We start from the raw sequence: 225,014 nt of genomic DNA on the forward strand, positions 1-225,014 counted from the left end.
AATTGAACAAAATATTTGTGTTATAAATTAGTTATTCTATACTCAATTTGGTGTATATAACACATTATCCACGTCACTTAAATAATAAAATTTGATTGATAAGATTCAAATTTTAAGATTTATCTTTTGAATTAAATTATAACGTGTAAACACTTTATTAAAAATATACTTCTTTTTTATAAGAAAGTGCATCAAAGAGTTTATATTATTGGTAGTGATAGGCTTACTATCCTATTATTACTCATCTACTACCTAAATGTATTTTAATATTTTTTTATCATTTTCTTTTAAATATTTTTTTAACATCCTTAATCACTAAGAAAAAAATTAAAAAAATATATAATTTTACTAATACTTACTTTCTTAATCATTAAGTAAAATAAAAAATTAAATACAAAATTAAATACAAAAAGAGTAATACATAGATAGTAGTAAAGCACTAACCTTATCAATATTCTTGTATTATACCTTTGAGAAAGTTTATTTCAGCACAATGGCCGGTATGTAGTGATGGATGATGGATCCACAGTTGAGACAAAGAAGCAGCAGGAGTTGGGGATACAGTCAGTTTTGTTTGTAGGGCCTGGGGATGGATCTTAATTCTTAAAACGGGACTGAAGTTTATTTTTGGTGATTAAAAATGTAATGCAGATCCAATTAGCCTTTAGGCATTATGGAAGGACCGAACCATCCCAAAGTGGAGCTGATATGGCATCCGGCTCCTGGAAATTCGACTGTTTATGCTCATTCACAATGCCATCAAAATTGAGGATGTGTTCAGGAATTTGCCCCATTTCCACTTTAATTATCTATCATGGCAATAATCGAGATCCCTTATACAATATTGTTGTTATAATGATCCCAAAAGTCTTTTAGGAGTACAAGTTCAGATGTGGTTTTGACTTTTTTTAGTTTGTTACAAATGATATCAGAGCCGACAACAACGTGTAGTGTTAAACTTTAGAAAAATGTTTTGTGAATTTGTTAAGTCACGTCGATTTGTGAATACTTTAACTTTGCCAACTATGATGAAATGACCTGTCATGGATGTTAGAGATTTAAGGCGGAAGATTCTAATACCAAAGATTTAAGTATGAAAAGTGGTGAATAAAATTCCATATTTAGTAAAAAGGAAAAGTTATTGCCTTTATAAAAGTTCCAACAGACTACTCATTTAGGAGTATAGACTGAAATGTGGTTTTTCTCAAATTGTTACGAGAAACTTATAACTGATCTCCATGCTCCTGCATAACAGCACTCTTATTATGTGGATGCATGCAGGACGTCCTACAGTGGCTGAATATATTACTTGTTGAAAGACCAACTACTAGCTGTTTACTAGAGGTCCATTTTCTCGTCATTCTCTCATTATCCTATGATATGACATTAGATGATAGATTCACAAATAAAATATAATAAATAGTCTCCAATCATCTAATGCAATATCATGAGATGTTAAAATTGATATGATGAATAGCATTACTCGAACAACTAAATTAATTCCGAACAATAAGTAGCAAAGGAAACATGTAGTTCTTATTTGAACTTTTGGGCCAAGGAAATGTACAACTCTTCACCTACAAGTACTGTAGGTAAACTCCTTTTATCCATGAACAAAATGTACAACACACTTGGGGGTATAAGGCAGAAGACAAAAACTGCCACCATCCTTCTCGAGGAGGCTAAGCTTCATATAGAGTTGCAATGTAATTTTTCTTCCAGCGTCATTTACAGTTGACACTATTCTCGTATTGGCTTTCCCAGGGCAAGGAAATCCAGTTCTATCTCGGTGCAAACTTGGTACTGCTACATTACCAAAGAGGAGCTTTGTTCGGCAGGAATAGGTAACGGAAGCGTGAATCAAATGGAATAATGCCACAGTTGCGTGAACCAAGAAGGCTCTGCCTCCTCTGAAAAATGCATTGTTCAACAAAGGCAGCCTGATAAGGCGGAAGGTAATGCAATATCCATACAGCCAGATTTGCATCATCCACAAAGGCTTTGGCAAAGCAATGTAGCATTTTGGGGACCAACAACCTCCCTTTGCTGCTAATCCCGACTGAAGCTCGAATGAAATCACGCTGTGCTTCCTGAAGCTCTTCCCTCACATTCTTACCAGTGTAGATTCTTACCTGCACTTCCCCAAGTCATGTAAAATAAAGATTTAACATACAGGAGAACTAAATACAAAGCAACCCATTCAAAATTTGGTGGAAAGTGTGAGGTTACCGCTGGTGAAGAGTACATTCCACAGCTGAGAGCAAAAACTACGAGCGGTTCATGTGTATCAACTGCAGACTTCCCTTGCTCCTCCGATAACTTCAGCTTGTGAAGGGCAAGAAGCAAAGCCTGATAATAGTTTGCATACAAATGTTAACCAGGGAATGAAGCAAAAAAAGAGAACAATTCTAACAGATTACAAAAGCATGTCATACAATTTGCGGCCGATGGTGTGGTGGTTTCATTTTTAGAATCACATACTCAATAGCAGCTGCACTGAAAGAATGTCCCCAACAGTGTATGCTACCTGGAAAAAAAATCATCAATCGACATGCCCCAAGCATGAAAAACCATAAACAATCACTCATCCGTCAATTGCAGCTGCAAAACTATCCTTGGAATAGTCATATGAAAATTAAAAATAGAACATCTATCCTTGACCGACTTGGCCACAGCATGCAATCACTATATCATCAACAAGAGAACTACGAGGCATCTAATCAATTATGTTAATGAAGATCAGCTAGCTTAGTCATTCATTCCATACCAAGTCATGAAGTTGGATTCTAACATAATGACACAGACATGCATAAAAAGGCAGTGTAAAAAAAAGAGCTCTTAAGAGCAACTAGATAGTATTTGGTATGGTACCAAAAGCAACCATTGTCTGTATGTCTATGCAATTAGCAACCACATGTCCTAATGTCGATGGCCATGCATGAGGTGCCACGTGTGAGAGGAACTGTAGGAGATAAATTTAACCATCCTCTTTTGGCTTAATCTTTCAGTGTACTAATACCTTTAAGAATTTATACTAATACCTTTACTGAACCTTAAGAGATGAGAAGCAAACTCTGCCACAAATGGAGAATGAACTGGCCCCACTCATCTGTCATTGCCTACTTTATGCTTTTTAACAAATCCACCAAATTCTATTTGATCCCATGTGAGGTTTGAAGCACTGGAGAAATCTCCAAAGTGCTTGGATCCCAAGTGACATTTCAAAACTTAGCAACCAACTACCTAAGCACCTGGCTAGGGCTCTGCAACACATGACATATTGACAATGTCATATGATAACCATATTCAATTCAGAAAACAAATGTTTCCAAATACACAGAAACAAAACGAGAATACTTGTGTCAGAATCAAACCTTTTGCATCAAAGAGAATAGCTTCAAGTCACTTCTTGGGACTCCATATGCCAAGTATGCCTGTTCATATTTGCCACGAGAACAAAAACTTTAACCTGTTTTTTATAAAAGCTTCACAAGTTTTGGAAGTGCTTTTTGTGGTGTTTGCAGTGCCTTGCTTATCTTTTATAAACTACACGTGTGATAGAAATATAGCAACCCACATGCATGATCAGAGCATTATATAGATTGATCCAGAAAGCAAGCTTCTCGTTGCAGCTCAAATGGATAGGATTCACTTTTGCCAGATGCTCAACAAGTGCCCTGCTCTCAAAAAAATAAAACAAATCAGCTCTATGTTCAAACAAAAAATCAACCATTCAAATGCAAGTCTTCAAGATTCAGAGAGTATTCTAATCATTATACTTGTCTGACCCATGTTATCAGAGAAATAAATGCATGCAACAGGGCCATTTCAGATTATAAATACCATCGCAGGGATCTTTCAATACCATGGGTATGCCTCCTATATCAATATGCAATCTCAACAAGAAAAGAAGATCGAATGACTGAACCAGGTAATTAACATGCATAGAGGGGAAAAAACATGTAGGTAGGGGTTAGTGTTAATTAATAAGTTGAAACAACTTTGTAATACCGCTAGTGCCCAGTCAAATCAAACATAAAAATGTCAAGAAGTCGCATGCAAACAAAACCAAAAGTAGATTAGATTGAAACAAGCAGTCAATTTAAAAGAATGCAAACAATCTCAACTACCATCTGTAATGTTTCTCTTAATATATTTAAGTCGCATTTTTTGAAATTTATGAATTCTCACATAAGTGTAGTCTGCCCAAGAGAAAGAAAAGGAAATCCAAACCAAAAGAACTAAATGAAATACCTGAACCTTCTCAGTGCCCCTGCAGCATATTCTAATTGCTTCTTCCCAACTGACATCCAAGAAACTTCAGTTGCTAGTCCATAGATTCCAATGTCAGCCCAACTTAGTTTCCCCCGCACCCAATAGGGATCACAGGCATTCTCTGAAGCCAACACCTCGGAGTTATTCTGTATATCAATTTGTGGGCTCTGCACCCATGATGAAATGATTGACCTTTCTGATGAGGACCACCAAGATGAACCAGAAAGATGACCGCGTGGCGATGTTCCACGTGGTGACAGAGGTGAGCAGTGGATCTCTGATGCAGATGATTTGGATGGTATTACAGAATCTGCCAGGGACATGAATATACTTTTCATACATCTCACCATCTCTTCAGATAATTGATTAGGGTGATCCCAAAGACCATCCGGTGGCATCCCTTTAGGAAGCTTCATGAGGTCTACAGGTCGACAGGATTTGAAATCCATTTTCGTAGACATTTTCTTGTCAAGGCAAAGTGCACTTGAGTCCACTACATTCTGATGGAAGCATCATGTGTTAGATTCCTACTAATTGTTGACTATAAAACTAAAGATTTAACCAACATTTCCACTTTTTTTAACAAAATATAAGGATCAATTTAACAAGGGATAATTAACACATTGGCTTTGGGTCAAACTGAATTCTCACGAGCATACCAAACTAAAGCCATCAAAATCTGTATGAGAAAAACTAGACAGATACCTCTATTAACGACTCTGTACATTTGTTAGTAGATTCTAATGGTTGATCTCTCAGCTCCTGGCAGGTGCTATATTCAGAGGAATCACTGACTTCAGAAACAGAAGCTTCTGAACACTTCAAAGGTGAACTCTGGATAATGTAAGAAAAAAGTTAACCATATTACACAAAGTTGAACGTATACAGTACAACTGTGTGTGAATTGCCCATATGGAAGACCGCATGAGTTATCTCATAACCATTATGATTATACCAGCAGTGGAAAAGTATAGCAATTAGAAATCCAATCTCAGCATATCAAAGCATGTAGTATTTAGCTGCCTATGTGTATTTAAGTTGCCCTCGTGACATGGAAGTGGCACAAATACACAAGACCATGCATTGTTCCTCCAAATATGGAGAGAAGTCCAGCAATGGGTTTTTAACTAAACTTGGAAGTCCAAAATTGATGCTCTTAAGACTTAAAAAATCAACTCAATCAAGCCAACCATTAATTGGAACTGGTTATGGTCAGCTTGTAAAGGGTTTTAGTAAACTAACTGGGTCAACTATATATATCCTTCTTATCCAATTTACTCTCACTAAGTCCATACTTTCTGTCACCTCTAGGTGTATCATATCCTTCTACATTATTTCTATACACATTACTTAATGCTTCTCTAGCCTTTTTCACTTGCAAGGCGATTGTACCTCTGAATTCTTGATTTCAATGCCTTTGAATTTTTTTACCAATTCAAAACACTTAAATATTCGATGTTTAAACAAACAAAAATGAAGGACTGAAAGTAAATAATACCCAACTGATTTCTTTTATGCCAAAACCCAATTTCTTCACATCAATGCAAGAATATTGTCCAAGGATACTTTACAGCATTAAGGAGGAAACAAAATGGATATTCACACACAAGATAAAAAAGAATCCATTTCTTTCTCAAGGATAAAAACATTGTTCCCATTGGGAAGGCTTTAGATGTAAATAAAAGCAGATAACACACCAAAGTATCCATAATGCCAGATGAGCAAAGAGATGTTGACTGAGATGTCCAATGCCTCAAACGATATTCTGCAAGCCTCCGTTCATTTCTCTCTTGGCTAAGTTGAAAATGCAAAGAGACCATCTCTTGTTCAAGTTTTGAAACGTTGACCTCCAATAATGCAATATTGGATAGGAGCTCCTGAGCCTATACTAATATGAACACATGATTATCATAAAATCAAATCCATATTAAAACCTAGCCAACGAGTGAAGTTTATGATCTCTACTTACTTGAGACCTAGAAAGTTAACAAGTCAACAGGGATAATAGGCAAGTTCCTCTGAAGTTTTTGTAAAGTAATTTTTTTACAGTAATCAAAGATTTTCTTAAAAAACAAAAGGCGTAGTCCATTTACACAATATGTATACAAGAGAAACACCAAACTAAAAATATAAAAAGGATACAAGAAAATAATGAAAACTCAGCCCATTAAAATTTATAGAGGCTGTCCAAAGGAACAAGTAGCGAAAAGCAAAAATTTTAAACTCTTCCATTGTCTGCTTATGATCCACAAAACTTCTATCACTTATCTCCCTCCAAATACACCACACCATACAGGCAAGGACCATCTCCCACACTTATAACTTCATTGACTTACTTCTGAACTATCAAGTTGTTATATTTTTTTGTTTCCACAAACAATGAAACTCTAAAATAAGGGAGTACAGGTAATTGCCTGTCAGAAAAGTCCGGCAGTCCCCGTGACATAATTCTGCCATACTATCCTTTTATCGTAAAACGCCAAAATGCCAAAGTGTGCCAGTGTAAAGAAAATACGAGCAATATCAATGAGAATTTTTTTATTTTTTTAATAAGTAATAAGATATTTTATTGATATGAAGATAGGCAAAGCCCAGATACACTGGAAGTATACATGTGAATCACCTATTTAGGAATATCAATGAGAAAAATCAAGAAGCTTGAACAACCCATATCCTCATTAAAGGAAGTGAGAGTCTGAGAAGTTCGATTCACCCCATCCTGCATCCCATTTTTATAAGACACGACCCTAATGAACTAGAAGGCACTCTTAGGAAGCACATACAGGGTAGCTGATAATACATTTTTAGCCTGAACCAAAAAATACTTGGACATGTGAAATCTGCTTCAAAAACTTTAAATTTCAGGACAGTTTCTTCAAATTTGTTCATCGGATCATTTCCATCCCAAAGCATATGTTACTGAATCCAAAAGAAACATAACAGATAACAAACCTGATGAGGGAGACACAACAAACTTGAGAATTTCAAAGCATTCTTCTCAATAGATTTTTCCAGGATAGCATGTAGTTCCATCTCTTCTTGTAACTGCTGCTGTAATCTTTGTACCTATCACAAAGGCACATCCATTTTTGTGTACATTAGCTAGGAAAGCTGCCTTCGATGAAAGCTGTCTAGTTCTTATGTCATACTTCTTACATGACAAATAAGTTGTTCATAAGCTATGCGAAAGATTATTGATATGTGAAGTTTCCATTGACATCATTGAAGATTGGCAAATTAATCCTATACCAGTTCCAATCTTGAGGATAATAACTTAAGATACTTTTAACTGGCTACATGTTTAATCCCAATATTGCCTTGAAGCAGTAGAACACCATTCCTTCCACCATGTGTATAAAGCTGCCTCAAATTTTCCATTTGCCTTTTAGGATGTCTACGGGGTTTTTTAAAGATGCCAAGATGTCATCACCTGGGAGAAGATGTCCTTTTAAAAAAGGGAAAAAAAACTGAACCAACACGAGTTTATTGTCAAACAACCAATACAGCGATATATCCACCTGCTAAAACAAGCACCATTTTCAAAGTTGGCATAGCATGAATTTGGAACACTTCACACTCAAAATCCACCACTTCTTCACATACTTTTTTTTTTTTTTATAAGTAAGAGATCAATATTATATATATGAATGAAATAGGCATAGCCCATGTACACAAGAAGTATACAAAATAACACCTAAATACATTCTACGTGCGATCAATTAAAAACAAAAAATCATGAACATTACCCCCCTGCAATACAATAGCGGAAAGCTAAGACAATAATGTGTGGAACAAAAAATTTTTTTTTTTTGATAAGTAATCAAAGATGTATTAATAAAAATAGGCAAGGCCCAAGTACACAAGATGGTATACAAGAGATGAAACCTATCTAGGTTGAAGAAAGGGAAATTAGAAAATCATGAAAATTCAGGCCATTAAAATCTAAAGCAATGGCCCATAGGAATAAAGTACTGAAAAATAGCATTCTAAGTTCCACCGGGGACCGCTCTTTGTTTTCAAAAGTCCGATCGTTGCGCTCTTGCCATATACACCACATAATACAGATCGGGATCATGTTCCACACCGCCTTGATTTGTTGCGCTCCTCTCGGAAGTGTCCAGCTAGCCAATAGATCTACCACCATTGCAGGCATAACAAAGGCTAACTCTATCCGGCTAAAGACTTCGACCCACAAGGCTCTAGTAGTCTCACAATGTAGCAAAAGGTGTGCCACTGTTTCACCAGATCTCTTGCACATGCAACACCAGTCTAGTATAACTAATCGGCGCTTCCTCAGATTGTCGGTAGTCAGAATCTTCCTGAACGTTGCTGTCCAAGTAAAGAAGATCGCTTTCGGAGGCGCTTTATTTCTCCAGATTCTCCTCCACGGGAACAGAGTGGTGGCAGTTTGGGTAAGGAACTTATAAAATGATCGAACTGAGAAAATGCCCTTACCCGCAGGAGTCCACCACAGCCTATCTAGTTGTTGACTATTTGGCTTTACAGAATAAAGCAAACTGAAAAAAGCCTCAAAGATGTCCACTTCCCAGTCTTGCGCCGCTCTACTAAATGTGACGTTCCACTGCACATGGTCCCCTATATGAAGCATAAGGTCCTCTACCGAAGCTTCCTGGTTGCATGCCAACTGAAAAATAGCTGGAAAAGTATCCTTTAGGGCCTCATTCCCACACCATATGTCCCTCCAAAACTTAATGCGAGAACCCCTCCCCAACACCAATTTGGAATGGCTACTAAAATCCCCCACCCTTTCCTAATGTGTTTCCAAACTCCCACACCTCTAGCCCCATACACCTCTTCAGTGCACCAAACCCCCCCCCAACATGCTTCCATATTTACAGTCAATCACCTGCTTCCATAACGCTTCTGTCTCGTTATTATATCTCCATAACCACTTCCCAAGCAAGGCCCGGTTGAAAATTCGCAGATTTTTTATACCCAAGCCACCAGACAAGAGTGATGTACACACCTTATCCCAGCTGACCAAGTGGAATTTGAATTCATCCCCTATCCCCCCCATAGGAAATCACGATACAGCTTGTCAATCCGAACCGCTACCCTGGCAGGCAACTGAAACACAGATAAAAAATAGGTAGGTAAGTTGGAAAAGGTACTCTTGATAAGAGTCAAGCGGCCACCTTTCGATAAATACAATCTTTTTCACCCTGCCAATTTCCTTCCTATCTTCTCTATGATTGAATCCCATATGGATGAGGCCCTTGCTGCTGCCCCCAACGGCAATCCCAAATAAGTAATAGGAAGAGTGGTAACCTTGCACCCAAGAATACTAGCTAGCTGTCTAGTATTACTCACGTTCCCCACTGGCACTAGCTCTGACTTATCAAAATTCACCTTCAAGCCTGACGCTGCTTCAAAGCATAGTAACAAAGCCTTCAAAGCTCTCAACTGGTTTTGGTCTGCCTCACAGAATATGAGTGTATCATCTGCAAAAAGTAAATGAGACAGTGATAATGCCCCTATTGGGGTTGCCAATCGGAAATCCAATCACAAACCCATGCGTAACCGCCGCCGATGTCATCCTACTCAAAGCCTCTATAATGATAACAAAGAGAAGTGGGGACAAAGGATCTCCTTGTCGTAGACCTCGAGAGCTATTGAAGAAGCCGGTAGGACAACCATTAATCAACACTGAGAATCTGGCTGTAGAAATGCACCATCTAATCCAATTACACCACCGAGGCCCGAAACCGCATCTCCCCAACAAATACAATAGGAAATCCCAATTTACATGGTCGTATGCCTTTTCCATATCTAACTTGCAAATAATACCTGTGGAGCCAGCCTTTAATCTGTTATCCAGACCCTCATTCGCTATAAAGACTGAATCCAAAATTTGGCGCCCCTTAACAAATGCATTTTGTGGTTTCGATATAATCTTGTCCAAAACCGCCCCTAATCTGTTAGCAAGCACCTTGGATATAATTTTGTAAACCCCATTCACAAGGCTAATGGGTCGAAAATCCTTAATCTCCACCGCTCCAGTCTTCTTGGGGATCAACGCGATAAACGTAGCATTTAGGCTTTTCTCAAACTTTCCAACCAAGAATTTCCTGAAACACCTTCATAATGTCCGCTTTCACCACCTCCTAGCAAGATTGGAAGAAACCCATCGAGAAACCATCGGGGCCTGGAGCTTTATCTTTGCTCATGCGTCTGACTACATCATACACTTCCTCCTCCTCAAAAGGCCTCTCCAACCAAGAGGCTTCCTGAGTCGCAATAGCATCAAACAGAAGACCATCTAGCTTTGGCCTCGATCCCGCACGTTCTGTTGACAATTGCTCATAGAAATCCACCACATGGTCACGAATCAAAGGGCCTCCTTACATTCCATGCCATTAATGTTCATCATTTCAATGGTATTAGTTCTTCTATGAGAGTTAGCAACTCTATGGAAGAATTTAGTGCTCCGATCCCCTTCTTTTAGCAACAAAGCTCTCGACTTCTGACACAATAAAATCGCTTCTAGGGATAGAATTCTTTCTAATTCTGCGACCAGCTCTAACTTATGTAACAACTCATCCAGTAAAAGGGCTCTAGCCTCCAAAATCAGTTCAAGCTGTTGTAATTCCTCCACCATGGATTTCTTTCGCTCCCCAATATCTCCAAAGGATTGTGAATTCCAAAGCTTAAGATCATGTTTCAAAGCTTTTAACTTACAAGCTAGGATGTATGAGGGGTTACCATGGAACTGATAAGAAGACCACCATTGCCTAACCTTATCCACAAAGCCTTCACTTTTCAACCACATGTTTTCAAACTTAAAGTATCGACGCCCGCTTCGAATGCCACCACAATCCAACATTATAGGAAAATGGTCCGAGCAAAGACATGGCAGCCTCTTCTGGCACACTTCCAAATAGTGCACCTCCCACTCCGGTGAAATTAGAAATCTGTCTAGCCGTGACCATGTCTGATTATTCGACCAAGTGAAGCAACCCCCTAGTAGAGAAATATCCAGCAAGTTTAGATCAAAGATACAATCTGAGAACTCTGACATTGCTGGGCGCAGCCTACTCTCTCCTGATTGTTCACAAGGAAATCTGATTACATTAAAATCTCCTCCTATACACAAAGGAAGCTCCCACCAGCTATGTAACCCAGCGAGTTCCTCCCATAGGAAACGTCTATCATTGTCTACATTTGGACCATATAAACCTGCAAAAGCCAACTCAAAATTATCAGCCACACTCTTAAAAGAGCATGCCACTGTATACTCCCCACAAACTTCTCCATTTTCTCAACAACTCTTTTATCCCACATCACTAGAATTCCACCCGAGGCCCCATTTAAAGCTAGATAAACCCAATCCGCGTAAGTGCAACTCCAAATGCTTCGAATTAATCTTCTAGAAACACTTTTTAGTTTAGTTTCTTGCAAACATACTATATCCACCCTCCATTCTCTCAACAAGTTTTTTATGCGAAGCCGCTTATTCGCCTCATTTAACCCGCGGACGTTCCAAGATACAATTTTCGGCTTCATAAATAATAGGCGAGCCCCTTCCCTTTGGATTTTTTACGACTTGAGCTTCCCTCATATTTCAGTGACCAAGTTAGGCGGTTGAGCTCCCGCTGTTTTTTTGACGCTGACTTCTTTGACTGCGTATGATCCGCTTCAATTGTAGTAAGTAAAGCTAGAAATTGCTCTTCATAACCCCCACATTCCATTCCTATCCAGTGTTGCATTTCTTTCACCTTATGAAACAGCCAATCAGGAGCTTTCGATTCACTTGGCAGCAAACGATTCAGTGGGATAGGGTCCCCATCACTAGAAGCCCACTGCAGATTGGGACTCGCCCCCCTTCCTTCCTCTCCGAAAAGATTACTACCCTCCCATTCAACCACAGCAGTACAAGTGGGAGATTGAGTCTCAGGGACCATCACCACCTCACAGCCAGAATAGGTCTCGAGAACCACCTCCTCCCTTGCCTCCTCAACCTCTAGCTAAGCTTCAGAGCCGAAGTTCCTCATCACGATGGAGTCAAGATGGACCTCAGGGAGACCCTGGACCTCCGACTGGGGAGAGGACCCTCCCATCATGGTTATCGGCGGTTTCTGGGTACCTGAGACAACACCGGCGTCACATGGTGTCGGTAGCTCCCCCTGACAGCCATCCCGCGTCTTCTCTGTACACCCCCCTCGCAGGAATAGGCCTCAGCGCACCCCTCCACTATTGTCGGCAAAGAAGCCGCCGTCGGTTCTGTGGCCATCGAAAGATTCCGATCCAAATCGCACACGGCGGGATCACACACGGAAAGATCCCTATCCAAATCGCACCCTCCATTTCCCGTCGGAGTAGATTCCGACAACCTAGCCTCAATCGGCAGTGTCGCCACCTTCGCCGGGGCCTCCTGGCTCTTCGCCGACGACGATGGCAGAGGCCCACCCGCCGATGGGCCTAGAGCAGACACACCGCGTCTCCTCCACACGGGCCTTGTATGTTTCGGCTAACCATTTGACCACATAGGCCTAGGCCCAATTGTCTTGCCCATTGCCCATTTGCCTGAGGCCTGCGTAAAGCTCTTGTATCCATTCTGCTGGCCCATTGACCATGGCCCATTCTGAAAGCGTTGGCCCACACCCACTTCCACCCCTGATAAATCTTCCACGCACAGTTTCAATAAATTCAAATCAGCGTGCACTTCTTCTATTTTCCTCTGCATTTCCAACACAACCCGCAAAAGATTTTCCTTATTAACACCGACAAGTCCACTGCCAGCCCCTTCTCGCTTCTGCACCTCTACTGAAGAAGCAACGTCTCCAGCCTGCAACAGCACACCTCCTCTCAGGCTGACAGATTGATAGGGTGGGTAAACAGCCTTCTTTTTTTTTTTTCAGGGCCTCCAGATACGATGTCGAGGGCTGGGCTGACTTCGCCGCTACCACCAATGGAGGAGACGACTCCGCTACACAGCCACTGCCTGCCATCCTCAACACTTCCGCCAGCTTACACCACCCCCTCCCATCTATCCCTTCAGGAATGAGAAGATTATTTCTCCGACCCCCCTGTCTGAACTCCACCAACGCCATGAATGCCCCTTGGGAGTTAACACACCTCTGGGCTATGTAGCCCCTGTCCCCTTCTCTGTGAGCCAAATAAAACTCCCTACTTCCCACCTTTACGCAGTCCTCCAAAGCTTTTGTGAACCAAGAAGCCGAGCTTAACTCCAAGTGCATACTTCTCACTAACTTCCAGCCCCTCTCTGTAATATTCACCCATCGCCCAACTCTAACTACCTCAAATACCTTACGATCAATCGCAACAGCATTCAACATGCTCGTATTCCTACTCATACTCGAATTGGGAACAAGACATTATAATCCACCCATACTTAACAAAACATTCAGCAATGGTTATATAAACATGTGAAACTATGCAAATGGTGCAGAAGTCTTTGCGACTGAAGAAGGAAGTGGTTAACAAGTGCCACTTACTGTTCAGCTGCACATGGACCACTAGAGCAACCTGACAGAAATAGTTATCCGTTCCAATCACTCAACACTAGAAGGTCATTTAACACCAAATACTAACTCCCAGTTAAAATTGAAACTTCAAATTTGGCTACCACCCGTGTTCCTTTCAATACCAATTTACTAATATCTAATTCACAAACATAAAACACAACTTCAAAATTTATTCTGGGATTCCTGGTTCTGAAAATTAAATGCACCCACTCAAAGACATGCAAATTACATATTAAAATGCAATCAGCACAAAAGTCTCGCTATTGCACCTCAAAGTAAGGGAAAAGAAGATTACGTCTTGTTCAAGCTGAAACCTTGAAGGATAATCATTATTGCTTTTAGTGCATGATCCAAGACTTCCATCCTCATCTGCAAGATTGCTCTCCTAAAGATTGAAGAAATCTCCATGATTACTTTCAATAAATATACAATTTGAATATCAAAACAAAAATTAGGTATCATCATTGACAACTGTAAAGACTTCAATGAAAACTTAATAAACAGTAATTCCAAGCTGGAAGTAACTTAAGGAGAATGATGCGACTGGTGTTCTGCTACAGAACCATTTCGGATCATCAGATCTGGGGAACAGAGAGTTGAAATGAATTACCGTGAAGAGGAGGAGGAGGAGGAGGAGAAGGAAAGTAACTTTTTTTCCCAGTTCCATTATGCATATAGTGGCATAGCCCAATAAATCTCTACTGACAGACAACACATAAAGTAAGTACTTCCATTGAAAACTAGTGGCTTGATTTTGAAGCCAAGATTTTCAAGATAATCAACCCCTAAAAAGAAAGCTCCATCAGTGCTCACCTCTAAGGACAAGTTATCACTCCGAATTTCTTCCACATTAGCGAGATGTATTTCTGCATCACAACAACTCTCAGTAGAACCCGATGGTGTAGAGAGAGAACCATTCCTGTAAAGTGCAATCGGAAAGAAAAAAAGGAAATCATTGGAAAGAACCAAAAATAAAGAAGAGCCAGACTCCTGTATGTGAAAAAAGAATAAGAATGCCACATGCTTACTGGGTCAAGGCAGATTCGACAACTGGTGAGGTAGGCATCATGTGATAAGGGGGTTTGGCATTTATCACTTAACGCACAAACTTAAATCCCGAGAAACCTTGGCTTCCAGTACCAGAAACTATAATGCCCATATGCAAACAAGCATCATAAACCCAGTAAATTCACTTCAACCATCAAATATCTGGGCCTTTTGCATTTTGAGTGGGAAACCTAAAACCAACAATCGTAGAATAACTTGAATGAAGGGGCATATGAGATGTACAATTAGAGGGAAAACACTGTGAGCCCTGTGAACATGTAATAAAGACAAACAAACTCATGAATGCACAGCTACCAGTCATTTTCAACACGGCCCTACAAATATTACCAACACAGCTCGTGAGACCAATCAATTTCTACATCCAATTTAAGACAACCAACGATCCTAGCAAGAAACGTCAAAAGAGCACGGAGAAAATTGAATAATATTGCATAAGAGCATCATTAACCATCCATTTACATTTTGCTCTCCATGAAATTCAGAGCTGAAAAAAAAAAAAACAGTAAATTCAAGAGCTTACGAGGGAATGATTGTCTCCACAAGGGAAAGGTGAAATGACCTTATCAGGAGCAAAGGGCTTTTTGCACATTGATAAAAACGTGGGGTACCACATGGAAGTCAAAAGTTGTCTCCGATGTGAAATAAAAGGACAGAATTTCAGAACCATACCCTCGTAAAGTCTTTAAACTTGGTTCGGAGAGGGAACTAGCTGCTTTTGCGCCCTTTCTTCCTCTTGAAAATCTTAAATGCAAAAGAAAATTGATAGTTGTCCTAAAAGGAATAAAGTGAGGTTCCAAACTCATCAGAATCACAGATAGAAAGCTTGGGATTTCTGAGCTTCAAAAGTGGGTTGGGGAGACCAGTATAAGTCGAGTAAAGCAATGGGATGTGGTTTACATAAGCATCCAATCTATCGGACATGATGAAGTTCTATGCACAAATAAGAGGGAACAGAACAATCCAAATGACAGATCTTAGTGGTCCCTGTTTCCCAAACGAATCCCACTCCTTCCCTTCAGTATTCCACCGACAAAAATCTGGCCCCTCAATGAATACCTATTTTCCTGAATCTTCAGCCCAAAAACATAATAGAAGAAAACAAAAAACACGGACCCGCTACCCCACTCTTTGGTTGAACACAAAACAGAGTTGCAGATCCATAAACAAAGAATGGAAGACGGAGAGAGAGCGATTTCAAAACTGCACTGTTCCTGCTTTAAAAACCCATTTTAACAGAAAACCAGTTATCATACGAAACGTATTGCCTTTGAACTTTGAAGTGACGAAAGGTGTGGAACGAAAAAAGGAAAAATAAGGAGGAGAATGAGAAAGAAGCGATAAACAAAGAACATCGAGCACTGAAAATATCCTCTGTACAAAAAGAGCTACCGAGAAACGTCTCTCTCCCTCTCTCTCTCTCTCTCTCTCTCACACTCACTCACTCATGCAAATCAAATTCTAAATGAATAATTATTTTATTATAATTTTATTATTATTATTTATCTACTATTTATTATTATTTAATATTTTATTATTTTTTTTATAAAATAAATAAAAATACCTTACAACTTTAACTGATGTCAACGGGATAGTGTCATGCCTATGAACTCAAGCGTCCAAAAAAGGGAGAAAATGACAAAGATGCAGTTGAGTGGAGCATCTTAGAGCAATTTTTAAACTTAAAAGATACTGTTTATTTATTAAATTTATTTTATATTATTTTTTTTTTTAAGGTCTTTATTAATATTTCTCTAGTTTCTATTTTTAATTTATAATTTAATAAAAATATAATTACTAATTAATATATAATATTATAAATAGTAAAATATGATAAAATAAATAATTTCATAATTAAAAAAATAAAATACTTTTGAAATTATTAATTACTCATGAATAAATAGATAATCTAATATAGAGATTTAATACGAATAGTCAAAATTAAATTTATCTTTTATTATTTTATTGTCATATAATAAAAAAATAGTTATTTCAAATGTGGAGACTTATGTGTATGGAATAGTTAAAAACTAAATTCATCTTATATTTATAAAAAAATATACTTTAACTTTAACTAATTCAATGAAATGCTCTTAGAAGAATTTCAGTAAGAGGGATTTCAATTTTCAAATGGCAGAAGAAAAAAAAAAAAAAAAGATACTCATTTGGTTGTTAGATTATATTCAATTTAGTTGAGTTCTGTTTTAATTTAGATTTTTTCTAATATTTAAATATTTAATTTTTAAAATATTAAACTCATCTTAATTTAAAATTTATTTATACATGAGATCCACACTTTTTTTAATTTAACATCTTTTTACATGTAGGACTCGTAACTTTTTTTTAACTTTTCATAAATACATCAAAACTAATATGAACATTTAAATATATTTAAACTCATCTTAGATAAACTCTACAAAATTCATTCTATCATTTCAACTTACTATTATTCATAAAAAATTTAATTCAACTCAACGTCCAAACTTAACCCAAAAAACACTAAAACTAAAACGGGTACCCTTCTTTGACTAAACCACAATAAAAAAAGCTAAAATAACAGAGAAATGGGAGTTCTATGTCTGTTTGTGCACGGAGCTTAATAAAGCAAAGAGTGATGCTTTTAGCCAGGGTGTGCGCCAAAGCCGAAGATACACACAAGACTCCACGACTTCGATTTGGGTTTGAAATTTGAAAAACTACAATATGTTTGTTTTGTATATTTAATGGAGGAGATGATCTATCTACATTTAGATAAAAAGAGAAATAATTTATACAAGCTTTAAATAAACAAACTTCATACAAGTTTTTGTAAAAAAATAAATTTCATTATAAAAAAATGTAAAAAAAATTATTATTTATTAATAGAACTCAATATTTTATAAAAAAATTTGTATAAAATTTATCTATTTAGAACTTGTACCTAACATTACTCGAGTAGAAATGCGTGAACATTACTGCTGTTACCACCCTTCCAAGTTCCTTCCACCGGCGAATATTCAAACACTACCTACAATGGTGTGGTCGCTACTGAGGGAAAAGATGAGAGCCGGGCTAGATTGACAATTGCCGCTCTCGCGTTTGACTTCATCGGCGCTTAATGCTCAACTGTCGTGTGGGCTTTCGAGTTTTGGATACGGCATTAAACGTATGAAAACAAAGAAAAAAAAATAGACGCAGGGTGGAACTAGTATTTAGTGGCGACAGGTAAAATGTGTGATATGTGTCGACATAAATAATATATATTCTTTATATGTAACTATATAAAAATAATTATACGTTATAAAATTATATAATTAATTTTGACTTATTCATATTTTTCTAAATTTTAAGAAAAATTTATAGATTAAAAATAAACCTACAAAATTATCTAATAATATAAAAAAGTCGTTAGATTTTTATTATATAATTTTATTACTATTAATAAGTGAACAAAAAAAAATATGTGAATAACTAATAAATTCTTCACATATTCTCTCTCTATCTCTAGAACATCTCATCAATCATTTAACGAGATAAATCTGTTACCTCCTATATGCAAGAATCTTCCAGATTTATTTTAACTATTAAATAAACTTTCTTGAAACTTCTAGTTAGTTAATTGATTAATATGTGGTTAAAAGCTTCTCGAAGGTTGTAAATGAAGATTATATACAGGTGATAGGCAAGAAACTCAATAAAGTCAAGCATGATTAGATCAGAAAAAAAAAACATTTAACTATGTAAGCTTAGAAAGACAAGAAAAACTTATATAATATCATTGATATAAAACTAAACAAACTACATAATACACACAAAAAACAAATAAAGAGAGATAGAGATGTCAAATCAAGGTTATAATATCAATGGACTTAAGGATGTTTGAGTAATATACTGTGTGTTTGAGTATTGGGAGTAATCTTAAATATTTTAATAATATTTATACTTAAAATTATAATTATACAATATATAAGACTAATTTTTAAAATTTTTGGAAGGGCAGTAGCCCCCAATCTATGCATTGCATCATTGGTCACTTCATCATATGATTTATCAACTTTGGGCGGTGCTACTAGCTGCCACTGGGCTCCCGTTAGTTGTTTTCTATTTTTTTTTTACATGCATCTTTTAACACTTTTAAATATTTTTTAAAAAATAAAAAAATATAATATTATTAAAAAATACTTAGAGATGATGACTACAATTTTCATTTTGAACTTGATGAAAAATGTTACTCTTCTAGCTGGTGTCTCCTGAACTACCACTAGGAGACACCAGCTAGAAGAGTAACATTTTTCATCAAGTTCAAAATAAAAATTGTAGTCATCATCTCCTAAACCAGATAACAACATAAAAATATTAATAATCTATTCCTTTTGAAAGATGTAAAGTAAATATGTAATTCACATTCTCTTTTTTATTTAAAGTAGGTCTCCACTTTTTTTTTTTTGCAAAGTGAGTGTACTAACTTACACATTCTAGGTCTCGTTTGCATGTTGAGCTAAATTAATAATAAGTTGAGTTTTTTATAAATAGTAGTAGGTTGAGATGATGGAGTGAGTTTTATGAGACCCACCTAAGATGATTTATATTTGGATATTAAAATAAATTTAGATATATTTATAAAAAATTAAAAAAGATTGTAGGTCTCGCGTGTAAAGAGTTGTTGAGTTGAAAAATATTGTGGATCCAACGTGTAAAAAGGTTTTGAGTTGAGATGAGTTTAGTGATTTGAGATTTGAGTGTTTACATGTTAAACTCAACTTAAAATTAGACTGAACTAAGTTAATCATATTCCAATCCAAATTCCAAACAAAGCCTAAGCCTATATTTATATTTCATTAATGAAAGCAATCGTCCCTACTGTCATAAAATAAGAGCACCTGGCTCTGCCCATTCACAAGGACTCAATTCTATGTCCAAACATCACATGTCAGAGTCGATTGGTTCGCATCTATTGTCGATCAATAGGTCTATGGATCATTTCTTATATATGATAAATCGCCATCTCGTAGCACCACCACGACACCGCAGTAAGAAAAGGTGATTGTGCTATACTTCGGTGATCTCTTTCCTATCGAGGCACGCAAACTCCCCATTGTGCCCAAGTGGCTATCCAACCATTCAATCGACTATTCAATGCTACATAGCCTGCTACGTAGTCCCCACAACCTCATGGCCGGTAGGTCAAGTTTGGTCCCTGAGCCCCCACCTTGTCATTAGAGGTGAATTCGGTCCGGTCCAATTGGTCCATAAGGAGTTTTATGAATCGGACTGGACCCCTTCGGTCCAAGGTTTTCCAATCCTAGACCGGACCAGATTGGTCCCCTTTGGTCTCGGTCGGTCCATTCAGTCTAGGTCATGTCCAAAACGGGCTAACCAACCCAATGACCTACTCAGCCACTCTTATGATTTTCGGCTTAGTTTCAAAGTATTTTCGGCCCACTTCGCATTTTATCCAATTTTAAGTTAAAAAATACCCAAAAAAAACTTGATAGGAAAAATAATAATGATAAAAGAAAAATAATCTATATAAAAAAATAGAGATAAAGAAATTTTTAAAAAAATACCTAATTAGGAACATCCAAATTTCAAACTCCAAATAAAGAAAGGAAAGGAAAAAAAAAAAAGGCACCTAGCTATAAGTTATAACACAAACTCCAATTCTCCAACTCCAATAGTCCAAATGAAGGAAAAAAAAGTTAAGAAACAAAAAAAAAAAAATATATATATATATATATATAAGTTATTGCAATTTACAAATTACAATCCAAAGCACTCTCTAAAATACTGCAAAGTCCACATTTTGGACATGAAATTATCAAACCACATGATAGAGATACAGAGTCCTCAATAAACATGTTTTTCTGGAAAATAAAAGAAAAATATGACAGCTTGTGCACCAACCTTCGAGTTGAGACAAGAAAACAGATTGTCAAACAGTCAAATATGCACAACTTTCATCACACTAAGAGTAAGGAATCGGATCATATCAAACAGTTAAGCCTTTCTTGGTACTTACATTGACCTAGCTCTACCTTTAGTACTTACGTTGGGTGATAGTGGGGAATTGTCTTGCTCTTGTGTTGACCCGTTATCCACATTTGTAGTAGATTCTTTTGTAGGGTCCATCTAGAAAAATAAAGTCAGCCACTATAAGTCTATAACATTAAAATTTAAGAAAATATAAGAGGAACCAAAATACAAAGACACAAAGTAGTTATTCACATCTAATTAACCATACAAAAGCAATAAAAGCAATTACTCTAAGAAAGTTGGAGTATAAAATTAATTACCTAAAATGAATTGCTTGAATAAAAATTCAGAATAACTTATTTTACTAAAATGATAATTAGCCATTAACATATATAGAAGTTCCTTTTGCCAGCTTTTTACAAGCTTAGTCAGTTCAACCATCCATTTATCCAAAAAATTTATACGCGTTGAGTTTATCAATGACCCCAAAATTTATGCTAAAAAATAACACCACATAATGGAAAATAAAAATCACAATAGATATCTTTTCAAGATTATAAAAAGGCACCACATACAAGGACACGTACATACTACATAGCACAAAAAGAACAACAAAACAAACAAAACAAAACCCTAATGGTAAGAAATTACAAATTATACCTTAGGGCCAATCGGGAGATAGGGTAGGGGGCCTAGGGCTACGAGTGCGACGGAGGGGGGATGCGACGCCGATGCAATTGGAGGGGCAAGGGTTTTCTTTGAGAGAGAGTGTGTGTGTGTTATAAAAAGTTATGTTTTTTGTTATAAAACCTTTATGTTTCTTTGTTATAAAACCTTTAGTTTTTCACCCAAATAGAAACTCAAAAATCACAAGAATTGTAGTTTGTTACCAACCACAACCAGAGAAATAACAGGATTACAATATATGACTAGATTACAAATATTGAACAGTATAGAAGAATATAAAACACAAAACCAATCAAGAACATAAACAGTTATCAAGAAAATAAATGAAATATAATCTGTAAAAGAAAATAAATGAAATAAAAGGAAAGAACACACCGATATACGTGGTTCGACCCTAATGGTCTACATCCACGGCATGAATGACCTCAGAGATCTTTATTGATAAACAATACTTCACAGATAAGCATCAGTACACTTAGAGTTACAAAGCCTTCACATAAACCATAAGAAATCGCACAGATTTATTCTCTCTAAGAGCAAACCCTAGAAAATCCTAGAATCGCCTCCCTCCTCTGCTCTATCTCAAAACTGCCGTAATATACAAAAGTGAAAATCTCTCTTAGAGTTACAACGTATAAGGATGTATATATATGTTACAACATATGCCACCACGAGTAGAATCCAACGGCTCAGCACATAACTCCTCATATTAAAGCCACGAGCTTCTCACGTGCCTTTTTAACTCTACCTTATTAGCTTCAAGAGATCAGATCGTGCCACATGCTCATCATCTACTTAATCACATAATAAAACACATTAGTAATTAAAAAAATAACAAATAAAATGTGTTGACATACATATTACAAAGAGAGAGAGATATATATAAATTTTCTAAGTGAGAAACTGAGTTACTGAAGTGAGATTCTCGCCCGGGAGGGGGGGGGGGGGAATGGGGATAAAAAACCATGTCTAAACGGCACCGTTTAGATTATAATGGACTAGTCACTAGTGTTTGTACATTACTACAATAGTATTAATGTTATTACACATTAGTTATTATACATTAGTGTTAATACATTAATATTGCATTAGTTTATTTTTATGTCTATTACATTATAAATATATTATTTTGGAACAATAATTAGCTCATACTATTATTTAATTTAACTAACTATCTATATAAGTTATAGTCTTTGACTCTATAGTCTACATGTAAGGTTTAAAATTTAAATACAATTGTTAATATTTATATTTGTACTATAGGATTGATTATTGCAAATTGCAAATTATTAACTATAGTATTACATGTTATTAACTAATTATAATTTTACTATACTAGTGTCTAACTTACTCCTATTAATAACTAAAGTATAATTATAACTAGTATTGTACATTAGTATAATAGTATTACATGTTATTATAAATTTATAGACTAGTTTTCGTACATTAGTATTAAATGTTATTATACATTAGTGTTTATACATTAATATTACATTAGTTTATGATACATTAGTAGATGTCTATTACATTATAAATTTATAAATATATTACTTTGGAACAATAATTAGCTCATACTATATTTTTTACTTTGTAGATGTTAGTAATTAGTTAATAACTTAATGATGAATTACCAAATTGGTGATTGATTAGTTAATCGATATCATACATTAGTCAATTATATTAATTTTATAATAGCTCTATACTTACTTGGAACTTAGGTATTTTAATTAGATTATAGATGTATATATTAGTAATTAGTTAATAACTTAATGGTGAATTGGTGATAAATTAGTTAATTGATATAATATAAATTTGTAATATTTAAAATTTTATATTGTAAATAGTGACAAGTAAGATGAAAATTATATAATTAATTATATAAATATTATATATTTAATATATATTTTTTAATTCAATCGGGTCCAGTTCAAGGTGGAAAACTCCAGGATCAAAACCGGACCGAAAATTTTCAATCCTCTATTTCAAGAATCAAGATCGATCGATCTCAGTTTCAAGTCAATTTAGACCAAAACGACCGGTTTGATCAGTTTCTCGTGTCTTGACCCTCTTTCAACCCTACTTGTCACGCATGGGCAAGTAATCCTGCCCGGATGTAGGTGGGCAAATTGGCCTACAGGCTGTCCGCCCACTATCACAGATTCACAGTGGTATCACATAGGGAAGAAAAATTCTATTCTTAAACCGGTTCAGGGATCACACACCACATACTTAATGATGTGGCAAATCCGGTCCATTCCAAGTTCGGTCTAACAGCCGAATCGCTCTCTCCCCACCTTCCCTCCCCTTACAAAAAAAAGCATCTCTCTCTCTCCCCTGTTCTTTCGTCTGCAGATTCTCAACGATATAAAAAAGAAAATTCATATTGTTTGTTTTTCTCTCTTCAAAACACAAATAATGGAGATAAACTGAGAGCCTTTCAAACACGAATAGGCAATTGAAAGTGGAGATAGAGATTATAATCCATAAGTTGATAAAAAAATAAACCAAAAAAAATCTAATAAAATTAAAAAAAAAAGGAAAAGAAAGAAAATGCAAAAGAAAGAAAAAAAATCACTTGTGTGAGGTTCAAGATTGACATTGGTGAAAGAAATCGGTGGGTCACAACACCTCGATATTCTTCTTCTGTTTTTTCAGTTTTTTTTTTTTGGCTTTGTCAAAGTAAATTTGTGTTACAAAGATTTGAGGAATTTTGCGGTAATTCGGTGAAGAAATTTTGGGGGTGGGTTTCATCGAACAAAGAAAATTGGTTTCTGAAAATTGGTTTCTGAAGAGAGAAGAAATATGTGGAGAAAGGGAAGTGGCGCATATGTTTTTTTTAAAAAAAAATTAAATATCACATCATCGTGTGTGGTGTATGTGAAGTAGGTGGGCAGATGAGTAGAACAGCTCCACAGGGAAAGTTCAAGATACTCGAGCATGACGACGACGAGAGGGAGATAGTCCAAAGTACAGAGCGGCAACAAAAGAGGTTGAGAGAGAGAGATACAGGTGTGTGAGTGTGCGGCGTGGATGGAGAAAGGGTTATATTTTAATAAAAAAAACAAAATGATATTGTTTTATTATAAAAACTTATTTTTTTAAATATGTATGATATAATATAAGCCCAGGTGGTGGATCCCATTTTCCCAGGGGCCTGAGGTGGGCGAGGTGTGGGTACCCACCCTTTATATCTACAAAGTGAAATGAAAATGATGTATTATCATATTGACCTGCTTTTACTATATTATTTGGTTCAACCGGCATAGAGAAGGCTACAAAGATGAAAGATACTCTCCATTTTATTGATTTAATTGAAATATAAAATATTTTTTTCATTTCATTATTACTCTAATTACTTTTAGAAGTACAATAATTTAAATACTCAATTTTTTACCATTGATAAATAGTATTATAACGATTCGGTCTAATAATTCTAAGATCAAGATATTAATGATTTTTATTGAGCCTAAATTATATTTAATGGATCATATTGGATAAGCTCACGAACGATAAAATATTAAAGTTGATTAGAAATTTTAATTAGGCTCAATAACTAGCTTAGATCAAATTTATTATTTATTTAACAAGTTAGATTTATTTTAGAATTTAAAAATCGGTCATTAGAAATGTATTTCAATTTAAACTCATTATTGATTGAAGTCCCCTACGCAATCTCATTCATTGTCAATCCTATATTGAATAAACTACTAGATTATATTTTTAAATTCAAACTCTCTTCTTGAATAATTGTGATTAAGTCCAACTCGAACTCGTCGATATCCTTTTCCAATAGGAATACTGCTCTACAAGTCATATTCATGTTAAAACTCTTTAACCGAATCTAACTCAAACTGGCCATCACCCTTTCCCAAATCTCTCTATAAATATCTCTATTCTACTTGTTATTTGAAAAAAAAAATCATAAACCTCCCAGTCCAGTACCATGATCGATTTTGTATAGAAAATTTTAAGAAACAATACTACAAGATAAGCAACTTGATTATAAATTAGGATTACTATACGTTAGCTATTTATGTATATTATTATTAAAGTTAGTACTTTCGAAACCAGTATTTACATACCACGCATGTCATAATATTTACAAGCACATCATTCATCATATTTCATTCCACATATTATAGTTATGTATGTATTATGCATCTCAAACATTTCACGTTGCATAAAATACGTAAATTTTCATAAAATCAAATGTAAGATAAGCTTATAACAGTTAATCAGATGTTCATTCAGATGCATGGTATCAATGCAATTTCATGGTGGGCATGCAAGACACGGACTCAAGCATGGTTTACCGTAGTACGCCAGAGTACTGCACAGTCGGCTTCTTTTGCTGCAACAGGGGAAGTTAGTGCACAACCTTACACACATGGTTAAGTATGTTGGCCAGCCAGATAAGTTAGATTAGTCAGATAAATCAGATCAGCCAGTTAATTCAAATAAATAGTCATATGCATAGCATGAGCATCGGCATGAATGATTATGATTTTAAGTTATCAGCATTAAATGTTTTATGAAAAATCTTATGTTAAGTATATTTACGTTATAATGAGTTTTTTACTGAGTCATTGACTCATTTTAGTTGCTTTTAAGTTTTTAAATTACCCCAAGTCAGAATATTTATAAAGGTAGAGCTGCAAGACGAGGTTTAGAGAAGGGAAGCATGATAGTGACCTAGATCCTGTACATAAATTTTAAGTTATGATTTTTATTGCACAAATTTTGAGAAATTTTAATAAATGATTCAACACTCTCTTTTACGATATCAGTATTTTAATAAATAATTATTTTATTTATAGACTCTTTGTACCTGACGCTTCATTTAGAATAAAAGAAAATATTTTTAAGTCAAAGTTCAGTAATAGCACTCCGACTCCTGAGAATTTTATCCATAAAGTGTGTCCTCTACTCCATTTTAGACAGAGTGTGAGGTTGTTTAATTTTGTCTTAGCACATAATATAGAGTTTGTTAAATCTGTCTTAAGACAGAGTACTATCTCTCAGATAGTTTGTCTGTAGAGAGTTACAGCAATGACTATACCATATCAGTCACAAATAAATTTGTTTATTGAAGAGCCTTAAAGCAATAGTTAGCTTGTATTATATATATTTCAGGTCAAAGTTATAATGTCCCATTATAAATGAATAGAGTTTGTCCTATCTTAAACAAAAAAAAAAAAAAAAAAAAAGCACCCATATTTTAGGTTATACCCAAATCTATCTTTTTCCCTTGAATCTAATGACCCAAATCTATCTTTCTGAAGTTTGAAGCTCCAGCGGACAGGTGGGGATCCAAGGAAAAATGATTCCTCAATTACTTCAAACTTTATGTGTAGTTATGTACCGTTTAAAATATTTGTTACAATTCGAAAGAGATGGAGGCAATATGTATCAACCCCATAACAACAACATTGATTCCAAGTAGTTAAGAGATTCTGATTGGACCCAAATTAAGCCCAAGTTATTGGTTCAATCTCCGCGCGCAATCCGGTTCAAGTTCTCGAACCTCAGTCGCCATTCTAGGTTATATAATGAGCATCCAAGAAATGCCTTCGAAGAAGAACCAATTTCAGATATAGGGTGGTGAGATCACGAAAGGTTACAACTTCTAAACATGGAGCCAGACGCTTAAGTAACAGAAGTTATGATCAGTAACAAAATCACCTCTAAGTTCAGTATCATGCATGCATACATGCATTGATTGCTAACTCTAGGGTTGTGAGTTCAAAAAGATGATGGATGTAAATGCACATAAGCGAAGCTAGCTAACAAATATATACATAAAGGAGACAAAAATGTCATGTACATTATACTAACACTGATTCTAAAGCATCTATTGGAATCCTGTGAAAATTATATTGCTATCCTGTCCTTTTCCCAACCTTACCAGGGTTCTTTCTTTGCCCAAATATTAGAAGGTCCTTCCCCATTAGTATCAAAGTTTATCCTTGAAAATAGACCATTTTGAGATACAGTCTCTGGTACTTCATCAACAATCCAATCATCCATTGGGTCAATCTCTTCAGCTACAATGTCAAGCTTGGTGCCTGACTGAAATTGCTGCAGTTGCAAATTATAATGCACAAATGCCAGATCATTCAATCGTTTCTGCTCAATTGGATTCCTTCCAGTTGTGACTAGCTTCTCAGCCAAACTCCTTTTGAGGGCGTATCTTGAAGCACCATCACAGTTCTGGCTCAAAATACGAATGGCAAATCTCTGTAGCTCAGGATATTGCCTTCCATATCGAGACCACCACAGGGCTGCAGTTGAATTTACACTGCTAAAATATTTGATTTTCACAGGCTCAAATTAACCAACAGTTTAAAGGAGTAACAGGAGAAAATATAGAGCTCCCTTACCTGGAGGCATGTTGGTTCTTTGGTCAAGAGCACTCCCCTCTTCAAAACTACCTCTAGCATGTCTGTACTCCTCAAGTTGTCGGGATATCATATCTTGACTTCTTTGATCTTGTACCAAGCGAACAATTGAGCTCAAAAGACCAAAGGCAACCTCGGCATCACCAAAGAAATCACTTGAATAGAAGAGACTTGGGTTTAAATAATACCCTGCAGCATGGATAGGGCTATGGAGATGGGTGTCCCAAATCTCATCAATCACTTGCCAGAAAGGCATGTAATGGGGTTTCTTCTTTTTAAATTCCTCTTTAATTGTCTCTTTTACTTGATCCATTGTTTCGTATATGTACCCTACCTGTGGCTTATCAGCCTGTTTGATCAAAAATAGAACACGCACCAGTGGTGTAGTTGCCTTTAAGGCATTCCCAACTCCATTCCAGAAAGATTGATCTCCCACCAAATCGGCCACCCTCTTTCCCTCTATTCTAGAAGCCCAGAATGATGTTTTCCACTCAGATGAAACAAACATATCCTTTAAATGCTGCTTTTCGGATACAATATTCTCTAGAGTCATAAAGGGCATTGCCAATCTTGTTTTTGAGGGCTTAATTAGGTCGCGGCCAAGAGTATGTTTCTTCAAAAGACTCAAAACGGTTTCATGGCCATAAATAAACTTTATAATGGTCTTGGCTTCATTTAATATCCTTTTGATAGATTCAATCATCCCAATCTTCTCTAGCATAAGCTCAATACAATGGGATGCGCTCACAGTCCAGACTACTCTCTTGCATCTATCCACGAATTGCTTGCCCACATTTCCCACCCAACCCTTTGTAGAACATGCCACCACTTGAACGACATTGTCAACTCCAATCTCCTCAATAATTCCATCCAACAACGACTGTAATGTATCAACATCACTAATGAAGGATGTAACATCAGATGACCGAAGATAAACAGCACCCTGCGGGCAATCCACCAAAAAATTAACCAGGTGGCGACCCTTTTCATCAATCCATCCATCTAACAAAACACTGCACCCCGTGCTTGCCCATGAATGCCTAATATTCTTCACATACTTTTGCATCTCCTTTATCTCATCATGAAGCATCCACCCTTTTAGTTCCTGACAACTAGGGATATTATACTCCGTCTGACCATGACCAAGTGTGGCATTTATCATTCTTTTAAAGCTAGGAGAATTGGCAGCACTGAGATCTACACCCGTTTCATAGAAGAATCTAGCAATGCATTTTTGGGCTTCACTTGATGATGAATATTTTCTTGATTCACAATTTATGGCTGCTTGGGAACCTATACTTCCATTGGGACAAGGAGCAGTGTCCATCAGAGTGTCTTCTGCGGAAGAGTCTATATCAACATGCCTCGCAAAATAGGAACTGCCATTTTGGGCAATTTCATGCTTGTTATGCTCAACACTGTTCAGGTTAGGACAACAATTCCTCTTCTGAGGAAGATTTAGGTCATAGGGCTCTCCAACTTCCTTGCAAAAGCCTTCTGTCTTTCTTTCAAGCAAACTGTCTCTAAACTGTTCCCTCACCTTTTGAGGAGCATTTTCACAAGGGATAACATCACCACGTATACCTCCTAAGTGGCACTTTAGACGGAAGAAACCACTGACCACTTTACCACAATAATTGCATTGAACTCTACCCTTTTTCTTGTCAAGAGACATTCCATGATCACGAACATCAATGGAGCCCTCAGTAGCAGCAGCCATTTTGATCTCCTTTTTTCAATTCAAAAGTAAAAAAGTCCTGAAAATTCCTTTCTGTACATCAAGTGCTGTCAGCAAGCTTGATCTGCAGGACCACAAAATATAGCAAACACATAACAACTAAGGTGGCCAAAAAAATAGAGCGATATATATGATCTGATATATTTGTCACTTTAGCTTGATATGCATATGGAATTAAATAAAAATCCAATGCAAAATGGAAGTACAGAGACAAAAGTACGAGAACTGCACAACCATTGAAAAAAAAAGGTGCTCCGTTGCCACATATGTAGGACCAAGAAAATGTTTAACACAAAAGAAGGGTAATGCTAGGCTGCCGCCCAGCAGTGACTGTTGGGCATGCTGCCTAGGCAAAACCCATCCTTTTTATTTTTTCCATTTTTTCTTTTTGTATTTTTTTAACATTTTTAAACATTTTTAAAAAAAAAAATCAATACACTAATAGTCACTTCCTTAATTAGTAAGTAAAAAATAAAAAAATAAAAAAAATATTAAATACATGAGCGAGCAAAATGAGGGGGCAAAATGAAAGGGCATAGTAGCATTATTCAATTAATCATGCTAACAAGTTATGTAATGTTTGAATGAACAACAAATTCAGTAATTTATGGAATATGAATCAACAGGATCCCAATCCCATCAATCTAAATTCTAATTGTTTTCGTATATATAAAATTAAAAGTAGAATATAATGGTTGTTACAACAATGATGAAATTGTCGGAGCAATGAGCTGTAATAACAGTTTACAGTGTAATAACGTCCGTGGTGATCACAATGATGGCGGTGACAGTAGTGAAGATAGTAGTGGTGATGGTAATGCAAAGAGCAATATATAGTAAGTGATTTGAGAATGTTAATGCTAGTAGAATTTGTACCTTTCCATGGAATGTTTAAAAGCCCCAAGCTCAAAAATTCGTCATTTCTTTTAATTAACTCTCTCGTTAGCCAAAAAAGGAAAACCAATATGGAAAACTCCAAGATTCGTTATGCCGTTGTTCTTTGAATAGTCTAGTTGATAACCCCACTGGTATTTGAAGGTTTGGCACAGAGTCAATGGACAGATGCAGTGAACTTGGGGTACAACAAAGAGAGAAAGGAGAAATCTGGTATTATTTCATGAATATCCATCAACATGTTAGGCCAGAACCAATTTTTTCATTTGCTAATTTCAACGTTGACTTAAGTTATTAACATCAACCAAACTATCAAAAACTGGTAGACGAGAAAAATAATCCTTTCTCCTCCCTAGTACTGCTGGTTCTTGCAAAGACTTGTAAAAGAAAAAACAAAAACCGAATAGAGAAGAAAAATGATGAAACGTATAAACGTAGATATTGAATGTCTTTCGTCTTTTTTCTTCGCAGATATCTTGAATTTCTTTCTATGTGGAACAAAAAGGAAAACTATATAAATATTGGATTAGCAGGATTCCATTACAAGTCAAAGGAACAAAAGAAATCACAGACATACAGAAAGGGAAAAAAAAAATTAGTAAGAAGTGGGGGAAAGTCTACCTGTAAGAGAAGCTAGCTAAGAAAGCTCAAGTCTTGAGACAGACGAACAGAGAAAAAGAGGACCCCTTTACACAACAGCAAGGGAGAGAAGAGAGCGAGCGGCTCAAATTGTCACCGAGATTAACGAATCACGATGATGATGATGATCAAGTCGTCTGTAGCACAACCAGCAGCCGCTTCTAGTACGCTCTATGTGCGTATTGGTGTCTGGCATCATATTTTCTTGTGTTCTGTTTCCTTTTCTTTTTCCGGGCCCGTGTCTCTTTTCGGCATTGGAAGTGTCCCCCGACTGGATTCTCCATTGACACGTGCTTTGCCTGAATAATCAGCCTCCCAAAACCTCACGTTATTGGCACCGCCCTCTAACACCACTCGCATCCGACAGCGCGTCAGCCTGAGATCTAGGACGCTGCTGCAGTCTTTCTCTAGTGCCGATTGATTAGCAGTAAAGTGGGTCACTCTAATCCAATGCAAAAGGTCCACTTTTTGAGCAAATTCTTCAATGCTACAAGTCTTCTTCACCTTACTTAAATTTGGAAATTCCCATGTAGTCAAAAGTAGCCTTTTAATTTTGCAATCTATCAATAATGCAAATTGATAAACGAATATTGTAATATATTTTTTATATGATAGAATTTTATTAGTAAGACCATCTTTCAATCAAAAAAAGTCGAATAGATATCATCTTTAGGATTTTTTTAAGTTATCATTTGAACTTAAGAGTCTCAAATTAAGAAAGAGATAAATACATCAAGTAAACCTTACACTATTTATTGATACTTGAATAAATATTTCAAGTAGCATTGAATAAATACGAAATGTTGTAACGTTCACTTGATGTATCTATCTATCTATCTCTCACCTGAAATTCAATTTTAGACAATAACTTAAAGGGATCTTTTTCCACTATTTACTTAAATATTATGAGATTTTTAAGAAGGCCATGTCATCTATTTGCTATGATTGTTTGATATTCCAATTAGGTTAGGCTCTATTTGGATTTAGAGATGATCTCATTTCATCTTATTATTATATTTTTATCAAATTTCGACACAAAATATAATAAATAATTCAATATTTTCAAATCTCAAAATAATAATAATATTAAAAAATAATATTTTAATAAGAATTTATTTAACTTATCTAAAACTATCTCATCTCATCTGATCTCACCATCTAAACGAATTTTACTTGTCTTCCATGGTTGTCGAATAGCCTCTGGCCACATGACTTGCAAGTTTGTAACGTATTTTCTTCTTCAAGAGCCTTCTCTAGTTGTGGTGACACTCCATAACTGCCATTCGATGAAAAAATGTGAGACTTCCCGTTTTAAGTTCGATCGATGGCCCCACACTATGGTTATTTGGAAGAATCTCATTCCATAATCTTATCGTATCTCATTTAATTTAATTCTCAAATATTATTTAAATATAAATATTTTTTATTTAAATATAAATTGATAAATAAATATTATATTATATTTTTTATATGATATAATTTTATTTTTAAGATATTTTAATTTTAAACTTATCTTATAAGTCAGATATTATTATATTAACACACCAATTACTTTCAATTAAAAAAATCTAATAGATATCAGAGTCAAGCGAGGTTGTTTTACCAAATTATCTTATTTATTGTTTACAAATTACGATTTTTTCAAATTATTATTTGAACTTGAGAGTCTCAAGTTAAGAAAGAAATAGACACATCAAATAGACCCTACAATATTTATTAATATTTGAATAAATATTTCAAGTAGCATTAAATAAATAATAAATGTAGTTCACTTAATATATCTAACTATCTTCCACTTGAAATTCAATTTTGGATAATAACTTAAGGGATCTTTTCCCACTATTTACTTAAATATTATTATATTTTTAAGAAGGCCATGTCATCTATTTGCTATATATGCTGTGGGTGTTCCAATTAAGTTAGGTGTTTGTCGAACAAGCCTCCTGGCCACATGGCTTGTAACGTATTTTCTTCTTCAAGAATCTTCTATAGTTGTGGTGAAACTCCTAACTGCCATTCGATGAAAAAATGTGAGACTTCATGTTTTAAGTTCGATAGATGGTCCCACACTATATACACTTGTCATCTTAAAATTGTAAGAGGTTGTTAGGATGACTCTAATTCTAGCATCTCATCTCATTTACTTTTTGAATATCATTTAAATATAAATACTTTTTATTTTTAAATATTTAACTTTTTCATCTAATAATTACTTAATCTTTACAATTTTTCCAAACTTTTAAATAAAATATAAAAAATAATTCAACTTTTTCAAATTTCAAAAAATTAATAATATTATAATAATATTTTAACTTTATAATTTTTTTATTCAATTTTTTCTATCTCATTTTTCAAAATCTCATAAAATATTATAATTCAAACAATTTCACTACTATTCACAAATCATTTTACTATTATTCATAGATTTTTTATCTCATCTCATTCCTCAAGCATCCCTTAAGCATTTTTGTACTTTGCACAAGCCTCATTTCGGGAATGATATGAACTAAGAAATCTGTGAATAATAGTAAAATAGTTTATGAATAGTGGTAAAATGGTTTGAGTTAAAATGTTTTATTGGATTTTAAGAAATGAGAGAGGAAAAATTGAATAAACATATTATAAAGTTAAAATATTATTAGAATATAATTTTATTTTGTAATTTGAAAATTTTGATTTTTTTTTGTATTTTATTTATAAATTTGAAAAAGTTGTCATGATTAGATAATAATTAGATGAAAAAGTTAAAAATTTGAAATTGAAAAGTGTTTATGTTTTAAACTTTTAGTGATGTTTGAAAAGTAAATTATAAAAAATTTTGAGATAAGATAAGATGATTTGTGTTTCCAAACAAGGATTGATGAAACTACTAGATAGAATTGGACCCAAGATACCTACGGTTCCTCCTGATAAGGATAAAGTAGTAAAATGAGAAATGTAAATCTGTTAGATGTCATGTGCTGTCAATACATTCTTTTATTCTTTTTATTACAATTTGTAATCTATAAATAGCGATACACATTTGTAAACATTTGATTGATTATTGAATACAATTATGTTATACACAACTTTTGCGTTCCGTTTCTCGCATCTTCTTCCAAGCCTTTCCTCTGCATTCCCTTATCTACGTAGCTGTCAACATGGTATCAAAGCCATGACAGAGACACCTCCAAACACTGAAACCATCGATTCAAATATGTCTTCCAATCCTTAGACCAACCCTCACCATCCTGCTAGTCCCTACATCCAGCCTAGTGAAGGAACTTCTTTCCCACTGGTTCCATATTTACTTACCACTGAAAACTATGTGACTTGGGCAAAAGTTATGCGTTGGGCCCTCAATATAAAAAATAAATTCGGATTTATTGATGGCAAAATTCTCATACCTTCCAATTCTGCTGATCCTTTGTATGCTTCTTGGGAACGCTATAATGATATGGTGATTGCTTGGATACAACACACAGTTGGCCTTGAACATCAATCAAGTATTGCGCATGTAGAAACTGCTGCTAGTGTGTGGAATGATCTTCGCGAACGATTCTCAATTCAAAATGCTCCAAGAATCTTTCAACTCACCAAATCTATCTCCTCACTCGCACAAGATGATGATTTGGTAAGTCAGTATTATAATAAACTTAAGAGCTTTTGGGATTACTTGAAATATATGAGCCTATGCCATCATGTATGTGTGGAGCAGTGAAGACATTAATGGATTATACTCATAGACGCAAGGTCATGCAGTTCCTCATGGGACTAAATGATTCTTATGATTCGATGTGAGCTCAAATTCTACTTAATGATCCCCTCTCTGCTTTAAATCGTGTTCTATCTCTTGTTCAACAAGAGGAGAGGTGCAAACAACTCCACTCCTCACCAGCACCTATTGCAATGGTTGCCAAGGGACCAGCCCATCGCAATCCATCTTCTTCTTGCAGAGATCAATTATTTTGCTCTCATTGCAACATCTCGGGACATTCGTTGGAGTGATGTTTCAAAGCAAATTCAAATTTACATGTATGTTCTCCCTGCCGTATACCCACCAAAGAGAAGTGTTAGGAACTCAATGGATTTCCTCCCGGACACAAAAATAATGCCGAATATAAATCACATGCTAATTAGTCTTCTCTTGAGCAGGAACAAGTCAACAATGGACCACCTATTACTCAGGAGCAGTACAACCATCTCATTGCCTTACTCCAATCTTCTCATTCTCTTGCTGCCAATCACGTTCATGCCAATCTCTCAGCATCTGAGTTCCCTATGTCTGGTATTTTATCTTGCAATTTCACACACACATTGAATCACTTCACTAACGTTGCTGTTTCTTGGATAATCGATACGGGAATATGATCTGTAGCCCACGCTTCTTTACACATAATATCACCATGGTTTCACACACCATCAAGCTTCCTAATGGTACAACCACAACAGTAACTCATGTTGGTGACGTGCACATTTCTAATCATTTGGTCCTAAAAAATGTTTTGTGTGTACCAGAATTTTCTTTCAATTTGATTTCGGCTAAATCACTAACTGCTTATTCCAATTGTTGCCTAATATTTTTCTCTAACTCTTGCTATATTCAAGACTTTTCATCTTGGATGACGATTGGAGTGGGGAAGGTGCATAACGACCTATATCATCTGCAAATTTCAAAACCAAGCCTCACTATGTTACATTTTTTTTCCTGCCTTACATTTCAGTTATGCTAATACCACAAATGTTTCAAAGCTAGATGAATTTACACTTTGGCATTATGGACTCGACCACAGTTCAATGACACAGCATATATTAAATGACATGCAAAAGGGAAATTCTAAGCCTACAAATCCTTCAAATCTTCCTTGTAAAATCTGTCCACTTGCAAAACAACACAAGCTACCATTTACTCAATTAGAAATTACAATTTCCAAACCATTTGACCTTATTGCTGTTGATATTTGGGGCCCTAACCAAGTCCAATCTTACAATAGCACCAAGTCTTTTCTTACAATTGTCGACCAGTACACTCGCTGCACATGGATCTATTTACTCCAAGCCAAATCCGAAGCACGTACCTCCATTCAAAAAAAAAATTCCGTTGTTTCCACTCAATTTGACAGCCAAATAAAAATAATCCGATTAGACAACTGTGCCGAGGTTCACATGCCTTGTTTCTACCAGTTCAAAAGAGTGTTGCATCAACGTACATGCGTTACAACACCCCAACAAAATGCATTGGCTGAGCGTAAACATCTGCACATACTAAACGTTGTCCGAGCCTTGAAATTTCAATCAGGACTTCCATCAAAATATTGGACTGATTTCATCATCACTGCCATATATTTAATAAACAGAACACCCACCCAAAACCTTTACAATAAATCACCATTCGAACAACTCTACAACAAAAAATGCTCATATTCTCATCTTAGAATTTTCGAGTGCTTATGTTTTGCCTCTAGCCTTAGTCATACTCGATTTAAATTCGATCCTAGAGCCTGAAAATGTCTCTTCCTTGGATATCCATACAGGGTTAAGAGCTATAAACTTCTCGAAATCACCACAAACCAAATTTTTTTATCCCGTGACGTTGTGTTCCACGAACAAATATTCCCTCTCAAACATACAAATAACTCTCATTCTTTCCCTCACTCTGACCAAAATTTTTTCAACCCCAACGTCTTCATTCCCACCCCAACTCCAAAAGATTATATTTCACACATTCCTTCCTATCCCTTAGAAAACACCAAAACAGAATCACCTCCACCTACACACCTCACCCAGACTTCATATCCCTTAGAAAACACAATACCGAATCACCTTCACCTACACATCTCACCTAGACCATTACCCCTTACTACACCCACACCTCGTCGATCCATAAGGAAAAGAATAGCTCATGCCTACCTCAAAGACTTTCATTGCAATGCACTGCTCCCATTACAGTCAGCATCCAAACCGAAAGTTACTGAATCTTCCTCCATCATAGGTTCGAAAATCTCTTTTCCATTATCTTCTGTTTTATCATATCATTCTTTATCTCCATCTTTTCATGCTTTCACTGCATCAATATCTATATACACTGAGCCCACTACATACACTCAAGCACTCAAAGAACCAATATGGCGTGAGGCAATGGAACAAGAGCTCACTGCTCTTAAGCTAAATGAGACATGGTCCATCATTGATCTACCTCCTGGCAAGAAGCCGATTGACTACAAATGGATTTATCGATACAAGTTTAAAGCTGATGGATCGATTGAACGTGCTAAGGCTCGATTGGTCGCAAAGGGTTTTATCCAACGAGAAGGAATTGACTTTCATGACACATTCTCTCCAGTTGCCAAATTAACTTCAATCCAATGTTTACTTGCCATAGATGCCATCAAGGGCTTGGACTTGCAACAAGTGGACGTGAATAACACATTTCTTTATGGGGAACTTGATGAAGAATTGTATATGAAGCTCCCACCTAGTCGGTCTTTCCTTCGTTCACACCAACAAAGTTTGCAAATTACAGAAAAGCATTTATGGCTTACGCCAAGCATCTTGACAATGGAACACTAAACTTTCATCACTTGTTGAATTCGGTTTTGTACAATTCAAAGCGGATTACAACTTGTTTATTAAGCAAACAGCAGCATCCTTCATTGCTTTCCTCATCTATGTCGACGATATTATTTTGATGAGCTCGGACACTGCCTTCAGCGATGCCGTTAAGCATTTTTTGTCCACCAAATTCAAAATCAAAACCCTTTCGATCACTCAAATACTTTCTTGGCATGGAAGTAGCTCGATCAAAGGGTGGAATTCAAATCTGTCAACGAAAGTACGCATTGGATATCTTATCTGAGACTGGACTACTTGCAGCCAAATCATCTTCTCTCCCAATGCAGCCTATCTCAAGCTTCAAAAGGATGAAGGAGAACCCTTTCATGATCATGCTCTGTACAGGAAGTTAGTTGGCAAGCTACTCTATATCTCACAAACACATGTCCGGACCTAAGTTACAGTGTGAATTTGCTGAGTCAATTCATGGAGAATCCACAAGTACCTCACTATGATGCCATAATCAAAGTCATTCGGTATATTAAAGGTACACCAGGCCAAGAAATTTTTTTTTCAACACATCCCAACTCTAACTCGTGGCTTACTCAAATGCCAATTGGGCAAATTGCCCAGATACGCAGCGATCAACTACTAGATTTTGCGTCTTCATTGGCAAGTCCCTTGTTGCATGGAAATCTAAGAAACAAAATATTGTTTCCCGCTCTTCTGTTGAGTCTGAATACAAGGTCATGGCCGCTGTTGTATGTGAGCTCACATGGCTTAGGTATTTATTTAAAGATTTTGGCATCAACATTCCTACTCCCGCAACTTTGTATTGTGACAATTTAGCAGCATTGCACATCGCCGCGAACCCCATGTTTCATGAACGCACGAAGCACATCGAACTAGATTGTCATCTAGTTCGAGATAAAGTCTTAGCTGGGCAAGTCTCCACTGCGCATGTCTCTTCATCAGACCAGATAGCAGACTTACTCACCAAGCCAATTTATTCTCCTGCCTTCAATAGGTTATTATCCAAGATGAGAGTAATCAATATCTACTCTCCATCTTGCGGGGGCTGATGAAACTACAAGATGAAATTGGACCCAAGATACCTACGGTTCCTCCCAATAAGGATAAAGTAGTAAAATGAGAAATGTAATTCTGTTAGATGCCATGTGCTGTCAATACATTCTTTTATTCTTTTTATTACAATTTGTAATTTATAAATAGCGATTCACATTTGTAAACATTTGATTGATTATCGAATACAATTCTGTTATATACAATTTTTACGTTTTGTTTCTCGCATCTTCTTCCAAGCCTTTCCTCTACATTCCCTTCTCTACGTAACTGTCAACAAGGATGCATACATTACAATGCATACCTACCAACTTGTAACCCAAAAAGAGAGTATTTACTATTTAGCTCATGTTTTTCATGTTCCCCCTTTATTTTTGAGCGATATCAGTGTTATTAAAATTGTTTTGAGTGGCTGATTTCGAGTTCACATGCGTGCCAATGAAATTGAACAATTCAAGGGAAGGAGCTTGGCATGAATTTTTAGAGGAACCTGTACATATCTTGAGGATTAGGATCATACTCTATTCATAACAGAAATTCAAAAGTGAACCGAAGTTCAGCTGAAAGATAGAAATTTGAAATGCCACTTCAAAAGTGAACACAATGTCCTAATTCAACTTTCAACCAAGGAACTGAATTTCTCTTCCTAATCTCAAAAGACTACAAATGTCGAGACATAAATCAACCAAATAGTGATTCGGTTACAAGTTTTACATGGGATTCACAGATTTCAGAAGCTGAATCAATCTAGGGACGACTCAAAATACTGGAGACAGATGTAGTCAATGCACAGCATCTCCAACTGCGGTCCTATCTGGACCTGATTCTTCTTTCTCTCCCAGACGGATCCTTTTTGAGCAAAGTTGTGAATTTGAATCACTGATATCTGTAGCTTTATGCTTGGATGCTAGAGGTGAAGATGACTCAGTTTTGGATTCCGCAGGATGTGGGGGTGATGGAGAAGATGGCCGCAGTTCAGGATCATGGCATGGATCAGTCTCTGATGACACGTTTTGAGGAGAAACCCAGGTAATGCCAGCTTTCTGTTGTTCCTCCAAGATCTTTTGCAAGTACCTTGCATGTTCCTCTATGCGTAACTGAAGTGTCCGTTGGACCTGTGCAGAGATATAGAAACAGTCGGGAAAAAATTTACCACAGACCATACAGCTAAATGCACCATAGGGCAGGATACACTGATACAGCAAGAACTTAAATCCAAAGATAAACTATGAAAGTTTATTAGATAATCAAAAAGAAACACAGAGATGTGCAACTATAGATTGTCAGAACTCAAAACTCAGGATGCTAGATTTTAAAAATAAGCATAAATGTACCTCAAGCTGTTCATGCAGCTGTTTCTGAACTTCCATTTGCATGCGCAAAGCCTCAGTGATTTGAATGCTCCTACAACCAAATTCACAACCCACAACAGAAACTTTCACCCATTATTTGACAGAATAATAGAAGGAAAAAATACACACACACATATACAAGCGCTCGCAAACACCCACACACAATAAGTATCAGAAACAAAGATGAAGACAATTATTACCCCTTCCTACGTCCATCACTTTCATTGCTGGTTGAAGATGCTTTCTTTTCTTCCGAGCTAGAAGCTTTCTTCTCTGAAAGGGGAAAAAATGGGGAGCAACAGAAGTAAACTATCTGAAACTATCTGCAAGTGATGGTCAACTGCCATATTCAAATATAGAACGAAGTTTTTTTTTTTTATCGGTAAAATATAGATCAAAGTTTTTTTTATCAGTAGAATATAGATCAAAGCTTTTACTAGCTCATATCGAGATGATGCCAGTATATTAAGTACTGTGGTGACATTGATACCAAATTGACAGCCAATGTGGATTTAGACGCACAACCATACATTTTTTTGAGTTATCCAATCAAGGAGATGGTCAAATGGGTGTTTATTTTGACTTGCTTTTTATATTCTCCTGGATGGGCAACACAGCAGAGAGAGAGAGAGAGAGAGAGAGAGAGAGCAAGTAGCATAAATGTAGCCAGCTAAGAAATAAAAAGTACACAGGATGTGTGTCATCAATACTACAAAAAGGTGATCGGGTGGAATAATCAAGAATAATGAATATTACAGGTACAACGTTATATGCAATCTATCAGCAGAACCAACCCCGCATAACATAAAGAAACATCACTCAATTCACAAGAGAATTCACACCATCTAAAGAAGAAATCAAAATTTCAACATGAATAATGTCTGTAGAATCTATTGAAGTTAATAAAAGAAATTCAAATTTATATATGAACCTGAGGTTTTTCATTGATTTATTTTTCCTTTTCACGTTGGAGGTTGTTGTGTTATGACTATTTTTAGTACTATCATTATGGTCTAACCTATTCTTGTCTACTATAAACAGTACAAATACACATTTTTTCCATTTGGTTCAAACTAGTGGATCCAAAAGATTTTTCTTTTCCTACATGTATCACTGTATTTGAATGCTAGCTAGCCGTATATATAGAGGAAAAGTTAAGAGTACCTATATATATGTATGTATGTATGTATGAGGATTTTTTTTCACTTTGCTATCTACCGTTCAGAAATCTTCAACCTATAGAATTTCACCAATATAGTAAAAATGGCTGAGATCCAATCTAGATCCACAGTATGTGTCCTTATCATAGTTTCTCCTGATTATGATTCTGATAGTAAATGGTCACCTACCATGTTATATGGTAAAGAGAAATCACAAAGGCAATAAAAGTGTGGATCCAAACATGAAAAATATGTATCACCTACCCCAATTTGTAATAGGTATGAGATCAATGAATTTTACAAAACAATCTGCTGGGTTTTTTCTTTTCTTTTTGAATGGTATGTTACCATATGGGTCTTAAACCAACTACATCCTCATCCTTCCTATTCTTATTGAGGGAGGAGGTTTCATTTCATATAGGACTCATTGGCAATATAAACTACTTGAAGTAGATAACTGAAATGTTTATATTCACATTGTCGACAACTTTTGACAGATGAGGGTAATGTTGAACATAAGCAAGTATCATTTTTTCCCTATGAAGTTCCTCACCTTCTTTTTTCTCTGGCATATACTTCGCGAGGCGGTATTTCTGAAAATAGATATAAGATAATAAAATAGGTTCAATATGAATAGTGGCTCATTCGACATTACACTTGATTCAGCAGATATATTTAAACGAAAATAAGTACCTGTAAGTGGCTTTTCACATGATAGATGGTCAGACCTTCGACATTCATAAGCTTTAATACACCCTTTGGAGTAGCCTCTACATTTCAAATAAAATGAATTAGACTGCAATAAAAAAGTTGGTAGAAATTCAAATTTCCATAAAGTTTATTAGACTAAGCATTGTTACACAGTCCCATTTGTATGGGAGAACAACCGAGTAGTTTGCTTACTTTCAGCCCCATCAAGCTTTTTGACAGCCTCCACAAAACACTCATGGAGCTCAGGCGTCCATCTCATTCTTGGCTTGTGCGCAGTGGCTGACCCAGGAGATGGCTGACTTGAAACATCTTCGGGAGTTAGCACCATGGAGCAACAATTCTGACTGCATGTCAAACCTATGGCTGGTTTTGATGAAGCCTGTGGTGTTTCATAAATTTCCTAGGCAACAATAATACCCAAAGCAAGGATTAGTGAGTAGAAGTATGGATGACCCAATCAAATGATGCACTGGTAAATTTGCCCCTCCAGGTTTTTGTTTGATTCAAAAAGAGAAACCATATATCATTCATTAAAGTTTGAAGCAAGTTCCAGAAAATAACTTGATTGAACGATCAGTTATATTTAGGTTCAGTATGATGCAGTGTCACTTGGCCATTACAATGCTCTATGGTGTGAAGTAATTTCAGAAGAATGAAACTTTTATTGGTGTAAATATGTTTACGTGAGTGGTTGTACACGAATAACTTATGTAATTATGGATTGTTGCAGTGCACTTACATCAAGCCTGGGATTTTCTCCATGGTCAGTGATAGCTATGTCAAGTTCATCAGACAAAAATTGCAGATCCAGTTGCTCTGTAAGTGCTAGACCATCACTTGTGCAGTTTACCCCACGAAGGCTACCATCAGAAGCATCTCCAGGCAGATTAAGAAATTCTTTCATAAGAGCCTCTGAATGCTCCAAATCATATTGATTTTCTATATCCCCACTGAACAGCAAGGGAGCCTTTGTTGAATCGACAGCAGAAATGGACTGGTTGTAGGATGGAGGATGTGGAAGAAATGGCAGATTACCAAGCTGCCGATGGGTTTCAGAACTTGATGAAGAAGACTGGTATAAACTGGTACAGAACAAGGATGACCGTGAAAATGTGCTCTTAGAATTCTGGACATGAGATCCCGGAGACAGAGGACTACTTGGTCCAGATTCTAAATAATACTTTTGAGATGCTTGGCTAGGAGTAGAACTAAGAGATTCGGTTCGTATGAAAGGCGATGGACGTGAAGATGAACATTCACTAGCCAATAATATTTTGACTTCTGATTCCGCGGTCGAAAAACTATGCACTGGGGAAAGGGTATCATAATATGACTGTGTGACTCCTCTGGTAGCCTTGCTTTGTTTGGCAGATATGATACCATTGCGATTCATGGTCTTAGATGATGGCAACCCAACCTCATCCAGTGGTGAAATTGACAACTTTCAATATGGCACAACTCTGCGGGATGATTTTTTGGGATGAAAATTTTAAAAATTAAGATGAGATAACAATCTTAGGCTTTGTTGAGGCGAGAAACAGGAGATATATGGGGATTACAAGGAAACAACATGCAGTCTAAGTCTAAGTTTCAACTAGTTTAGAGCATCTAAAACAGTCACATACAGTCTACATCTCTGAGTAAAAAAAAAAAAAATTCCTTCTTTTTCCCCTCAAAGGAGAAACAAGAAATCACATCTCAATGCCAAGAAACTACTTCTTTCCATAGAGTAATTGGGTATTTCCATAATATTTGTTTATTTAAACAACTAAAAACCTTCAAAAGATTACTTTTTCATTTCCCAGGTAGAGTGCGACCAATCACAAAGTAACAATTGATTTGAAGACCAAAGGAACCTGGTCAAATCCAGTGCTTCTACTAATGGATACAAAGAAATACCAAGACCTGCAAAACAGACTACCAGTTGAATGATCAGCCATATGCTGATTTCACCAGGAGCACATGAGATAGAAACAGTTGACAATTAGTGCTAAAAGATCAGGTTATAAAAAAGTGAAATAGTACTGTAGATTAATCATCTACATACCAACAATCTCATGGGTAATATACTGGTCAACAAAATCACTTCAGCTGTTACTATAATTTGCTCAAGATGCAAGTACAGCTTATTATCAGACTTTTACAGTGCAATGAACTAAAGTTCCTCATTATCCAAATCCTAAAAGTAGGGTAATAATCACTTATCAGCAAGCCGCCACAAAACCCCCTCCCTGGTCACAAGAAAAGTCTGAAACTATCACACGTTCACTCGTGGTAATTAATGATTGAGCAATGCTACGTACACATTTGGGGACTGCAATACAAGCCTAGGTAATTTTATCTTAAAACTTTTTAAAATTACAAAAATATCCCTCCTAAAATTATGCTTTCTCTCATTTAATAAAGGACCTGCACATATTGGGGACTGCAAATAGAATTTCTCTTAATGATTAGCTTGTGCAAATAGCACTGAATCTGAATGGCATATATTGGAGTCTAACCAAACCCAACTCATTTGTGATAAAATTGTAAAGAGGCTACCCAAACTAGAGCCACTTGATAATTGAAAAGCTCTTATCAATTATGTTTCCATTTAACCGACCCATACATTTCATCCAGGATAGCATGTTCACTCACGAATTGCCTGCTCTTGGAGGCAATGCTACACAACAATTAAAGAAAACCACGATGATATTGGAAGGACAATTTTTTTAACAGAATCTGGCTTTGCAGCTTGTTTAACAACTGTAAACAGAGGCAGACCTATGCGTGAAGCCCTCCTCAAAATTTTCAAAACATCCCCATTTTTTTATGGTTTTTACTTGAGGTAAAGCTTAAACTTGATATTGGAAGGACAATTTTTTTAACAGAATCTGGCTTTGCAGCTTGTTTAACAACTGTAAACAGAGGCAGACCTATGCGTGAAGCCCTCCTCAAAATTTTCAAAACATCCCCATTTTTTTATGGTTTTTACTTAAGGTAAAGCTTAAACTTGATAAAAATTAATCCCCCCCCCCTTCCCATGTTGCATTTTCTGGTTCCACCCCTGACTATAGGCTGTAGCACTGACATTTAAAACCTCTACATTAGGATTTAAGCCTTTTGTGTCAATTCATACAAATCAATATTCCTTGGATATTCTTGAGCTTTCGGGAACTCCACATTGAAACAATTCACAAAACAGTTGTAGCTCGATACTGTCCTCGCACCTCTAACGTTCTTATGATATTAATACTAAGTATTTTTTTAATAAAAGAAAAACACTAAGAAGAAATTCGGTGCAGTGATACTCCAGACTGAAAACACTCTGCCACCTCAAACAGTCAAACATAAAAGTAAGACGCATTTTCTCTTAATTTGTCCAAAGAAAAGAAATTTACACCATTGAGGTTCATTAATCACTTGGCCAAAAACTGTCGGATAGGTTTCCTGACACTCAGATGTTCCCAGATAGTGCTAGTGTCGACTGCATCCATTGATTGAAAATCAACTTGAATATTTACTTGGAAAAAAAAAAAGTTCGAATATTTATTTGCTGAAGCATTTAATTGGTGAACTCACAGTCTTCAATCCAATAAAGGGACAAGGGTAATCACAATCGAAATTTTCATTCGCCAAACGGTGAGATTTGTTTTTGTTTTCTTCAAAAAAATATAATCAAAACATTAACCACGCAGCAAAAGTGCCCACAATAAGAGAAAATACGAAGACCCGAAAAAATAAAAGTTAAAAAGCCTATTCGAAGTAGTTATAGAATTTGACTGAAAGGCAGAAATCTCCAGCTTATAAACGTTGTTTTCTTGCCCATTATGGTTAATACGCCAACAAAACCTTTAAAAGTGGGTTTCTTGAAATTAACCAAAACATACGCAAAGAAATTACGCAAAGAAAATAAATACAAAGAAAACAGAGAACGTAGATTTGTGACAATGAAGAAGAAGACGAAATTTTTAAACTTGAGGAGTTACCGAGTAAAGATAACAGAGCAAAACGAACCTGGAGATTACAGGTATAAGAAAATGAGACTGACAGAGAAAAGGAGATTACGGAGAACATAGACTGACCTGGAGATGGATCTCGTTCTTAAGAATTCTGCGGAGAGTCATGTGGTGGTATGGAGGATTGATGAGAGAGGCAGAGAGAGGCACGCGTATCGTATATTGTAAACATGAGGCGGCCTTCAACCTTGAACCCAACGTCTGAAGCGAAACAAAACAAAAGGATTTGAGGATTCGGAATCTGAAATCAAATTATCAGTTGGCTTTTAGCGTCTTGGAGAGCAATATATATGTGACAACGTTTGACATTTCACTCCAGCGATAATGTCCTCCTGTTCTCCTATGATACCACCGGGCAACTGTTTCTCGACTCGAAAGAAGCTGCTGCTCTTCAATCTTCTTGCCTTAGCCTTTCCTTTCCTCTCTTTGCCTTTGGTTGGCTGGCTGATGCTCCAAATCATTCTAAGCAGAAATAATGGCAGATGACATGATCATCACAGGAGTTTCCCCAGTTTCTGCAGACGCGCTTCGTCGGGCAGGGTTGGCCACGTCCCAATGGGAACTCTGAATTAGCTACGCTGTCGTCTGTCATTTGTCACGAGAGTTCTTTTACGATGGGGGTGTCTCCATTTCTTGTCCCGTGAGCTCTCTATGAAATTATCATTTTTTCTTTCCAATAATAATAGCCTTTGAGAATTTTATGCCGATAAATTCAAAATAGTTTTATATAATACATTAAATTTATTTTACAATAAAAATTAATTTTATAATTAAACATATCATACATCAATGTATTTAATTTTATAAAAATATTTTGCAAATTAATAATACTTCCAAATAAAATTTCTCATTAGTGGCAATCTGTCGTGCGTGACACGATGTCTACCACAAGTGCAGTGAAATTCCTTCCGAAAACTAGGTTCTTGTTGATCTCACGAACTTAAGTAGAAGATAAATATATATTATAAATAATATTAGATAAGTAATAAATAGAACAAGGCTCCTTTGATTTAAGATTGGTGAGATGTAATCATTAGTTATATAAACATCACATTTTTTTTTTAAAAGAGTAAGATCTATTATTTAAAAATTATTTTTTTATGTAAATCTCATATTTATAATTTTTTTTAAAAGAATGTGTAGCACTTATACACTTTATAACCGTAAATATTATTTTTCTTCTAAAATTTGAACAAAACTTTAAGAAGAGGTTGACTCTTTACATGACTGGAAAGAAGTGCTTATTGAAAACAAGATGAATGCAATCTCAGCATTGTAAATCTGGTGTGTAAATTTGTGTAGTAAAGTGGTTATTAAGAAAAATTTTTTAAATCAGTTACTATTTATCACTTCACACTTCACACCTTATATTTTATAAAAAAATATTTTTATACCTTATAAAAATGTTATAGATATGAAATGTGAAAATAAATAATAATTAATATATAACATTATTCGGTCATTAATTAGCCCCTACCTTAATATGGGGGACAATCTACTTTAATTGCATTAATTAGTGTGTGATGTCACACTTTGTACTGTAACGAGAATCTTATACTTTATGTTAATTTTATTAATTAACGCACATCAATGACATCATTATGTTCCTAATTATTTAGGAGGGACAATCGTTTTTCCAAAGCGTTGAATAGCACCACAATCTTGAATCTTTTCACTCCCCTGTCACCTCAAAACTATTGAGTTCACGTCTCAATTATTTTTTAATGTCCAATCATTTAAGTATAGTATACATGTTAAATATTGTGTATATATATATATATATATATATATTTAGAGTTGGGATCGAATCTTTAAGAGATTTTAATCCCCTCAATACAATGTCCAAAATATCTTATAAATAAGAGTAATATTATAGAAAAATTATATTCTCGAGTCGTGTGTTTTGCACGATGGAAATAATGTTTACATGATATAATTTAATTTAAAAAATAAATTATAAAATTTAAATATTATAAATTAAATATTAACATTTAAATGATGTCAGACTGACTTAGAAATAGAATAATCATATTTATTTGGCAGAAAAATACAAATTAAAAACTTCTTGAACAAAGTTTGAGATTCTCCCCAGCTTTAATCATACATGGACAGGTTTAGCATCTCCACGTCCAAGCTGACCACAAATGAGCATCAAACACACGCCATTTCACTTAACATATTGTATTAGAAATTCCGCCATATCTAAGAAGGCAATTGAATTGAAATTCATGAAATGAAATGATTAAAGAATTGAAAACCCGACCCGAATGAATAGTCTTAAGTCTGTTCACACACACATATATAATAATTTGCATGGTGACCAACCATAACCAAGACCATCATTGGCTCTTTCTCATGTCCCACTCTATTTTTTTTTTTTATATATCTTAAATTATTTTTTTATAATTTAAGCAGATAAATACAATATTTGAACCGAACAGTATTATAGATAGTGTAGACTTTGATATTAAATTTTGTAAAGCCTACCTATATATAGTTTCGGAGTGTTTTTTAAATTATAAAATAAATTTTTTAAAAACTTAAAAACTGGTAATATTTATTTAGTATGAAATAACATGTATTTTGATCATCATATTGACAAGTGAAATGACTAAAATATCCCGTCCACAAAGTTCATGAACCGCTGCAACTAAAAAAATTAATCATTTGCCTGTTCATGTAATATATAAGGACTCGTTTGTTTTCGTAGATGAGATGAATTGAGATTAAGGCTTCGTTTGGAAGCCAAACTCTTCTCAACTCATCTCAACTCATCATTACAACTTTTTCAAATTTTAACACAGAATATAATAAACAATTCAACTTTTTCAAATCCCAAAATAATAATAATATTAAAAAATAATATTCTAATAATATTTTATCATCTCAATTCAACTCAACTCAACTCAGTTCAACATCCAAACGCAGCCTAACACTAAAAATTTAATAAAATATTATTAGAATATATTTTTTTAATAATATTTTTATTTTAAAATTTGAAAAAATTAAATTATTTATTTTATATTATATGAAAATTTTAAAAAATTATAATAATTAAATAAGACGAGATAAAATGAATTGAGAAGAGTTATGAAATTTCCGAATGCTTAGTATCCTTAAAATAAAGTTGGGCCGGCACAAGTTTTATTTTTAGTCTTTAAGAAAACTCCTCGTCTATTTTTATAACAATTAGTACTTGGAAATCCCCGCAATTCACGAGAATAATTTTTTAGAAAAAATCTGATTGTAAGTGATTATTTGTATTAATACGCGTACTAATTCAATATAATTGGTTAAAAAGTAAATTTTATTGAAAACAATGCTAATTTGAATTTAAAATATGAAGGCAACAATATTAGTACGCAGATTGGTACGTAAACTTGCTTGTATATAGTAAAACTCAATTTTTTAAGCTTCTTTTTTAAATGTATTTAATTGTGAAACTGTTTGAATATGACCACCAGTTTTTTTATTTATTAATTTTGATAAATTACATATAGAGAAATTAAAAACAGCACATATGGAGGAAAGAAGATGAAATATTCAGACCTTTAATTCCAACTTGTATAATATTTATTCATACGACATTTGAAATTATTTTAAAACACATGCTTTGCAAAATTGATATGTTTGCTATCACATTGATTCCTTAAATTAATTTCCACTGAAAAAACGAACATAACATGTACAGGATACAACAAAGCAAAGAAGAGAAATGTTACTATGCTGTTCGGGTTATATTGATCACTTTGCTTTGTTCATGCAGCACATGTGGTGCCGCGTGACTTATTGAAAAAAACTAAAAATATAAATATAAAAGAGATAGAGGAAACTTGTGGTTTTAATTTTTTTTTTTTTAGATGCCATTTTATTTTGAATAATTTTTTATTTTTTTAATAAACTAGATGATGACACATTTAATAATGCCAAACAAAATAAACGATATAACTCAGCCGGCGAACTAGCAATACTCGAGCAAAGAAAATAACAAAAGCTAGAAAAGGAGTTGTAGTGACCATGCTGTGTGGTCTCCATCTCAGAAAGTTATTGTTAATTTATGGGTTAGGAAGGGGCTGATGGACTCTGTCCATGCAATGCAAACATCACAATCTTCACCTACAACAAAAACCTTTTATTGTTCTCTTGAAAAATAATAATAAATATTTTTTTTTTCACTTTTAATCTAATTAAATTTCTTTTACATAACCAAAATCATTTTTCAGCTCTTGAGGATTTTTTTTTTTTTTTTGTATCTGATATAAGTTTTCATTAAAAATAAATAAAAATACTTAGGTCAAGGAAAATTAATGAATTTAATTACTAAATTTGTATTATAACGCTAGCTTTATCGTAACAAACAAATCTAATACATAGTGTATATGTATATATATATAATTAAAATAAAGGATAAATAGTCGAGATTCAAATTTAAGATCTTTACTTTATATCAGATTATTAATGATTTGAAAACCTAACAAATGAATGGAAGAAGCAAATTCAAAGATATGTGTTTAAAAGATACAAGCCATGCTGTGCATGAATATTGTCATTTTCAGGCCACATGAGCTTCATGAATCATGTGAAACCCAACCCCACAAATGCCAAAAAACGAACAGGAGAGCAAGTTGCCTTAATTGGCAAATGCGTAATTAATCTCCAAGCAGTGATTCAACGAGTACTGGCGATCTAATTAAACAAAAACAAAATGATTAAAATCAATAATTTATAAAGACATTTTAGGAGATGACCACGAGGGATATATGCATGTTAGTTATAGTCATAAAATATATAAATATTATATATATATATTTTTTTTAAAAAAGAATGAGTCTTATTAAAATATTAAATTTTTTTATATTAATCTTATATATATATATATTTTTTTTTATACTTGTACATTCTATAATTATAAATATCTTTCTATTAATCAGCAGCCGCACTGCATGCAGTCGAAGGGTGGTGGACCAGTAGAGACGACGACCCAGTCAAAATATGACCAACCAACTTGATTTATGCTGCCCACAGCTTTGTCCTGATACATTCAAAATTCAAACAACTTGTACATAAAAATAAAAAATATTAATTAACTTACTGCGGCTGATCTTACGCATCGTGTCATGTCGACGAAACAATCATGAGCTGTTCGATTTGCTTATTTCTTTTTGTTCCTTATTTGGGCAATAATTATGAGTGCAATTTACGTGTTCGGAGGAAAATAATCTGAGCTGATATAATTAATTTTAAGTAATTTTCCATTGAAACGGACGAGATATAAAATTATTTTATTATATATAGTATGATTGAAAAAGATAAAATCTAAAAGAAAATTTTACATATATAATTATTTTTAGAATTCTGTTTAATAATTTATAAAGTAACATTATAACATATTCTCATTTTAATACATAATTATGTAAATAATCAACCGATTTTAAAATAAAAAGGCCAAAAAGAAAGAGATGGGTAGTGTGACGAGAAAGTACTTATAAGAGCATTGATAATGACCTAACTATTTGCCAATGCAAGTCTAAATTAAAAGTAAATGTGGAAAAAAACATCTGCATTGACCTAGCTAAACTTTCAAAGTTTGACTTTTATGCTACACTATATCTTAGCTCATCTCTATATTTGGCGAGATACTGTTCACCATTAAAAGATATATTTTATTATTTTATCTACACTCTCTCTTTCCCTCGTTCTTTCTCTTTCTTCATCCAATTTCTCTCGTTTTTCTTTTTCTTCATCCCGAAACGTGCGCAACATGAGACCTGCACCTTCTTCAATCGTCCACGCCCTCTTCTCTCCTTCGATCGTCCACGCTGTCGTCTTCCAACCCACAAATCGTCCATGCCATCGTCTTCCAGCCCACAAGAGACCTGTGCATTTCCTCTACAAATCTGTCACAACAAAATCACCATTTGGGTATTTTTTACAAATTGATTTTCGATTTGGATTTTTCTATGTGTTTTGCTTTACATGGGTTTCGATTTACACTGTTTAATTTCATGGTTCTTACATGGGTTTTCAATGAACACTCTGTTTCGATTTACATGGGTTTTGATTTACACTCTACTTTGATGTGGAATTTATTCTTTTATTGAGTTGGGGTTTTCTTTTATTGTTTTGTTTTCCGTTGTCTTGAAAAAGTTGAACAACCGATCGAAAACCATGCATGTCTTTGTCCTATACAAGGCCTATAATACACTCTACATTTTCCTAAATATTTACTTGTTGATGCACGTAAGTTACATGTTAAAGATCTAGATTATGCATATTTGGTTTAGTTAAAGAGTTCATTGAGTTAGTAACTTGGGTTATCTATTTATCTATGAGAAATGAATTTGGATTGAGATTTCTATTCAAAAAGCTTATACTGAGCCTAGTGCTTTCAGTAATAGCTTCTTAAAGTAGATTTTATATTTATTAACATCTTTACAAAAAAGGGTCTAAAAATGACATGAACCAAAAAAAAAACATTAATCACTATCTTGTTCAAATAGTCATTGTATTCTAAGACACACATAAATATACAATGCCTACAGATATTCTATTCAAATACCCAAGAGAGAAAATAATATTTTCATTCACTTGATTTTCTCAACATTCTCGTATGGATTTATATGAAGGTAAAAGATTCCCTATTTCTTTGTTGTGCTTGTACTGTGTCCGTTGTGGTGTATTTCTGCTGTGCATGCGTGATGTCCTCTGCTGTGATAGTTTTGTGCATTCTGTTATGGCCCTTGTCCTCTGCTTTGACAAATTTAATATGACCCTTCACTAATAGATCAACTAACTTACATGCTTTAAAGTGAAAATTGTTTAGTTGGCTTATTCAAAAGCGAGTTTTTTTAATTGGTTTGGAGAGTACTCTTGTTGCCTTGAAATCAAAATGGCTTGATCAACGCTATAGAATATTGAACAACTTATTTTCATTTCTCCAGTTTGTTGGGCACTGGATGATCTAAAACAATCAATAGGTTTAACATTATTTTGATGTTTACTATTGTTGCCTCTAGATTCCATTATCATCAAAATATGAGCAATTGAGAGACTACACATCTTTGTCAAGGAATATCATAGTGATGAACAAGATGGACTTTGCAAATCGGTCTCAAATTAAAGTGGAGTGTGGAGTGTTTTGGGGTACATTTGTAGACTGTTTTGGCTATTTGTGAACTGGATGTTATGAACTGGATGTATTGTCACAGTTCTTCCATTACCAAACTTTGCTAACTCTAAAATACTTTAGCTCAAAGTTCAAGCCAAATTTGTACACTAGGTAATTCTAGGTTATTTGTAGCTATCAAAAGTATAGTAAATGTCGAGATTTTTTACAAAAATATGCAGGTCTCAACATGGGAAACTTCCTCTTGTTCAAATTATGGAACAATGTGATGATGAAAAATATGGAAACAGAGTATTATAGATGTTAGTGCTATTTCGAATGTAAATGAATAAAGAATTACAAATTACATGAATTCCAAATGTAAATGTTTGTTGGCTTCAACCACAATTCTAAATGTAAATGTTGGGTAGAAGAAATGTTGTTATGTTTGTATATGTGATTGTTGGGTGAATAGTTGGTAAAATATATTTATTGAATAATTAGGTTGAGGGAAAAAATAGTTGAAAAATAATAATTTTATTTTTTAATAAAGTTATTAATTAATATATGAAGTGTTTTTGTAAAATATTAAAAAAAATTATCAAATATTAATAAAATATTAATATTTGATTATTATTTAGACTTTGAGATAGCTAGTCAAATATGGACTAATCTAGCTAGAAGTCTATGTTATGATCAAAAGATATCGTTCTAGCTAAATTTTAGACTTGGCAATGTGGCAATGCTCTAAGGAAAGGGACAGCTGGTTATAATAGCTCTTGGAGAGTGGGAACGGGCGAGAGAGAGAGAGGGGCAATGCATACAGGAAGTGACGACTCAACGAATTGTCTGTCTTATAATGTCGTTTAGTGGTGGGGAATGGATGGCCCGTTGGGGCATTTTTAAATACAAGCATATTACTGGTGCATAATTTAAGAAAGAAAACCCCTCCAAATAGTTTGTCGAATTAATGATTTGGAGAAGGTGGGTTGACGCTGATGGTGGGAGTTTTATAAACGTACATATATAGATATATATATATATATATATATAGAGAGAGAGAGAGAGAGAGAGAGAGAGAGAGAGAGAGAACTTTCATGTTAAGGGTGTGTTTTGGCATCCAGCCACCTAATTAAGCTGATGGAAGAGGAGCTCTTGGTCTACTTCTTCGGGGGGGGGGGGGGGGGGGTGGTTATTTTTGTGTATATATTAAGTGCAGGCAGGTAGAAAGGCTACGTGATGCCCCATGCATGCATGCATGCCATACATGATAGGCCGGACCCAACGCCTTATTCAGAAACTGCAGTCAGGAGCTTTAATTGACATGGGCTGACTTTGAGAGGCCTGGCCCATTGTGAATGAGGGAGGGGATGCGACATACGAAATTACCATAACGCCCTTAACTTCAAGCAGTTGTCTCTACTCATGGGGCTGGTGTTGGTTGATGGTTGGCTCCGAGGAGCAGACTTTTGTTCAAAATCAAAACGATCAGTAAGTCACAAGTCACCAGCAGAAATGTATTTACTTGGAAAATTCATCCAAAAAAAAAAAAAAAAGGAAGGGGATGAGAATGGCCCTCCCTACAGAGGAAAATTTCTGATGAAATGCCATAGCTTTCATGTTAAGCATGTAGTAGCATTATCATCAGATACCTCAAACTCACCATTGTTGTATAAGCAGTTAGGCAGTCCAGTCAAGTTTAAGCAGACGCAAAAGGAATATGCCCCAAATATTTCAACCCCAGTGCTTAAAGGTCAACGTGAAGAACTTTCCCGAGGCAAACTGATACGATAATGGGCCCAGCCAAATCCCCAACGGCACAGCCTGCACATAACAAAAAAAAAAAAAAAAAAAAAAAAAAGTTCATACCATAAATACAGATTAAAACCATGAACTGTTGTCATCTACAGAGATTGATTCAATTTGTTAATAATAATAATAATCCTTGAAAGCTTTCTTGCCAGGCAGTGTGAGCTTGCTTACCAATCCACTGCCCAGCTGAAGGACGTAAGAGGGTGGCACCAATCCCTGCCCCAATGGAAGCAAAAACCAGTGAGGCACTACACCTCACAGTAGCACCGGCAACCTTTTTCCCCAGAACTTTAACTCTTTCTGCTTTATCAAGATCATCATCATTCTCCTCTTCAATTGTAGCACCAAAGTATCTGTAGATTTCAATGCCAACTTGGACAAGCCATGATGCTGCAACCCCTAGAAAGTGTCCTGCATATCAAAATGTGCCACAATTCAATGGGTTAAAGCTCAAAACAATTTATAACAATAAATGGGCATAACACAAATATAAATGGCTTAGGTATGTTTAGTTAAGTGAAACTTTGAGAACAATTGAGAGTTTGAATATAAAAAGGGCTTAGGGTATGTTTGAGAACACAACTTTTGAAATTTATTTTTTATTGGGTTCTGTGAAAATCGATAGGAAAATTTGAATAAGATTTTTTCAAAACTATGTTTGTATCAGGGTTTATGAAAGTGGATAGATAAAGTTAAAAAGTTATTAGAATATACTCTTCCAGTGTAGTTATTGTTTTGATTTTTGTAAAAAGTTGGTTTAGTTTTTGTGCTTTTTACTTTTTACTAAAATCTAGGAAAATGATTGGATAAAAAGTCGAAATAAAAAAATTTTCTTAGTTCGACGGATATTTGTTTGAAGTTGATTTTTTTTTTTTGAAAAAATTTGAAGTTTTTTTTTTTTTTAAAAAAACTTTGTTAACCAAACTTTGCCTTGACCTCTGAAAGTTGTTCTGCTAACACTGAAGAAGTAAACCAATGTAGGCATCCGTCTTTCAGACTTGCGCACAGCAGATTTTGGAACATCTGCACAGAAAAAAAAATGTAATCAGAAGGCTGATCAGACCTATACACAACAATCAATATCTCTTCCAGCCATAACTAAGCTCATCTCTATTCTATGTCAAATGTCCACTGATTTTTCTTCTATGTCATATGAATCCTGAAACATGCACATTTCATACGTTCATAAAAAAAACTGAAGTACCTTTCAGAAGTTTCCATGCCATCCTCTGTGAAACATAATGGACAACAATTCGTTCCAGCACTCGCCGAGTGGTTACAACAGTAGTCTATAATGGTATGCAGTAGATCACTGAATTAAGTTAGTCCCTTAAAGGCACAAGATGAATTTCTCAACTTTCTAGAATCATCTGATGCAAAACAACGAAAAAGATGCAAAGCTTTGCAGTACACAAATATGAGTAACAAGATTACGAAGTGAGATAATTGGATGGGTGAATTTCATCAAGTAATCACTGTCAAAGCAACCAGAATAACTTGCCGGCACTAGTTAAAGCTAATGGGGTCACTCAGACTAAGAAGCACAAAGACAGAAATCATAGTTCATTAAAAAAATTACATCAGTATCAAGATATGGTCTTCATTTATCCTACTGGAAAAACAAATTATCCACACAACCGTCTGAAAAAACACAGCATGAGAACAAGATGTGAAGCACATAGATTGAAAAAAAAAAATTGAGAATGCAACATAACAAAAAGGAACATGCCAAAAGAGATGGGTCCACAGACATGAGTGCATAAAGAAGAAACAGAAGATCTGGCAAGTTACTAATCTTGAATTCATTTTTCCTACACAGATACACACTTTTTTTTTTTTTTATAAGAAGAAAACACACACACACACACACACACATCTTGCATTGGCTTCTCAATGAAAAGCAACACAATTGTGTCGACAAATGTTAGATTCCAGAGTGCTAGTAAAATCTATGGTAACTGGCCAAGCAGGGTTTTTTTTCTTCTTCTAGGATTTCGTATCTTTATATTTTACCACCCACAAGAATTTCTCATGCTTACAAAATTGCTAATGAGAATCTTTGTAAGCTCAAGAGCTGAACCCTAAGTCGTAATGAACCAGATATAAGAAATATCGATACAACTCACCTCGCGGATAATTTGCTTCATTGATTTTTTGAAAGGAATAACCAAATCCACATGGCTCTCTTCTCGAGTGTCCTGAAGAAACTCATCATCATCCTCCTCCGTGGTTGAATGAGGCTCCAAAAGAGGCAAATAGAACATCAAAAATGACCTTAGGGAAGTCATAGCAAATGCCCTTAATTCGAAAGCTGAGAATAAAGGTTTTAACACAATTTTGTATTCTTTCACTCCGTATTTCAAAGAATCGTGCTGAAAGATATTTGCAGTTGCTCTTCGTATACTGGAAATGTAATCTTCAGAAAATGCTGCTCCAGCATCACAGTGGGCAACTGATATCCTAAATTACAGCATTGAAAGTGAAGTGTACAATAACAAAACCAAGTAGCTTGTTTCAAAAGAAAATGGAAGCAATGAAAAGAATGATGTTGTTTATGAAGTTTAAACTGCATATGTAGTAGCTAATGAGGCAAAATTAAAAATCTGCAAAAGCTAAAAGCAGAGACAATTACAACAGCTTGGGGTGGGGAGGGTTAGGAGGGAGGGGTGTCTTTTACTGCTAATCATCCAAGCAGGTATGGCTTTGTTTTCGGAAAAGAGAATAACCTTATTTGAGCAGGCCAAAATATGTAGCTCCTTTTTTTCGTTGTTATTTTTTATTTCATTTTTGTCACCCAATGCAGCTGAACATTAAGCTACAATGATTTGATCCCAAAGATTTCAGAGAGAACTTAGAGCCACTCCCGTACAAACTATCAATACAAATATAGTAATGATTCATAAAACAATGCAACTGCTCAAGAATAAATAAGTGAGCCATATCCATCTTAAATTATAGAAAAGCTCTAAAATTTAAATCCATATGAATGAAAAAACACATTACCTACGTTAAAGTACCTGTTGCCACTCAATAATACATAATTTTATATCATACTCATGGTGTAAATATATCCTCGTTCCATTTTCATCCTGTTACAATGCCAACCTTAACTTGTGCTCGTGCCCTTTATGTAGTTCATGGAATCACGGCCATCAAATAAAAGAACCAAGGCCAAGCTTATAGCCTTAAATCTTAATCAAATTTTAAAGCAACTGAAATGGGCAATAAAAATATCCAAATGACTCATTGACCATACCCATTTTACGATGCTAATGTTGAACCACGCCTTTGAACTCAAGTAAAATAAACAAGGCAAATTTGATAGGAAAATGATAGTTCATCTACCAAATATGCCCACCAATTTCGAATAGAGTTTGTTCCCCAATTTCGAATGGGGGATTGGGAGTGTGCAACTTGAGGACCTTTAATAAATCTTTGTTGGGAAAATGGTTATGGAGGTATCACTTAGAGAGGGAGTCGTTGTGGAGGGAGATTATTGATTGTAGACATGGAAGTGCTTGGGTGGGTTCGTGTTCCAATGAAGTGAGAGGGGTACAGTGTGGGCTTATGGAAATTTATTAGGAAGGGGTGGACGAGCTTTGTAAGTCATATCCATTTAGTGGTTGGAAAGGGTACTAGAATAAGGTTTTGGCATGATGTTTGGTGCAGGGATTGCGCTCTTAACACTGTTTTTCCAGCTCTCTATCGTATTGCAGCTAACAAGGATGCTACTGTGACGGATTTGCAAATATCCTCTCATGGTCCTTCCCAATGGAATATCCTCTTCAATCGGGATATTCATGATTGGGAGTTACCCTCTATTTCAGAGTTTTTCAGCTTAATATACTCTATAGGGAACACCACGGCATGGGGGTTAAGATGCAGTGGAGGTCTAATGGCAGCAAGAAGTGTACAGTCAGGGAGTATTACAAATTATTGGGATCACATGCTGATGTTCATTTCCCTTGAAAGAATATATGGAGGTCTCGTGTGCCTTCTAAAGTGGCCTTCTTTGTATGGACTGCGACCCTTAGGAAGATATGGACCACGGACAATTTGGGAAAGAGGGGCTGCGTCGTGATGGATTGGTGCTATCTGTGTAAAAAGAATGGAGAATCTGTGGATCACTTACTGTTGCATTATGAGGTAACAAGGGTGTTGTGGGATGAGATCTTTAGAAGGGTCGATGTCACTTGGGTAATGCCTCGGAGGATGGTGGATTTATTGGCCTGCTGGAAGGAGATTCATGGCTGTCCCCAAGTGACAGCAGTGTGGAAGATGATCCCGCTGTGTATTATGTGGTGTATATGGTCGGAAAGAAATAAGAGGTGCTTTGAAGATAGGGAGCGTTCATCAGCGGAGCTTCAAAAGTTTTTTGAACGCACTTTAATGATTTGGTTTTCTACCATTGTTCTTAATGGAAACAATGTGCATGACTTCTTGTCTTTATTTTTCCTGATTTTAGAATGTATTTAGGTGTTCTTTTATATACTTACTGTGTATATGGGCTATGACTATTTCATTCATATCAATAAATTTGCTATGACTATTTCATTCATATCAATAAATTTACTCTTACTTGTCCAAAAAAAAAAAAATGTCCACCAAATGTGCCTACTCATATATTTTTATTTTTTTTTATTTTTAGTGGTTAAGGAAGTGACTATTCATAAATTTATATATATTTTATTTATTTTTTCTTAATGGTTAAAGATGTTTACAAAATACTAAAAGAAAAAAAAATATTTGCACTAGCGTGCACATTTACCATTTTCGAAAAACAATAATCTGCCGATCAATTGGCCATACCCACTTCGCTCAAACAAGTCGATAACCAATATAGAATCCATAAACAACCCAAACCATTATCAACCAATTGATTACCCCATCCATTCCTCACGCGCACAAACATGTTTACAGGGAGAGAGAGAGAGAGTACCCGAACAACGCCCTAGAGGCAAAGGGGGTTCCTGCGGAAACGGCGGCGGCAGCTGCAGAGGCCGCGGCGGTGGCCGACAACAACCCATTAGAGTGGAGGCTTTGCCCCGTGTATAAACTTGGTTTTTTCCGCAATAAGTCGAGGACTATAGCTATTCCCGCCATTGTTGTACCTCCTATCTAAAACCAATCACAAAGCTAGGAATTTTCTTATCTTTTAGCATACCCAATAAGGAGAGAAAAGAAGTGAGGCGGAAGTATTTCTCGTAAATCTTCTTGGGAAAATTACTGGGTTTGGCTCGAGACTGTGTAAGAGATCGAACTACGTATTCCAGAGAATGCGAAGTGAAGGCTTATGGCGCCACGTTGATCAAACAAAGACAGTAGCAGAGGCAGATCCCTAAATTATAGTCGATTTGTGGGGCTGGCATGGCAATCTGCTTTTTATCAAACGATGACGTTTCCAATTTTTAACCGTTTCCTTTTGTGAAGAAAAAAATTATATTTTTCTCTTTAAAATTCAAACTCCTGGCTCCTTCGACATCATTGATTGAGTTAAGTTATGAATAATAATATTTTGTAAATTTATTATAATGAATTTATTTTTTTAGATTAAAATGAGTTTAACTATTTTAGATTGAAATGAATTTAATTTTATAAGTTGAAATATATGAAGTAGATTGATATAAATTTAATTTTTTATGAAAAAATGTAAAAAGTAGTGAGTTTTATCAATTATTGATTTGGAATGAATTGAGATGAGTTGAGTTTGGTTTAACAACAAAATGTAGCTAAATCATCAAACTTGTCATTTTATCATTCTCCCAAAAGTTGACCACTTGAGATATCCTCCTAAACCATTGGGGGGTGTAATGAGTTCGTTCCGGATCAGAAAAACCAACCTGACCGAATGGTTTAGTTTGGACTGGACCGGATTGAAGTTGAGACTGATCGATCTGGTCTAAAAAATTGTGGATTGAAGAAATTTAGTCTGATCCCGTGACCTATAAATTTTAGACCGGACCAGACCAAACTTCAATTTATATTTTAAAAATATTTTAAATAATTTAGTATATTATTTTTATATAGTAATTATATAAGTTAATGATGTAATTTTCATTTTATTTATAATTATTGACCATATAAAATACAAAATTAATATATGCTATCAACTAATAATAAATCATAAATCATGTGATGATTTATGTCATTATATGTAAATAGTTAATACATCATGCATTCATATAATCATACATACTTTATTATTTACGCTTAATTAAAATAATTAAGTAATTTTTTTTAAATACCTAAGTTGCAAGCAAGGATGAATATTTTATGTACAATAAAATTATTTGATATTCATTAACCACATATAAAATGTATGACATTATTAATAATTATTCATACTAAAGAGTAAAGTTTAAGTTAATAAATAGTAACTATTAACATTATAAGTTAGTTACATAATCCACATTAATAATTCACTTAATTTTAATTTAGTAATTTAAATAAAAATTTTATTAATTTATATGGAAAAAAAAAAGATGAAACAAACATTTTGTGATAACATTTTTTTTTATTAATAATATAAACGAGTTTGTAAGTTTAGTTTTATGAAATAATTATGTGAATCAAACATTTTTCTTCCATGATATATTCCTTTAACAGTCGATTGTTTGGAACCAAGAGTTCACTATAAACAGAATACTGAATAGAATGAAGTGTTTGTAATGCAACTTCGTGCGTCAATTACAGTCAGAACAATCTGAAGAAAGAAATCAGCTGCAAGATGAATAATATGGCAAGTGAGAGTAATTTGAAGCAGAAACTGTACAAATTCTATTTTTGGGATTTTATTGGGCCTGAGGTCTTCAAGGATGCCACATTCAGTTTCTGTGACAACATTCTCGTGTCACAGATTAGAAACCCCTATATTCCTGGGAGAGCCATCTACTCCGAATATGTACAAGAACACAGTAACCCTTGACAAAGTAGAAACAAACCAAAACAACCCGACTAGCAGCACAGTCGGCCATAGCTCTGATCATTTATGTATCTTCTTCCGCTCTCTCATTATCTTCAGCCCAACATATCTGCCAAAAGAAACCAATTTTCACTAACATTTCCTTAATTAATGACAACTAAATTTGAAGAAAAAATCTTAAAAATACTATTGATACAAGTGATATAACTATAGTAAGTCAAATTTAAAACATTCCCTTACCGTCCCAACATCAATATAGTGGCCTGAGGATTTGTCCCCGGCGACACTCCAATCGCCGACCCATCAACAACTCGGAGTCCATCGATACCTAAGACCCGAAAGTCGCCATCAACAACCTTCCCCACAACACAGCCCCCGTGGTAGTGCCATATGGTACTAACTGTGCGGCGGCAGAAATCTTCCATCTGATGTTGGTTAGATTGGTCAACAGGCAATGCAGGTCCCACAAACCTGAAATCATGACCACCAACCCAGTTCCTAAACTTGAAATCCTCCAAGGACCGGCTCCTCAGCACATCACCAATCTTGCGTGTGCCATTCACACAACGTTCGAGGTCCACTCGGTTCTGAAAATAATTGAATCGAACAATTGGACTCACCCTGACATCTGTTGAAGCTAGTCTCAGTGATCCACATGAAAGTGGCCCAATAATCTTCTCCATGAGAGTAGCCACAGGGAGATACAGAGGGGCGGACGGTGTCTGTATGAATATGGAGCGAGGAGGGGATGCAAAAGGGATGACATTGGAAGCTGCTTCGATGTAAGCCCCGGACTCGGTGATTCCAACCACTTGTATCAGTGAGTGTTCTAGTGGAATTGGTGTTACAAATGAGATGCCATTCCTGGGATTGTCGTAAAGGTACTGTCCAACATGAGGAAGATGATGAGCCACCGGAATTCCCCAAGACGATAGATAAGGCCGGGGACCAATGCCACTCAACAGCAGTAGCTGTGGGCTTCCAATGGCGCCAGCAGAAAGGATCACCTCACCTTGTTTGCTTACCATCGCGTGGTGATACATCCCATGACGATCACGATAAACAACTCCGATTGCTGATTGCCTCGAGCCCGCGCGCTCTGAAGATGAAGCCAGTAGTACTCTTTCCACAGTTGCATAAACGGCAACTTTAATATTAGAAGGTTTCGCATACCTCAGAAGATCGGCTGCAGTGTGTCTCTTCCCAGTTTTGTCGAAAGTCGAACCACCAATCTTGGTTCCCACCAGGTGATCCAAACTAAACCCGTTATAGGGATCAACACCAGCTTCTAATAATCCATCTCGAATTGCCGATTGCCAATTCTTGAGCTCTGGTCTAAACACAATCGCCCTCTCAACCCACTCATAGGACTGGTTCACAACTTTGAGATTCCAATGCACACCCGAGTTGTGATAAAACCCCGGATCAGCTCGGCTATAGAACCCTGCATTTATCGCACTGCTGCCTCCGAGAACCCGTCCTCGGGCATTGGGGACCCCATCTTCGGATGTGAAGGCTTGGGCAGGGGAGACGAACGCATCGGCTTCCATGAGCGTGGTCAAGAAACCTTCGCGGTTCATCAAATTGGGCTCTCCATAGGCAACACCGCCTCGTTCGAGCACCAGTACTTTGTATTTATGCGACAGTGTTGCAGCCAATGGGCACCCAGCTGTGCCGCCCCCAACAATGATGTAATCATAGTAGTCTTCGGATGGGAGTTCGGTAGCATTGAACATAAATTTGAGGTAACTAGGGTCTGTTCAAAGATTGGAGACAGAGAATGACGTTAGGCTTTTTAAAGATATATCCATCACTACCTTTTTCTTCATTTCCTCAGCCACCAAACGCAAAATATGAATGGGGAGACAAAATATGGGTTCTACAGAATTACAGGGAAAGAGAATTCTATTTAGGTTACACAGAAAACTTGAGCAAAACAAAAGGATATTTTGAATAGTTCGTCAAATATTGATCAGAGAATTACAATTTCTTGCCATTTCTTGCACTAATCTCGGCAACCCAGCGGAAAGAACGAATTAAGAAAATGAATCGTCTTTTTCAAAGGATGGGCTTTGGCTTTCGGGAAAATTAAAGAAGATGGCCGCCTGTATGAATAGTCAGTCACATGTTCTCTATCCTTTCCAAAATTTCTCGGAAACCAAACAGAAAAAAGAAGAATAAGAAGAAAGAGTCACCTTGGTGAGGCGGCTGTAGTGGTAGTAGTAGTCTATCATTAGAAACAACCGCACCGAAGAACATCAAAAGTGAAAATAACCGTAGCCAAAAGAAAATGGGTCTCGCCATTGTTCGGGTCTCTGGGTGTTTCTTGAGGGGGAGAGAATTTTCTTGGTGGTTCTTGTGAATCGAGAGAGTGAAAGAGAGAAGACTGAGTAGCAGTATAAGATAGATATAGTAGAAAGGAAGGCAGTGCCTTTTGGTTAAAGCTTCAGTTGGAGACCGTTGTACACCGTGGAAAATGCACAAACCTGCCCCCAATCAATTACCGCTAAAATATGAATTCGCAATTATCCAATTCCAAGTTTGGAATTCGACAATTATTCTTCAACTATTAAAAAATTATAATAATAATATAATAAATTTTTTCTTAAAAAATAAAATACCGCCAAAAATTAAAATTCTCAAAAAAGACAAAAGATCTATTAAATCATAAAATACTTTATTGTTCAACTAACTTTGTATTTATTCTCTTTTAAAGTACTTTTATTGTATTAGTCAAAGTTAAAAAATTTTTTTTTATGAATATAAGAGAAATTTAACTTTTAGCTATTCTATTCACATAAATCTCCACATTGGAATAGCTATTTTTTCATTATATAATAATAAAATAATATAAGATAAATTTAGTTTTAGTTATTCACATCAAATCTCTACATTAGATTATACATTTATTCATTATATAGTAATGAATAACTAATAATTTCAAAAATATTTAATTTTTTTAAATATTAATTTATTTTATTTTATCATATTTTACTATTTTACCTATTATATATTAATTAATAATCATATTTATATTAAATTAATATATCACTAACTCAAATTAATATATAAATTGTGATAAAATATGTGATAGAAAGAAAGGGAGAGAGAAATAATTAATAAAATATGTATTTGATGTATGTACAGTAACCTTTAAATTTGAAAAAACTTTTGAAAATTATTGTAGCTAAATTCTAAATATTTAGAATTTAACTAATCCAATATGAGCATATTTTACTCTCTAATAGCTAAATACTTATTGGATTTAGCTTTTAGCTAATCCAATGAGAGTGCTGAAAATGAATCAGTGAATTACACCTTTCGCTATTCAGATGACTCTTTTTATTTGGGATCGTCGAGAGATTTTCCCTTGACCAAGAGTGTGTTGGAGAAGTAAGAAAGAGGAATTGGACCGAGAGGTAATGCTATGCCTCTTCTTTATTGATAGGATTCCGGCCATCATTTGCAGTCTCCAGTTAAGGAGACAAGGGCGAGGCACCGAACATGTTCTATCCTCAACCTCCATCCTGAAGGGCCAGGAAGAAGACTTTGAATGACAACTAGATCATCTCCTATCATCTTTTTTACCTAGAATTTATTTTTTATTCTTAATTTGAGGAGGTGATTGTCAAAATTTGTTATTTAGTACTCGTTCGGATATTTAGAATCTCATAATATATGTAAATAGTGATGAAATAATTAGAATTAAGATATTTTATTAAATTTGGAAAACGAGAGATAAAAAATTAAATAAAAAGTATTATAAAATTAAAAAATTGTTTGAATATAATTTTTAAATATTTTTCTTTTGAGATTTGAAAAATTATATTATTTTTATGTTTTATTTGAAAAAGTTGTAATAATTAGATAATGATTAGATAAAAAAAATTAAACACTTAAAATTAAAAATATTTTATATTTAAATAATATTTAAAAAAAAAATTGTACGAGAATATTTGAGAATATCTTATAATACTTGTGATCCTAAAAACACCCAATTAGAGTGATTGCATTATGACATACATCATATCTAGCAAAACATATACAAATACTTTTCAAACAATAAAAATCTCAAAAGTAATTTTCTTTAAGACGCATTACCTCTACTATCTTGGCAAACAAAAACCAGAACAACTTCCACAAAATTAAGAAAACTATTTCATAAAATCTTATTCCAAAGGACCAAATATATTTTCAATGGATTTTATCGTTTTCAAATCTCAATAAAAATATAAATAATACTAGATATTTGTTTACTCAGCTACGTATAAAAAAAAAATACTAGATACAGTTATGAGTTATATAAATATCGCGCACTCTTTTAAAAAAAGAGTGGAGTTTATCTTTAAAAAATTAATTTTTTTCATATAAATTCTATATTTATTCACATTTTTTAAAAGAAGTGCATGGTGTTTGCGCACTCAATGACTGTAAATATCATTTTTCTAAAAAACATATTTAACAACCTTTCTCAATCTAAACATGTCTTTAATAAATTTCATCAATTTTACAAAATTTTTTTAAGATCATTTTAAAATTAAATTCTCAAAAATTGTACATATATGATAACAATACACCCACATTTTTTAGATAGGTTGATACGCAAAGGGAAATATTCTTACTATACATGCATTGTTCACTTTCCGAAAAATACCTTCATGCCCATGAAATACAAAATACCATTATATTATTTTGTTGATGTGATTATGTTTAATAACTCTTCGATTAATTATTGGCTTCATTTGTTGACACATATAAGATGAGATAAAATAAAAATTGAAAATTTAATAAAATATTATTAAAATCTTTTAATATTATTTTTATTTTGATTTGAAAAAATTAAATGATTTATTATAAATTATATAAAAACTTGAAAAAATTGTAATAATTTGAAGGGATTGAGATAAGAAAAATGAAACCTAAGACTATGAAAAATAAGAGTTATTTAATATTGTCATGGAAAAGTGGACCTAGAAAGAAAGTGGATTGCATTTTCTTCTCTTGAAAAATTTAGATTTCCGTTTTTTTTATTATATAAAAAATTTATATCAACTACTTGAGATGAAAGTATATATTTTTTATAAATAAATATGTCAACCTGAACCCGTGTGAAAAGAAGTAATGTCGAATGGAGTCATGTATTTTTTTTTAAAAATATATATATCTATTAAAAAATTAATTTTTTTTATAAAAATTTCATATTTATTAATTTTGTTTTAAAAAATATAAAAGAGTTACATATTTTATAACTACGAAGATTATTAAAAAATTTAAGCTGCGTTTGAATATTGAATTAAGTTGAGATGATAAAATATTATTAGAATATTATTTTTAATATTTTTATTATTTAAAAATTTAAAAATATTAAATTATTTATTATGTTAAAATTTTAAAAAATTAAATTATTTATTATATCTTATCTTAAAATTTAAAAAAATTATAATAAATTGATATCCAAACCTACCACCTATATTCAGCCGTCATTTTCAGTTCGCCTTAGAGAAATTTATAAAATTGCAATATACGTATATTATATTAAGAGTAATGATATAATTATGATATTTTATATAATATATTATATAATAATATATTAAATAAGAGATATTTTTATAAAATATTTTATAAAAATAATATAATTTTATAAAAATACTTTTTATTTAATATATTATTATACAATATATTATATAAAATGTCATGCGAAAATCATTTTCCTTATATACCTTCACCTTAGGAAAAAATAAGGTACCTTCCACCGTAGGAGAAAAAAGCCAGAGGTCTTGAGCAATGAGCGCCACAATACTGACGCGCATTTTACCAAAACCGAGTGTCCAGGACAATATTTTGAATATCGTACCGGATATCGTACCGGTTAAGACACTGGAACGAAATATTTCGATATTGATACCATTTCGAGATAGCGTTTCGGGATAACGTTTCGAAATAGTCGATCTATAAATAAATTATATATATAAATGCATATAAAAATTATATTCTAAAATAATAATCTATTTATAAATAAATTATATACAAATACATATACATATATAAATTATAAATAGTCTAGTCTGAATTGAGGGTTAAAAAATAAGTTTGTAGTTTGAAAAAAGAAAAAAAAAAGGTCGAAATATCGACCGGTATCGACCGAAATATAGACCGGTACAAGTCGAAATTTAGGCCGATATGATCGGTACCGGCCGGTACGGCCAGTATTTTGGCCGGTACGGAATAGATATAGTACCTATACCGGCCAGACGGCCGAAACGAAAAATTTCGGCCGTACCAGCCGATATGGTACGAAATTTAAAACTGTAGTCCAGGAAGCTGGTCCTCCACCCCAGTCCAATCTCATTAGAGTGTACGCCACACTCTCTCTAAATCCGCGTGAGTTCCATCCCCACCCATTCTCAACGCTTCAACAAATCTCTCTCTCTCTCTCTCGTCTTTCATCTTCTTTCATCTTCCAAGAGCAAGAAGATTCTCTCTCTACAAAAAGTCTTCTTCTTCTTCTTCCTCGTCCTCTTCTTCTTCTTCTTCTTCTTCTTCTGCTTCTGCTTCTTCTTCTCCTCTCCCCTGGATGAATTGATACAACGAATCGATAACCGAACTTTTTTTTTCTTGGTCCATCCAATCTAGAACAAGAGGAAAGATCAAGGTCTGGAAGAACCAATTAACTGTTCTTGACGACGATTTCGTCTTCTTCCTACTTCTGCTAGGTTCGATTCCATTGAACGGTTAGAAGGATCTTCAAGAAGTAGGAAGTTGTAATTGGTCGATCAGAGCCATGAGACCGGTCCAACCCCCACCTGGCGTCGGCGGCAGTGGCAATCGAGGGCTAAAGGCACGTAGGCGGCAGGACCTAACCCTACCCCTCCCACAGCGGAACCTATCACTAGCCGTCCCTCTCCCTCTACCCCCATCCTCCTCTAATTCTTCCGCTAACTCGGGCACGTCGTCGAATCACTCTAACGGCTGCAACACGATCCACTTCTCGGAGCTGAAGCGAGCCAACCACATCGGGAGCGGTAGCGGCGGCACCGTCTACAAAGTGATCCACAGCCCCACGGGCCGCCTCTACGCCCTCAAGGTCATTTACGGGACCCACGAGGACTCGGTGCGCCTCCAGATCTGCCGTGAGATCGAGATTCTCCGCGACGTCAACAACCCCAACGTCGTCAAGTGCCACGACATGTTCGACCACAACGGCGAGATCCAGGTCCTCCTCGAATTCATGGACGGCGGCTCCCTCGAGGGGAAACACATCCCCCGCGAGCCCGACCTCGCGGATCATGCCCGCCAGATACTCTCCGGCCTCGCCTATCTCCACCGCCGTCACATCGTCCATCGCGACATCAAGCCCTCCAATCTCCTAATCGACTCCCAAAATCATGTTAAGATCGCCGATTTCGGAGTCGGTAGGATTCTCGCGCAGACTATGGACCCCTGCAACTCCGCTGTGGGGACCATTGCGTACATGAGCCCCGAGAGGATTAACACGGATCTAAACCACGGCCAATACGACGGGTACGCGGGTGATATTTGGAGCTTTGGGGTGAGCATCCTGGAATTTTATATGGGGAAATTCCCCTTCGCAGTTGCGAGGCAGGGTGATTGGGCCACCTTGATGTGCGCCATTTGTATGTCCCAACCACCCGAGGCCCCGCCCACAGCTTCCAGAGAGTTTCGGCACTTCATTGCCTGTTGTTTGCAGAGGGAGCCGGGTCGTCGCTGGACCGCCTCGCAGTTATTGACGCATCCTTTCGTTATGCAGAGAAACCACACCCAAAGCCAGGTTCATCAGAATCTCCATCAACTTTTACCTCCTCCACGCCCGCTTTCTTATTAGTCTTCTTCTCTTTTCTTTCATTTTTATCTTTTTTGTTACTCGAAGAATGACAAAGATTTTGTGTAATTTTGATATGATGGGTAAGTTTGATTTTTAGGAGCAGAAATTTGGGTGGAGAACTGGGCGTGTTTCTAGTTTCAGTCGAGCAATCGCAATGTCAACCATTTTCTTTGATAATGTTTACTAAAAATGGAAAATCTGTAATTGAGGAGGCCCAAGTTTTATCCATTTTTCTCTTCAGCCTTTCTATTATGCCCTGAGATTATTATTAGTATAAGATTAACGTGAAGTGTTTTTGGAAAGTATCGAATGTGAGACTTTTTCAACTAATGGTTAGATTGTGATATCTAAAGCCTAAATGCTACTATATTACTAGAGTTTGCTATCTTTAATTTTTTATTTATTTAATGATTAAAGAAGTGATTTTTAATATATTGATATATTTTTATTTTTTAAAAATATTTAAATATGTTAAAAAATATGAAAAGAGAAAGAAAAGAAATAGAACTGTAAACTCGTGCTTGACTTTGCTGGGCGGCCTAGGACTCTTAGTGGCTTGTCAAGATCATATTGGTCTGTCCCTCTTCCTTGGTCAAAGTTGATTGCAATTAGAACCATTGTGTGGAACACCGAACATGTTATCGATATTTTTCGGTGGTGGATATTTACATATTTACTACTTTTTCCCGGATACACTACTTTTGCATGGGCCTGTTTTACAGTACTTCCACAAAAAGTTGCATATCATTGGTCTTTGCTAGCTCTCTCTTTTATTGATTCTGAAGTTTGATAGAAATGATGATAAAGATCCACCACATCCAATCCATATTTATAATGTAAATTAATGAGCTAAAAGATTTGGTAGGTTTTTTAATTTGTAAGGTGAGTTTGCATCCAAGTCATGTCCCTGTTCCTTCTTTTATTATTACCCTCTCTCTCTCTCTCTCTCTCTCCTCATACATTGGATATGTGAGAGTGAGAGGGGGTTGGGATAAAGGAGTTTACTATGTCGGATTAAATTATATTTGATCACTGTCTTTTATTATATTTCTTTCTATTTATTTCAAGTCCTCACACATTAACAGATGGAAGTTTGATGGAGTAGCTTGCATACAAACTTTGTCCAACTTCTAATCCCTTCGTCTAGGATTTGTTCATGCGGGATGGATTTTTTATGATCCGATCCGGACTCCGGGTAATCGGGTTCACTTAGGCGGTTATCAGCTGCTCGAATTTTACCCAAACCGATAACTAGAATTTCCTACCCGTCCATATTTGGGTGCGGGTACCAGTATAGTATCTGGGTACAAAATTAAATCTAGCACCTGATTTAGATTGTTTTTTACAACTTAATATGGACGTTGGTCAAAACTTAATATAATTATATCTCTTTAATGAGGAGGTATGCATAATATTCCTATTCTTCACCAATTTTTAGTTGGAATAAAAGCCAAAGAAACAATGGAATAACGGTTTTTGTATATTAACCAATACTAGAAGTGAGTATATCGCAAGTCGGGTGCTACCCACTCATGTAGGGGGTGGGGTAGCCCCTTCCCCGCACTCCAATAGAACTCAGAATATTCGTCCAGGTCATAATCCAATTAATTCGAGCAGGTAACCGATCCACATGACATAGCCAGTTTTGGATATACTACTCGGGTATCCCAAGTCGCATTTGAATGAACACTCATACCTTAATCACTCAGTATTAAGAATACAAGAACACGCCATTATATATTGCTAAGAGCCCGATGGCTTGATGACATATAGTCCCACGATATAGTATCGATTCGTGATTATACATGTAACCCAGATTACAAACTCTCTACAATTACAACCATGCCAACGGTTCCCATCATTTTCTCCAGTTTAAAAGAATTTCCTTACATTTCTCCAAAAGAAAGAAAAAAGGGAATGGATACAAGTTAAAATCAAACCTTAACAGTAAAAGTCGGACAATAATGTTAGCTATATATGGCATAAAAAGATTCACTTTGTGTCATGTCCATCAATGTTCTTATAGCCTTGATCATGGCCCAATTGGGTCAAAAAGAAAAGCACCATGAGAGAGTCATATATATATATTTCGCCATAGCCCATAAAACCAATTAAACCGGACCAACACAAAGCATGAAGCGTGGTGTCTAGCTAGTCATCCCCATGAATATACCAGCACAGGAGCATGGTGGCGCAGCGGCGCAGGATATATATACGAGCACGTTGCTCCTTAACTAAGGAAGCACAATTGCTGGTACTGAAGGCGTTTCCCTTTCTCTTTGCAGGGGCCTTGTTGCATTACTGGAGTTCCACAATGGCTGATGCCATCTAATTTCTTTTTGCTGCAAGAGAAATAGAACACGTACAAAGTAAAAATTCAGAGCTTGAGGAGGAGATGTGTGGGGTAGAGTTATATAGAAAAATAGTTTTAACACAACATTTTTTACAACAAAACTGCTAGGTACAACCGGCACATACAAACGTGGGATAACTGGCTAGCTTATGTGAAAGTGAAAAAACTAAAAAAGTAAAATTGAACTTAAAAAGCAAAGAAAGAAAAAAATGAGAAGTCAAAAAGCTGAGTTTTTCTTCTTCAAGTGCTAGCAAACCAGAGCAAGAGGGTATTCCCCCACATAGCAGCTTCTTCTGAAGGCCTACGTAAGAGTGGATCAAAAGGGCTTTCTTTTCTTCTTTGATAGCTGGTCATTGGACGATTCATCATATTTCTCCTATCTCTTAACAACAGCATAAAGTGAGGCCTTTGGGCGGATTTGGCTCAAGATGGAACAGGAGAATGGTTGAGGGAGCTGCCTATCAAAACAAATGAACTTGGTACGTTGAAGCATTTCTTCACCAAGAAAAAAAAAAAAAAAATCATCCTTTAGATTTCATCATTAACATATTTTTTTTCAAACCCATTTCTTAATTTTTTTTTCCAAACCCATATCTAGATTTTTGCCAAACTCATTTCCTAGGTTTTTCTTGAACTTATTTTCTACGTATTTCTATTGTTTTTTTTTAATCTTTCCAGATAAATCACTGTTCGTTGATGATGGCCGGCTGTGAGTGCTCCCAAACCCAAAATGGTTGTTACAGAACAGAGTTGTATCATGTATTTTTAGAAAAATCCACTCCAGTCAGCCATATAATGCAAGCAACAAATTTGTAAAAAATACCCATTAGAATCAAAATCCACTGACTGTGTAGAAGATGAAAACTGGGTTCTGGCTTCGTGGGGTGGTAACTTCGTGGAGAAGACGATGGGGCTTTGTGGGGATGTAGAAGACGAAGACGAAGACAATGAAAATAGTAATTTTCGTGAGGATGGGGGCGAAATGGGAAAGGTGGCCACCAGAGCCCCTTCTGTCTTCGAGGGAACAGAAACAGTGTCGTTGCATTTGCCACGTCAGATGTGATGCCGCTGGAGTTTCCCAGGGAGGTTGCGAGTAGCATTTTTCATATACATATATAATACAGTCTCAAAGCTTGGCCGAAAGAGAAGATCACGTTTGGCCGGGTTTTAAAAGGAATGAACATGGTCGGGTTCCAAATCTGGATTTGCAGTCTAGGTAGCATGGTTTTCTGTGAAGAATGGGGTGTGAAATTAGTTTTATAATGCAGTAATATTATATATATATATATATAAGCCTTTCTCCTTTCCAATATATAGTAATGCACGCTCTTAGATTCAGAAAATATTTCATTTAATTTTATTTTATCATTACTATTTTCTTAAATTATTATATAAAATATAATAAACAATTCAACTTTAATGAGATGGATTGTAAATAGTAATGAGATTTGTAAGTTAAGATAAGTTGAGATGAGCTGTGAATATTAGTGAGATGGGTTGTGAATAGTAGTGAGATTTGTGAATTAAAATTGATGAATAGTAGTGAATAATAGTGAGATGAGTTGAGATGGATTGTGAATCAAAACAAGGCCTAAATCTTAAAACAATAATAATATTAAAAAATAATATTCTAACAATATTTTTTTCAACTTTCATCTTTCATCTAAAACTATCTCATTTCTGAATCTAAATCAGTCCTAAAGGTCTGTGTCGAGCATGAAAAAAAGAGTCCATGCATGGGGAGAGGGCCTACAGGGACGTTGGTTTTGTTGGATGAGTGGCTCTACAACCACCGTTGCCACCCCTGGTAGTCGCTAGTTGATTTTGTGTGTTTTTATTTTTGACTTTTTTTATATGTATTTTTTAACACTTTTAAATTTTTAATTAAAAAAATCTACAACATTATTAAAAAATACTTGCTTAATTATTAAGTAAAAAATAAATAAATAAATAAAATAAATAACCCAATAGTAGCCTCCAACAAGATCTCTAGCATTTTCCTTTGTTGGATTATATCCTATTTGACTAACTAGAGAGAGAGAGAGAGAGAGAATTCCTAGCACTCTTTTAAGATTTTCACTGTTAATAAGATAATTTATTAACAGTTTCTCTTCAAGCCGGTGTCTCCTATTTAGTGATCTTATCAGAGACCAATAGCAAGCTGCCACGTAAACCTTCCTCCATTCCCACTTTGGGACGCATAGCAGGGGATCATGATCAGTTTTTCCTTCCCGCTCGACTCTCTCTCATGCAGGTTGATCTCTCATAGGAAATGCCTCCCGAAAATGCTCGAAGCTCTCTCTCTCTCCTTCGATCTCTTACCAAACTGAAATCTCCCTAATCTCTCTCTCTCTTACCGAACTGAAATCACTCGAAGCACTCTCTCTCTCCTTCAATCTCTCTCGGGATCCCGAAATCACTCGACTCTCTCGATCTCTCAGTTAGCTGCCCACCTTCTTCATAACCAACATAACCAGGTGGAGTCCCAACGAGTCGTGAAACTGCATGCTTCTCCATGTACTCACTCATATCGATTTTGACAAGAGCATTTTCTGCATTAAAGAGATAACTGGCTAAGGCTTTTGCAAGCTCTGTTTTCCCCACACCAATAGGCCCATGAACATGAAACTTGCTATGGGTCTAAATCTGGTTTGTGGGAACATGAAAGGGTTCTCATGACACTTGGTTTCGGTCTAAATATGGCCACACGTATCCCCTTTACAAAAAAGTCATATTTGTTTGGATAAACTTCATCCATTCCCTTCAAATGCAAATACCCAACCGCAAATACCCAAATTTATAGAAGAATCATGCCTTGCCTGGAAGTTTGATATTGGGATAGGTTGAAATTAGGAGTAATTTTTTTTCAATTTTAATGGTTGTGATTGATGTCTCGTGTTGCCATTTTTTTTTTTTTTAATTTTGGATCTTTCTTTTTGTGTGTGGCTTGCAGAAAACACAAGCGAAATTTGAAGTGAGAGCAATTAGGATCGAAGATAGAATATCGAAAGGGAGAGAGAGAGGGGTATGTAGCGTTGCGAGGTATATTGTGGATATGTTCTTATATTTCACAGTTGTTGAGACTCCAGGAGTTAATTAGGGGGAAGAAGAAATGAGAGAGAGAGAGGGAAAAAAAAAAGGATCGAGAGAGAGAGAGAGTGAGAGAGCTTATTCTCTATTTACACAATCTCAATTTCAACCATGATCTCCCCCACGTGGCAAGCAGTCATTGATCTCCGATTTACACAGGTTATAGGAGACACCGGTTTTAAGGTTTTCTCATTTATTAACATCTTCAACTTCAAGGCTTCAACCATATTGTTTTTGCTTCTTTCTTTCCAATTAATTTAATTGTTTAAATCGACCTGATCGATGCATTTATGCTGATCACATGGGGTGCATGTACCCTTCACATGATCTTATGTATGTGTGCGAAAAAAATGGTATTTGTGAGGTATCTCATTTTATTTTTACTTTATTTTTTTATATTTTTTTGACCTGATCAAATTTTTTTTTTTAAAAAATATCGATTTATAAGTCTTATTTCTTATATATATACCCAACACACAATTGATACGGAAGTTTTCCACTTCGATCAATAAAAATCAATTGATAACAATAACAAATCATTGAAAAATAGACATAGATAATAAAATATATAATAATAAAATTAAAATTAGAATAGAATTAAAATTAAAACGAAATCAGTATATACCATAATTTCAAAGAAAAATTTCAAACACCTTTATTGGTGACAACGATCGGCTTTTTCAATGTTGCATGCAGTGCATACAAAGTGTACAATATCAATGGAGGACAGTATATTATAGCCTCCAAGGAATATAGAAATATCCCCTAAGATCCAACGTTAATTTTAAGAAGATTCCCAGCCCATGGTCATAATTGATGATATGGTACCATAAAATCTGCAGGGTCTCCTACAACATATTCAGAACCAGCTAGGCATTATTCACTGACTTGACCGATGTTGGAGACTTCCCTAGCCTCGAAATATCATCGAGATCATGATCATCTCCTTTCATCTTTGATAAAGAAAACCACTTTTTTCTGGAGGATCGATCGGTGCTGCCATTGCTGGAATACCTCAATTGTTTTTTGTTGAAGTTTGATCGCAGCTTAGACATGATCAAAGTGATCAAGTGCCCATTGAATACCCTGCTTCCAAGCAACTTATGGGAGAAATGTCCAAGCTGTGACAACCCAAAAATCCGGAGAATATCCTACTCGTTTGTTTTTTTTTTTTTTGGCAATTAGCAGTCTTTGGAGTGAAGTCACTCGTACTCTCTTTTCAAAATTTTAAATAAAATATAAAAAATAATACAAATTTTTTATATTTTAAAATAAAAATAATATAAAAAAACTTCGTAATATTTTAATTCAACTTTCTATCTCTCAATTTTTAAAATCTAATAAAACATTTTAAATCAAGCATTTTATTACTATTTATAAATTATTTAATTAATATTCACAAATATTTTAAAATATTATTTTAAAGCTTCGTTTGTTTTTACAGATAAAATAAAAGTTAAAAATTGAATAAAATAATATTATAATATTTTTTAAATATTATTTTTATTTTAAAATTTAAAAAAATGAATTATTTATTTTATTTTATATAAAAATTTAAAAAAATTATAATAATTATATGAGATAAAATAAGTCGAGAAGATTTGATAACACAAACAGACCTCAGTCTCCAAACAGTTCTAAATTTCTTTGAATCGAAAACCCAAAAATGATGACAGAACATGGAACATTATGGCTCCCACGCCGGCACGGGCACCATGGGACATGACCGTACCTTGTATGTTGGGCCACCAATATTATTCATTGAGTTCGGAGCAAATTTAAGAGGTGTCTTATTACTAACTCACTCTCATCTTATTAAATAAAATATTACATATTTATTATTATTAAATTATTATTTATTATATATTTTTTTATCATATAATAATGATAAATATGTAATATATTATTTAATATAATTAAAATAAGATAAGAGTATAATATATAATATTACTGTCTACATAATAATAATATTTTCTCCACGTGTGCTACATGTACGCATAGCAAGTGTCCAAGACAGCGGCAACGGTGGCCGAAGCGTACCAATGACCAAATAGACAAGAGAGGCAGTTTATTGTTGGGTCCCGCCGTCCCTGGAGGGAACGTTAGGTTTGTTTAGAAGGGAAAGCTTTGAAAGGTAGTTAAGCTAACGGTCTCCTCGATCATCTTTACTCTTCACTGCGTGTGAAACCAATCCCAGAAGTAATTAAAGACATGGAAAAATGGAGCGACCCAGATTGGGGACATGCATCATCCGCTCGTCCTGGACCGTTAACAAACGGTCAGCCACCAAATCAGGTAGATTTGGAACTAATAACGCTATATCTTCTTAAAAACTCTCTCCTCTGTTTACTCCTATCTGCCACAGCTTCCTTGCTCCACTTCACCCCCACCCCACTTCTTTCAACAGGGAGAGGAGGAGGAGGATCTGGCTCTTCACCCTGCACTTCCTGCAGCTTCTCTGCTGCTCTGATATTCTCAATTCCCCAATTTTCTTTCTTTGTAGCATCGGTGAGTAATTTTAATATTTTCTTATATTTTCCTAGTTCTTTTGTTTGAGTTTTGTACTTGTTTCGCATGCTGAATTTGATCTGTTCTTGTGAGCTTTGCTTGATGACATTAGTTCTGAATTCTTTCTGGTTATGCGACATTAGCTCTTTGGTTTTTATTATCCTTAATGTAATGCAGAATCCTTCTAGTTTGTCTCCTGTAGCTGCTGTTGAATTTCAGGATCAACTTAGAAAAGGACTTTGAATTTGCATTTAGTATTGTTACAGATGGCATTACAGATGCAGCGAGTTTATAATTTACTTATACCATATTATATTAACTTGGTTGATGAGTTAAATGGATAATGGTGACAAAGTCAGTCGACATAAGGACATTTTTCTTAGAGGGCTTTCTAGAATACATATTTTTTATTAGAATAAGTTTAGAATAGGGATATTTGATACTAATCCCAATTGTATGTCTGTTGGAGTCACAGAATTAGTACACAAGAAGAAAACTCGTATTTTATCCTAGATCCTCCCTCATTGTTGGAGATGGTTAATTTTAATGAATTTTCTGTTTAGTTTCTTGTGGTCTTCATAATGAAAAATTTCTCAAATATTTAGTATAAATTGAAGTCATATCCATTATTTGACTGTAATTACAGATTCTGAAGCTTGAATCATGGCTGAAGATTTGGCGAAACCATTGCTAGATCCTGAGAACTTCAATCGAGAAGGGATTGATTTGGTAAGTTTTGTGAAAACCACATTGCAAGAACCGCATTTTGAAATCCACCCTCTATGGTAATGATAACATCTTCTGAACAATATGGTTTTATAGGAGCGCATACCGTTAGAAGAAGTTTTTGAACAACTTAGAACATCAGGACGAGGACTATCATCAGAAGATGCTGAAGCCCGACTGAAGATTTTTGGCCCAAACATGCTGGAAGAGAAGCCAGTAAGCACCACAGTTTAGAAAAATATGTAGTTTGTAACATGATTAATGCTTGAAGCAAGTAGAAAGTCAATCAAAGCTGGAAATCATATCAAAAGAGATAACCAGCTTGTCTCTTGACTAGAAATCTCTAAGCACAATTCAGCTATGAATTTATTTTTTATTGGACATTATAAAGTCAAATATGAATTCAATATTGAATTGAGCTTAGGAATTTGTTGGGTCCCCCCTAGCCCCACTTTTGACTCGATACTGTCCAATACAAATTGCTGGTGACTTATTTACAAAAATCCAGAATGTTTTTTTTCTGGCACTAATATTATGGTGTAGGATGTTCATCATGTTAAAGTAATTCCCAACTTTAAAATGCTACTGTTTTTTTTCTAATGCAGGAGAACAAATTTTTGAAATTTCTAAGTTTTATGTGGAATCCCTTGTCATGGGTTATGGAAGCTGCAGCAATAATGGCAATTGCCCTTGCCAATGGCGGAGTAAGTAGGATATATCTTAGGACGCAATTTCACTTTAGTGCTGTTTGTTCATTCTGCTATATAACCTTCTTCTCTGGTTCTTTCTAAATGACATTCAGGGGCAGGGTCCTGACTGGCAGGACTTTGTAGGGATCATTTGCCTACTGATAATCAATTCAACAATCAGTTTTATTGAGGAAAATAACGCAGGGAATGCTGCAGCAGCACTTATGGCTCGTTTAGCTCCTAAAACAAAGGTGTGCCACTCTGATTGATGCCTTCAGCTAGGTGAATAGCTAAAAATGCTTTCAACATGGTCAAAATTTGTGTTGCTCTAGTTGGTTTCCCTATCATTATACTTGGGGAATACCAGGCACTTTACCAATATCTTCTCCTCAGAAACTCTATTGAACTCAAGCATCTTGGGAAACATCTAAGTCTTTCATTTTGCATTTTATGGTGTATATATGATGGTATTTTGGCACTCCTTGTCCAGTGCTACTTCCTGTTTGTGCTCCTGTTTCTAAATTTTCTGCTGAACAAAACATGCACATGCACTCCCAAACGTATGTGCATGTGCACATAAGGCCTAACTTTGCTTTGGAAAGAAAAAAAAATGGAGAACATAAGGCAATTAAAATCAGTGTTTGATGCAGCATGGTGCACGTGAAGCAGGATCTATGAACACAAGATATCACAACTCTTCTATAAGTTTAGAAATCAAGCCTGGAAATCAAGGGTAGAAACATAAGAATTTATTGAAAAAACTCAAAGAATCTTTCTTATTGATCAACTGATGAACAATGATGACTGCAGGGGCCAAACCGGCCTAATGATGGTTAAATAGAATCCGGAATCCTAACCTAGCATGAAATCCTAATAAAACCCAACTTCTAAAATTAATCACAATTTAGCTCAAGCGACCCTAGTGCGGTCAAGCAAATTTTTTCTAGGTTCTTATCGCAAGCTTGCTTAAGTTGTCACACGAGTTTCAAGTGTACTCTCTTCCCAAATAGTGAAATTTAGATGCATAAGGTCGAGCGAGACTCAAAAAATTGACCTTCCTACTCTCAAACTTCTCCATGAAACCATGGGCAATCTGGTCTACATCAGATTTCATTCTTTTACCTTGCTTGTCATTGTAGTAATATTTTGAGAGAAGGAAAATTCTAATGATAGACACTTTCAAGAAGTCTTTATGTTTCTAGTAATCCATACGGTAAAGAAGTGTGATTCAGTGGGAAATGAAGCTGTCAATGAGGTCCTGGAGGCTTTCTCAGCTTCCTTGAACTTTTTAAGGATTACATATCTGTTAAATTAGTGGGTTTTTTTTGTGTGCTTCTGGATAACTTTATTCCCTGTGGAGATTACCTTGCAAATTTAAATGATGTGTCTACTCTCCCTTATTTCCATTGAAGAATGCTCATTCTCTGGGTTCATTTTATTGCCTTTACTTTATCTTTTAAAATAAAACCCTTGTATGTCCAACAAAAATATCAACACACCGTCTCTTCACTCAGGTTCTCAGAGATGGGCAGTGGCAAGAGCAAGATGCAGCTATCTTGGTACCAGGAGATATAATTAGCATAAAGCTTGGAGATATCATTCCTGCTGATGCTCGCCTGCTTGAAGGAGACCCACTAAAGATTGACCAGGCAAGTGCTTCTTAAAAGTTAAAGAAGAAACTATATTATAATACCGCACTCGCAACAAGTATCCATAACTTCCTTTTGGATGGTTATTTCTATGTCTTGACTCTTCAATGCGTTGAATATAGTCCATAAAAAATGGATCTAATATACCTGCTTGTTGTAATAATAATAATAATAATAATAATAATAATAATAATATAAACTTATATGACTAATGACATAATAGTTCTAAATTTCTGTGCAGTCAGCCCTTACTGGAGAATCTCTACCCGTCACTAAGAGGACTGGTGATGAAGTATTTTCTGGTTCAACGTGTAAGCAAGGAGAGATTGAAGCTGTAGTGATAGCAACTGGAGTAAACTCCTTTTTCGGAAAAGCAGCACATTTAGTTGACAGCACTGAAGTTGTCGGCCATTTCCAACAGGTTATTTTGAAATTCTATAATAGATGTCAGCATTTATATTCATGGTCGTAGCTGGTTGGAATAGAAATGGACAGGACTGAAGTATATTTATGGAAAGTGACATAAGTAACTGCCGAATTGCTGGAGATATTGCCCCAAACCACCTTACTGGTTGTAATTCAAATCTGCCTGAGAGAAGATTAGTTAAGCTGTTTCACCAATGAGGCTGTCACATTCTAAAAGTTCTATTGAAACTTTTATAGCGTTATGAAAGTTTGGAATCCTACTTTTAATATGAAATCAATAACTTTTATTTCTGCAGGTCCTTACCGCCATTGGGAATTTCTGCATTTGCTCTATAGCTGTGGGAATGATTCTTGAAATCATTGTGATGTTCCCTGTACAGCATCGTTCATACAGGGATGGAATCAACAATCTTCTCGTTCTATTAATTGGAGGAATACCCATAGCTATGCCAACAGTATTATCCGTGACACTTGCTATTGGTTCTCATCGACTATCTCAACAGGTGCAAGTCATCATTGCCATAAGTCAATCATATGATAAACCTACTATGAAATTTATACTACCAAAGTTTCTGCTGCAAATAATATGAAGTGGAAATCAAAGCATATCTGCGTTGTCCACATAATATTCACATTTGAAATACTTCTCATATTTACCAAATGAAAGATATTTTGATTTTGTGCTTCTCTATTAACAAACACAGCTTCAAACTCAAAAGATCAATACTGAGATTGTTTGAAACATTATTTTCATTTTCGAAGGGTGCCATAACAAAAAGGATGACAGCAATTGAAGAAATGGCAGGAATGGATGTCCTTTGCAGTGATAAAACTGGAACTCTGACACTGAATCGCCTCACTGTTGATCGGAACCTTATCGAGGTACGCAATCTGACTAATGAGATTGTTGCTACAGGTAGTTTTTCTGCATTTAGTACATCATGACAGAGTTTTGAGTTATTGTGCATTTTTATCTGAAAAGTTTTCACCATGGAAATCCACCTTTATTGTCCCAAAAATTTATCAAAGAAGACATAAGTATAAAAGTAATTTTTGGTACAGTTAAGCAACATGAGTAGTTTTCCTTCGGGAAAGCATGTTCAGTTTTGCCAAATTGATAGGCACTATGATATTCAACTTGAAACTTCCTCCTTTTGTTGCTTACCATACAATGCTTTTAGATGTATTTATTGAGCCTGGTAAGAAGATTGGTGCTGATCTTGTAGAAAGAAATATTATCTTAAACTATATGTCATTGCTTTTGGTTGAAAATTTTATTCACGATAGACAGAAGAGGGACAAATTTATTCATATTTTTCATTTTTATTATACCCCGAATCAGTGTACAATATCAGTCACTTTGAATTATACTTTTTTATGGAAAATGCCTGTGCTCATTGAAATAATGAAGATGCTTGCTAAGTTGTTTTGGTCAGCTGCATTCTTTTATGTAAATGCATCTTTTACATTTTTATTCCCGATTCCTGACAGGGCTTGGCAAATTTTTGTAGTAATTAAGCAGGAAGGTTATTTTACCAAGTAAAATTGTGAAAAGAAAAACTATCTGTGGCACGGAGTAAGAAAAGAAAAGACAGCATTCTGTGTTTTATGGCTTGTTATTATGATGGGCTGCATTTCATCTATCAGATTGAAAGATCTCTACTGTTGGATATGTCAACCTTAAATATTAAACATCACAAGTAAAGACGGTTAACTACCTTGTGATACAAGGCTCATGATATCTCTTTTCTGGAAATTAGAAGCTTCTGAATTTCTGTGCAGGGAACTCTAGGAAGAACCAGGAATTCAATTGCCTTATTTTTCCAAATAAGCCTAACAGCCTAATACATACCTTGTGCAGGTTTTTAACAAAGATATGGACAAAGACATGGTTGTCTTGCTTGCAGCGAGAGCATCAAGGCTGGAAAATCAAGATGCTATTGATGCGGCCATCGTTAACATGCTGTCTGATCCAAAAGAGGTAGCGCTGTAAATATGATATCTAAATTCTACTGAAGTTTCTTACTTATATCCCTTTGTTTGGGTGTACATGTTTATATGCATAAAACTGAAAGTCTTTCTCGTCTTTTAGGCACGTTCAGATATCGAGGTAGTGCATTTCCTTCCATTCAATCCAGTGGACAAACGTACTGCAATTACGTACATTGATTCTGATGGTAACTGGCATCGTGCCAGCAAAGGTGCTCCCGAACAGGTATCCTTATTTTCATAACATGCACTCAAATATTTCATGTTTCCTGATCTTCTTCTTCTCGCATGACCTTTTAGTGCAAAGTTTGCTTCTGAAGTTTCAACCATTGTATTCATGAAAAGTGCTAGAAAAGAACGGTTCCTCAGTTTATTACTAATAAACCACAAGTCGTAGGATTTGGTAATGGTGTACCGAATATAATTTATCTTACAGGAACTGTATCAGAACATGAATTGTTGTCTATAATGTTTGCCTAAATGTCAGATTCTAAATCTTTGCCAAGAGAAACAAGAGATTGCTGGAAAAGTGCATGCTATCATTGACAAATTTGCTGAAAGGGGCTTACGATCTCTAGGAGTTGCTTATCAGGTATAGCACATTGCTATCTGTTTTTACTTTTTATTCCCGAAGTTAGGTTGTAATAGCTAGTGAATTTAGTAGGTTAATTTGCACTTAGTAGGTATAAAATCTTGAAATTGGAGAGCATTTCATCATTTTAGCAATTATTTAAAAGCCAAATCATCTGATCATCCTTCCAGGCAGTTCCGGAAAGAACTAAGGAGGCTCCTGGAGGTCCCTGGACATTTTGTGGGTTGTTACCCTTGTTTGATCCTCCAAGACATGATAGTGCTGAGACCATCCGCAGAGCACTTAACCTTGGAGTCAATGTTAAGATGATTACAGGTATATGTAAATTGCTAATGATATGATAAAGACTTCATATACTTCCAAGAATCAATTTCTGCCTTTATTTATAGTACTCATTTAAGTGTTGATACTGATTTTTTTTTTTCTCTCATATGATTGTTTCCACTCAGTGAAGCTCGCACTATGTGAGCAGATAAAGGACACCTTTTTTTTTTTTACTCTTCCCTAATTTTTCTGCATGAGAAAAGTAGATATTTATTTCATTAGACATGTCTTGGCTGCTGAAATCATGTCAAAACTTTGAAAGAAGAAACCAGTGTTTAGACTGCTAACAAGAAAATCACCTCAGAGGTGGAGAACTCAGTGAAGCATCATAATTACACAGATTAATCGCAGTTCTTCATGCATCCAACAATCAACATTCCACTGTATCAATAAGTATCAGGAACTATAATCTGAAAATGAACTGAAACATGGAAATCGAGAACGAGTTGATGCAAATGATAATCTGCCCAGAACTCAAAGATTCACTAATGATGGTCAACTCCCCAGTGCTTGCCAAATTTTCCCTCAGTATGCTACTGATTTGGAGAATTTGAAGAAATATTTTATCAGTTGACAATGAATTGATAGAAATAAGAATGCTGCCCGGAGCTCTTAGGCTCACTAAAGATGCTAAAAAACCTGTGATTCAATCACTACTTTTCCTCTCGAAGCGTCAATGATTTGGGGAACATAAATAAAAATATACCTTTCAAGAAATGCAATCTGAAGCATTTACCAGGTCTCAGCCGGTTCTACCGGTTCTAAGCATCAATGGATACACATGTAAATCCTTCAGAAAACGTCAACTCCTATTATTTCTTCTTCACAATATTATAGCTAGGACTTGTGCATCGCTTTGTGATTAACCCATTTTATCTTTCACATTTTCCTCTTAAAATATAATTGAGAACTCTGCTGCTCTAAGTTGCTATACATTTGTGTAAACATTTTTGTTTTCTAGTTAATATCAGAAAGCTTTGGGCAGGAATGTCAAATAGATATACTAATATGTAAATCTATGTCCTCATGAAGGTGATCAGTTGGCAATTGCAAAGGAGACGGGCAGACGACTTGGTATGGGAACAAATATGTACCCCTCTTCTTCATTGTTGGGCCGTGACAAAGATGAAAATGAAGCTCTTCCAGTGAATGAGCTTATTGAAAAGGCAGATGGCTTTGCTGGTGTATTCCCTGGTATTTAAATCTAATACTTATCTCCTGAAAACCTCATTCTTATTCTTCTTATTCTTGTTGGGTGGTGATTTACTTGGTTTGAATTAAAAGAAAAATGCTAACTACATCATGAAAGTATTTTTTTTATCGGTTCATGAAAGTGTATTTTCTTTATTTCTTTATATTTTTTAGTAACTTCTACCCCCATGTCAGTTGATTTTCTTGAGGCCTCTCAGAAACCATAAAAGCATAAACTTTGAGTAATTATATGTATTAGGCTTATATATCATTCGTATCAACAAATTTACAAAATTCTAGGGCCCAAGTATGGCAAGGTTTCCAACTGACTTACCATATAAATGATCTCAGAGAAGTAACTGTCCTTGCATACTTGATTGCTAAAAAAAATACATGATTGATTTCGTGAAAATCTCTGTAGTTTCTGGAAAAAACAATGTTATGTATACGTCTCATAGTATAGTCATGTCTCGTGGTGATTTTATATTTCCTGTTACTTTTCAGAACATAAGTACGAAATTGTGAAAATTTTACAAGAAAAAAAGCATGTGGTTGGAATGACTGGAGATGGTGTGAATGATGCACCTGCGCTAAAGAAAGCAGATATCGGAATAGCAGTGGCAGATGCTACAGATGCTGCAAGAAGTGCTTCCGATATAGTCTTAACTGAACCTGGCTTAAGTGTGATTGTCAGTGCTGTTTTAACTAGCAGAGCGATATTCCAAAGAATGAAGAATTATACAGTTGAGTATCAATCTTTTCTTCTGTTTTAATGATGTTAGCATTATATCTGCAGCACCAAGGTCTATAATAGGTCCTTGTAGGGAAAAATTGAAAACCTGGATTTATTTTTTTAGAAGTTCACTGTGTTGTCCCCATTTTGATGTTAAGATCCTACCTTGCCTTTAACTTACTTTGGACCATTAGAATGGCTTGACCACCATACAAGTATAACTTCTTATACTATCACTGTCTTTTCTTGGGGTTGGAGATATCCTAAGATCAACAAGCATTTATGATACATCTGAAAATTTAGTAGTAACCAACCGTGATACTTACACAAAATGTTTCCTTTTTGCTTCTTTTTGTCAGTCTTGCTTCCAATCTGTTTAATGTCAAAACTAATTAGCTTGCATAAATATGCAGATATATGCTGTCTCCATAACCATAAGGATTGTGGTAAGTTAGGATTCTTTTTTCTATTGCACCAGCCCCAATGCTAATGTTTTAGCCTTATTTTTTCTTTAATATCATATAGTTATTCAAAATCAACTTTTTTGCAGCTAGGTTTTGTGCTTCTAGCCTTGATATGGGAATATGACTTCCCACCTTTCATGGTTCTGATAATAGCAATACTGAATGATGGTAATATTTCAAGTAGCCTATGTTTTTTTTTATTAATAATGAATTTTACATTCAGGAACTTCCTCTGTTTGCTGGAACTCTTCGCATCTATTTTTTTACTAACTCTGATTACAGAATGGACCAGATAGTTTGTAAAACAGAAAAATTAACTAGACGAGAAGGGAAATATAATATTGAAATTGTTTAGCAACTTTAGCTGTACAAAAGAAATATGTCTCATTTGGTTTTAAAGCATTTTCTCATATTGTTGCCTAGTTATCTTTTTACCTTGTCTTGAGAATTTATTTTGGAACCATTATAAAATTAAAATTATAGTCTAATTTAATTTAATTTTCCAATAAAGTGGTATCAAACTTCATTATTAACTGTCAATGGCAGCACACAATCTTCTCCAATTTCTCTAGACAAAACATATTGTTGAGTTTAGGAACAAAGTTCAAGTATTTTTGCAAAATATTATAACCAAATTGAGAGACAATTGGATGAATATGCATACGGTTTGCTTTAAGTTTCTCATCACAATTCACAAATCAAAATTAAAAACCAATATTATTAACAGAAAGTATAGGAAGAGTTTTTTATATCATTAATGCTTAGCCATTTGGAACACTGTAACTTCTTTTTTTTTTCCTCAAAGGTTTGTGTACTTGAATTAGGGACCATCATGACAATTGCTCAAGATCGGGTAAAGCCTTCTCCCATGCCTGACAGTTGGAAGCTCACTGAAATATTTGCAACCGGAATTGTCATTGGCACATATCTTGCCCTGGTTACTGTTCTGTTTTACTGGGTTGTAGTGGGCACCACTTTTTTTGAGGTATAAAACTCATCAAACTTGTTTTATGAATTTTCTTCTGGAGAGTCTGTATGAAGGGAGTAGAGAAATAGATACAACTGTTTTATTTTCTATACCTGATTGTTGTATGTATCAATTATCCATGCCACTGTAGACACACTTCAACGTAAGATCCTTGTCTAGCAACAGTGAGGAAGTTTCATCAGCTGTATATTTGCAAGTTAGCATCATCAGCCAGGCTCTCATATTTGTTACACGCAGTCAGGGGTGGTCGTTTCTAGAGAGGCCCGGAACTCTGTTGATGTGTGCATTTGTGGTTGCTCAACTGGTAAGGTTCTTGCAAAAAGGACATGTGTCTCTTCAAATATTTCCAACAAGAGCAAATTTGATGATCTCATGAATAGATATTTCTTATGAATCTACTAAATCAAACCAAGCAGAGTTTAGTTTCATAGCATTAGCTGAGATTTGCAGTTCTACATGTTTAGGTGGCAACTGTAATTGCGGTCTATGCAAATATTAGCTTTGCTTACATCAGTGGAATTGGATGGGGATGGGCTGGTGTTATATGGTTATATAGTTTGGTCTTCTATGTACCGCTGGATATAATCAAGTTCATAGTGCGCTACGCATGGAGTGGAGAGGCTTGGAATCTCTTATTTGATAGAAAGGTTAGTGGCGTTTTCATTGCTCCATGGTAATCATTATCATCTCTCTATGAGAAATAACCTTTCTTGGAATGATTCTTCTTGCTTTTGTCGTTATTTTTTGTTTTGAGCAGACAGCTTTTACTTCTAAGAAAGATTACGGAAAGGAAGACAGGGCAGCCAAGTGGATACTTTCTCAAAGAAGTCTGCAAGGATTGATGTCTTCAGAATTGGAGAAAAATGGGAAGCGATCTTCTTTGATTGCTGAACAGGCTAGGCGGCGTGCTGAAATAGCCAGGTACTACAAAGTTTTAATCGTATTATCTCTTCACCATGACCTCCTTCCAGAATTTATTTTGAGTGGGGTTCAGATTGCAGAAGTCTTTCTACCTTCCTGCTGCATTAGACTTGTATTTTTTTTCCAATTAGCTGAATATTTTGGCATTGAATGTTAATTGAAGTGCACTTGCTATAAACTTTGAATTTCGCAGGCTAGGGGAGATACACACTCTGAGAGGACATGTAGAGTCTGTAGTGAGGCTTAAGAATTTGGACTTGAATTTGATCAAGTCGGCTCATACAGTCTGATGTAAAATAGAAAAACTGTATCACTCAATTCTCTAGTGAAGGCAAACCTGGCAGCATTGCTCACATGACTGATGTCGACTGTAATCAGCGAAGGAAAAACCATTTCTCATGTAAGGTTCTGGAAATGGCGTTGGTGATCCATGCAGGGGTTCTCAATTCTTTGGCTCCAAAGGTCAGGATTGCATCACGAATTGGGTCTTCAGCTATATAAATTATGCTATTTCTTAGTAGGATTGCAATTTTTGACACAGAAGAGGACTATCGTGAGCTTTGAGCTTTGGATATTCTTGCTTTTATATGCGGAGCTTTGATGTAATAGATAGGCAATTCCCATACAAATAAAGATAATCAGACTGTTCTTTTTGCCAGAATTCATGGATCTTAATATAAGTTTGAGTTTGGAGTTGAGACAATTTCATTGTATTGCCAGAAGCATTCATATGTGCCATGCATGAAACTGGAAATGGGTTGGTAATGCAAACAGAAACGTTAGGTGGGTGATATACTAGGGAAAAGAGGTAGTACCTGACCAGCTATAATAAATTAGGCATGCTTTTACCTATCAAGATAAATTAGGCAGGCCTTTGAAGTTGGCTCCAAAAGTAGGTCGTTTTGGTGTTAGAATTGACTTATATATTCTAGAAATCTTGCTTGGCAAGAAGAAGCTAACTTCAACACTAAACGACTAATCGTTTTATATGAACAGGTGTTAATCCTCATCAACTTCTGTTTTGACACGGCCTGATGGACAGCACTCTATAATCATTATTTTAGTGGTAGTAATAGACACCCTGTAATCAATATCTCAGTCGTTTACAGCGAGGGCTAAGAGTCTCATTTCCATAAAACTGAGACTGCTTTCTTTGAGGAGAAACCATACTTTTATATATATAAAAATAAAAAAAAGAACGGTATTTCAATTTTATTGAAAACTTTTCACTTGTGGTGGAGGGAAATCGTGATTACAACTAAATACCTGGAGTATACAAATAAGCATAAAACCAAAATTCAGATATCAAAAAATACTAAAACAAATAAACACAATACAAAACTAAAAGACGAATGTACAGGGTAAAAAAACAGAACAAGACAAGAGATAACCAACCCTAAACAATAAATCAAAAAGAAACCTGCACAAGAAGACATGCAAATGAGAATAATAGAACAAATAAATCACAAACAACTTATCAGGAGCGACACTAAGAGATCCGCAAATAAGAAAGATCAATTTTGTCTATGCGAAAAAGACCTCTTAAACTGCTAGGTAACATGCAACTATCACCAGACCAACCTGAATTTAAGCCCCCATCATCCTGCTTGGCAAGAAAATCCGGCGCAGCATTACCTTCTCTAAAAACATTACTTACTCTGTAATCCATGCAATTAAGATATAACACGAGAAAGCAACATTGCTCAGTCCTCTTGATGACCGCATTCTTATTGTACATTATGAGAAGCATTATTTAGAAAATAAATTTTCTTAGATCAAAGAGGACATGCTGATAATAAGCTCCTTTCCGAGCCTTGTAAAGATTCAAGGAAAGCTCAAACCACATTTAGATCAATACTCGAAAAGGATTAGTAAAGTTTTAATCGGAGTTGTTTGAAATTATTATCAAAGCCAAGAACTTCTCACTTGATTCCCAATCAGCATTAAAATACTCTGGTATCACATCTCTCATTCCAAATTTAATTTCTGTTCACTCCTCATATGTCCACGTTCTTCAAATGTGCATGCGTCAAAGAAGAAACCAACTCAGCACAGTTAAGATGATAATACTCATCAACAACAACTAAAAAAAACTTCAAGAATGGGTGCTATAACATGCCAATAATGCTACTTCATTAACACACGTAATTGGTTAGCCGTTTCCATTTCAACCAAAAACTTACAGGCGATGGACTGAAATATCTTTCTGCCATCGGAACTCTCTGCAGCTTCTACTATATTATTGAAACTGGGTAAATAACAGAGAGATTCTGGCCGTCCCCCTCCCTACAGAGGCCTTGTTACTGAACCGTCATTGAAGTATATCAAACTAACCTATCACTTTACTCGACTTTTTCTTATTTTCTACGCAACAGTTTTGATCAGAAAGAAGATTCAAAGTCACAGACATCTCACGGAGCTTAAATGGGACATGGGATATACAGCCATTATTTTAGTTGTTGCAGGGAAGGGAGGCCGAGTACTGTAAATGTGCAGACAATGTTATGATCTGAGAAGATCGGACAGAAAACGAAGAAATAATATTAAGTCAACAGGTCGCATGAAGAGGTTTAATGATAAAAAGATTGCGTCTATGATGTGGGAGTGCGTCGAACTCATGGATTGGAAAAAGAATTCGTATACGTCCGGGTTGAAACTTGAAAGCATGCATGTGATATGATCCGCAATGTACTCTCAGAACAAACTAGTTGGCCTCGTATCACTCGCAAACTTGCCCGAGCAGCCAAATTAAGTCAATGAATTAGACAGTATCGTTGTAAAGCTGAACTATTCTAAGTCAAGCTCACCTTGGTCAATGATCAGTAAAGTTCGGGAGAAGTTCTATAGCACTTGGGTTATCAGCAAAATGCTCTTGGTGCTCTCTAACGTTCATTTATAATATGTTTGTCAACAGCTTTGGAAGCTTTATATATATACCCATCTGTCTCTCTGATCTCTCTGTCAATGGACGGAGGAGTGCCCTTCTCTGCAGCACTCACTGCCCTTATTGTTCTTATGTCGATGGTCCATCAAACTTGCAGTATCAAGGATAGCCATCACTGTGCTCCTTCTTCGTGCGGCAATATCCACGGCATAAGGTATCCTTTTCGACTCAGAAACGATCCAGCAAACTGCGGCGACACAAGATATAACCTGTCATGTGAGAACAACAAAACACTGGTGTTATTCTTATTTTCTGCAAAATACCACGTACGGAGAATCAATTACAATAACTTCACAATCGCGAGTTGTAGACTCAGAACTTCAGAAGAATAATTTCTCCACCATCCCTCGTTATGTTCTTACAAGTGTCCACAATTTCAGTTCTTGGGATCCGTACACCCCGATATCATCAAGGGGTGTGGTTTTCGTGAGCTGCGAAAAGCCAATGAATTCTCCATCCTATCCGAACACTTGATCTACTTGCTTTGATGATAATGATCATGGAGTGTATTATTCCAACTCTTCTTCATCCCATTCAAAGAAGTATAGATATGCCATATATAGATGGCCAGATGAATGCAGCAGATGTGGAGGACTCGTGCGGATTGAGCAAATGGTATGGTCATGTTGGGAATAAGTGTAGCTAGGACTAACACGAAGTATAGTAGCGGAACTAAACGAAAGAAATTGATGACAATCACACAGAAAGAACACCAAGAATTAAGTGGTTCGACTCAAAACGAGCCTACGTCCATTGGTGGGGTCGGTATCGAAGATTTCACTATCAACAGAGATGGAGTACAAATCAATACAACAAAACTTCACAAGGAAGTTATCTCTCAAACTCACTCTAGACTTCTCTCTCAAGAAAACACTAAAGCAAAAACACAAATGAATTCTGAAGTCTTATTTTCAAATGAGAGGCGCCGTTTGATATTTATAGGAAAAGTGAGAATTCACTTTTGTGAACATTGGCTCGAGCGAACGTCGAGCGAGTGTCGAGCGAACGTAGATATTCTGCACTTCGCTCAAGCCAACAGTTGTGCGAGAGTCGAGTGAAGCTCTCTGCCTGAACTCGCTCGAGCTGGGTGTCGAGCGAGTGTCGAGCGAAGCTCTCTGACTTGGATATTGCTCGAGCTGAATGTCGAGCGATACTTGAGCGAAACTCTCTGTCTGAATTCGCTCGAGCTGAATGTCGAGCGAATGTCGAGCGAAACTCTCTGTCTGAACTCGCTCGAGCTGAATGTCGAGCGAAAGTTGAGCGAAGCTCTCTGTCTGACTTCGCTCTAGCTAAGTGAACCTCCGCTCGAGTGAACCTACGACACTTGCACTGTTCAATCAGAATTCAAGCCACCTCATAACAAATCTCCACCTTGGCTTGAACTCTGCTAAAATACAAAAAACCTCCGACCACAAAACCAATCCCCACCACCAAATCCCTTACGGGAATAACAAAATGCGAACACCAATCAAGTCCAAACAAAGTTTGAACTTGTATACTGCAACTGGCTTAGTCATCATATCTGCTGGATTCTCTGTAGTAGCAATCTTCAGAATCTGTATAGCACCCTCTATAACAATCTCTCTGAGAAAATGGTACCTGACATCAATGTGCTTCGTTCTTTCATGATACATTTGATTTTTGGTCAAATGTATTGCACTCTGACTGTCACAGAATACTGAGATCCCATCTTGTTGTAAACCCAAATCATTGACCAAGCCTTTCAACCAAATGGCCTCCTTAACAGCCTCTGCTGCTGCCATGTACTCTGCCTCGGTAGTTGATAAAGCAACAGTGGATTGCAGTGTTGCTTTCCAACTGATAGCTGACCCACACAGAGTGAAAACATAACCTGTCAATGATCTTCTTTTATCTAAGTCTCCAGCATAATCTGAATCAACAAAACCAGTAACTTTGGAACTGAGATCGACATCTCTATCAAATATTAACCCAAAGTTCAGGGTTCCCCTCAGATACCTGAGTATCCATTTCACAGCCTGCCAATGAGTCTTACCTGGGTTAGCCATATACCTGCTAACTACGCTCACTGCCTGTGAAATGTCTGGGCGGGTGCAAACCATTGCATACATGATGCTGCCAACTGCACTTGAATAAGGAACACTAGCCATGAACTGTTCCTCTTTAGTCGTCTAAGGAGATAGGCAAGTTGAAAGCTTAAAGTGCGTAGCAAGTGGTGTACTTACTGGTTTGGAATCAAACATCCCAAATCTCTGAAGCACTTTCTCAATGTACTTTCCCTGGGACAAGTACAACTTTCCAGCTTTCCTATCTCTGAAGATTTCCATTCCCAAAATCTTCTTTGCAGCACCTAAGTCTTTCATTTCAAACTCATTTCTGAGTTGGGTCTTTAACAAACCTATGTCAAATATGCTTCTAGCAGCAATAAGCATATCATCAACATATAATAGCAAATAAATAAAAGACTTATCAGATAATTCCTTATGATAAACACAACTATCATAGTTACTTCTCAAATAACCATGATCAATCATAAAGGAATCAAACCGCTTATACCATTGCCTTGGCGACTGCTTCAAACCATATAAAGACTTCTTCAATCTGCACACATGATCTTCCTTGTTTTCAACAATGAATCCCTCTGGCTGATGCATGTAAATGGTTTCTTCAAGTTCACCATGTAGGAACGCTGTTTTAACATCAAGTTGCTGTAGCTCTAAGTCATACAATGCTACTAAAGCTAGTAGTAATCTGATCGAACTGTGTTTCACCACTGGAGAGAAGACTTCAGTGAAGTCGATGCCTTCTCTCTGACTGAAGCCCTTAGCAACTAAGCGTGCCTTGTACCTTGCATCTGTATCACCCTGGATTCCCTCTTTTCTTTTGAAAACCCATTTGCAGCCAACAGTCTTTACCTTCTTTGGCAACAGAACCAAATCCCATGTTTGGTTTTTGTGAAGAGACTCAATCTCTTCAGTCATAGCTGCGCACCACTGTGCAGATTCTACGCTCTTGACAGCTTCTGAATAACTGGAAGGTTCCTGACCAACAATATTCTCTGCCGTAGTAAGAGCATACATAACCATATCTGCATGAGCATACCTCTGAGGTGGTCTGATCTGCCTCCTCTGTCTACCAGTCGCTATACTGTAGTCTTGCTCACCTTGTGCGCCGCTACTTGAATCAGAATCATGCTCATCTTCAACAGCATGATCTTGGGCGCCGTTGGGCAGCCCTTGTGATGCTTCTACCTGAAACTCCACCTGCTTTCTAACATCCTGTTCTTGTCCTGTAGACTCAGAATTCTCCTTCCTCGGATTAAGCATGGACTTTTCATCAAAAGTGACATCCCTACTGATTACAAACTTGGGTGATTTAGGATCAGTACACCACAATCTGAATCCCTTCACCCCACTGGCATACCCAATGAATATGCCCTTCTTTGCCCTTGGCTCAAGTTTTCCATCATTAACATGGAAATATGCAGGACAACCAAAAATTTTTAAATTTGAATAATCAGTAGGAGTATCAGACCATACCTCATTCGGAGTCTTCAAACCAATCGCTGTGGCTGGAGAGCGATTGACCAAGTAACAGGCTGTGTTGATTGCTTCGGCCCAGAAATCCTTAGCCAAGCCTGCATTAGAAAGCATGCTGCGAGCTCTCTCCAAGAGGGTCCTATTCATCCGTTCAGCTACCCCGTTTTGCTGTGGAGTATGTCTAACTGTACGATGTCTGGCAATACCCTCATTTCTGCAGAATTCATCAAACTCACCTCCGCAGAACTCCATACCATTGTCAGTGCGAAGTCGCTTGATTTTCTTGCCCGTCTGATTTTCAATCAAAGCTTTCCACTGTTTGAAGTTGACAAATACATCACTCTTCTGCTTCAAAAAATAGACCCAAACCTTCCGAGAGAAATCATCAATGAACGTAAGCAAGTATTGAGCTCCACCTTTTGACGGGACGGAAGATGGGCCCCAAAGATCAGAATGAATGTAGTCCATAGAACTTTTGGTTCTGTGAACCCCTGTAGAGAATTGAACCCTGCACTGTTTGCCAAACACACAGTGCTCACAGAAATCCAGATTCCCTATCTTCTGATTACATAACAAACCCTGCTTACTCAGAATTGACATTCCCTTTTCACTCATATGACCCAAACGCATATGCCACAAACGAGTGACATCTGAGTCTGGATCATCTGAAACTGACACTGCAGCTGCACCTATCACTGTAGAGCCCTGAAGGAAATAAAGACCATTTGTCTTATCTCCTTTCATCACAATAGAGCCCTTACTGACTCTGATAGCTCCACCTTCACCAGTGTACTTGTAGTCCAGAGAATCAAGAGTACCCAAAGAAATAAGATTCTTTTTCAACTCTGGAATGTGTCGAACATTAGACAATGTCCGGACAATTCCATCAAACATCTTGATTCTGACTGAACCAATTCCAGCAATTTTGCAACCCATATCATTCCCTAACAAAACAGAACCTCCGTTGACCGATTCATAGTTAGTGAACCAGTCCCTCTTGGGACACATATGGAAAGTGCAAGCTGAGTCCAAGACCCACTTGTCACTAAAGCGACTATTGGAGTCGCTTATTGCTAGAACAAGATCTAGGTCGTTAGACCTATCATCAGCAACACTAACGGCATTAGATGAACTAGTGCCGTCCTCCCTGTTTTTCAATTTTGGACACTCGTTCTTGTAGTGACCAAACTTATGGCAGTAATGACATTTGACGTTTTTCTTACTAAACGTTGTTTGTGAACTGCCCCTGGATTTCTCCTTATTCTTCTCTGAACCCCTGTCATTCGATCTACCCCTGCTTGAGGACCCTTTAACAAACAAGCCACTAGCTTGTTCATTAGTGTTCTTCACACTCAATTTATTCCTCAACTCCTTAGAATTCAAAGCAGACTTTACATCTACCAAGGAAATTGTATTTCTACCATACAACATGGAATTTACAAAGTTCTCAAAAGATGTGGGTAATGAACATAAAATAATTAACGCTTGATCTTCTTCTTCAAGCTTAATATCTATGTTCCTCAGATCCATAATGATTTTATTAAATTCATCTAGGTGTTCAGAAATAAGAGTACCTTCCTTCATTTTGAGAGTGTATAACCGTTGTTTCAAATACAACCGGTTAGTGAGAGATCTCTTCATGTACAGATTCTCAAGTGCCGACCAGAGACCAGTTGCAGTCTCCTCATCAGCAACCTCTCTTAAAACTCCATCAGATAGTGACAAAAGAATAGTACTGTGTACCTTTTCTTCTTCTTCTTTCGAAGGAGCCGGAGAATCTTCAGATACCGAGACTTCTAATACTTTTGACAAGCCCTGTTGTCGCAATAAAGCCTTCATCTTGATGCGCCATAGACTGAAACTGTTCTGACCATCAAATTTCTCCACTTCGAACTTAGCCATAGCCATCCCTCCAGATCCTGAGCCAAGCTCTGATACCAGTTTGTTGGGAATAAGTGTAGCTAGGACTAACACGAAGTATAGTAGCGGAACTAAACGAAAGAAATTGATGACAATCACACAGAAAGAACACCAAGAATTAAGTGGTTCGACTCAAAACGAGCCTACGTCCATTGGTGGGGTCGGTATCGAAGATTTCACTATCAACAGAGATGGAGTACAAATCAATACAACAAAACTTCACAAGGAAGTTATCTCTCAAACTCACTCTAGACTTCTCTCTCAAGAAAACACTAAAGCAAAAACACAAATGAATTCTGAAGTCTTATTTTCAAATGAGAGGCGCCGTTTGATATTTATAGGAAAAATGAGAATTCACTTTTGTGAACAATGGCTCGAGCGAACGTCGAGCGAGTGTCGAGCGAACGTAAATATTCTGCACTTCGCTCAAGCCAACAGTTGTGCGAGAGTCGAGCGAAGCTCTCTGCCTGAACTCGCTCGAGCTGGATGTCGAGCGAGTGTCGAGCGAAGCTCTCTGACTTGGATATTGCTCGAGCTGAATGTCGAGCGATACTTGAGCGAAGCTCTCTGTCTGAATTCGCTCGAGCTGAATGTCGAGCGAATGTCGAGCGAAGCTCTCTGTCTGAATTCGCTCGAGCTGAATGTCGAGCGAATGTCGAGCGAAGCTCTCTGTCTGAATTCGCTCGAGCTGAATGTCGAGCGAAAGTTGAGCGAAGCTCTCTGTCTGACTTCGCTCGAGCTGAGTGAACCTCCGCTCGAGCGAACCTACGACACTTGCACTGTTCAATCAGAATTCAAGCCACCTCATAACAGGTCATCTTGGCCGGAAAATATTGAAGACTCAATTAAGATCTCCACAATGTAATTGCGTAAGGTTTTGAGCTTTCATGACTGAATTTTAATGGTGATAAAAAAAGAATGCTTATTTATAATTACAGATTTCTTTCTTTCTTTTGTGAATTACACGTTGGATTTTTTTTTTTTTAAAAAATACTGACTAATCATTCATGCACGTTATACGTACTTTCTCAAACCAGGAGAATTCCTTGGCATTTCACATGGGGTATTCAATGGTGAGGTCTCTATCTCAAAAAGGGGTTCAAAATTTCAAAGGTGTCATTACTACTGATCTATACATATTATATATAATTGGATGGGCTGTGCTCGATGATGATGACATAAGTCCTACTAGTGGAATAATTCCATGTGCTTGATCACTTTTATCGATTGATCGATCGATCTCAAACTTATAGCTATAGGTCTTTTTTAATTATTTTATAGATCTAAAAAACAATGGAAAAAGAGGGTAAAGACAGTAAATTTTCCCAAGGAATTAGCTTCCAATCTTGAAAAAAGGGAAAAAAAAAAATCATTTACATGATCATGCCATGGTGCGTGTGCGTACGTCCATGATTTCTTTTTTGAAGTAAAAAAGTTGGTAAGAACCTCATCATGATCTCCACTTTTTTAAATATGCTTCAACTAAAAAAATGGTCGACATTGGTGTGATATAATTTTTATTTTCTTATGTGTATTTTGGTGATGTTCTTGCACATGAGGGGTAACACAACATGCAGTGAAAGTTATACTGGGAACTCCATGTGTGCATGATTGTGTTTTTGATCTATAAATGGCGTACCTAGGAGGCATTTATCAATGTATATACGATATTATTGCTGTTGAGGAGTCTTTCCAAAGTCATAATAACCTCGTGCCAATCAGGTATTCTTACTCAGAGTTCATTAAAAAGATGACAAAAAATTCCGAGGAAAAAATAGGAGAGAAGGAGGCTATGGTACTGTATTTAGAAGTGGTCGTATGTCTTGTAGCTGTGAAGATGTTAGGCAAGTATAAAGCAAATAGAAAAGAATTTATCAATGAAGTTGCAACAATAGGAAGGATTCGACCATGTTAATGTAGTGCAACTCATTGGCTTTTGTGTTCATGGATCCAAACGTGCTCTTACATGATATGAGTTCATTCCCATCTTTGAACAAATACATTTTTTCGGAGAAAAATATCCTCCTAAATTATGAGAAAATATTTCATATTGCTTTAGAAGTGGCCCGTGGGATTGAATATTTACATCAATGATGTGATGTGTAGATTTTATATTTTGACATCGAGCCTCGTAACATTATTTTGGTCAATGATTTTGTTCCCAAAGTTTCTAACTTTGGATTGGCAAAATTAAATCTAATTAAAGACAATATTGTTTCTTTGACGATAGATGGCTCCTGAATTATTCAACAAAAATATTGGAAGCATTTCTTACAAATGTGATGTTTTTAGCTTTAAAATGCTATTAATGAAAATGGGGTAGAAAGAGAAAAAAAAAAAAAAAAACTTCAATGAATTTGCAGAACTTTTAAGTCCAAATTTACTTTTTCACCTGGGTTTATGACCAATTTTAGGATGGAAAAGACAGAAATAGAAGGTGTCATAGAAGAAGAAAAGAAAGCATGTAAAAAGATCATGATTATAGTCGCATTATGGGGCATACAAATAAAGCTTTGTGATCGTCCGTCCATGAATGAACAATTCAACTTTTTTAAATATTTAGATATAAAAATACTCTTAATCTATTTTATTTAATTTTATTATTATAATTTTTTTAAATTTTCATATAAAATATAATAAACAATTCAATTTTTTTAAATCTTAAAATAATAATAATTAAAAAATAATATTTTAAAAATATTTTATTCAACTCATCTAAAACCATCTTATTTCATCTCATTATCTAAACAAGCCCATAATGTATTCCTTTAATTTGATTGGCAGTAATAATTTTCAAAACATTTTTTCTTTTGGATTTTATCTGTTTCATACTTAACCAATGAATTGAGTTTTATTTTGTGAATTTGGCATTTGCGTAGGACTTTTGTAAACGAGTGGTTGAGTCAATTATTAATTTTTTTTATATGAATCTCGTATTTATTTATTTTTTAAAAAAGAATAAGTATAATTTGTGCACTCAATCACTTCAAATATCATTTTTGATTAATTAAATCTAGCTAGATCGATCAGCACGTAGTACGTGGCTTTTAATTTTTTTTTCTCTTTTTTTTTTAAAAAAAATGTAAGTAACGGCCTTGAGTTGCTTCCTCAACCAAAAAAAGACTCTTTGCTTGAAGGTTCTTATTCTTCACCGCTCATTGAAAAAAAAAAAAAACATAAATATATAGGAGCTGGCCACCGGGACTCTAGATTCGGTTTGAAATGCAAACTAATTATATATATGGAAAATTATTTTTTTTACAACATATATGTACGAAATGTTATACTCTTAAAACTCTCAAGGAATATTACATATAATCGTAGATTATATAAATGTCATATAATTATTTTAAAAAAGAGTGAAATTTATTATTAAAAAATTATTATTTTTTCATATAAATCAATATTTATTTATTTTTTTAAAATAATTACACAACACTTATATATTATAATTATCATTTTTCAAAACTCTCGATCTAACAATATTAATCGTCAAATTATATATATTTCCTTAAAAGGCAAATTAGATAACTCCTTCACTCTAAAAGCCCATATCTACTGCAGCCCAATAAAACTTTAAAAATTTTCCTCGCCAAAGACAAGGTGGAAGCAATCCAAACAGCAAGAACTACTGAGAATAGTTTATCAAATAAAAGAAAAATAATGTAAAACCCCTTCAGCGATCCCTTGAGAGTGAGATCAGCAGTATACCAACTCTCTATTTATTATATCAATTCTGCTATATAAAAAATATAAATATACTGTAAGACACGATCAGCTGTACACCTTAAGCGTCACAGTAGCATCTGGCAACGTGCATTTTTTATTCTTCGGGTAGAGGGGAGAGAGAGAGAGAGAGAGAGAGAGAGCTGTGGGTCAAGGAAAAGGCTAACACCGACTACCGACGCGCGACTAATTAACGGCAAGTGGCGCCCAGCTGTGTGTGGTGTGGGGTCCCTTCTCTAAACACACGGCGTGCACCCAACAAACTGTGACTTTTCTTACCCATTTTAATCAACTGATTAATAATAATAATAATAATAATAAAAATACTAATTTTATAAATTTACTGTTGAATTATAAAATTATTTTTATTATAAAACAAATTCAACAGATTAAATAAAACCATAAATTTCTTTTGCATAATTTCTAAACAAAAATCTCCAACCTATTTGGTTTTTTTTTTCCTTTAAAATTGTAGAATTAATAAAATGAGATTAAATAATTTTAAATAAAAATAAAAAATAAAATAAACTATTATTAAAATATTATTATTTTTTATAATATTATTATTTTAATATTTTAAAAAATTAAATTATTTATTATATTTTATATAAAAATTTTAAAAATTTATAATAATAAGATGTGATGATAAAAATGATCTTGTGGTGGTTGGTAGCTGAATTCCAGACACGTCCCCACCTTCAATTACGTACACCTGTCATCCTATTTCCTTATATATAGCTCTCATTTCCGCCGACAGATAATATTATATTTTGTGGTTTCATTTTCTTCTTTTAGAACCGTTGGACCCCTAAAATAATGACCATGTGAATTCTGCATTTAGTTTTCCCACTTTTTATCGATTTAATATTATGAATAATGACTTATACACTCTTATAATATGTAAGTTACATGCATTTTTTTTCATAAAAGTATAAAAAATCTAAGATTTATAATAACTTTTATTTTATCTCAATTTTTTTTTTTAAAATGCATAAAATTTAAACATTCAAAATCTATATATAGCATTATTCAAAAATAATTTATACAATCATACGGTATATAAATCTCGGGTATTTTCTTTAAGAAAAGAGAATAAATTTACATTCTTAAATAGAATATTTGATGCTTGCATATTTTGAAAGATAAGTGTTACCTTTTATTATATAAAATTAATTATATAAATTGACGTAGTTTTATATGGTTTATCATATTTATTTTATAATAAAAAGTAATTTTATAAATTATATTAATTTATATAAAATTATATCAGATAATGTTAAAGATAGATGATACGTAGTGGTATGGAAGAGTCTCGTGAGCAGAGAGTGGGAGTAACATCAGGTACGTTCGGTCACATTCATTTTCGAGTGAATTCTACTTCATCGTTTAAAAGAAAGAAAAACTCAATTATGGCTGCAAACTAATCACTCACTGCTACGAAAGCGACTGATTGCTTGGCCTTACAATGTATATGAAAGCTGCTGCTTAATTCAACTACTTTTTTTTATTTGATTGGATTCTTTCTTTGAAGGTTGCAGTAAAGTACGGGGGGAAAGATAAATGGAAAATTACACATGTCCATGGCCTCATTTTCGTAGATGAGAAAAGAAAAGGAAAAGCAAGCAACAGGTGTCATGATTTTAAATTGAATAAAAAAAATATTTAGAATAATAAAAATAAAGAAAGCTCTCTGTGGCTTTGGATTCTTCTGGCAAATCGTGCCTGCCAGCTTTTCTCGGGCATTGGCTGCAAATGTAGGTTACAGTATAATCTGATAAAAAAAAAAAAAAGGGAAGAAAAAAAGAGGGAGGAAAGAACATCTGGGTTGGAAATTCTGAGCTCAGAGTGTGTGACTGAGAGATTCAGAGAAGAGATGTCGGAGAGCTGGAGGGGGCTGGTTGCGGTGGTCTTCGGCATCTGCATTTTGGGATGGAGGCCCAGTTCCATTAATGCTGCCACAGATCCAGCAGACGGTCGGTGCCTCGCCTCATCTCCAACCCATTATGTTAATCTTGAATCAAATCTGCATTATTTTTGTGCTTCTCTGCTTGTTTCTTCTGGGTTTCATTTGGCTTGTACGATAGTTAAGATTACAACGATTTATTGTAGATTCTACCTTTCTTTTCATTTATGCGTATTGTAGAGTGTTTGTACTGATTTTAGGGGTAGATAATGGTGTTGATAACTCCTGTCTCTTACGCATAGTAGTTGGGAAGGAGTTCTTTTGCTAAATACTGTATACTCTTGACTAAATAAGATTTGTATGATGAATTTCTTCTCTTGGCATTCTCATTCTTATTATCGTTTTTAGCCGTCGGAAAGTGTGGGCTTTTTCCAGAACTTCAACCGTTATTTTCACGGATTTAGGATTGAAATACTTGTCTTGGGGGAGGGGGAGGGGGGTGTTTGGTGGTTCTTTGAGAGAGGTGGAGATCCGCACAAAGCATAGGCCTTTAGCTATACATCTCCATCAAATATGATCACCAACACTGAAAGTGCAGAAATCAAAGCTTCATCGAACTGTAAATGAAACTTCAAATGATTGCTAATAATGATTGCCAGAAATCAAATGATTGATTAATCTGAAAATTAAATGCAGACTTGATTATCTTTTATTTCTATTCAACTTGTGACGTTTTTCATGAACAGCTGCTGTTCTAAGGGGTATGTATAGTAGTTTAAATTCACCTTCTCAGCTAACCCAGTGGAGTTCAACTGGTGATGATCCATGTGGGCAGTCATGGAAAGGCATTACTTGTTCAGACAATCGAGTAACTGAAATGTGATTCTACAAGTCCCTTTCATCCCTTGATACATTTTGTCCCTTAGGCATCAATATGAGTGCTGATCTTTTTCTCCCTGCTCTGTTATAATTTTATACAGTAAATTATCTGGGCTTGGACTTTCTGGATCAATGGGGTACCAGCTCTCAAGTTTGGCATTGTTAACCAACCTGTAAGATCAAAGGTCTTATCTGTCATATTACCCATTTTTTTCTAAGCATAACTGTTTTGATTGGATGATTTGAAAATCTGGCAGAGACATGAGCAACAATAATCTTGGAGGCGGGATACCTTATTCGCTTCCTCCAAATGTGACGCGCCTGTATGCTTCATATTTGTACTTGTTTACTGTCTTTTGTTTTCTCTTTCCTGTCAGATATATGATGAATTATGAAGCTTTTATTTTGTATGCAGGAATCTTGCTTCTAATAACTTTAATGGAGGTCTCCCTTATTCCATTTCTCAAATGGTTTCTCTTAAATACCTGTGGGTAATTTTCTCTTGTTCATATAATTATGTAACTTTCCAAACATCCAAACTGAATATTTTTGTTAATATGCTTTATGGGAGTGTAGAAACGTCAGTCACAATCAGCTACAGGACGAACTGGTTGACATGTTTGGGCAACTTTCTTCACTGACCACAATGTGAGATCCGCTCTTCCCTTCTACAATATAAATTGTAACAAAGCAATCAAGATAATTTTCTACTTTGGCTGAACTGAAGAGTTCAAAGCAAATTGGCTCTCTCTCTCTCTCTCTCGCACGTGCACACACACACACGCATACAACCTTGCATTGCAAGTGGCATCATTTCTTAAAAAATATTCATTCAGGATATTTTTGAAGCGTTTATTTTTTATCACATGCTCGAAGTTGTCTGTTCCTTCTCATATTTTCATCTTTTTATTATCTTAAATGTTTATGAGGTCCAGTCACCACCTCATTTTTTGTGGTGAGGTACTGTAAAAATATTCAAGTTGTCTTTGCTTGAAAATGACAATGTCTATTCCCTGCTTCAGGGATGTCTCATTCAATTCTCTGCCGGGCAACCTTCCACAGACTTTTAGCTCCCTCTCAAGTGTGAGCTCAATGTAAGTGTTGAGCAATTATCTACTCTTCTTCTTGTACTTGGTAAAGAATCTAACCCTTTCCTGTTTATCTTATCGACCTTTACATAGGTATTTGCAAAACAACCTGTTTGTAGGCACCATTGATGTCCTTGGTAATCTTCCCCTGGAGATTCTGTGAGTAATTAGCATATAACTCGAGCTAAGTAGGAAACTCTAATATTTATGTTTCCTTGGAGCAACCCGTATTTCATCCTGATAAAGTATGTCTTTATGCCTCTTAGGAATGTTGAAAACAACCATTTCAATGGCTGGATTCCTGATCAGTTGAAAAACATTAATCTGCTGTAAGCATCTGACGGTATTGCCAATTGTCATGACAATTCTTAGTTTGAAAACAAAGTTATTACAATCTGAATCTGATCAATCTTCATGACACAGTAAGGATGGCAACTCATGGAATTCAGGGTCTGCACCTCCACCTCCACCTGGTACACCACCAGCCAGCAAAAATCCTAATCACAAATCTGGCAGCAATAATAGCCCATCAGATGGTGCGGGAGGTGGAAATAAGTCAGGAATAGGGGGTGGTGCCATAGCTGGAATAGTGATATCCATCTTGGTTGTTGGGGCAATAGTTGCATTCTTTTTAATTAAGAGAAGATCCAAGAGGTCATTGTCAGATATTGAAAAGCTTGATAATCAGCCCTTCGCCCCTCTTGCTTCAAATGAAGTCCAAGGTAAGATCTGCATCTTACATGTCAGTTAAGCACCATTAGAAATTTTATTAGGTTGCTTGATGGTGTATGCAATTGTTCGACTATCCTAATGGGAAATAGAGTATTATTTTAGCATTTATTAGAATAAACAAGAGTCTCTTCTCGTATGTACATGCTTTTTACCCCCTCCATCCTGTTCACCTTTTCTTATTTGTATTTTGGGATGTACCATTAAGATTAATCTACTAATTTTTTAGTAGAAATGAACATAAGAGGTGGTTTTTGGAAAATACTTGAGGGGCATTTTCTGAAAGTTATGGCTTTCATACAGTTCATTAAATGATTTCCCCTTCAAAAGTTGACCTTAAGAAGATAAACAAAATGTGATTGAGGCAGTTCAAAATGATTTCCACCTATTGATAAGTTGGGTTTAGAGTTTCTGATTTCTGGTGCTAATTACTTGACACAAGATGTAAATTTAGAATTTAGATTTACATACCTAAGAGTGAAAGAAATTACAAATGCTAAGGAATTGCTCAACTACAGAGTTCCCGAGAAATATGCCTGCTCCTGATCCATTTTATTGTCTGCACATGGTTTTTATTCAAATTCTCCTTAAACTAACTTACCTTAACCTGGTATCACTGAACCGGATTTTGTAAATGAAATAACATTTAGCCTTTAGAAGTCAGCAATACCAAGAAAACTGAGAATAAATATGAATTGTGATTACTAGCCTGTTTCTTAATTAAACCTATTTGGACTTTTCATAATTTAAAACTTCTTGCCTACCCGTCAATATCTACTTTGCGAATCTGGTTTATATCGAAGTCGGTGCTTTAACTTTGTCTTTCACTTTCAAGCAATTCTGCTTCGATGGCTTTGGTGTATTTCTTAATCTGTTTTTCAATGCTTCTTAATTGCCTTTAATATTTTATTACAGAAATGAAGTCGATACAAACTTCATCCATAATCAAGACACATTCTTTCAATACTACTGCCTCAATAAATCTTAGACCCCCGCCCATCGATCGTCACAAATCATTTGATGAGGATGATTTCCCAAAGAAGCCTATTGTTGCCAAGAAAGCTAATACAGCTCTTATAAATGTGACGTCATATTCGATAGCAGACCTGCAGATGGCTACTGACAGCTTTAGTGTGGAAAATCTTCTCGGCGAGGGGTCTTTTGGACGCGTTTATCGAGCTCGATTTGAGAACAATGTATAGTCTTGGCTACTAATATCGTTGGCCATGTCAATTGTTCAGTGCCACATACATTTGTATTCATATTTTTATTTCAAGTAAAGAAGCTGTAGTCTGTCTATTATATGTTACTGATCTCTACTTTTTTTTACTTGTTTTTGACAACGTTAAAGGTTCTTGCTGTGAAGAAAATAGATTCATCTGCCCTTCCAGGTGAATTGTCTGAAGAATTCACAGAGATGGTTTCAAACATCTCACAGTTGCATCATCAAAATGTCACAGAGCTAGTTGGTTATTGTTCAGAACATGGGCAGCACCTGCTAGTTTATGAATTCCATAAAAGTGGCTCACTTCATGACTTCCTGCATCTATCTGATGATTACAGCAAACCATTGACATGGAACTCTCGTGTCAAGATTTCTTTGGGAACTGCACGCGCATTGGAGTAAGTTAATAGTGGATTGAGGGGCATCAAAAAGTATGGGTCCCATTAAAACTGCAAAAAGATGAGAAATGTACATGATGTCTTTGGTTCTTTCCTTAAGCGTTGGAAATTACTAGCTGTAGCTTATATCAATATTCTTTACTACTTTTGATTGTGAGTAATAGTACCTGTGCCAACGCCAGCAATTTCATCACCTGAAAAACCATTCATTTTTGGTCATGAGCCAAGTCAGAGCATTAACTGCCATTACTAAGTTTAGAAAATGGCCAGCAATTCTTTGTCACTTTATGGATGACATATTTGTATGATATTTGGAAGGAGTGTCATCTCGCTATGCTTTTGGCATTTTTGTTTAGTGTTATGGAAGGCATATCCAGTGTCCACTATATTTAAGATACAAGCAGAATTTGCACTATGTGAGGTTTAATTTGGTGTCTTCTGCCATACATAAGAGATAAACTAGGACAACCAAGATTTTGCAGCGCATATCAAACATTTTTCTGTGTTATTCTTGTCTATGAGTTGCCTGATACTCATGAAGGAACTGTTCAGGTACCTACATGAAGGTTGTTCTCCATCAGTAGTTCACAAAAATATCAAGTCAGCCAACATATTGCTGGATGCAGAACTGAATCCTCACCTGTCAGACTGTGGCCTGGCAAGCCATATCCCAAATGCAGATCAGGTGAATTATGAGCCTTTTTTAATTTTACAAATTGGTAACGTGAAGAAATTTATGTTTCAGTAGGCATTAGGCGACTTGATCGAAACTTCCTGATGATCTGACTTTTCCTAGCACAAATGAATTTTTAAGCCAAGATGGGGCACATTATACAGTCATGCTAAAATATGCCTCTGTGTTTCTTTATTTATTGTTAACTCATCACCTATATGATCCATTTTAATGAAACTTTCCTCAGTGTTGATGTCGATGATGTGCTACTATACTAACCCCTAGGGGTAGCCTCAAGTGGTAAAGGCCTTGGGCTTGGGGGTATGCTCCCCCCAAGTCTAAGGTGCAAATCCCCTAAGGTGCAAACAATCTGTAGGGTCCATCGGAGTGGGGGATTTTCCCCTTGAATTATCCGAGGTGCACTTGCGGAAAACTTATTTTCGAGGGCTTGTGTACCCCTGGGATTAGTCGGGATACTATTCCTGGACACCCGGTGCCAATCAAAAAAAAAAAAAAAAAATGATGTGCTACTATACTCGAGAAGTTAATTCTGGAGGTCTAATATCTGGCAGCAATGACTGCCCTGTGGTAGTAGCAAACATTTAAGGGCTCGTTTGTTTTCAAAGATGAGATGAGATTAAAGTTAAAAAGTTGAATAAAATATTGTTAGAATATATTTTTTAATATTATTTTTGTTTTGGGATTTGAAAAAGTTGAATTATTTATTTTATTTTGTGTGGGGATTTGGGAAAGTTGTAATGATGAGGTGAGATGAGATGTTTTCTGAAAACAAACGAGGCCTATGCTTATCAGCTCTTGGTCTTTCAAACAGTATCTACTGTTAAAAAACACACACAAAAACAAAATAGAAAAAAAAAATTATTTGGATAAGTAAAATATAATATTATTAAAACAAGTAATGAGGCATAGCACAAGTATACAAGGAGTTTACAAGAGAGAACACCTAATTTCAAACGTAAGAATTTACTTGCAACAAATTATAACAATTAATCAACTGTTTAGTGTAGAGACATTTTTAAGTGTGGTTCATATGGTTTGTTTTTCTACTAAATGCAGATTGAGGGCAATTGATTGTAAATCGTAGCAGAAAGAAAAACTAGAATAATCGTCTCTAATGTATCTTTGCATGCATTTTGCATGATCACTCGACTTTTGAATGCTAGTATTGATAGTCAATTGTGTGGACAAGTGCTCAAATGTCTTTGTTTTACATGTGTAGGTTTTGAACCAGAATGCAGGGTCTGGATACAGTGCACCTGAAGTTGCTATGTCTGGCCAATATACTCTTAAGAGTGATGTCTACTGTTTTGGGGTGGTAATGTTAGAACTTCTTAGTGGTCGTAAACCATTTGATAGGTAAAGTAATGCAATACCAATAATGTCATGATCTGATCTATGTAGTAGTATATTTACTTCTCAAGGCAAAATGCAAATACAGTTAATTTGTGATCTGTCTGATTTTTATATGAAAACTTTCGACAGCACAAGGCCAAGATCTGAGCAATCCTTGGTTAGATGGGCTACACCTCAGCTCCATGATATTGATGCTCTTGGAAAAATGGTTGATCCAGCGCTTAAAGGGCTCTACCCAGTTAAATCTCTCTCCCGGTTTGCTGATGTTGTAGCTCTTTGCGTCCAGGTAATGCAGTATGAAGTGCATGTTTAAACCTCATTAGGAGCAGGAAGGACACCAAAATGTCTTTTCTTTAAAGGAAATGATACAAAAACAGTAATTAATCTGTACTGATTTTAATTTTTTAATCCTCGTTTTCATTTTTATGGGGCAGCCGGAGCCTGAGTTCCGACCACCTATGTCAGAAGTGGTTCAAGCACTTGTTCGGTTAGTGCAACGAACAAACATGAGTAAGAGAACAATTGGAAGTGATCAAGGAGCATCCCTAAGAACTGAAAACTTAGACACGCAAGAGTGAATCATGCGTCCAATGGCTGCAAAATTGTTGTTTGATAAAGCAGATCAGGAAAGTAAAGTTACCTGGTGTGCCTTGTTTATTTTCCTTTTTCCTTTTACTCCCTAGATGGAGGAGCTTATGTCGCCTGCTGCACCATTTGATACCAGAAGTAGAAGCTTGTGCAATATGTTTGTTGATATTACATGTTTGAAAATTCTGTCATTGCTGAAATTTTTTAAAAGAATCGAACTGGACGCAGAAAGTAACTTGAAGCATGTGGAGATCTTAAATTCTTTTTTGATTTCATCAACTTTTTGAAGTGAGCATGTGATTGAGAGTGTTGGACTAAACATCGAAGAATTTGAACATTTTATTTTCAAAAAGGGGGGCAAGTTTTGGAAGCCGAGCTTGGGATTATGGGGGTTTTTACCAAATGATACAAGTGGTGCCACGCCTTGCCTGAGTTCTGAAACGTCGGAAGAATAACGAGTTGCCAGAAGCACAACATGAATGGTTGCTTTGTCGTGGGATAAAAAACTAAAGCCACACGCACATATCATGCTTGATCAAGGACAATTTGAGAGGGAAAAATCCATGCACAAGTCTCGTCGATTCAACGCAATAATACATTGCCCGTGGAAATAATTGGAGAGTGCACTGCTGGTGTCTTGTAAAGCGTTCAAAGAGACTCATATTGTAATCAGAAGGTGAAAGGGGTAAAGTGAGTGACTCAAAATGTCTCGATTATCTGCATCGACCACTTCAAGATCCATCTTTTTGAGCAGTAATTGAATTATAACTTGGTTGCTATATTGCAGTTCCAAGACCTCAAAATAAGGATTCGAAGAAGAGAATTTATTGTTGTATCTGAGAGTATTTCAAACAACGTTCATCGTGATTTAAGATCAGCAATTTCAGAAAAGAGAATTATAAAAGATCTTAATTCAAGTCAGCATCGAGATCCTGCCATTCATGCAACGCCATTGGGGGGTCAAGAAAAAGCTTGGACATCCTGTAGGTTACGGCCATTCCTCAGACATAGATGGAATGCAGAAAAATCATATAAAACAGCTTGATACACGTTCACAACTTTGACAAGGCAAAACCCACACAAGTATAGGTCGCCAATAATTTATGCAGCATGAGAAACAATTATATAGTCCGAGCAGATGCAAGTTCCAAATGTTAACTATAACAGCCCTCAAATGAACCATGTGGTTCATATCATCCCCACTTCAAAATGTGTGGCAAGTGCTTTCAAGGTTTTTTCTTAGGGAAAGAAGCAAAACAGCAATGCTCAGTTGTAGACCATGTACTTGGGCGTTGCACTAAACTTCTGGTATCCCTTGATGACTTTGTTCACGGCATCAAGGAAGTCTTTCTCTGTCACCGTCTTCCTCCGTGCTCGGATAGCATACATTCCAGCTTCTGTGCACACACTCCTTATGTCGGCTCCTGAGAGAGACACATGTCAGAAATACCAATGTCCAAACCTACTTTTGGCATTGTGAACAAATAACAAACAATATGGCCATGGAAGAAGACAATGGCTCAACACAGGGAAGGAGGAAGTGGAAATTGATTAAAGGTATACTAAAGATATTCCATCAAATTAACCAGTTCATAACAATGAAAAGCATTTTATAACACTGCAATTGAACTTCTAACTCTTTCGGGATAGAAAGAGAAGCAATTCTCACCGGTGGAATTTGGGCAAAGCCGGGCCAGAAGTTCAAATCGGATATCTCTTTCACAGTTCATTGTTCGTGTGTGGATCTTAAATATCTGCGTCCTACTCTCCAGATCAGGAAGGCCAAATTCAACCTTACGATCTAATCGTCCGGGACGTAGAAGTGCAGGATCTAGGGTGTCAGGCCTAAGAAAAAGGACAAATGAAATCCAAAACATAAGCAAGCCTATTGTTATAAGCTCATGAATACATCCAAAGCGAGAGAACCAGTTCCATTTCAAAAATAAAAAACCAAGGTTGACTAAGAGCCAGAACTGCTGTAACGATAGGTAGGCAACTTAACCAACCTATTTGTAGCCATTAGAACTTTGATGTTTCCACGAGCATCAAAACCATCAAGCTGATTCACAATTTCAAGCATTGTACGCTGAACCTCATTGTCTCCACCAACACCATCATCAAAACGTGCACCTCCTATGGCATCAACTTCATCAAAAAATACAATACAAGCCTTTTTTGAACGTGCCATCTGCAGCAGAAAAAGACTTGTTAGATGACAACACTTACAATAATATGTGAATGATAAGAAGTTTCGAAACTAATGAGCATGCACAATTATTAACCTGGAATAGTTCTCGAACCATTCGAGCACCCTCCCCAACATATTTCTGAACAAGCTCACTCCCAATAACACGAATGAAGCAAGCATCAGTTCTATTAGCCACTGCTCTAGCTAAAAGTGTTTTACCCGTTCCTGGAGGACCATAGCAGAGAACACCCTTGGGAGGATCAATTCCAAGCTTCACAAATTTCTCAGGATGAAGCATGGGCAGCTCAACAACCTAGAAAAACAATCAATATCGTTAATTCATGCATGCCAACCACCTGAAAGTCTTTCTCAACAAAGAACGAAATACGTCACAATGAAAAATGACATGGGCAAAAATTATATACGCACTTCTCGCATCTTTTCAATCTGCTCCTTGCATCCACCAACATCATTATAGGTCACATCAGGCTTTTCCTCAACTGTCATCATGGTCACACTTGGGTCAATTTTTGGAGGCAAGGGAATCTGGATCTGATATTTATTGCGATCAACCCTGCAATGACAGAATGAAGGTCAATCAAAGGAGAAGAATAATACATCCCACAAATATGATAGAGCAAAAGTTCTGTCTCTTTGTCCATCCCACCCACATCCCATAAAGAAGAAACAGAAAAGATAATCATGTTAACAAGCCAAGGATTTGGATGTCCACACCACAGACATCTATCTTAAAGCAAAATGCTTGGTCTTAAACACAAAGTATCGGATAAAAAGTCACAAACCGCCTCCCCTTGGCAACTAACTTCAAGTTACTCATGCAGAAAGAATGCAAAATAAGGGGAATACAAAAATGGAATACTTTTAAAAGAGAACATTAGAACATGCATGACACTAAAATTTTATAGATAAATCTGTAAATTTAACAAATAAAAAACTCACCCCACACGCATGCCTTCTTCTATGTCAGTTGGGGAAACCTTGTCACCTAGCCCAACAACAAACTGCAGTTTGGGAAAGTAGAAATCATATGTCAAACTGTTACTGGCATGATAGTACGAGTTAAACATAATCAAGATGGCATCTTGTCTGCTCAAGTTAAAACTCCAAAGAATCCCCATAAAATCCTGTTCTAGTACGCTTGCAAGGGATAAAATATGAAACAGAAATTTCAGAAAGGCACCATAAAACATATTTATAAAAAATCCATTGTTTATATTTCAAAAAAGAACAAAAGAAAAGGCACTGGAACAAATTCTGGGCAAATTCACACTTAGAAAATATATCAAACTTTGAAAATAGGACAGATCTTGGGAATGATAAGTTTCTTTCTGCTGTGTTTTGGAAAATTTAGCATTTTAAATGAAAAAAGAAACAATGTAACACAAAGGAAACTTTGAGAGTAAAAGTATACCTTAGCAATTTGCTTAACATTTATAACGTACTTGGCATCTTCAGTGTTTGGATTGATGATCTTCGTGCATCTAGCCACCTAATTGGTAACCCATTTAATGCCTTCTCAGATTGTATAGTTAGAAAACTCTATTGCTAAGCACAACCTGAACCTAACCACACACCTGCAGAGGCTGCTCCTCCTGCATCATTTGCTTATCAGATACTAGATCCCACTGACTTGGTGCAGCTAATCCAGTGTCAGATTCTTTGATACCTATAAAAAAAAAGTGCAGATCAACATCACAATTTTGATCATTTATATATTTTAGACCAGCCAGAAGACACCAAACAGAAAGAAAACAACAGAAGGGGCACACAGATCAAGTTGTGCCACACAAACATGTCCAAGAATGCATTAGTAGCACATTCTCAAAACTGAAAAAAAGCTCAATGTTATAAGATAATCATTACCTAACAACTAAACAATGAAATACAGCAACCAGATAAGTTGGAAGTAAGAATCTTCAAAAGGAATTGATGGTACACATAAGTAAAACTGAAATCCATTTATCAGGTAATTAAGAAGAAGACCAAATTAAGGGATTAGGGATTGAAGAAGACATTTAGAGAAAAAATTTGTACTATAATATTCCATAGCTCTTTCACATATAACTGTCATACAGTTAACAGATTTTTTTTTTTTTAATTTTTATCTGCAACTCTATGTAATGTGTATCTGCAATTCTAAAGCACAGCATTTAAACTATTAATTCTATAACTTATTCCAATCCCTTTACAAGTCAGTTACACGAACAAGAGAAAGGGAAGCATACCACATAAATCATTGACTTTCTTAGCCATTTCCTTAATTTCTTTCTCTACTTTCTTGATGCTTGTAGAATAGGGACCCAAACCCTGCACAAAGAATTAAGATTGGTAAAAACGTATCTAAGGAGTATTATCAATTCAACACACTGAAGGACCGGGCCCCATAATGGGATGAAGAGAGAGAGAGAGAGAGAAGTAAGGTATATCATTTATCCCATGCGTAATTGATCTGAAGTATGCATGTAATGGAATTGAGCAGATTCGGTAGTTCTTTTTTACGTAAAAAAATCACTAGAGACTAACAATGAATATAAGTTACTAGCGATTAGAATTAATCGCGAAGCTAAAAACTTAAGGGTGCTTGACAGCATTGTTCTTCAGCGTGAACCCATTGCAAAGACAAAGCATATACTCCAATCATGAACGCGCATATCAATCAGACAGAAAAAGAAGAAGTAAACCCAATCTTCAGCATAAACCAAAAAGGAGTACCCTGATTATAAATTGTAAACTCGTGGAATAAAGACCATAAAACTTCCTTTAGTTCTTTTAATTTTCTTCTTCCATTTTAATTTGGTAACAGAAAACAAAGGAGCAACGAATAAGGCTTAAATTTCTAAACATACTGGAATCGACAATCATCACTACAAAGAAAAAAGAAAGTAGGACAACATCAGGAACAGCCAAAATTAAACGGGAGCCGGAAGTAGTAAATAGATAAATCGGAAAGCCTAAGAATCTGGGGGAGGCTAATCGAGAAAAGTTGGAAAACGAGAGAAACTAGGGTTTGAAAAAGAAGAAAGCATACGTAAGTTTTAAGAAGTGCGATGTCATCCTCATCGAGCGGACGAGGATTCTTCTCGTCTTTGAAATCATCTTCGGGCTCAGGCGCCATTCGGATCTGCCGATATCTCTGTGTGTTCTTGCAAGTGAAAAAGAAAAGAAAAGGAAACTGGGAGAGAGTTCAACGCTTTGTTCGCCAAACGGACCTTCGATTGTTTTCTTTAGCTCTCTTCTACCTTGGGCTTCCTTTATTGTATAATAAGTGGAGCTCAGGGCCCAGCATTCGTGTCCGTTTTGGTCTTTTCACCATTTTATGAATTCAATACATCCAGACCGGCTACTGGCTTGCAAACCGCTCCACGATACAGGGCAAGCTTAAAAATAATGAAATAAGAAGCCAATTAAATTACATAATTAGTGTTACGAGAAATGAGAAATTCACGACGAAGAGTATCATTTAATCTTCTAGTTCTTTAATTACATAGGAATTAATAAAGTGCTAATTTATTAGAACACGGACGTACAGAGAAGGGTAGATTGATTTACAAGCACCATTTGGCAGTGGCACGCACTGATGAGTTATATATTCAGACCGAGGTTAACACGTCATCAAAAAATAGCCAAAAAAAAAAAAAAATGATATTATCATACACTAGAATGAATACATTAACAAACTTTGGGGTAAACCATGAGACACAGGTGCCTGCCTACAGAAATGGCCTCTCACGTCATAGAACATGACAGTTTTGTGTGTCTTGTCTTCTTTCATTCCATGCCTGCAATGAAGTTTGGGACTTCGCCTTGGCAGAGGTACTCATCACACGTAGATGCTGAACCCCAGTCCTTCCTGAGTCGCAAAATGTCCTCTGTGAAAGTGGATCCAGGGGCTCCAATGAACGCACTCGACATGGCGCATATTGTCTTATCAAGCATAGCTTCCACCTTCAATATGAAAATCCATACAAACAGGATCGTTCAACTCACCATCCAATAGATCTACAACACCTAGGATGTACAAAACTTAGGTACTAAATACTCCAATGGTCATAGAACCAAATCATGCATTTCTCAAAGGGGTTGGTTTATTGGTAGAAAATGCAATCCCCACAGGGTCAGAAGTTTGGGGTCAATTCTCCGTGTTCCTCCCATCATTCATCAACCAGTATCACCTTAGCTAAAAGAGATGTATGAATGGGAGAAGAGAAGCATAATTTACTGAGAAAATATATTTGCAACCGTAAATTGTACAACCGTCGTGTAATCGCTTTGAAAAAAGTGAATAAAACATGGGATCCACGTGGACAAAAAACTATAATAATAATAATTTGTTAATAGTGGATCTCACTCTTTTTTAAAGTGATTACATAGCATTTACGCACTTCAAGATTGTATGTAAAATTACTCTAATTTACCTGAGAGTCACCCTCAAGGCCATGTCTGTATAACAAAGCATCCCATTTTTCAGCTGAATTACGAGGAGGCCTTTTAACAAGCGGTACAGGCTTCCCCTTTAGCACAACAAGTGACTGCAGCAAACTAGTTTCACTTTCTGCTGCATCGGTTGAAAGATATACAACTGATGCACTGGATTTTTCAACTACTCGAGTGATGCAGTCTGCAGCTTGAGGAATGGGGAAAAAGCAACTAGGCCCTTTAGCATTGCTAGAAAATTAAACAAGAATTATTAGAGGAACTGAGATGCTAAAGTCTTTATCAGCAAGTAAACACAAACGCGTGCATGCACAATATGCAAATAAAAGCCACATTTGCTCAAAACCAACAAGCCGCACCAGATCTAATCACTCATATTGTTCCTTCTAATAGGAGCATGAACAAATATTGCTTTAACGTTATTTCTCAAAACATTATTAAAAAACTCTACTCCGTCAGTCGTATGATTGCAAAATATCAGAGACAATTCTCAACCCAACGGAAGGTCAAACAGAATCTATTTAAGTTATAGACCGCAGAATTTCCATCTCTTTCAGCAAGGATAAATGGCATGTCCAGCCTAAGGAGGTGATGGCAATATCTACAAAAAAGATGTGCATATAACAAAATGCAAATCACTAGCAAATGCTTTCAGATTATACATCTGCCTTTCCTCGCAAACTCATAAGCTAGGATTTCTTGGCAAAAGCCGTGCATATGATGAATAACCATACATAGTAGGCAACAATGCGAAATTAAAGCATTATATTTTGGAACCAGATTGCCTTTGGATGAAAATAAATTGTGCAAGGGGGTAAAATGTAGGTGGCAAAGAACAATTAGAAGTTCAGGGATCGATCAATATGTGAAGGAACAATTACAACACATGCATAGCTATCAGAAAATTGCATATTTTCATGATGTCAAACCTAATTTCACATATTCATAATATTTGAGCAATGAAGTGGGAAAGGGAAAACGTATAACAAACCAGAACTTCAAGAAGCCGTGTCTCCGGAAGTGAAGTGCTACGAAATTCTTTCCCAAGAATGTCTGAATGAAACGCTGGGCGGTAAGCATAATAAGACGACTCGGTTCGATGGGCGTCTTGCATTTATGAGCAAGGGGGCCACCTGGCTGCATCACCCAATCGTGCTCCACATCCGCAAAGAAAATGTCTCCAATTGCAATAACATTGTCGTCTGAGGAGAACTTGGACTGAACCTCTTGAGCAGTCCTCTTGTTTGGCTTCTTAATATCCTCGACCCAAGCAGGCTCAGGCTTCCCCATCGAAATTCCCAACGATTTCAGCCTCTTGATACGCTCCTCATCCACATAGCAAGGCTGAGGAAGTGAAAAATAACATATAAACCTATCTAGGTGCATGTGAGTCTTCTTAGCCTCAGAGAACTCTTCAAACGAAACAACAACCTTTCTTCCAAAGCATTCGTTAATATGTCCAATATCCAACACCCTATGATACTGGTAATCTACTCTGGAGCTCGGAATGACCAAAACCCGGTTGAGTAGAGCTGCAAAGAACATATGCTTCTCCAAGCAGATCAAATGGTTGGACATCTGCCCGGACATGCAAATCGCGAACAAGTACTTATTTGATTTCGGCTTCCACTCGATGGTTCTTCGTTCATTCGTCTTCTGGTCCACCTCCCTACACCTACCAAAACCATAACCACCCCCGAAATTAGGATCTTGAAAATCTGATTGGAACTCGGACAAGTTCCCGTACCGGTGGGACGACAAGAGTACCTGCTGAATCTCTTTATTCAAGGAAATCTGCTTGAGAACGTTGGATTTAAGATCTTCGAGCAATGCGGTCGAGGGTACCAATGAAAGGTTCTCGGTTCCCAAATGAGAGTTGTTCAATAAACTGAAAAGCCCTAATTGCTGTTGCCTCAACAAATAAAGAGCGCGCAATTCGGATTCGCGCAAGTGATCGAATCTGCTGTCAGAAGGGAAAAGGTTGCGGACGTCGGTGGAGAAGTAGAGGATGAGGATGGGAAGAGGAAGGAGGATGACGAGTAGGTACCTCTTATTGAAGTGGAGGCGAAAACGGCGGCGTATTGACGAGTGGAGTTCGTCAATGCGGAAGGCCGAGCGAGTGGGGGAAGGGAGGTGCTTGACGTCTTCGTCTTGTGCGATCAGGTTCCGGCGGTCTTCCTCATCGTCCGCCAATGAATCTCTTTCCATGTCGCTTTAACTTTTTTTTCTCCCTGTACCCGGGAAAAATCACATTCCGACCGACGAAGGCGATACAGAATTACTAAATGAGGACGTCGAAGCTAATATTACTGTTTGAATTGCCGGAGTGCTTATGATACGAGAGAGAAGATGAAGAGTGATTGGAATGGAAGAGACTCGAGGAATGGAAGGAAATAAAATGACATCGGTGGCCCGGTGGGGTATCCATTTGCATCGGAGGATGGAAAATGACTTATAACCACTAAAAATGTTAACATCGTTTTGCAGTCGTTCTCTGACGGGATATTATTTATCTGAGTAATGTTGCATGAGTGCTTAACAGTTAAGCAACCGTTTTTAAGTTTATTATTATTATTATTATTATTTGTAAATTTTATATTTATTTATTTTTTTAAAAAAATTATACGAGAACATTCTACGATTATAAATATTATTTTTCTATTTATATAAGTAACGAGTTAAGTAAATGGTAATATTTTTTAATAATTTAATAATATATAAGATGATAAGATGAAAATAAAGATTTAAACGATGACAAATAATATTCCATACTTATATTTTTTAAGGAAGAATTATATATAACTTCTCATTCAGGGCATCATTTTTATTTAGATCCCAATAGAAAAATAGATTTGTATTATATAACTTATTTCAACTAGTATTAAAAGTTTTTTTTTTTTTTTTTTATCTCTCAAATTTTAAAAAAGTTTATGTTTATAAATTAACATAATTTGATGTGATATATTAAATTATAAAATTTTATTATATATTTTACCTATCATATCAATATAGGTCAATTTATAAATAAATCTATGGCTCACTTATAATTACAACGTTCTCTCAGTTACAAATTGCTTTAGGTCTGTTTCCACTCTTCAGGCTATCATGGAGTGTAAATGTGGATCTGCTCAAGACATTTAGGATCGAAGCTCATATCTCACTTCATAGAATGGTAGAAGTGTCAAGCAGTGAAAGGCTATTGGGTTGTGCAGCTGTGATAAAGAATTGCATTATACATTCCCATGTTCCACAAACTGAAGCATAAGCTGTATTTAAATTTGCATTATACATTATACTTCAACGAGCCTTCCACGAACCCATTTTTTGGTTATAGTAACCGATGCAGACGGTGTTTCCTCTTTTGGGGACTCAACTTCGTGTCCATTTGGCACTGGCAGCGGCTGTCTCCCATGGTCACTATCGCTGTTCCAATTTGGTTGTGTCTGCTCATGGTGATTCCTTGAACATGATTGCTTCATTAGACTCTCAAAACTAAAACCAGATGAGTCAGCGCCGCTGAAGCTGGTTGGGAGCAGTTCTCCCTCCTTGTTCCGAAAATCATGTAGGGCGAACTTGCTAAAGTTGAAGTCCTCCTCCCTTGGCACAGATGGGGTCCCGTTCACTTCTCTCAGCTCTGTTTGGTTTAAAACTTCAATTTTTGAACTTGTATCCTTCTCAACCAGGCTAGTTATTCCATTTGAGGCCGCTGAAGGGTATCCGCCATTCTCATGAGAAGTGATCTGACCAGTCTCTACGGATTGGATGGTTTGAATTGCTTCAGCTATAAGTTTTCTGGTTTCCATCAGGGAAGCTCGAGCAATAGGGCTCCTCATTGCAGCAACCTCAAGTGCCTTGGCAGCCTTCTCAGCTTCAACAATTAAAAGCCTGCAGATTGTTAAAGTGAAGATTTTTCATTAATTTTAAAGCAGCCAGGTTAATAACAATCAAAGGAATGAGAAATACGTAGCCTTCTTAGCAGATGGGTAGCATTACTTTTTTGGGCAACCAGTAATATAAGAGTAATGATGCTTAAGCTTTGATCAGGTAAGCAATGGCAGCAGTAATCAGACCCTTAAACTAGTCAAGGTGATAAACTAGTCAAGGTGATGAGTTGGTGGGCCAATTGTCCTCTACAGCTAAATTACTGGACAGATGTCTTCTATTCTCAATTGAATGGTTCTTTACTAATCATTTTTTTATAGGTCTTTACTAACCAAATTTTAAGTGTGAAAATAGAGACATGAACTTACCTTGCTCGTTCAACTGCTTCAGTTTTCTTTGTTTCTGCAACTGCTCTCTCTGCTCTAATGTTTTTTATCATCTCCAGCTTAGAACTTGCCAGGGGATCTTTGTATGAGGGTGCACTATTCCTCCTCAACCTTAATCGCTGTTTTTGGATTTTAGTCTCACCCATAGAAGAATTTTTTATTTCACCAGCTCTTTTCTTTGTGGGGTCTCTTCTAGACATCCGTGTACCACCACTTGGCCTTGTCCTCGACCTTCTTTCAGTACCAGGTGGAATCCCATGATATTTAGCCAAGCCAGAGCAGACCCGATCACGGTACTCCTGGTAAAACGCAGGAAAATACAAATTTGGAGAATAAATTGATCAGGTGCACAACTAATAGCACAAAGCATGACTATGAAGTAAAATTGCCACCAAGTAGCATCATGTTGAGTCAAGCGGAACTTGGCTTCAAAGAAAAATTGGAAGATTCAGTCCAAGTAGCCCAAGGTTTTGAGCTGAAACTGACCAGCTAACCATAGATGATTGACCCAAGGGAGTATACAGGAGTACCATGACCAAGCAGCCCAAAGTTTTAGGACTCATTTGGACACTTGGAGTATCTCAGAATTCTCTGAATAGTAGTAAAATAGTCTGTAAATAGTAGTGAAATGGTTTGAATTAAGATGTTTTATTGGGTTTTAGGAATAGAAAAAAATTGAATAAAAATATTATAAAGTTAAAATTGTTTGAATATAATTTTTTTAATATAATTTTTATTTTAAAGTTTGAAAAAGTTGTATTGATTTTTGTGTTTTGTTTTGAAGTTTGTAAAAGCTATAATGATTGGATAATAATTAGATGAAAAGGTTGAAGATTTGAAATTAAAAAGTGTTTTGTGTTTGAGTGATGTTTGGGAAAGAAATTGTGGGAAGTTTTGAGAATTTCTCATCTCATCTCATTACCCAAACAAGGCCTTAGCAGAACATAAGGTCCGAAGCCAAGAGAGTACACAGGAGTACCATGATTGAGGACCATATTTCTAGTAGGACATAAGCTTCGAAGAAATGAAGTATATAACTCATAGATGTCGAGCTCAAATGCAATTGACATGTTGGATATTGAGCCACTGTTTTAATTCCCCTTATATAGGCTGGACAATGTTGGACACAAAATGGGGAATATTTCAGATTTAGGTTGGAGAAAAAGGAAAATTTATTAAGCATACTTTTCATGTCCAGAACCAACTTAATTCAGAATGGATTTTGCAAATACAACTCCTACAACTGTTTCCCAACTTAAAGGGCCTTACTTTTCACTTGGACATGTGAACACTATAATGAAACTCAGCCGTCACACTTGAGTTTCATAGGATTAGCAAAAAACAATGAATAATGTGCATGAAATCCTCTAATTTATAGAGGTGTTGTGGTATGCACCAAGTATCATGGGTTTTTTTGGGAGTAGTCCTTTAAAAAAAAAAAAAAAAAGCATTTTGTTTTGAGAAGTCATGATGAAATAGAGATGTTATGGTATGGACCAAGTTTTACGCCTGGCACTTCATTTTTAAGGATAATACGACCACTCTCTTCCTACATTGTTTTAAGTTCCAAGATAGAGCAGTCATGACCTTCAAGAAATAATCCATAAGTTCCAAGGTAGGACATGCCTAGCAAGGTTAATGCAAAAAACATGAATCATGCAACTTCTTCTTGATACCATTCTGTCTACTTACAGGATCGGCCCATTTTGCAGAGATTGCTTCTGAAATTTTCCTCCTTTGCTCAGAGGACTTGGGTGCTCTCTTGCTACCTTTTGGCCTAGGCATTATCTTCCTTTGTTCAACACTCTTTAACCACTCAGCCTTGAGCTGTTCATCCAAGATCTTGTAGGAACCCCACTGCAGCTCTTCCTCACCAACAAAGCCTCGTTTAGCTGCTTCTGCAATTAGATTCTGCCACTCAAAGCAGCAACCTTCCTGCACAATCAGCTTCTCACGTCGCCTTTGCCACCCCATTCGTACTCCAACTGCAATTTTCATCCTCGTCTCTTTGCTGTACAATCAGCAAAAAGAAAGAACATGAAGTACAAAAAATTATGTAATGATATGAAGGGGATATTATGAAAACACACTCGTGAACTCATAATTTCTCCCATAGTCATGAAGACCCTAATATAAGCTAAATAAGGACTTTATTACAGTACTTTAGATGACTGGGGAGTTTGCAAGAATTACAAGAGGAAATGTTCATTGTAAATTAAAACACAAATAAACAAGACGGCATAAGACCTACCTCTGAGCATGTCCAAGGTTACTTAACTTCATTCTGACCTGCACAGTCAAATTTCATTAAGAAATAAGAAATTCCAATTTTGCCCAAATGAACTGTATTTTATGAAAACTGATAATTAGAAAACATCTTCTCTTGTGCTCATCAAAAGCCTAAGAGCCTAAATCGTGCCATTGATATCCCACCCTTTGGTTTGGCCATCTAAAATATCATTGGCCTAATGAAACTACCAGCTCAAAAAAGCATATTCCAATTTACAAGGGTACTATGATGGAAAGCCCCAGAGATTCTATGGGAAATTGGAGAATTAACTGCTTACGCTTTATTGAAGTGTGTACACTGATCAGGTACTGAGTCTACCATTGAATATCAAACAGCCACTAACTCCTTAACCAACCTAAAGAATTAGCTTCTGCATCGGATTTTATAACTAACCTGGAAATCTCATTGCAGTGGGGAAAGAAAACTCAATTTATTCAATGACAGTTGTTAGATACATGCAATGCTTTGACACCAGCATTTGATATCATCATAGATTCTCCAGATCAGAAGTACACTGAAAGGAATTTAAGGAAGGCCAACAAAAGTGCCATGCATCCCTATATCTCACACCAGTAGCAAAGCAAAAAGGGTAAGGGGGATTTTCAGAGTCACCGGCAGGGACTTAAAAGAGTGACAGCAGAATTTCCCAACATTTTTCACTTACCAATTCATTACAGTTCATATTCTAACGTTTAAAAAAAACGTTTTGTACTAATGACCAATCACCATTCACCCTCCATGTGTGCCATAAGATAAGTATATGGTCCCATTATTCATTTAATTGATGAAACAGGTGCATCTGAAGATCAAGACTCAAAAATTGAGCAAAGGATCCACGAATATAATCTCTTCATTCTAAACATGCTAAGGTCATTTCAAAGGAACGTGTAAAATTATTCTTACATGACATCACCTTAGGATCCTGCATTGCAAGTTTTGTCCTCTCTCTGATCCGTTGAATTGTTTCTGCGCATTATATGAAGATTTTAGTAAAGGTACATCAAATAATGGAAACAGACTGATAAAACAAGAAGACGTGATCTCTAAATATATTATTACCAGCACTGTGCTTCCTGCCTTTGTTCCATGGCTTGTTTCCCTTATTTGCTTTGGATATTCTCGATCTTCTCAACCTCTCTCTCTCGTCAGATTCCCCTTCTTCACTTGAAAACTTGGGTTCCATCTTCGGTATACTTGAATTGACAACATCTTGTGAAACATTGCAGTGCTTCTGTCCATTTTTATTCTGAACCAAACCCTTGGGTTCAAGAGTAGCGACTGCCTTGATCAGGAATCTACCCCTCCGCACCTCTAAGTGTCTCACATTGAAGTTTAGTTCTTTAGAGAGACCAAAGCATATCCAAGCACCGGACAGTCTTTTATCGTTGGCAAAGGTAATGGGAATTGATGAAAGTTTACCATGAATATGGTTTTGAGCCCTGAGCGCACATAAATGGCTTTGCAAGGCAGGCTGCGCAGTAGCAATCTCTACCAAAAGATACAAACATAACAATCTCAGTGGTTATCTCCGAGAGGATTGCAAGAACACTGCATATTCTACATTCAGTTGCTGTATGAGGTATTAAATTATGAGGAGCACGTGGCATCATCATATAACCAACAAATGAAGTTTCTGGTTTTATTTAAGAGCAACTCGTGGAGATGAAATTGAAAACAACGCTTGAAACCTAGCCTCTTGGGCATACTCTAGTGACATGATACAATGAACAATACAATAAACTGGGTTTTCAACTAAATGGGGAAAAAAAAAAGAAAATTTATTGAATAGAAATAACAAGAAATCGAACGTAATAATTGAGATTGCAGATTAAAACAAAAACAAACAAAGAAAACAAAGATGGAAGAGCAACCATATAAAGTATAGGAGAGGGGGAGTACCCAGTAAAGGCATGGAGGCTCATTCAGCCAAATCCAGACTTTAATGTCAATAGCTCGGTGAAATGTAGAGACTGCATAGCATTTGTTAAGTAAGCATTTCGTTTACATGGGATAACACTCGTTCCTTCTCTCCTTGTCGAAACGATGGCCACCGGCAAAAACACAATCTGGGTGGCTCCAAAAGAAACGCTGCGAGAGAGCCACACAGTATGCAGGCGCGGGATAACGAAACAGCGACGCTATCGCAGGCCACAATCCCAATACAAAGACCAATAAAACTAGAGAGCAGAGAAACCTTTGATATTTTAGGAGGTAGGCCAACCCATGAGCATCGTGGGCTGGCTATGTAACGTACCTAGGAATTGCAGGCCTTTCCGGCAGTGCTCAGTCTTTTATCTTTTTGCTTTTAAGGTCCACGTAGAGAAAATAAAAAGACAAGCGTCACGTTCACAAAAAAATATCAAAAAAATAAATATATAAATTAATATGATTTAGTATGACATATTAGATTTATATTATAATAAAAATAATTTTTTAATTTAATATATTATATCTAATCATAGAATTTATATTTTAAAAAATTTTTTATGACTAAAATATTTCTAAAACGAAAATGATTATGAATTTGAAGGACACTTCATACTTTATACCCGATCAGATCATTTTCATTTGGTTTTTAGGTCAGTAAAATGGAATAAATATAAATGAGATCCAATAATATATATACCGGTGGAATTTGGTATGTTTGGTTTCAGAAACTCTTGGACATTTTTTGAAAAGAATTTCAATTTCAATTTAAACATCTTTTAAACACGGAGAAAATATATCTATTTTCTCGAAAAAAAAATCCTTTTAATCATTTGCCAAGGTTCTATTAACCAAATACAAAAACCAAAATGGTTTTCATAAAAAGAAAATATTTCACATAACTTTTAAGGCTAAATATTAAATAAGTTACATTTGGATAGTAAGATATTCTCAGATATTTTGTGAATATTAATAAAAAAATAATGATATAATATTAAATAGTAGTAAAAAATTTGTAAAAAGTAATAATAAAAAAATAAATAGTAGTGAGATATTTTGAGAATACCTAAGGTATTGAGGTATTCTCGAGTATTCTGAGAATAGTACTTTGAATATTAAAGTATTCTCAATACTCAAACTAGACCAGTCTATATGATTTGCCTTCTTGACAAAGCAGTGTCTGTACAACTTTGATCAAATTAGTGATCCCGTTTCTTAACACAACAATATGACAACTTTTCATTTCTTTCACATTCCCACAATACAATTTTTTCAATTTATGCTGCTAATTCACTTACACAATTCCCATTTTTGAACCAAAGAAAGGGGAAGAAAACATGCATAATTAAGGAAGTTGTGCCTAAGTGCTATAGTCAAATGTTTGAATGGACGATTGGGCACCTCGACGCAAATGCATGCTAGAAAGAATTATGTGCATTAGTTAACATAGCAACAACTAGCCCAATGCATGTTCTCTGAACAAGTTGACCAAGAACAAACAGAAGTGCCGCTGACACACATGTATTCTTTCGTTAATCTGAATGGCAGCGCACAACTTTTTTTTTTTTATTAGTTGGGATGAGATGAATTGAAATAAAAGTTAAAAGTTAAATAAAATATTGTTAAAATATATTTTTTAATATTATTTTTATTTTGAGATTTGAAAATATTGAATTGTTTATTATATTTTGTATAAAAAATTATAATAATTAGATCAGATGAGTCGACATGAACTGTAAAATCAAACGAAGCCTTAATCTCAACTATTTTTCAACTTTATCGACTCTCCTAATAGTCAATTATTAGAAAGTCTACAAGGGTTGCCACCAAATTTATCCAAAAATGCCTCCCGATTTAGATGTGGAAAGAGAAATAATAAGCGTGTTAACGGTTGGTTGATCATGTTAGAATTAACAATAACAGAAAAATTAAAAAAAAAAGTAGAATCAATCACACATGACACAAAGTTTACATAGTTCGCAAACGTACTAATGTCCATGAAACTACATAGGATTATATTTAGATGATAATTAAAGATACAATACGATGACATTACATGAGTTTAATACAATATACAGTAAATCTTAATTAACATTGGGTTGAATTAAGAGCCAAGTCTCATTCAAATTCTACAAAAAAAATGGCAACAGATCCTTGTCGGATCGGATCATCAAACTAAGCCGTCACAAGCGTAACCAGACTACACATAGAAGCCCAACAGATCAGGTTCTAAAGTATTTGATAAGTAGTTATTTTCTTGATTGAGATGTTTTCATGCCCTCTCTGTAGGAAGACAGTCGCCCCTCTTCCAACCAATCAATGACATAATCATAGGCATACTTCTATGTTGCTCTCTATCTCAAGAGTATTTGTAGTTGGATAGAAAATCCTTTACCCCCAGAGCTTACACTGGCCATCTTTCTTGATTTTGGATGAAACTGTTGCATAGATAATCCAAGTATTTCATTATTTGATCTCTACTGTAAATTGAGTTCAGCTTTTCAGAATTCATCTACATCGAGTGCATTACTCGTATGTTGTTACCACAGTATCAACTGTCATTAGCAGCCCAATCAGAACTGCAAAAATAAAATAAAAAATATTTTATTTTTAAAATACGAAAGCCATGCGGCGCGGCATAATGAGTCAGTGACTTCTGCGTGCCTCGTAGCAGTAGAATGCAGCATTTCTTTCTCAATCCATAAACAAATCAAAGATGCAGCAGTTTGTATTTTTATTTTGTGCTCCTCTCTTTCAGGCATTTTATCAAAAAGCTAGGGGGGTAAAAAGTTGTGGCGGTGCCACTCGTACATGTTTATGTCTGTGCTTCTACCGAACTAACATCAATGGGCATCATGACTTCAAAAAAATCATTCCCTATTAATCATTGTGTCTTTGTTTATATTTTCTTACCTATATATATATATAGATATACGTGCTAATTCCATATTAATATTTGGCTTAAAAGCCCAAAATTGAGGCAACAATGACGTGGAGTCTATGAATTTGAACAACATTAAAATCCCTGAAAATCATTATGTTTTCTCGTTTTAAAAGAAAAAGAAAATTGCAAAGTTATCGAGACATATGCAAGAATCTAATGGCATTTTTTTTCTATAAGAATTTACCATCTATCAGTTACTATTTATTCTTACACTTTATATCTATAACTTTTTCATAAGATATCGAGGTATTTTTTATAAAATATAAGAGTATTTTTTATAAGATATGGGATGTGAAATGATGAATAATAGTTGATGAGAAGAAATTTTCTTTTTAATATTATTCAATAATCTATTTACTAAAATATTTACATATCATAATTTAATTTCAAATTTTAAATTTTACAAATTTACATCAAATACAATTTATGGTTATCAAATCTACTTCAATTATGTGATTGGATGGTAAAAAAAAAATCAAATTTAAACAAAATCTCGAATCTTGAGAAGATGGGTCCTGCTTTATAACTTCGTTTTTTTATTTTTTTTTAAAGGATATAACTTTGTCATCTTAGTTCTCTTTACGAAGATGAAGATTTTAATCTTCTTTTCGCTTAAAAAAATTCGTGCAATATTTAAGTCGTACAAATTTTGCATTGTCTACTTGTGAAAAAAATGAAATTCACTTGAAAATTTTATTTTCTTAAGATAGAAATTTTATTTTTAAATAGAACAATACAAAATCTACACGCTGATCTAAACTTATATCTAATAATTTTATGCTTATAACAAAATTACTTATGCTTGTAACAAAAAACCAATTGGTCATTTTAGATTCCAAGGCCAAATCCGATAAAAAGAAATTGGAATAACTCTATCCTGAAGTCTCTATATCACACATCATTCACATATTATAGTTTAATTTATATGATGAGTTTTAAAATTTGAATCTTATAAATTAAATTATGTTATATGAGTAAGATCTTTAGAATAAGAAATTGAATATGATATGTATAAATTTGTTGCATAGTCAAGTAGGGGTGAAAACCGACACTATCAGCTCGATTTTTTTACCAAAATTGTCGCCGACCGATGGAGAGGATTTGTATGGAACAATCGACCGTGAACGTACTCAATGAGAAAGAGAAATACTGACCATATGGACTCCGACAATTCTTTGGAGATTCTCGGTTGGTTCTTAATCCCCCTAACAATGAGGTTCATCTAAGAGAGTAGAGAGGGAGAGAAAAACTAAGAATTGGAGAAGAACAAGGGAGGGGAAGAAGACGATCTCAATTCAAAACGACACCTTTTGATTTAAAATCAAACGGATCAAACAACGTCATTTCAATTATATTTTTTTTTTCCAAACTGACGTTCCAAAACAATGTGTCATTTTGTATATGTATAATTTTTAAAAAATATATAATTTATATAATTGATCGGTTTAGTGTCGATTGATTCAGCTTCAAATTGGGACCTAACCATCCGACGATGATTTTGACATAATTCTACTGCCAACTGACCGATTTTATGTCGGTTTCGACAGATTCTGTATTCTGACGATCAGTCTGAAGCAATTATGATAAGTTTCTTCAATTCGTGTACACCCATATAGTCAAGTAGTTGTATAAAAAGTTAGGAAGCCAATTCTTAGAGAGAGAACATCTACATTCTCCCTAGAATAAACCCATTTCCTTGAGAGCCATTGCCAAAGAGGAGGGTTCTCTCACCCTCCTATCTTCCCCATTTCCATTTCTGTACTGTATATACACTTTTAAGGTAGTGTTTTTTTCCTCCTCCCTTCACTTGCTCTGTTTTGGTCAGATTTGCTGCTTTTCGGCTGCCATCCGCCTACACGCTCCCCACCACCCTATCCTACAGCCGCTGATCTACTGGGACAGCGCGGAGTTGCGCCAAAAAGGTCTACGCATGACCCTCATGTGCAGCTTGTTTCGCTCATGTTCCCCATGCGCTGCCTCAGAACGACACTTTCGATGGCTACACGCACCATACCAGCAGTTTCGTCTCGCCGACAACTTCCAAATTGGGGCCACCCAGTCTCCATCCCTTTGGCGTGTGGCTGCCACGTGCCATCACAGGAGCGTGAAAATGCCGATGGTCAGCAGATCAGTCCACTCGATGTCAGATTTTTCATTATGTTATCATTTTTTCCTAAATCGTGATCTTGAAGAATAGTCTGAGGATCTTTCTAAAATTATTTTAAGACAACAAGCAACAATGCACCCGTCACTCTCATTATTTTTTGCGAAGAATCCACCGATACTAGCGATGGTTCCATTATTCATAATTTTTTACGAATAACTTATTTTTGTCTTTTAAGACATCATCCTCTTTGTAAAACATGGATAAAATTGGTCGTAAAAATCAATTTTTTTTTTTTTTTTTTTTTTTTTATCACTTGCTTGCTTAGGGGAAAAAAAGAAAAAAGTAGTTGTATAAAGTTTGGGACAAAAGGGTCCTAACAAATAAAAGAGATGGTAGAATTATCTTTTTCGAAAAAAATGAAAGGAGCGAAATTGTTGTCCATTGTACATCAAGGTCAGGAGCAGGTGTTAATTTGCGTATTCCACGGGATATGATAAATCAGTTCTTTTCCTTTATTATTATTTTTATTATTAAAAAAGAGGGCTAATTATTAATAATGTCGAGATTTGTGTTAAAAAAAAATGGTAAAATATAAGGCATGTGACAATGACCCCACTCTACTCACTTTCTCATTATTCCTATTTCTAATTGTCTTGAAATTATTCACTCAATCCTTTGAAATCTTGGCCACGCTTTCCCATAATTCCCTATTTTGTTTTTTTTTTTTAGCCTCTAGACTTCCCATATAAAATGAGAGAGCACATAGGAAATAAAATTTATAGTATTTTATTAAATATTTTTTTTGATACATTTGGGGGTTATGCCAATGCCTTTGGCTTTTATTAAATATTTAGAGTATGCTATGCATGTATTTTTTTTTTAATAAAATTGATAGTATTGAATTTGAACAACCCTTTTATCTCTGCCGAATGTTTGAGTTACGATGCATTAACGTCAATTCATACTAATATTAATATTGTTTATATCCTTTATTGATATTTATTATTTTATTATTATTTATTTATATTTTATTATTAGTCATTTTTATTTAATATTTTATTATTAATTCTTTTTATTATTATTTATAGATGATCTGAGATATTTTACTATACAAAGTTAGCCTAAATTTAAGTAGTAAAATCCAAATAAAGAGAGTTACAATTAAAAAATCTAACATGTAATTACTCATAATCTTTGTCACAACAAGACAAATTTACAGTCAAATCTAAGACTCGTTTATTTTCAAGAAACATTTCATTTTATTTTATTTTATTATTATAATTTTTTTAAATTTTTATATAAAATAAAATAAATAATTTAATTTTTTCAAATTTTAAAATAAAAATAATATTAAAAAATATATTTTAATAATATTTTATTTAATTTTTTAATTTTAATCTCATTTCATTTTATTTCATCTATAAAAACAAATGAATCCGAAGAAAAAAATGGGTGTACGTATGAATAGAGGGGTACCAAAACCAAAGGGAAGAATCTGAAGTGAAAATGGGTTAGAGAGAGAGAGAGAGAGAGAGAGAATTTGGCCATAACACCAGTCATGAGGGAAAGCGCCGAGAAGACACGTAACGGCGCGAGGAAAGCGACCATTTTGCTTTTTCCTCATCAACTGTTGCGTTTCATCGCCGTCGCGTGCTTTCCCCCTTCTTCTTTCTTCTTCCTCCTCGGCCTCCATTCATCTCGTTCTAAAAAAAGTCAAGTCTTTGAGTCTGAAGTGGAGGATTCTTTTGGTTTACTTCTTTGAAAACTCTCGCGTCTTTGCCTACCTTATTCCTCAACCCGAAGAACAGGTCTAACTTCCTCTTCCTCTTTCCCATTACTCATTCTCTTTCTACTTCTAGAATCTATATAAAGCTCATTCATTCATCACCCACGAGTCCTGGCTAGTTTTTACCACTGAGTTTTGACAATTCTAAGAGAAATCCCATTTGGGTTTTAGTCCCCTTTTTTTTCGAGTTTCTGAGTTTTGGGAATCCGAATTTGCGTTGGGTTTCGAGTGAATCTTGAGTAGCTGATACATTGCTGTGGGAAGAAAAAAATATTCCGCAGGAACTTTGATAGACGAGCATGGAGAATTCCTCTAGGCCGAGTCGATCGGCATTGGACAACTCACCGGCCGTGGAACTAACAGGAAAAATAATGGTGGTAGCCATAATAGTGCTCGTCCTTGTTGTGGTATTTGTCCTTTTCCTCCATCTCTACGCCAAATGGTTCTGGTGGCGCATTGATGAAGCCAACCCTTCTGCTCATCCCGCCGCCGCCGCCGCCGCTTCGTCTTCGCCCCCGGCCAAGAACCGGCGATCTCCGCCACCCTTCGAAGAGGGCTCGACCCCTTTGCCCTCCGCTCACTCCCCGTATTGATATTCAATCCAAATGATTTCAAAGAAGGGTTGGAATGTGCGGTTTGCCTCTCTGATCTAGTGCAAGGAGAGAAAGCTAGGCTGCTCCCCAAATGCAATCATGGGTTCCATGTCGATTGCATCGATATGTGGTTCCAGTCCCACTCCACCTGTCCGCTCTGCCGGAACCCAGTTGCTCCTGAAAGCTCCAATTCCAGCAGCGATACTAGTGCTGAGTTAGCAGAGGATTTCGAGTCATCAGGAGAGAACTTAGTTGCTGGGTATTCCACAGAATCTCCGAATTTCCCCACAAACGTCTTGTTTTGGGGAAACCAGACTCAGGTAAGTTCTAGGGGCGCTTGTTTGGACGAAGGTCCTTCTCAATGCCCTCCTTGTCCACCATCTTCTTCGTCAGCAGCTGGTAGTAGTAGACCGACCGACGGAATGCTGGTGATCGATATTCCAAGGCAGACTGATAACTTGTCATCGTTGTCTCCTTCGGTAAGCAGGTTTGCCGAGGAGGAATCAAAGTCGCCGATGACTGCAAGACTCAGGTCATTGAAGAGGCTTTTGAGCAGGGATAGAAGGACAAGTCCTCGTACTCCCGGTTCTGTTGATGTTGAGCAAGCAGGTAGCTAGATAGCAAGTCCCTTAATAGTTAGACTGAACATATCGCGGCTAGTACAGAGTATTGCTGAGAAATCAGCTCAAGATTATTGGAAGAGATGATTGGAGTCCGGTTCTTCCATCCTTGAAAGTTGCTACTTCTTTTGGGAGAGATCCCCCAGGGTTAATTTCTTCAATGTTCTTTTATTCTTGATCTTGACATAGATACTTAGGAGCTCGAGGTTGCTATCTCAACGATCTGAATCTCTTGTTTTATACATGAAGTTTGTATCTGTCTTGGAACAGAAGTGAACAGTTTTTTCTTTTATTTGAAATGCCCATATTGTCATGAAAGTAAAATAGGTATCTGGGTTTTAGAGAGGGCGGACAAGCAGAGGGGTTATGATGCATTCTTGTTTTCTCGTTGATTAATATCAACAGCACCCCTGCCCCATCTCATTGCTCATTTGAAGTTTGCAAATTTGCATGTGAAGAACAGAAAAAAGTAGCATTTACATGATCAATACATAGCTTTGAGTAATTGGACCCATGCATCATCAGCTCGAAGTTTCATACACTTATGGTGCGTTTGGTTACCAAACTCATCTCAACTCATCATTTCAACTTTTTTAAATCTCAATATAAAATATAATAAATAATTCAACTTTTTCAAATTTTAAAATAATAATAATATTAAAAAATAATATTCTAACAATATTTTATTATCACAACTCAACTCAACTCACTTCAACATCCACACACACCCTTAATTTCTGATTTGACTACAAAACTATCTCATTTCATCAAATATAATCATTACAATTTTATTAAATTTACACATAAAATATAATAAATAATTTAATTTTTTTTAAATCTTAAAATAAAAATAATATTATAATAATATCTTATTTAACTTTTGAACGAAACTCATCTCATCGCGTAACCAAACAAGATTATAAGACCTTCGAGCAGCTTGAAGCAAATGGTGTGGAGTGAAAACGGGCGCCTGTTCTTGGGATGCGCTTGTCACAATGCTATTGTTGCCCACAGACAATTGACTCCTTTCAAGTATGACTGTCTTGTATTCTCATTTAGCTGCTCTTCACAGGAATCAGGCCATTTCTTTTCGCTCGTAGGTTCGGATTTTGAAGGATTTGTCATGACCGTCTAGTTAATTTTTTTTTATTCAGAAAGTTTCTATAGTTTGATGATTATAGATTACAATAGTGTATTTAATGTTGAGATCCAATCAGCAGTACTGCCGAGCAAGTCTCCACAATATAGAAAGTGCATACAACACTCTTTTCTCAGCAGTTGGTGAGTGACAATTGCTGGGCCTCTATGTGTGTAGCCTAGACGTTGTGTTTGTAGCGGTTGAATTTGATTACCTGATTCGACAAGGGTTGGTTATGATTTTTTGGTGGATTCTCAATAAGATTTGAGTTATGGAGCGGAGGTTTGGACAAAACCTTTGAAAAAATTTTGACCCGTTTGGACTTGATCCGACTCGATCCGTTGTTTAAGAATTATTATTATTATTATTATATATTGTATTATATATTTTCTCTATGGCGACGTATTTTTATATTGTATTTTACTTATTATCTGAAATAAAATATTTTCTAATTTCGTCAACGTATGATTAATTTTATTTTATATTTTTACTTTTTCTATTACCGTTGCTGACAACTAAACATGCAAAAACAACTTGCGGAGGATAATACAGTGCGTATAAATCGAATACAGAGGGAAGATAGGAAGAATGAGACATTCCAGGACAATTGTAGAGGGTTTTTTCTTTCTTTGGTTTTGATGGGTAATCAGGGACCGTTAGAGCACTCGCAGCGGATTCGGTAAAATAAAGAAAAGTCTAAAATTTGAATAGATTGAGAGTTAAGACGTTGGTATTAGATTCGGTAAAACTCAAAACTCAAATCTCAAATTTTGAGTTAAAGGAAATTTAGTTTCATCTTTATATTTGAAGATTCACTATTCATAAATCTATCATATTATTTTATTACAAAATACAGAAGATTATTAGTTTAGATTTGAAAATTAATTTGTGAAATGTGTTTGTTGGGTAATTAGGTTGAGAAAAAAAATTAGTTAAGAAACAATAATTTAAATATCAAATTAAATTATTAATGTACATATGGTTAGTGTAATTGTAAAATATGAAATAAAAATAAAAAAAATTATTATTAAAAAAATAATATCATATTATATTTTGATGAATCCAATGACTAATCCAATGTGGGATTATGGATAGAGAGGTTATGAATTTATGAAAAACATGTACTTTTCATCAAATTTTGAAGATAATTTTGATGAAGTCAATGCTCATGCTCTTACAATTATGATTGACTGGTTCTGCCGCTCAGAGAGTACACCGCTCCATCTTATCACCAGTTTAATTTTCTATTTATTTTACTTCAATTTTTTTATTCATATTTTTTTATTATTTTTAAATATTTTTAAAAAATATTAAAAAAATATTTATACACTAATAGTTATTTTCTTAATTATTAAATAAAAAATTAAAATATATAAGGCGTCAAAATAAAAAGGCAAATAAAGTAGGTAAAGTAGTATTTTTCATTATTATTTCCATGCACATCATTTCAATAGCCAAAAAAAGACTATTTCGCAAAGAGATTATATAAAAACAATCTCACAAGCTGACGTGATTTTATATGATCTGTTATATTTACTTTATAATAAAAGTATGTTTATAATCTGACGAATTAAATGAAACAACGTCAATTTATAAATTTAATTTTATGTAATTTATTGATAATTAAAATATTTCTCGTAAAAAAAAAAAAAATTGTTTCTCCACGTACGTCCTCAAGCTTGCTTGATCATGACATGTTAGGTTACACATCTTTCGAGGGACTACAAATTTTGTTTTCTGCCACATATCAGCAACAAAAGCAGGCATTATTTTCTAAATTTATGCAGCTCTCTTCAAAACTCTATTTAAAAATATTCCAAAATAAATAAAAAATAGAAAGAAACTATTAAATGGAATCACGGAAAATGTCCAGAAAGTATATCTCGGCCTCAAATTTCACCCAATTTCGCAACAAGATCAATGACCATTTTAATGTGGAAAATGCAGATGCACCACATTCAAGCTCGTCGTTGCTGATGTCCATGATTCCCATGCACTAAGTTACCAGGTAAACAGGGCCATAGGTTTGAAGGGCTTGACGTCTATCTAGTTCGTCGAGACACATGTAAGGTATCTCATTCTCCACTCTCTTAATTGTGGGGTTGAAAAGACCGGTGAGAGGTCCGGATGACGGGCGCCGGTGCCTGCCATCATTGTTCTTGGTCTTGCCACTGCCATATATCGGACCAGAAACAAGATGCCGTTTTGGAAGAGAATTCATGTAAGGACTACTTGTCGATTTCCCTCGAGGCTCGCTCTTTTTGTCAGTTTTCCACCATGAAAAGATCAGATGGTTTTTCCATGATTTCTTGCCGGCTTGTTTGTCTTTGGGCAATCTTTTCTTTCCTTTTTCTTCTGGATAAAGTGGTGAGCTCTGGAAATCTACAACTCTTCCGTGGTGGTGCCTTGCTTCTTCCAAGAACTGATCAAACGTAAATCCAACAAAAATCTTTAAAAAAAAATGTCATATACGCACAGAAAACTGCATGTGCTGTAGAAGCCATTTTATGAAAATATAGATGATTAACAATGACAGTCTAAAAGTTCTAAATCAAAAGAGTAGGGGACAAAAGAGAAACAATATCATCCACTGACCAAGATTCAACCTTTTAATTCTTCTGCAACAACAGGAAATTGACGGGAACAAGGAATTAATTAGAAACAATCACCTGAGAAAAGTCCACATGAGGATCAAATATTCCATCGCCCCCGAAAGCACTCGTTTCATATTTCGGGTATACTGGAGATTTCTTCATCGTTGCCTGCAAATAGTTTGTCCAAAAACTAACTCATCGAACAAAGCGTTAAAGGAATTAATCCAAAAAAGAAACATTCGGCTATACAGTTCAGGAGAGCTTGAGATTATAAATCCTCCAATTTTTGAAAGATAATGACTCCAAGCAATAATAGTGTCAACTGTCTTGTATTATTGACGTTGAGAAATGATAATTAGAGTCATGAGTGGGTAAGTATTATATAATAATTTTAAAAAATTGAATAAATATGAAATTCATATGAAAAAAATTAAATTTTTAATAGTAGATTGTACTCTTTTTTAAAGTAACTATATAATATTTATACACTTTACGACTATATGTAATATTATTTATTTTATTTTTACGTGATCCTTTTATAGACCGAATATTTTCCTTTGGGGTGTCAGAGCTACTAACAAAAGAGTAAAGCATATGTAGTGGAGTTGCTCAGCGTTTTATTCCCAACTTAACAAGCAAAGCATAAACATTGAAGTGGTGTATCTCTCATGGGACCCAATAACCCACCAGTCATTGAATAAAAAACAACAATTAAAGAAATGGTTTTTTATTTAAAATTTGTAATATAAAAATATTAGTGATAGAAAAAAGAGGAAATCAAAGGGCAAACTTTGTCTTTTTGTTCATGGGATCGTGCGCCGATTGCGGACCCCGAATGTTTCACGGTGGGGCCGGCGCTCCAAGGGCTTATTTATTTATTTATTATTACGATTTTAAAATGAATGGGGAGACTGCATCCCTTGGTTTAAGGCGCGTTGTAAGGGTTTAGCAGGGTTGTCTTTAGGTACTTATTTAGGTTTTCAAGATGGAAAACGATTTATTCACAATATTTTATATAATGTATTAAATGAGAAGTATTTTTATAAAATATCTTATAAAAATAATATAATTTTATAAAGATATTTCTCATTTAACATATTATTATACAATATGTTGTATAAAATGTTGTGGGTATATCATTACTCTTTTATTAAGATGAGTTTAATTTTTGTAAGTTAAGATGAATTTCACCTTTTAAGTTTAAATGTATGAAGTAGGTTGAGATTAATTTAATTTTTTTATAAAAAATTGAAAAAATAGTGAGTCTCACCAATGATTAGTTTGAAATGATTTGAGTTTGGTTCGATAACCAAACACAAAGTCTTTTAAAATAAAAATGAAAGATCTACAATTATTTTTATAATAATATATAAATTTATATTTCAAATGAAAAATATTTTTATAAAATAAATTATAAAGTTAACATTACTTTATTTAAATATCTTATTTTAAAATATATAGTTATAAAAGTGATTATGCGTGTACCATTACTCAAAGAATTTTTGTTGTATGTGATAGGTTTTAAAGTGATTCTTTTTGTGAGTGGAGACTGGAGAGGCTAATCAGAGTTTGGGACTCACCAATCAAAACAATGCCCTTGAAAATAGATGGGAGAGAGAACAAATTCCAATCCCACCAAAGGAATTATGATTTCATTCCACAACACCAAAAAAACAAAAGAAAGAGAGAAAAGCTTCTCATGATTGATGAGGCATCCCTCGATTGCTGTGAAAATTTGAAGACTTCTTGAGCCATTTACAGTATTTGAGAATATCAGCCCTGAAAATGGTTCCCTTTTAACATTCTGAGCATATCACCACTCTCTCCGTCCATTTCATTAGGCTTAGGGACCAACCATCTCATGGTGGCTTTCGGATCATTTGCAATTTAATCCCATTTTCATACTGAATAAACACAATACAAACTCAAATAATCAGCTCATTAGCATATGTTTCTTGTCTCCGTTTGCATTAAACCCTTCAGGTCTGCATTTGTAGCCTTCGAAACCAACCCCTCTTCACGACAAAACACGGTGGTTTGCACCATTGCTCCAGCAAAAACGCTATCTCTAGGCTGTCAAATACAGTACGGCAGTACACATAAAAAAAATGATGAGAGAAGAAGAACAAACAGAAGTAAGAGCACCAAAAATAAAACTCGAACAAAATTATGATAGCATGGCGGCCGTGTGCTGTTTGATCAAAAAACTAAAACTCAAGTCTATTACGATAACACGACAACCGTGTAATGTTTGACCATCAGTTGATAACCTGTCTGGCATTGCCATAAAACGAGAAAACATCATCAAAGATTGCTCCAACACCACTATACACAATTATGTTGGACACTATACTTGCGAAGCCTTTATGTCACTTGACCCCTATAAATATTACACTTTTCACCTATATATCAAAGTTGAAGCAGAGGCAGGGCCATTACAATGCCAAAGATGGAAACCAGCAAGAACATCAACCAAGTTGGGAATGACTGCTTCCTGTCGATTCTCATATCCTTCACAGCATCTACTCTTTTCATATCTTCTCCCACTCGTTTCATGGGTGTGGAAATTTCTTGAGATAGTCCTGCTGGCACCTGCTCTGCAGCAAGCTTCTCAGACAGCTGCTGCTGGTTATACTTATCCACATACTCAGAAAACAGTTTCCTGAATGTGGGGCTGTTATGATAAAGAAAACAAGATTCAATTAGGTTCAGAGTGAAACTATCTATCATCAAAAAACCTAAAACATTTTAAAAATAAGAAACTGATGCAAATTCCCCAATTGCTGGCACCAATCCTACCAAGGAGTGGATGATGTCTGAAAGCAGATAAAAGGTAAAATATAGTTACAATTTAAGTTCAAAAGCAATTGTGGCAAGGGGTGCACAAAGCCAGCTTCTATTCATTCCTTATATTGCATGATTTAGTCCTCGTTCCAAGCAAACATATGTTGCAGTCCAAGCACCACTTTTACCATATAAATGGCTGCAATTTAATATTATTCAGGGAGCTTTTTGGAAACAGATAAAAGGGATGTATCTGGACATCTGCTCATGACCCATTCACATACGTAGATGAAACTCATTGGCCATATTCACCCATATGTCATGGGCTTCAGTGCACAATGGTATATGCATAAAAGTGGAGGTGGAAGTCAAAAAACGACTTTCAAGTGAGACTTGGAACAGTTAAAAAAACAAGAGAAAAATCCTGTGTAGATGGTGCAAATTACTTACTTCTTACAATTAAAAGCAAGGGAAGCCTTGGCGAGACTTTGCTTCTCAGCAACAGTAGTGTTCACACTGCCAGTGGTAGGACTGTTGTCCATCTGCACGAGGGAAATGCATCCAGTCATAAACAAATCGTCAAAGAGCAACAAGAACTCCAGCTGTTCTTCAAGTATATTCCAATATAAGTAACTGTTGATATCTAACCACCGGAAACTTCCAGCCCATAAAAGATAATTCACAATTTCACACAATTGAGTTTTAATGGACCGAGTTCTCATATATTTTCTAGTATCTTTTCTATGTCCAATTAGCTATTCCTTTTGTACACGTCCTATGTATTTGAGCAATGCCTTTTCAAAATTTCAATTAAAAAATTATTTATTAAAAAACAAAACTCACTCAGCTCAATTAAGCCTTAAGCCAGCTCAAATTTTCTATTAATTGATACTTATTAAAAAAAATCCATTAATTGCTTGCTCATCAACTAATCAGACTGGCCAAATGTACAATTGGATTTCACAGTGGAGAAAATAACAAAAAAAATCACGAGCCGACTGTCTTAGTTGTTGAATGTAAAGGAGCAGAACTTATGTCATCCAGCTTCTATCATAACATATGAAACAGTAACTCACCATGAATGAAAGAAGCCCTGTGAGTATGCTGCATTATTGAGGGAAAAAAAAATATTAACGAAAGACTGAAAAAGAAATATAGTCTACCACAACAATTCCTTGGAACAATGAAGCTTGTCAACAAGCAAATAATAGTATTTCACGGTAATAGAGAACACATATCTGGAAAGTGTACTTCAGAAATACAATCTGTCCTACCTTGATACAGACCACATTGGATTCCAACTTTCAGGATGAACTGCAAAACAAAAAATGAAAGGCAAACAGAAAATCGATAAGCAAAGATTAAAAAAAAAGAAGGTTTTCTTCAACCAGTTCCATAAAAAACACTTACAATCGCTCATTGATAAGCATATTTTCTTTTGTGTCATGAACCGTCCGTTTGGGGTGGTCATGCTACAAGGCAGAAAATGGTGAATAAAAGTTAGGAGCAATCAATACCAATGCACTTAGAAAATCAGAATACCAACGCTGCAAGTACCATATTTCTTGGAAAATTATGGAATCTGAAAAATAGATTACCTAATTCCTGGTGGTTTATAGGGATATTGTGGAGGAAACTTGATCTTTCCATAGTAATATCCACCTGATCACAGTGAGCAGAGAAGTTTCCCACAATAAAATTAGATAAATGCCATGATCAGAACTCTATGAAGAGAGGACAAAACATGTTGAGAACCCGATCTCACACTCCAATGATAAACTTAACGAACCTGCAAAAGGTGTTCCTTCACTTCCCTCTAACACATAATCTGGAATAGAAGGATGAATAATAAAACAAGGTCACAAAAATGCAAGTATAATGATAAAACCTAAGTTAGAGAACAAAAGGGCAAAGGTAAGATCAGTAGATAAGGAATATCATGTAAATAAATCCACCACCAGATACGGTGGCATCCCTCTCTATTCAGACTGAAGCAAGTGTCACAATACATGAGCTAACCCTAAGGAAATAGGAAACACTACTTATAATAAACATTTACCAAGCAATTTGTATGATGGGATGATATGTTAAGGAATACCCTCTTGCTTGCATGAGATACAGGTCAGTGACATTGGCTACAAAAAGAGTGCAGTTGTGGACCATTCACATTCAGTTAGAAAGCACCTTTATTTATGTTGGTAAATTCCATCCCAAAGGTGCTAAAAACATTTAAAAGCTAAACAGGGATCCATCCAAAGATTCCAAACAATAAAAAAATATATTCTTTATATTACCCATTGGCCAATCTTATTGAGAATATATGACAAACAGTCTAACAGTTTATCTTCTTTACCTTCTATTAAATTAGCCAAAAGCCTGAATAACATCTCCTTATTTTGTATGCAAAAAGAGAAAAACAAAAGCGGTGGTAGAGTTCAATTATCACTATAGAAATTATTCTATTTTGTAACTTCAAAGGTTTTGCAGTATTCTGCAGAACAAATAGCATTTGGAATAAACTTACGCCACTCAAGAATGTCATTTGGTGAAGGACGGGCCACAACATGGGAAACTGGTTCCTACAAGTCATAGAAAATATAATCAACATCATATGCCTTTTCAATGGCCATATATCATCTAAGAATATCCAGTTCGAAATGGAAAACAATAGCAATGAAGCCTTCACTTCACAAATGGACGGTCTGACAGATGATCTTGAAACCTTTCTTTTTCTACTTTCAATTGCCAGATTTACGTCAAACGTTGGTTTGAATCTATGGCATCAACAACATGGTGGATGTGGATCACCATAAGGCCAAAACATTTTTCAGACATGGATGATTCAGCTGTACTCCAGCCAAACTTAAGCTGAACAAGGTATACTAGAGAGGAACAAAGGTCACTCTACAGATCCACATATTATGGACCTATAAATATTATAGTTACATAAAAAAAAATTATGACAATAACTACATAAAAATTTAGATGTATCAAAGGGAGACATACTTTACAAAGTGCTCTATATTCCTTCTGAAGGCGCTTGATACATGACTTTTCCGCCATCTCAGAAATACCAACAATAGTATTTGAAGCCCTAGCTGATATTTTCTTTAATACAAAATCTACTAGTTGTTGCCTGATAAACATAAAAGAAAATTAAGGCTATTAGATACTTATAAACGTTTCCAAAATATCTTTAGACTATGAACCTTTAGAAAATAACACAATCGTTTAACAAAGATAAAGAGCAGGTTCTATTGTGTGGGAAAAAAAAGCATGCAGCCCACAATTTTCTGGAACCATCAATTATTTGACCTGATGTAAAAAGAAGAAAAGCGATTGAGACAACAGACTTTAGGGAAGTGCTTCTCAGAGAAGCACATATAGGGGGACACAAAATAAAATGTAAAAAGCATTCATTCCTTCCTCTCCAGCAGTTAAACTCTTTTGTATGATAGAATTCTTCAAATCACAGAGAAACTCCTTAATTTAACATACGATAATATGTTTTCACCGCCGATTCATCATAATAGTTAGTTCGATCCCAATAAACGGAACAGAACGGAACCAAATCAAAGCGGCAAAACCATGATCCAACAATAAAAGCTAGGCAAGTATACACCAAATAGAAAAAAAAAAAAAAAAAAAAAAAAAATGAAACGGAAACCATTCTTACCAGACAGAGATCGGGGTGGCTGGGGCTTCAAAATTCAGGACTTTGTTCGATGCTCTCTTCTTATTATTCTCTATATTCCGAAATGGGTAAAATAAGGAGGGGCCGTTACGGATGAGGATTAGGTTTTAATTGAATCAATCAATGCATAAGAATTAGGGGTTTTTTGAAAGTATATACAGTTACCAGTGAAAGCTGTGATCTGAAGGGAAAATATCAGTAGGATTCGTTTCGGGAACGGTCTTCGTTCAAAGGGAAACTCATAAGACATTCTTGCCCCTTTTTATTTTCCTTTTCTGGTACTCGCGTCCGTTATAAGGTACGGTCAGTTTCGTCCACATGACTTTGCTTAGCCTACGGTCGACAACCCATTTCTTGCCGCGTAACGGCGTAAGAGATAACTGACCAGTGGATAAAAGAGAAATTTTACGTGGAAGTTTTACACTGTACACTTCTACATAATTAACATATTATTTGTTATATATTTTTTTATTTTAATATTTAAATATGTGTGTTTAAATAAAATAATAAAAATAATAAATTATATATTAGTTAAGTGAATATGTGGTGTAAAACTTATTTATAGCAAATAAAAAGTTCTTTTTTTCTTTTAAAGATTTACTGGCGTGTGAAATTATATTTTGAATCGAAAACAATAAAAACATCCATTTTCAATTTTAATTCATTATTGATAATTTACATCTCAAATTTTTTTTTTATAGTAATAACATAGTTTAAGGAACTTTTTTGTAAGAAAATAATCAAACCCGCTATTTATTGTCCATTTTTTTTTAAAAAAAAAGTAGACAAAACTTACCCACTTTAGAGTGGTTTGGATTCAGGGATGAGTTGAGATGGATTGAGATGGTTTATAAATAGTAAAATAAAAAAATTATTTATTTTATTTTGTATGAAAATTTGAAAAAGTTGTTTTGAGATTTGAAAAAGTTAAATTATTTATTATATTTTATATGAAAATTTAAAAAAATTATAATGATAAAATGGAATGAGTTAAGATGAATTTTGTATGCAAACGAAAACTGCACAAATAATTTTTTTTTAAGTGGATTAATTCTCTCTGGTCTCAACTGAATTTGTTTAGTAAATGGATCGGCCATGTTTGTTAACTGTAATACTTTTAGATAACTGACCAATGTATGAAATGTTTTTCTGGGTTCTGATGGCAAGGTCTCAAGTTACTAAAGTTGCACTTAGATAGTGAAATATTTTTAAGTATTCTGTAAATAATAGTAAAATAATAATAATAAAATATTAAATAGTAATGAATAGTAATAAAAAGTATATATAAAATAATAAATAATAATGTGGTATTATGAGAATACGTGAATAATAGTTTGGTAATATTGGCTGTAATTTAATGCTCTCTAGGCTGAAAATCTGTAGTACTTGGATTTCGAAGTACAAGAACTGCCGTATTTGCGAAGGCACAAAACTTGCGGTCAAAGACCAAAAAGCTCAACAGAAGCTTCTTTCAAATGAAAGTACAACAACTAGAACTAAAAGTAATTTCCTCTCCTACTTCTATGAAGCAAATGGAAACTTTTACAAAATCAAAGGCCAAACGTACATTATCCTTGAGTTGTTGATTAGGCAGCTTAGGTCAAAATTTACAATCCTGAACTGGGCATCTTTTCTTTCAACCACATCTTTCATGCTTTCAACTTCTTTTTGGAAGTGTTCAACTGGGCATCTTTTCTTTCCCTTTTCTTCCCCGTCTTGCTCACAGATTGGTCCAGTTCCTTGCTCTGGCCTACATTTTCTGTCATTTTACCCACTGCTGCAACATTATCAGACCCAACGTGACTTTTTCTCTTCTTCAAGTTCTTATTTTTCACCTGGGTTATATTATAGTCCACTGAGGTTTCTGGATGTTTTCTACTGTGCTGATCGGCTTTCTTTGGCTTGCTCTTAAAACCGGACGTGCTCAAAAATGGTACACCAGAAGAAAATTGATTGTCGATCTCTTTCCTCATTTCCTTCAGGTCTTTTGGGTGTGATGAATGCTTGGAGATGTCGGCAAGAAAACCCTCATTCTTACGTGGCTTGGCTTCACCGGAGCCAAACGTAGCATAAAACTCATCATAAGCTGATTGTTTTGATGCTAGTTTTGACCTCCACTGATCAGGTTGGGTGGCAAATCTGTTGTAATAAATAAGCCAAATGAATCAACATGCAATGGTTAAGAAGAACAAAAAACTTCCAAAATAATTTTTTGAAAAGCAATGCTAGAATAACTTATGCAAAGTAACTGACTATCCTATCCTTCCTTCCAAAGATAATTTCCTGTGGAGACTAACATAGATACAAGCAAAAACCATCGCAACCCTACCATCAGGTTTTCTACAATAATTCTCAGTAGATAAAAACAGAATATGTCCAACAGCTTACCTGTCAACATCGAGATTTCTTATTAGATAAGGGCCTTGCTTTGTCTTGGAAAGTTCACTTTGCACAGCTACCAACTCGGTTACTATGGCCTCTCTTAGAGACAAGTTACCAACAGTGAAGCACTTCTCTACAGTAAATGAACCTGATGAGTGCATTGAGAGCTCTCCAAAGTGTCCCCGAAGCCTCCAAACCAAGCAAAAGAGAAAAGGAACAAATAAGCAGATAGAAAGCAGGTTGAGAATAAAATGCATTAAAACTGTTCCCAAGATTTTCAATTTGAATTCCTGGAAAAGACCTAATAACACAGAGCAAATCAGGTTAAAAACATTATAAACACAGATAACAAATAAAATAGTTTGTCATTGAAACAAGCATATGTTTCCAAGGATATATCAGCTGTTAAACGAGGCAAGAAGCAACCCGAGTTTTTGTAAGTCTAACCCTGTTCTTAACATCTAATTACTTATCAGAAGAAAAGTCTGGGATCAAGAATGTGAATAAGCAACAAAAGTAACGACCATGTTTCAGCATGACCAGACCTATCGCTTCTTTTTTCTTTTTTGATTGGTAACCAGACCCATCACTTCTAGTGAAAAGTAAAAAAAATTTCCATAACCAGTAATCACAGCCTCAAAATACATTTTTTTCTCTCCTGATGGTTCTCATTGTTGTGAGCTAAGTAACACCATCGGATTCCTATAGTACTACAATTTGTTGAAGCTTCGCAAAGCACATCTTGATCCTAACCCTTCAAACCCGAGTAAATGGCTGTGGCGAGATGATAAGAAGCAAAAAATTTTATATGAAACAGCAGAAGCTCTATGGTGAAACTACCCTGCATTCTCAAACTAGTAGTCCAGCACAGCAGCTGATGTTACATATCATCAAGAAGAAAAAAAGTATTCATAAGAATATCTTATATATGCAACTTTTCTTAGCCTTGTAATTATTTATTACTTGCAACCAAAGTCTATCACACTTGTACATATATCCATACTTATTTCGTTGTAGGACTTAATCGTTTCACATGGAGATGGTATCATCCACAGTAATGACATACAAAGGACAATTAATTAATAAAGCGTGTCATCATCTTTCCCAAGCAATTGCATTCTATAAAAGAACCTTAGCAGCTTAAATAAGAACTTCAAAAGAGAATACAAGCTTCCAATACAGTTACAAGACATACTTCATAACTAATCTGCGCTTTAGTTTTCCCGAAGCATTTGAAGTTAGAAAAGCTTCAATAACACGTGCTCCCCCTCTGTCTTTCACTGCTTCAAGTACATGATCAGTTTCCATGGATGTGATACTCGTAACATAAGGCTGTATGTATTCCTGTGATATATGGTGTACTAGTATAAGCTCATAAATTATGATTAATTGCACAATAGATCAAGATGAGCTTCATTTATAATTATAGTGTCATTATATGGAACGGCAGAACAAATTTCTCCAGAAAACCTTTATATGCGAACTGATAATGAAAACTTATATGAGAACCGACTATTTTGCCAGGTTAAAAATTTAAACAGAACAGCCTGGCAACTCACACCATAGAAGTTGCTGAAAACGCAGCAAGATCCGACAGCTACTCTCTCTCTCTCTCTCAAACACAGAGAGGTAGGAACCCCTTTTAATGCACCATAAACAGCACTAGAAGCTCAACAAGGTTTCATTATGGGAAAAACAATTTTATGTGGTGCAGTAAAACAAAAAATAAAAATGAGGAAAACCAACCTCTCTAAGACAACAAGAAGTGCAAAAGAGCACCAGCCACAACTATTTGCAACAGCAACAAAAATAGAAATTATATGAAGCTAATATGCAATATTCTACATATTGCATAAGTTGATTTCACAGCTTCTAACTACAATATGGAAATAACCATTTCAAAGAAGGGTTTAAGACTTAGTTATTGGACTGAGCAAAACTATGAAGTGGGGATAATAGCGAGCCACCATAAATATATAAAAACAAGTGATGAAATGAAAAAAAAAAAAAAGTCCAAACAAAGTTGCATACACTTTGATATCGGAATACCGCCTGCAGAATCAGAGAACCCATGACATGCATCCTGACACCGCTGGGCCAGTTCCAGTTAGATTTATCTTCACAGAAGAAAAAATTATCAAGGAACAGTATTCTAGGAACAATGAATCTGGGGGACTCATTTGCTGAACATATTGCAGCAGTGAGGGCCTGACAACACTGCAAAACAACAATCAAACATGACCAAAATCAGAAAGTGGGCTCAGATAATGGAGCCATAATTATAGGAAAATTTGCAATTAGATTACTTTCCATGACTCTTAGTCATAAGTAACAATCATATTTAAATATCTGAATGAAAAGGAAAACTCAATTTTCTTGACGTAATTTTATTTCAGGATGAAAAAACAAAAATGATGAAGTATATAAATAAAAAGAAGAAAGAAACGAAGATAGAGTTATAAACCTTATGTTCGTGAGAATGAAGCCTTTGACTTGATGCAATAAGTGAAGCAATAACTCCTGATCTTCCCATTTCAAGAAGAACTGCAAATTTTGGACCTAGTTCTTCCCAGATCAACTCCATCTTGTGGTAAAATGAGGAAGTTAATAAAGAACCAAAATCAAATGCAGAAAAGGAAAGAAAATAAAACAAAAATAATGCAAGGGATGTTACGGTTCATTAATTTGTTGTAAAATGAATATGCCCAGGGAGCCAAAAATAATAAGACACTATGTAAATAAATGCGCGTAACTAATTTAAACTACATTCGCACTTAAGCTATGCATATAGTCTTATAGATGTTGGCACCAATACTGGATAATTGAACTTTTTTAATCAACTACCCAAAAAACAGTTAGGCCTTGTTTGTTTTCACGAGGCCTTAATCTGAAGTAGGATGAAGTGTCTTGAGAATCACACAAAACATAAGTGTATCAATAATTAAAAGTCAAGACACATACTTGATCTTGACATCTTGCATGAGAAATTAAGGCTTGAATAACAAAGTTCCCACAATGATGAGATGAAAGTTCAAACAAGGAATTCTTAAAAACTTTTGTAAACATCTCATTGTACAATACTTCAGGAGCCACTTCCAGAATGACCTACAAATGTTACACAATGAAAATCAAAATTAATAGAAGCTACCATTAGAAAAAAGTTAGCAAGATAAAAAGGGGAATAGAATGGATAACATTGTGACGCATTTGAAAATTGCTAAAGAGAGTTACTTATCAAAAAAAAAAAAAATTGCTAAAGAGAGTTAATAATTCTAGGGAACAATAGCACGATTTCGAGATACACTTGTAGTAAGTCCATTATCTATAGTGAAATACTCGTGTAACATTTGCGTGTCTACTTGTAAAAGTTATTGGGAAAAACTTATGGTGTCGTATGACATTGACTTGATTTCAAAAGAAAACTCATGCATGCACGAAAATACAAAGTTAGCTATTTTATTCATACTTATAAAAAAAACACAAAGTAAGCTATTCCGAGACCAGACACAACCCATCATAAAATAATAGATGCCTGTAAATAATATTCGATACAAATATGCTTTCACCCTTAGCTCTCAATAGGGTCACTCACCTCCATCAAATGGCTAAACGCAGTTTCTTTCATCAAATTTACAACATCTCGCACAATATCCATTTCTATGTAATTTCCTTCCAGGATATCTTCCTTGTTGCAGCCAAGAAGGATAGGAATTGCATGCAACAATTCTTCATCATTTCCCGCCAATAACTTCAGAGCTGTCTGCCACGTAAAATAGAATACAATTACATTTCAGCATGTCCTTGAAGCACAAAAAAAATCTCATAGAACAACAAAGTTGCTAATGAATTGTAAAAGCACATTACATCCATGCCATACTTTTTGATAGGTAAACAAAAACTTTATTGATATGAATAAGTAGGCTTGACGATATAGCAGGTTCACCATTGGATTCAGTTCTAAATAAAGTTAACGGGTTTCAGCAAATCCTGGGGCTTTCACATGGAGAATATGAAGATCAATTTAAAGTACTATTCACTGCGATTGAGGCGAGCCACGCGCTTGAAACCAAATCAAATTTTAAGAAAAGTAGGGAGTTAAAGCGTCTTTCATGGGCAATCAACTACGATGCTAAGGGAGGTAACTCAAGTCGAGGGAAGACTAAAGGGAGGGCATTGTGAAGACATTCTCGTAGTGGGATTTTCGGGTAGAGGATTAGTTTTACAGGAAACAAGGAGCTGGGGTTGGGGATGTGTGTTACATTCCAATTCAGGCTTGGTGTATTTTGGGTAGGTTTCATGGACTTTTTGGGTCATTAGGGGCTCTCTAGTATGGGCTAGATGTTTTCTTGTATAAGTCCAGTGTACTTGGTTACTCCTATTGATATATATAGTATTTTTACTTATAAAAAAAAAAAAAGAATAATTAGGCTTGGTCCAAGTACACGGGACATATACAAGAGAAAGCGCATGCATCCATGGCATATTAGCACTCACCTACACAGGAAGAGCAGAAAAATCCAAGTAGCATAATAAAAACTGAAAAATAAGCCCAAATATAGACACCCACCAGAACTGAAAGAAACAAAGATTGAAGTACATTTCTGCACTCTAAAATTCATAAACTTACTTGGCTAGACAGACCTAGATTCACAACCTGAAATCTTGTGCAATAAGAAAGAGTTTTCTTTCAATTATTCATAAACTTAATTGACTAGTCAGACCTAGACCCATCAACTAAAATCTTATAACATTAGAAAGCTTTGCTAATCTATAGTAGAAAGCTGTCTTATGGTTCGTCTTACACACTTACTCAAGAATCAAATTATGTATATTAAATTCAAGATACAAATTTTTACATATCAAGTTATCCAAGCATTATTGCTTCAGATAATAAATATCTTAACTTAGCATACAAAAATAGAAGATATAAACAATAATTGAAACATGCCTGCAAAACCAAACTGCCGAACTGATCAACTTGCAGAGTCTTAATCTCTTTTCTAGTACGCTTTATCATTCCAGACACAAGAAATTTCAGTAAATCAGGGAATCCCTGCTGAAGATGTGAATAATCTCTGTCAATCCGAGATGCTCTCAAATTCAATCGCTCTGCCAGAACTGTCGATGACTTTGTGACATGAAAGTCTGAATCTATTTTAACTCCTTTACAAACGCAAAGAAGACTACGAAGAACATGAGATCCATAGCAGCTACACATCAAATCAATCGGATTGGTGACAACAACCTGAAAGAACAAAGAATTGACATAAGAAAGAAAGTGTTTGATTTTTCTTTACTTTTATTCTTTCAAGTGTTAGATCTTTTTTTTCGATGTCAACTCGTAGTATATAAAAAAAAAAAATCATTTGGGAGCAGAATAGCATTCAATTGCCAAGCTACATAATGTGACTAACTGAGACGTTTGTGGCCAAAAATGCTTCAAGGGTAACCAAGACCAAATTTCTAATAAATGTATTTCCACTGAGAAAATCCTCACACGCTCCTCACAGCCTACAGAAACATGAAAACCCGTAGATACCTGGCATAAAATAGTTAAAGTCTCTTCAACAACTGAGTAGACATCATTGTCTTCAAGAAGCTTAGCTAAAGACTTGATAGCTGTCTCAGCTACGTGAGACCCAGATCTATCCATTGCAATAGAAGGGAAGTCCTCGGCACAACTTTGAAGGAAACCACAGAGGTGGTCCACATCACAGCCCTCGAGAAGGGTTTGCATAGTGTGGCTTAGAATATAATCTGTTGCAAGTTCCAATTCTTTTCCCCTGGTTTCCTCAAGAGCATTACCGCATATAACTGACCGTTCCTCAATGTCAACCCCATCACTTTCAAAAAGATTTGACACTTCAGAGAAGTACTTTGCCATTTCAGGGTCAACCTGTTTCCTACAAAAAGTAGTCAAGTCAGATGATCCTTGTATGCACCACGACTATGAAAATTTCATAGTCATGCAGGGTACGAACATTAACAAAGCATCAAAAGATTAATCATTTGCAAAAATAAAGTCATGATACCTGACGTGTGCTGTTTGTGATGCAGAGGTACTTTGATGTTTTGAGAATTTTCTGCCTCCCACGGATCGATCATTGGTTCGTCCAGATATAGTTTTTTTGGAATTGTCCCCATCAAACTCATGTCTTTCTCCACGATCCTTTCTAGACATACCCTTCTTCCCTTTTCCCTGTCTATATAATGCATCCTCCCTGACCATTAAGCTGTCCTCCACAAAGCCACAAGTCCTATGTCTTCTTGCTGGCAATGCTTTTGAACCAATGGAAACCATAAGCACCCCGTCAACTTGTTGACAGTGGACTCCTACCATAAAATCCACAGTAAGATAGACAAAGTAACCATAAAGAATTTGAAAATCAAAGCATTGCCAAGCATCATGTTGAAATCAAATTATCATCCATTACAAAATAAACAACGTTCATTGGGAGACCTTGGGGATTTTTTCTTTAGTACTTTGAGTTTGTGGGCTAAAACTTTTGTAATGGATGATAATTTCCAGAATTTGTTTTAGATTTCCTTTTGTTTCTAGAAAGTAGTAGGTATCTCCTTTGTATACGTCCTATGTACTTGGGCTTATGCCTATTCTTGGAAATAAAATCTCTTATTACTTATAAAAAAAAGAAAACCTAAAGTGAAAACGGTGAATGAGAGTGGTATGAAAACTGCTTTCTTAAGCATGCAATTGATTCTGAGTCTGAAAAATGATAAGAGTATATTTAAAACTCGAAACCAATATTGCACGAAGAAAAACTAAACCTAAAAAATCAACTTTTTCATGTGATCTTGGTATGATTCCATTCATGCCACTGTTTTATAGAAGGTTCTTAATTGGGAAAAAAAAAATTGAATGAAAGATCTCACTTCATTGAATTGGGTCCGTGAGTCACTATGATGCTAAATTGGGTAATCCTTTTAAAAAAACAAAATACAAGATTCATAGTTTTAACTTTAATGGAAAATGAAAAATATAATGATAAAAATAAATAAATGAGAACTAAGGACCCTACAAACCACGTATCAACGGCCAAAGCACATTCGTCCGAAGTATCAACAAATTGGCGACAAGCAGAGCAACACACAAAAAAAAAAAAAAAAAACGATGAGTTTATAAAGTTATCAATAAAATTGGAACTCAAAAGATTGGAACTCACACCCACCAATGATAAAATCAGTAAAATAAAAAATAAGGGAGGTATTTGGCCTTCTCAGTGGAGAAACAGTACAAATTAAGTACCAATAATAATATATTGTATACACACATATAACAGGAAAAAAACAACAAAGAGGACGAAGCAAAGCTTACTTCACGTTCCCCCTTGATGCACTGAATTTCCTAACACTGGTTGATCTGTCACTAATGCAAGTGGGGAACATAATATCCAGGAAAAGAAAAAAAATGGAGGCTCAAGTAAAGAACAACAAAGGGCATTACTCATTAGTCCTTCGGCTTTTCTTAGTGAACAGAAACGGAAACATTAAGTACTGTAACGGGATGTAAGATGGCCTCATCCATTCGACAACAAAAGATACTCAAATAATTTTCAACCCAAACCCAGATCAGGGAGAACCAAACAAGCAAAGCCAAACCCAGAAATCTTGAATAAAATCAAGCTATTTCAGCCAAGAACCGAAAATTCCCCCAACCATAATTAACGATACAGAAGCAATTGACAGAAGAATTCAAGAAAGTCTAAATGCGGTTTTGGATGACGTTACAGACCCTAAGCCTCTCGGTATTTCTGTGCTGCAGTGCTGCTGTGCCTGAGTGAGACTTGAGCGAGAGCGAGAGAGAGAGAGAGAGAGAGGCGCAGAGGAGATGACAGAGAGAGAGGTTGAGAGCTGCGGCGCAAGGGAGAATCTGGGAGATGAAGTGATGAAGTCCAGAGGAGAAACCGGGTTGTTTTGATCCTTCGATTTTTTTTTTTAAAAGACCCGGTTCCGGATTTAAAATCCGGTATTCGGTCCAGGTGGACTTAGGTTTATACCGGCCCGGATTACCCGTATCCAGAATCCGGATAAATTTCAAACCGGGTCGGGAAAACCGGCCCTGATAAACAGTGCTACACGGGATAGGAAGCAGTCAAAGGTTTTTTCAATCCAATTCTGCTGCAAGTAGTCCATTTGGAGGACACATTGCGCACCCTTGCTCACGTGGCCTTACAAAAAAAAAAATACTGAGAGCTTGAAAGGAAGAGAATAGAACGCACGAAGAAGAAGCTTGGTCTCTGCTCATGAACCAGTGCACCTACGTCTTCGCTGGCCAATCTCTGCTTGCACGCCTCCTCTCCAAACGTTTTCGCATCGCACGTCTCTCTCGCAGGAAGAGAACCACGAAGAAGCTTCAGCTTGTGTTGCGCTCACGAACCAGTGCACCATTTCTCGTCTCCGCCGGCACGTCTCCGCCACTAGCACATCTCCAACTGTCTTCACATGTTTCTCTCGCCACCAGCACTGACCTCTGATCTGGCAAACTCCCACCTGTTAGTATCAATCTTGTGGAACCCCTAAATAGAGTAACCAAATTGATTTTTAAAATGAATGAGGAAAACATAGAAGTCTAGAAAATAACAGAGTTTTGATGATTAGCACTGTAATACAGTAGTTCATCACACAATAAAATCTAAAGCTATCAATTTTCATGGGTAGAAGATGCCGAATTGCTTTATAATATAATCTGTAAAATCATAAAATCAACTTCCCTAAACACAAAAAACATGGGTCAGATGATAATGTGCAATATCTTGACTAACTTGGACAAAAACAAGTGGGTGCAATAAACCTGAAATTCTACCTGCAGAAGAAGAACACCCCACTCTGGTACACATGAGGGGAAGATGTTCTTTGTAGGCAGAATGAAGATTAGAGCATGCCACCCCTTAACCCTAATTATGAGCCGATGAAGGGAATGACCTTTTACCATTACTAAGACCTTCAGGCTTCACCATATTAGTTTCATAAAAAGATAATTAAAGTCTACATGAACACGATCCTTAGAAAGTACACCTCAAGATAACATTTTTCTTAGATAATTTCACCAGTACACAAACTCCATCATTTCAGAAAATATTAATAAGAGATCACAAGAATATTGCATCTTCATCATTTCAACGGTACCAAGTACAAACAATAAGATAAATAATTTAAATGCAAGATATTATAAATTATACAACAGAAACTAGTCCAATCCAAAATCCGATACAACGAATTAAGAACTAACAAAAGTACAATAGCAAATCCTCCAGAGATAGGAAAGCCCACACATTTAAAAGGCGATTATTTACAATTTGAATCCAGTTGCACACCTAATTACAAAGTAAACATTAGATAAAAGAAAAACAAACTACTAAAAACAAAGAAGAGAAAAATACAATTGAAAACAGAAAACAGGTAAAAACATTTTACATACAGATCACACCAACCATTACAGGCGGTGTTACCGTAATACCCACATAAGCATTAAACTGGCAAACAAAACTAGAGAAATTGTTGTGCTTGAAATTCAGAGGAAAGACCAGTCTTGCAAGTCCACCGGGTCCCACACCACGAAACTCTCTCTGCTGACGCCCCATGATATGATCGGGTCGAGCCCCGGGTCTTCCATGAGGTCGAACGTCTTCGACAGAAATGGCGGTGTAGGATTGCCCTGTAAGCACTCGAGCGGCTGAGGCACACCGATATTCTCTGCGTCTCCTCCTCCTCCAGTACTTGACGGTACCATTCGGGGTATTTCTCATAATGAAGGCGATGGGCTTATGGTTGAGAAGGCTTTCAATTCCGTTAGGGGAGGAGATGCCAAGAACCCAATGTTCTCCATGAAAAACCAGCTTCAGCATCCATAAATAAAGACCAGGCAAAAGAGGTTGCGACGTTGTCCTCAATCAAGTCCCTAAACACTATGATCTCCACGCCAAGGCTCTCCTTGTGATGACCGAATCTTCGTTCCTCTTTTGCTTGATTCTCGAACAATGGTGGCCAAGATGACCACTTTGGTAAGATGAGGTTATGTGTTTAGGCTACAATTGGTGTATGGAATGGTGGGAAAATGGTGATAGTGTATGGACTACAATGGTGTAGGGGGTGCACGACACTAGTGAGGAACTAGGGTTGGCGCCACTTGGGAATTAGGTTTAGGGTTTGGATGTTGATGATGGATGGCTAGGGTTTGAAATTAGGGTTTTGGTGATGGGCGGCTAGGGTTGGACAAGTTAGGTAGTTGAGTGATTTTAGGAAAGTTTCCTAAAATCTTGGAACTCAAATGGGAATTGTATATGGTTGGCTATAGGGAATAAGATGGAGCAATTAGGGTTCCTAAATTATAAGAACACTAATATGGAAATGGGAGTGGGCGGCTAGGGCAATTCAAATAAGGCAAATGGTTGCCGAAATTTAAATTTGAATTAGCAAAGATAATGTGTTTCGGCTAGGGTAAGGTTTGATAAGGCAAACAATTTATGGAAAGTAACAAACACTAGGGTTAGTCAAGATTATGGATTGGAAGAGCAATTAGAATGAAGAACACTAAGAACACAAAGATGAACACTCAAGAACAAAAACAAAAATACTTAAGAACTTGAATGAACAAAATGATAATAATTCAACAAATTATTCACGGATTGCACAAGTGTTAAATAAATCTCATATATTGATCAAATGATAAAAACAATGATAACCACAACTTGGATTCACGAATTACACCAAGTTGCAAGAACAAGATAAATGAATTACACCTACTGAATGAATTGCAAGGTGTAATCCTCTATTTGCGATTCACGAATTTTATCCAAAAAGTCCAAGTGCAAAGGTACCGTTTATGATCTCTCAAACAATAATCCTCCCTCTAGGGTATTTGCCAAAATATTCTAAAGTAAGTGAATGATGTCCTATTTATAAGCAATACAAGTTGGAAACCCCAATAGGTTATTTGAAAATAAATAAATAAATAAAATAATAAGATAGTGGCATGGACCAAGTTTGGTCGTGGCATGCATGGCCCATGGTAGGCTAGAATGGTGCATGGTGGTTTTTGGGCTAGTCCATGTCTAGGTGACATGGCATGGCTTGCTGATGGTGAGCCATGTGTGTGCGCTGCATGGCCGAGGCTGGTAGCCTGGGCACTAGCTGCATGGCCTAAGCTGGTGGCTTGGGCATTGAGGCTGCAAGGCATAGGCTGTAGCCATGTGCTGGATGGCATGCCTGGTGGGCATGCCACTGGCCTTGCCTGCAAGGTACGGACTGGAGCCGTGCATTGGATGGCATGCCCTCACGGGCATGCCACTAACCTTGCTGGTGTGTAGCAGGTGGGCTGGGGCGTGCTACTGAGTGGCATGGCCTAGGCTGGAGGCTTGGGCGTTGACAATGCTACACTGCGCATGGGAGCTGTGCAACGCATGGCCTTGCAGCACTTGGGCGAGCGCAGGGCCACGCGGTGCATGGAAATGCGCAAGGGCATGTGCTGCAATGCCGCGCACATGGGCATGCGGCACATGTCTGCGCGCATAGGAGTGTGCATGCCAGGCAGCCAAGGTCACTAACCTCGCTGGCCCGCATGCTAGATGTCCTGTGCGTGCCATCGTGCAAGCCAAGGCATGCATGCATACTAGGAGTCTCGTGCCTGTCATGACACGAGCCAATGCATGCTTGTAGGCTAGCCAAGGGGCATGTCCCGATTATGACTAGGACATATGCGACATCTCTAAAGATAACTCGACGTGAGGATCTAACACCTAGCCCATGTGCACCGTTTCATTTAACTTGTGGTAGTCATGTCAATTTCGTGCGCAAAAGGGTCTCCGAAATGGAGATTTCATGGGTCCACCTGGCAAAAAATTAGACGGAAATGACAATATTCACAATGTTATAAACTTATAAATTATTGAATTAAGCATTTTATAAAGCGAGATTGGCGGTGGAGACATGCAATATTCAAGCACCTACCAATTATTAACTTCTGACTGGAAATAAATAATTAAAAAAAAAAGTTTAAACAACCGGAGGAGACGCCTACAGATTAATTGCCCAAAATTGGTGGCATTCAACGGACGGTGCGTATTGCTTATTCAACAGTCTGAGAAGTGACCATCAAGCTTTGATAATAGATAATATTGGTATGTGAAAGAAATCAAATTGTTAGAACTATAAATAGAAGAGTTACGTTACATAGAAATTTTATATTCTATATATTACTTAAAAAATAAATAATTTTATTTTTTTATCTTCATATTTTATATTTTATATTTTATAAAATATAATAATAAAATAATAAAATCACATATTTTTAAGTGATATGAGCAGTGTAGAGTTTATGTCTAAAATTTTTCAAAAATAAATTTATAAATTAATATAATTTCGTATAATATATTAGATTTATTTTATAATAAAAATAAATTTATAATTTAATATATAATTAATTGACTTTTATATAATCACTTTCGAAAAAGGTATTGCAAGAAAAGACTTTCACGACGTTCTGCTATTGCTAAAGGCTTTGTACCATTTGTATTTAATTTTTAATTTTTTCCATAATTTTTATATTTCTTGTCGACACTCAAAATCTTAACACAGGTTTCGTGTCTTTAATGTGAAGCAGTGTTGCAATTATGAACATTCAGTCAACCTCTTCACTGTCTTCGGTTAACTTCCCTGACCAACACTCCCCCCTCTTGTTTTTCTCGTTTTCTACGAATCCTTGTTTACTCTCTCGTTTTAAATATTTATAGGGCTTTTCCTCCTTTTTTTTTTTTTTTTTTTTTTTTTGGTAGAGCATTTCCTCCTTGTCTTAATATATCCATTAATAGAATAGAAAGAGTGATATTATATATAGTTATGTCATAGTTGTAACTTATATTTAATTAATTGGTTCTTATTTCTAGTCTTATTGCATGTTTAAAGCATCGTGCTCTTGAATGTGATTATTTATTTGGAGTATGATTTTGTTTGTATTGATCCAGTTGATAATCTTATACGACAAGAATTTATGTGAATTTTTTGATAAATTTTCAAAGAAGTCTTTTTTGCCTGTTTTGAATTTTTTATCAGGCCTAACCCGCTAATTAAGGTACAATTTTGATAGTAAGATGAGACGAGATGAGATGACTTTAGATGAAATTTGAATAAAATATTATTAGAATATTATTTTTTAATATTATTATTGTTTTGAGATTTTAAAAAGTTGAATTATTATTATATTTTGTATAAGAATTTGAAAATTTTGTATTGATAATATGAGATAAGATGAAAAACTCTCACTATCCAAACAAGACCTAAATTTTAATATATATATATATATATTATATTATTCTATTGTACAATCGTTGCATGTATCCGTATATCATCTCTATAATTTCATGGACGTAGACACGCGATCACGTAAATTTGTATCCTGTGTGATTGATACCACCTTTGATTTATTTTTCTCTTATCATTTATAACATATTAGATGATGTTGAGGATACTCTGCCTTAATCTAAGGCTTGCCATATGTGACTTAATTCAGACCTTAATTCTAGGAGATTGCTTTGTATATACTTTCTATTCTTACATTTCATATTAATTGTAATTGATATGTAATTATTCCATACGATATATAAATTGTTATAAATGACAAATTACTCACCACTTCAAAGTGTTTCAAAGTGTGGTGGTTTCATCAAACCTTCTCATGGTATCAGAGCTCATACGGATTAACATCCATCGATCCCTCCCTTCATCTTTTCCTATGGCTGCTGAGCCCACCCTTATCCCTTTCAACACCATGATTCACATGGTAACCATCAAGCTTTCCTCTACCAACTATTTCTTATGGAAAATCCAACTTATTCCCCTTCTTGAAAGCCAATAATTACTAGGCTATGTCGATGGAACCCTTCAGTCTCCCCCACGGTTTGACCCAGCCACTTCACAGACTCCTAATCCCAAACACCTGACGTGGAAAGTCATTGACAAATGACTACTCAGCCTTTTCCTCTCCTCCCTAACCGAGGAAACTATGGCTGAGGTCGTTGGTCTCTCCACCTCTCGAGAGGTCTGGCTCGCCTTGGAAAACTCCTTCAGTTACCGCTCCAAGGCTCGAGAAATTCGTCTAAAAAATGATCTTCAGTTGATGAAGCGCGGTGCTCGATCTGTCACTGTGTATGCCCGTGCCTTCAAGGCAATCTGTGACCAGCTTCATGCAATTGGTTGTCTAGTCGACGACGTCGATAAGGTACATTGGTTTTTCTAAGGTCTTGGCTCTGATTTTCTTCCTTCTCCATTGCGCAGATGGCTGTTACGCCCCTCCCTTGTTTTGCTGATTTAATTACAAAAGTTGAGAGCTTTGAGCTCTTTCAAAAATCTCTTGAGTCTTCGGGTTCATCTTCAGCAGCGTTCACAGCCACCAACCGAAGCCATGATCATGCGAACCAGAGAGGAAATTCCTCTCGCACCCAACGCGGACGCAACAATGGCCACTCTTCTTCCAATCACGGCCATGGACGCAGCTCCTTTGGTCATGGGCGTCGCCCCTCCTCGCTACCAAATTTGCCGCACTGAAGGACACTATGCCGATTGCTGCAACCAGTGATATGCACGCCATAAGTCTTCTGCTCACCTTGCCGAGGCCTTCAATCACTCTTGCTCTATCTCTGAAAGTGAAACCCCATATTGGTACTTGGATATTGGGGCTTCGGCCCTCATGACCACCGACCCATCTATTTTGGATCACTCAAATACTTACACAGGTAAGAATTATGTAATTGTAGGGAATAATGCTTCTCTACCCATAACTCATACGGGTATTATTTCTCCAAATCCAAATATTCATTTACTTGATGTTTTGGTTGTTCCTCATCTCACTAAAAATCTTTTATCCATTAGTAAATTAACCTCTGATTTTCTGTTATCTGCTACATTTACTAATAATATTTTCACCATCCAGAATCGTCAAACAGGAAGGGTGGTGGCAACCGGTAAAAGAGATGGCGACTTATATGTGCTGGAGGGTGGACATTCAACTTTTATTTCTGTTCTTAAAAATAAATCTCTTCATGTTTCATATGATTTATGGCATGCTCGCCTTGTATATGTGAATGTTATTTATTTTTTAAATAAAAACAGTCATCTTTTTCTTATATCTTTATTGCCTTCTCCAAAACCGTGCGGTACATGCAGCGAAAAATCATCGTTTGCCTTATTCACGTAATGAACGGCGATCGTCTAATATGTTGGATTTAATTCATTGTGATATATGGGGTCCTTCCCCCGTCAAATCCACCTTAGGTTTTGCCTACTACGTTCTCTTCATTGATGATTTTTCTCGTTTCACTTGGTTATATCCTTTGAAATTAAAATATGACTTTTATGATGTTTTCCGCCAATTTCAAACATTTGTGAAAAATCAACATTCTGCTTGTATAAAAAATTTTCAAAGCGATGGCGGTGCCGAATTCACTAGTCATCTTTTCAAAGATCACCTTCGCACTTCTAGTATCCATAATCAACTCTCTTGTCCATACACACCTGCTCAAAATGGTCGCGCTGAAAAGAAACATCGTCATGTTACCGAGACAGGTCTGACTCTTCTTTTTCACTCTCACCTTTCTCCCCGCTTCTGGGTTGACGCATTCAGCACTGCAGCTTACATCATCAACTGATTGCCCACACCACTTCTTGGAGGTAAGTCACTTTTTGAGCTTCTCTATCATTCCTTTCCTAATTATTCAATTTTTCATCCATTTGGTTTTCGTGTTTATCTTTGCATGCGCGATTATATGCCTAACAAATTTTCCTCACGTAGCATTCCGTGCATTTCTGGATTATAGTCTCTCGTATAAAGGTTTTCGTTGTCTTGATCCCACCACCTCTAGGCTATATATCACCCGACATGCCCAGTTTGATGAAAATCATTTTTCCTTTCTAGATAAATCTCAGTCTCAGCCCATATCCTCTTTCCACTTTTCCAATTTTTTGGAATGTAACATGCTCCATATCGAAACCCCTCCCTTTTCTCCCAAGCACCATTCCCCACCCATTACTCCATCCGGATCTAGCCCGTGTGCTATTTGTATAAACCCAGTGAATGAGTCTTTGCAGGCTACTGACTCTCTTGCAAGTCCTTCTTCGCCGCACCCGGCCCCGAGCTCGCCTCCTGTTGAGTTTGCCACTGACCTCACATTACAAATCTCACTCCCACTCCAGCATTCCCGTTGGGTTCTCACCCTATGCTCACACGATCTAAAGTTGGTATTTTTAAATCTCTTCATCCAGCAAATATTGGTGTTTTGGGATTCTCTGGTCTTCTTTCTGCTCTGCTTGTATCTACTGAGCCTAAAGGATTCAAAGCTGCTAAAAATCCTGTTTAGCTTGCAGCTATAAATCCTGTTTAGCTTGCAGCTATGGATGACGAAGTTCGTGCCTTGCAAAATAACCACACTTGGATTTTGGTCTCGCGACCCGCTGACATAAATATTGTGGGTTCCAAATGGGTGTTTTGGACCAAATATTTGTCTGATGGGTCCGTTGAGCATCTCAAAGCTCGCCTTGTTGCCAAAGACAAGTACCTGATCTTGATTATACTAACACTTTTAGCCCTGTTATCAAGACTACCATTGTTCATGTTGTGCTTTCTATTGTCGTCATCAACAGATGACCTTTTTCGCCAACTTGATGTCAAGAATACATTTCTCAATGGTACTCTCACTGAAAATGTTTATATAGAGCAACCTCCTGGGTACATTGATCATCGCTTTCCTAATCGTGTATGTCAGTTGAAGAAAGCCCTTTACGGTCTCAAACAAGCACCTCGTGCCTGGTTTCAACGTTTCAGCTCGTTTCTTGTTCAACTTGGATTTTCCTGCAGTCGTGCTGACATTTCTCTTTTTATTTTCCATAAGCAGTCTAGCATAATCTATTTGCTTTTTTATGTTGATGATATTATTGTTACTAGCAACAATTCATCTCTTCTCAACAGCTTCACTTGCAAGCTCGATTTTGAGTTTGCCACTAAAGATTTGGGCCCTCTCAATTACTTTATTGGTCTTGAAGTTTCAACAACTGCAAATAGTCTCTTCATCAGTTAGCTAAAGTATGCAAGAGATATTCTTACTTCAGCTCAGTTACTTGACAGCAAACCGGTCCACACCCCCATGGTTGTTGCGCAACACCTATCTACTGATGGTACACATTTTTCGGATCCCACTCTCTATAAGTCTCTCATCGGTGCCCTCCAGTATTTGACCATTACACGGCCCGACCTTGCCCATGCTGTCAATTCTATTAGCCAGTTTCTCCACGCTCCAATAGAGGATCATTTTCTTGCTGTTAAGCGTATTCTTCGTTATGTCAAGGGCACCCTTCATTTTCGCCCATCTGTTACTCCTAGTGCTTTAGTTGCTTATTCTAATGTAGATTAGGCAGGCTGCCCTGACACTCGTCGTTCTATCTCTGGCTACTCTTTTTATTTTGGTGACAACTTGGTTTCTTGGAGTGCCAAGAAGCAACCTACTATCTCCCGCTCTAGTTGTGAATCTGAGTATCATGCTCTTGTGCACACTACAGTTGAACTACTTTGGCTTACGCATCTCCTTCATGATATAAAGGTCTCCATTCCACAACAACCTCTTCTTTTATGCGATAACAAAAGTACCATTTTTTTGAGTTCCAACCCTGTTTCTCATAAGCGGGCCAAGCATGTTGAGTTAGGTTACCATTTCCTTTGAAAACTTGTTATTGCTGGCAAACTTTGCACCCAGTATATTCCCTCTCACCTACAAGTTGCCGACATCTTCATCAAAAGTATTCATTGACCACTTTTTGACTTTTTCAGATCCAAACTTCACTTCTATTCCAATTTGACGCTCAACTTACAGCGGGTGTTGAGGATATTCTGCCTTAATCTAAGGCTTGCCATATGTGACTTAGTTCAGACCTTAATTCTAAGAGATTGTTTTGTATATATTTTTCATTCTTACATTTCATATTAATTGTAATTGATATATAATTATTTCATACGATATATAAATTGCTATAAATAATAAATTACTCCTCACTTTAAAGTGTGGTGATTTCATCCATCCTTTTCAGTCCTATTGATGATAATGTTTTAAAAAAAGGTAAAATAAAATCTGGGACCATAACTTGAAAAAAAGATCGCATAGATAGGGCAATGACGCTGGGAAGATGCGTGACAGTAATGCCAGACTACTACAGTTATCCGGGCAACAAAAAAGACAGACATACGTAATTTGCAGTGTTTTAATTTACAATAAGGTCGGTTGATGCCATTGTTACAGATCAGAAAAACACAATAAAATAAGGTCTCGTCAAGGGGTTGCCACGCGGACGTACGTCCAAATTGTGCGCCATTGTTTTCCCTATTTAAATATTAATTTAATAGCAATTTAATATATATATATATATAGTAATTTAGGTGTAGATGATTGAGTTATAAAGAGACTTTATTGACCAAATGAAAAGTTATTAGATCAAGTTTAAAAAATATTAAAATTGTTATAAATTTTATCACAAAATTAAATTTTTTTTAAAAATTAAGACTTTAGGTCGTGTTTATTTGTTAAAATCAACTTAATTAATTTATTTTAAATTAATTATTGATCAAACAAATTATTTTTTTAATTTTATGTAAAAAAGTTAAATTTATTTTAACTTACTTAATTCATTCAAACATATTTAAATGAAATTTAAATTTTACTTATAAAAAAAATGAAATTTAAAAAATATTATTATTCAAAAGATTTATGTGCAATTTAGGTATTGAGTTGAGAAAAAATAAGTTGAAAAAAAAATAAAAGTTAAATAAAATATTAATAAAATATTATTTTTAATATTATTATTATTTTAAAATTTAAAAATATTAAATTATTTAAATATTTTATATACAAATTTAAAAATAATAATAATAATCAATAAATAAAATGAAACTTATTATATCCGAACGCGCCTAATACAAATCACTGAACTCAACAGCACATGGAATAAGAAGATAAAATTACATTTCAACCGTAGTTTATTTTATTTTCAGAAAATATCTTATCTCATTTTATTTTATTATTATAATTTTTTTAAATTTTAATATAAAATAAAATAAATAATTTAATTTTTTAAAATTTTAAAATAAAAATAATATTAAAAAATATATTTTTATAATATTTTATTTAATTTTTTAAATTTAATATAGTATATCACACCTCATTTCAAAAAACAAACGAAACCCGAATCAACTCCTTGACTGTGCCCATCGCTTCTTTATATAAAGTCACATCCTTCCAGTACTTCCGTCCCACTAGGTAGCTCTTTCAGCTCTTTACCGTCAGACCATTTCCGCCCGCCCATAATGACTGAGGTCAAGGAACTCTTGTCGGAGAAATGGCTATCCGTCAACCACATTTCCGTCGCCAAGAGAAACAAGAAGCTCTTCTGGGCTCTTTTCGCAACTCTCTTGCTTGCTGCTGCTATTGTTGGCATCGTCGCCGGAGTTAATTCCCGAAAGAATTCCGACGACGGCGACCTCTCGGCTTCCCATGCCATACTTAAAAGCTCATGTAGCAGCACATTGTACCCTGATTTATGCTTCTCGTCTCTTGCCTCCGTCCCCGGCGCAACCGCAAAATTGTCCAGCAAAAGGGACGTCATAGAAGCGTCTTTGAACCTCACGAAAGAAGCAGTCAAACACAACTACTTGGCCGTAAAGAAGCTGATCAAAACCAGGAAGAATCTCACCAAGCGCGAAAAGACCGCTCTTCATGATTGCCTGGAGATCATTGATGAAACTCTGGACGAGCTCCACAAGGCCGTGGAAGAACTCCACGAGTACCCCAACAAAAAATCTGTGTCCCTCCATGCTGATGACCTCAAAACCCTGATTAGCTCTGCAATAACCAACCAGGAAACTTGCCTAGACGGGTTCTCGCACGATAAAGCCGATAAACACGTCCGGGAGGCTTTGCTAGCAGGTGAGATCTATGTAGAACGTCTGTGTAGCAATGCGCTGGCCATGATCAAGAACATGACAGATACCGACATAGCCAACGAGAGTAAGACGGCGAATCGGAAGCTTAAGGAGGTCGATGCGGATGAAATTAAGTGGCCGGAGTGGATGTCGGCAGCGGACAGGCGGCTTCTGCAATCATCTTCCGTGACACCGAACGTGGTGGTGGCTGCAGATGGCAGTGGCGACTACACAACTGTGTCGGCGGCAGTGGCAGCCGCACCGGATAACAGTAACACGAGGTACGTGATCAGGATCAAGGCGGGGGTATACAGGGAAAATGTGGACGTGACAAAAAAGAAGAAGAACATCATGTTTCTGGGAGATGGGAGAACGACCACCATCATCACAGCAAGCAGAAACGTGGTGGATGGAAGCACCACCTTCAACTCTGCCACAGTAGGTACGTATGCCCATTCTTCTCCCTCCTTCATTAATTACTTATCGTTAATTTCTTTTGTTCAAATTTCTAAGCTGTTCATCAGGATTTTAATTTATTTGAATAATCTGTATATGGCTATAGTATCGTAAGGGAATATGCTGTGATTGGCTGGCAGTGGGCTCCATTTTTAATAATTTTAGGTAATTGGTACGTAATTATATATTGGACAAATCTTAGTATATGGATAAGGTAGGGAAAAAAGGGCGCAATTTGGGATGAGTTGCGTATGTTTTGGCGTTTGCTACCATTTAATGACGATGGGTACTAGGTCAGTGCCAGAACTGGAGGGTCAGTGTCTCAGTGAGATTAATGCCAAAAGGCCCACTGCTTATTACCTTTTTAGTTAATTAAAAATCTCTATGATAAATTATAAGTGTCGGTAGGAATAAAAAAATCTTATAAAAATATATCTTTGACATAATTTTATAGGATATATTAAATTAAATTAATTTATAAGTTTATTTTTATGATTAAAATATTTATTCATTTCTATTGCTTGCCTTTTCGAATTTCTAAAAGCTTTAAAAAATGGTGGGTCGAGGTACCACCACCTGCTGGCTGCCCTTTGGTGCAGAATAATGCACGTAATGGCAGCATCCGGAAACCCCACCAACTAGACAAAAGGAAATGAATGAGGACACAGTATGGATATAATTCTAGCTAGGGGTCAAATTACTCATATCTATTAACTTCAATATAGCATAGAGAAATGCTATGCTCACCGTTGGGGGCTCCCGCTGGGAGCTCCGCTGGTAATTTTTTATTTTGTTTTTAGTTTTTTTTTTTAAACTTTATGATTAAATAAGTATTTTTTAATAATATTATGAATTTTTTTTTATTTTTTAAAAAATATTAAATGCGTCAGCTTCAGCGGGCTCCCAGCGGTGGGTCCCCACCCATATAGCATATTGATGCCCACAAGAATTGAAGAGCTAGCACATGGGCTTTGATTGAAAAAAAGGAAAAAAACAGAACAAAAAGTTCAATGAATTATCGTTCCGATAATTAATGTCGTGACAGACGAAGGGGACAGAGATATATATCTCCCATTCAACTCTCTCGTTGAACATGCACCACAAGTAATGTATATATATGTATAGTTTAGTCAGTAATCAAAACTGGTCATACATGAAGGAACACTTATCCATTGATGCCGTCACACGTTTACGAAGAAAACAGTCTGATCTGTTGCGTGTAATAAAACATAATTTACCAAAAAACAAAGGTACGAAGCTTTGTTCTACGGTACTTACATTGTCTTCTCGAATTACTTTTAGACTATCTGCAATCCAAATACCGAACATGCTGGAGTGTCGCTCGCAAGCGTGCTTTGCTTTACAGTTGGCCATTGGTAATTGCTTTCACTTTGCACAGGTATAGTATTTGGACTTTTCCTAACATCATCAGGAAACAAGCTAGCATGCAGCTTCCTCGACCTTTCATTCTAATAATTTATTCTGGGAAAACCGGACCGCTGTTTACTTCCCTACTTCCCAGTTCACACTTGAGAGTTGATCAAGTTTTGCATTAGTTTTTAATGTTTAATTCTGACATTAGAATAAGATGTTTGGATAATTAATAAAAATTACTTGATTATAATTTAAACTTATTAGAGTGGAAAATATTTTATCCAAAAGCCGACCGTCTTCAAGGGAACTCCCTTTTTTATTTTTCTTTTTTGGAAATTTTGAAATCTTTAGTAGAATTTTAGACTTAAAATATCACAAGGTAACACTCATTAACATCTAATTTGACTTTCAAATTTTTATGCAAAGTACTGTATGTTGTCACGTCAATAATATTAGGTTTTATAATTTATTAAAAATTTATATAATTTTTGAAAAGCTGTTTACACATGAATATTGGACAGAACATGAGGTTGTGTTTTAGATGATTTCAGACTGTTTGAAAATGAAATAATTTGTAAAAATCTTTGAACGTCAATTCTGAATCCAAACATGTCATCAGCTCTAGCTCTCTTCACGGAACAATTTGTCCAGCTTTGCCCTTAATTGGCCTCTTCCGGAGTCCGATTACAACGGGAACGGCCACGCCATTGAACTGATCTGGGGGTGCTTTGATGCTTTATCCCTAATCCCTGGTTCTCCCAAGATGAGCATGCAGTCACAATCTAGTCTGACGATGCATGATGCGTCAATGAATATTAGAAATATTTATGATCGATGCAGTTGAAAGCACATGTTAGAGGATAAGCATCATCTGACAGCTCTTGAATGCATGGGGCCGTACGTAGATACCATTTATGATCGATGCAGTTGAAAGCACATGTTCATATATCTAGTTTTTTATGATTTATATGATCATATATATATATCTGCTTCATTAATATCTCATATATAAACTGGATCGATTTACATAAATTAATCACGTTTCCATGCATGTTGTTGCAGCCGCGGTCGGAGAGGGATTCCTAGCACGTGACATAACCTTCCAAAACACGGCCGGTCCTTCAAAGCACCAAGCCGTAGCTCTCCGTGTAGGTGCTGACCTCTCAGCATTCTACCGATGCGACATGCTTGCGTACCAAGACACTCTTTACGTCCACTCAAACCGTCAATTTTACGTGGGCTGCCTTGTGGCCGGCACGGTCGATTTCATCTTCGGCAATGCCGCCGCCGTGCTACAAGACTGCGACATTCACGCACGGCGCCCGAATTCTGGCCAAAAGAACATGGTGACAGCCCAAGGCCGAACCGACCCCAATCAGAACACTGGAATCGTGATCCAGAAGAGCAGAATCGGAGCCACTTCTGATCTGAAACCCGTTCAGAGTAGCTTCCCCACGTATCTCGGCCGGCCATGGAAGGAGTACTCTAGGACCGTCATCATGCAGACTGCGATAAGCGATGTAATCAACCCTACCGGATGGCACGAGTGGAGCGGGACTTTTGCCCTTAACACGCTGTTCTATGGGGAGTATCAGAACACCGGGGCTGGCTCTGGAACCGCGAACAGGGTGACATGGAAAGGGTTCAAGGTAATCACCAGCGCTACCGAGGCCCAAGCTTACACTCCAGGAAGCTTCATTGCTGGTAGTAGCTGGTTGGGATCCACCGGTTTCCCATTTTCTCTTGGACTTTGATCCAAAGCCTGTGTTTTCGTTGTGCCTGTGGTGCCAATAAGGGTAGTAGAAGTAGCAAGGCTTGCTATAAATTCGATTATTTAACGTAAGAATTAGTGCATGCGAAGGTCCGCCCGACATCATGAATTGTCCTCCGTCGGGCATAGCCAGAGTGTCACTTTCAAATTTTCATTGCTAATTAGCTCGATCGAGCGCATTTTGCCATTTGAGAAGATCTTATGTATTTTCGTGATATATTATTTTGAAAATAAGAAATAAAATTGGCATGCTCAGGTTTATGAAAACAATTAAAATAGAGCCATCCACGCAGGACTGTTCACCCTACCTGAAAATGGCATATCTCAGTTTGCAACTTCTGAAAAATAAAAAAATAAAAAAATAAAAACAACAAATCCGAACTGATTTGGATATTACCCGACCCGATTATTATTATTATTATTATTAATTTTTTTTTTGTTGGGTGGTGTAAATCTTGAATCTTGAGTTTAATTGGAGTAGTTCGTATTTAGAAATGAATTGAGATGGATTGAAATGGTTTGTAAATAGTATAAAAAAAGTTAAATTATTTATTATATTTTATATGTGAATTTGGAAAAATTGTTTTAAAATTTGAAAATATTGAATTGTTTATTATATTTTATATGAAAATTTAAAAAAGTTATAATAATAAGATGATATAAATTGAGATGAAGTGAAGTAAGTTTTGATCTTGACAGAGGAACGAGGATCTTGCCTTTTGGAATCGAATTCTTTTATTGGGACCTTTGTTGATGACCGACCACGTTCTCTCCCTGTCTGTCTACACAACATTTTATTAGTAATTGTTGTTTGAAAAAAAAGATGGCTGAAATCGTGTCACCTATGTTTTCACGGAAACATGCTTCTCTTTACAGGATTTATTGGCGCAATTACCGGTTTCGGGGAGAGAGAGAGAGAGAGAGTTAGCCAATTACGCACCACCATTGGCGCTGATGCTGCAAATGGTCGTCTGACTATTGGTATCTCTCTCTGATTACTAGATCTGAATGACAAAGTGAGATTTAGTACATAATTATCATCCCGATATTGCTGGGCCAGGGCAACCGGGTATTCAATTAGGATACTTTACCCCCTTATCAGAACTTAATTTAATTATTCCGATAAAATTTAATTTATAAAAAATACAATTAAATAAGATTATTTTATAAAATAAATTTGATAATTACATAGATACTATCTGATTTGAGTAACACTGAGCTACAGCTGGGGGCTCCGGCTTGTGTACTTTATATGTTTTCTTTTTTTTTTTTCTTTTTTTACGTATATTTTTTTAACATTTTTTAACTATTTTTAAAAAATAAAAAAATTCACAAAAGTATTAAAAATACTTCCCTAATCACAAAGTAAAAAAAGAAAAAAAAAATTCTAGAAAGAGCCTTCAACGGGAAGATTAGTATTGTGCATTTGAATTATAGATATATGACACAATCAAACCAATAAAATGTTGAATTGAATCGTACAGCCTCAAATGAGGCTATTAGTCATTTTTTTACTTACTGTTTTATTTTTCAATTATTTAGAAAAGAGAATAGTAAACAGTTGACTATTAGAATAAGTCACACGTGCTTTTAAAAAAAAAAAATGTAGATACATGCATAACCCACTTGAAAAATTCAATTTCTTTTAACAATAGACTCTATATTTTTTTAAAAAAAATATACAAGACTTATATACCTAAAATTATACGTAACACTACTTTTTTTATAAATCACATATTGTCACTATCAAGGTGGTAGTCCGATTGGCCGATATTAGGAGATCGTTTTTTCTCTCGTTTGTCTGAAGTCACAAGTTAGAAACGACTTGCCTTGGTGAAATTTGAGAACCAAAACCTTAGGAGCCTTTTCTTGCTGGCATCTTGGTAGAGTTGTCGTGACAGACGCCACTTGAAATCAATAGTTATGACTCAAATCGAATATATTACTACAAGTGAGGGCGTTGTGGTCACGCGTAAAGAGAGAAACTACACTTGCCACCCTCCCCAGTCTCCACTCTTTTAAAAAATAAAAAATAAAATCTTGTCCTATTAATCATAACAGGGAGATGGCCGATAACGTACGTGGACCAACAGCATATGATTCATGATGTTTACTTTGTAATTTTGTTAGTGATTATGTGTAAATTTCTTAAACCAGAAGCATCGAAGCAATAGATTCTGTCTTCTAAAAAGACATCTCAACCAACCCGAAGCTCCCTGATTACCCTCCATCCTTTCCTTTTTAGCCCTCTACCACCCACTTTACCTTTAAGGCCTCCTGGCTAGCTAGCTGCTAGAAAACCACAAAGAAATCTCTTCAGTCTTCACTTCTCAATCGCCTGACGAAAATTAATTAATATGGATGATCCAATCAAGTCCTTCAAGGGCTATGGCAAGGTAGATGAGCTTGAAGAGCAGGCCTTCCGGAAAAGGACGCGCAGGCGTCTCTTCATCCTCGTCATCTCTACCATCGTCTTGTTGACGGTGATCATAGGTGCTGTTGCCGGGATTTTGATACACAGGCGTAACAACTCATCGCACATATCTAGCCCTGCTCCGGCGACCCAGTTGAATCCCGCCGCGTCACTAAAAGCGATGTGCGGCGTGACTCAGTATCCGAGCTCGTGCTACTCCAGCATCTCCTCCCTGGACACCACCAACACCACCGACCCAGAGGTCCTCTTCAAGCTCTCTTTGCGCGTCGCCATCAAAGAGCTCTCCGAGCTCGCCGACAAATTACCCGCCAAGCTCATTGCTGGGACCAACGATACTAGAGTAAGAGATGCTCTAATCGTCTGCCAAGGACTTTTCGAAGATGCGGTGGACCGTCTCAATGACTCGATATCATCCGTGGAAGTTGGTCATCAGGGTGAGAAGCTCTTGTCGTCGGCGAACATCAGTGATGTGAAGACGTGGCTGAGCACCACCATCACCGACCAAGAAACCTGCTTGGACGCACTCCAAGAAATCAACTCCACACTTCTCGAAAACGTGAAGACCGCCATTCAGAACTCCACCGAGTTTTCCAGCAATAGTTTGGCCATTGTGACCAAGATTCTAAGTTTACTAGCCAACTTCAACACTCCGATACATCAGAGGAGGCTGCTTGGGTTCGGAGGGAAATTTCCGGATTGGGTTAACTCGGGTGAAAGGAGATTACTGGAGAAATCCAACGCGACGGCGCATGTGACTGTGGCAAAGGACGGGAGCGGGGACTACACGACAATCAAAGCAGCGGTGGCGGCGGTGCCAAAGAAAAGCGAAACGAGATTTGTGATTCATGTAAAGGAAGGAAAGTATTTGGAGAATGTGATATTGGACAAGAACAAGTGGAATGTGATGATGTATGGGGATGGGAAGACGAAGACCATAGTCTCCGGCAGCTTGAACTTTGTGGACGGCACTCCCACCTTCTCCACCGCCACTTTCGGTACGTTTCTATCTGTCTTATCCCTACAACATTATTGTCTTAATTTAATTGGGTTGTCCTCTAAATAATATCACCATTTTAACACTACTAAAGAAATAGGATTTCATTTATAAGAATTATGTAGGTAAAACTAAAATTACAAGCATTGGGGCCCAGAATGAGAGCAATTTGATAGAGAAGTTAGAACCCGTGCGCCCATGTGAAACTCTCAGCTTAGTCAGAAGGAAACCCGTGAGTGGGGTCCTGAGGGGGCCGATCGATATGGTGAACGAGGAGAAAGCCACATGGTTTACGAGTAACCATGTGAATTGGATGCGCCATTAGTACTCTTACCTAAAAATTCGGTACCAACTTTGCTTTGCCGCAAAAGAGGACAACGATCTTGAAATTCGATTAGAATATAGATTCCATGTTTGTGTTGTGTGGATAGTTGATACCCCACCTCCATTTGCTCTTACTATATCCCTACTTGATCACTTTTGATTGGGTATTATCTGAATGTTTATGTTTTGATATTTTCGGGCTGGGTGGGTTCCTTCACTTGTAGTGATCATAAAAGTCAGTTTCTTGATTACTACCATTTGTTTCACATTAATACCCTTTTTCTCTTTTTGGGCACGAGCCTGAGTAAGGAGTACTAACCAGAGAGTATGTGATGTTGAGCACAGCTGTTGCAGGGAAGGGCTTCTTTGCAAAAGATATGGGATTCATTAACACTGCAGGTGCTGAAAAGCACCAGGCAGTCGCACTCCGGTCTGGCTCCGACCGCTCGGTGTTCTACCGGTGCTCATTCAATGGCTTCCAGGACACCCTCTACGCCCACTCAAATCGTCAGTTCTACCGTGACTGTGACATTACTGGCACCATCGACTTCATCTTTGGCAATGCGGCCGTGGTGTTCCAGAACTGCAATATACAGCCGAGGCAGCCCTTACGAAACCAATTCAACACCATCACGGCTCAGGGAAAGAAAGACCCGAATCAGAACACTGGCATCTCGATCCAAAAATGCTTCTTCTCTCCGCTGGATAATCTCACAGCTCCAACATACCTTGGTAGGCCATGGAAAGTCTACTCCACCACTGTCATCATGAAGTCTGAAATTGGGGCATTCTTGAATCCGTTGGGCTGGAAGGAATGGCTCTCCGGTGTTGAGCCGCCCAGCACCATTTTCTATGCAGAGTACCAAAACACTGGGCCTGGATCGACTGTAGACCAAAGGGTCAAATGGGCTGGTTTCCAGCCCTCTCTAACCGCAGATGAGGCCGGGAAATTCACTGTGGAATCCTTCATACAGGGTAGCGGCTGGTTACCGGAAACAGATGTGAATTTTGATGCTTCTTTATGATCCGAAAATATGGATTGAGATGTTTGATTCCCGAGACTTTTTTCTTCTCGTTTCCGACACAAATTTTGTATACGCTGGTAGTAATTTTGGTTTTGCTTGTTTGTAACATTCTTAATTAGTATTATACACGACACACTCCTGGCAATTTTTACTATGAAGGATGTATGATACAAACAATACATTTCACAGCAAAGAGAATTTTTTATTTTTGTAAAATGATATTATTTTTTATATGATATTTAATGAAAATATTGCTATTTGTGTAAAGTATTGAATTAATTGCTTTTGACTGCTTTTCTATAGATTGTGATTTCTTTCAAATCGGAGTCGGCTATATTCTTAGTGCTGTGCTGGCAATAACGACATTTAAAATAATAAATTTCAATCAACAACATCATAGTGGAATAGTCTTTGTTGCCTTGTCAGCGAACTAGATTGTCAAATTGTTACTAATTCGATTATTAGTAGTGCTTTCCAAATTGTCAAACAAGAGGGCTAATCTGGATTGGCTTTAATTTCCAAATTTGGGAGTCATACTTTGAAAAAGAAAATGATACTTCCACCAAAAATTGTGTATCGATCAGTATTTTTTTTTTTAAAAAAAAATGTTTGTGTATATTTGTTTTTAGTATTTTTTTTTTAAAAAATAATTAACACAAATAATTTCTTTTCAAAAAAATTACGCAACCGATACTGAATTTGGTAGCTTTTTCTCGATGGCTTCAACAACTAGCTTTGAAAATGAGGGAATGTGGCAAGCATTATTGTCACCAAAATATATCAAGATTTTTTTTTTTTTCCTTCACAAAATAAAGGTTGAAGGGGCGATCAAAAATGGTTTACTTAACCAAGAAGTGACCATAATAGCACCTAATTCGTTAGAGAGCTAGAGAGAAAGGGTCTAGATGGCAAGAACCGCATGCACTCCCTATAAGTCAGACTTGAGTTATAGCCTAATTCCAATCCCATGAGGATATCAATGATCTATGAACTAATAAATTACCATTAATCCTGAACGCTTTCCGTTGTGAGATTCAACCATAAGATTTAGTACCATTAATAAATTGATGGACTACTAAACTACCACTCTTGTTGGTATCAATAATAAAGATTGAAAAATAACTTATCATTCTTTTTATTTTTTTTAAACGACTGGTGTCAAATTATTACAATCTACGGTTTATTTATTGATCCTTGACTTTTTAACAATTTGTGTATGAAGGCCTAACAATTAAGATTAATTAAAAATATGTGACGTGACACAATCTCAATCATCTAATCTTGATACTACATTTTAGTAGGCCTTTTAGGTAAAGTGTGCGACTCATAATGTGTGTCTTAATTTATTTTTTATTTTATTTTATTTTTTCTTAAATGCAGAAACTAGAACTTCTATTACCGTAAATATTATTATTATTTTAATAATAATGAGAAATTATAATTTTTCATTGCGTAATACCAAATTCACTATTCAGTTTTGAATTCTGGGTGCAGTGGGGCACACAGTAAGAGCAGGCCCGCGTGTTTGAGGGAAAACATGGGGCCGCCGGTTGACAAAATAGACACGATCAGACTTAGTCAGCTCTGGTGGGGTTCTAGAAGAAGCTGCAAAATCCATAAGCCTATTAAAAAAATATATATATTTTAACTATAAAATAATTATATAAATTAAATTATCGGCGTGATTCGTTAAATTATTAAATTTATTAGATGAAATCATATTCTAAATTATTTTGGTGTAATTTATTAATGGACGTAGGAAAAAAAAAAAAAAAAAAGTGCGTGAAATCGACGCGGAAATTTGCGACTGACAGAGCCAGTCCCTACGTTTTCCGCCGACCATCCTTTCCCCATTTCAAACCGCTCTGCCAGCTGCTGCTTCTTCTCTCCGCATCTCATTCACGTTTCCTGTTCTCGATTTCACTTCTGCTATGGCTCCCCCCGTCACTCTCGATACCATCAATCCCAAGGTCTCTTCATTTCCACTCTCTCTAGTTTTTCATTTTTTGTTGTTATTGAATATTACTTTTGCAAAGCTTGTATCTTTGTTTTATTTGGTTTAATGATCTTCGTCCATATCGACTCTTCGTAAAATATAAGTTTGACCTCCTGATTTGCAGCGAGTTCACTTCTCCAGCAAATTTGATTGGTGTTTTAATGGGTACATCGATTCTATTGACCTTGAACACCATAAGAGTTGACAAATTTTAGTTCATATCGAACGATTCTTTGACCTATTTCAGGAGTCCCCAGCAACCATGGCTGAGCATATGAAAGAGTTGTTTTTAGAGTCGGAAGAATGTAAAAGCATCATCTCCTAGTTATTTTTCTATGTTGACGTTTCTAAAAAATCTCCAGCTCTAACAAAGGTTTAAGAAATAAAAATTGACGAGTGAATAAGAGGTCCTCTACTCTTGTTTTTTTCACCATTAAAAATTATTTTTTAAAATGTCTTTTTCTAGTATTTGAGGCAGTTGCCGAAATATGTTATCTTCTGGATATGATTATTCACAACTAAGCGACTCTTTTCCCAGGTTCTCAAATGTGAGTATGCTGTCCGTGGTGAGATTGTCACCCTTGCCCAGGTAATATGAGAAGCCATATTGCTTAGAAGCCCTGCAGAGCAGTTATTGTCCAATCTTTTTTATTCCTCCCTAAGCATCATTTTTATTGTTCTCCTGTCACAGAGACTACAACAAGAGTTACAGAGTAACCCAGGTTCTCATTCCTTTGATGAGGTATGGTTCTTGTCTTTCGCATGTTATTTAGATTGAACATTTCTTTGCCTAGGCAGGCATTATATGTTTCCCTGGCCGAATGCAGCCTATTTTCCCTTGCCACACCTCCATTTCAAAGCACCAATAAACAATTGTTATGTCTCGTTACCAATACGTAGTAAATTATTTCAGATAAACTTATTTGCTGCTATGATAGAAGTCAAGGTTTGATATTCAGACTCACAAACTAGGCCATATCTAACGAGAACTACCATAGGTAAATTAGTAGCAGCATCTAACAAGAATAATATTGGATTTTTTTTTTTAATAGTTAAGAATATTATTGGAAATTAGAGATGAAAAGATGGTTTTGTTTCCTTCGGGTAGCAAATAGCGATTTTATTTTTCAAAAAAAGTAATGAATCAATATTAAAAGCAGCGCACTCAGATTTCTATAGTCTGTATGGAAAGATAGAAAAGCACGTCCTGCTAGATTCACGCTCTAGTCACAACCTCAAATAAGTTCTTTGAAATCGATGCCCCAATGTCTAGTTCCTATGACAATAATTGTATTCGAGGTACTGACTTTCATTCATCTTATACAGATACTTTATTGCAACATAGGAAATCCTCAATCTCTTGGTCAGCAGCCCATTACATTTTTCAGAGAGGTTGGTTTACTCTCAATATGTGCTAGGAGCACCCGCATTAATACAATTAAATGAATGCTTAATTTAATGCCTGAGTAATCCCTGTTAGGTTCTTGCCTTGTGCGACCACCCTGCTATTTTGGACCGGAGTGAAACACAGGGTCTGTTCAGGTACTGAAAATTCACAGCTATTTATATGCTATTTGGTCATCTAAGGCGATAGATACCTGCCGCAAGTTTTTGTAACAATCTGACTTCAGTAAAAACTTACACTAAAGCAATTTTTCAGATATACATGTTTTTAAAATTGATTCTTGAACCATTTATGACCCTTCCTAGATAAAGATTCTGGCTTTGTCTTTGGCAGTGTGGATGCTGTACAGCGAGCTAGGCAGATTCTGGATCAAATACCAGGAAGAGCAACTGGTGCTTATAGTCACAGTCAGGTACTGATCACCTTGTCCACCCCAGGGAATTTGAAGAGAAATTGATTCTATATTTCATCGTCCATGTTGGGATGTCATATGACTGGTTTGTTGTTCCTTTGCACCTTCAGGGTATCAAGGGATTACGTGATACAATTGCTGCTGGTATTCAAGCTCGTGATGGTTTTCCTGCGGATCCAAATGACATATTCTTGACAGATGGTGCAAGCCCAGCAGTAACTTTCGAGCTCATTATTTTTTGTTTTTATTACTTCCTGTGTTTTCCAGTTGATACATAATAACAGATTGTGTTTTCTTATTCATAGGTTCATATGATGATGCAATTACTAATAAGATCAGAAGAGGATGGAATTTTCTGTCCCATTCCTCAGTACCCGTTGTACTCTGCTTCAATTGCTCTCCATGGTGGCACACTGGTAAGCTTCTAACTTTGGGGGCTACAATCAGAAGCTCAATTCATCTGGCTAATTAGTTCTGTTCAACTGATAACTTTTAGCTGGCTTTTTCGGCGATTGGCCTATATTCTTTTTGTAGCATATATTAAAAATTTGACCAGATATGGTTGCTTGGGAGTTGGAAAATGTATATTTCATTTATACTTTTATGAATTTTCTTTCAGTCTTAGGCATGTTCTTTTTTTTTTATCTGCAGGTTCCTTACTATCTTGATGAAGAAACAGGATGGGGACTGGAAATTTCTGAGCTTAAGAAACAATTGGAGGCTGCCAAGTCCAAGGGCATTGCAGTTAGGGCCTTGGTTGTTATAAATCCAGGCAATCCAACGGGGCAGGTAAGCTATAAGTAGGTTTAAGAAGAAATGTTTTTACTAGAAAAGTATCTAAATTTCACGCGAAGGAGAATGCCCGAAGATAAGTGTCAACTTTTGGCCACATTTCACGAGATGACCTTTTTTTGGTAATGCCTGAAGGTGCTTGCTGAGGAGAACCAGAGGGACATTGTGAAGTTCTGCAAGAAAGAAGGCCTTGTTCTACTGGCGGACGAGGTTGGTTAATTCTACTTAGTAACTTAAGATGCATATGCACTTAAAAAAAAAAAAAAAAAAAAAAAAACCTAAGATGCATATTCATCTTGCAACTCTATCAAATAGAGATTTGGATGCTTCTGAGGAGCTAGATTTGATTTTGTTTGGTTTATAATTACTTCATTGCTCTTTGTTCTATTGAGTACTGTGTCGAATTTAGATCTAATGTCCAATAATCTTCATACAGGTTTATCAGGAAAATGTTTATGTTCCTGAGAAAACATTCCACTCGTTCAAGAAGATTTCTCGTTCTATGGGGTATGGGGAGGAGGACCTCTGCCTGGTATCTTTTCAGTCGGTCTCTAAAGGTATGCTGGATTAATAAATTGATCAAGAAAATAAGTGAGAAGAGCTTCTGCAAATCATTAGATGCAGATTTAAGAGGCATGCGTTTCTTTGGTTTCTTCAGGCTACTATGGGGAGTGCGGGAAAAGAGGAGGTTACATGGAGGTCACTGGATTCAACGCTGATATAAGGGAACAAATATACAAAATGGCATCTGTCAATCTTTGTTCTAACATCTCTGGTCAAATTCTTGCAAGCCTTGTTATGAGCCCACCCAAGGTTAATTTTATCGTCTCTTTAGATTAGTGCTGTTGTCTCTTCTTTGTGTTTTCGGTTTTCTTCATAATTTTATTTTATTTCTACTTATGGTTTAGGATTAGACAAGCTTAATTTTAGCAAGCTTGAAATAGGTTCTTGGGACAATTGGGTCAAACCAGGTCAGAAAGTTCTAACTTGAGACCGTTGACTCTTGATCATGAGTTATGAGAGTTCAATCCTTCTGAATTATAATTTGCTTCAACCAATGATATAATATTTACATGTGCTGGGGGGTGTATCTGGTCTTTGAAGTAGGCAATTTTTTTAATAGAAGATTCCATAATCATGTTGCCATAAGGCATGAATGCGTGGAAATGAGTTGCTATAGAAGTTCACATGGTGAACAATTTATTGTCTAGTATAATATCAACCGCAATTCACATTCATTTGCTAGAAATGACATTAAAGGGATGTATGCAGGTTGGTGACAAGTCGTACAAATCATACTGTGCAGAGAAAGAAGGAATTCTAGCATCATTGGCAAGGCGTGCAAAGGTTAGTCAACTGAACAAAATTAATTCTATGGGATGAATCAATGACGACAAATTAAAGAAAAAGGGCATTTAGTTAGAAAGGACCTGGTGTAGGATCTGTTATCATGTGGAAAGTTGTGACTTGTGCTTGGTAGTGGGAAAGGATATGAATATCCTGCGTGAGTTTCTAATAATCAGATTAAACCATTGATTAATTCTCATGTGGTCTCGGATGCGGTGTTTCCCGGAAATCTTTATTCATTTATGGCATCTTGCCTCCATATTAACCTTTTCAGAAACTCTTGGTTCCTACAAGGATTTTTTTAGAAAGTTTATTGCTGCATATGATTGCTCTCATATGTTATTTATTGTTTTATAACAGGCACTAGAAAATGCAATTAACAATTTAGAGGGAGTATCATGCAACAAAGCAGAAGGGGCAATGTATCTCTTTCCCCGTATTTACCTGCCCCAAAAGGCTATTCAAGCAGCAGAGGATGCAAATATCGCCCCGGATGCATTCTATTGTCGTCGCCTCCTTAATGCAACAGGAATTGTTGTTGTTCCTGGTTCTGGCTTTGGACAGGTTAGTATTTGTTAACTTCTGCCGTTGGTGTATTAATGTGGCATATCACTTCAGATGAGTCTATTGGAAGTTTAAAAACAGTCTTGTTAGCAAGTCAATGGCCATGAACATCAAATAGTCTTCTTTTTTCTCTCTAGTTAGTGATGGAAATCAAACCCTACCAACAAACCCTGTATTTTCATTTGTCATCATCTTTCAGAGGTGTTAAACTGAGAGTTTGTTTGTATTTGTAATGCTTGCTTTGTCAAAGGTAACTGGCACCTGGCATTTTAGGTGCACAATACTCCCTCAAGAGGATAAGATTCCTGCTGTTATCTCCCGTCTGACAGACTTCCATAAGGGATTCATGCATGAGTTTCGTGACTGAAGGATTCATGGATGAGTTTCGTGACAGTACACAATAAGGCGTACCCATTTTGGCAGTACATGGACATTAATGTTCCCATACATTTTAGACTTTTTTTTTTTCTTTTTGTATGAAGACTGAAGAGGATCCTTCAATAATTTTTTTTATAAAGAGGAAAATGTTTTGGTTAAGCATTTTTTATTGTGTCTACTGACACTTGTAAGTGAATTAAAGAAGAGAGTGAATTATTGGAGGCCAAGATGCAGTTGGTTGGCGATTGCTCTCGTACTTTAACAAGAACAAGTGGTGGAGAGCTTGACACCGCTTTTTTTCCTGCAAGCTTCTCATGTCAATTTTCTTTATGGAAAGAGAGGAGAAAGTAAACGCTAAAATAGCAGATTTAACTGTCTGAGACGTGGTGGATGTAACAAGCAAGATGGATCCCCAAAGAAAAAATTGCAACTTCTGCGGAGCTCTGGTCTGCTTTACATACTTCCTGTACGTGTTGGTAAGCGGCTTCTTCATTCATCTCTCTCTCTCTCTCTCTCTCGGTTTTCGCATTTTTCGACTGGATTGCATCCTGGTGTAGTCACATGCCATTGCCCAATGGACGGTTTGGTCCCAACGTACACGGAATATTGGTTTTAATTTCCGAGCTGGATTGAATTTAGACATTAGGCCTCCACTGTTTTTTACAATTTCTCTCAACTTATTTCATCTTATCTATTTATTATAATTTTTTTAAATTTTCACACAAAATAAAATAAACAATTGAACTTTTTAAAATCTCAAAATAAAAATATATATTTTAATAATATTTTATTTAACTTTTAATTTTAATCTCAACTCATTTCATTTCATCTGTAAAAACAAATGAGGCCTCAAAAGCCATTAAATTTAGAGCTACTATCTAAAGAGCACAGGAAAAAGCCATAAAAGTTTTGTAAAGCATTTTTTATAATTCATTTTTATGATGGAGGATTGAAGAGTGGGTTAATCTTTAAAGGAAAATCCTATAGATACACAAAGGAATCATACACGCACTAATGTGGTAGGGTAGTGTGTTACGTCTCTCCCTTTTTTTTTTTTTCCCTCCCTCCCCTCGTTCCCCTCCAATGAGATGGAGAAGCTATTGAGACAAGGGGCTATGTTTTGCTATCACATTGGCCTCCCAACCAAGGGGCTTGAGTGAGGGACATGAAGTGGATGATGGGGGGCATGGAGAGGGGGTTAGGGGTCGAGGTTCCTAATGACTTGAGGGAGTATGTGAGGAAGGGTGGCCAAGTGGCAACCAAAGCCTTGGTTCAATGAAGGGGCTCCCAACTGAAAATGCTACATGGGAGAGTGTTTGGGTTCTCAGTGATCAATTCCAAGATTTGGACCTTGAGGACAAGGTCGGTCTTAAAGGGGGGAGAATTGATAGAGATCCAAGAAGGGTCATTCGTAATGCCACTAGGAAGGCTAGGCGTGTCGAGGCTAGGAGGGTGGCATTGGAGTGCATGCATAGCTCGAGTGATGAGTCATTAGATACCCAAGACAATGTCAACTAGAGGAGAATCGTTGTTAGCCAAATTCTTTGATTTTAGGGATTGATTGACAAATCCCTCGAATTTAGGAGAGGAGGCAAACCTCTTGATTTTAGGAGATTGGGCGGTTGCTAGAGAATTGACCGAATATCTCATTCAAATTAGAGATATTATCTATTTGTTAATTTGTTCGAGTTTGTATCCTTTATTTTAGGAGTTGTTGGGATTGTTTCCTTAATTTTAGAAGTTTGACTTGTTTTGGGATTGTGATTTCAAATTTGAAAAGAAGTTGTTAAAGGGAATAAATGGGAGAAGGCTAGCTGAACCCTAGTACTATTTATTTCGAGTTTGCATTGTAATTGAGGCATTATGCTATTTTCAATAAAAGTGAAGTTTATGCTTTGTCACCCTAATTTTTTAGAATTGAGTGTCAGCCCGAGTTAATTTTAATTTTCACCATTATACCAATCAAATCTTGGTGTATTCATGAGGTAACCCTAGATTCAATTACCCAACACGCCACAAACACTTGAGTGAGAGTGAGGCTTCCATCACATCTCCTAGTGCCCGCTCCCTGTGTCGGCCATGGTGGTCGAGGACCACCTCATGGTGGACAAAAGATGCCGGCGGTCCAAGGGGCACCACCGGCATGGAGCGCCGATAAGAAGGTTACCGAGAGAGGGAGGTGCTTTATCGAGAGAGAGAGGCGCTGCTCGGGGAGAAGGGAGAGAGAGAAAGGCTCCGATGGCTGGGGGAGAAGCTTACGTCGATGAGGGGCTGGGTGCAATGGCGCAATTGGGCTGCGACAACGGCGTTGGTAGCATCGAGAGGGAGAAGCCATGTGAGAGGGGTTCAATTTCGGGAGGAGAGAGAGAGAGGCCGCACTGTGGGGGGCTAGGTCCAGTCAGGAGGTCATCGGTGAGGGGAATGACTACTGGTGGTGGTTGACGACGAGCTGCGGTGGCGCTACTGTGGCTAGGAGATCGAGTCGTGTGAGGTGCACGGCTGAAGGGAGAAAGATAAGAGAGAGGGAATGTGGGAAATGAGGGATCGGGAACAATGGATATATCAGCGTGTGAAATCCTTTTGTAGGATCCCTTTGTCTCTCTAACAACCCTCATCTTCAAAACACCCCCCTCCCCCCCCAAAAAAAAAAGAAAAAAAAAGGACATCAATTTTACTCGACCAGTAGTCTTCTCTTCATTAAGAGACTTGAAATGCACATTGCACAATGGGGAATTTGTCTTTTGTTTAATGCTCAATGATAGTTATTGCAAGGAAAGCAACCACAGGAGTTGTGGCCAGGAAAATGGGAGTTATGCCGGTTCATCATCTTACGTGCTTGTTCACTGGCTTTCTGCATGTGCTCCGAGTGTTGCTGCTGGGCTGCAGATCTCAATTCTTCAGCTTTTCTATGAACAACTGCCATTCTCTTCACCAACTTCTCTTCCAAGTTTGATGTCATCCTTTGTATTTTCACCTGAAGAATCGTTTCGGAATACAGTTAGATGAGCCAGAGGAAAGAGTTCCAACGACTCCAGAAAGTAAAATCCAGGCAACCATGGAGAGACTAGGCAATCGTTTTGATATGTTAATTCAAATAATGGATTCTGATCAACCCACTATACTCCAGTCAGTTAGAATACCGAATTTTATTGACAAGAAAAAAGTAAACATTCCCTCTCTTTAAGAGTGAAGCAAATTGATTTAGCTTACACAAAAGCAGAACGAGAAGCATGTAGATATGGCTATATTCACTCTTGAAAAAACAAGCATTCTCAAATGATAGGTGGAGCTGTGTCCCATGGCAGTGGGTGGCTCGAGGACCAAGTCAACAGCAAAGCCTGACAAAGCCTTCGAAACACATCAATATAATAGCCCCCCTTTGACTGAAATGCAATGACGAATTCATGAAGTAAGGTCACATTTAGTATATGGAGTTACAAAGAAAAATTCTATTCTTGTCACCACATATTACTTACTGTACATAATTTTTTATTTTTTTCTTTTATTAAATGTGTGGTGCGAGAGTAGAAGAATTGAATTAGTTTAAGAAAATTAGAGCCAGAGGCGTGGAAGTCTACGTTTCTTGTTCGCCATGCTTGCATTTTCAATGCGAAGAATTAACAGTCGGCCAAAGAAACAATCCCTTCTTGAATGGGAAGCAACAAAAATTTTTGAGAAAGAAAAATCACACTAGAGCCTGAGAAAATACCTCAAGCTTTCTTGATTGAGCTTCTGCTTTTGCATTTTGAAGGTTCACCCAAGCTTGAATTTTTGCTGCTTCTCTTTGATACCTGTAATGACCCATATTCACAATTGGTAACCAGCATTCTGCATGATAATAAAACCTTACAAGCCAATTTACCTGAGGCAGCACTTGGTCTTTTCCTCTTCTTTCCACGCGGCAGCTCTGGAGTCTGAAACACTTTTCCTGCTCATGTTTTCTGTATCGAAATGTCTGAGGCTCTTTGACACTTCTTCTTCCTCCTCTTCCCTTGAGCTCCAATTCGACGCGACGGAGTCGTATTGCGCCCCAAGTTGTAGTTTGGCTAAATGGCACTCTTGCAGCTGTGCAACGTCAATGGTGCTGTCGGCGCCAGAGTTCGCCAAGGCCAATGGCCCTGACCTATTTGCAGGCGTGTTATGGTGGGCAGGGGATGGGCTCTTGAATGGCGTGTGGCACCTAGAAGTAGTAGAACTGCCGAGTGGAGTCATCTCCGTCCCAGCATCTCGGTGATGCACCTCATAAACCCCGTCTGTGCAGGCATCTTTCATGCTTCCAGCCGCTTTGTTTTTGAACAAGAATTCTTCTTCAGTGGACTCTGAGTATCTGAAATTGGGAAAAATGGTTTCTATGTCGTCCGTGTACTTATCTGCATTAACAAATTTCAAATGTCCGTTGTTCATAACAAAACTTAATGTCTATTACGACGGGTATATAATCGAAAAATTAACTGTACTCTAATATCGGCAACCAAATGCATGCTAAGTTGAAACTAGCTAAGGCATTGTTTGATAAACAGTTTTACAGATAGGAGCCCATCTGGGTGTTGTAGCTGAACAAGGAGCATAATCAAACGGTACATCAAAAGCTTAGAACTTTGTTAAGCTTTTGGAGCACAAAAGGAGTTTGAGAAGTAATGCTGAAATGGCGAAGGTTGCATTAAAGTTGAACGGGAGATCCTTGCCTTTTAGTACTACATCCGTTGAAGCTGAGACCTCATTGAGAGCTCTGACCGAGTACTGATGGCCCAAAGATGCAGAAACTTGAAAGCTTGAAACTACTTTTGAGACCTTTTCCTCTATGACCTTTGATTTCTCCGCAAAGACCTCCACTTGTTGCCTAAACCTATCAGACTGTCTGCAGATCTTCGAGGACTCCGGTGGCTTTATGGAGTGGGCAGGAGAGTCATGGCAAGAGCTGCTCACCAGCCATTTCCCTGCGTTGTCCCACTTTGAAGGGAAGTTTTTTCTTAAATGATCACTGATACTGACGCTGAAAACAGGCCTACCAGGAGTCGAAGGAGCCTCCACTCTCCTCTGAGTGACCGAGCTTACTCCCTCTCTCCTCCTCCGAGCTGAAACCTCAAGAAGCCCTCCATCTTCTGTGATGTTGTTTGCCATTGGAAATGACTTGACAAAATCAGAGGTCTCTTTGAGATTAAGCTTGCAAAGTGGGTCGGGGAAGGTGTCTACAAAGGGATTATCTTTGCTTTTCCCGAAGAAGGTTGTGCTGCCTTGAAAAGCAGATTCCTGAATTAAAACAACCAAAAACAAAACAAAACACCGTTGTAGTCGATACCCAGCAGAGTAAGGAAACCAGAAAAACAATAACAGAAGAGTGCAAATGTGGGATCTTTACCCCATTAGATGCAAATACAGATTGAGCTTGGAAGTATTTGGGGCTTGTGAGATTCATGGTCATGGGATTGAGGTTAGAGGGATCACTGGTAAGGGGGCTAAGGAATCGCCCGAGGAGTCTCGTGTATGTTGGGAGGGTGGTTTACCTGTCTGCACCCTGCACCATTTTAAATCTACGAAAGAACAAGTCTATTTTGTAAGCCTGCTTGACAAATCAAATATATGATTGATGTGAAAGCCTGTTAAAATGATGGAAGCCTGTTATCAATTTCCCTGCTAAATTGATGGAATAAAACACTGTCACGAAGAAAAGCGTCTGACGACGCAGCTGAACAAGGAAAAAGCACTGACTACAGAGAACCACGTTCTAAAATACTGTTACAAATGACTCGCATGCGATCAGCCAGCCAAGCTGCTCTCGGTGAAGTAGACAAGGAAGGGGACGAAAGAGTGCTCCTCCGTAAAGGGAACTTTGGGAGGAGGAAAAGGCACTCTTGACTACTGAATCCTGATTCAGAAAATTGCATTCTTGTTAAAATAAATAACTCAGTTTTTATGTTCTTCTCTTTGGAAGCTTCTTATTACAGTAGAGGCTCTCACTGTGTTGCATCCCAGGTGTCCAGGACTTCTGTCCCTCTTCTTGCATGATGCATCCATGCTCAATGACAGTATACACACTACACAGTGTTCTTATTTTCTATGCGCTTGTTAGAACATATTTTATTCTGATTCTGTTCCAACATTTATTATGCTGATAGTAAAGTTAAAAACCTTGAATGTTTTTTAAAAATGAAATTACAAAATGTCTTTTGTTGCATTTTCTTTTATCCTGTTTCAGGGAAAGAAGAAAAATACCAGTGAAAATGACTCGAGATTCTGCTTTCCAACCTACTCTCTCTCTCTCTCTAAATATATACCCATATATTACGAGTCTTCTTGTCTGTTTGAACTAGCGAGGGTGTCCAATGTTAAAGGCCCAAGAACATGGAGTCCAACAGCCCAAGAAGCTGAATGATGGTTCACATAGTTGCTCATTTTCTTTCTTATCTTTTAGGTATAATATGATCATACACGAAAGATGACGATATGATCATTCACATATAGCTGTATGAACATTTTTTTTTTTATCAACGACATGACGCTATCCTGTCCCACCTACGCAAGATCTACAATAAGATATTCATGCACTACATCATATAATAACATATATAAGTTATTTGATTTCCCACTTAATTATATTGTAATCAAAGAAAGGGGGGCGTGTGGTAGAACACTTCTGTTTACTATCGTGTAGCATTAGACGTGTTCTGTTAAATAAAAGAATAGACAAGATCGATTGAGATGATTGATTGATTGATGGAAAAAAACAGTTGAGTTGATTGATGGAAAATTAAAAAAGAGGACTTGACGAATAATATGCAAGTAAGAATTTAGAAGCAACTCTAATGGAAAGGGAAAGGCGTTAAAATTGCCATCACTGCAGCACAATGGACATGTGAAATGAACGATGTGATAATATTATTCCTACATACAAAGTAAAAGATACTTTCAATGGCATATGATTCCATCTCAGATGAAGAAGACACCTTTCTTTTTCTTATAAAAGTTTTTTGCATTTGTGGTAAAAACTTGGGATCGGGAGTAATGCTAAATACAAGTTTTAATAGACAAGTCCGACTAGATTTGGGTACCAAGAATACCTCGGATGTTTTCTTTGGAGAAAATAGGTCTGGATTCAAACACCTACAGAAGAAAACAAGCAAGTTCGTTCTTGTATAGCTTGTGAAACTCTGAATAGATCCACTAACAATATATTGGGAAGAAAAAGGCAATATAAGCAAACAACAGGACTTGGGATTCACCGGCAACACTGATAGAAGATAAGCAAAATGGGCCCCATATACATATATTTAACCAAAGAACGCGCCATGATAAGACAACCTATCAATAATGGAATTTGATATCTGCTTCAACTTATAGAACTTTAGACACTCATGATGACATGACCAAACCATTATTCTATTGCCAATATAACTAACTACAGTCTGAGGAAGAACAAAAACTTCTTCTTCTTCCTCTTTCTTCTTGTAGCACCAGATCAATGGCTATTGCATGTTCTTATTCCTCTCACATCCCAGTTCTGAAATCTGGTCTAGTCTCAAAGCCTATCAGCAAATCCCTAATGCTTAAAGACAACCAAGTTCCACCCAGGAAAGCACCGAGATTCCAGATTAGATGTTCTATCAGAAACAAGGTTAATTATCCCTTCACTATTTTACTTATCTTAAGCATACAATCCCTCTCTGTCTTGATTCTTGTAATTAAGAAAACAATCATACCAACAAACTTTTTCAACAGAACAAAACCTGGTTGGATCAACTCCAGTCTCATACCCTTTTTTTTCCCAATTGCAAGGAAAAAAATACAAAAAGTAAATATTGTTTAACCTTTTTATTAATGTCTCAGACTATGAATGGTTTGTTGCAGGTTTTTGAGGATCGGTCTAATGGTATAGTCTGCTATAGGGATGACAGTGGGGAAATCATTTGCGAAGGATATGACGAGGGCCCTCGCTTTCAGAAACAGACTCCAACAACAGCTTATCATCCAAGGTAAATAGTCCTAAAACAAGTACCAAATTAAAATTGTTGGAAACCTGTCTAATTAGTTGCTTTTTGTCGGGTCAGAGATGTTGAGATCTTTGACCTTCTTCTTCTTCGACAAAGTAGGCTTCAGACTGTTAAAGGCAGTGGATTGAGCCACGCTGAGGAAAGTGTTGCTGTGCAGAAGGACTTGAATTGCAATGGCTTCAACTCATTCTGCTAATCAATGGCAAACTTTTGTCAATTGTCTAGATGTCTCCTCAACTCCCTGCACTTGCATCGATCATAGAATGTGTAAGGCAGGCATATACATCGATCATAGAATGTGAATGGAGGCATAAATGCACTTGTTTTATTTTTTAAGCACATTCTTCACCCGTGAATGTACAAGAAAACGCCTCATCTCTCCGATTCTCTCTTTCTTCGCTAATTTTAAAAGAGAAACAATATCACCCGGACGAACAGTGTCAGTCACGACTCACGTTTGAGATACCGTAGTTCTAAATATATGAGAAATATGTTCAGCAATGAAGTTTTCACAGAGCACAAAACAGAGAAGATAAAGGCCTACCATAGCTCTAGCCTACAATATCAAAGATGCTCTAGCTTTCGATACTAACACACGGATTCATAGAAATCTCCAACACGATATAAATTATTTAATCCGAGGCCAATGCCCGAAATCTTAAAAATGATGTTGGTGTAAGTGCACCAGAAACAATTTATGAGCAAAATGAGCTCACAATGTGAAATCAAAGTAACTCTCTATTTCAAAAAAGCAGAAGATATTTCTGGATGGATTTACATCACAGGGAGAATTCTAGCCAGCTCGTGTGAGAGAGAGGGACTTTGAATTACATCAAAATTCTGAGAATGAGATGATATGTATACACGTTGTAATTGCTAAATACATGAATAGGTATTTTGTACAAAGATTTCATGGAGAGGTCATCCAATATTATACCCCTGACAGAAATCTCCCCCCACCGGTTCAAACGGCCTACTTCTACATCTTCTAAAAAATATTTATGAATTTCTCGTTAAAAAAAAAAAAAAAATGAGCTATGAAAAGGAAAAACTTATGAAAGAGGGAAAAAAGAGCATGTGAGAGGAGTAATTCCAAATCACATGCTAAGTGTACAAGCAGAAAGACTCGCAGTAAGCATCATTCAACCAATGTCCCAGCTTGTGTGTTGTTGTCTTCACATAATTCAGACTGGGATTTACTTGGGATAATAGATGGCGGGGACCATTGATCTGGGACCATCAAAAAATACGTAGTCATCGCTTTCCTGAACCTTTTCTTGTATTGCTTGGGGGAAATTACAGTTGGAGATGCGTTTTTTGGCCCGCCAAGGATGCCTGAAGCTTTAACCCATGTTTCGAGATGCTTGTCCCATGTATACTGCCTCATGAAATCAATGATCCCAAGAACTAACTCATGCTTCTCTTCATCCACCCCAACCAGTAAAGAATAATCCATTACATCGATTGACTGCAACACCACATATAAAAAGGATAAGGATATAAACTAATGGTAGGCTGGGAGAACCTGTAGAGTACTCTTCATATTTTTTTTGGCCAATAAGGAATTTAAACAAGCTTAAAATTTTGGAAATGCATCATATTTCTACGAGTAAAAAAAAAAAATCTAACGTATATGAAGTTTAGAAACTTACCGCAAGAAACGAGGTATCGTTCCAAACAGCTCTCTCCAACAATCGCTTTGCTTTGTTTCCCACAAAAATAGGAGAAGTTGGCATTGCTTCGATCAAGTTCTGATCCAGCAGAACTTTGTTGCTACCACTACAATCAGGATTATACCGCGATCGAGAAGATCCTTTAAGATCATAAAGCCGTGTCAAGTTCCTACCAAATAGAAGATTCTCCATAACCAGAACATCCATCTTTGATTCTTTCCCTCCTTTAAGATGCTTAGATGTTACCTTCCAAAAAAAAAAGGTAAGCCCCGGAGGATCTAATGTGTCTAAGTTAGCAACATAATGGGAGGTGCCAAATGCAAAGGTTTTACAGAAATAACGAAGCTCTTTCATTCAAAATCTTAAGCAACAAGTATAGAAGCCTACTGAAATTAATTGATCAATATGATATTTGATAAGGAAAAGGAGAAATGAGAAAATGGCAGTTTATAGGTAGCTCTAGGCAGCAGCTACTTATTTCAAGCTTCTTAAGTGTAAATAACTAGGATTTGCAGAAAAAATATCGAGAGCACTCACTAATAAAGAGTGAATGTAACAGTTGTCCACTCCAGAAAAAATAAAGAATGTAAGAGTTGTCCCACGAAGAAAAAAAGAAAAAGAAGTGTACACCCAAATGCTAGGCTCCAACTCAACCTATCTAGGACCTTTCTAAAGTATTTATTCTCAATAATAGACTTTGAAAAGGGTTCTCAACATATATACAACTGACCATGCATATGTGCATATTTTACTTTTGTCCTTACAAAAGTAAATGATATTTAAAATATTAGCTCAATTCTATTTTCTTGTCAGATAGAATTCAAATGACCCATGTATAATAGGTATAGCCTGAGCATCTGATGTGCAACGTTCAAACCCATTACTATGAGTGGGGAACTGAAGAATGGTAGCCTTCCTCCTAAATCATACTTCCATCTATTATGATGACGATGACTCTTAACATTCTTTGCTGGCCCTAGAATGGACAATGAATTATATACATTACATGCCCAACAAAACAGGAATGATGTCATTCAAATTTATAACCAAACTCAAACAGGCCCCCAACAAATTCTTTCATGTATTTTTTTGTCCTTTCTGTCCCAAACAAAACTCCATTGTTCCGGTTGCCATGGCATTACCCTTACCCGTCTAGTAGACTTGTGCATCTATACAAAACAAGCTAACGCCTAGTTAAAATGATAATCAGATTACTAGACTTGACAAATTGCCAGGTTAAAAATGAGTATGATGATTTAGTACGACAAGCATTTGCAGCACAAAAATAAGTACCTGATAGATCCCTAGAATCTTTGCCAGGCATGTTGGACTTCCTGTGTTAATTGAATCAGATAGGTATTTGAAGTATGCGGGAGCAAATTTTATGAACGATTCCAACTCTGTTTTTGTTACTTGTTTAATGATAAATCTATCATCCAATGTTTTTGCAAAGAATACATTGCTTTTGCCACCCTTGGCACCCCACTTTTTACAACGACTGAGAGACCTTATGAAATCAAGCTCAGAAGGACAACAGATCTTCCTCAAGGCTTCAAATCGCTTTGCAAAGTAACAAGTGACAGAATATTTCACCTTACCGAGTGGGCTATCATCTCCAAAAGAAACTCTGGCATGCAATGCCTTTGTATATGAGAGTGGGTCTAGAACCAGAGACGTACGAGATCCAGACAGAGATAAAAAGATATCATCTGAGGACCCAAGACTTCTATGATATTCAGAGCCCATGTCATCAGCAGAATGAAATGATTGGGAATTCACTGAATCAGAAAGTGGCAAGGAAGCCAAAAAATCCACTCCAGGTCTTTCACCCTCATCAGTCAATTGCAATTGACATTCTGGTGATGCTAGAGCATAAGATATAATACTTGTTGGTTCATCATCATACACAGGAATGACAGTATCATTAACACCTACAGGAAGAAGCAGCCTAGCTCCATCCTGAAGTTCCAACTTCCTAAAGGATGAAATGTAGACTGGATTATACTCACTCAGTGCATCCAACTTTTGAGCACTAGCTAAAAAGTTTTTGTTGAATGATCTGTAGAAGTTCAAGAAAGGCATTCGTAACCAGCTTACAGAGTCTTCTATGCCATCAGGGTTCTTGGTGGTCACTGCTGATGAAAGAAGGGAAACCTTGGTGTCATTTTGCTCTTCTGCTCGGTTCTCCAACTCAAATCCCTCCAACAGTTCAGGTGTGCTTAAAGCTTCTGCCATAGACATATCAGGAAGTGCATTGGTATTATCCATGGGTATTGCAATTCCAGTGTGATTTTCACCCGTCCATGCAGCATCAAGGGTATCTGACAGATTTGCCATGATAGGGAACTCCCCCTCAGAGAGGGCCCTACGAACATTTAAGTTTGATTTCAAAGGGCCTGATTGATCCTGATCCACGTATTTTTCTTGAAGAACTGCATCAGATTGGTTAGTGTCACTACCATATCCTCCGCTCTGCTCAGGGCTTTTATCAAGATTCAAGTCCAAAGAAAGAGAGACGCAACTATGAAAGCCTTTCTCAGGCTTGTTGGTCACATTCATTTCCATGGGCTTATCATTATTACCAAGGATTTTCCCCAATTCTTCGGAACTTGAGCTTCCCAACCCATCCTGAAGGCTGTTCGGACCCAAACTGGCTGCATAAATCAGGCGATGGTCCCACATATAAGATTGAAAAAGTAACTGCCTCCGCAGTCGATTGATCTCAAAAATGTCAATAACAGGTTGTCCCTTTTTCATTTCCCTGTTCAAAGTCTTTTGGAGTGATTCCTAAGATCATATCAACATAAAAGTTAGAATCAAGTAATTAAAAGGCAGCAAACAAACATTTCTCTTGATAGACATAGTCCTGATTTGACATTTTTTATTATAGAAATTTCCAGTGTATTTTTTAACTTTTTCAAATTTCCCTTCATGACCAGGATTAGATTCATGTGAACTCAAAAAGGAACCAACTCACACCGAAAAAAGGCACTTCTTGCAATCAAAAGATGTTTGCATATCTCATGTTACAGAAAATGGTCAAAAGTATAAATGTTTATTCCGAACGTGCAAATCATATGTCAGTGATTTTTCTTCAATTTAATTATGATCGATGCTGAAAGTCAAGAGAAAATAGTTTGAATTAACAATTTCCATAGTGTCCATATTTAAGTGGACATATAGAAGAGTCCATATTCAACCACAGAGATTGTCTACATATCTGCATTGGAGTACAGCTTCCAACACATGGAACTAGTGTATGAAAATTTTGAAATTAACAAAGAACCTCACCTCAAATTCTGCCTTCTCCTTTTGTAACATTCCTTCCAGTTCTGCAATTCGCCGCCTTATTTCAGGGGCTTTCGTGCCACTTATAAGAGGCCCATCAGAAGATCTTTTCTCTGCTATTTGGCAAAGAGCATTTAGTACTTCAGAAAATAAAAGCTCAGCTCGATCAACCACCTGTCATAAAACAGAACTATATCATCACATGCAGTTATATAATCGACATGTAATCTTCAAATATCCAAACTTAGCAATCATTGCACCTCTTTCGTTTCCTTTTGTATCCAGTCCTGATTTTCATAGTTGAAGTCCAGTTTGGATGGTGGAAGGTAGACAGAATGAACATCAATCGACGCATATCGAAAGCAAGCAACCATTTTGCCAAATCTGCACATGTAAAAAAGTGAGGGTAGAGAGAGAGAGATTGAACAGCATACATGAACTAACCATTATAGTTTATTTCTTTCCACCCATCTATTAGTTAGGTCGGCATCTACCTCCTTGAATGGGCACAATACTGAAATCAAACTTTCACTTCTCTGAAGATTCACCAAATAAATATGGCCACCCAAAAAGAGGGGATAAAAGAGGCTGAATCATTCAACTAGTTAAAATTAGTTACGAGGGTCAATTCCAATCCAACCAATTGGATCTTTGTTCTGGAAATGCGGTGTGCAATAACTGTATTGATCAAATACCCAGCATAAATATTAAATACCATGTCTAATGTACTCTTACACATAAGAGACAGCCGTCCACCATGTTGTGACCATATATATAAACAAATAAATGTAACTGAAATGAAAAAATTACCCATAGAAACGAAGACAATCTCTATGCAAAGAATGGCCACAACTTGCTACCCTGCTTGCAGCTGCATGGTTTGAGAAACTGAGCTCCAAAAATTTCCCAAAAGATAAACCCCAGGCAGCATCAGACATCACTACTCTCCGAGTTGCCGGAGGAAATCCACTGGCTCTTGGACACCGCAGGCATCTGTGCCACATCCAGATCTTTCCTTCCTTTTCACCTGGTAAGAGAATTTCTGATAGCTTCTTAACAGATATGGTGAGCGTGCCCTGCCTATGAGTATAGCAGTGAACATGGGCTTCTGTTGGCATACCACAAGAACGACATTGGGAACTCTGACAAACATTTAAGCTACGTCAGTTTCTTTTTTAAATGTATTTCAAGGTTTTGTACAAGGACATATGAGTATGTATGTATGTATGTATATATGCGCAGGCCAGAAGAGAGTACTCACCTGATCAAATAAATGGTCTCGAAGAAACCTACCAAGAGGTTTGTCAAAGCTGCCATAGTATTTGATTCGAAAGAGATGGGACCTTTCACAAACAGTCCCCTTCCAAATGCACCGGGATGATAAGGACACCAAAATGCTTTGGTGATCTGAAGGTGATGGAGGAAACTCTTCTTTTAAAGGCACAGGATCTTCTTTCAAAGGTCCTCGCTCTTGTAAATGGTCTTTACTATCTTCTTGCAGGGATGATGTCTCTGAACTGGTGATAGTTATGGCATTCTGTCCCAAAGTCTCTAAAGTCCCAAAACCATTAGCACTGCAATGATTCTGAAAGACAGTAGGGGTGTTGCTGGCTGCAGAAGTTTCCGCTACCAGGGGTTCTTTAAAACGCATTCTATTTTTTTCCTCAAAGCTATAATAGGGAGAAAGTCTGTTAAGGTAGGAATCCGGAATTATATTTCCCGAAGAAGCGCAAGAGGAAAAAGGTGTAGAATTTATCAGATCTGTAGTGGACTCTATGGATTGAGAGGCCAGATCTGAAGAGACACTGTAGGATCTTTGTGGTTCAACAATATGATGGGGTCCCAGTGACTTGCCATCCACAGAAAGGCTAAAACCAGGTATTGTTGAGATGGATCTCTGAATGCTTGAAGGTTTATCTGGAAGTGCAACGGTTATTGGAGAATTCAAAGGGAGTTCAGGCAGAGTGGCTCCTTCATCGGCAAGGAAAGAAGTCTCCAAAGCCAAGTGATACGCTGCAAAAATTCCATACTGAACCACATGCTTCACTTTCTTCAATTCATCCCCACTAGCACCTCTAAGTAAAATCTGAAAAAGAGCCAAAAGAATCAAATGAATATCCTGTGGCAGTTCTATCAAATCACTTTGCATGTACTAAACAAGAACTACAAGATTGCCCAAACAGCATGATACACACACACAGCATGAAAAAAACTCAATTGGGCCATCATCTCTGTGGATGCAAATAATTTTTTTATAAGTATGCAAATAATTATTTCTTTCATAATCCATATTAAGCTTTATCTATGGCCTGTCTGAATTAAGTTTGAGGACTTACAGTACAGCCCAGTGGCTTTGGGCACCCTTCAAAATACATCAGTGTCTTCACCGATTTTTTGCCACCCTGTCCAGCAGAACCATGATCTTCTAGAAACTTCTCCACATGAAATGCATCGCAGTAGCCCAACTTCTGTGATGAAAGATGATCAATTGAAGGCACTATTTGAGCACCTGTGCAGCGGGCTATGCGTTCCAAAAGTGGCCTCTTGATGTTGAGAACAAGTGATATGTCTTTGGCAAGAAGGTACTCCTGTGCATGTCTAGAAACTGATTTCTCCACCAAAAGGACATCAGGGTGGTGGGCATCTATCTTTGCCACTGCCATCTTTAGATGGTCCATTTCCTGGAGAGGGATATAAAACACATAAGAAGAGGAAAACAAATCTCCTTCACTAGAAGCCACTCAGCAACAAACGATCAGAAAACGGTATACAGACAATAACAACCTGCTGCAACAAAGTATCAAAACTTGACAGGAGGTTAGAAATCCGCTGGTACTCAAGAGCCCCCTCAAGGATCAATAATCGAGGTTTCTCGATTTTTGATGTCATTCGCCGGTGAGCCACATTTTTCTTACAAACAACTCCTTTGATCACCATACTACAGCAAAAGTAAGTTAATTAGAAAGAATAAATTATAGAGAATTATGGTATGTGAAAGTTTCTAGTTCACCAATAAAAAAACTACCAAAGATAATGTAGGGACTAAATATCTGGCCTGGTAGACATTACAACCCAAGACATAATTAGTGTTAATAGCATAGAATATGTTTCCTCCACGATTAGTGAGATATCTCTTGCTCTGTTATTTGTTGATGCAGCCTTAATGGAAAACATACAATTGCTTCTCTTGTGATTTCTATTTTGTTACTTTATTATGTTGCTAGAACCCGCTTTTACTCTGACTTCTCTCACGATTTATCAGTTGCTCAACCATTTATGATTAAATAAGAAACTAAGTCTCAGCATTCACACTTTAAGCAGTACATTCATTCTAAATTCATACACCTATAGCCTGAAATGATGGTTGGGCAGATGCATACCACTCAAACAAGACTGTTCCATCACAAAAATAGACCATCTCAGTGATTACTTACTAAATGAGAAATCAGAATTTGTGAGTTCATGTCCAGTAATGTGAAAAGAGAAGCATGATCTATTTACAGTCATAAAATTACTAAGTCTTTTGTGTTCGTAGAAAGAAGAGACGGTTGGCATCTCCCCTGACAGGGACGGGAACAACCTTCAGGCTTACCAGTTACCACACATACGGTTAAGGCTTCGCACCTATGGTGGATCTTATACCCAATTTTCAACTTACCAAAAAAAAAAAAATTACTATGTCTTTTACCTCTCACAGCGACGCCCAGATGCTAGGCATTTTACTTTTACGTATCCACCTGGATCCATCCCTCCACCTTTGCTCATATCTGGCTTTAAAAGTGTAGCAGCCTCCCAGGATAAAGATGTTATGATCTCCAACCAACTCTCTTTGTCATCTTCATCACCTATGGGAAGGTTCTCAACCTGCAATAGCTGAGCTACCAATGCCCTAAAATGACCATCAACCACATTCTTCATAGCCTTCTTGTGCTCCTCACTTGACCTATCCCTATTGCGAGACTCTCCACTTCCAAAACTGCTCGAGGTGCGTAAATATCCCCACTCTCCTGCAGCATCCCCATAATCATCATCCTCATCAAACAAACCTGCTTCCCTATCATCTTCTTCATCTTCTGGATCGGGGGGGAGCCAGAGAAGTCCATTGTTCTCAAAATCCATGGGTTCTGCTTCGACGTGCTGTGCAGCATATATAGAGGAAGGTGCTTCACACTCATCACCGGTATCATGTTCATCTTTTTTTCCTAGCTGTGGAATTCCTTCCAAACCCTGTGAGGCAAAGCTATGATGCAATGGAGAGCTGTTTAAACTTTTTGTACTGTTATTTTCTCCATCGGGATGGAACTTGCGTGATTGATCATTATTGCTCAGATCATCAAACTCAACTTGATCATAGTAATCATTGACTTGAGGAAAATGCCTTGCGTTAGAATCTGACCGATATACACTGTACTCATCATCATCATCATCACTCCTGACCCCACAGAAAAAGCAAGCAATGAGTAACTGGTTATAATAAGAAAAAATCTACTCTTATGCTTTTGTATAATACTCGCTAATACAATTTAAATGCAGTAATGCTAGTGGATTAGCTTTATGAAATGAAATTTTAAGTAATCAACTCTTATCCTCTTAACATAAATAGAACTTGCACACACTTCTCACTGGCTGACAGAATATAGGCTATCAGTTTTCCATGTTAAAACATATTAACAACCATGTAGCAATTGTTATGTTCTGCACAACTTAGTTGAGTATTAATATATATCCTTGACTCAACATCTATCATACATTAAAAAATAAAGAAAAGAAAGATCAGTAAAATCGGCATATAAAAACGGCTTCATGCACATCAAATGTCATAGCGTGAATCCAAGAGAAACAATAACAGGAGGAGACGTGGAGTGTGGTAAAACTTAAAACAGGCATCACGCACATAAAATGTCCAGTTGCAAATCCAAAAGAACTCAATAACAGGAGAGACAATCAAACCTGTGCACTGAAAACCCATACTGGTTTGGATTCCCCACATCTGAAACAATGTCATTGCTCCTTCCTGATGCTATCTCGCCTCGCCTGTCCGAGGTTGATTCCATTGAAGATGATTGCCGTGGGCTGAGACCTGAACTGTGTTGAACTCGCTGGTAAGGATCAACTGGGTACGGCATTGAACCAAGTGTAATGATACTACTGTCAGCAGTGCCACTAGATTTAGTGCTGGCCAAACTTGTCGCTGATGGTGAAGTACTAAGATCCAGGTTGGAAACCTGGATCCCATTATCAGGGGTAGGTATGCCCTGCTCCCATTGCTTGAAACAGTAATTACACACTCGTATCCTCTCCCACTCTTCCCGGGCAGTCGTTGGGTCACCACCAGATGGGACAGGAACTGAATTTGACGTGCACCTGGCGCAGAAAACTCGACCGCAATGACGACAATGGTGTCTACGGTTGAAAACAGTGAACTGAGAATCACACTCGTAGCAAACCCTACAGCTATGATCGGGCATCCAAAAATCCCTCGACACATTAGCTGGCTCGGATCGCCAAGGGATCCACGATTTCACGATGCCAACCAACTCAGAAAATGTCTTGTCTGGGGCGTCCATCGACCCACAATCCTACTGCCTTGTTCATTATGATATGCTCATTTGCCACCCTTAACAAATCATATAGCAATTCTACAAATTAACCAAAACTGGAGAATAAAACAATCCAACTCAGAGTATCTCTGCCCCAGTACAGAAAGACCGTCGAACACCAAAATTCAATTGACGAACAGTTGTCAGAAATCTATGGCAGCCTTAAGCAGCTCTTGCTTCTCCATCTCATATTCTCAACCCAGCATAAATCCTGATGCTGCTTCCACGTAGATTCAGAAACCAAACACTAACCAGCTCAGTCTGCCCAAAAGAAAATAATTAACCCAGGTCCTGAAATCAATGCACGCAAAGAGACAGGAAATGCATTAAATAAACCCCAAAAAAGCTCGAAAACGGTACAAAACCTTCTCGGCCACAACTCGAGAGATTCAAACACGCTTCTTTGGGTGACCTAACTCAAACTTGTCTTTCTTCCTTCGCTCCCCCGCGCTACCCAGCAATTCCCCAATCCAAAGCGACCCCAATATCCGAAACAAACTCAATAATCCATATAAATGGTAGTCTTGAGCTTACGTTGATACAATCTAATGAGATTCTCCCAGTGAAAGAAGAAGAATTTGAAAAGGGGATATGCAGAATTCTGATCGGAAATAAGAATTTACCTCTTGAAAAAATAAAATTTCATCACAATCAGATAATATCCGAGTGAGATACGAAAGCGCGCACCACCTAGATTTGAACCACGTGAACAAAAAACCGTGACGCAGAAGTACTCAGAGAAAGGAGGGTAAGTGGAAAAAACTGAGAAAAACCCACCACCCAGAAAGTGATTTCCGTTGCCGAATCGGAATATCAAACGCTTGAATCTCCGATCTTTCTGGTCTTTCACCCAATATTTTACACAGAGAAGCAGAATTCCGAAATTTTTTTAAGGCGAATGGGGAGTAATAGCAAATGAACGAGGAAGACCTCTGCTATCTGATCTCTGCAAATTCCCGTTAATGCATTGAAGAAAACAAACGATCAGATAAGGTTTATATCAAAATCTTTTTTTCCTTTTCCACCATGAAAACGAGTTTTCAATTTTCTCTCTCTTAAGAATGAATTATTTCTTTCATCTGAGAATCTGGGTTTTAATCCCCCCCACCTTTTTTTTTTTTTTTTTTTTTTTTTACTTTAATGGTTATTTTTCCCTGAGGCAGAGAAAGAGACACACTGCTAACGTGGTTGCATGATACATGTATGATCTGAGGACAATAAATAAATACAAAAATAAAAAGAAAATCTTTACAAAAAATAAAATAAATAAAAAAAGGAAAATAACAATTTTTTTTTTTTTTTTCCTCTCTTCCTGCATTACTTTTTTCTGTGTGGTTAGGAGACGTTACCCAGAAGACCTCGACGACGCCGTTTCACCGGCATCAATCAGCAATCACACACGTCCAGTGGACCAGTGTAAGCCGAATACCTAAAATACCCTCCCCATTTTTTTTTTCTTTTATAATTAAAAATTGCTGGATTTAACATGGGTGGGGAGGGACAGAGATATTGCACGGGTAGATTTGACCTTCTTCTATTTTTATAAGTTTGGGCTCTTTGGTCTTAGAGGCACGACCCAGCTCACTTTGACCACACAAGGACACAGAGTTCCCAACCTCAAAAACCAAAACCGCGTGGGCTGCTCTGTTCTGGTCGAATGACATTGATACGCAAGCTCCCCTCCCCCCAACATATCTGCTCTTTTTAAGGATAAGGCATCTCTACTTTATTTATTATTCCGCCACAATTTTGGAAAACAAATTATAACTCAATCCATGATCTACCTCTTCAATATAACCTCCTAATTAATGTTGGATATAGTTTTATAGTATTTTAGTCTTGCATACTCTTTTTATAAAAGAGTAATGCTAGATACACATCCTTAATAAATAAGTTTCACGTAAACCTTTTGTAAAAAAGTAGATCCTATTAAAAAATATTAATTTTTTACACTTTTTCAAGGTTTGATCCACTTTTTTATAACAAAAATTTTATATACAATTATTTTTGCGTATTTTTTGCACACTTCACTAATATGATTGGTTACGTTAATTTTTTTAATATAAAATAACTATTTTGACCAATCAAAACAGTGAAGTGCGTAATAAGTATGTAAAATTGATTGTATATGACAATTTTTAATTTTTTTATAAAACGAGAGACATTTATATAAAATAATATCTATAATTTAAAACAAAATTGTGAATAAGTTATAAAAAGAGCTGTGTCCCTATCATTACTCTTAAATTATATATTATATTTTAATTTCATCCGAGAGTTATAAGATTGTGTTAAGGTAGTCTTCTTGCTTTAACTGTTTTTTTTTTATTATTATTGTTGATTGCTTCTTACTCTAACTTTGGATTCACTTTAATGTGCATGCATGACTCTATGGCATGATAAACATTTTTTCCCCCTCCAATCGTTGAATTTTTGTGCACAATAAGTTTGACTCGGATAAGTTTGACTCGGATTTGGAAAGAGTGTGTCGCTCTAAAAAAACCACCCACATCATATATGACTTTTCTTCCTTTGCTAATCAGCAAGAGTCACGAGACTCATGGCCTACAACAGTAGTTGTAAAGACCACACGCCCCCTCCAAATAGCCTATACTTGGTATTTTTATCTAATCTAATAAGTATTTATTATATACTTAGTATGGATGCTTAGCAGCACTCTTATCCATTCAAAATTATTATTTATGTGCCAACTTTTAGTGAAATAGTATGATAAAAGTGTCACCTAATTAAATTTTTAATAGTGTTACATGTACTTATAGTTTTACGTTCAAAACTCATCTTAACAGTTTTTTCTTTTAAATTCAATTTTTGAATTTTAAATTTTATAATCTTTATCATATCAATAGGTGACATGTGGAAAATTTAGTTTGTTTTGTGAGTTTTTATTAAGGCCCTATTTGGATATAGAACGATTTCATCTAATCACATCATTACAATTTTTTTAAATTATCACATAAAATATAATAAATAATTTAATTTTTTCAAATCTCAAAACTATAATAATATTAAAATATAATATTATAACAATATTTTATTTAATTTTCATTTAAAAACATCTCATCTCTTCTAATCTAAATAGGTTAAATGAGAGAAAGCAAAGGTTGTTACTATTTACCCTATTTATCGTATATGATAACAACTTTATTTATTATTAGGAGCCCGCATAAAATATTTATATAATTATTGATGGGCAAATACGAAAATATTTTCAAGCACTTTAAATGAGAAAAAAAAAAAATCAAAGAAAGATACTCTTTATCCTATTTGCCATATATGACTAATATTTGTACTTATTATTAGGAGCCCTCATTTGAGACTGGATAACCTCTAAGGCTGTGCAAATACGAAAATATGTCACGCACGCTAAATCGGAAAAATCTAAGGTTGATAATTTTATTTATTGTAAGAAGTTTTAAAAACAATAGAAATGATAAATTCTCGTTTCATATCAAAATTTTTTATAATTTTATTCACAAACATTGTTTAAAGGCTCGATTGGATCTAGAGAGTATTTCATCTCATATATCTCATCATTATAATTTTTTTAAATTACTATACAAAATATAATAAGCAATTAAATATTTTTAAATATCAAAACAATAATATTATTAAAAAATAATATTTTAATAATATTTTATTCAATTTTTAATTAAAATCATATCATCTCATCTCACTATCCAAACTAGTCCTTAAGTAAAATTCATTTTCATTTTAAATTTTAAATTTTTTTATTTGATTATTATAACTTTTCTAAATTTTAAAATAAAATACAAAGAAAATATAATTTTTTTAAATTTCAAAGCAGACGTAATATTAAAAACTAATATTTAAATATTTTTTAATTTTATAATATTTATATTTAATTTTTTTACTCTTATTTTTTTTAAATTTAATATAAAATATATTAATTTAAAATATTTTATTATTATTTATAGAATTCCCACTCAAACATGTCCTGAACATGACCAACAAAATGTACCAATAAGATGAGCCAATTTCGGTCAGATGAACTCTCATAAGATGTCCGCGTACCAATAACAAATAGGGGCGGCTACTATGCCCGCCCCATTTTGACCGCTGGGCGGTATGCCCAGCGTAAATTTTTTTTTTTTTAATTTTTTTTTTCACATTTTTTAATATATTTAAAAAATAAAAATAATACATCTATATATTTAAAATCACTTTCTTAATCATTAATAAAAAAAATAAAAAATAAAAAAATAAATTTTGATTAAGTGTCAAATAAATGTATCAAATTAGGAAGGTAAAGTAGACTTTCTCTAACAAATATTAGACATGATTCTCAAAACAAACTCGTATTAAAGATATAATTATAACAAATTAAGTTGATAGATAATCGAATCTATGATGTTGTTTGGAGAAAGGAATAAAATAAAATAAATTTTTTTTTTATAAAAAATAAAATAAATTTTTTTTTTATAAAAAATAAAATTAAAATTGTGGGAAGATAATCAGGTTCGCTCTCTCTATTCACATCCCAATCCTACGATGTTATCGAACATAATGATTCCACAGATCGGAATCTACCAACACAGTCCCTGCGAATTCGGATTTTCTTTATCTTTTTTTTTTTTTGGTGATTTTCTCTCGTAAATACTCGAGGGTTTTCCTGGGAAAGTGACACCCTCATAATACACGTATTAATGTGGCGGAGATCGGCCTCTTTCATTCTCGACCAACGATATCAACACGACGCCGCATCAACGTCAAAACCCGAAACTCTGTATCTGTCTCCGCCCCAAACCGAGTCGTCGCACATGGCGGCCTCCGTCGAGCCATTCAACCAAAACCCTAACCCTAAGATCTCGGCCTATTACCAGACGAGGGCGGCCCACACAGGCGTCGTCACCCCCGACTGGCTAGCCCAGGCACAGGCTGCCGTCGGCCGCCAAACCGAGGACCTTCCCTTGCCGGAACCTGTCCTCAAGGAGTCCGACTCCGGCAAGTCCTTCAGCGTCATCCAAGAGTTCGACAACTGGCGGAAGCAGCCCGATCTCGCCGAGGCTGTCGCCGCAATTAGGGCTTTGGCCGCGGTGATTAGGGCTAGCGAGGCCACCACCATGATGGAGCTCGAAATTGAGCTCAAGAAGGCCTCTGATTCTCTCAAAGTAAGTGTAATTCTTTATAATCTATTTTAAGTTAGAAGTGTATTGGATCAATTCTTTAAATGGAAAACATTATTACAAGTTGCTATTACCACGTATTTGTCCCATTCTAAATTAACTTTGTTGAAAGATTTACATGTTTGTTGTCTGTCACGTTTATTCTCCTGGCGTTCATCTTTTAGTACTATGTTCGAAGATTTTATACAGCAATACCGTGAATTGGCTTGAATTATAAGTTTGGTGGTCTGGGAAGTTATAGTGCCGCCATAGAATTTGTGAAAAAAAGAAAGATTCATATAATTGGAACGACCATTTTGTTTGTGGCCTTACGATTTTTCTCTTGGAGTTTCTCATGGTATAGCACCTCAGGTCAGCAAGAAATAGGTTGCAGTTGATGTATTTCTGGAAAGAAGCCCTTGAGAATTGGTATTGGGGTTTGGATGTGGAACTGCATATTAAATGTTTTTGACCATGTTTGAGGGAGTGCTTTCATTTACAAATTTCTGATATCATGAATGTGTTGGTTTAGTCTTCGTGTTTATTAGTTGAAATGTTTATGCGAAAGAATTCATGTAGAATGAGCTGCTTATAGATTATAACTGTACATTATAGGTTAAACTTGTGGACATCAAGTGATTTAAAAATGTAGTTAGGCGAGGATATTTGGTAAAGTTGTTGCACATCCCCCTGACCGGCAGATTTTGATGAATGCAAAATTTCAACATGGTAAAAAATTGAAAACAAAAAGAAAGAGGAGAGATATCTGAAACAGATGTTTCTTTTTAACAGAAGTGCTTGAGAAGTGGCAAGCAAACTACAACATGCAAAATTTCAACATGGTAAAAAATTGAAAACAAAAAGAAAGAGGAGAGATATCTGAAACAGATGTTTCTTTTTAACAGAAGTGCTTGAGAAGTGGCAAGCAAACGATATTGCAAAAATACCTATAAAAGAAACAATATTGCAAAAATAATGGTTCAGCCATGGGGAATTGTAACATGTGTTTGTGACAAAGTTGGGGCAGTGTGGGAGAGAAAAGTAGTGTCATTGTCTGCTATGTGGGTGGTCCACTAAACCTGTTCACCTATATATAGATTATATTGCCAATTAATATGTTTAACCTGTATCTGCTGTCCAGTCATGGGACACGACCTCCATCTCCTTGACAGCAGGCTGTGATCTGTTCATGCGCTATGTAACTAGAACTTCAGCTCTAGAATACGAGGACTTCAATTCAGCTAGGTCTCGCTTGATTGAACGTGCAGAGAAGTTTGGTGAGATATCTTATAAGGTAACTAAACTAATAACGACTATATGATGTATTGCGATGGTGTCGTGAAGCCCCTATTAGCACAACTAATTGTCTTAATGTTGCAGGCACGCAGGATAATTGCAATGCTTAGTCAGGATTTTATTTTTGATGGTTGTACCATTTTGGTGCACGGTTTTTCTAGAGTTGTGTTGGAAGTGCTGAAGACAGCTGCTCAGAATAAGAAACTCTTCCGGGTTTTATGCACAGGTTTTATTTTGTCAATACCCTCTTTTTGCATTGGAGTATCCTTTAATTGGATTAAATCAAAATTAGCTCCATTTCTACTGGCAGCACTAGCTATTTGGGATCTTGTTTATTTGGTATTTGAGCCTTTACTTACATCTTCAAGAGCCTAGGTTGCAAATAAACGAGGTTGCAAGAAATAACATTATCTTCTTGGTGCATAACTTGATCAATATCATCTGTCATTGAAAGTGGTCCAAGTGGATGATTTCCTAGTAGTTATATGCCTGTCCATCGAGTATGGTTCCCTGCTCCAGTAACACGTACCAGGGGTTCTAGCCTTACATCTGCATATCATTTTGTAATGCAAGATGATACTATTCTTGAATGAATGAGTGAGCAGTGTCTGCATCTCGTAGACTTTCCATATTGTGTCGTGATGATTTTCCATATCTTATCATTTCTTACCACCAAATTTAAATTTGCATGCTGTAAAATGCAGAGGGAAGACCGGATAGAACAGGTTTACGATTATCTAACGAGCTGGCTAAGCTTGATGTTCCTGTGAAGCTTCTAATTGACTCTGCAGCGGCCTATAGTATGGATGAGGTCGATATGGTATTTGTTGGGGCAGATGGGGTGGTTGAGAGTGGGGGTATTATTAATATGATGGGAACGTACCAAATTGCACTGGTAGCACACAGCATGAACAAACCAGTTTATGTGGCTGCTGAAAGTTACAAGGTATGCCAAAATTTGTTCTTTATGGTATCAAAAACTGCATGATGAATTGGAGCAATTCACTTTGTTGCATTTATCACATTTTTTTAAACATGGTGTTTTTTCTTACAAGAATTATACGAGATTGATAATTTGATACGACTCTTTGCAGTTTGCTCGCCTGTACCCATTGGACCAGAAAGACATGGCCCCTGCTTTACGTCCCATTGATTTTGGGGTGCCCATCCCCTCCAAGGTTGAGGTCGAAACGTCTGCTCGGGATTATACACCTCCTCAATATCTTACGTTACTCTTCACAGATTTGGGTGTCCTCACTCCATCTGTGGTCAGTGATGAGCTCATCCAGCTCTACTTATAGGCGTGTTATGGCTACAATTTTGTCTCATTTACTGTTTTCCAGATCATGATGTAAGAATGCTTTGTGTCATGGAGATATTCTGGACTCAATGAATGAATGAATGTTAAGTTTGGTTTAGCATTGGTGGATTTTTCTGTGCACTTGGTAAATGATCAGACACGCATATGTGCACATGTTCACACAGACATGTATTCCTATGTGCAGATACATGCATGCCTGTGCATCAGGTGCGAACTTTTTGTTTGTTTGTTTGTAGTGTTTTCTTTTTGTGGTAGGCCCCACTTATACTGTTCTGTTTTCGTCATTTGTTTTGATTTTGGAATTGGTGCTTTTGATGTTGGAGTCCTTGGTTTATTTGCTTTTGTTCAGGGTTTATTGGACTCCAATAAGCTTACTCGGAAGGCCCTTGTTTGATATGATAGGAGAATATTTGATTTTTAGAATTTTTGGATGCCATGCCCACTTGATATGAGAGCCTGTAAAGATATACAAACTTGAATTCTACCCTTCTCTTATCAGTATAACAAAACTTGATCAAATATGAAGTCGGCACTTCCTTTATAGGCCTCATTTGTAACTATTTTCCCTTTATATAGAGATTTTGCTGGGTTTCATGCATACCATGGTTGTGGGCCATCTTCTAGCTTGCTTCCATTTACATGGGCCTTAATTTTTTCCCCACAGAGTCTACTATATCTCCTATTTAGGTCTCGTTTGTTTTCAGAAAACATCTCATTTCATCTCAGCTTATCATTACAACTTTTTCAATTTTTAATTTTCAATACAAAATAAAATAAACAATTCAATTTTTTCAAATCTCAAAATAAAAATAATATTAAAAAATATATTTTAACAATATTTTATTTAATTTTTTAATTTTAATTTCAACTCATCTCATCTGTAAAAACAAACGAGGCCTTAACGTGTTCTCCTTATGGGGTTAGTCAGTCGCTCCTGACAAGACTTACGGGCCCTACAAATTTCAATCCAAAATTGTATATACAGTTTTGGAATTTACAGTTTTCACATATTCAATTTGAAAAAAAATAGAGTTATCATTAAAAAAAAATAATTTTTTTCATATAAATATCAGATTTATCTATTTTTTTCGAAGGGAGTATCTGGAAACTACAAACTCCAAGACTGTATATCATTTCTCTGTATAATAATGTGCAAGGTTTAAAAAAAAAAAAAAAAAAAAAAACCCGTTAATTGGAAGCTCTTTTCCTATCCAATTTTGTTGATGAACTTATATTTACTTGCAGCATGTTATCATCAATTCCCTGCTTTGTATTTGTGGCGCCACCCATTGAATCACCTGAGATCGTCGGACATTTGATTTAATTCAGGAATGCTTGCCACTCACCAGAGTCACACGTGGATCCTGCTGATAGCTTGATGTGCGACTGCTGATTTGATTTCAGCCCCATCAGAATCATTAAAATGGTTAGACTTATCCATCCAATTAAATCAAATTTTAGACATATGTCGAAAATCAATCCTTTTATTAGTTTCTGTGTTCTATATTTTCTTTTCCGTTTAAACTTGCTCAAGGAGAGAGCTAATTAACAACCATTTGATTCATAAATCGGTCTTAGATATTTGATCCCGACCGTATAAAATCAATGCTGGATGGAAGTATATTTTGTTTTTATTTTTCTTAATAGGACCCATGTTTCCCAAGGGATGCAAGAGGTCCCAAATCTCATATGCATTACTTTTTTCTCGAACAACACATGAACTGTTTTTCCACACTATCCTTACTTTTTTCGCTTCTTTCACGTTTCTCATTACAGTTTAGACCTAAGAAAATGTTGTGCCTTTTGGTGGGTCCAAACAAAACAAAACAAAAAAGCCTAAAAAATGTCCAACTATGTTTTCCTTGGGGAAGAGCATGCATTGCTGAACTCGGCCGGTGAGAAGTGTTATAGCTATAAATTGATCAGATAAAAATAATTTTATAAATAGATATCGTTTTATATGATCTGTCGAATCTATTTTACAATAAAAATAATTTTATAATTTGACAAACTACATCAAGACACATCAATTTTTGAGATTATCTTTATATAATCACTTTATGATTAAAGTATTTCTCTTATAATACAGAACAATCAGAAGCAAAATGGAGCACGGGAGAAACTGAATAACAATAGTAAAACATGTTATTTTCTCCTTTCGACATTATTGTGAACTGTGTACAAAGATCCTTTAAATATCTCTCTCCTTCACTTCAGAACTCTCATCAAATTCCTCTCTCTCTCTCTCTGTACATAAAAATGCTTCCAAGGTTCAGGAGTCCTTTCAAGCTGGAGGATAAAGAGATCATCATCAATGGGGAGAGCATAGAAAATAAGTGCTCAAAAAATATTTCATTAGCTGCTGGGTTGCAAATCCTTGTACAGATTTCACATGGTGAATCCAATGTTCTTGTGAAATCTCATGCAATATCGAAAAGCCAACCAACATCTGAAGCGCGTGATCATGTTCAGACCAAATCTCTTGAATATTCTCGTTTTCTGAAAACATGTCGGTTATGCAGCAAGAAATTAAGCCCTCGTAAAGATGTATACATGTACAGGTAAACTCATCTATAAAGATCATGTATATATTATATTATAGAACTGTTAACTGATGAAAGTTCATTGCTTTTCCTAGAAGATCATAATTTTTTAAATCGAGAAATCGTTTGGCTTGCGATTGTGAGCGTTTAATATATATTAAGTTAATGCAGGGTGACCAAGGGTTTTGCAGTGTAGAGTGCCGCGACAGCGAAGTAGTTTTGGATGAAATGAGAGAAGTAGAAACTTCTACCAAGCAAATGCTATCACCTTATCATGGGCATCGTTGCAACAGTGGCCGGCGTGAGACTCAAATCCTCCTGCAGGAATTCCGTCAGCGACATGAGCGAGCGTAGGCCGCGGATCCGTTGTCAAGCAAATTGGGCAGTAGTTTCATAGCCTCATTGCTGATACGTACACTCTTTTTTACTATTGTTTTCAGGTGCAGATCGGAAGCAATGCACTGGATGTGTTGTGGAGTGCAGTGGGAATTTCTGAAAGAATATCTATTGTAAATATTTTTGCTATATTTGGTGTATAAATTATAAAGCAAGTAGAAAGATTTTCACCCCAAAAAGAAAAAGAGAGAGAAAATCAGTGCTTTTGTTTCCCTTTAGATTGCAGGATAAGCATCACTTTACTTACCATTCTTGCCCGTCGCTTTCTTTCAGCTTCTATAGCAAGTGGGCCGGCCTGAAAGATATACCGATGCTTTCTTTTCTAATTTTTCAGCATTATCGATGCTTTGATGTTTGCAGCAGCAGCTTCTTTGTGTAGTTAGACAAAAAGGGCAGTAGTTTTATAGCATTGTTTCATAGTTGGCAGAGAGAGAGCTCCTATCGATCCCATTTGTCATGACAATAACGTTGTATTTGTCATATTGATCTGTAAATTAGGTTGGTGTGGATAAAAAAATCATCTCATCTCATTATTATAATTTTTTTTTAATTTTTTTAAATTGTAAAATAATAATAATATTAGAAAATTATATTCTAATAATATTTTATTTAATTTATCTAAAATCATCTCATCTCACTATCTAAACGAGTTCTAAAGGTCTCACCTCAAATGCTATGTTACCAATCTTGCTAATTCAAATATTATTGGATTCTTTACATTTTCCTAAACGATGATTGCATGCAATTTGATCTTTGGCGTATGAACTTGAAATGAAAATCTTGTAAACACTCTGATCTTTTACTCATCCGATGAAAATCTAATCTTCTTATATCAAGGAAATGTAGCAAGAGCTGAATTGATTATGCATTGAGTTCGAAAGGCAGATAATGTTCAATCCTATGAGCAAGGTCTTTGGTTCATTTTTCAGACAATTGATGATTTAATATGGTATGAACTAAAAAGATTTGTCGAGAGTTTTAGTTGGATTTCACTTATCATTATTTTGAGTTAGTTTTTATATCTAAGATAATTCTATTAGGAAATCAACTTGTTACTAACATAGATTAGTTCGATTTTAGAAAACTTTGATAATGTTTTTGGATGTATGTGTTAAAAAAGGGTGAAAATTAGGTACTGTTGTGCCATCAATATCAGTCTCTCTTCTTTAATCCATGACACTCACAATTTCACGCTAGTCCTTCCTTCATAATCCCTATGACTCGGAAAAAAAAAGAGTTCCGTATAGGGAAGCTCATTCAACTATACAAAGAAAGGAACTATTTTTTTTTTTTTTTTTTTTTTTTTTTTTTTATCATATGTTCTAAGAGCACTCACAATGGATTATTCATCTTATTCTTTAAAATACATCGCTAAAATCTATTTTTTTAATTTTACATACTGACTTTTACAATATATCATACATCAGCTTATATATTTTTTCTTCATATCATTTAAATATTATACTCTTAAATATTTTTTATTCATTTCAAATATTTTCTCTAATTACCAATGATATCATATCTTTTGATATTTGTAATATCTACTCATATACAATATCATATAATTATGTTCTATTTTAAATTAATCCAAATTTATAAGTTAAATCAAAATATAAATTAATTTAAAAAATAAAAAGAAGATATTTTGTCTGCATTTGAAAAATAATTCACTTGAAGATATGGAATTGTTATTTGAAAGGAACTCAAAGCAAAAAATCATTATTTGAGCAAAACTTGGTGCCTAGGGGTGTTATTTGAGAGAAACACAGAGTCTTTGACGCTAAACAAAGAAAAAAGCGTGGGAAAGAGAGAGAGAGGAGGGTCTAAAATGAAGATAAAAGATTTTGAAGAAATAGAAAAATCAGACGACGAGAGAGAAATGAATTTAAAATGTTTTACATGGACAAACAGTTCCCTCTAGATGTAGCGGGATCACTAAAACAAAATGGAAAATAAAGATGAAATACAACATCCATTGTAGGTCATTTTTGAACAATTTTTTTTATATTTTAAAGAAAAATGTATTATAGAGCAACCATTGAGAGTACTCTAAGCTAAATCTCACCACATATTTGCTCATCGATCTTCATACACAAACATATAAGGTTTTATTTTTATATGAGTATTAGGTTTACAAATATATATAATTTTAAGACGATGTGGTAGTTAAATCTGTATTACAATAAAAAAATTATAATCTAATAAAGTACATCAAGTAACGATGTTATTTGTATTTTTCATTATATCAAATAATTCTTTATTTTTATGGGAGGAAATAAGGACTATAAAAAGTGTTAGTTTGATTACATAAAATTAAATGATCTCATTTTATATAATTATTATAATTTTTTTAAATTTCTACACAAAATATAATAAATAATTTAATTTTTTTAAACTTAAAAACAAAAATAATATTAAAAAATAATATGATAATAATTTTTTTAACTTTCAATAGAACATCATATCTTATTTCATTTGAATTATATAACCAAATATTATCCGTTTGAATTGAAGGATGAGTTGAGTAATTTCATTATTATTTATAAATTTTAACTCATAAATTTTATCACTGTTCACGAAACATTTTAAACTCATATCATCTCTCAGTCCTCTCAATCCAAACGGGTAAGGCTCTTCTTCTTCTTCCGCCTTTTCAAACCGTGAGAATGAGCAAAGAATGATGCCACACAGATTTACTAAGCCGAAACCATATAATTTTGAATACAGGTGATCATAACGTATTCCAGAGCCTGCTAGTGAGTAGATGCACCGCATGAAGCCTTTTCTAGATAAGTGGTATAAAGTGCTCTATGTTGCCAATTTTCCTGCAAGATTTCGATTCAACACGTGCAGAAAACTCAACTTTCATTACCAAAACCAGCTAGATATCGCTGAGGAATTCTGTTCGATGACACTTACGTAGTATTGCTGTTAATTCTACATATCATCTTACTACAATTTTTCATGTTTCTTTGATGAAGTTATAACGAGTTTTAGGAGAGAAGATGAAGAACAAGAAGAGCCCATAAAAATAAAAATTAAAAAACGGTAGGAACAAGAAAAGGAGCCAAAACTCGGCCAATGGCTGTGCAATTGCGAATAGTTATCAACCCTGCAATTTATGGCATTTTTCACGAGTTGTACAATTAAAGCTGACTTTTTGTATTTTTTTTGTCGTTATTAATTTCCACAGAGAGAGAGAGAGTGGAGAGAGAGAGAGAGGTGATGGACTGGCACTGGGGTTTCGAAACAAAGGGGAGCAGGCCTCGTGTAGCCGAACGAAGATCAAAAAGAAGCATGAAAATGAACATACAAAAAAAAAGAAAGAAACGTAGGACTACGGGTAAAAACTAGTAAATAAATCCGAGCTTCTGTTTGACTTTAATCTATCTATTGGAGAACTGACAACGTCGTTACATTCACGAAGTCCGAATCTTTTGGCCACCCACTTAATGCAAATTATCCCGAGAACTTTTATCTCTATGGATTTTAGGTCCTACTATTCGTTTGGTTCGATTACTTAGAAGAAAAGAGAACCTTACCGACGAGTACTTGTTTAATTATTTGTTCACAAAAAATACATCTTTGGATTTTTTTTTTGTTTTTGTTTCTGTTTCCTATGAGAGCTTTTACTTTATGTGTTCATCAAAGGGCCTTATAGTTGTAATCTCTGTCGCCCTCTTTTATTTCTTTTCCTTAGTTTTGATGTTTGACCTGAGGTTAGATTTGTCTGACTCATACTGTTTTAACACTCGGGAATAATATAATCTGATTTTGGCGATTTTGGGCTTTTGATTGTTTTTCTTTCGTGGAGTGTAAATTGGGATATAAAAAAAAAGTTCTTATTTTTATAGATTCTTTTTTTCGAAATAAAAAATTTGAGAAGTGAATTTTAAGGGCCTAGGGTTACCTTTCTCTTACTTTGCTTGTCCATTCAGTGCTTGTTTATGATTCTACAAGCCGCGGACTCACTTGGATCATCGATGTTTCTCGATTCCCCCTTCTGGGTAGTTGAAGACCTTTAATCCCCGGATGGGTCGGTGGGTTTTCTGTTTTATCGTCTGAAGGGGTGAGTTTTCCTCCTAATCCCATCTGGGTCTTGGCTATTTCCTCGGTTTTGACAGCTTTCGGCATTGAAAACTGAGGGCTTTTCAACATTTTATTCGATCAGTGGGAGAAAATTGATTAATTTTGCTCATATCTCCATGATAAGGATATAGGGTTTGATTTGCTTCGGTTCTGGATTCCATGGCCTTTTAGTGTTTGGGTGGTGAATTCTGGCTTGGTGGCTGGGATTTGGGTTGTTTGCTTGCTTAGATTTATAGGATCTGCTTGTGGGTCATGATGGGTTGTGGGCGGATTCTCCTTTGGGGTGGAAATTGGTGCAGAGTTTGAATCAAGTGGGTGTCATGATTTCGGGTTCTATGTGTTCTGTAAGAAGCTTGTGAGGCTTTTTGGCGTAAGAGAATTGGTGGTTCTACTCTCCTGGAAAGAGAATACTTGCATTGTGAATGATGGTTCATCCTCAAGGCGCTTCAAAACACACATGTAGTCTTCTTGCTGTTACCTGTGGGAAATTTTCGGAAGATAAACTCGAGAAGGATGCTGCAGAGGATGAGCCCAGATATCCTTTTCCTGAATTGGCGTCTTCTGGACGTTTGGAGGTGCAATATTGGATTTTTGGTTGTAAATTTTCTGTTATTAATTTCAGAAAGGAATTGTGTTACACATGCTTATATTTCCTTCATGTTCATTGTTGACTCTTTTTACTATAGTTCTCACTCTCCGTGTGTAGGTTCAGACTCTGACCAATCCAAGCAAAGATGAGCTCTGTAGGACTCTGGAATCATATAGACCGAGTATTGTTTACTTGCAAGGAGTGCAACTCGAGAATGATGAAGTTGGGCGTCTGGTGTGGCAAGGTGTTGACATGTCCACCCCAGAAGCTATATCTGAGATCTTTGCCACCACATTGCCTACTGCAGTATGTGATTTATCTAAATTGAGCATGTTAAGTGCATTCTTTATGTATATACCTCTTTCTCTCTTCCTCCTTTTTTTTTTTTTTTTTTTTTTTTTAATTTTTATTTTCCGCCATGGGGGTGGGGTGAGATCACCACAAGTGGTCAGTGCATTACTCTGTTTCCTTTTCTATTTTAGGGCTGGTGATTTAGTTGGTACATGCATCTCATGATCTCCTCCTCTCAGTTCCTCATATGACTGTTTTTATCTTTTTTTTTTTCGAATGTGGACATTAATGCTTCATGCATAGTGAATTTCTGCATAACAATCATCGAACGCTGGGACATTTGGTTAATAGTGTCAGGCAGGTACTGCAAGACTGCTCAAGCTCTTGTATGTTGTCAGAACTCTGGTTTGCAACAATATCTTAGATTGTTATTTTCAGAGACATCCGTGCTTGGATTAATAGGATTGAGTTTTTAGTTCTGAGTTTTATACTCTTACCTGTGTAGTCATATTTCAGTTTGTGCTAAATTAAGCTTTTGAGAAATATATGTTATCTCTTACTGTGTCTGTTGGATAAATATTGAGATGGAATAAATGGAAGGCTTGTGGAAGAAAGAGAAGTGATTATAGAGTAAAAAAAAAAAAAAACATTGAAATTGCACTTATGCTCCTTAATCATCTGAATTAAAATAAAAGAATTATTACTTATAAAAACCGAGCTGAATAAACAAAATGTAGTAGTGAAAAGAACTTTGTAAAGAATTGGTCACTGAGTTTTCATTATGATAAGAAAATAGAGCAAAGGCAAGACAATTAGTAAGAAATCAGTAGGAATGCTGTAAGTTTGGATAAATTGGAAGCATGTTCACGGATAATTTGCATGGTTCTTCATGGTCTTGTCTTGTTGCTTAAACTCCGTGCTGATTATTCCCATTTTACCACTTCTATTTTCCAAATTTTGTTGAAAGTCATGTGGTTATGTTGGCTTATGATCTGATTTAAGCTTTGATGTGCCTGCAGGTTTATTTGGAGATCCCAAATGGAGACAAATTAGCAGAGGTGCTTCACTCAAAGGTGAGTTTCATAAAGGAATTTCGATCATGCCTTCACGTGTTCACCACTAATGGTTATCTAATAGCGAATGAGTTTAGTTTCAGCTGCTTAGCTTTGAGTTCTAGAGGTGCTAGCTTTGTTTCAATGGTTTAACATAATTTTAGTTCATCGAAAATTTGATTAAAATCGGGGTGCTTCACTTTTGCAGGGGATTCCTTATGTGATATATTGGAAGAATGCAATTTCTTATTATGCTGCTTGCCATTTTCGTCATGCATTATTTTCGGTGGTACAGAGGTATATTATCTTTACCGAGTAGGTGCATGGTAAGGTTTATCTCTGCAATTTTTGAGGCAATGTATGAACAAAATTTTCCATGTGCATGCTTGGAGGCAAGATAAATAATCTCATTGTGGAACAGAACTACTCTCTCTATGAATGTGTCAGACTATATGTATGAAGTTTGTGGTGTGCATTTGTGCACACGCTTGCATGTTCTTGAGACTATCAAGATATATATATATATATATATATATATATTTTATTGGCACTGGGTGTCTGAGTACAAAGTCCCGACTAATCCCAGGGATGCACAGCCCTCGGTAAGGAGTTTCCCAAGTGCACCTTGGGTAATTCACATTTGATCCTGATTAAGCCTTTGAGCTTTGTTTAGAACTGTGAGCTTGCCTATGTGACTCATACATAATAATAATAATAATAATAATAATAATAATAATAATAATAAGAGTTAGATAATATGATATTAGCTTGACATGGCGTTTCATTTATCTGTTGGATTGCAGTTCATCAACTCATACATGGGATGCTTTCCAGCTTGCACGAGCTTCCTTCAGGCTCTACTGTGTAAGAAACAACTATGTCCTTCCTAATAACAGCCATAAAGTTACTGGAGAGTTGGGGCCATTCCTTATAGGGGATCGATTGAAAATCAGTGTTGATCCCCCTGAGATAGATGCAGAGGAAGATGATGAAAGTTCTTCAGGTACTCTGCCTGCCATAAAGATACACGATGATGATGTGAGCTTAAGGTTTCTTGTTTGTGGAGTGCCTTGCACATTGGTAAGCTGGGTTGGATCTCTCTTTATCACTCTATATTGGTTCTTCATCACTAACGAACATCTGCACATCACTGCAGAAAACACAGCCATCCACCCACATATATATTTGTTCATAGTATACTTATTGAACAATTTCCTTTCAGGATGCATGCATGCTAGAATCATTGGCAGATGGCCTCAATGCCCTCTTGAACATTGAAGTAAGTGATGATTGTTTGTCTGTACGAGTCTTATCTGCGTGTGTTTGATTTCATCTTCTCAGTTCAAGAAGGTTTCAGTTCTCTCTTTTCTTTCTCACTTTGTTCTTTATGTTGTTTCAGCTACGTGGGAGCAAACTTCACGGCAAATTTAGGTATATATGGTGCCTTTATAATTCTTCAGAGTTGTTAAAAATCTTTTGGTTACTGTCAACTTAATCTTCTAAACTATAAGATTATGCCCTTGCTTGCAAAAGAGATACTTATGCCCTTGTCTGTGAGAAAACCTACAGATACTGGTGTTGTGTTTTTTTCTTGATATGATGCTTTCTGGGGTTTTGAACTTCATAAAAGATGTTTTAATATTTAACATTCTAATATGTTGATACATCTACAATGTGGTTTAGTGCTCCTCCACCGCCACTTCAGGCAGGGACTTTTTCTCGTGGTGTAGTTACCATGCGATGTGATGTGACAACCAGCAGTTGTGCCCACATCTCATTTCTGGTGTCTGGAAGTGCGCAAACTTGCTTTGATGATCAGGTAATATGAACACATTTCTGTGACAAGGTTTTGGTGTAGGAAATGTGAAATCTTATAATTGATGAATTATTGATCTTCAGCTCCTGGAGAATCATATAAAGAACGAAATTATTGAGAAGAGTCAACCAGTTCATACAGTGCCTGACAGTGAGGAAAACAAAATTACATTCTCTGAGCCTCGTAGATCTGCTTCAATTGCCTGTGGGGCAACAGTATTTGAAGTTGGCATGAAGGTCCCTACGTGGCTTCACAGGTTTTTCTACTACGCCCAATTTTTTTAAGCATTATGACTTTCCTTACCGAGTTGCAGGAGTTTTGCTCTCTTTACCATGCCCCAAATGCCAAGCTTTATACACTATTCATATGAACATAATTCCTAAATGTTAGAATGTCAGCTTGCTGGTAAATTGGCTTGTTAAAAGTTGAAGCATGGTATAATTAACTCGGACCTTGACATGAAATGATCGCTGGTAAATTGGCTTGTTAAAGTCTTTGGATATTTTGAAGTGTGACAATTTAATCCTTATGGTAAACCCTGGGAAAACTAATAGAAATTCAGCTTTTGACGTTCAATTTTTTTTGGCTTTTTATAAATTGGAGTATCTAGAAAGCTACCTGTACAACAAATCTGAATCTGTTTCAGAGGAATATATATATATATATATATATTAAACGCACTTACTATGTTGACTCAATTTGATGCAGCCAGCCCTGGATATTTGTTACCATGCTGCTTGTGGTTGTGTTTTCAGGTTTTGAGGCAGTTAGCCCCAGACGTTTCGTATCGTAGTTTAGTTGCACTTGGCATTGCCAGCATCCAGGGATTGCCTGTTGCTTCTTTCGAGAGAGATGATGCGGAGCGTTTACTCTTTTTCTATCCAAGGCACGAGAAAGATACCTGCATGGACAATTTAATTTTTAGCAGTCCCCCAAGTTGGTTGAGACCACCTGCTCCCAGTCGAAAGAAATCTGAACCAAGACAAGAAACTACACCTGCATCTCATGATGGTGTCTCTAGTAAGATTATTGATGAAGAGAGCAAGGTCACTGGACTGAGGAATGGGGCTAGCATGCCCTTACTCCCTGCTAGGAAACGGCTGAAGGTTGCTGCAATGAGACCTATTCCTCATGTTCGGCACCATAAAATGACACCATTTTCGGGAATGTCCGAGGCAGATGGGCATGATGGAGGCCAAGTTAAGGCTAATTTGCCGGTTGTTGCCTCTACAAAGCATAGTATTGTAGGATCAACTCCTACAACACAACGAAGATCATATTCGAGCACATCTCAGTCTAAGCAGATCATTTCCTTGAATCCACTGCCTCTGAAGAAACATGGGTGTGGTAGAAGTCCAATGCATAATTGTTCTGAGGTAAGTTGTCTAATTTGTTTCACCAAATCACCAAAACTTTGGCTGTCAAAAGTGGTTGTTTTGGAATTCCATTTTTCCTGTTCTCGCATATTTCTTTAGGTTAAAAGGAAGAAATGAGAAATATACAATTTTTTTTTTTATTGGCAACAAGTGTTCGGAACAAAGCCCCAACTAATCTGGGGCTGCACAGGCCCTTGGCAAGAAATTTACAAAATGAAATGACATTTTTAATTTATCTTCCTGGGCTATGTCTTTTGTGTTTTTTGATAAACCTCTGATTACTTCTACAAAAATCATAATCTCTGTGGTAAGAAGTCAAGGCTTATTTACCTCATAACTTCTTGGTAAATGGACTCTAAATTAATAGATCAAAACCATATGATACACGCCTTTGAGATAAAGTGGCTTTTCGCGTGTCTGCTAGAAAACCAAATGTAAGTGTTGTGTCCTTCGAAGTTTAATTCAAATCAAAGATGCCTCTGAAATGAAGAGAAGACTTCTTAAATAATGGTTGCCTTAATGACTTCTGTTGATTGAAGAATACTCTCCTATTTCAATGCACCTCATCTATTCCTACTCTAGTCAGTATTTGTAATATATAAGCCCTTACCCCTAGAACGTGTTACGTGATAGTCAGATCCTTAGGAAATAAGTTCTGCTGATTCATTATTCCCAAAGTAGGTTTTAGATTTCTTCTTCATTAGAAAAAAATCTTATGCCTTTTTGGGAACGGTCTAATAAATGTCATTTTATTGTTTTTGTCGTTTATTATTCTCTTGTAGGAGGAGTTTCTGAAGGATGTGATGCAGTTTCTAATCCTTCGAGGACACAGTCGACTTATACCTCAAGGTGGGCTTGCTGAGTTTCCAGATGCCATACTTAATGGGAAGCGTCTTGACCTCTACAACTTATACAAAGAGGTTGGTTCATTGCATTTTTCTAGTTAGTGAGAATTTTGTTCACATTTGTTACTGAAACATTCGAGGTGCTCTTAGGTGGTTACAAGAGGAGGTTTTCATGTTGGCAACGGTATCAACTGGAAGGGGCAGATCTTTTCAAAGATGCATAATTACACTATGACGAATAGAATGACAGTATGCCCTGCAATCCTTTCTCAGATCTTTCTACCTCTCTTTTAGATATTTAAGGATAGTTCACAGTTTGCGACAGAAGGAAAAGGGAAAAGGATGGTAAACAGGTAGGGGTATGGGAGGGAAGGAATGCTTACTCCTAGAGTGGTTAGGATTCCTAAATCAGTCTAAATAAAGTATCCATTGGTGATAACTTGTAACGAGCATATTTAGAATCTATATGATGAGTAGTTTAATAGTTGATCGCATATTACCTATGAAAAATCAAGTAGATTATAATACTCATGAAAAATTTTATGGACCTTTTTTACTTTATTATGTGTAAGGGTTACTCTTGTATGCTCCTTTTGTACGTGTCGAATATTTGTTTGCTTATTAATAAATTTATCAAAAAAAAAAAAAAAAATCATTTGATTTAGGTAATCTCTATGTTTTGACAGGGAGTTGGTAATACGCTAAAGAGACACTATGAAACTTACCTTCTAGAATACGAATTGGCTCATGATGATGTAGATGGGGAGTGTTGCCTGCTATGCCACAGGTTATTACTTTTTTCTTTCTCCTTTTGATTTTTCCCTGCTGAAATGGTATGTAAAGATGTTTATGTTAAACAAGCGGTTGCTGACAATGGAAGTGTGGAGTGTTTAACAGTAGTGCAGCAGGGGATTGGGTGAATTGTGGCATATGTGGCGAGTGGGCCCACTTTGGCTGTGACAGAAGGCAGGGTCTTGGTGCTTTTAAGGTATTAGAAAAGTATACCTTTTGAATAATATCAAGTCCATACCTTTTGTACATGAATACGCAGGCGGAGTGGATCCATCAAAAGTTGGTGTTTCATTTTTAAAGCTATTGTTGTAATAATTTGTTTCCAACTTGCAGGATTATGCAAAAACAGATGGGCTGGAATACATATGTCCACATTGTAGCATTACAAATTTTAAGAAGAAACCACAGAAAGTCGGAAATGGATTTCCTCAAGGCTTAATGGTATCAAGACCGCTGTGATTCAGTTTTGCATCTCTTCTTTTGTTTTTTCCCCTCTTTGGCTCACTAGTTTTAGGCTTTCTTTTCCTTATATCGTGTTCATGAGAGACTGAATTTATTCGGCTGTCAGGGTTAGATGTACTTACTACGATCTCATCCATTTTCATCGGAAGTAAATTAGGAGGATTGTGGGGGAAACCACAAGAAGTACTAGAGAAGTGAAATGGAGCTTAGTAGTTGGCTGGCATGACATCAAAAGTACGGGTTTATATATTTCTTTTTACTTTTTTAGTGGGGCAGAAAGACTTTAGGGTGGAGGGATACCCTTGATTGGGAAGGGTGGTTGTACAATATTCAAATACTCCATTGAACATTTAACTGATGTAGCTTAACGAGGATAAGGGAGATATCCCTTGAACAATTTAGATTATCCAAAAAATATATATATTATATACTTCATCTGGCTTCTTCTTTATTATTTTATTTTTTATGGGATACATATGTGATTGGCAAAAACCACTCACCAGAAGAACACCTGCTTGGAATGTGACATAACGGAAACGTTATTTTTATTATTTATTGAACATGGCACTAAGCCAGTGTTTGGGGACATGTCTAAGCAACTATACTTTGTTCAAAGTTGAAAGCAGACGATCTTCTGTTGATAACAAGCTAGCACGCCCCTAATGCAAACAATTATATGACAACAGATTCAATATCTTGATCATAACAGACTCGAAATGCTTGTGTTGACAAGAAGCATGCACAGTCCAGAAAGAAGAGAGAATTTGGAAGGAAAAAGAGAAGAAAATGCACGCAGCAAGGCCAGGTAGGGAGCTTTCCGGATTCCTAGATATGCATGGAGGCGTTTTAAACTGTCAAATTCATATACAACTTAAACGTTTCAAGTACCAATATCAATCTATATATCCAGAATACCAGACGATCGAGACGTCCCTCCAGATCCCCTAGACTGGAGGTTCATGTATATAGATAAAAGCAAAATGAAATCGAAGAATCAGAGTGATATATCTCCTCAATTCAAGTTCCTCAGGGAAAATCTAGAAGGAAAAATGGCAGGAAGCTCGTCCTCTAATAACATTCTCTTTGTTGATGATTTCTACTTCTCAGCTCTCTGTGACGATGAAGAATTATTTCCAATCTCTGATGAAAAATACGCGCAAGAGTTACAGTTCCAAGAGGCTCTCATGTCCTCAGTATTATATTCAACAACCAAAAGCGAGTCACCAGGCCTAGGAGTGGAGCAGGAAGAGAATCCCTCTCCCACGAAAAAATTTGAAGCAAAGGAAAAAGAAACCGGTCAATCTTCTCAAAGCTTCTGCACCATTTGCATGGATGGGAAACAGACCGAAGAAATGTTCAGAAACAGCAACTGCAGCCACTCGTTCTGTGCCGACTGCATTGGCTCATATGTTGCAGTAAAGATACAGGAAAGTATAACAATGGTGAAGTGCCCTGATCCGAAATGCAAAGGTCTCTTGGAGCTCCATTCTTGCCGTTCCATTATTCCAAAAGAAGTGTTTGATCGATGGGAAGATGCCCTTTGTGAGTCCTTACTTCTTGGGTCGCAGAAATTTTACTGCCCCTTCAAGGACTGTTCGGCAATGTTAGTCGATGATGGAGAAGATCAGGCGGTTTCTTCCTCGGAGTGTCCCAATTGTCATAGACTGTTCTGTGCACAGTGCAAGGTACCATGGCATGCAGGAATTGAATGTGTGGAATTTCAGAAACTAAATAAAGACGAAAGAGAGAGGGATGATATAATGGTGATGGAGCTTGCTAAGAAAAAGAAATGGAAAAGATGTCCCCGTTGCAAATTCTACGTTGAAAAGGTGCAGGGCTGCTTGCACATTGCATGCAGGTTTGTATATAATATAATAATTTTGTATATCTCTATATTTTCAAGTCAATATATTCATTATTCAATATTAGAGGTCACTCCAAATCATCTCATGGACAACTCTCTAGATGATGAATTAGTTTCTGATATATATATATATATATATTGCATAGAACTAAGATTATGGATGCATGATGATGATCATAAGCCTGCATATATAATGAAGATGACGGGATATTTAATTGGCATCATGAGTTTATCAGTTTTATATATTTTTTCTTCCGTTAATTATTGTTGTATTTACTTGTCGTTATATGTTATTTTCAGGTGTGGTTTTCACTTTTGCTATATGGCTGCGGATCCTTATGGAGTGAAGTGCACTTATGCTTACAAATTTAATTAAGTATGATTGTCATTTTGATGATCAGGAAATTAACAAATATTACCTGAATCATCCCAAATAGATTAATTAGCTTTTTAATTCTCAGGTGTGTTTTTGAGCCAAGATGATATTATATATATATATATATATATATATATATGCAATAACTAATTGGGATTCAATTCACCACCTTTGACCACAGATTTTTTGTTTGTCTGAAGTACTTGTTCTTCTGGTCTCACACATGATGATACGTCGGGGGTCCATAGTTGTCAATTTCCTGACAATTACAAATGAAGTACTCATCATCTACATACTATTTATTATAGTCTATTCCACAATTATCAATTTCTCTGTTCTTTTTGTATAATAATCTATTATATATTATGATTTGCAAAGTTAATTACGCCCATCAATATGCAGTTCATTAAGTGGCATTTTCCGGTGATATATTCCAGTTAATATATTAAATAGAGTAATGCCAAGTATAAATCTCAGATGTGCACCGCTCATTATAAAATCTCAGATGTGAAGATCAATACGGAAGATATATGCATGAATCTTCTTTAATTTAAACTACCCTAACTTTGATCTGTTTATGAACACCTTTAAATTGCAAAGAGCAATCCTTTCAGAGGCTTAAAGATCAGTACCGTGGCAGTAAAAATAAAAGCTTTCCTAGATCAACTTTTAGCTATCAAGTCTTTGGACTCTTCCTCCGTTTAACTTTTTTACTACAAAGAGAGCAATAGTCAATCGATCGACCTCCTTTTCACCGTATCTTTCTTAATGGCAATGGGACAGAACGAGCACAAGCATCATATGCATGCATGGCAATGGAACGTCGACGATCCATTTCAAATTCAAAGCTACAAGAACACAGATCGATATATGCAACTTTTTTGAGTACTTGAAGTTATGACATATTGTCAGATTATATTGACATGTTTGTGTTGGCTCTGTTTCAGCAAACGGAGAGATAGAAGGTGGGAACCTATGTGGGCTGGATGGAACTTAAGAATCCTACTTACAAAAATCAGAATTCTGCCATAGCTTGTTACTCACATTTATTGTGGTTTCATCCTTCCTTTTTCACCTTTCCTCAATAATACGATGCTTGACAAATCTCGATTGTTATACCACGATGTCAGTAAATACATTTTAGTAAGTCATAGAACATCATTGAAACCACAATGCACCAGGACGCAAACAACAACATTAATTTCTGAGCAAGTAATACATTGTGAGGAATAATGTTGCACGGGGGGTCCATGCATTAACCATAATGGAGGGCTGCTTATTTAAGTCAGATTTTTTATAGTGCATATATCTGCACGTTGTTACTAATAATGCAAAATCTCGTTGCATATAATGCTAATCATTTGGTCCAATTGCCTACAAGTCGATTTTCCAATATGGTCGTACTAAAACACATGCCAATTAAGAGGGCTAACAATAGGGATAGATGGTCATGCATATTTGGCCATGATATAATTTGCTCATGCATCTGTGCTGTGTGAACAAAGCTTATCATAATTAGGAAAATTCTTCAACATGTAATGCAATCATCATAAGAATGGCACGAAGCACACAAAAGGCATATATATAAAATTAATTAATGACGGAAATGACAAAGATTCAAGGCCCTAACTAAAAGCCATATCCTGCAAGAATATGGCAAGACAATATCAGGAATTGCAAGGGTGAATGTGAGAGATTTTCCAAAGAGATGTTACCTGTAGGGCACCAAACTGTCGAGCCTTTCACGTTGATTGAAAGATATGCACCTCCGATATGGGCTGCCCACCAGTCACTCGGCATCCGAAATTGGCCAAATACGAAATGGAACTTGAGAAGGAATTGGAAAAGTGGAGGACGAGGAGGACGGGGAGGAGGCGAGTTGGAAGTGTGTTTGTCAGAATCACAATAGAGGTATCACATGCAA

The 225,014-nt window shown here is 36.2% G+C and overlaps 23 protein-coding genes, 1 long non-coding RNA gene and 1 other non-coding gene across 40 annotated transcripts; 12 read left to right on the plus strand and 13 right to left on the minus strand.

Moving 5' to 3' along the window:
• Nucleotides 1-1,514: 1,514 nt before the first annotated feature.
• Nucleotides 1,515-15,113, minus strand: LOC121246256. The gene is given in 13 exon segments (XM_041144363.1): nucleotides 1,515-2,132; nucleotides 2,230-2,349; nucleotides 2,436-2,512; nucleotides 2,515-2,527; nucleotides 3,375-3,434; nucleotides 3,578-3,677; nucleotides 4,255-4,775; nucleotides 4,981-5,109; nucleotides 5,973-6,158; nucleotides 7,228-7,341; nucleotides 14,077-14,166; nucleotides 14,595-14,700; nucleotides 14,810-15,113. Coding segments are annotated over 13 exon segments (1,878 nt in total). The 5' UTR covers nucleotides 14,851-15,113; the 3' UTR covers nucleotides 1,515-1,811.
• A 12,142-nt stretch (nucleotides 15,114-27,255) lies between these two features.
• Nucleotides 27,256-31,619, minus strand: LOC121247530. Of its 3 annotated transcripts, XM_041145879.1 has the most exons (4): nucleotides 31,137-31,619; nucleotides 30,498-30,646; nucleotides 27,866-29,685; nucleotides 27,256-27,766 (listed from the first exon to the last, which is right to left on the minus strand). In XM_041145879.1, the coding sequence occupies exons 3-4, from the start codon at nucleotides 29,601-29,603 to the stop codon at nucleotides 27,387-27,389; spliced, it is 2,118 nt and encodes a 705-aa protein (XP_041001813.1). In that variant the 5' UTR covers nucleotides 29,604-29,685; nucleotides 30,498-30,646; nucleotides 31,137-31,619; the 3' UTR covers nucleotides 27,256-27,386. The 3 variants fall into 3 exon arrangements, with proteins under 3 accessions (XP_041001813.1, XP_041001812.1, XP_041001814.1); XM_041145878.1 differs by lacking the exon at nucleotides 30,498-30,646; XM_041145880.1 differs by lacking the exon at nucleotides 30,498-30,646 and having other exon boundaries at nucleotides 27,655-27,783.
• A 7,704-nt stretch (nucleotides 31,620-39,323) lies between these two features.
• On the minus strand, nucleotides 39,324-46,561 carry LOC121246598 (myb family transcription factor PHL6-like). 3 transcript variants are annotated; one of them, XM_041144780.1, is made up of 8 exons: nucleotides 46,056-46,561; nucleotides 42,731-43,451; nucleotides 42,184-42,391; nucleotides 41,974-42,050; nucleotides 41,834-41,873; nucleotides 40,321-40,393; nucleotides 40,103-40,172; nucleotides 39,324-39,883 (listed from the first exon to the last, which is right to left on the minus strand). In XM_041144780.1, exons 2-8 carry the CDS (start codon nucleotides 43,382-43,384, stop codon nucleotides 39,551-39,553), a joined length of 1,455 nt encoding a protein of 484 aa, XP_041000714.1. In that variant the 5' UTR covers nucleotides 43,385-43,451; nucleotides 46,056-46,561; the 3' UTR covers nucleotides 39,324-39,550. The 3 variants fall into 3 exon arrangements, with proteins under 3 accessions (XP_041000714.1, XP_041000713.1, XP_041000715.1); XM_041144779.1 differs by having other exon boundaries at nucleotides 42,731-43,896; XM_041144781.1 differs by having other exon boundaries at nucleotides 42,731-43,908.
• An 8,025-nt stretch (nucleotides 46,562-54,586) lies between these two features.
• On the minus strand, nucleotides 54,587-60,278 carry LOC121247191. Its single transcript, XM_041145550.1, has 6 exons — nucleotides 59,846-60,278; nucleotides 57,033-57,366; nucleotides 56,111-56,195; nucleotides 55,843-55,929; nucleotides 55,078-55,317; nucleotides 54,587-54,918 (listed from the first exon to the last, which is right to left on the minus strand). The coding sequence occupies exons 1-6, from the start codon at nucleotides 60,007-60,009 to the stop codon at nucleotides 54,842-54,844; spliced, it is 987 nt and encodes a 328-aa protein (XP_041001484.1). The 5' UTR covers nucleotides 60,010-60,278; the 3' UTR covers nucleotides 54,587-54,841.
• A 1,395-nt stretch (nucleotides 60,279-61,673) lies between these two features.
• Nucleotides 61,674-67,661, minus strand: LOC121244269 ((R)-mandelonitrile lyase-like). 2 transcript variants are annotated; one of them, XM_041142291.1, is made up of 3 exons: nucleotides 67,549-67,661; nucleotides 62,069-63,584; nucleotides 61,674-61,937 (listed from the first exon to the last, which is right to left on the minus strand). In XM_041142291.1, exons 2-3 carry the CDS (start codon nucleotides 63,562-63,564, stop codon nucleotides 61,889-61,891), a joined length of 1,545 nt encoding a protein of 514 aa, XP_040998225.1. In that variant the 5' UTR covers nucleotides 63,565-63,584; nucleotides 67,549-67,661; the 3' UTR covers nucleotides 61,674-61,888. The 2 variants fall into 2 exon arrangements, with proteins under 2 accessions (XP_040998225.1, XP_040998218.1); XM_041142284.1 differs by lacking the exon at nucleotides 67,549-67,661 and adding an exon at nucleotides 64,024-64,478.
• Nucleotides 67,662-68,169: 508 nt separating this feature from the next.
• Nucleotides 68,170-69,872, plus strand: LOC121244286 (mitogen-activated protein kinase kinase 5-like). The gene has a single exon (XM_041142300.1). The coding sequence runs from the start codon at nucleotides 68,610-68,612 to the stop codon at nucleotides 69,669-69,671; it is 1,062 nt and encodes a 353-aa protein (XP_040998234.1). The 5' UTR covers nucleotides 68,170-68,609; the 3' UTR covers nucleotides 69,672-69,872.
• A 7,512-nt stretch (nucleotides 69,873-77,384) lies between these two features.
• Nucleotides 77,385-89,017, plus strand: LOC121244262 (ATPase 10, plasma membrane-type-like). The gene is made up of 22 exons (XM_041142276.1): nucleotides 77,385-77,622; nucleotides 78,269-78,351; nucleotides 78,445-78,564; nucleotides 78,954-79,052; nucleotides 79,151-79,288; nucleotides 80,552-80,686; nucleotides 80,928-81,107; nucleotides 81,409-81,615; nucleotides 81,875-81,994; nucleotides 82,974-83,093; nucleotides 83,205-83,327; nucleotides 83,589-83,693; nucleotides 83,864-84,008; nucleotides 85,050-85,211; nucleotides 85,713-85,951; nucleotides 86,355-86,387; nucleotides 86,492-86,573; nucleotides 87,230-87,390; nucleotides 87,524-87,697; nucleotides 87,858-88,040; nucleotides 88,151-88,314; nucleotides 88,508-89,017. Exons 2-22 carry the CDS (start codon nucleotides 78,286-78,288, stop codon nucleotides 88,602-88,604), a joined length of 2,853 nt encoding a protein of 950 aa, XP_040998210.1. The 5' UTR covers nucleotides 77,385-77,622; nucleotides 78,269-78,285; the 3' UTR covers nucleotides 88,605-89,017.
• Nucleotides 89,018-90,449: 1,432 nt separating this feature from the next.
• Nucleotides 90,450-91,882, minus strand: LOC121246927. Its single transcript, XR_005937189.1, has 2 exons — nucleotides 91,621-91,882; nucleotides 90,450-91,467 (listed from the first exon to the last, which is right to left on the minus strand). It is a non-coding gene; the product is annotated as an uncharacterized LOC121246927 (long non-coding RNA).
• Nucleotides 91,883-102,007: 10,125 nt separating this feature from the next.
• On the plus strand, nucleotides 102,008-109,552 carry LOC121246924 (protein STRUBBELIG-RECEPTOR FAMILY 7-like). The gene is made up of 16 exons (XM_041145248.1): nucleotides 102,008-102,395; nucleotides 103,072-103,204; nucleotides 103,306-103,377; nucleotides 103,462-103,527; nucleotides 103,620-103,691; nucleotides 103,781-103,852; nucleotides 104,227-104,298; nucleotides 104,386-104,451; nucleotides 104,559-104,621; nucleotides 104,716-105,014; nucleotides 105,937-106,217; nucleotides 106,373-106,644; nucleotides 107,197-107,329; nucleotides 108,558-108,694; nucleotides 108,821-108,977; nucleotides 109,126-109,552. The coding sequence occupies exons 1-16, from the start codon at nucleotides 102,296-102,298 to the stop codon at nucleotides 109,267-109,269; spliced, it is 2,139 nt and encodes a 712-aa protein (XP_041001182.1). The 5' UTR covers nucleotides 102,008-102,295; the 3' UTR covers nucleotides 109,270-109,552.
• An 815-nt stretch (nucleotides 109,553-110,367) lies between these two features.
• On the minus strand, nucleotides 110,368-114,727 carry LOC121246926 (26S proteasome regulatory subunit 7A). The gene is made up of 10 exons (XM_041145251.1): nucleotides 114,517-114,727; nucleotides 113,714-113,795; nucleotides 113,063-113,154; nucleotides 112,900-112,977; nucleotides 112,428-112,489; nucleotides 111,897-112,041; nucleotides 111,562-111,780; nucleotides 111,286-111,467; nucleotides 110,949-111,124; nucleotides 110,368-110,703 (listed from the first exon to the last, which is right to left on the minus strand). Exons 1-10 carry the CDS (start codon nucleotides 114,601-114,603, stop codon nucleotides 110,546-110,548), a joined length of 1,281 nt encoding a protein of 426 aa, XP_041001185.1. The 5' UTR covers nucleotides 114,604-114,727; the 3' UTR covers nucleotides 110,368-110,545.
• A 215-nt stretch (nucleotides 114,728-114,942) lies between these two features.
• LOC121246925 (O-fucosyltransferase 36-like) lies at nucleotides 114,943-118,411 on the minus strand. Of its 2 annotated transcripts, XM_041145250.1 has the most exons (4): nucleotides 117,970-118,411; nucleotides 116,914-117,882; nucleotides 115,904-116,153; nucleotides 114,943-115,433 (listed from the first exon to the last, which is right to left on the minus strand). In XM_041145250.1, the coding sequence occupies exons 1-4, from the start codon at nucleotides 118,128-118,130 to the stop codon at nucleotides 115,257-115,259; spliced, it is 1,557 nt and encodes a 518-aa protein (XP_041001184.1). In that variant the 5' UTR covers nucleotides 118,131-118,411; the 3' UTR covers nucleotides 114,943-115,256. The 2 variants fall into 2 exon arrangements, with proteins under 2 accessions (XP_041001184.1, XP_041001183.1); XM_041145249.1 differs by having other exon boundaries at nucleotides 116,914-118,410.
• Nucleotides 118,412-119,135: 724 nt separating this feature from the next.
• On the minus strand, nucleotides 119,136-124,674 carry LOC121246622. Its single transcript, XM_041144815.1, has 7 exons — nucleotides 124,380-124,674; nucleotides 123,540-123,968; nucleotides 123,394-123,446; nucleotides 122,442-122,479; nucleotides 121,883-122,201; nucleotides 120,173-120,489; nucleotides 119,136-119,807 (listed from the first exon to the last, which is right to left on the minus strand). Exons 1-7 carry the CDS (start codon nucleotides 124,390-124,392, stop codon nucleotides 119,213-119,215), a joined length of 1,764 nt encoding a protein of 587 aa, XP_041000749.1. The 5' UTR covers nucleotides 124,393-124,674; the 3' UTR covers nucleotides 119,136-119,212.
• Nucleotides 124,675-130,930: 6,256 nt separating this feature from the next.
• On the plus strand, nucleotides 130,931-132,748 carry LOC121244210 (RING-H2 finger protein ATL3). The gene is given in 2 exon segments (XM_041142235.1): nucleotides 130,931-131,723; nucleotides 131,726-132,748. Coding segments are annotated over 2 exon segments (909 nt in total). The 5' UTR covers nucleotides 130,931-131,542; the 3' UTR covers nucleotides 132,454-132,748.
• Nucleotides 132,749-138,074: 5,326 nt separating this feature from the next.
• On the minus strand, nucleotides 138,075-142,974 carry LOC121247183 (ubiquitin-conjugating enzyme E2 34-like). 2 transcript variants are annotated; one of them, XM_041145533.1, is made up of 12 exons: nucleotides 142,832-142,974; nucleotides 142,649-142,718; nucleotides 141,979-142,108; nucleotides 141,497-141,551; nucleotides 140,762-140,800; nucleotides 140,571-140,634; nucleotides 140,383-140,444; nucleotides 140,247-140,286; nucleotides 140,049-140,076; nucleotides 139,423-139,514; nucleotides 138,628-138,862; nucleotides 138,075-138,261 (listed from the first exon to the last, which is right to left on the minus strand). In XM_041145533.1, the coding sequence occupies exons 1-12, from the start codon at nucleotides 142,914-142,916 to the stop codon at nucleotides 138,130-138,132; spliced, it is 1,032 nt and encodes a 343-aa protein (XP_041001467.1). In that variant the 5' UTR covers nucleotides 142,917-142,974; the 3' UTR covers nucleotides 138,075-138,129. The 2 variants fall into 2 exon arrangements, with proteins under 2 accessions (XP_041001467.1, XP_041001468.1); XM_041145534.1 differs by lacking the exon at nucleotides 138,075-138,261 and having other exon boundaries at nucleotides 138,340-138,862; nucleotides 142,832-142,970.
• Nucleotides 142,975-144,033: 1,059 nt separating this feature from the next.
• LOC121246493 (pumilio homolog 23) lies at nucleotides 144,034-151,410 on the minus strand. Of its 3 annotated transcripts, XR_005937122.1 has the most exons (11): nucleotides 151,081-151,410; nucleotides 150,588-150,951; nucleotides 149,997-150,293; nucleotides 148,641-148,808; nucleotides 148,010-148,153; nucleotides 147,513-147,632; nucleotides 147,080-147,265; nucleotides 146,244-146,392; nucleotides 145,055-145,237; nucleotides 144,234-144,805; nucleotides 144,034-144,099 (listed from the first exon to the last, which is right to left on the minus strand). XR_005937122.1 is itself a non-coding variant. In XM_041144670.1 (10 exons), exons 2-10 carry the CDS (start codon nucleotides 150,930-150,932, stop codon nucleotides 144,316-144,318), a joined length of 2,082 nt encoding a protein of 693 aa, XP_041000604.1. In that variant the 5' UTR covers nucleotides 150,933-150,944; nucleotides 151,081-151,410; the 3' UTR covers nucleotides 144,034-144,315. The 3 variants fall into 3 exon arrangements, 2 of the variants coding, with proteins under 2 accessions (XP_041000604.1, XP_041000603.1); XM_041144670.1 differs by having other exon boundaries at nucleotides 144,034-144,805; nucleotides 150,588-150,944; XM_041144669.1 differs by having other exon boundaries at nucleotides 144,034-144,805.
• A 12,894-nt stretch (nucleotides 151,411-164,304) lies between these two features.
• LOC121247441 lies at nucleotides 164,305-173,611 on the plus strand. The gene is made up of 4 exons (XM_041145789.1): nucleotides 164,305-165,459; nucleotides 167,910-168,598; nucleotides 170,961-172,047; nucleotides 172,716-173,611. The coding sequence occupies exons 1-4, from the start codon at nucleotides 164,403-164,405 to the stop codon at nucleotides 173,393-173,395; spliced, it is 3,513 nt and encodes a 1,170-aa protein (XP_041001723.1). The 5' UTR covers nucleotides 164,305-164,402; the 3' UTR covers nucleotides 173,396-173,611.
• Nucleotides 173,612-175,174: 1,563 nt separating this feature from the next.
• Nucleotides 175,175-180,516, plus strand: LOC121244673 (alanine aminotransferase 2, mitochondrial). Its single transcript, XM_041142848.1, has 15 exons — nucleotides 175,175-175,365; nucleotides 175,930-175,980; nucleotides 176,083-176,133; nucleotides 176,718-176,783; nucleotides 176,872-176,933; nucleotides 177,130-177,208; nucleotides 177,319-177,423; nucleotides 177,514-177,624; nucleotides 177,860-177,997; nucleotides 178,136-178,210; nucleotides 178,437-178,557; nucleotides 178,659-178,813; nucleotides 179,273-179,347; nucleotides 179,708-179,911; nucleotides 180,162-180,516. Exons 1-15 carry the CDS (start codon nucleotides 175,327-175,329, stop codon nucleotides 180,276-180,278), a joined length of 1,449 nt encoding a protein of 482 aa, XP_040998782.1. The 5' UTR covers nucleotides 175,175-175,326; the 3' UTR covers nucleotides 180,279-180,516.
• A 2,427-nt stretch (nucleotides 180,517-182,943) lies between these two features.
• On the minus strand, nucleotides 182,944-186,427 carry LOC121244681. 6 transcript variants are annotated; one of them, XM_041142857.1, is made up of 7 exons: nucleotides 186,248-186,417; nucleotides 186,030-186,155; nucleotides 185,649-185,804; nucleotides 184,975-185,539; nucleotides 184,152-184,659; nucleotides 183,999-184,080; nucleotides 182,944-183,263 (listed from the first exon to the last, which is right to left on the minus strand). In XM_041142857.1, exons 3-7 carry the CDS (start codon nucleotides 185,709-185,711, stop codon nucleotides 183,042-183,044), a joined length of 1,440 nt encoding a protein of 479 aa, XP_040998791.1. In that variant the 5' UTR covers nucleotides 185,712-185,804; nucleotides 186,030-186,155; nucleotides 186,248-186,417; the 3' UTR covers nucleotides 182,944-183,041. The 6 variants fall into 6 exon arrangements, with proteins under 6 accessions (XP_040998791.1, XP_040998807.1, XP_040998799.1 ...); XM_041142873.1 differs by having other exon boundaries at nucleotides 186,030-186,427; XM_041142879.1 differs by lacking the exon at nucleotides 182,944-183,263 and adding an exon at nucleotides 183,273-183,637 and having other exon boundaries at nucleotides 186,030-186,425.
• A 1,203-nt stretch (nucleotides 186,428-187,630) lies between these two features.
• Nucleotides 187,631-188,613, plus strand: LOC121244715. Its single transcript, XM_041142908.1, has 3 exons — nucleotides 187,631-187,901; nucleotides 188,135-188,259; nucleotides 188,335-188,613. The coding sequence occupies exons 1-3, from the start codon at nucleotides 187,749-187,751 to the stop codon at nucleotides 188,471-188,473; spliced, it is 417 nt and encodes a 138-aa protein (XP_040998842.1). The 5' UTR covers nucleotides 187,631-187,748; the 3' UTR covers nucleotides 188,474-188,613.
• A 502-nt stretch (nucleotides 188,614-189,115) lies between these two features.
• Nucleotides 189,116-199,935, minus strand: LOC121244662 (1-phosphatidylinositol-3-phosphate 5-kinase FAB1B-like). 2 transcript variants are annotated; one of them, XM_041142836.1, is made up of 11 exons: nucleotides 198,210-199,935; nucleotides 196,927-197,670; nucleotides 196,023-196,176; nucleotides 195,575-195,919; nucleotides 194,500-195,324; nucleotides 194,049-194,380; nucleotides 193,499-193,622; nucleotides 193,242-193,412; nucleotides 191,244-192,737; nucleotides 189,930-190,196; nucleotides 189,116-189,745 (listed from the first exon to the last, which is right to left on the minus strand). In XM_041142836.1, exons 1-11 carry the CDS (start codon nucleotides 198,803-198,805, stop codon nucleotides 189,416-189,418), a joined length of 5,382 nt encoding a protein of 1,793 aa, XP_040998770.1. In that variant the 5' UTR covers nucleotides 198,806-199,935; the 3' UTR covers nucleotides 189,116-189,415. The 2 variants fall into 2 exon arrangements, with proteins under 2 accessions (XP_040998770.1, XP_040998763.1); XM_041142829.1 differs by having other exon boundaries at nucleotides 198,189-199,935.
• Nucleotides 196,764-196,889, plus strand: LOC121247919. The gene has a single exon (XR_005937321.1). It is a non-coding gene; the product is annotated as a U6atac minor spliceosomal RNA (small nuclear RNA).
• Nucleotides 199,936-203,334: 3,399 nt separating the features above from the next.
• LOC121244786 (translation initiation factor eIF-2B subunit alpha) lies at nucleotides 203,335-206,694 on the plus strand. The gene is made up of 5 exons (XM_041142996.1): nucleotides 203,335-203,988; nucleotides 205,124-205,276; nucleotides 205,363-205,504; nucleotides 205,983-206,224; nucleotides 206,373-206,694. Exons 1-5 carry the CDS (start codon nucleotides 203,524-203,526, stop codon nucleotides 206,577-206,579), a joined length of 1,209 nt encoding a protein of 402 aa, XP_040998930.1. The 5' UTR covers nucleotides 203,335-203,523; the 3' UTR covers nucleotides 206,580-206,694.
• Nucleotides 206,695-208,858: 2,164 nt separating this feature from the next.
• LOC121244879 (FCS-Like Zinc finger 17-like) lies at nucleotides 208,859-209,734 on the plus strand. The gene is made up of 2 exons (XM_041143113.1): nucleotides 208,859-209,160; nucleotides 209,313-209,734. Exons 1-2 carry the CDS (start codon nucleotides 208,859-208,861, stop codon nucleotides 209,494-209,496), a joined length of 486 nt encoding a protein of 161 aa, XP_040999047.1. The 3' UTR covers nucleotides 209,497-209,734.
• Nucleotides 209,735-212,690: 2,956 nt separating this feature from the next.
• LOC121244895 (AT-rich interactive domain-containing protein 4-like) lies at nucleotides 212,691-221,285 on the plus strand. Its single transcript, XM_041143137.1, has 15 exons — nucleotides 212,691-214,202; nucleotides 214,334-214,522; nucleotides 215,527-215,580; nucleotides 215,768-215,856; nucleotides 216,363-216,639; nucleotides 216,782-216,838; nucleotides 216,959-216,990; nucleotides 217,243-217,378; nucleotides 217,459-217,622; nucleotides 218,121-218,751; nucleotides 219,534-219,671; nucleotides 219,747-219,845; nucleotides 220,283-220,383; nucleotides 220,494-220,584; nucleotides 220,722-221,285. Exons 1-15 carry the CDS (start codon nucleotides 214,050-214,052, stop codon nucleotides 220,845-220,847), a joined length of 2,337 nt encoding a protein of 778 aa, XP_040999071.1. The 5' UTR covers nucleotides 212,691-214,049; the 3' UTR covers nucleotides 220,848-221,285.
• A 67-nt stretch (nucleotides 221,286-221,352) lies between these two features.
• LOC121247442 (E3 ubiquitin-protein ligase RNF144A-like) lies at nucleotides 221,353-223,090 on the plus strand. The gene is made up of 2 exons (XM_041145790.1): nucleotides 221,353-222,708; nucleotides 223,015-223,090. The coding sequence occupies exons 1-2, from the start codon at nucleotides 221,810-221,812 to the stop codon at nucleotides 223,088-223,090; spliced, it is 975 nt and encodes a 324-aa protein (XP_041001724.1). The 5' UTR covers nucleotides 221,353-221,809.
• Nucleotides 223,091-225,014: the final 1,924 nt, after the last annotated feature.

The sequence above is a fragment of the Juglans microcarpa x Juglans regia genome, chromosome 1S (genome assembly GCF_004785595.1).
Source record: "Juglans microcarpa x Juglans regia isolate MS1-56 chromosome 1S, Jm3101_v1.0, whole genome shotgun sequence".
In the NCBI taxonomy this organism is placed as follows: Eukaryota; Viridiplantae; Streptophyta; class Magnoliopsida; order Fagales; family Juglandaceae; genus Juglans; species Juglans microcarpa x Juglans regia.

Bases quoted from the DNA above. Each gene is read 5' to 3' on its own strand.
- LOC121246926 (XM_041145251.1), bottom strand. From the start codon at position 114,603: ATGGCGCCTGAGCCCGAAGATGATTTCAAAGACGAGAAGAATCCTCGT. The intron at 113,796-114,516 runs GTATGCTTTCTT...TTCTTTGTGCAG, and splicing joins TCGCACTTCTTAAAACTTAC to GGTTTGGGTCCCTATTCTAC. The intron at 113,155-113,713 runs GTATGCTTCCCT...TTTTTTTTATAG, and splicing joins GAAAGTCAATGATTTATGTG to GTATCAAAGAATCTGACACT.
- LOC121244662 (XM_041142829.1), bottom strand. From the start codon at position 198,805: ATGGACGCCCCAGACAAGACATTTTCTGAGTTGGTTGGCATCGTGAAA. The intron at 196,177-196,926 runs GTAAAAGACATA...CTTTTGCTGTAG, and splicing joins TCTGGGCGTCGCTGTGAGAG to TATGGTGATCAAAGGAGTTG. The intron at 193,623-194,048 runs GTAATTTTTTCA...TTACATGTGCAG, and splicing joins GATTGTCTTCGTTTCTATGG to ATTTGGCAAAATGGTTGCTT.
- LOC121246493 (XM_041144669.1), bottom strand. From the start codon at position 151,388: ATGGTAGGAGTCCACTGTCAACAAGTTGACGGGGTGCTTATGGTTTCC. The intron at 148,809-149,996 runs GCATGTTTCAAT...TTTACGTGGCAG, and splicing joins TCGGCAGTTTGGTTTTGCAG to ACAGCTCTGAAGTTATTGGC. The intron at 148,154-148,640 runs GTGAGTGACCCT...TAACATTTGTAG, and splicing joins CGTTTAGCCATTTGATGGAG to GTCATTCTGGAAGTGGCTCC.
- LOC121244269 (XM_041142284.1), bottom strand. From the start codon at position 64,132: ATGGCGAGACCCATTTTCTTTTGGCTACGGTTATTTTCACTTTTGATG. The intron at 63,585-64,023 runs GTGACTCTTTCT...ATCTTTGAACAG, and splicing joins ACTACAGCCGCCTCACCAAG to ACCCTAGTTACCTCAAATTT. The intron at 61,938-62,068 runs GTAAGGGAATGT...TTCTTTTGGCAG, and splicing joins ACTATATTGATGTTGGGACG to ATATGTTGGGCTGAAGATAA.
- LOC121244715 (XM_041142908.1), top strand. From the start codon at position 187,749: ATGGCTATTGCATGTTCTTATTCCTCTCACATCCCAGTTCTGAAATCT. The intron at 187,902-188,134 runs GTTAATTATCCC...GGTTTGTTGCAG, and splicing joins GATGTTCTATCAGAAACAAG to GTTTTTGAGGATCGGTCTAA. The intron at 188,260-188,334 runs GTAAATAGTCCT...TTGTCGGGTCAG, and splicing joins ACAACAGCTTATCATCCAAG to AGATGTTGAGATCTTTGACC.
- LOC121244786 (XM_041142996.1), top strand. From the start codon at position 203,524: ATGTGGCGGAGATCGGCCTCTTTCATTCTCGACCAACGATATCAACAC. The intron at 205,277-205,362 runs GTAACTAAACTA...TTAATGTTGCAG, and splicing joins TTGGTGAGATATCTTATAAG to GCACGCAGGATAATTGCAAT. The intron at 205,505-205,982 runs GTTTTATTTTGT...TGTAAAATGCAG, and splicing joins CTTCCGGGTTTTATGCACAG to AGGGAAGACCGGATAGAACA.
- LOC121246924 (XM_041145248.1), top strand. From the start codon at position 102,296: ATGTCGGAGAGCTGGAGGGGGCTGGTTGCGGTGGTCTTCGGCATCTGC. The intron at 103,692-103,780 runs GTGGGTAATTTT...ATGGGAGTGTAG, and splicing joins ATGGTTTCTCTTAAATACCT to AAACGTCAGTCACAATCAGC. The intron at 104,452-104,558 runs GTGAGTAATTAG...TATGCCTCTTAG, and splicing joins AATCTTCCCCTGGAGATTCT to GAATGTTGAAAACAACCATT.
- LOC121244286 (XM_041142300.1), top strand. From the start codon at position 68,610: ATGAGACCGGTCCAACCCCCACCTGGCGTCGGCGGCAGTGGCAATCGA.
- LOC121246622 (XM_041144815.1), bottom strand. The intron at 122,480-123,393 runs GTGATGTCATGT...TTGACTGTGCAG, and splicing joins TTGCAATGCAGGATCCTAAG to GTCAGAATGAAGTTAAGTAA. The intron at 122,202-122,441 runs GTAGGTCTTATG...CTGATTGTACAG, and splicing joins AACCTTGGACATGCTCAGAG to CAAAGAGACGAGGATGAAAA.
- LOC121244673 (XM_041142848.1), top strand. From the start codon at position 175,327: ATGGCTCCCCCCGTCACTCTCGATACCATCAATCCCAAG. The intron at 175,366-175,929 runs GTCTCTTCATTT...CTCTTTTCCCAG, and splicing joins TCGATACCATCAATCCCAAG to GTTCTCAAATGTGAGTATGC. The intron at 176,784-176,871 runs GTTGGTTTACTC...AATCCCTGTTAG, and splicing joins CCATTACATTTTTCAGAGAG to GTTCTTGCCTTGTGCGACCA.
- LOC121247191 (XM_041145550.1), bottom strand. From the start codon at position 60,009: ATGGCGGGAATAGCTATAGTCCTCGACTTATTGCGGAAAAAACCAAGT. The intron at 57,367-59,845 runs GTACTCTCTCTC...GCTGTAATTTAG, and splicing joins GCCTCTAGGGCGTTGTTCGG to GATATCAGTTGCCCACTGTG. The intron at 55,930-56,110 runs GTACTTCAGTTT...TTTTCTGTGCAG, and splicing joins GGCATGGAAACTTCTGAAAG to ATGTTCCAAAATCTGCTGTG.
- LOC121246925 (XM_041145249.1), bottom strand. From the start codon at position 118,130: ATGGAAAGAGATTCATTGGCGGACGATGAGGAAGACCGCCGGAACCTG. The intron at 116,154-116,913 runs GTTTGTTATACG...TTAATTTTCTAG, and splicing joins CACGGCTTCTTGAAGTTCTG to CAATGCTAAAGGGCCTAGTT. The intron at 115,434-115,903 runs GTAAATTAGAGT...TTCATATTGAAG, and splicing joins GCCTTGAGGGTGACTCTCAG to GTGGAAGCTATGCTTGATAA.
- LOC121244879 (XM_041143113.1), top strand. From the start codon at position 208,859: ATGCTTCCAAGGTTCAGGAGTCCTTTCAAGCTGGAGGATAAAGAGATC. The intron at 209,161-209,312 runs GTAAACTCATCT...TAAGTTAATGCA, and splicing joins AAAGATGTATACATGTACAG to GGGTGACCAAGGGTTTTGCA.
- LOC121247183 (XM_041145533.1), bottom strand. From the start codon at position 142,916: ATGTCTTATGAGTTTCCCTTTGAACGAAGACCGTTCCCGAAACGAATC. The intron at 140,077-140,246 runs GTAGGACAGATT...TCAATAATGCAG, and splicing joins CCAATGTGGTCTGTATCAAG to CATACTCACAGGGCTTCTTT. The intron at 138,262-138,627 runs GTAATGGCCCTG...TGTATTTGACAG, and splicing joins TGGTTTCCATCTTTGGCATT to CCTAGAGATAGCGTTTTTGC.
- LOC121247530 (XM_041145878.1), bottom strand. From the start codon at position 29,603: ATGGCTGCTGCTACTGAGGGCTCCATTGATGTTCGTGATCATGGAATG. The intron at 27,767-27,865 runs GTAAGGGAGCTC...ATTCAACTGCAG, and splicing joins AAGAACCAACATGCCTCCAG to CCCTGTGGTGGTCTCGATAT.
- LOC121244895 (XM_041143137.1), top strand. From the start codon at position 214,050: ATGATGGTTCATCCTCAAGGCGCTTCAAAACACACATGTAGTCTTCTT. The intron at 219,846-220,282 runs GTATGCCCTGCA...ATGTTTTGACAG, and splicing joins CTATGACGAATAGAATGACA to GGAGTTGGTAATACGCTAAA. The intron at 220,384-220,493 runs GTTATTACTTTT...AGTGTTTAACAG, and splicing joins TGTTGCCTGCTATGCCACAG to TAGTGCAGCAGGGGATTGGG.
- LOC121244681 (XM_041142873.1), bottom strand. From the start codon at position 185,711: ATGACCATGAATCTCACAAGCCCCAAATACTTCCAAGCTCAATCTGTA. The intron at 184,660-184,974 runs GCAAGGATCTCC...TTGTTAATGCAG, and splicing joins AACGGATGTAGTACTAAAAG to ATAAGTACACGGACGACATA. The intron at 183,264-183,998 runs GTATTTTCTCAG...ACGATTCTTCAG, and splicing joins CTCAATCAAGAAAGCTTGAG to GTGAAAATACAAAGGATGAC.
- LOC121247442 (XM_041145790.1), top strand. From the start codon at position 221,810: ATGTATATAGATAAAAGCAAAATGAAATCGAAGAATCAGAGTGATATA. The intron at 222,709-223,014 runs GTTTGTATATAA...TGTTATTTTCAG, and splicing joins TGCTTGCACATTGCATGCAG to GTGTGGTTTTCACTTTTGCT.
- LOC121244262 (XM_041142276.1), top strand. From the start codon at position 78,286: ATGGCTGAAGATTTGGCGAAACCATTGCTAGATCCTGAGAACTTCAAT. The intron at 87,391-87,523 runs GTATAAAACTCA...ATGCCACTGTAG, and splicing joins TGGGCACCACTTTTTTTGAG to ACACACTTCAACGTAAGATC. The intron at 87,698-87,857 runs GTAAGGTTCTTG...CTACATGTTTAG, and splicing joins CATTTGTGGTTGCTCAACTG to GTGGCAACTGTAATTGCGGT.
- LOC121247441 (XM_041145789.1), top strand. From the start codon at position 164,403: ATGACTGAGGTCAAGGAACTCTTGTCGGAGAAATGGCTATCCGTCAAC. The intron at 165,460-167,909 runs GTACGTATGCCC...ATGTTGTTGCAG, and splicing joins CTTCAACTCTGCCACAGTAG to CCGCGGTCGGAGAGGGATTC. The intron at 172,048-172,715 runs GTACGTTTCTAT...TGTTGAGCACAG, and splicing joins CTTCTCCACCGCCACTTTCG to CTGTTGCAGGGAAGGGCTTC.
- LOC121246598 (XM_041144780.1), bottom strand. From the start codon at position 43,384: ATGAATCGCAATGGTATCATATCTGCCAAACAAAGCAAGGCTACCAGA. The intron at 42,392-42,730 runs GTAAGTGCACTG...ATTGTTGCCTAG, and splicing joins GAGAAAATCCCAGGCTTGAT to GAAATTTATGAAACACCACA. The intron at 41,874-41,973 runs GTACTTATTTTC...ATCTATTTTCAG, and splicing joins ATGTGAAAAGCCACTTACAG to AAATACCGCCTCGCGAAGTA.